Genomic DNA, 245,282 nt, shown 5'->3' with positions numbered 1-245,282 from the left:
GGATGCGTTGCAGTGTCAAAGAGGGAGAAGAGGGTATTATATGTTGTACTCTGGATATTTTATAAATATATGTTATGGGTTTAATATATAAATATATATAATTAAATATATTTATATTTATAATTATATTTGAAGAAATAATCGAGCAAACACAAAGCTGACGCACTTACTTTATTATGTATAATATTAGGTAGAAGATTATATTATTATTTTCTTCAATATTTTTTTACAAACACATGTTGCTTTAATATTGCTGTGTACCAAATTAGGGACGTATTCCATATTAGGGCAACTGACCCTGCTACTGGAAACTAGAGTGAACCTAATGCATTTGGAAACATGTGAAGTATCTTTCTCTCATTGCTTATAATTATATTATAGCATTGCACTGTTTTATTTGAAGAACCTGGAGCAATTGTAGTAGGGATAGTATAAAAATAAGGCAGAGAGTAAAACATTCGTTCACTCTGCTATGTTGCCTCATACAAAGTCCATATTTAAATAGGCCATCAGGTATAACTAGGCATTTTATAATAGATCGAAGTGTCCGGAGTCTATTTACGCCGCGGAAATTGATTTTGCATGTTCTGGAAGCGCGTCGTCTACTATTGCGACGTGCGTTGGTATTTGTAACGCACGATACGATTCGACACTCTTGTAAAACAGTGCAGTTCGATTCATGGGAATAGCCGACTATTAAACTGACACCATTAAACCGCCTTTATATTCAAACTTAGATTCTAGATTGTCCGGAGTAACGAATTTACAAAGTAACGAAACGACGATGATAATTACTCAAAAACATTCCTCAGTTTAAACAATTTCAATCTTCTCGAACCATTTAAAATCGAATAAGACTTATTTATTTATTATCATATGTAAAATCTTTTCAATTCTGTTGCGCGCGTAGTTACGAAACAACTCAATGTTAAAGATCAGCCATGATTCATTTACTTAATGAAAAGTTTTTTCCCTTCGGTTAGGTTCGAAACTGTAACGCGATTTTGTAAAGGCGAAAGTTCGGAAAATGCTGGGAACACACGCGAAAGCGGGTTAAAACACACTTCGAAACAAGGCTGACCTAAATTTCATTACAGCAGTACATCCTGTTTCGGATGAGTTGGTTTTTCCTTTTCAACCTGTTGAAACAAGCTTGCGTAATTAGTTTTCAAAATTAACGGAGCACCTGGAATGCAATTAATGTCGCGAGAGATTAGTTATCGGTACATTGTTCGAAATAGTTGAAGAAAGAAACGGACGATGTTGAATTTCTATAGTGGACGATGATTTTTTCTTCTTTTCTTATTAAAACGGAAACACGGTTTCGTTTTTTTCTTTTTAATTGAAAGTTTACAGGGTGTTCCGGAGAAAAATATTAATGGAAGATTCTAGAGGCCAAAATAAGACGAAAATCAAGAATACTAATTTGTTGATGGAGGCTTCGTTAAAAAGTTATTAACATTTCAAGTTCCGCCCGTACTGAATTTTTTTCTAGAAAGTGGGTAGGATTTCGGGGGTATGTCTATTCACCAAAAATTATTGTAATCGACCCCTGCAACCGAAAATAATTTTTCCAGAACGATTTGAAATTTTTTTTTTCGTTGAAAAATTTAGGCACCTCCCCCCTTGTCGATTTTTCTTAAAACGTCGTTTTTGATTTTTAGTAATTTTGTTTGACGCCCTACAGAAAAATTGTCTAATACTTTTTTGTAGGTACCCATGAGCACTACTTCAGGAAAAAGTTTCATTGAAATATATTCACTATTGCAGGAGTTATGGCTGTTTGACAATTGGGCCATTTTTATGGGGTTTTTCTCATTTTGCGAGGTCAAGGATCAACTTTTCGGATATTTTTGGAATTTCTACATATTCTCCATCAAAATATGCGTAGTTTGCTTTTTTAAAGATTAAAATCGTCCAATCCGTTCAGAAGTTATGACACTTCAAAGATTCACATTAAATTTCAGGGAACTATTTCAAGCCCCCCATTTCGGTAAAGAATTTTTTTCTAGAAAGTGGGTAGGATTTCAAGGGTAGGTGTATTCACCAAAAATTATTGTAATCGACCCTTGCAACCAAAAATAATTTTTCCAGAACGATTTGAAATTTTTTTTTCGTCGAAAAATGTCACACCTTCTCGAATTTTTTTCTAGAAAGTGGGTAGGATTTCGGGTGTATGTCTGTTGACCAGAAATGATTGTAATTGACTCTTGAAACCAAAAATAATTTTGTTATAATGATTTGAAATTTTTTAATTCAATTTTTAAATAACTTTTCAACGAAGTCTCAGTCAAGAAATTCATATCTTTGATTTTCGTCTTATTTGGACCTCCAGAATCTCCCATTAAAATTTTTCCACACCCTGTATATTAAGTTAACGATGCATGTCTTAAACGCACAATTAAAAGAAACGATACGTTGAAAAGGTTTTGAAAATAAGGCCTTCGAACAAATTTCTTATTTCACCCACTTCGATTTGCTCGAGCCTACGATTAATTTGACTTCCGCATTGAATTCCTGCCCCCATGGACGATAAATCAGGACCTACCGGCGAGAACGTGGAAGCATGCACGTGAATAATGATCGCGACAATCTGCCATGCGAGGATTTCCCCTGAAAATTTTCCCAGGGAAATCCGTGTGGCGTTACCGATGGAAATGCGTAGTTTAAACAGCCATCCATGTACAGGATCGTGTTGTATCACATTCGAGGATTGTATCCAGTTGGCTGGTTACGTTTCTTCGTGGACCAATCCGCGGGAATTCCGTTATTCTTGTCCGCGAGGGTGTTCCAGCTTGTTCCTTTCCACCAAAATCTCCATTACACTTTTTCACATAACGGTGGATCAACACGAAGACTTTACTTCGGCTTAAAGTATTAAAACAGTCGCGAATTTCGAGCGAGAGGCGCCTGATACTCGAATTTATTTAATCCTGACTAACTATTGTTCTTTGGAACGCGTTAAAGACCAGTCTTTTTCATATTAAAAACTACTCGATCTACTGAGATCAAATCTTATAATAGAGTAATAAATTAATCGAGCCTAATTTGGGTTAGATGGGGTTAATAATTTTAAACAGATATTTAACTGTATTATTTACACTATTATATTTACATTTTACAATACATTCATTTTTCACAAAGATACAATTTATTCAACTTTTGCTATGTTGCGCAATCCTCGTGAGCTCTGTGTGCAGTTTGTTAAATATGCGTAAAATGAGAGGCACAGAGGGGAACGCAAAGAATAGAAAAATTTTATTCCTCGGCCAGCAATGTTCTAATTCCCCAAGTTTTTCGCCGGGGCACTTCACCCTTCCGCGCACGAATTCAATCTGCTGGTTCTTCTTCAATGGTTCTTTTAACTCTCTTCTACTCTGCATCTCGTCTCCAAGAAACAAATAAATAAGTTGAGACTATCTGACCTCATCGCAGGTCTACTGGGAGGTTAATATGCACTCCATCCAATCTCGCCGACTCAGTTTCCAACAGAGTGGATCTCTCGTCGAGCTTCTTTTATCTCCAGACGTGTCTGACTCGCCCCCGCAGTCTCTCACTTCACTTTTCCATTTTCATTTTCTGTTACGTTTCCTTTCCTTTTCAAACGAACGTGCTGCGTATATTGTTGTCTCCATTCTGTTCGTTCCCTTGCAACTAGCCGAAATCACCCTTAATTGTTTTTTAATACGGACAGAACAGCGATTCCTCTCCCATTTTATTGATTCAAGATTTACTCGTTTATTTTTTTAATATCGTTTGACGAAAAATTGATTTTGTTTACTCCTTTCTGTTTTATTATGATCTTTCTCGATTTAGCTTCACCCTCTTTAACGAAACAATTGCTTGGCATTATCGAACTAGAACATCGAAGGATCTTTGCTTCCTTCTATCTCTTTAGTTTAGTAATCTAGTTTTTTAAAAATGTAAAAAGGAGATAGATGGAACTTAGATTTTATCTACCTTTCTTCGGGTCTCCACTCGCAGCAACCTCCTCATGGTGGGACCTGGTAATCGGTGTTACCCACGACGAAAGTATTCTAAATACTTTCCTCCTGGATAAGGTCGAGCTAATGGCTGTGAATTTAGGATAATTTCTTTAAATATCATCTAAGGGAACCTTTCCTCGTTTGCTAGCTTCTGTTCGAGGTTGGTATATCAGTTCGTGGTATCACGAAGTCCCATTTAACGATAGCATGGTGTTAAAAGAAAAATATTAAAAAAATATCGCGTTCTATCAACAGAGTTCCATTCAAAGCTAAAGTATTTTGATGTTTCTTTTTGTTAACGAAGCACCTGGTGGCAGCTGATTGTGTAACCCAGTCAATACAAACGAAATGAAACGAAAGTACAATGTATTACGCGATAGGTAATATGCTCGTCTATGTATATTTGGTTACGTAAGTGTCATTGGGAAATCACTGAATGCCTTTCCGATTTGAAAGGTATTTCACTGTAAAAGGGTCCAATTCAGAAGTTTCTTTTTTCATTGATAATGCTTTGCAGATCGATAAATTGTTACAAAAGGTGGGATCTATACAATACTGTACACAATACGCTATGCTATATAAAACATTCAACGTCAAATCGTAGTAGATATGAACAGCAGACTTGGACAGCGGTCAATTAAAATTTGTAATCTCATCGATTGAAAAAATTAATTGTCGATTTAATTAACACTAAACTTATCACGACCGGTCAAATGACCGTCTTTAAAATTTCGTTTAGAATTTCTAACATACAATGTTATTATAGCGTCATTTTTCAATATTCGCTTCTATTTTTACTGTTTGTTTTTAAAAAAAATAGTCTTGTCTACCACGATCGATCATCTAATCGGTTGAACGATATATATTTTTTTGTAAAAATATATAGCAAAGATGAAACAAGAGAATCTTCAGTTTCCACTATCTTAGAACAGTCTAACAGTGCGTATTAAAAATAGTTAAACTTTACACACGTGCAGTTCCGAAACTACTAGTGTTTTGTAAATAATTGAAGCATTGTTAGAAGCGGCAAAGCCTCCCCTTTAAAATGGCTTTTGGTTTTTGTCGATCGGACTTCCCGTTTCGGAGATATCGCAATTTATGTAAAGGGGTAATTTTTTAATTTCCACTCTCCGTCTTGAAAAGGCCTATTCACGCGTAATAAAAATACATAAAATTTAGACGCCTGCGGTTTCGAAACTACTAGTGTTTTTTAAATAATTGAGACATTGTTAGAAGCGGTAAACCTTCCCCTTTAAAATGGTTTTTGGTTTTTGTCGATCGGACTTTTCGTTTTCGAGATATCGTAATTTATGTAAAAGGGTATTTTTCTTAATTTGACTATCGCTGTCTCCGTCTGACGCGTCGCGTCGTACCTCCTTGTCGCGCGTGAGTCGAGACAATCACGTGACCGGGAAGTAGTAGTATTTCCAAGAATTTACTACGCACTCTTTACTATTTTACGCGCGCGAGATGAATGAACTCGCGCGAGCGCATCGAAATGTAAACAAAGCTTCGAACTCTCATATCTCCGAAACTAGCCACCGCATCGACTTGAAATTAAAATCGCTATATCTCGGGAACTAATTGAGCTATCGACTGGTTCGAACGCTCATTTTAAAGGGTGTTTCATCCTCTATCATATGAATATATAAAATATTATTATTTATGCTGTCTTCTATGTTTATTTTGACATTTACTTTGACGTTACATACCCAAAAAAGTTTTAACAATTCCTATTGATCATACGACTATTGCGCGATAAAACTGGCTTATAAATTATTTATTTAATTGAAAATGAATTTAAATTTGTATACAGGATATTTGCGTAATTACTAGCCAGCAATTTTTAGTAAATAATTGTTTTCTCCTGAACTACGGTACGGATTTGAAACAAAAATCGTTTTCGAGGGAATTTTATCTCTTATCCTAAATGTATATTACTTTCGAATTATTTTATTAAGATTGTGTTATACAGATTGTATTATATTTTCCACTTTTATTAGATTTAGTCATATAAATCTTCACTTTGATTAATTTCGTTCTGTACGAATATTTTCTTTTAACCATAATATCTCGAAATAACTTTGTTTCTTCTGTATAATTAATACACGTGAAATTTTGTAGCATTCGTGAACGTTTCGTTTCGTTAGGTAATAACAATTTGTCGTTGCCACGCACTGAAACGTTGCTGTACCTGAAATATTATCGGGAAATACGGACATTAATTACATCTACCAGCGACGCACACCAAATCTTTTCTCGATGCATGAGCGCAAATCGAACCCAGAACGTTCAGTAATTAGTTCCATTTGTCGAAAACAGGCCGGCGACTACAAAAAAGTGCTTTTCCTGTCGCAATATGTCGCTCGTTGGAATGCAATTGAGTTTCGTAGAATATTTAATTTTCTCCCTAGCAGCGTGGAGTAATGGCTATGAATGGCTATGAATGTCAATCGATAAAAATTCATATAATAAGAATACATGCAAACAATTAATTTTTAAGTTTTTCTTTTTACATTCGTATTAATTGTTTCCCCTTTTTCTCTTGATCTTTTCATATAACCCACTTATTTCACACGCTTCTTTTATTGTTTCATAGTTCTTGCACTTAAGTACACCATCAAATTCATTGCTACTTACCTGCAACACCTTTGGGGTTTTAAATACTCTGGTTAAGCACAGTTAATTGTTTCTATTGATTATCGAGCATGTAAGTGCTTTCAGCCATTTGATATCTCGTTCTATGCTCATTCTATAATTGAAAATGGTCTTCTATCTAGTGCTGTTAAGATAGACCGAGTGAAATGCACTCGCGTAATGGAGCTTCGTACAAACTTAATTTTCTCTTTACGATGTACCAGTCGTTATCGATGTTCGTAGAATAAAACGGGGAGGGATGAGAGGAAAGGGAGTAATTTTTATTAACTTCTGTCAAACGATTCGTTTCACAAATTATAAATACTGTATATTTCAGCGTAGAAACAGTTTTCAAATTTTGTCACAATACTTTCTTGCATGTTCAATAACTTTGAATTTAGCATTCGAATGTGGAACTTTGTAGGGTAGTTTTATCCCTCAAACTCAAGTTACTGCCGCTGCACGAGTCTATCGAAGTTTCTTAGACGTCTTCTTACGAGTCGTGTTTCAATTTCAATTATTCTTTTGTTCAAATCAACTCAGTCAATTAAACGTTCTGTCTGTTCGCGACAGCTCGCAACCATCCGCCGCTGTGAACAATATAGATTACGTATGGTAATTCGAAATACCATCCCGGTGAGCACCATATGCCAGCGACATGGAATTAATTATCGCCATGGATTCCCATCTGTACTAGTCCCCCTTGGTTTCATTCATTCACTATGTGCCTGTGATATAGACACTCGGCATTTCTATATTTCATTTGCAACTCGATACCATTGCAATTCTGTTCGAACGCTACAATGTACGCGCACTGTCGTCACCATTCTCTTCCATATAAACGTTACGATGTTTCCCTTTACGTTTACACGAGATCTTAGGACCCTAGACATAATTCTGTAGCCTAACATCTTACGTAGGACTGTTTTGTTATTAAGCAAAAGAAGATAATATGAGGATGAAAGTCAGAGAAAAGAAAAATTAGCCACAAAGAGGACGTTTCAGTTTTAGATCATGCTCTTCACAGCAACAAGTCAATATATCGAAAGAACATTTATCAATGGCACCTGCAATGTACTGGAGGTCCTACTGTATTCGAAATACGATTTACAAGTTTACTCTGCGTACGTATAATTGTTTGGTTCAAAATACCGTAGATATTTCGAGTGCCAGTAGCATGCAAATCCGTACTGTATCTCCATTTTGTTCCATTCCGTACAATTGCCTTTTGCGTTTCGATTACGGCGCACGGGTAATAATTAGGTTTACGTTTACATATCCATACCATAATTTCACGTGCTCTTATTAACATTTACCGCATGCATATGATCGCGTTGTCTAAGGGGTGTACGCAGACACTAGCCAACGATGTTTGGTATCGCGTAGCGACGTTTCACTGTGCGCCATGGGCACGCTCCGTTTTCATTAACGACATTTCTACTACGGTAAAATTAATTCAGATCGCTGCAGAACACCCTGGTTATTCTCCTGAGAACAACCAGACTAACGAACGGTAATTCGCAACAAGTAAACAAGAGGTAAACTTCTGTTGAATATTAAGGCTTTGATATCGTCGACAATAACGTCGCATTCCGATTCTGATACGTGCAGTATGTTTCACTATCTGTTTCATATCACCGTTTAGTAGCTGGTAACTCTAAGTAAATTCATTGATAATTCAGTGATGGTCGTTTTATAATTCGTCACATGATTTTGTTGTTTCTGCAGGTCGAAGTGGAAACACTCTATTTTCGAAAAATTAAATGGAATTCATTAGCATTTGTAAATTTGAAAGAACAAGAAATGAGAGTAACAAAGATGCTATTGTACATTTTTATATTACACGTGGACATAAATTACAATTAAAAAAATCTGTGATTAGATATCGTGAAAATAATGTAACAGATCTTTGAGTTTAATTTGTTTGATCGTGACTTGTAACGTTTGACAGTAGAAAATGGAACTCCCCTGAATCTGCAGCGAGTTTCATTCTCTGTTCGAAGGAAATGGAATCAGTGTGTACGAAAAAATGACAAACAATTTTCAATGGTAGAAATTTCATTAAATTCCCGTTAAAAAAGACGGAAGTTTTATTTCGCGAGAATCGGTAGAGGGAAAAATTTTTAGGAACGAAAGAGGCTCGAAGGAAACTTCATATATATTTAAATAAAGTTTCATATGGAACAATATGCAAATGTATTACTTTTATCTTGCCCCATATTTTGTAGATGCATTTTAAAGTGTGTAGAGCCAACGTTTCTTTGTGTGACAATCTTATGAATCCCTTTGATAGAGATAGATGCTTTCAGACTTTGAATAATAGTGCATACAACATTCATTTTATGGACGGTACGTAGGTAGTTTTATGCTTTAGTTAATGAAAATATGTGAGCTGTAAGGATTTGTATAACGGTTGGAAAATGGAGCGGGGCAATGAAAGTTAAAGAATGGCGTGTCGTTTTCTAAAATACGGAATATTATCTCACAGATTCGAAAGTTCGGTGATAATTTCTGAATCTTATCCAGAAAGATATAGTTTTTAAATTTTATAATCCTTGAACGTTGAAAATGAGTACTATTATACTAGAGATTCTTTTGTCTTTAAATACGAGGCAATTTAATTAATGATACAATTTCGTGCACTCGTTGTTGCAGCATCTTTAATTCTTTTTCTTTGATATTTTGTAAACAAAATTATTAAACCCTTCAATCAAACGTGTAATTATAAACAGTTCGATTCGTTCCAATGCTTCAAAGGTACAGCATTCTATATAACAATGAAACATACCTTCTGTATTTCAGTTTGTTTAATATGAACACTCGTAGAGCGCTTTATTAATGCGAAGAAAATAATTGGAAACATGAATTTCCGACTTCATTGTATAACGCGCGTGAAATGGTGATACGTGCCCTGAAACTAATTTTTCCATACAAATAGAACATCACTATGCTGTTGGTGGCACAACTTGAATTACCGTAATAATTCATTGTTATTGCATCCCTTACAATGGTCTGCAGAGTGTAGCCATGCAATCATGTGTTACATTCGCAAAGATCAATTGTACTTGCTTTTGCAACCCCTCCATTCATTGTCCGGACATCCCCTAAATTCGTACGCGAGGGTCGACTTATTGGCGTAGAGTACAATATAGGGGTTCGCACGATATTAATGGAAAAAGTTTCTAGGACAATATGGCAACAAAAACGACACTTCGCGTTTAGTTTCCATAGAGCCCTTTAATGGACTTAAAATGAAGTTCTATGCCATCAGAAACTATCCTACGTAATTATAATCAGCCAGACTTGTTGATGGAGTTTTCACGGATCGTCGTTTAATTTTTATTGCACAATAACTTCGACGTAAATTTATTATTTTCACGATGCACGAAACTAGTTGAGAGCATGAATATGATATTAGGAATAATTATAACGATAGGAAAGAACTCGTCAAAAGGCTTCGACAGACCCGGGAAAGGATCTTCCGGCACAGCAGCTCCAAATCCAGCTAGGTGGCCTCTTCTCGTTTGATTTGATGGACTGGAGATAATTATGGTGGTTGATAATGAGGGACAAGACCTATTCAATATTCCCACTAACAATGTACGTCGAAAGGCTTTACGATTCAACTTGAATAATAGAGTTGGGCACTATTCTATGCTTTATTCCGATTGTTACGTGGCTAATGTAGTAATTAATGGTATAGATTTTCTATTAAGCCAGTAATAACATACATATACAGAGTGTTCGACCACTCCTGGAAAAAATCTTTGCGTCTTCTCTTTGCACACACTTCGAATCGATTTAAGGTAATTATGTGAAACCCGAGGAGCATTGAAAACTGAAGGAGCAGTCTATTAAATAGGGACAAGGTTTACGCTGCGTAGATTTCGCGTTTGCAGTAATTTCTGGTTCGCGAGAAATTAAATAATTTTTCTTATTTAGTAATCCAGGAGAAAACGGCGAAGTAGTGCCTACCTGGCGGTGGTGAAGTGAGTCGCTGAGTTAAGAGGAGGGGTTGGTTGGTTGGTGCTTGTAATGAACTCTCGAGAGCCAACTTGACTACATTTATATGTATGAACATGAAGGTACATCTGTACATACATGTATTTATGCTTTCGTGAGAATACATGTGTATATACGTATATTGCATACATACAATTTCTATAACACATTCTCTTTCCCGCTATACCCACGTGGGGTTTCTGTAAAGTAAAATTAATACAGAATTTCGGGGAGTTATATTATGAAAAGTCATACACCGTATTAAAGAAACAAGTTACTGGGTCTGCCGAGCTCGTTTTACCACCGCGTGCAGATTAATAAAATAATATCTTAATGCACTACCTTATAATAGAAAATATCGCTTTATTTTTTAAGCTTTTTAAGAAAAAATCACTTAAAAAAGTGTGTCAAAGTTCTAAAATATGCAAAATAAAAATTACTTTAGTTTAATGAAAGATATTCAAGATTCTTCTCGATAAAGGCTAATATGATTAAACCGTTTTCGTGAAAATAAATAAGGTATTTCAACGCATTTTTCAAGTAATCTTAAATCGAACAAAATGATAATTTAAACTCTCCATAATTACACGATTTTCCGCGGTATCTATGATCGATAAAATCAACATGGAAGCAGTTTAATTATTCCATGAATTTGCCAGGTTTCCACAGCGTTTGATGTTTGCACAATATACCGATCGATAAGGCATAATTTTCGAGGGCCTAATATAACTTTATTATATTCTCGTGGTTTATAAATCAAACATAATCGTTAAATTCTTAGCTTATCGAATTACTAATTAAGGTGAAAATATTATAAAATAGCGAATAATAATTATTAATCGGCAGCTTCTTTAGGTTCAAGTATTTTAAATCGCATGAGATATCAAGTTAATGAGTTTTGCGTTTAAAGGGATGCTAGTGCATCATGTACGTGTACATACGTGCTTACCTGAAACGGGTTTATAGCCACATGTACGCGCGGACGGCAACTGTATGATTAAAGCAAAGATACATGAACATTTGGATAGCACGAGACAATTCGACGAATTATGTATACGTAATAGCCTTAATTACGGAGGCCAGATTGGGACTCTATCCCTTGTAGATTATGTCATCGACCCATTAAAAGTTAATCTTCTGAACTCTCAAAACACGACTCGTAAAAATCAGGCTTCGACTCATCCCTGGTACATTTCCTTCTCCTTCGTGTTATAAATCTATGATCTCTTGCGCAAGTTAACGTTATTAAATAATATTTCATCCAAACTAGGTAATAAAATTTTGTTCGAAACGTCAGATAATAAATAGTGAAAATTTCTTTGATAAATCTCTACTGCTCATCGATTTAATGAACGTGTAATTACTGCTATGGGTTAAATTAGATATATCATTTACTAATCGGTAACTATACTAACGATTCTATTTTATAATACGTACAATTAATAAATGATTAAATCTTTGGAGGTAAAGTAAATTTTTGACGATTCCAAGTTCTAAGGAAGTTTGGTAACTCATGAAGTTCGAAGATGGATACCACTGACCCAATTTACTTGTTTAAGACTACACCTTCGAAACCATGAACTTGAAACCGATTATATAATCTATTCGATACTGCGAATCTAAACTATTCGAGGCACAAAGTATTTATTTAAAATAAATGTTGGGACGAAACGGAACGGCAGAATGGAATTTTTCATTATTTAACGTAAACATTCGGCAAAGTGTGTTTCGTCTCACAGGCATTTCGAAGACAACTCGTAGGGAATGGTACGTATTCCGGAAAAATTCATAGCAGTTCGTGCTGTCCTATTTTGCTCTGTAAAGTGCCATTCTTTCATGCCGCGTGCGGTTCGCTTTCTACAGTGCCGCGTCGCTTTATCTTTCAATGATATGCCTCGAAACTCTTTTGTTTCCGAACGAACGAACGCGTTCAGTAGCTCGTAGAAGGGATTAAAACTTAGCTGTCGCGTGTACGCTTCGCTAAGAGAAAAGAGGGGCAAAATTAACGTCATTTCGTTGGTCATTTTCTACTTTTATCTTACAAAGCTTTGCGGCTAACCAACGTTACCGTTTAATGCTTTTTCGGCTCGCAAACCAACATCGTCGCCGCGAGTTTTCCATTTAGGAATGTAGTTTCCTGGCTATTATTACGAGCATTGTTGTTGAATCATTCCGCGTTGACCATTGCATCTACACGCCGTGGATACGAATAATGTACGTTTACAGATTGAATGGACGTTTAGAGAATAATCGAGTTAGATGTACCGGAAGGCATGATTTTGCGGCGAAAGGCGCAATTGACTTGGCCTTCGATAAATTTTCCATTAGTTATACCGTGTCCAGAAAGTTCCCGCGAACGTGATTATTTGAAAGTGGAAGGTCAACTTAGGTTTCGAGACTGTCGAAACTTTCGGATCGGAAACTGGGAAACTTCACGTTTCGGGACGCAACGGTGAACCGTGGCTGGTCGAAATGATCGATTTGGTATAATTGCAACGCTTGATAATTGTCTGTGTCAGCAGAATCACACTGCGTGGTAAATTAGTTACACGAGGCAGGAGTAACAACTTCATTAACGCATCATCGCGTACCATTTTCATGCTCCATGTAATCGCAATTTTGTTTCAAACTGTTCGGTTTTGAACGTCATAATGTGTTTACACTTTCTCGAACTTGTTTATTTATTTAAACAACGTTTGAATGATAAATATTAAGGCACTTTGTGTGCATTTTCTCGCCTTCGTAGATCCATTATTATGGTAGAACATACAAGACAGTGAATCATTATAAAATATATTTGGAAATTCGTTAATTTTATATTACTACAACGAACACATAAAAATATTTTAAAACTTCGTGCATTTTACTTCCAAACACTTTACCGGAATATAGTTCACTCTCCATAAAAAATAGTAAATATATTTTAATGATAACTTATTCCTTATTATTGATTTATTTGATTCATTTACTCGAATTTGGTGTAAGAATTTCCGACTAGAAAATTAGATTTATTTTCACCCCTTGGTACCTCAAACGCGTGACTGTTCTTGTAACAGCTTGATGTAAATCAACCTGCTCGTAGTTACGGGTTCAAGCGTGGGTGGACTAGTTACGTACAAGATGGATATAAGGAATAGTTTCAAAGTGAATTAGAGTCAGGACGATGCACATAACGCGATGGCTGACGGTGGAACTCTTAGCTCGTTGATCTACGAGCAACCGGAAGCGAGAGGATGCACGGTTAGAGTCACCGATAAAAGAAGTCGGAAACGCGCGTCGTTCCGACGAGACGCGACAATGAAAGCTCTGGAATAAAGCGTCGAAGAGGATGACGGGAACGTAGCTGCATTCGAGGGAAATTAAGGGGAGATGAAATAGTTGCGCCCGCCGTCATACAAGAGTGGAAATGTCGACGAAACCGGGAGATAGTGTTGCTTTCAAGATTCGATTGCGAGGTATATACCTGGAGTCGCGTTTGATCGATCGTATAATACAACGGCGATATAAACGCTTTACGCTACGACACGATAGCGCGATTCAGCTTTCTCGAAACATTTTGAATTTTAAAGACGATAGGCACGTCTTGGTACAAAGTCGCTGGCATATTACGCGATACTAATCAAACTATTTTTAAGATTTCATGCAAGAGCGATACAGGGAAAGAATCCACCATTTTTAACAGTCTTGATACCGGAACTTTCAGAATTTAAATTTAATTTAATATAGTACGTTGCGTGAACCAAATGTTCATATTTTAATTGTACGATAAAATATTTGTAACTACTTTCGAGAATACTTTTCTGCGATATTAAATGTTGTAGCATTTTTCGTGGAGTCGATATTAAAATGCTGGAATTTATTTTCTACTGTCGTATCGTTATAATACGGAAAAATATGAAAAATCCTTGATCGCGTCTCAAAGTGGATGGATTCGAAATGAGTGTAAAGGGATATTTCAAATGCGTTAGTCACAAATTTACTCGTTTCGTGTAACATTCACGACGTAGTTAGGTGCTCGTAAACTCGTACAGGGTGATATTTAAATTCAAACGAAAGTTTCGCCGGGCAATGAATCAAAAAGGGGTATATCTTTGTGGGCAATCAGTGTCGTATAAACATTATTCAAACGCTTGGTTGGTTCAAAGCGGTGATGCAAGAAGACGAGATATTCCGGATGAACGAACGAAACTCTTACCCGGAACTTGCAGAAATTACTCTATCGGCTACTAACATGGTATCTGTGTAAGAGTAACAGGGTGTGTGCGCGTGGACAAAAAAAAAAAAATGTAAAAAGCTTGACAGGGATCGAGCAGTAAGTGCACAGAAATGGAAAACGAAAGGGCGAAAATATCGGGGAAGAAAGTGCAGAAAAACGAAAAATACAGTTAAGTAAAAGTAATCTGCTTGAACGACGAAAGGTTAAAAATTAAGAAAGTCAAAAGGCTATACAAAGTGTTCCATTTATTTTTATTGTGATTATTTTCATTTGGGATCAAAGGCTGCATCATTTAGAGTGTCCTCCGGGGTTTCCAACGGAACGTGAGAATTTAATCTAGAGATCAAAAGGAGAAAGAATAATTACGTAAATAAACGCTCTTTATTAAATTGTTAATTACGTTTAGTTTCCCTTTCAATTTCGATCTTGTCTTCACGCATGCATTCTCGCGTGTCTTTGGTTTCCCTTCGATTTAGGAGTAAAAGGTTTCATAATAAGTCCTCTTTTTTAATGCAGACCCTATTTTATTTTCAGTATGCCGATGAAGAGGAAATTAATGGAAGAAGGAAGTTGGACGTTATCGAAGGTAAGCATTGACCGCCGCAGTAGTAAATCATAATGCGATTCTAAAAGGGCGGTTCAGCTCCCAATGCAGGATATTCAGAGACAAAAGAGAAGTAAAGCCAAGAGAAAAATTACTTTTCCCTTTTATCTCCTCCGCTCTATCTTCTTTCTTGAAAGATAATTTACACGATATCTCTATTATATCATTATGCAACGATTAAGGCATAGAAATAAGTATTAAATACAACGTTAATCTTTAAGCTTAAAACTTTTATTTTTAAGGGATTTTAATACAATTATATAACATTAATAAAATATAACATTTCGAGAATTAATTATCGTATACATATAATTAGATTCGAGCAAACGTTAAACATATCAGAGTTAAAAATATTAGTTGCATTACATCACCGATTACAGAGGATAAACAAGTGGAATTAATTAGGTTTGATGTTAATATTATGTTTAGCTGCTATTTGCATGTATGAGCGCTTCCCTTTCGAACAAAAATACATTTGATGCGCTGAAAGCGTCGTTTGTTTTGCAGTAGTGCATCAATATTTAATGAATCAACGAGTATTATATCCTCCATATCGGGAACACGAGATCCAAGTAACGTTGGCAGAACTTTGAAATAATAAAAATATCAAACAAATTCTTCGCTCGATACCAACGAACGTTCAAAATATTTTTTTGTTAAATCGACGACGATTTACGGGTTCCACCCCGTTGTACCGACGCTTATGTCAACGCTGCATAAAAATATTTTCTCGCGAAAGAACGCGACTATAAGGTGCTGCAAGGATGACGGAAGTTAATGGAGTTCGAAGGGACGCGCCGCTGCATGTGGATGAAAGTAATAAAGTAACAGACATCGAGATTAGGCATGAATAAGAAGTTTCGAGGCGTCAGTGAAGTTTCCCGACTTCCTCACCGGGTGAAGTAATCGTTTAAATTCAAACTGCATTTCCACGACGGCGGGTTCTATAGCGCCGCAGCTGCTCGATTGTCTTCCGCTGCCTCGCAGCTTTCAGCTCCTTCGTTCCTGGCTTCGAGAGGACCAGAAAAATACGGTCATGGCCCCGCACTTCATAATGCAAAGTGACGTACACATATAATCGATGCCGCGATGAGCATCTCCCGGATGCTCGTGGCTTTCGAGGTCAATTACGAGCCGTTCCTTAAGTTCCTGCCTCCGATACGATCTTACTCCTCATTTGCATGTTGGCCCGTGATTAACATATTTGATCTCGGGTTCGCCATTCTCCTCCACGCGGTAGCATCTTTGATTCCATCTTAGATTTACTTCTGACGAATCAGACTGCTCGTTCGAAGATAGATTAAATCGAGAGAGAGGGAACGAAATCAAAGTTTGTAACGATGCTCTCTACGTTTCTGGATCAGACTAGATCGTACAGGACTATTAGTAATATAAAAATAAACGATTAATCGAGAGAGAATGATTGTGATACAGAAACAAAATCTTTCGCTTTGAATACTGTTTCGATGTTACGCGGGAAAGCAAATATGTCGGACCCATCGAACACGATGTACGAATCAAAAGGACACTTGTGAAATGCAAACAGCAAACGATCGAACAAAATACTTCCCTTCAACCACTTCTTTTTTCATTTTATTTTTGGATTCTTTCTCGACGAATCTTCCTGGACGAACGAAAATTAAAGTGAAAATAAAACGAATAATGGAATAGTCAAATACTGTTCAAACAGAGTTAAATTTTGTTCAAGCAATAAAATAAATCCAGTGACCATCGGTCAGCAGTGGTTTGGAGGTCCAATTTCCAAGAAAATACTTGTGGCATGCAAAGATAAAAGAAGGGTTTTAGAAAAGTGCCGGTCCAATCAGGATGTTCATTCGAATAGTAGGTTAACGAACAACCGTGGAAATGAAAGAAAAACGTGTTTTAACACTTTCTACGAGGCTTTCCCATTTAAATAATTGAGAGTTTTTCTTTTAAATGTGTTCACAAACTCTTCGTTAATTTCATTTATACAATTACGAAGGATAAAAGTTATTACTTTGATCTCCTTTCCTCACTCTGGCTTTATCCATTTGTTGTTTCCCGCTTAAGAGTCTTGCGGTGTAAAAATACTCGAGGTGAGGCATTATAGTATTTAGATTTATTTTTCTTGTAATCACGTTCCTCGTAGATTTTCCAGCGTCTCGTCTTGGAGAAAAGTCGGATCGTTTAATGCAGCCTCGAGTGCTGAGAAGCTAAAAACAAGTGGAACGCAAGATTCTCGTTTCCCTCTTCTGGCTTTTATGTATTCAGCTCTGTGCTCCATCTTTATTTATTTATTCTCCCATGTCTTCCTAGCCTTCGTCTAGATACATTGTCCGACGGTTTCTCTATTTGATAAAGTGATCGATTGAATAAGTACTGGCAAGACGGTCCATAGTTCCCGGAGCGTCGTCAATGTTTAAACGCCCCATCAAAAGCGACGAAATTATTATTTTACGATTGAATTGGTCCCGCCACGGTCTGGCAGACGTATAGGATTCAAAGATTAATGCGACGAGTTTAACAACTTTGGCTCGCCATTATTCAGTAAGGAGAATGGCATCGATCCTACATCTAGTTCGAGATTTCGAATCGTGATTCAATTAGATAGTGAACAATTTTAATTAGAATTTAAATTGGCACGTGAAACGAATAAAAGTAAATTTAGTCTTAGATCCGTTAGAGAAATGGTCTTTATTGGTCGTTAATTTTTGAGAAAATCATAAATAAATTTACGTCTCAGAATAACGTTATAAAATTTATTTTCGTGTATTATTCTCCAGTGCAATCGAATTTATTTATCCATTTAACATTTTCTGCCGTATCACGTAGGTTCTAGGGTCGTAATTCGATGCGACTCTCGTGCTCGTCTACATTCGTTTAAATATTTTCGGTGACAGGAGAATATTTTACTATGAAAAAGTAAAGGCGCCCACATGTCTACGAGACATTGAACCACGTCGTCTGCGTGTCAGTCGCCGATCCTAACGCGGGTACTGCGTCGGTTCGAGTGTGGAATCTCTTACTTATTTATATGTGCTCAGTTAGCTCGAAAGGACCCTTTTGACCTTACCTCGCTTCAGACTCCCTTCCATTCATTGTAGCTCACCTAAGGCTGCATTCGTATTTCTTGGAACACGTTGCCATCGGATTTTTGCCCTCGGCGACCTGACGCGTTCCCTTCAGGAACACCCATTTTACACACATCGCGAAAAATAAATTTAAAATAAGTTAATAGGAAGGACAGAATATCCTTTGGTAGAGTAACGTTATGTAATTTGTTCCTTTACTTCGATGATTTGGCGATTTGGAACGTATCAGTCTACATTTTCAAAGGAAGATAGAACTAATTTTAATCGTGCAGAGTGTTTATCATTTTTTTAAACCATATTTCACTATTTTATCAAGCAGAAGAACGAGTAGACTTTCGTTTTAAATGTATTATTTCTCAGTTTTATTTTTGTGACAATTACTTTGGATAAGATGTTAGAAAAAGCGAGGTAAAATGGTAGTGGAACATGATTTTCCTATGGGGAAAATTCATTTGTTATCTGATACGTGTTTCTCGTCGATCAGATGCATATTGGCTCTCTCAGAGAAGTCGTAGATGACTCGAGCACTCGACAAGTACAGATATTTCGACGGGGAAATTCGTAAATTACGTTCCAGGGTCACAATGCTGCATAGCAGAGAGACCTAAGAATACCGGGATGAAACGATACGAGTCCCAGGGGAACCGTCTCGCAGGGAGATATATGTATACCAGTGTGCTCGGCGTCTTATTGAATAACAGCGTTACCATCAACCGCGCCTCTTCACTTTTCCCTTCGCTGCTGCTGATCTCTACCCTCTACCATTTGGGAAATATCGAAGCAAAGCCCGGGAAAAGGGGATCGACGAAAAAATACTTGGCCATTTACGTCTGCGAAAAAGAAAAATGATTGTACTCGGAAATCATTAGTAAAAATTCGATATATCCTTCATATATTTTAAATTACACGTATAAAAATATCAATAATGGTTAAATAGTTAATGGAAGCGAATTCATAATGTCACAAAATTCCTCTAAATTATTCCTACAAATTATTGTTTATCTAAGTTCCATCTCATTTCGAATTTCTCCATTTCTTCTAAGGTTTTGGTTTACCCATCCTCTTTTGATCGACGTTGCTCTAATTAATCGAAGTCTTACCGTACTGGAACGAACGATACTAGAATTTGAATTAGATTTAAGGCACGCTGAGGCAGAACTGGAACTAGAGGTGGATTCAATTCAGAATTAGTTTGACTCATTGGACTTAAGTCTGATTTGAATTAGGGGTGAAATGAGATTGAACTACAGCGTGTCTGTGATGCCCAAACGTATCTAATCTTGCGATTTCCCCTTGTTCTTAGAATTAATTGATGGATTGTCTTTCCAGGTTGTTCTGCTCTTCCTAACGAAATCTTTATAGACAGCAATAATAACAAAAGGTTAAATTTTTACCAATTTTTCTGTAGAAATCCATTTTAAAAATTCGTGGAGTACGCTACTCCAATGTAGGTATGTTTTTAATTCGTTTACTAAAACTTTCACCATAAATTCGTGGATTTTTCGTTACGTTTGAAGCGATCCTGGAAACTTCCAGTCAGCTCGAGTTAATACAGACGAGAAGCTAAATTAATTTCTTGACAATCGAATAGAATATAGAGCAATTACTAGTTTGAGGGGATCGTGTATGATTTATACGTGCATACGAAGAGCGAAGTTAGAGGGAACGGTTCGATCCACTAAATTATCGCTGCGTCGCATAAGGATCTTGGCAGCCGTGCAGTTTCGCGGTTTCACGGCCTGCGAACTGCGAATTCGGTGGAGTAGCGAGAGTAAGTAACTTCGTTTCCATTTCCGTTGTAACACTGTCCGAAGCTCGACGCCGAGAATCGAGACAGACGAGTAGTTCTATATACACCTTGCATAAATGTGCAGTTATTTGACTGCATTCAGCGCGCAGGTTGTACCTCAAATGCAAATACTCGTATAGACTACTCCACGCTTACGACTCCTATTGTTCTATTACCGCCTGACCGTCCTGTTTTCCCCGTTGAGACACTCCAGGGCTCAATGATATTCGTATGGCTCAGGGTAATTTTCGCGACGTTACGTCGTCTCGACGATGTCTACCTCTTCGCGTTGCGACGTTTTAGTCTTTTCGTAGAAAAATGTTAACAGAGAGAAATAAGAAATAAAATTCTGAACGTCGTTCGACGTCTTGATCGGTAGAAAATTATCTGTGGACGATTTACTCGTATTTATCGATAAAATTTAATATTTTATTGTTATCGTTACGCCTGGAAGAATACAAATAGCCATTTTATTTCTCTTTAAGTTAATGTCCTACAATCTGTCCACCTTTCCCAGCACCGTCATTTCCAATAATTTTCAGGCGCCAGGCTCCGAGTACTTTGCATTATTATTCTCCGGGAAAGAATATTTTATCGTCTACAAGCGAAGTTATACTTTAAACGTCGTGGCATTTTTACGAAGCCCTTTATTTTCGTGATCTTCTAGAGATCGTTAGTTTCTTTTATGATGATTTTTCGCGAAGTTATCGTAAGCTTATTTTGTCCTAAATTTTAGTATGTGGTAAAAGTATTAGATTATCCTAGTAAATTCTGGTTATTATTAAATAAAATATTTGCTCAGTAACAATTAAACAAGTATATTATTTAGATGTATCTGATCGCTTGACGCAGTGATAAATTACTTCGTTATACATGTTTCATTTATAATATGTGGGCCTCCCCAGCGAATTAATGATAGATTTTGTGGCTTCCTAACCCTTCCGGTTTCTGACGGTAACATGTGCGTACTTGATGCTGTAAAATCAATAATGTTGCAAATTATAATACACACTATCTCTCTGGAGCATTTGATTCTGCGTCTGGTGCAACAGAAACTTATTTTTATTTACTTATATAACGTTGTTGTGCTTTCTAGACAATTAAATTTGAAAATCTAATTACCTAGAAAAATACCCTGACGCGTCTGATTATTATTTACCATTTCTACTTGCAAAGGAACACTGATTTTCTCGAATATTATGTTAATTATTTTTCCATCAACATACTTAATCGAATCACATGCTCAAAATCTAAGCTAAGAATTAAAGTTAATTTTCTTCTACTGTAATGCTACTTTAGAGTACCTTTCCCTGTTTCGTGTTTTTCTGAATGGAAAGATACGATAGAGTTAATGGGAACTGATAAATTTTATGGACCAGATGGTATAAAAGGAAGAGAGAAAGATAAACGAGGCGACATTTATTGCGAGCTTCGACGTTTGAGAAAATTTATCAATGATTCATGTTGAATCGGCGGTTGCTGTTTGTTTTCTGTTTTTTGCATCGGTATCGTAGATTCTTTCTCGTCGATTAGGTGTATCGCGGTGGCTGTGTTAGAAAATATGAGCGGAAAAAGGAGAAATATGATTCCTCGCAGTTTATTGCGGGTTCTTTGTAAGGCGTGCAATTGAAGACAAAATTCTGTTCGACGGTTCTACGGCAAAGTATATCCAAATTTTAATTTTATACTGTAAGAAACACTTTTTGTATTTTATAAATATTCATACGTGCATTCATGTGCACAACAAATAATATATCCAATGTACTCTTGCATGGTGAACATGCATATGCAAAACATACGCATTACGCAAGCAATAGAAAATAAAATTTATATTTTTAGAATCTTCTAAATTCAAATTATATTTCTATCTGGAGCTCAGTGCTTGCCCATTATAAAAACTTGCATTTGCACAAACGTCCACAGTAGAGTCTCGACATTTGTGTGCTACCAAAGAAATAAAATGTTGTAATATATGGTATAAGTAATATTTTTTCGCGGTTTACAGAGAATATTGTGTTCTCGAAATGTTTCTCGACTGCAATACTTCCTCTATAGGTTGTTGAATGAAAAGATCCTTAAATGTAATTTCGTTATTCTTGATTTCTGTCTGATTTTAGCAGAATCATCCCCCTGAGAGCATCGCCATTAGTAGCCAAACACTCTGCGTATCCTTGACGTACTCCAGCGTGTACGTGTACCATTTCAGAGAACTTTAAGCATTAGCACGATAGTATGTGACTGACGAAGATACGCAAGGTTTGCCAGGTAAACTTCCTTAAAGCTGCTTATGACAGTTTTCGTCGTAGAGAGACCCCGTAACATAGATTTGTAGGTGCAGAGTATTTCGACGCTCGGTAATTTTTGCACGTAGAAGAAAGTTACTCGTCGGTGGCGAAACAAATGAGAGTTTTGTGTCTTCGCAGCTCTAAAGCCCGGCAATCCAGCGGGAAGTTTCGGCATCACAGCCAGCTCTTATTCTTTCCTTCTCTCTCCCTTGGCTCCTCCCTTTGATTCCGCCGTACCTATAGCCTCTTTTCGTCCGTTCTCCCACGATCCGAATCTCGACATGAAATAAGAAGAGAGTAAATACTCCGAGTCGTCTCCGAGTACATGGGCGTTTGGCACGAAACCAAATTCCAACGGCAGGAGGTATATCATCGCTGGAAAGCGAACAAGCATATATACAGTGTCCTCTTTGAAATCATTCTCGTAGCTTATTTCGAAGCGATGACGATAACGAGATTTTGCCCGAAAGCGGCTGTGAAAAGTAGGACACACAACGGTCAGGTATTTTAGTTTCCAATTAGTTTCTTTCGCGGCGGAGGTTTATTTTATTTTTAGAACCGAACCACGTCGTACGGAAACTTCAAAACGTAGGATCCGGAACATTAATTGCTCATTGTGATTTATTCACGATGATTTCTAGAATAATCAACGTTCCTGGATCTTAAATTTAATAATTTATCGCGATCAAAGTGAAAGTTGCTTCATTTCAATTTTAAGCGGACTGATTTAGTTTCCGCGAGTGTTTGTGCACGCGTGTTTTTACGACGGGCCTTGCGCGAATATCGAGAAACCTAAATCGCGAGGCGGTTTATTGAAAATGAAAATAGAATCGCAGTTACGTAGCCGCGTTATTTACAAAGAACTTGATCTTAATGAATCCGGAATGTTTGTCGCGAGAAAATGATGCTGGTCGAGACTGAAATGTATTTAATTCCCTCCGAGATTGGTTGTCGGATTAAACTCGTATTGGTTTCACTTGCTTTGAGCGACTCCGGGCATTCAGTGAAACTCGACGCGTTTTGTTCGACCGGTTTGTAATTAGCGGGTTAATTGTACCGCGTTTGCAACCGAATTCCTTGGTGACCTATAATGCCAGGAAATATTGGAATCGGTAATAAATTGTGTAAACGTGCACTGCGGACAATCAATGTTGAAGTTTCACGAAGGCGATGAACTGAATTCAGGGCCAGTGAAATAGCTCAGCACATAGTCAGACATCTATCTATCTGAGAGGTCGACAAGATGTACAGCAGAAATTTTATATATTTTATTTTTTATTAATAAACTGTATTACTACATTACCCATGCGTGTGTTTATTATAAATCAAAAACGAATTTTTAAGAAAAATCGACAGGGATTAGGGGTTTCTCAAAAAACTTTTTCAAATCGTTTTGGAAAAATTATTTTCAGTTGAAGGGGTGAATTATAATCATTTTTGGTCAATAGATATATCCTCGAAATCCTACTCAGTTTCGAGAAAAAAATTCCTCACCGAAAATCTAATGTGGGGCCAGAAATGCTTCCCTGAAATTTCATGCATATGTTTAAAACGTCATAACTTCTGAACGGATTAAGGGATTTTAATGTTTCAAAAGGCAAACTACGCGTATTTTCGTGAAAAGTATGTAGAAATTCCATATATCTAAAGCGAAATAACCATGGAACACGATAAAGTATTATTTAAAATGCTATTTAAAATTTTACTCGTCTTTCATGAATAGTAAAACTCTCGGTTGGATGAAAATGAATAACTTGCAGAGCACTACATCACAATATATCACGATACATCACGTATCGAGAATACTGCATTACCCATAGATTGATCCAGTAAATGTAGATAGATTGCGTACACACGATATATCACTCTATAATTAAGACTTGTCATTCTATTCCTTGAATTTTCCTTCACGGTTTTGAAAAATGAAAAATGTCGATTGTGGCTTACGAAGTGTAATCTAGACGTTATATGTTTTATTCAAATAATTTTTACCTTTTCTATTCGCCTATAATTTGAGCGAAGCAAAATTTGCCAATTAGAGGTTGATTAAGATGAAACTATTGATTCGAGTCTTATCCGTTTCAACTTTCCGCACGATTCTGGTTAGGGAGGTATGGTGGCGTTTAATGATTCCTATCAATAAGTTATTCACGATGCTTCGTTGTCAATAATGTGGTTTTGGATACGTAGACGAGAGTTTGATCAGATTGAGAACGTAGTTTGCAAGAGTTTGTTAATTATCATCAATTATTATGGCCGTGCAATGTCTATGTGTATGCTATTGCACTGCGATATGCGGATACGATGTTATAGTGACGTATTTCCCAAGGATCTCATTTGGTACTTACCATTTCGCTACAGAACTTTGCAAACGTGAGCAGGGTAGGATTTCAGCGATGATTGCATCAAATCTTGAATAAATCTATTACTAAAAGTAATCTTAATACTTTTACTAATTATTAACTGAACATAAATTATATATTTACTTAATATTTCGTGATTTTAGGTATGTAAAATGTGTGTGTAAGTGTGAGCGAGTGATCATAATTTAATTGCATTAAAATTTTTAATCTGTATTTAAAGGAAATTTTGCACTTCGATAGGAATTATAATAGTATATGGAAAATTAAGTTAATTATCGAAATAAAAATGACGTAATAGAAGATATATTTATTTATACATGAATAAGATAAAGTAATATAAGTAGAAATTTGAAATACCAAATTTGTGTAACTCTATTAAATAGAATACGCGAGCCATTGTTTTAGTGTTCCGTGGTTGTCGTCGTTGGCAATTTGTTGTTTATTGGTTAACCCGTAATACGGCCTAAAACTGTAAATTAAAATTGTATTGATAAAAATCTTGAAATAAATTGCCGTAAATTTATTAGAGAGAAATTAAAATTAAAATAACTGTAGGGGAAAAAATTATTATTAAGGATTTGTTGATTCAGAGGTGTGGAAAGTATATTATCAAACTTTGGCTGTTTTAAAACACTGACATACTTTATTATATTTCACATATTAACGTAATTTACATAAATAATATACAGTAATTTCACTGGTGTACAAATTACAATGTGCTTGGTATAGCTAGGAACTCGGATGCAATGCAAATCGTTACAATCAGTTGCGCTGATAAGATTATTCTAATTTTGATTAACGAAGACCACAAAATACTTCAACTATAGTTAATTGTTTCTTTGTAACGGTGACCAGAAATCGGCTACGCGTATTGATCGATTACTTAGCCGGAGAATGAAAACTTAGTAAGCGTATTTGCATCGCTATGCAGTTACTTTGTATCACAATTACTCGTCGCGATAAGGATTTTGATAAGTTAAGAGTTAACTAAAAGTTTCGGTTAAATAATTTGATGCTATCGGATAAAAAAAAAAAAAAAAAAACGCCGAGTCTGCCTCCGCGATAGTTCATTAAGCATAAACGAGATTAATATTTACCTCTGCGGTGCTTCAACAACCATCGATTCCTTTTCACGTTTGCTCACACTGAATCACACAGTCTCCGTGCACTTGTAATCTTTACCGGCAAAGAAACTAACAACTTAATTTACGATCGACAGTTGGAATGTATTAAGATAAAGGGCGGCATCCTCTTGAGCATTATCGTCACTTCAAAATACTATAAATGCATTTACGCGCGATATTAAAATATTTTCTAGAATTCTTTAATATCCTGACACGGATCACTGTGTCGAAAATCGTGGAAGTATATTTTCTTTCGAACGTTCAGCTCGTCAAATCTGTCGTTGCTCGCCTCGCGTATCAATAGTTCGTCTTTGAAGTAACACGGCTGGTATCGATTGCCTTCGAATTCGTCGTTTTTAATCGCTGTCAGAGGGACAATCGCTTCCCTGGATCCTGTCGATGTTCTTCTGCGCGTCGCCGTTGCTCGAATGGGGCACCTTGCTGTAACTGTACATCAGCGAGTTCCTATTACGCGATAACCAACTGACAGCCATATAAATCGCAGCCACCATGAGCACGGCGAGATTGATAGAGAACAGAATCGACATCCTGTAGAACCAGATGGTCGACTGCATCGTCCACGAGAATTCCTTCAGGATGCACTGGGAGTCGTTGAAACTCGAAAACTCGGAATCTTCGTGGCAAGTGACACACTCGGCGTCTGAAGGTCCCGAACAAGTTAGACAGGAGTAGTGACAAGGGGCACAGACCGCCTTTGTCTCGTCGGATACGCCATAAGTCGTCGTCGGACACTCGTACACGCAAAGGCCATTGTAGCGGTACCAGTTCGGCTTACACTCTGAAAAATTACATACATTTTTGATGCTCCACGTTCGTTCTTTTCCGATTGTATTTGAGACGTATTGTGGTGTGTATGTTGGTTCGTATACTGTTGTGCGAGTTTCGAGTAGCTTCCGATGGTTTACGGACGACGCTCATGGATCTATTCGTCGCGATACGTTTTGTTATAAATTTAAGATTCAGGTCGCGAACTTCACTTCGGCCATTTTTGGACGGCGTCTTCGAGGAATTTGGAAAAGTTATGTCCATACGCGTTTCGCGTAACAAGTATTATACAGGATGTGCCATTTTTCAAAGGAGCTAGAAAATTACGAATTTTTCGTAACTCGAAAATGGAACGCCCATGTATAATTCAGTTTCAACTTTAATCTTTTATTTTCTCAAATTTTTCAAGCTGTCGTAACTAATTGTTCTTTAATAAATTAAATGGCAAAATCACCTAGCAATATTACAATTTAAATATTCAAGTAATATGAAGATTCAATCCAAGTTTGGAACACTTCTCAGGTATAATATGTGTTTCGAAACATCTCGACGAAGTTAACGCAGCGAATATTGTTCAATATACGTTCAACTCGGAACCTCCAAGTATCCTAAATTGCTGTTGTAATTAATAATCACCGGACGCAGAAGCATGTAATTATTTGTAACACAGTTATCAAAATATTGGGTGAATAGATTTGTGTTCGTTATATCGTGTCTCTTTGTGTTCGTTTAAAAACAATAAAGACATTATACTTAAAATGTAGATTAGGCAAAAAAAAAAACATGTTTTTCTAACTAAACGTACATGTTGCTTATGACTACATACATATACATATACGATAAACGATGGTCTATATACTAACGATAAATAAATATATTTTGTACATGAGTTAGGCCTCGGTGAATTGAGAATTAACAAGTCTTAGTTATTCAATTTGTGAACTATTCAGTCGATATTTCAAGAACTATCCCATTTTATTCACCCAGCCCTAATGTAAATGGATTTCGATTTTGATTAAACATATAATTTAGCGTTATTTGTCTAAAAAATTAAGCGAGACAGATCCAACTATAAAGTAACAACCTTACCAGCCATTATATCTAACAACTATTACATAATATGCACATTTATTCTGAATGTTGAAGTATATGTATGCTATGAAGTTGTTTTCAGAATTGAATGAACATTGAATACCTAGATATACATACAATGTATTGATTAATTTAAAAGTTAGCACGACAGCATGCTTCTTTACGTCGTTAAAAAGAAGACGTTTATGCATTCATTCATAGTGTACAACATACTTCAAATTTGTACGTAGATATATTTTTAATGTTATGTGTCGATCGACATTGAGTACGACTTAGTATAAGCAGTCAATTTGATTAATTGACAAAGCCAACAAGCACAAAGGCGCAAATAAAGGAGTAGTATAGTAACCATTCCCCAATTGCTAAAGAAAAGAACTGTATAAAATATTTCTGAGAATAATCATTGCAAGCACTGACAAGTGAGAGCGAACAATAAATAAGCAAAATCACTAATTATGAAAACAAAGGATAGAAATCTTTCCAGCAGACAAGAACAAATTTGATAGATCGAAGTAAGTTGAACCCAGGCAGATATTAAGTATATGAGAATCAAATTAATAGTGCATTCGTGTGCTCAGAAATTATATTAAATATGAAACACTCGTTTATAAATGTAGTAATATATATTATAATTCTCAATTGTAAAATCAATAATTCTTAACACCTATGTTTTATTACGAGAAAAGAGACTTATTAATCATTATATTATAGATAATCTCCCTGCAATATTTTCCAGAAGTCTCTTGGCTTCTGATACACGGTCCTTAGAAATTCACTTGCGCATGATTATTTATTTGATAATTAATTGATTCACGAATAATTACGTTGGTATTCGTATCGCCTACGATTCAACATACTCGATTCGAAGCAGCATTTAGCAAGAGGATACAAATAGGAACATTATAGAATGATAGAGAAGTAAGACTCACCGTGCTGGTGAAGCGATCAGGGATAGGTCATTTTTATTGGTTGTACGTGTGTGGTTGTGGATGTGGATGTGGTTGGTGATGGTGGTTGGTGGTAGTTGACTGGTCTGAGAAAATCCGCACCGCAACTCGCCCACGGAGAGCCTCAAGTACCTAAATACGTTTTCAGAACCTGCTATGGAGTAGAGGGATAAAGCGACACGTGACACTTCAGGTGCAGCAAGTAATCTTTCTTTTTAACTCTGCACAACGAGAATTTGATATTGAGCCTCTGGATAAACGATACGATGATTTTTTTGTCTCGCGCGAAGACCTGCCAGGCATTTTCTAAGGGATGAAATGCAATTTGCCGCGTGGAAATTGCTGCGAAGTGTTCGCAAAATCTTTTTGAAAGTTACACGTGACTATGATCTTTCTTATCGGTGGATATTTCGTGGAAATTGTTCTCGCTTGGCCGTGAGAATTGTCGATGTTATTAAGCCTGATTAATTACTTGAAATACAGAATGACTTATTAACTTTTTCGAAGGAAACTATTTTATTCGCTCGGAATAAAGTTTATTGGGCGAAAGGAACCGTGTAAAATTTGTTAAGAATTAGTATCAATTTTTAAATAATCTTGTTTGGCTCTGGCACGTATTGAAGACAATGAGAAGCATTTGGTGCGATGTCAAAGTTGTTTGTTGATGAAGTGATTTATTAATCTGTGTACGTTTTATAAACTAAATTTAAAAAACATAAAATATTCGAGAAATTGTGCTCAACCCAGGAAAGTGGCGAAATAAACTTGTAAAATCCAAAACTGAAGCCATAAGAGTACACAAGAAAGAGAAATAAATTGTAGCGATTGAAACATACGTGGAGAAATAATAAAAGATTTGAAACAATATATTAATACAATTTTTCTGAAAGATTTTGAACAAAATAAATATGTACCAAAATAGGAATTTACACGTTGACATGCCAGATTTCAAAATCTACAGATGTGTTCATTATTAATTTAAATTATAGTATAAAAAGATAGAAATATTCAATTCTATGGTGTATCTATTATTCTACAAAATTAATATTCGTTATTATTCTAATATTACTTGATTAATTGTCTACGATTTGGTTATTAAGAGAACTATAACAGAAGATTAAAGCAGGGCTAGATTGCAAGCTTCTGCTCACCATAAAATTATCATTTTTTTAGTATTGGTTATTTACAAATTTATTTAAACAATATTACTGTTATGTGCAAGTAGCGTAAAGTGCTATCACAGAACGAAGCTACACACTCCTGTTATTCGTAATAAAAGAGTAGGAACACACAGAATTATTCACAAACATACTTTTGTATTCATATTGCATGCCCATATACAGGGTGTTTAGCCACCCCTGGGAAAAATTTTAATAGGAGATTGTAGAGGCCAAAATAAGACGAAAATCAAGAATAGTAATTCGTTGATTGAGGCTTCGTTAAAAAGTTGTAGAAACATTTCTGAACACACAGTATATTTTTGGTAAAGAATTTTTTTCTCGAAAGTACGTAGGATTTCGGGGGTATATGTATTCACCAAAAATGATTGTAATTGACCCCCCTAGATAACAATAATTTTTTTAGAACGATTTGAAAAATTTTTTTTTGCCGAAAAATTTCCCCAGCTATTCGAATTTTTTCCTCGAAAGTGCGTAGGATTTCGGGGGTATATGTAATGACCAAAAATAATTGTATTTAACCCCTCTAGATAGCAATAATTTTTTTAGAACGATTTGAGAAATTTTTTTTCGACGAAAAATTTCAGGAGAACATATCAATGGTATGGTCAGACATGACATTTTCGGTAAGGATTTTTTTTCTCGAAACTGCGTAGGATTTCGAGGGTATGTGTATTGACCAAAAATGATTGTAATTGACCTATGCAACCAAAAATAATTTTTTTTTAAGGATTTGAAATTTTTTAATTTAATTCTTTAACAACTTTTTAATGAAGCGGCAATCAACAAATTGATATTCTTTATTTTCATCTTATTTTGGCCTCTAGACTTATTTTGGCCACACGACATGTACGAGTACAGTTTAACAACTCAAATTACATGCAAGATCGTGCAAGTTTACATATTTCGGTAATTTCCAGCGAAAGATTTCTCGAGAGATTAAAAAGAGATTCGTAAGAAGCAAACCCATTAGCGAATGAATATTCTATTGTAGATACGATGTAGTATTTTAAAACGTCTACGAAGCTACGAAATTTCTAACAAAGTCTTTCACCGAATCGTCGTACGGGCGAGACTTTAAAAATTAATAAATCTCGCCAGGCGCGTATACGATTCCGTAAATCAGAGCTATTAGATAATATTGCTTAACTACGCAGACTATTAGGTATTTTCATTATTCAAATACAGGTATTATAGAGTCCTTCCCAGAGTTCACGTGGAAGTTCACTGAATTATGCATGAAGTGCAAGCAGAAAACTTTCTGTATACACAAAAGTTAAATTAAAATCTATTCCTATGTTAACTTTTAACAGTGCACTCTCTCGCGGATCGTCTTCCATCTCCTGACGCTTCTATTCAAATTTCTCCGAATCCCCTCATTAACATTTATTTTTCAATCAGATTTTTTACGAGCGCGCGTCTCAATTTACTCTCGACGGGGCGATTAAAGAAAATTCTGTACCTTTGGACAATGCATCCATGAATAATTCATGGGGGTTTATAAAGCGACCGGCCCCATTATCGCCAAACTTTCAGAACGATGACCTTTCACACGGACACGTCAACTAATTCTCGAAGTAAATTTACTTTCTCTGAATTAAATTTAAGTTATAGGTTGATCGTGGTTTTTAGTAAATCGTGCACTGGTGTTTTAAAACGAAGAACAAATTCATTTTTCAATAGTACACAATTTGCTCGTCTAATTTTATTAGAATTACTCGGTGCTGAAATTCTTAAATAAACGAAACTAAATATCTTGAAAACCTACAACGTGGTACAAACGAAACCTAAAGAAACTTGTTGAACAAGTGAATACGTTTTTTAGCAACAAAAGTATTAAAGTGGGACAAGATTGTTTAAATAAATATCTGCAAATTCCAAACGAAAGTTAGTAACATTTAAAGACAATTACAAATGTTTTTGCGAATTTAGTATAGATAAAAATATTTTCAATTACAGGCAATCTTCCCCTACGTTTCAGATACGAACAGTCTAATTCATCGATTATTTACGCCTTTTATTTCTAAACCCATCGACGATGCAACAGACACGTTACGATTCTACAACCAACAAGAATGTGCTAAACATGCAACCGATTTAGTCGAACATTCGCCAATTTACCATCCAAAAATGTTGACGGAAGCATGCTTTAGTGGCACGTACCTGTTTCCCTGATAAACAGAAACCAGATTAGCGCGCGCGCACGTCTCAGTAATCTAATCAGATGACATTTAATTAGCTTTCCACAGTGTGTTTCGTGATTAATAATATGCCCGGTGTTTTCTTATTCAGGATATTTTCCCCTTTTAATTCATCCATGATATACAAATTTCAATGTCGCATATAATGGTTCATAATAGTTGCAATTACTTATACAATATATTCTGTATATGTGTACATAAACGTACGTGGCATGACACCCTTTTCTCGCTATTTTCTTCCTTCTCGTCGTTCTTTTGATGCTCCGCCAGTGCGCGAAACGATCCCCTATAAGATCGTTTCGCTTTTGTTTCCTTTTGTCGAGATTATCGAGCACCGTTAGAAAGGAAAAAAAAACGCGAGACACGAGGAAGAAGAAAATGGTGTTAAGGCGTGAACACGTCGGGCTATTCGCACCTTACACCTCCGTTTTTTTTTTTTTTTTTTGTCTCAGAACTCTATAACTTAGGATATGTCGCCTTTCCAAGCAAAGATACATTTTACATTACATACAAACATTTACAATAGATACATTAACATTATGGTGGACCGTGCCGCCGCTGGACAGTTTCTGAAATTCGATTACGATGGACATTTCCTTTCTCTCGAAACGCTTTTAACCATTCTTCGTCGTAAAAACGATTCATAAAGTCGTCGTTCCGATGCTTTGATGCAGCGGCAATTATTAGGATGCATTTTAAATACAATTTCGATGGATCGAAATTCTCCATCCCACGAGGATTTATTTCTAATATTTTCGATTCCACTTTCCTGGCAATAAGTTACAAAATTAAACGTTTTAAAGACTTTCATTAAGTACAAAATTACGACATCACAGAGTCAAGATTTCGGAAAAGGTATTTTAGGAAGTGCAATCAGCAACGAGAAAAGAGGTTCATTTGTCACTTAAGCAGTAACTATTAAAGTATATTTGTACCAAAAATTACGTTCGTTAAATTGGAGATTCGAGGAGACGAGAAATTCCGATACACACTTATTGTACGTTGAAGTTAAATACATCAAGCTTAATTTAATACCTTTTCCGTGTCAACGTTCGTATCCTTCATCTTCCATGAAGCATAGTTTATTATTGTCACGCGAAAATCACTCGATGTCTATGCTCATCGATAATAGCATTTGTTTAATTAAAAATAATCCTTAAAACCGATCGTCATTCAACCCCAAAGATCGATTTTATCAAGCTATTAAGTACTGAATCGCGAATGCTAAATTCTATCTGTCTCGTGGTTAATTATTAAGCTTTTTCACATGACGTTTCCCAATGCTGTCTCTTCTTAATTTTATTCTCGGACATTTCGAATCTTACTTTTCTTTTCTAATCTATGGAGATTCCGTTTCGTACAAAATCTACGAAACATCAGAGCAAAGTAACGATCGTCGTTGCAAACGAAAGTGTTTCTTGGAATTTCGGAAATTCGACTGTCCAGCCGCGACGTCCGATGTATTGTACACCTTGGAAGATACTTCACACCTGAACGAATTGAAACACATCCAAAATCTTGTACTAAGTAGCATCAACCACGCTTACACAGTTCTTTCGGGTACCCAATACTAGAGTTGCGTCGGAAAACGTCGAACAAAATCAAATCGAGATCGCAAAAGTATCCTGCTGTACACTATTGATCGAATCAATCGACACATTAACAATTATTTGTATTATAATAAATCTAGAACCCTATTAATTTACCTGAAATATTAAATATTTCAATTTCTGTTCGACTACACGCTTGGAAACATGAATAAAATATGTATGTTTTTATAAATTTCAACTTAAAATAAAAAGCTTTAAACTTTGAGTCCTCAATTATCAAAATTAAAGTTATTTAAACCAACAGAAAGATACACACTTGGTTCAGAATTTAGCGAACGAAAGAAGGAACGTAAAGGATACAAAATACTTCAGAGATCTCGCAGATTTTGAACAAAACTCGAATGTTTCGGGTACCTGCGTATCTCAATATTTTACTTGACTACCAGCACCCCTCCACGCTGATTAGAATAATTGACTCTTATTGTTAGAATCCAATATACACGTATAGTCGATGTGTGTACTTTCGTTTTTTTTTTTTTTTTTTTTAAGGTTCGACGTTACGAACTCGACAGAGTCCATTCAAATTCTTTCTCCCGTCTTTCCAGCCCGTTCGGTTCGTCGGGTTTTCGTCGGGCGAAAAGAGGACCTTCGAGTCAAGCGAGTATTTGGAAATATCGGTGATTCAGCTACTCCTCGTTCGTGAGATTCTTTTCCCGCGCGTGAAAATGTTTCGAGATCGAAACCAGGCGATTCTGTACACGTTTTATCCCGGCGTGTTCCCGAAGTCAAAAATTTCATCGAGACATCTTGAAGTGTTCTTCGAAATCGTCGTTGCACCGTTCGCGGCGAACGCGTGCGAAAATTTAATTATTCTGCGAGATTCTTCGTCGTCTTGACGAGCTATCGAACGTTGAATTAGGTTAACGTGTTCGAGGCAGTATTTTTTTTTACGCCATTTTCGTGTTTCGTTGATGTCCTTGCTTTAGCTGGAACTTTGTACGAAAGTCGAAGGAACGATAGTCGACATCCTCGTCGTTGATCAATTTCTCGATGCCTAGACTCGCGTCAGGCATTTTCGTCCGTTGTACGTATGTACACAGTTATTATACATTAATTTTTACGCGTACGTTTAACCCTCCATACGTCAAATATTTTCTCTTTCGCTTTCTTTACCTTTCGAGCATGTGAGATGTTTCCCGTGCTAATAGAAAATTATTCTTCGGCGAATAAAAATCTAGTGGAAAGAAAATAAACGATTTGCAGATTACAGAGGGTTAGTTACGAAACACATACGTAAGCGCATAGAAGAGTATCAAATCCTTCGACGTAAAAATATCTTTTTGAAGATTCTTAATTAATATTATTTACCTTGTAAAACACGTAGGTTGCAAAAGTAGTCAGGTACTATTACGTACTACTGAATATTTATATTTTGCAGTTCAATGATTTGTAATTGAGTTGAGATTCATTCCAAGAGAGAATATACAGAATTATAGAGAAGTCATTTTGTAGTATGTCCACTCACTAGTTTAATATCAACACCTGGTTACAGCATGTCAGGATTATTATATACATAACTATACTCTAAGAAAATTTTTCTAATAACATGTATAAACGTATATTATTAAAAATCATGTTTAAGGTATGTGGTTATTATGAGGTAGTTGAAATGCAATACAATTGAAGCATTATACTAAAACGAGTATGTCGAAGCTGTGCAAACTAGTGATGAAAAATGTAGACACTGATAAGAAACATATATCGTATTGAACTTTGTATAATCTATGGTGGTCTTGTGTTGATCTGTGACTAGTCTTTTTTTTGTTATGTCACAATGTTCAACTAAAATTGATACTTAATTGCTGATACGTTATGACTTTTGAGTATTTTCAATAATTTGAGACTAGCTGTTAATTTAGGAAATAATTATTAATTAGGAATCAGATTTCCAATCATTTCTTCTTGCTAAGTAGATTTCGAAAGCCATTTATTCGGTTCACGTTAAAACTGTAACTTAAGTATTCGTTTGGTTACGAATATTATAAATATAAAGTTGTTCGTTTGGCTCTTTCAATGATTAATTTGTTAATTAATCTTTCAAGCATGTGAAAATTCCACGCTTTTATACGCTTTACGTATGGCTCCTTTGTTTTAAACGGTGGATCTCGCGCTGACTTTCAGCACCTACGCGACTAATAAATTAAAAGCTAAATGTACAATATTCAGATCAGTATTCTAGTACTCGAAATTATCACGAACGATAAACGATATTATCTTGAAGAGTAGATCACCCGTTTCTATATCGTGCCTAAGTACACGCGAATGAAAGCTCAACGAATGTAACGATTGCCTGCAAAGCGTCAACTATCAGATATAAAGCATCCTAAAATTAGTGATACAACCCGAAAGGAGATGATTGTCCTCAAAGAAATCAATCGATAATGTGGAATAACATTTTTCTGTTATTAAATAATATTTTACGAGTCTTCGTTAAAAAAACTAATCGATCTTGAACCCTCTATTGCACTCATTTTATTTTATTAACAAAACTGAGAAATAAAGAAATTATTTCTTCGTTATTTATATATATCCATGAATTATCAGCATTCATAATAATATCAAACAAATTATTTTTTTGTTGTTCCTAATTATTTTTCAATAATTCTTCGGCTTAACTTTAACAGGTCTGTTTTTATTAAGAAAATGATACTTTTAGTAATAAATTGATTAAGTTCATCGAACTTATTTCGTAAACGAAGACTCGTGCGACAAAATGTTACGCTACATATTTAATTTGCTATTTTGGTAGGCAACTACAGTCGCGTAGAACCATGTGTTTCGGGTTGTCTTGTATATGGAAGCGTAATTTATTGCTTTGAGCGTCGCGATTTGTGTGTTGTGCGTCGCGTTTCTCGATTAACTTAATGCACAACGAACCTGCTCGTAAACGAATGCTGTGCGAGTATCGCGAACGTATCCGAGAATTCCAAACGGGGATAAGTTTCGAGGAACCGTTTGTGCGTATGGTAACTACGTGAAATTAATCGATTAATTTTCGTAAGTACGTTTCGTACGGTTCACAGCACGCATTTTAAGCATCGGCCCGCTCGCGTACAAGCGATCAACTGATTCGCTAAAAATTATCTAACTATAAACATATAGCAACACAAAACTATAATAGAATAACAATTATAATTATAACCCGGGATTATTCGTCGACGACCAATTTTTCAACGCGACCGAAGGTAACGCCAAAGCTTCAGCGTTTAAGCTGCAGCATGTTAATTAAAATAATACCGTTGCTGGTTTCTACGCTTCATTCGAGTTCGAGTAATTCTCATATTCCCTGAAATTTCGAATGTTGAATGGAGACCGAAAAACGAGCTTTGAAAATACATCCGCGAGCACGGATCAAATCGTATCGAACAGTAGTGATGGGACTAATCCACCGCCATGCTCGTCAAACTTTTATAATTTAGCGTGATTCTGATTTAATCTCATCATTAGTACGCATCAACCGTAGTTTTAAAGCAATGGCACACGAACAATCAATTCACAACTATTTTACAATATTCACATTGGGACGAGTACAGTTAGAGATTGGTGGTTATTGAAATTAACTTTTCAATTTATATTTTCTAATTTATTCAGACATCAAACTTGTCTCATTTAATGGATCGATGGTGGAGAATTAACTTCTGACGTCAATTTATCGATGGTATTTGAACACGTTTCAGTCCCAACACTATCGAGCAATACGATTTCGAGCGTAAATAGAGATTCAAATGAAAATTTATGACCGTCTCTCGTTATTCAAATTGGAGGTCGAAATCGTAGAGTTCACGATACAGATGAAAAGCCAACGTTTGAATTTATTGTAGAAGCACCCACACGTTGTAAATGATATGTGTCTGATAACATATTCAGTCGATCGCGCTGAATGTCCCGCGTTACGTGAAAACGACGATAACGCGTTGCTTCCAGGCATCGTCGTTCCATTAAGCGACGTTAATGCGCAGCATCCGGTTACAGTGATATGATTTGCAATACAATAACAACGGACAACAAGCAGACGCTGCTAATAAACGAATGATAACAATCGACAACCACGAACTTTTAGTTGTCTATTCGCTAATAAAAAATTATGATAACTATTTCGCAGTTCAAACGAACGAACGGAGGAACCATCGATGTAGAAAAGGTATAACTACGGTGGAAGCATTGTTTGGAAGGAGGGATAGAAAGAAATATCGTTGAATAATATCGTTTCACGCGAACGAGTAACTGTTGAATTACCAAATAGAAGCGATACGAAAATAAATCAGGTAGGTACATATAAATTTAAGTAATTCCATTAAAATTCGCGTTGTAATCGAATAATTTAAATTTATATATACATTGTGTTTTAAAACGTTGGGGAAAATCGAAAACATGCAAATTCCTCATCCAAAAAAAAAAAAAGAAATCGAAAGATCATGTTGCATTTTGCATTTTTCGTTTTCCAGATGCAAACAATTAAAGTTTACTCGTGAAAAACAAAATAACAACTTTTCGATTTCTCTTTAGACGAGAAATATGGAGCGACTTGTCCCATAGTTTCAAGACATCCTGAATATACTTATATTCTTTTATTTCGTTTCGTATAATTGAATAACGAGACGACACAAAATATAAAATTTAAACAAATTCATAAATTTATCACGTTCAACAAAATTAAATCCCAATTATATTCTATATAAAAATAACAATAAATTACTGAATATTTAATGAAGTATGGAAATTCATTGTGGTCTCGGTAATTTGATATTTATTATAATATTTTCGTTGATATTACTTTAAGCTTTACTGGATAATATTTTTTTAGCATGTATATAGATAGTTGTTCGTTATTAAAAATATACGACGATGTCTATTTTATATTCCTCTTTTAATATGTTATAGAGTTACGTTCGTAAATTATTATATTATTCAATAAAGAGGGTCGACATTGCGATTGAAAATGTTATAATAAATAAGTTTGCGGAGATTACAATGAATTTTCAAAATCTTTTGCAATTATGCTAACGATCGTTTATTGAAATATTCAGCGATAGACGATATTTTCTCAGAGGTCTTTAAATTGAAAAATTAAGAGAAGGCGGAGGCGTGTGAAAGGAAATGAAGTACAAGTTTGCAAAGAGTAAAAATCTGGAAAAATGTAACACGGATTCCGATTAAATAAATTAAATATGACGAATAAAAATGGCATTCAGCGATTCGCGTAATCTGAAACGAAATACGAAAATCAGCTCGCTCTTCGTAATAGGGAAGGAAGGCAGCTAATTTTATACTTTCGTCGGTTTTCGTTTAACCACAGACAGTGAAACGAACAGACTGGGTTTCTGATGTAATTTTTATATTCTGAAATTTGATCCCTTTTGTCCTGTACCATGTGAATTTGTTGAGTTAAAGAAATATCTAATTTAAAATCATTCAACTTGATCTGTATTGTTTGTTCTTTCTTTTCGATACGCGAGATAAAGTTTCAGTTTTTAAAATCAAGATAAGGAGCAATTGATGCATCAATGCAAATTGATCTTCGTGGCTCGTCGCTAATAATATCGATTAGACTAAGTTAATCCGACTTCGCTGACCTGAATTTTTATTTCCTTCTTCATGGCTTGGGCGGCTATTAAACTTTTCTGTTTTTGCGTGTCGCATACTAATTTGTATATTGCAGTCTGTCCAGTAGAGAACTTATCGAACTCCTTCTTGAGATACATCATTTTTTAACACCATAGACAATAATCGAATATGTCTTCACATTTTTTTTAGTCATCTTTAGATATAACTTCATACCAAAGATACTTAAATCAGGTATTTCTTTTTTATTTCATATGTTCGTTCAAATTCAAAGATTAACGAAGTTGCAATATCAACAATATTTAGTTGCTATTACGGCTAAAGTAATTAATGAAGTTGGGAATGTTATTTAGTTTGCTAACCTGAGTTATTCTTTTTACCTCGTAATAATTTTGAACGTTTTAATTAAAATTTTTATTGCCTGGACGTGAAATTGAAAATACAGCTCGGTCACGTCGATTTATTTTACGAAATAAAATATGTTTTCGTAATGTTCGATATGATCGAAGCACCGCATTAAATTTTTTCTTTTTCTTCGCTGATTTTAACGAAATCGAGGTTCTACAAAAATTGGTCAAGCATAACGAAATCTCGGTATTTGTTCAGGAATATCCACACGCCACTCGTGTTTTCGTTTAAAAGCTCATCAATTAAACGGGCTCTTCCTTTTGATCAGTGGTCTAAACCGAGAAATAATTTGAACTAGAAAGGGCCCCCGTCTGTCGTTTTATCATCCTCTGATCCTTTATGAACGATGACGTAGCGATCCAATTCGAGGAACATACTCGACTCCTATGGCTTAACTAAATATTTGGTAACTTTCATTGGTAAATTTCAGCTCTTCTTTCAGTTACGGTGATTTTTTCGCTTAACGATATCTCTTCTACTGCTATTTTTTTTTTCTCGACTTAAAATTCTCCGATTAATGTTACAAAAATATGTCTAATTTTCTTGTAAGCATAGATTCAAATAGTGAATGTTCTTTCTTACGGTAACTAAAATCTACGAACTTTTTCGATGAATTTATAACGTCATACTTCTATTTCCTCTCTTATTTTTTAGTCTGGTATGTGTCAGCGCGTTCTGTTACACGATTTCTTGTTTATTTCTTATTATTTATTTTCAATGAAATTTATTCAACATCAATGCACCATTTTATTCTAGCTATCAACAAATTATCTGCGTCTCTTTGCTATCCACGCTTACTTAACCGTCTTTTTATTGAGAATTACGTCGGTAGATTAGTATATTTCATTTTAATTCGTTACTCTAGCGATCGATAGAAGCAATGTTTCCAATTAGTGAAACTATATAGGCGTTCATGTGCCAACTTTACTCTATAGATAGTTTAATTTCGTGTTTCTTCCGTGCAACTGTCTATAAATAAGTATCATATCATCCGCTTTTCCACTTCAACATTTTTTTGTTATTAGAATGTACCTTATAGACCGAGAAATCTATTTTAAATCATTTCGATATTATATTTCCTTCGAATAGTCAATGGAAATTCGTTTCTCTTTTTTATATTCAAGCTATATTCTTGATGTAGATCTAATTTGTTTCTTCAAACAAAGATTGTACTTGCTCCAACAATAAATTGCTTGCAGTTAATTCTTGAAAGAAATTGCACTTAGAGACTATTCATTTTTCATTTGTTTTTGAACATTTGCACAGCTTTTTCAATTACTAATTCATATCGGTGATTCGTCACGTTCCTTATCAAGAATTCTATTTAGCTTAAAATTCGTCTTTCTACGTTCAGTTAATCAATGTTTAAAAGCTGATCTATCGTTGAGTGTTCCAAAGTACATTAAAAAATATAAGGGTTTCATTATCGTCTACTCGCTTAAACGCGAGCGATGATCCATTTACTTACATTATACTGTAATAATACTCTTTCGAGCAAGTACTTTGCATGAACTCAAAGCTTGACGTTCAAAGTAACGGGGATGAAAATCGAAATTTATCGAACAGTTCCGTCTGGAAAATTAATCGATAAGAATTTCCTATTTCAACAGTATAGTAGCAGACAGTTTCGAGTGAACAAATTAACAGTGGAATGTACGACGCAAGACGATCGAAAAAGAAATAATTCTTTCGATAAATGTTAATTGAAAGTGCGATATGAAACTTTGTCGTAAAAGAAAAATTAGAAACTAAAACTTCAATTTGTATTTATTCCCGAAAATTCCATGTACGATATGCAATTTTTCTCTTAATTAAGTAATATCCTTTTAATATAAAATAATACAATTTCTAACCAGACAAATACATAAATGTGTTCTATTTTCTCAAAACTGAAAATTCTTGCGAAAGTATTTCATTTCACACTATTGAATTATTTATTTAAAAAGAATATCCTTTTCGATGCATTATTCTTCGATGAGAAAAATTATTTAATGATTATTCAAACGTCCACGAATTTATCAATAGTCCAACTAAACGATAAGTATCTGAACCTGCTATTGGATGCCTCCGCGAGAGAATATTGGATTCTCAATCGGTTATGTTAGGTAACAGAGGATCAAATCGAGAAGAAAATGATTTCTATGTAATTTTTAACCGCGAAGCACGATCGCGAAACGTCGAATCGATCGAATTTCGATTTCGCGGAGACGCTACCGACGACAATTTATCCCGATTCTCCCTTAAACGCGTCTCCCGTTAAGAATTGCACGAAATCGCAGGTACTTCGGTATAGCGGCGCGTCCTGTTTAGAATCAGAACCAAGCAACTGTGTCGGGGCTTCTTAGTTACGTAAATGTATCCTTTAAAACCCGACATCGAGTCCTATGTATCTTCTTCTTAGCTGTTTGCATCAGCCGCCCCCGTAAACGGCTGGCTACCTTCCTGTTTCGGCAGTGCTGATAGCCCAGCTGACGGTTCCCCTCTGGGCAAAGTAAAGTTACAGAGGGAAAGCGAGGGAGAAAGTTCGGCGTAACAGAAACGGAAGCAAAGAGACAGAGGGAACGCAGCGCATAAAGGAAGAAACGGGAAAGATAAAAGTGAAAAGTCTGGAAAAGCGGGGAAGCAAAAGGGAAGACATGAAAGAGACGGACGAGAGAGAGAAAGAGAGAGAGAGACTCTCGGAATACGTTGGCTCGTTTCGTCAATCAATACACTGAGAATAACTACCGAAGTTACTACACGAACGTTTTTCCGCGGTTATTAAAATACCGTTTAATCTCTCCGCGGATTATTCTGCGAAGTCTGCTTTTGCCTGTATACGACACAGGATGGCTGAGTTTATATTCAAACTGTTAACGTACCGCGTAATAATTGGACACGGAACGTTCCGTTAATTTCATCGAACTTTTCGTTTATCCTCGAATTTCGCGATCGAGTGGCTTCCGACGAGTCTTCGATCGCTAGTAGTGCCTCCGCGGAACAACGACACAGCAAATCTTCGAAACGGTTTGCGATTTTACTAATAATAGTAATACTAACGTTAGGCGAGGCAATTATTATTTTTTTTTTTCTCCCAGGATCGCTATTCGCGCGAAATTTGCGAGGACCCGAACTGGACTTTGTCCTCGGAAGCGACCCTTCGGAAGGATCAATCCTCGTACTGGCAGTTTCGCGGGTGGCTACTTTACGTTTCGTAGAAAAGTGTCGCGAATTGTTTTGGCGTATCGAACAATGGCTAGCTTTTTTTTTTCTGGAAACGCGCCCAATCGAAAAGTAACTCTGCTTTCGATCGAACGTGGAGAGAACCAGGTATTCGTAAAGAAACAACTAACTTTTATTCTTGTTTTTTCCTCGAGAGAGTAGCAATCGAAAATTGAGCAATTGGCCTTCGTTCTTTCGCGGTGTTGTTGGTAAGGGATTGTTATCAAAGTGTATCACTTTCGTAATATGCAAACGAGCGGCCATATTGAATAATTCATCGTCATGAAAATTAAAAGGCCGCGCTGCATATTCAAAAGAATAGAAATCGTACGCGTCCCGTTTCCGCAGGGACGACTCGTCCGATCGATTTTCTCCAGGTTCGATCCCCTTATCTACCCAGTCAGTCCTGCCGTCGATGAATCCACTCAAACGTCCAGACAACTCTTTCTGCACCTGTACCAGTCACAGAGGTCTCTCGTACGCGACACTTAATTGAACTAATCCTAACCCTAGAACGACACACGTTAGTGAGCGATCGGGCGTCCACACTAAAAGCACTTGGACAATCCCGTAGGACTTTTTAAGCTCGATGTTCAGCACATCCTCGGAGTCCTTCCCCCGGACGAGAAAACACGACGCGGAGAAAGCTGGGGGGACGCGACACACGGCGGTGCCTGATCTCCGTCGGCTCGCAATAGGGAAATCACAAACGCACAAAAAGTTTCAACGAACGCGTCGACACCTGGCGCGAGATCTCGGTTCCGGTTAAACCGTGACCCGAGAGGCCAAGGTATCGATCGTCCAGGGATGTCATCATGAGTACCAGGGAGCCCCTGACGATCTGTCGATCGCCGAGCGTACGTCGAACGCGGCGTTTCTTTCGCACGACGACGTCGAACCTGAACCCGAGGTGGCGACCACCTCGAGGTCACTCTGACTCCGAACGTTCGGTGGCTCCTGCCAGCTGGTTACCAGGTTCCCCCAGCTGGCTCCACCGGTCAGGTAGGCTAGAAGGAGTAGAATGAGGCACCCACCTAGGCACCTGCCACTAGCAGCGTCCACGGAACTGCAACCGCTCATCTGGTTCTCGGTCGTTGGTTTTTGTACCTCTGGATGTGAGACGCGCTCTACCTGCTGACTATCCGTCCATGGATCGCTGTCCGTGTCCACCGCGTTGTGCCTCGCCCCGATCGCCGTATTTTCCTGGGCAGCCTCCTGGTGATTCACCGGAGGCCCTGGCTTGTCCTTGTCCAGGTCGTCGCTGAACTCCAGGGACGTCTCCGTGCCGTAGAACACTAGCCTGAATTCCTCTAAATTGTCTGGAACAATAGAGAGTCGTTGTAGCTTTGACTTGACGAGTAGATCGCTCTAACGAGACGAAGAATTCAGCTGTAGCTTCAAGAATATTTTCAATCTACAACTAACCTGGCAAGATCTCAGTCTCATTAGCGATTTATTCGTTTACGATTGCATTTTGTCGGGAAAAGACAAACGAACCTCTCGTTATTCAAAACTTTGTTTTAACACTAAACCTACCAACACTTTATGTATACTCATTCCTACCATGACCGGTTAAATGACTATTCATTTTTTCTTTTACCAGACAATGTACTCTTAGTAATGCTGACTAATTATTATACAAATTTAAATTCATTTTCAATTAAATAAGCATTTTATAGTCGATAGGAATTGTTGAAACTTTTTTAGGTATGTAGTGTCAAAGTAAATGTGAAATTAAACATAGAAGGGATCATAAATTATAGTAGTTGGTATATTCGTTGCATAGAGGATGAAACGCCCTTTAAAATGAGCGTTTGTACGAGTCGATAGCTTTATTAGTTCCGGAGATATAGCGATTTTAGTTTCGAGTCGATGCGGTGGCTAGTTCCGGAAATAAGTGTTCGAAGCGTTTGTTTACTACGGCCTTGTCAAGGCCATTGACCGCACGTGACTCGGAGAAACTAGGTCACTCGGCCAGATGGTCACGAGTCACGTACGAGAAAGAGAGGTCCAGCGCGACGTGTCAGACGAAGACAGAGATAGTCGAATTAAGAAAAATTATCATTTACATAAATTACGATATCTCGAAAACGGAAAGTCGGATCGTCAAAAACCAAAAGCCAATTTAAAGAGGAGGCTTTGCCGCTTCTAACAATGTCTCAATTATTTAAAAAACGCTAGTAGTTTCGGAACTGCACGTGTGTAAAGTTTAACTATTTTTAATACGCACTGTTAGACTGTTCTAAGGCAGTGGAGACTGAAGATTCTTTCCTTTAATCTTTGCTATATATTTTCCATTTACATCGGAAGCTAATCGACTTTTGACCGATAGTGGTAGGTTTAGTGTTAATGTTGTTTTATTTGTTTAATGTTTAATTCTTGAGCAACGATAGGGTTCGTTCACTAGAAAGGTTTTTAAATGATAAAAACACATACATCGAGCTATAAGAAGGGTGCTTTATAAGTGACAAATGTAAAACACATATATGTAAATATATGTATTTGTATAGTCATGCTAAAACACAAAGATTGGGTAATTTTCAAAACGTGTCATCTTGACGACGAAATGCGGGAAATGCAAGATTCATCTGTCTGTAAGGTTGCATTAGGGTCAGGATGAATCATACTAGAGGATATTGTTTACGACCAAATTATAAATAAATGTCTATTCTTAACATAAAACTGATACCTAGTGCTTACGTTCTACTGTCTTAAATTCTACATGCCAATCTAATGTAAGAAGATGAAAGCTTTTCGCGTTGGGGCATTATTTCAAATTTATAGATGAGCTATGTAAAATTTGAAATTTATTTGCAGTTTTATTCAACAGCTGTTTAGATGAACGTTTAATATTCATTGCATAGCGGATACATAAAAATATAAAATATGCTGGTGACAATATCGCTTACAGTAAAAAGGAAACAGCATTAAATAATATACATTTGCTAACATTACAATAAAATACTCTATTGTATAAAAGTAAAAATGTAATGTCGTTCTATAACTCTTAAATAACTCTGGTTTACGTATAATAAGCTTTGGTATATATTCGTTTTAAAATAATGTTGCAAAAGATATTTTGATTAAAGTTTAATCTCCGACTTGATAGGAAGCTCGGTTTCAATTTTGCTTTTACAGCAGACTGTGCGGGGAAATTACATCGAACTATGTTTTCCTTTAAGAAGCGTGATTACCTGGATTTCAGACATTTTTCCCGTCCTAAAAAAGGAACGAAGAATCATAAGACGACGGTAAGTTTTGTGCATTAGCGAGATAATTTAAAAGAAAGGAAATTATCGATAACGATCATTGAACTAAAGAAGAAATTAAAGTTCTTCAGAATCGTTTCTCTTTTATGCAAGATTAATCTTTTGGTCATTTGTCTATTTCGGTGAAATCCAATCGGAATTCAGTCGATAAATTGTTGGAAATAATTTGCAGGGATTTGTAGTTCGAAGTGTAATCTTATAGTTCCATTTTCTAAAAGTCACAGGTTATTAATGGTGGAAAGTGTCCGAGAGGTACGTGGAATCAAAAGTGCTTCGAACGAAATTGAATTCGGATAAAAATTATCGATTCTAATAAATAACTTCAATTAAAGTCTTCATCTGATGCTATTTATCAGACGTTTTAGCGTTAATTGAAAGGTTTAACAGTTAACATTTAATTGATTCTCTTTCATATGAGCTTCAAATTAAAATATATATTGTCTTATTTAATGGTAACTATAGAATACTTACGTATGTTTCAAAAATTTAAGTTTAATAGTTTTTTTAAATCCTCTAACTTGTAATAATTACAGAAGACAACTTACAATTAAACATTCTTGTATTATTCTTAACTAAGAGTTTCTCTTTTTCTCTTTCTTACAGAATTACAAGGATCTATATTTTTACATTCGAATAGAAAATAGTTTGTAGTCTCATTATTTTACTATATAGGAGGAAACAAAACTTTTTTGATTGTTGGAATAGAGTGAAATAAAACCCCGTATTACATCTGCAGATTTATGGCCGTAATTCGTTACTCTTTCAGGGTAAGTAACTATAAACTTCTTGTCAACGGTGGTAATAAAAACGACATTCGCTCGTTATGGTGACGGGTATATACCATTGTAAAAGATTCGTCTACCTGAACGCTTACGTGTGGGTGCCGTTTTATGGACTGTCAAGGGAAATAACTCGTTATTGCTCTGATCAGAAATTAATACGATCTTTATCGATCGTCGTTAAAGTCTTGATTTATTCGGAATATTTTGCGAGTTGAATCGTGTTTGTAAAGCTCGAAGAAGAAATCATAAATGTTCATAACATCTAATTTGTAATTTATTTAATTTAACGCTCCGAATCTGTGTTCAACTAATGCAAATTTATCTTTAAGGAATAATTAGGCGTCAATGTAATATGTTGACCGCGTAATGTTGCACAGTGTGTATCACGGTACCGCTGGTTTCGAATAATAAGTGAACTTCCTACTTCATTTATGCTTTCAAACTGGAAATCACATTAAACGTGTTATCCTCATTTCCATGTTCCAGTAACCATGGACAAACTAGTTAATTTCAGCTTTATCAAGTGAGAAACAAAACTCCGCGGGAGTACGAAACACAAGTCGAAAGGAATTAGAGTAATAAACGTTCTGGTGTTCGAGTATAAAAGTAAGAAACAGGAAAAATAGTAAAGTATATAAAGAGTTCATCACGACGCGTTAAAGGGGATTTTCCGATATATTTTATATTAGTTTTACCGTTTATTAAATGACTAGCCAGGTAAAGAATTAATAATTAAGCAATTATTAGATGCACTGAAATAGGTTAATATTTGTTAAAATAAATATCTAAATAAATAGTTACAAGCAATTTAAACATCTGGTAATATATGTGTGCAAAATAGCATGTGATAGTGGCACTGTCTATGATGTAGTTTTACTAAACACACATTTTCATGCACACAAGCGATTTAGAAAGACAAGCATTACTTGCAGCGAAGTCATTGAAAGTTTTGATTAAAAGGCGCAGCCTCCATACACTTAGTTTAACAAGTTTTCTTATTAGGGCCATAATACCTTCCAACAAGCAAGACTTCAATCAGTAGGGAATATCGGGGAAACTCGATATAGTCAAATTATTTAGACGCTAGATATATATAAAACAAATAGGAAAATATCTATGAAGTCTGTTACTTTAATCTTCACTTCTATGCAGTGCTTTATTTTCTAATGCATTTTCTTTAGTTTTTACTCGTGGTGTTTGAAGACCAAGAGTTAAAATATACTTAAGAATACTTTTCATTCGCTCATTTACCCGGTCTCCCCTACTGTGAAAAACTTTATTCGCGAAATAATTAATGAAAAAAACTTTGTTCGCGAAATGAGTTCGTGGGGGGAAAAGCTGGCATGCAAGGAACATTTAGTTAAAAGTATTTTATTAGTTTGATATTAAAAAACTGTTAGCAGTAACAATTTTTCAATCTACAAGTTACATCGAATGTATTCGAATGAAAACTAATAATAATTACATCGTTTGATTATAACAAACGTGATAATTCTTCAACGTGTAAACAAAACTGACAAGAATGCTGGGGAATTGCCTCTTGGAATCTACAGAGACTGGTGGTATATAATTAATAACATATTAACAAAATTAGCAGTGATTACATCGAAGTGCAGTTACATTCATTACAGAGCAAACGAAAGAAAAATTGTAACGGGGCAGGAACTAAATTATATCAAGTTCAATTAACTCTGTAACTCTGTACATGGGTGCACCTTCTAACTTACACACTACTGTTGCAAGATGCAGCGAGAAGCTGCACGTAAATCAGTTGCAAGTGAAAACTGACAAATAACTTCTCGTTTTAAAAAGGGCTATTCCAAAGAGAAAATTTAGAAGACTCAAACTGCAGCGACTGTAATTCACACTATCAACATTCTACGTGTTTTCAAGCTTACCTTGGAAAGATAACAACTACATTATCAGAATTATATTTGCGTTTCACTTGCAGCGGAACTCGCGACAGGCAACATCGTCATTCACGGGGATTGCTCATTACACGAAATTACATCCACGTCAACGAAATCTGAATACCGTTGTCCGTGTTCTTCGAGTCCAACATTTGCTCGTCTTGCAGCAAGTCCAAACCCTTCGCCCTGGTCGCGTGTTGTCCGGTACCACGCACGCCGGAGAATATAGGATAGAGAGGGTAGAGTTTTTGAATCTTGTGATACTGTTGAAAGATCTTGGGTACGTTTTCGATGATGGGCTTCGCTGGTGGCTCCAAGAGGATCAGGCCCGTCTGAAGGGACGACACGGTCACTATTTCGACGAGTCTTTGTCTGTTCGTCGTTCTGGTGGTCGGAGGGATGGTGGTGGGTCTGGTTTGGACGACCGTGGTAGTAGTGATCGGACTCGGTGTACTCCTTCCACGTGGCTTGGATGTGATCAGGCGCACTTCTCCAGCGACACTGGGCCCTCTGACCGCTGTCAACCCTCTCAACGTTTGCACGGTTGGCTTAGGCGTTGGTTTGTTCGCCGATTTGCCGTTCTTGTGCTGCCCACGCGCCTTCCCCTTCCTCTGCGATTGGGTCTGCGCGTTCACCACGTACGGTGGACTGAGATTTCCAGATTTCTCGGACTTGTGCTGAGTCTGTTTGCTCTTCGAGCCTGTCAGAGAATTCTGCGCCTTCGAGAACACGGTCTCCCGTGGCTTCACGAACGGCCTCCTGGGGATGTTGACGTTGGCAGGATTGTACAACGCATATTCCGTGCGATCAGGCAGCGTCGCCGTCCCGTAGAAAATCAACGCCCACTCGTGTAGGGTTGCACGACCTGATTCGTTGTTCGTCAGACCAGCAGGAAATCGGAGAACGTTGTTATAGTTTTGGTAATAATTACTAATAACCTCTACTAATAATTGATAATAACTTGAAACTGATTGTTTCTAAGACCCTCTGATTACTATCATGGAGATATCACAACCTTACCTTTCACTACAGACGAGGTACACGAGTAAACCTCACATCCAATGTATTTTTTCGGGGAAGCATTTCAGGCATACATTATATTTTCAGTAAAGAATTTTTTTCTCGAAAACGCGTAGGAATTCGGGGGTATGTCTATTGACCAAAAATGATTGTAATTGACCCCTGCAACTGAAAATAATTTTTTCAGAACGATTTGAAAAAATTTTTTTTCGCCGGAAAATTTCAGGGGAACATATCAATGGTATGGTCAGACATTACATTTTCGGTAATGAATTTTTTTCTCGAAAACGCGTAGGATTTCAGGGTTATGTCTATTCACCAAAAATGATTATACTTGACCCTTGAAACTGAAAATAATTTTTTTAGATCGATTTGAAAAAATTTTTTTTCGTCGAAAATTTTCAACATCTACTTTATATAATTCATCAATAAAAAATAAAATATATAAAATTCCTACGTCTACTGTATATTCTTTCGAGCTCTCAGATGGATGGACGTCTAACTACGTACTGAGCTATTGTACTGGCGCTCACTTTCACTAATTCAGTGAATAGTTTTTCAATTAGCTGCTATCCATGAGAAGGGGATGCTAAAATACCCTCCGAATTTTCAGTTCGGCAGTCAGATTGGGCCAGGATAGTTCATAAGGTGTAAGGTCTACTCGTATACCTCGTATGTGCTTTTACTCCCTACTAAAGGAAACTTTGCCAATGATACGGAGTACCAGTTTTGGCGTCAGGAAACTCTTGTGTTTACAACATGTTCGTTGTCTCATTAAAATGCTTGGAAGCCTGTACTGAACATTTATGAGCAAACGCTGACGCTTGGATTTTAAATCATCGACGATCATTTCCAACACGTTGGTGGAATTCTAGAGTGATACAATATTGTGTTTGGTCGATGATAATGAAGGTGTTCCGATGACAATGTACAGGGAATCAAAGCAAACGTGACCGTGTAGTGGTTTAAATACATTTACTTGATGCACAATAGAGCAAGGTTCTACCTTGTACATGGATACGACAGATTATTAGCTCAAGTTAACTCAAATCCATCGGCTTTAACGGGCTTCTAGCTTCAAGTGTTTCTACCGGTTCCATCTTGCACAAGGTCAGCTTCCCCTAGTGGTTTATGAGATCCGTTGGTGCTGGATGCGATCGCGAGGGAACATGCTTCGAATATGGAATTATGCCCTTGGGAGGTGATTCAGCAGCTTACGTGATCTCACATGCTCGGTTTACGAGAATTCCCTTCGTGTCCTCGAAGATGAGATAATAAGATAGCAGATGGCCATTACTACTCGCGCTAGGCGTTAGTTTACACGAACCTGATGACACTATTCGCGTTCCATGGATAATTTCGAGTTCAAGCGAACGACCAAAAATATTTCTAATTATTTTCTGTTATACTTTTATCGTATTTCCAAGAGAGGTGTCGAAACGAATACTTTGAGATTACCTTATCCCATTAAATAAGAGCTATTTGATAGCTAAGTTCATTTCGACTAAGCGATTATGGTTTCAATGTGAGAAATTAGGGATTTGACTCGCACGGAATGCATCCTATTAGTACTGCCATCTCGATAGACTGAGACAGTCTCGCGATGATCGAGGAGGATATTACGCAAACACCTGTGCCTTGAATACATCTGTGATACAAAAGTTGACGCTGGGAATTTGCTATGCGCGGATACGAGAACCCGAGATGCTCCATTTAGGGACAAATTTTACGTAATGAAGTTTACACAGCTATTAGCTTTAATGGGGCTGTAGAAGCAGCCTGAAGTGGTTTTAATACTTGCACAAGGTCATTTGCTTCTCCCGGTGAGTGAAAGCTACCTCCACCGAAGTCGAAGTACGAGTTTGAAATCAGTTGAACATTCGCCGTGTACAAGGATTATTGTATTTTCGGTCTTAAATTGGCGAACTCAGAATTTGATAATCCTTTTACGAATTCGACTGGAAGAACGCCTTATTACAAGATTAAACTTTAGCATACAACGAAAGCTTCGTGTCTGTGCTTCTATAGTCTTCCATGCGTTCACGGAGCGAAAAGATGGTAATATTGTCGATATTAGTAGTTGAAATTTTGTCAAAGATGGTGAATTAGTCGATGAGCACGAAAGAGCTCGGATGATTAGATCGAGGAGGAATCGAAGTTTTCGTGAAAATGTTTTGCGATCTGAAACTTCGCAAAATGCACAGCGTTTTTAACTGGAAATACCGTACTCGATAAAGAAAAGAACAAAAAGATTTATACAATGGGCTTACCTTGATATCGACCCTCATTGTGGATTTCAAGTTTCCACGTGCCGTGTGGCCTTTCGCCCCAAGTGTGAACCGACATAAATGGCCATTGATTGAAACCAGTCTTCGAGACGTCGTGTTGCCTTTTTGCAAGCAGAGTACTCTTCGTACCCTGTGGAGATGTTAGTTGTATCTGAAGATCTCCTCTTCTGGAGGCCATCAGAGATACCTTCGCCTATGAAAATCGAATAATATTAAATTGGAGCGTACGAAATATTTTTTCTATATATCAAATTATTCTGAAAGACTTTCAGTGAACAGAAATTTTTCTAATACTTTGATCGATACATGTCAACAATAGGGTTAAATCAGAGTTAAAGAATGTAGATAATGGGTACGTTTAGAATCACGTTTGGGTATAGAGGGTTAATCGAACGATGATATGATTATTACAATTCATCAGTTCGATAGCTAATTAAAATGGTCACCGTACTAATACGATATACGGAAAACGTTTTTGAATAAAAATTAAACCGCGCGCGAGAATATTTACGGCAGTTCTTCGTGTCGAAGTGATTGAACCCTGTTAAGAGGAAAACTATTAACCTTCTGCTTGCGCGAGTGACACGGTACTTACCTGCACGTGCTCGAGAAAATTAACACCGCTACACTCCTTGACGTGCAATTCCAGACTTAACTGGCTCTTTGGTGGTATTGGCCTATAATATATATGAAATTTAGGTCAGCCACGGAAGTGGAACACGGTGTGTCTCGATTTTATTTTTAAAAACGCTTATTCCGTTGGTTCCGTTAAAAAAATTATTTGTACTTATTAAGGCGTCGCCTTGCAAGTTTTCACGAATACTTTTAATAAATTGCTGCCATCGGTAGGCGAGACAATAGAAAATTTAGCTCTGAAAGGGGGAAGAGGAAACTCGATGTATCTCAAGACTTACCTGCCCATGTGTGGCGCTGAAACCTCGCATTTATGTTGTTCTGGTACTGTTCGCCACCTCCTGGCCAAACGCACCATGGCGGCGGCGTCCATCAACCCATAGCCAAAACTATGACTCACTGAAAACAAATTTCAAGAATTATTCTGACAATTTTTGTAATTTTTCGTTGATTATAGAAGAGATTTTTCTCGATATTGCACAGTGATACATCAAAATTTCTTTCTACTTTTTTGATTTGTTTTTTATACGAACATAACTTTGTTTACATCGTAATCATAAAAGTTTATCAATCTGATGTTGCACCATTCATAAAGAATAAATCAAAAATTAAGTTCATTGGTTAATGAGATCATTATAATTTATCGACAACACGACTACGCCTTCAGAATTTTCATCTCGGAAGCACAATTGTGGCATAAATTTGATTAATAATGAGTTTGAAATTTTAATACATATTGTTTCAAGAATTAAACGTTGTTTCGTTCAGGTTTTCCTTACGGGCTCGTAAACCAGGGCAAAATGCCATTTAATTTTTGAACCAATTTGTTTTGAAACGTGTTGTTCATTGCTATTCAGATTTATCGAGGTCATAATTCAGTTTTCGTCGTGTTTTCGATGAATTACAATGCACTGATTAACGGTGGAGTTTAATTCTTCATTTTGATATTATATTGCAGAATTATATTATAATTTTCTAATTATACGATACTAGGAAATTTAAAGGTTTCGAACAAGGGTGATTTCAGTACTGTCCCCTAATTTTCTCGTTAAAATTCTTGTCAGATGTTCGTAAAACGATTTTCAATGAAGTTGCAAAGCAGTTTGGCGCGCTCCTCGTTTTCAAATAGAAAGATACAAAAGTTTATCGACGAAATCTGACAATTTCAACGTCTGTTTATTTAAAAAACAGGGGCTAAGCGTGGAGAACGGCTTGGTAACATTATTAAGGGACCGGGGTAAGTTCGAAAAGCGTTGGTAGAGGGAAGATTCAAAAGTTTTGAACGTAAGTTTCCGACTCACCGTTTCGTCCGACACCGTTGGTTACCCAGTCGGGAGCTTTCAAGTTTGCGGGTTTCGCTGTCCTCACGACGATGTGTTGCATGTCTCTCCAGGTCAACTCTTTGTTCGCCTCGAGGGCAAGGGCGCAGATGCCGGCGGCCAACGGAGCCGATGCAGACGTTCCCGTGTGACTGCTCGTGCAATAGTGATGCAGGTCGGTGGTCACTACTTGTTTCTCTCCCGTTGAACCAGAACTGTAGGTGGTTGCGAGAGTAGAAGAACAGGCTTCGCTGTACCAAGGCACCTGACCATTCTCCGTGGCACTGCTGATGGACAACGTCCAGATGCTGTTCGTATAACCGTCGCAGTTGCAGTTGTCGTGATCCCTGCCTCCGTTTCCTGACGCCCACACGAAGATCGACCCTTTACCGTTCCGACCCTGCCGATCAAAGCGACGAATTTCATTAATTAATTGCACGTTTCGGGTCGAGAATCCTTTCAGTGGGCAGGAAATGGTTAATTAATAAACTCGATACGATCGAATGTGACGTGTCTTGGTTTTTGGTGAATCGTGCATGTACCAGGTTTCTATATTGCTCCCCAAAAGTTGTAAGACAGCTACAACATTTAAAAAGAAAATATTTTATATACCATTTAGAATGGTAGATGCTGTACTGTTCGAAGTCACGATAGATCATGCTTGAAATTATTGGATTAATTAATATACGTGCAGGGTGATTGTATTTCATTTGAGAGTTTGGAAAATCAACCAGTATTTTCTTTTACCAAATTTTCTTTTACCAGATTCGATTAATTTCTTTTTCAAGGGGTAGTAATTTAAAATTTAGTACACCTTCGTTACAACGATTTTGTCGAAGCGTCTCTAGGTAACATTAAGTCGATTAGCAAGTACAGACTGCCTTGCAAACTACCGCGAGCAGGGATTCTCTTTATGAATATTAAATTCGCATTGTGAGGCGGCAGTAGTTGGTAACACCAATATTCTGTGAGTATTTAAATGTTACGGTACAGATAATTTTCTAAATGGTAATTCTGACGATTCCTTTAACGATTCGTTTAACACAATTGCAAGATTATGCTTTGAAATCCATATTTCTTTCTAAATTTCTGTCGAGACACCACGCGGGTAATTGATTAAAAATTAATGTGAAACGTAAACGAGGATTACGAGATTTTCAAAATGGTACATCATCATTTACCGGATTATAGGAATTGCAGAAAAATGATGAAGGAGCAAACTCACGGAGAATTCGAGTCTTTATGGATTAGAATCTAGAAGTATTGAAATTTATTTTTCGTCGGAGCTGTTTTAACGAGATCCAACGGCGTACCTTCTGACATTTGCATATGACTTGCGGGCTGCCTACCAGTGAGCAAGGTTAAAATGGTAATTCGTGCAGGTGCAGAGTCGCAGGGACAGTTCGTCTAAAAGCAGCCAATTAGAAACTTTGGGAGGGCTAACCTCGTCGACTGAGTCTGTTAAGCCAGGTCTAAACGAAGAAGTTCGTCGTTCTGCGGCGTAATCGAATTACGGTTGTACGAGGCAACGACCTTTTTCGCCGAACGAAAGAATCATTTCTCGATTGCCCGGATAATTACCGGAACCGTCGACGTTCGCTAGGTAATACTAATTATCGGGCAGCTTGATTTTTTTATTTCTCGTCGCGTTATTAACTTCGCGACGTCGAATGTAACCTTCGTTGAAACTTTTGGTCTGCAGAGACTTTTAATATTCAGGGTAGCAAGAAAAATGTCATGGAAATCAAAGCAACTAAAGAGGACACTTCGAAAGTTCTTGAAACTTGTTTCATATTTATAAGTGGAATATCGTTTGGATCAAAGGTACGTCTTCATGCAGATGTTCTTTCTATCAATCGCAGTTTTATATACAACTGAGAGGGACGTGAATTTAACTTTGTAATATGAGAAAAATGTTGATAACTTAAACATTGGTACGTATCGTTTCCCTTAAGAGCCATCGCTTTAATTTATACGTATATCTGCGTTATGACAATCTCTTGGTTCGATGCGACGTTGGTTGACATGTAAGTTCGTTGTCTGAGGAACGTGATAAAGGGCCTTCCTTCTCCCCTGACAAACCCAATCACAGTTGGTTCCGCGCGACTGCTAGGCGTATTATACATCGAGATAACAACGAGGTAGCTGCTTTTCTATTGTCGCCCCGTAGAGATTCGAGGAACGCTTTCAGGTGATACATTTCTGTGAATTTCATTCCGGGAAACAGATCTGCCGATGCTGTCGCGGCGGTTAGATGAGATTTTTCTTGTATTACAAATGAAATATATAACGAACTTTCCGTTTTCCGACGAGACTCTCGGAGAACTCGCAAAGAGATTTAGAAACTTTACTCGTCAATAAGGTAGTTCAAAGAACAACCACAAAAAGGAAACAGAGATTGAATAAGGAAATTGAGATAGATCGCATGAAATCTCAGGCAAACGTATTATTTTTATTTCGGTTCACTTCGAATAATAGATAAATAATCAAACCAGCGTCTGTTCATTGTAAAATTATTCTGTATACAGGGTGTTCGGCCACCCCTGGGAAAAATTTTAATAGAGGATTCTAGAGGCCAAAATAAGATGAAAATCAAGAATACCAATATGTTGATGGAGGCTTCGTTAAAAAGTTATTAACAATTAAATTCAAAAATTTCAAATCGTTCTGGAAAAATTATTTTCGGTTGCGGGGGTCAATTATAATCATTTTTGGTCATTATATATACCCCCGAAATCCTACCCACTTTCCAGAAAAAAATTCGAGAAGGTGTGAAATTTTTCGACGGAAAAAAAAAATTTCAAATCGTTTTGGAAAAATTATTTTTAGTTGCAGGGGTCAATTGCAAGCATTTTTGGTCAACGGACATACCCTCGAAATCCTACTCAGTTTCGAGAAAAAAATTCATTACCGAAAATTTCATGTCTGACCATAGCGTTGATATGTTCCACTGAAATTTCATGCGTATCTTTAAAACCTCATAACTTCTGAACGGATTGGACGATTTTAATGTTTAAAAAAGCAAACTACGCGTATTTTAGTGGAGAATATGTACAAATCGCAAAAATATTCGAAAAGTTGATCCTTGACCCCGCAAAATGAGAAAAACCCCATAAAAATGGTCCAATTTTCAAACAGCCATAACTCTTACAATTGTGAATATATTTCAATGAAACTTTTTTCTGAAGTAGAGCTCATAGGTACCTACAAAAAAGTATTAGTCAACTTTTCTGTAGGTCGTCAAACAAAATTACTAAAAATGAAAAAGAACTTTTTAAGAAAAATCGACAAGGGGTAGGTGCCTAAATTTTTCGACGAAAAAAAAAATTTTTAATTAATTCTGAAAAAATTATTTTCGTTTTATCACGTTTTACAGTTACAATTTTTATTCGATTTTATTAATTTTAAAGTCCGTGGATATTTGGGGAGCAACGTAAATTTAGTATTTTGTGTGCACAATGTCAACAAACCCTTCGATCGCATTTACCGAGTTTTCACTCATGATTTTTCTTGTAATTTGTATGTTAAAAAAAAAAATTCATCATTCACGGTTGAAATGCATTCGAATTCGTCGAAATTATACGACGCGAACGATGTAACGCTGCAGAATATTTACTAACCTTCGTGATTCCTTCGATGAAAGCTCTAGTGGCAAGTTCACCGGGGCCATCGACGGTTTTTCCATCATCATCCGGCCCCCAGGAGGCACTGTAAATGTCGATGTGCTGAGGATTCAGACTCAGTGACCTGGCTTCGACAGCGTCGGTTACGTCTCCGTCCAACATTCTCACCCCTGCGCGACGAAAGCAAAACGAGAAATCTTTAATTAAATTGCCCGTGTCGTGCTCGAATTTCGTTTTCAGATATTTACTTCTTGTCGTACTTCTGTGTTTTATTTGACCCTCGACTGGTAGAGTGGAATACTTGCTACATAACTGCTAGGGCGAAATACTTCTTACATAAACGATAAGGTGATCAACCTTGATAAAAAATACAAACGAAAGTGCAGGAAAATCAGGCTGAAAAATTTTATTACGTTTGTAATTCAATAATGAAACAATCGAAGCAAAAATAATCAGTAGGATAGAATCAGTACTTAGTATTAAGAAATAGAAACAGCAGAATAAAATGTGGCAGAAGATCGTGTTCTTTAGAAATCTATTTTTCGTGTTTATTTTACATTAAATAACGTTTACTTAGTAAGAATTGTCATTAATTATCATTTTGCTCAACTTTGTCCAAGATTAGCTTATCATGAGTGGATTGCAAAATTAAATTAAAGATTTGGCAATAAAGAATCCGTCTAATTATTACAGTTAATTGTTCACTGGAATTTAATAGAAACAGTAAGGGTAATTTTGAGCCCACACTATCAGGCGAGGGTTAAAAACCAAACGATACGTGTTTTTTATGAAAAATAAATGAATTTATTAAAGTTGTATTATATTGTTAATTATTGCTACGCTAAATTATTTGACGATTGAGACGTTCGTAGTAAGAATTGAATATATATTGATTATAATATATAGATTTATATTATCAGTTTCAAAGCACGTTTGTATTAAGCAGTTTCTGTACTGTTGCATATTGTTCCTAACTAGAGACGAGGCTACTACCGGTTACTGCATCGGTTACAGTTTTGAACTTGCTACCAATTACGGAATCGAGGCTAATTTCGTCCTCCCAATTTGAGTCTACGTGACAATATACTAGCAAATCTTGTTAAATTTGCACAACGTGCAGATGGTTACCTGTGTGCTCGAAATTAGTCTTTCACTTTATTAATTATAATCTGTTTTATAAAGGACGCGTATCGTCGAAGATGAAATAGGAAACGTAGAACGACAATACAGAAATATTAAAAACGAGCAACGAAACAAATAATACCAATTAGTGGATTACGAATCATAATTTCTGTCGATTTTTGTATGTTTGCAATAGTATCAAGAAGTTGTCTTCAACAAATTATTTAAAGGAGTTTTCTGATTAATTTGAAACTTTCTTATTTGTCTTACTTTCAAAAATGTTGGAAATAATTATTGAGGGATACAAATAATTTTTAGAGGTGTTTCTTTCTAATTTAACCCATGTTGACAAAAGAAATTTTCATAGATTACGAATGTGGGTAGGGCATAAAACTTGGTGATTATGAAATAATGGGTTTCACAGATAGAAATTTAGATTCCAATGTAATAAGATTCATCGTAAGATTCCAATCTAACAGAAAATTGTAAAGAAATACACAATACTTTTATTTTTTGGTTCGAGGGGTTGAATTCGATTTATAGACTTACCACCCACGCCAGCTCCAAACGCGACGCCAACAGCGCAGATAGAATTATTAGCAGTTGCAGCAACTTCACCAGCGCATCTGGTTCCATGTCGATTACTGTCTAACAGATCGTACCTTGGCATGGGATCTTCGTCGTGATTGTTAACGTCATAGCTAGCTTGTGGATCCTGGAATCATAATTAAATTCTTCGTGTGAATCCTGTGCTTTAAACTTCCTTCGTTTCGTAACTATACTGACTACATTTCTTATACTGACGCGTTCTTTAATTCTCTACAAAAAATATTGAAGTATTTAAGTTGAAAAAAGTTTAGTTTAAAAAATTATTTTAATTTTAAGACGACAGATAGAACTATGTTTATTTTTAAATTATGCCAAGTGTTTATTCAGCAAGTCTGTCAAACTCAAAATAATTTGAAGTCATAGTTAATTACCATATTTTAACAAGTGTCATTATAATAACATACTAGAATATTTTGTTCTCATAACGAGTGTGATAAAAGAAGGTAATTTGAAATTCATCGTGATCGGAATGATCGATTTTACAGCAGACTGCTTTGTTTTGCTTAAATTACTGATTTTCACTGAGATAGGGTGAACGAAGCGATAAGTTGGCAAGTCACTACCGAGTGAACTAGTTTTGGAATTAGTGAATACACCTTGGCTACAATTTTACGAAGTTTGCTTGGAATATCGATTTCCTACTGATTTCGATGTAATTGCTTTTTCCTTCGGGCGGTTTACAAGAGATTGTTTCAAAGTTTCGAGTCCGATATTACAGTCCTCATCCTCTTTCAGGCGAAATTACACCTAAACGCTCAACCGGCTCTCATAGACAAAATATTTCTATCAGGCTCATTAATTTCATATTTCATCATCAAAAGTTATATTATTTCATATTTTACTCAAACGTTAGTACTCTATACTTTCTAGTGAGGCATCATCATTATTATATTATTACTATTTCAATTTTTATTCATACTCATGGATGATATAATTGTCCTTATTCCGAATAAAGTAGCTTATTTAAGACTGATATGACTTTTGTTTATTATTTTTGTATTCTTTACTGCTGCTGTGTATCGAGCGATATATTTTCAATTTACTGATGGTGGCTTTTATTTGATCGAGGTAAATAGCAGGCCTATATGTACATCATTTAGATCAATATCGGAGTAATCAGCCGCGTCTGACCATGGACTTCCGTGTCTACTGCAAGATTGTAGAGCTCTGCACGCATTTCTCTGCGGTTGCCTTATTAACCTCGGTCATCCACCAGCAAACACACAGTCCGCGTGCGGTTCAAGATTGCTCCTTGACTCGCTGGTTGATTCTGAATTCCACTAGTAACATCGATAGCTCGGTACAAGCTCTTTCATCGCATCTCTGTCGCTCGTTTTTTCGCGTCTCTTCTATTGCTCTTGAACCGCGGTGCAGCCAGAACCGCGAATGTAGTAATTAATTCGCTATATCGCGATAACTTTCATCCGTAACTAGTTAGGAATTTGATGTTTAGTATGCCGGGCAACTCATAGAAGTCACTAAGTGGTGGGATGGTTTTTAGGACCATTTGAACATTTGTACGTGTCCCTGTTTTGCAGCTTACCATCCCTCTTGTTCGTTCCGTTTGCCTCAAAGCGACTGTTGGCCTTTGATCTTTGCGCAGAGATAGACGAATTTCGAGAAATCACTCAAAAACGGAGCTTCTCTTTGCACTGTCGAGTCAGCTTAAATTTTCAGACTAATAAAGCATTATTACGATCGACAGGTATTACTATTAAGAACCCGACAGCTTTAGAAACATTTAAATACCGTTATTAATTAAATGATTCGTTTCTGGATTTTGTAAATGATCTAGATTTGACATTTTAAACTAGGAATGTCAGGTACAGTAGTTTCCCCATATTCTTCATTTTATTAATGGCGTAACTCATCAGTTGGTATACTTTCCAGTTAGTAAATATTATACAATAATACCCGCGTTCAATATAGCGTCCCGAGGATAGTAAATAAAAGAACTTACGTAATTTCTACAGAGATCGGGATGATCCTTTTCCAATCCGTCGTCAAGAATCGTGACCACGACACCACGTCCTGTAATTCCATCTGCCCAAGCTTCCTGCACGTTCATATCCAACCCGTTCCCCCTATTCTGAAACATATTATCGATAATTGCATTTTAATAGAAGTTTCTCTGTCAACTGTCTACTTAGAAAGTCATGAAACTGCTGCTAAATTTCGTTTGTCAGAAAATTCATCAAGTTCGACGATGGAAATAATTATTTCAAAATATTTTAATCGAAAGTAACTAACCAAATACCACATTTGGGGCCACCTTTCGTCGTTCAAAATGGTCTGCAGGTTGGACGGACCGCGTTTGATTATCAGGTCTCGTTTCGTTCGTGATTTTACCCGCTGCTGTTCTGCACGACGCACCCTGCGGTCTTGTATTAGCCTCTGGTGTATCCCGAGATGCGGTTCCGTGGACCTCTTCACCACCGATGTGTGCACCATGTGGTACCAGTCGTCGACTATCTGCAGAAAAGAACAATCTCATATTAATATGTTTGTCCCATAATCGCGGAATCTAGCCAGCTCGACCCGCTCTATGCACCGACAACGAATGAATTTTAACGAGGATCATTGTTCCTGAATGCCACTGGCTGCTTCCTACCGGTATATAATTTACCCTTTATGATTCATCCGTTTTCCACAGACAATGTAATTCACGAGGCGACAGGAGCTTGTACATTTGCTCGTTGGAATAATATTTACCAAGATTTACTCTATCCCGTCTCGTTGCTGGAGCAGAAAGGCACAGATACATTTTCTAATTTTCGTAAAACTTAGTTTCGAAAAGTTCACGTACAAAATTTTGTAAATTGTTTACTTGTTTGTACGAAGAAAACGTTCTTTTGCAATTTGCAGGGAGGTTTAATAAATTCGTGAATTTCTATTTATCAGATACAAAAAAACCGAAGATTATTGTTAATGGAAATTACTACATTAATTTGATAATAGATATTTATTGATTTTTATCAACACTATTTGAAGAATGTATCGGGTAAGGAAAAAGTGTATTTGGTGCTGTTTTGTGTCATGGGATATACATGTTTGTTAACTTGACTCGAACAAAGGTTTCTGTAAAAGAAAGAAATCGTAAAAGAATGTTTTCATTGTACAAACATGAACCTGGAACAGAAACGTTTCACATTTGGTTGGCTTTTTCATTAAGAACAAAGGATTTGTCATTTCTGGATCGAGACAAAAGTGCACGTTGCTCGTAAAGTCAGATTATTTGATGCACAAGTTTGTTCCTTAGTATGGCGATACGGAAAAGTGAAAACGTACGACGAAGGGAGACGATAAATGCGAAAAGTTGACAACATCCGTTACGGGCAGCCTTCTTACTACATATTTCTTTCTGCGTGACAAATTGGACTGCATTCTTTCAAATTGCACATTTGTTTCCGTCCATGGAATTTAAAATCTCTTGATCAAATATTGAAAAAAACGATCAATGATCGAAGAACAGCATACGTTATATTTTTATCGTTATTATTTAGTATTTGGTTCATTATTATCTGTTTTAACTGTTAACTAATATAATAATATTTGAAATAGTAAGCTTTCTAGATTACAGTGAGTAAATAGTTGCAATATGTCTTCTTAAAACTATCTGAAGAAACATTGGTCAAATAATTTTTAGAGAAGCTTAACGGACACAAAATGTTAATCCTTCAATTGCAACTAATACTTTGCGCATAAATTGCAGTTTTAATACGTTCCATAATTATTTTTTTATAAACCTTTTACTATTTTATGCGAAACTCGGGACACAGGGCTTCGAACTAATTTATTTCAGTCACAGATATGTCCACCACGACTCTACGTAATCACGGAGGATTCCCTCATTCCTTTATGTACGTTTTGTTTTGCAGTACCAGTTTGAACAGATAAGCCGCGTTCATGTCAGAACCACCGCAGAAAAAGCAACAAACCAAAAACAATAAAATTTACCCGTACCGGGCACACTATTTTTATCTGTTTGTTGATTTTTACGTTACACGTGGTTTAATTAAGAGACAACACCACCTTGGCGACAAAACAACGGATAGTTTTTACGATGAAAACACTATGTACCGACGAAATTAAAAATCCTACGAAAAATTGAATAAAACATCCGCTACAGTTTATTAATTCCGGCTACGTATTCGGCTGTTACAATCGGATAGACAAACATGTTTTCGTTCGCCCACGCTTTCCTTCGTTTTCGTCACTCTTGGTCTTTTTAGTTCCTCGACAGAGATACGATCGAACGTCTAAACATCGCCAAGCTTCAGACGGATCTCGTTGCATCCATTTTCGAAAAACCACGGTGCCTCGTTTCAGCTATCGTCGGCAAACGCGGATCGAGACTGTTCTTCGACATGTAAATCCTTAATCGGATTAGATATTTTTGGTTCCTCCATTCCCCGCTACTTTTATACCGTTGGATCTTCTTGCGCGATGGCGGATTTCTACGTTGCGTTTTCACTGGTATCACTTCGGTTCTCATGTTTACTTTGGGCAACTTACAACCCCCGCTTTGCCATAATTCTTTGACGGTTGGACACTTGGTCAGACGATACTTTAGACTGGACACGTTTGGCTTAGTATTATTCACGTCCGTTATAGTGAACTGTTCCTTCGGTTTCGCGTAGGAACTGCTTCCGTACGCCGCGAAATTCGCTTGACTTTTCAGCTCTTCGTTCGTTTTGGTCGCTCGCGGAAGCTGAAAGTATTCCTGGTAAGTTTTATCAAACGAAGTTACGCACTTAGGCGAGGGCGAGTGTTTTCTCTTTTTAACATACTCGCATTTTTTCAGCTCGTTTCGACTCTTGGACGCGTCACTGACGGATGAACCCATCGATGAACACTTCACTGAACCTTTCGATGCTGATATTTCTTTCTTCGGTTTGCGTCTGCCTGATTTTTGATAAGGAATAAACACTATAGGAGCGGGTTCGCTGAATCGCGTGTAACGTTTCTTGCGCGATGGTCGTTTCTGGGACCAATGACCAGGGTTTGGTGGTGGTGGATCAGGTTGTATACCTTCCGATAAGTTTGACTCCAACTTATTGCAATCGTGTCTCGATGATTCAGGAAGTCTCACAGTATTGTATGTTTGAGAAATATTTGTTTCTGATGGACAGCTTAATTCAACGGAATCTGATGCTTTGCGTCTTCTAGGTATTTCATCTAACTTCTGGTTCCCTGGAGGGGTGATGCATTCAGTTTGAACAGGTTGGTGTTGTGAGGAGTAACATTCGTGTGTGAAATTTTGCTGATGATATCTTTGACAGTCGTTTCTGGAAGTGTTCGACGAGTTTGAAGGCGTTTGACACTGATTTGTGCAAGTTTGCTGACAATCCACTTGATCTGTTCCTCTTGAGTACGTTTGACAATCATAGCTGGAAGTTTGTTGAACATTGCTGGGAACTTGTTCTACTGTTTTCGAAGGCATTTGATGGTTGTTTGTGCAAGTTTGCTGACAATAATTAGGTCCATCGTTTGTTCCTCTTGAACACGTTTGATAATCGTATTTAGAAGTTTGTTGAACATTGCTGGGAACTTGTTGCGACGTCTGTGAAGACTGTTGGTAATGATTTGTGCAAGTTTGCTGACAATAGCTAGGTACTTCGTTTGTTCTTCTTGAATATGTTTGACAATCATGTCTGGAAGTTTGTTGAATATTGCTGGGTACTTGTCCTAACGAGTTTGAAGATGCTTGACAGTGATTTGTGCAAGTTTGCTGACAATCTCCAGCAACTTGATCTGTTCCTCTTGAATACGTTTGACATTTGTATCTGGAAGTTTGTTGAACGTTGCTGGGAACTTGTTCTAGTGTTCTCCAAGGCGTTTGTTGGTCGTTTGTGCAAGTTTGTTGACAATTGCTAGAGATTTCGTTTGTTTGTTTTGGATATGTTTGGCAGTCGTGACTGGAAATTTGTTGAAAGTTGCTGGAAACGTGTTCTGATGTTCTTGAAGGCATTTGACAGTTGTTTGTGCAAGCTTGCTGACAATCGCTGGAATCTTGACGTGGTTTTCTTGAATATGGTTGACAGTCGTGTCTGAAAGTTTTCTGAACGTTGCTGGAAACTTGTTCTGACGTTCTCGAAGACGCTTGACAATCGTTCGTGAAAGTTTGCTGACATTCGATGGGAACTTCGTTTATTTGTCTCGAACATTTTTGACGGTTGTTTGCGAAAGTTTGCTGATAATTACCGGGAACCTGGTCTGATTTTATCGAACTTGCTTGACAGTTGTTCGTAACAGTTTGTTGGTAAGTTGTAGGAACCTCTTTTTTGGAACATTTTTGATTATCTGATTTTGAATTTTGTTCAAACTGATTGGGCCGTCTTTTTACAAGTTTGAAAACATTTCGCTTTACCATATGATTATTAATACGTGCTTCATTCAATATTCTTTGATGAATAGATGGTTCCTGATAGAAAGAATGATTCGACAAATGTCTTCTTAATATTACGATTTGCTGTTTAATTGCATCACAAGTATCCCGTTTTCTAACAAAATCCAATGATCTATTGTGAGCTGTATGTTTATGAAATGGAGTCTTCAAGGAGCCATACAATATTTTTGTAGTGGAAAAGGTATTTTTCGAAGAAGAATCTTTGAGAAGAAATGATTGCAATTGGGCTTTCTGTTTGGAAATGTCCTCTTTGTTCTTCACATTGTTGAGTCGCGTAAGTGGCTTGATTTTATTCAGCGTCAAATTTCCTTTTGAGGATACCTATCACACAGATCTGAATTTATAGTAACTCTTTGAGTATCTTAATAAAACTTAATTTACTACAAATGCATTATTTTTATTTTCTTTTCTCTTAGTCTAACAAGAAGAAAACTTTTTTGAGAATAGCTGTCTTAAATAAGGGTAATATAAAATATTTACCATTCGTTTAGAAGGTTTTGCGAGTAACAAAAATACAATAAAAGTCGAAGACGATTGTGCCACTAACGTGACGATACTACGTGTCTTTAATACAAACGGCGCCTTGTTAAAAAGTATCGCGATATAGTATTGCTTCGTTTCTTTAAAACTGCCAACTTATTGTCGGACAAATCTGTTTTTAATGGGGAAGCTTATCCGACAGAAACGACGATATCGAGCATTTTCGAGGCAAGTCGAGACGTCACTCATATTATCTGATACGAAAACTTTACCTTCCGAAATAAAAGCGCCAACATTTTCTGCATCGAGTATTTTTCGACAAGAACCTCACATTTTTTTTTTCTCCTGTTTCAGATTGTCTAGACCAATTGCTCCTTCAGACTTTGTATTTATTTCTCCTTGTCGTATAAATCTTGATCTCAGAGCGAAAAGCATGAACAGAGAGATTTACTGCATTCGAGGTTAACTGTTCCTTGGATTTGTCTCGGGTTATTTATTTCGTTCGATTGGCTTATAAAACTGATACATTTGGAACTATGGTATTGTGTAAACACCGAATTGGGTGCAAAAAACAGGTCGATTATCGTGGTGGCATAATGAATTGAATAGGATAAATAGTATTCGAAAATAATTACTAAAATTTTGATTCTGTAGTGGTGATTGAAAGTGGCTGCACGGTGTTTGCTTCTGTTTTCAGTTCGAAGGAAACGCAATGCGAATTTTGAGTTTAATTTCAATTGATTCTATTGCAAATTTAAAATTAAAATTTTAACATAGTACGAGTTACCGATTTGTTTGTTCGAGGAATTTAATTTCATGGCTCAAAAGAATATTCAATTTTTGATCCATTACTTGATAAATGTTTAATTATTCCCTGAATGCACAGCACTTTGGAATTTCATTGACGTACACCTCGCGTAGAAACCATCAAATTCTGCTTGAGCTTACGACGCTATAGGACATTTTGGAATCTATTCCTAAATTGCTTTAGTTCCGAGTGGCGAGTTCATCTTTGATATGTGGCTCGACATACGCAGACACTGATCGATCCGATTCATCATCAGTTTGGTTTACACGGCTGTAGAACACTCTGATATAGGCATTCCCCGATAAATTCCGTTTTGTAAGTTACCGAATACGTCGGCGTGCGATGTACGTGCAATTGCAAACCGTTTACAAGACGTTCGCAAATTAAATTAAAATCATTTTACTTGACAAGCTTTGGGTGCTCATAGTGTTTTGTCAAACAGTTATTAACGTTTAAAGTTCCGACCGTACTGAATTATTTTCTCGAAACTGAGTAGGATTTCGGGGGTATGTCTATTGACCAAAAATGATTGTAATTAACCCCTGCAGCGACAAGTATTTTTTTTAGAACGATTTGAAATTTTTTTTTTCGTCGAAAAATTTAGGCACCTACCCCCTATCGATTTTTCTTAAAAATTCCTTTTTCATTTTTAGTAATTTTGTTTAACGCCCTACAGAAAAATTGTCTAATACTTTTTTGTAGGTACCCATGAGCTCTACTTCAGAAATAAGATTCATTGAAATATATTCAATATTGTAGGAGTTATGGCTGTTTGAAAATTGGACCATTTTTATGGGGTTTTTCTCATTTTGCGGGGTCAAGGACCAACTTTTCGAATATTTTTGCGATTTGTACATATTCTCCATCAAAATACGCGTAGTTTGCTTTTTTAAACATTAAAATCGTCCAATCCGTTCAGAAGTTATGACGTTTTAAAGATTCGCATGAAAATTCAGTGGAACATATCAACGCTATGGTCAGACATGAAATTTTCGGTAATGAATTTTTTTCTCGAAACTGAGTAGGATTTCGAGGGTATGTCTGTTGACCAAAGTTGCTTGCAATTGACTCCTGCAACTAAAAATAATTTTTCCAAGACGATTCAAAAGTCTTTTTTTTCACCCAAAACTTTCAGTACTTCGAATTTTTTCTCGAAAGTGGGTACGATTTCGGAAGTATGTGTATTCACCAAAAATAATTGTAATTGACCCCCGCAACCGAAAATAATTTTTCCAGAACGATTTGAAATTTTTGAATTTAATTGTTAATAACTTTTTAACGAAGCCTCCATCAACAAATTGGTATTCTTGATTTTCGTCTTATTTTGGCCTCTAGAATTCTCTATTAAAATTATTCTCAGGGTTGGCCGAACACCCTGTATAAACGTTATTAAAATTTCGATAATTATACGAAAAATTAATTATAATTTACAAATGCCGCTCAAAAGGAAATCGAGTATATTTCGTATATCAGTATAATACTGATACAAAGTCACCTACGAAACTAATTGATCGATCGATCTGTACCACGGTCGATTCATTAGGGATATTCTTGTGTCGGCTTATGCGATCCGGGCAGCCATGTGCGAGCTGATTGCTGAATTTGTAATTAACTGCGCCAAGTCCCAGCGTCACCTCTTCAAACTAAATCGAAACTTCGAAAGGACGTCGGAAGCTTCGTCGGTCGGTGTTTGTGTAAGAAACTGCAACCTATTTACTGCCAATATTAATCGCGAGCCATGATCGATGACCAGTCGTCGTTATCGATGAGGATGATTTATAGCATCGAAGGTTGCCGCCTGACACGGGATGCATTTATGACACAAAATAATGTTTACGGTCGGGAAGCTATTATTTTTCGCGTAATACCGTACTTAATTGCTCGATCACGAGTCAATTGATTAGAAACTGGTGTCCAAAATGTTACGTCCATTTATATATATTAATTTGCTTTTAATTTCTTCGACTCGCTTGCTCGGTATTTTCTTGTTTAAATCGAATAACCAAAAAATGATACGTTCAGCGTCTGGCGAATGATCGAGGAGCTATTTTACGCATGATTCCGCTGGACACTGTTCGAGAGAATTCTAGTACGGATCATTGTCAAGCTCCAGGTCCATTCTGATTTGCGCATTACCACATTCACGGCTCAATCGATCACGATGTCGACCGGAATGCGTCGAATGTGATTTACTAGGAAGAGAGCTCTTCGCGCGATTTATGCGATTTACGGTTCCGTGCGAAAGCATTGATTGGCGTATTCTGGATTGCAATGTGCAGATAGCAGAAATTGTGGAAGGTCACGAAGAGATAATGGTAACCGTGATAGGGCTGGGGGCCACGACATGATGATGGTAATTCCATAAAGTGGATTCCGAGCGAATCGGGCGAAAATTGAATGTCCGACGCCAGAAAGAAATTAGCGGTACGAAGGAATCGGTAATGCTCTCGAAGGCGGCAAAAGGATCGAGAGGATTCTTCGCGACTCCAAAAGAGCCAATACCGAGACTTGATTTGACAAATGGATGAAAAATATAATCCCACCATACTTCTGATATACAATAAATTTTTATTTCATGAATTTCTTTGTACTTTTAACGAAAAGCTAACACTTCAATAGAGATAAATGCGAAACTTAACTAGATACCGTCGATCGTATGATTTAATCGCGGTTTAAGTTACTCAATAATGCATTATAATTTTCCGCAGAAGCAAAATACTTCCGGAAATCGTATAATAATTACTGCATGCGATAATTAATGTACGGCGCCGCTCGGTTTAATATTCGGTAATATAGTGCTTCCCATTTAGTGTTTCAATAAACTATCGCAGAGTTGAATTAGTTACTTTGTGCCGCGTTTAATCGCTTATTCTAATTCGTAACATCAAATATTGAAAAGACAATATTTGACCATTTAAAATGTTTCACTGAATTGGAACTATTCCAGTATTCTGACAACCAGTTCATCTATGAAATTTAACTCCTATTTCATGCAACTAGCGTAGGCAAATTACTTTTTTAATATCAAATTACAACACTGATTCGATGAAGGCTGTCCATAATATCCGATCGAGTCTCGCTTGTGCAAAAAAAATTATTTTCATTGCAGTTTTGCATATATTCTTTTTACTACACGCGAACATGTCGATTGTAAATATTTCTTGTTTCGATTTTCTTGTGTTTCGATCAAGCGTGATCGATCAGTCTGGTTCGGACGGCCGTCGAGTCCAAACGTCTTGGGCGTTTTTTATCGCGAACTTTTTGATATTTTATTTTTGGTGGACGTTTTATTTTGTAATTTATACAGCGTGTACGTAATTGGCGGGATTCGATGGCGGACACGTTGATCAGATACTCGTACATTAAACGGAGATCTGAGTTTGGTAAGCAATGCGTCTTCCAGAACGTCTTTCCTGTCGCCCAAGAACAGATCTGGCCGGATCCAAGGGTAATAGAGAATTACGTCATTCACAAGGAATGCGATGTTCACGTGCAGGCATGCAAGCAAATCGCAGCTCACGAGGTAATACTATCAACAGTAACGCGATGGCTAACCTTAAACCTGAATTGTCATTTTTGCTGAGCACTTGTCAGAGAATACCTGGATCCAAGTTCGATCATGAAATAGAGTAACACTTTGGGAAATCCAAATGCATATTAAATACTCAAATTCAACGTCAGTTTGCCTTCAAATCACGTCAAATTTATTACACTGAACAGCTCGCGATTAAACTATTAAGATAGTTAATTCATTATTCAAAAATTGAATTCAATGGGAAACTGAATTTTAAGAATTATTCTTGAGATCGAAATTTTAGAATATCTACACTATTTGAAAATATTCATTTTACTATTATGATTTTGTTATTCTCGACATAGGAAACCTGATACATTTGTTATTAAATATTATATGTCTGTACAATTAAATATGTTTTACCATTGAAAGTGTTTAATTATAATGAATGCAAATCATTTTTTTATCTACAGCAACTAAACTTTTCCAATGTTCAGGTTCGAATACTGAGCACGTATCGTATACGGAAATTTACTAGTTGTGTTTATCGAGTACATAGGTCGAAAGCTCATAAGAGTTCAACGCGCGTACCACACCGATCGAGCAACAAAGAATATACCCAATCGACAATATTAGATGAAACTTTGCTCATAGATATACTGAAAACTATATCACATGTGCTATTCTCTTGGCTGATATTCATATTCAGGGTATAAAATTTAGTTATTTATGGCACGCTCAGTGTAATCAATCATCGAATTTTATAAATGTTTTCTATAAATCATGTTTCTGCTGTCCGAAAATTGGTCAATCTAAATAACAGGCTGGTGTACGTATATGCACATTTTAAAAGCCTTTTGTTTCGTTTCAAATTTTTTTCCAAACAATAACAACGCATGTCCAGGAGATTTATGAAATAACACCAAAACCTATATGGATGCAATTTTAGGTCACTGTTGCATCGTGGAATATTCATTTTGAAAGTTTATCAGAAAGAAAGATATAATTTCACATCGAACTAGATAGATAAAAAAACATTACAATGATTGATGATGAACACCCTTGGTTGAATGTCTTAGATTACAAATATGATAATATAGTTGTCAGTTGTTCACAGTACGCGTGTATTTATGTCTTTCATAATTTTAGGGGGTAGTTTCAATGTTGAAGGGTGAGTTGATATCTTTTCTAAGCGTTTGCAATTAATTGCAAGCAGTGTATCGAAAAGATTGATAATACAGATGATTTAATATCAGGTGCAAACAGTGAGGAAGTGCTTGAAAAATACAGGAGTATTGCACGAGGAAGGTGGCTGGCCAAGAGAAATCAATCCCAAGGATAACGAAGCTGTACATGGATTTCGACGACGCGCAGAAAGAGAAGACGATTGGATTTTAAGTATGACACATCTTATGCCGGTGAGTTTTTGCAACCAAAATTAATTCAATTTTAAGGCAATTTTCATATCAAACATTTCAATTTCTGTCATCATCGATACACTATGTTTTACATTTACGTGTTCGTTTTAACGAACATAACAGACGCTTTAAAAAATTTACACGCAGTAACTCTATACGTAGCTAATGGAGCACAGTGTATTTCAAAACAACGCGGTGAATATCCACGAAAATTACTTCGACGACTTGATTCCAACGTCTCTGGTAAAGGAGTATGATATAAGGTACATTCCAAAGTAACAATACTAACTGAAAATTTCCAACAAACAAATTTTAAATCGGTACATTTTATTACGTTTGAAAGATACTTTGTATATGGAATTAAAAAATCTTTGCTTAAAATTGAACGGAATCCGAATGCATAAGAGATAAAAATCGCGTTCGATACAACGTATTTTTGACGATTTTACGTCAGATATAAATCTCACGATATTAATAACTTGTTTTACGAGCTACACAGTTTGCTATGGAAAGCTGTTCCGGTGCACTTTAACGGCCAAAATCTTTTGTCTGGACTATGACACGAGTGCTTTATCGAGATATCGATTTCCCGATACATATACAGGGTGTTCGACCACGCCTGGGAAAAATTTTAATGGGAGATTCTAGAGGCCAAAATAAGACGAAAATCAAGGATACTAATTTGTTGATTGAGGCTTCGTTAAAAAGTTATAGAAACATTTCTGGCCACACAGTATATTTTCGGTAAAGAATTTTTTTTCTCGAAAGTGGTTAGGATTTCGGGGGTATGTCTATTCACCAAAAATGATTGTAATTGACCCCTGCAACTGGAAATAATTTTTTCAGAACGATTTGAAAAAATTTTTTTTCACCGACAAATTTCAGGGAAACATATCAAGGTATGGTCAGACATTCGGTAAGGAATTTTTTTCTCGAAAATGCGTAGGATTTCAGTGGTATGTCTATTGACCAAAAATGATTATAATTGACCCCTGCAACCAAAAATAATTTTTTTAGAACGATTTGAAATTTTTTAATAACTTCTTAACGAAGCCTCAATCAACAAATTGATATTCTTGATTTTCGTCTTATTTTGGCCTCTAGAATCTCCCATTAAAATTTTTTCCAGGAATGGCCGAACACCATGTATACTTCGCGTGCCTGCAACATCAAAGGGCCGGACGATCGAGATTCCTTTTTATTGGAACCTCGTTCTCCGATTCTCTAAGCTTTTCTTTTTAATTAGGATTAGAAACTCGTACGAAGATCCACAGTCGAACGTGAGACCAATCAGAAGTCTTTCTTGGTCCCCGAACAGCTCGAATCGATTGGCTGCTGCGTACTCCTTCGCGGAATTCGAAGAACAACCCTTTCACGCGAATCCGTCCTCCTACGTATGGGACATCGGTACTTGGACTACTCTTTTGTTGAATATTTTTTTTCTGGAGCTTTTTTCTATCGTATGGTTAAGTTTTCAGTGGCCACTATTGATTAAATTCGATGAATTATAAAAGAAGACATCTTGCAACGATGGATACACTTATTTAAATGTTACATTATCGAACTAAAAATGACGGGATTCATTTATTAAGGAATTATCGTAAACTTACGCAGAAATATTCTAATTCATTTATACTCTAGTAAAATAATATCATTTGTCATTATTCTACTCTAAATATAATCCGATTTTTCTTTCATAGAAAATCCCAACAGAGCTCTGAGCGCACTGAAATCACCTTCCCCATTAATGGCGGTTGAATTTAATCCTCACGATCCTTCATTGTTGGTTAGCGGACTTAAGTCTGGTCAAGTATGCAGCTGGGATATTAGAACAAACGATCAACCAGTGGAAACGTCTCATCCTTTCCACAGTCACGAGTACGCTTTATTTTCAATATATATTTCAATTTTTGAGAGAATAAAACTCTGTAAAGCAATTTTAATTCTACGAAATTAACGCTCGGGGAATTTTATGGAATCTACGGGGCAAAAGTGCGAAGAGAATTTAATTATCCACTTTGTGTTTACACGTATCTACCATGTCTGTATCTCACATCGATTTCTCAATGAAGATTGAAGAAGGAGAGGTAGAGACATTGATTGGATTAAAATCTTTAATGTACAATAACACTGTAAATTTAAGAACTCCTTTTGAAGTCTAAAGATTCCCTCGTTTACGTGACAAGAAAACTTGCTCTCCCTACACTTTCCACGGATAAAATTCTGAATTCTGAGTCACCGTTCCCTCCTTCTCTTCCATTGTCTATTCGAAGATACCCAGCGACCCAGGCGTTTTGGATCACTTCCAAGGCCAATTCCGAGTTCTTCTCGTCTTCCATCGACGGCACGATCAAGTGGTGGGACATCAGGTTCATGAGGAGTCCGACGAATAGCATCGTGATGGACCTTGAGGACCCAACGAGAATGGACAGGTTCCGAGCGGTCGGTGTTACGGCGATTCAATTCGAACCGACGATCAGCAGCAGATTTCTGGCTGGCATGGAGAACGGTGTAATAGTGAGCGTAAACAATAGAAGCGACAAACTGGTGGAAAAGTTGGCTATGAGGTTCAAATGTTACGAGGGCCCAGTCGTTACCATCGATAGGAACCCCGCCATGCCGAAGAATTTTCTGACGATAGGCGACTGGTCCGCCAAAGTATGGTCGGATGACACTAGGGAGGGATGCTTGCTCAGCACTAGGTATGATTTTTAGAAACCTTCACGTTTACCTTTCAAACGTAGGGAAATAAAAGTCTCTTGCAAATTGCAATTGAATTATTACGATAAATCTTCAAAGCCTCTGGACGTTACTTCGAACTAACGATTGTGTACGAATTTTTATATCTCACAAAATATCATTCTAAATGATATAGGATATTTTCGAAACTCGTAGGAGAATCCACACGTTTTATGATTTAAAATTCCATGATCTATCTTGCACGAAAGTTATCAAGTTAATTTTGTGTGCAGAGATACGGACACTGACCTGAGCGGCGGTTGTTGGAGCAGATCTAGATGCTCGGTATTCTTTGTCATAAACAAGAACGGTTTATTGGAAGTTTACGATATTTTAATGGGGGTGCGAAAACCGTTGACTTCGATTCATATCTGCGATTACAGTTTGACAGCGATCAATGCCCACGTTTACGGTGAATTGCTTGCAGTTGGGAACTGCAATGGCTGCATTTATCTGCTGCAGTGCACAGAGGCTCTCACGACGTTCACCAAAAACGATAGAGCTAATTTAAGTACGGTAAGAGAATAATTATTCTGATCGTTAACGAATCAACAAATTCTTTCGAAGATTTATCGATTGGTATTTACAAGGCTATATGCTAATATCAGTTATCAAGATCGCAAGACTGGTTCGACGTTTGTATCGTTTAGTATTTGAAGCGTGCTTTTGTTCTTTGTAGTACTTCGAAGAGTGCAGCAGGTTCGAGAAGATGGTAGACAATCGTTTGAAAGAAATACGATTACTGCAGGATTTCCATCAAGAGGAGCTGCCTGTGCGTACGCGAAAGTCGGAGTCAAAGGGCAGAAAAAAGGACAGCAAGGATAAAAAGAAAAGTGTGACGACAAAGAGCGTGGCCGGGGAAAAGGAAAAAAGGGAAACTTTGAAGAAAACGAAGAGATCGAAATCAAAAGCAAGAGGCACTGTTACGGGCGATCCTGAACTCGCCGCAGCGGAACAGTATTATTTCCGCACGATAGAAGCGGTAAAGTAGAAAAGTGTATTGGACCTCGTCGATTGAAACTAATCAGACGTTCTGTGTTTTATTTCGTTATTACGCGTCTGACGATTTTCTCAAGCGTTTCTATAAAGCAGAATAATTCCAGCTTCCAAGTGACAATTTTTACGCCGAGTATACATAAATAGAACCTTAATCGGATTATTTTTAAGGGTTTAGACCACCTCGATGCGTTTCAAAAGAACACCGTTTTTAGGAATTTAAAGACACATTTATTTATTTTTTATATAAATAATAATTTCTCTAGCTCTGGGTACACCTCTCTATTTTTCACGACGAACAATACACGCAAAAACCATCGTCTACGTTTGGGTTGCGCTTTCATGTGAACTGGCCTCGATTTTGCCACTTGAAAGCTGAAATTGCAGTAATAGGAAAATAGAACACTTCTCTTCCTGACGTTTTCATATATTTCGTACTAGGTAAACTGCTCTGCGACGAAGCACAAATTAATAGGGCTTTGCTTCTAAAACGAAACAATTTCCAAACTACTTTCGACAACTTTTGCTCTATCAAATATATAAGAAAACGTGCGTTTAATTTTCCAATTTTTCTAAACTCGATCGTCCCAGCGACGTTGCTTCGAACGCTATCTGTTAGGACGTGGACTACGAGCGTTTGATCTTTTTTCTAAAAAGGAGTCGGCGAAAATGGAGGAACTCGATCCCGCGGACGTGGCGGCAGCCAAGGAATTGTTGCAGCAGAGAATCGTCACGAAACCGGAAGAGAAAGAGGAGGAATCGGAGAAGGAGGAACCGAAGAAGGACGGGAAGTCCATCCGGGTCAGGAGATTCAAGAGTCGAGGAAGGAGGAAGAGAGCTGCCGAGGGCTCTGACGAAACGGATACGGAAAAGGAATCTATCGGCGAGGACATCGATTTTGACTCGCTAAAGGGTAAAGCGACAAAACGACCCAGAATCTTGAAGAGTTGCCCGATGAAAGTCTGCAAGCCGGAAATTTGTTGCAAGGACGTAGTAGGTAAGACTGTTTCTGATCGAAAGTTGCGGTAAATCGCGTTTTCTTCGACGGGAACGTAATTTCCTCTCAAATGTGATTCCATTTTTTTTCATTTTCGCTTCTCGCGAATCGCGACACCCGTCGACGCGAAAATCTTATTCCCGCGCGGAAAATTCGAACGAGCTGGAAATTATTTCACCGCGGACGATTGCTTCCGTTCAACTGTTGCTTAAACGTAACCGATCGATCGTGAAACACTTACCAATATCCTCTTTTTACGCCCTATCTTTCAGTCAAACGTACACAATTTCCTCGGAATGTTTTCCACGTTTCAAGCTCTGCTTATTCGCGATGCTCGAATATACTAGCATTCTAATGAAAATCCCGCGTCCATACGTTTCAGAGGAAATGAAGTCCCAGAGGTCGTTAAGAACGGAGGAGTCTGAGGAGGCGGAAAAAGTAGCCAGAGTAATAAAACCGTTCCGCGTGAAAAGCAAATGGTACCAAACGCTGTCGGAGTACGCGAACGAGACACCTGAGCGTCCTTTCGCGTTCAAGAGAAAAATGTTGATGCTCAAGGAGATACCACCGAACGTTCTTCGAGAGGTGCTCGCGACAGCCAAGAGCGAAATTCGCGCGTGGCAGGAAAGGGCGCTAGCTGGCAGGCTCAGTTTTCGAACGGTCGAGAGAAAAATAGTGTCTAAAACCGAACCCGAACGGAAGCCCGCGAAAGAAGAAAAGACTCCGAGGAAGGTTAGCGTGGCGAAGGAGGCGCCGCGGGCCGACAGGATAGAAAAACAAACGGCCAAGAAAGGCACGCGCAGGAGAAGAAGGGCGCAACTCACGGAGGAGGAAGTCGCCGCGGAGGAACAAGCAAAGAAAGAAGAAAGATGGAGGAAAATCAAACAGAGGGTGAAGGAGTTCGAAGCGAGCCGCGAATCAAAGGGAGCAGCGTATCCACGAATATCCGCAGCCGTCAGTCGAAAATCTTCGGACGACATCCGGAATTCGGGGACAAAGTAGAAACTATCGATCGACAACTTTGGAATTCAATTCTGGATTACGTATTCGATAGATGAGTTCGCTTTCGTTGGGAATTTACGGGCGAATTGCCAACGATTGACGAACGCGACACGGTATACGTAAGAAGAGCAGTTTTCAGAGCGTCGTCGAACAAGTTGAAAATCCGCGTCTCGAGAACGCCGGGGAAAAATTGGACATCCTCGAATCAATCGAAGAGAGGGAAACCGTTAAACAGAAGTTGAGGAACGAACAAGATATATTTATCTTCGGTGCAGTTTCCGCGGAGGAGGAGCTCGAACATTCAGATCGGAACGAGCTACTTGAAAAGTAAACGGCCAATTATTTAATCGATCCTTGTATCGCCATAGAGACAAGAGCCATCGGGATTCAACGTAGCTTTTCAAGGGAGGATATCTTCGAGTATTCGTCGCTCGCTTTCGAGATATTCCGCGGGACACGGCGAACCGGGACGAAGACAAACAATCTCGTCAAAAAGTTTTGCAGGAGGCTCTCCTTTCTTTCGACCCAAGAATTTCTTCGACGTTATTACGTATTCGTTAAACGGAACTCTGCAGGCGGGGGGGGGGGGGGGGGGGGAGGACGACCCCCAGCGGCGTATCCGTCGTTCTCAGCGGAGTTTTCCTAAAAACTACGGAAATTTCTCTGCCGTCCTTCTTTGGATAGCATCAAATTCTGTTTGAAAACAGGTGGTTCGAGCATCGACGAGGAAATTATTGCAAAAAAGAACAAAGAGACAACGGAGGAACGCTCCAAGTTTATCATTTTTCTTGTCGTTTCGGGCCTCGAAGGTTTTCGCAGTTTTCCATTTATATTGCCCGGAAAACATGGAAGATAATTTCGCTGCAACTTGGCTGGACGAATGACTCCTGACGAATGCGTTGAGAAGTTTTCGCCCGTTCCTGGCGCTTGGTTAGGTCGTTTTCTCTCTTTGTTAGGCGATGAATATTACGCCGCCTTCGGGAGCTTGGCGTTTTTTTTAACAAAGATATTAATTAACACCGACTGACCAAAGAAAACAGCGACTGGAATAGGAAGAACGAAGTTCCTGTAGCTTTTTTCGAGTACTCTGCATTGCGAGATAAACTGTCTTGGCGAACCTTTTTCTTCTGCGGAACTTTTCCACTTCCGGAAGCGCGAAAAGTTACGAGTTAAACGTCGACGAAGTGCCATTGCATTGTTTCTTGGCCAGAAAAGTGTCTCGTGAATTATAACATAAATACTTGGGGATTAAACGAGATCAATACCGATTACGGAGGATGACTTACGAGATTAGGAGGTTCTTACGAATCTTTCGCTGTAAACATTTGAACAGCCACTTGGAAAAATTGAAAAATCGAGAATTTCTCTGAGTACACGGAAGAGACATCCATTCTTGATAATTTACTGACGAATATAAGGCCAAGAGATACCGTAGTACTTAATATTCAATATCAACGATGCCTTTTTCACTAAGGATTCTCGAATACCTTTTTGTATACTTTTTACCGAACCAACCCTCCAGTTTGTGACTTTATTTTGGTAACTTGATACAGACTTTCTTTTATACGATTTATCATTTTGATCGTCCTTTACGTTATCGGGATATATGATAGTTTTCATTACTATAGATTTACCTTGGTTTAATTATAAAGCATTTATGAAATCCTATATAATTTTTTAGCTTTTAACGATGTACCTTCCACGGTAGAGAAGTTTTACTGTTTTCGGTGTAATAATAAACGTTGATTTTAAATAATATATATTGTATTTTATTAATAATGTTTTGGGATACGTGGAATTAAGGATGTTGTAAAGTAGTATTGATTCCCTTTCATGCATCCTATAATATTATGTACACGCCATTCAAATAGCGTGAAATTATATATTACAATGAAAACACGTGGATATTATTTAAGTAGGATTACCAATAATTCTCTGCGGAAATTATGTGCAGAGATTCAAACGTTGTGGAATTTTACATTGCAAAATAAAGATCTGAATTTCAGATACGATGAATTGAGAATTTAGAATATCAAAAACATTACACTTTGGACAGTTAAAAATTCTATTTAGAAACGTCTACGAACATTTAAATTTTTATTATACTCTTCTAAATTACGCGTAGTTCGCGTAAAATAAGTGCAAGTGCATGTTGCATTGTCATCAATGATGCTACTGCATGTGAACTGTTTAGAAATAATCTTCGATTAGAAAAGTATTACAGTCTGTTCCAGTCTTTAGAATTTTTCATTGTTTTACGATTATACAAGCTTTTTATTTTCTAGTAATATATTTTAGGGTATCGATATACCTCATATCAATTATGGTTCGTGAATAAGTTGTGAATTCAGTACTCTTGATTAGTTCGTCGAGTGAAATGGAAGTCATTAGTCGATAAAGCCGCCTGTTAGGTATTATGTTGTAAACAGCTACGGTGTGCATTACTGGAGTTTGGCGAAGCCAAAACGCAGCTATAGTTCGATCCTCTGTCCGGATTCCAATTTCATCCGGCTTGCGTGAGGGAAAAAAAGGATCAGGTCGGTCGAAACAATCGATATCCAAACTGACGTGCATTAGCTCGATGAGAGGAAGCAACGGTTTATTAGACTTTTTGATTTCGGAGAAAAATGGTTTGATCGTGGATGGTTCGGAACAACGCGACTCGTGGAAAAGCAACGTTAATTACGAAGGCCCGAACGTTAAACAACTTTCAGGTCCGCGACGATCACGAGGGTCCTCGAACGGTTTTCGAGCATCGACGAAGTCACGGAAACGATGGTTCAAAATTATACAGGGACGTTTTGAACGACCGGCGATCCGGATTTAACTTTGCGCCGCGCCCAGCCTTCCGGATTAACCAGCAGAAATTTTGGGATCGACGGATGTTAAGCGGCTCGTAAAAACTCCTTCGGTAGAAATAATGCTCGGCTTCAGTTTGTTCGAGTGACGTGCGCGTGCGTTTTATTGGAACGCTTGTGTTCCGAGATAGCGTCAAAGGGAAAATTTTTGAACGTTTCATTAGATTTTGGGAAATTCTCCGCCGGAAAAACCGCGACGATATTTGGAAATTTTTGTAAAGAAAATCATTAATATAATATAATCTTATAATTGTAAAGGTAATCACTTAATCAGCTACAAAGGTATACACATCATAATGTACACTTTGATAAATTAGAAATTAATTTAGGAATATTCACACACTATGCATACAATACAACTATCGAAAATATTGTTAACGAAGAGTTAACAGTTAGTATTTATGATAAATACCTGTGATGAAAAATTTCTTTGGTTAGTCGTGGATTCGTCTATGTTAAGTTGCCATGATTTACCTGAAACCAGAAAGAAAGTATAGGGTTAGCGACAAAGAATAATAATTTTGGTTTAGATTAGGAGTGGAGAATGTTTTATCGTTGAAAGATTACATATCGATTCGCTTAATTTTGTTAAATTTATAAAGAGATATCTGTAAAAAATTCGACACGAATGCAACATCAAAGTTTCCCGAAATTAGGGGCTACTTTTTGATCTGATTAGTTCCTACGTTGAAACTATTATGTCATTTGTACGACGTACGATGCTTTGAATCGTATTTCAATAAATACGTATTACGCCTCGCTTGTTGCGTGCTCCCGGAATTTGTATCGAACCAGCTCGATAGCGGTTTTTCTACATTCGTCGCTGACCGTGAGCAACGGAACAACGCCTGGAATTCTGCAGGAATTTCCCTGGAATTCGAAACTCGCGTCTCTACTTTAACGATTATGATTACTGATCCAATTGCAACGTACGAAAAAAATTGAAAAATACGTCCTTATCATTTAAATTCATTTTCATTTAACTTAATATCGTAGCCTTACAAATTAATTAAAAAAAAGAAATCAAACAATTTTGTCAAAAGTATTTATTTTGTGCACATCTCGTGCACGTTAATTTACCCATATTCGCGCGGAAGGGAATAATTTATTACAGAATTTCATTAGCATACGTCAAAATGTAACAGTTAAACGGGTTAGAGTTTCGACGCTTTTCGTTATAATTTTTTCCAGCTATTAAATTGCAAGGAAAATTCTTCTATCGCGCGAATCGTGACGCGAATACATATTCGCCCTCAAGCAACGAAGCTCGATAACGCGAAACGATCGATTCGTTAAGACAGAATGATTGTGTCAGCGGTTCCTGATGAACCAAGTATTAGAAAAGAATTGAGAAACCTTGATTGCAATTTTCCGTCGGTCGTCCTGCTTTTCCCGTCGATCCGGTCTGTTTTACAGATTGCTGAACGGAACGCTTCGAACTTGTACAGCTCAAAGATGAAAAATTATTGACAGAAAGAAAGGCGTACTAGAAATGAAACTGCACGGCAGAATTTATTTCTCTGGTTCTCGTTACGATGCTCGAATCTACTATCACGATGGAAATTCTGATTACATTCCAAAACTTATTTTGCCCGTAGGAGTTGACGCTTACGTTGACACTTGCATTATTACTTTATGCAAATGAATTTAAAACAGAATCGAGCGCTGAGGAAATACCTTTGGAACACGATGGATTCCTAATATTTTTATCTTTAAATTCCGCGATCGTATTTTAATAAATCAGAAATATTATACACATTGATTACGCCGGGGAATTTATTCTAAAGCATTCGGTGTTAATTTTGCGCGAATTGTTGATTTTAATTTGATTCGCGTGTGCTGTTTGTTGTTCCATTTCGCGATTTCCATCGAATTTCGTTGCAAATATGCAGAAATTAACGAGGGTCTTTCGTGTTAATTTGATGGATCAATTCAACAGCAGTTAAATTTACAGAACAACAAAAAGTTATACATTAGCCGATTAACTGTAAAGCTACACAGATTTTTAAAATGTTTGTTCTGCATTATTTCTGAAATTCTATGGAATACTTTCGTGAAAATTTCATATCCGAAATCGTTGATATTATATTATATTTGAAGTAGAAACTAGTATAATATTGGAGTAAGAACTTACGAAAGAAAACATTATCCAGGCAGTCGAAGCTGTGGGCAAAAGTTGATAACAAATCCTTTTAAATTAAAAGCTCGGATCACGATTTCTCTAAGAAGGAAATACTCGATCCTTCGCCAGTGAATAGTCGTATTTACCGAGGAATGAAGTTTCGCCAATGTATACGAATCGACAGCTTGAAGTTATTAAAATATTGCTATTCGAGCACTCGAACTCTCGAGAGCTCGCAAAGTCGTGGCTGCGTTCAAAGAAATCAGCGAGCAATTGACCGCAACCTCCGAGAAATAAATTCGACCGGAAGTTCGGTGGCGTTTGACCATTTCCGGTCATGTCAAGGGATTCTCGTGCGCGGAAACAAGGTAAATATCATTCCGATCACAATTTTCGCGATTTCCTAAATCTCCGTAATAATTTTCCTAAATCGTAAATCAAGCTATATAAAATTTCTGGACTTTCTTTGCACGATTTTCGTTTATAATTTACTTATCGATATTCGAAATTATTTAACCATACATTTATTTACACAAGAACGTAAATTTGTAACCCTCGTCGCTCCAATCAATAATAATTCTGTCAATAACAGCGTGAAAGGCAAGCTATAATATTCTTCAAGTGATAAGGGTTAAAGGTCAGCTTCCTCCCGGATTCGACTCTATTTTTTCTATTTCTGGTCCAATTTTATTAAGGATAATCACATAGAAAAATCATTTCTTTGTTGAACGCAGTTTCGAGTGGACACGATGGAGATCAGGAAGGTTTACGTAAAAATGCGAGCCGAGTTCGGCAAACAGTGCATCTTCGACACGAGCGATCCGGTGTTGGACGTGGATATCAAGCCAGATCCGACCTGCATGAACGATTACGTCTTGAAGTCCCACTGTTATGTCGGAGTACAGCACTCGAAGCAATTGGCACTACACGGGGTTAGCTGGACGTCATTTAAGCAGATTACAAGCGAGTCTGTTCGCTTTGTGCATTCAGTGCATCCGCGTTGATCCGAATCAACGTTACACTGAAAATCCGCCATTGTTCCGATCTCGATACAGGGCTTTTTCTCTTTACTCAAGCCATTCTGCAGAGGGATTCGTTAGTTCGTGCATTATTTGGAGAACAATGTTTTTCTGCGAGGATTTAGTTTATATGCAACGCACTATAAACAAGAGTTTATTTTTTGACAAATTAAATCCATACAAACTAATATATCAAACTTTATTATTTATTTGTTACGCTGTTAGTAGGTACGAAGGGCGTGTTAATGTAAAAATAAGCAAATTTTTTGAAAACGGGACGCATTCAATTTTCGGTGAAAAATATTTTATTATTTTTGGCCAATTAATGTATCGAATAACAGTTTCCTTTCATGGGTTTTTAAATAACTTACATTTATAAATGGACTTAAACTTTTATGAAGTTTCAAGTATTTGGTTAAAACCAGATGAATTTCAAGATGTTTACCATTATGCAGAAAATTGTGTAACGTTGGTGTATCGCTTTTCAGATGGCAGTTAGTGTACAAAATCTATGGTTAATATAACTAGACAAAAATTCGAAGGATCCCTGCGAATTTAAAGAGTAATTTGTGCGTTACCCCGACAATGGCAGGAAAGTTTATTTATTTCGGAATTGTGTTCGTTTCGTGGTACAGTAACAGAAGCATCAACTTGTTGAAAGTCCTCGGATGGATGCGACTGAAGGCACAATAAGCTCACCGAAAACTTTGTTGTTTGATGCATCGAGTATGGAACTTCCTACGAGACTACAGTTTCGTCGGTATTTTGTACAGATTTCTATAGCATCCGCGTTTTGAAATGTCGTATCTCTCGTCCACGAGATATACCAGAAGTTTGAACAACTATGCGCGAATTAAATATCTGGGAAAGAGTGTTACTACTAAAACTGTAGGTTTAAATTAATTATTACATAGTTTCTCAATAATTTGACCACGTTATTTTAGTAATATCAATACCGCGATTAGATGTAACATCCTTCGAAATGAATTTTTAGAAAACAAACGCTTCAGTCGTACAAATAAAATTAATAAATAACGTTTGTAATATTTTAGGAATACGATATGAATAATATATATTGATATGAAACGTATTACAACATCTCATTGCTGAATTTTATTTAGAATTCATGATTTAATATTTAGAGAGTGAATCGATGAAAGTTTTATTTGCTTGCAACTTGTGTAAGAATAAAAATGATGCAATATTAGAATGCTCGTTGTGTTACAAAATAAATCGTATAGTGCATCATACGATTTATTTTGATATAATATGTACGTTTATAACGAATTTGCTGTTGAAACGATGAGTTAATTGCATCTCTCGCGTTGAAGATCGAATTATGCATGCCGAGTAATCTGCCATGCAAATGCTTGACAAATAATTAACCTGTTATTAGGGATACAATTTTCCAACGTGTATAAAATCTTAATTAGAATGTTAAAGAGTGCACACCGTGAAATAAGGTCTCATTATCCACACTTAAACGTTTTTATTTCACGAATGAAGTTCGAAATGTTTGCGAAGAAACAATTCATTTTGTAACAGAATTAAAATCTCAACTCGACAAAAGGCACAGAAATATAATATAATAAAATTAGCAAGTCTTTTAGTCAAAGTTGCATCAATTGAAAGAAATCTGCTACGTTTGCAGTATATTATAAAGTTTCACGCGATAAACTACTCTCGAACTCTCTTTAAGATTTTTTTTTAGAATCGTACTCGATTATCTAATTTTCTTATTCCGAGAGCTCGTTCCTTTGGAATTCCAGGTTCAAACTAGCGGCATAACGACGAGAAATACCGGAATGTTTCACTTTGAGGGCGGATGGCCAAAGGAGATCGATCCAAGGGACGAGGAAACCACTGCTAGGTTTCGCAGGAGGATCGAGAAAGACGACAACTGGGCGCCAAAATTACATAACTTGTTCAAGGTAAGTTACCGCTTGATCGATCGAGTTCCAGGTTCCATGGTTAAGAGGAGAGTCCGTCACTTTCTAACTTGGGAAAAGTTTCATTATTCGCTGACGACTCGACGCGCGTTCTGTATCGAATAAGTTTAATTTCAGACGAAAGAAATAGGTTGCAATTAATTTAGAGATACGTTCATCGCGCTGTCTAAAATATCTAGACGTTGGAAACGTATGAAAAAAGTCTCTCGTTAAAATAATAATTTTCACGTCTACTAATTAGTATCATCTCTCGAAGCTGATACGAAAATGTTCGTTTAATTATTTATGAAGGATTGTTAAGAATGTTAAATTAGCATCATTTTTAGATAATGGAGCAAAGCGTTCTTCAAAATGGAGCGGTGAACATTTACCAACACTATTTCGAAGACATGATACCAACAGGTTTGGTACAACCACTCGATCTCAGGTGAGAGACTGCATGTTACACCGTATTAAAATTTTCTAGGTGTTCCCTTTTTAATAATTTATTTATCAAATTCCTTTGTTGTCTTTTGGAAGTAATCCTCAATTCTAATCTTACTGGGATATTACTTTGAACCACGTACCATCCATAAATGCGTTATCAAATTATGAGTTATACTATTATCAAGTACTGTTTTAGTTTTTCAAAGTATTCTCGCAGAATTTAACGTATCACTCGAGATCTTTACGCCGCCCGCGAGACGCTCGAGCCCGTCGCTACTGATTAAGGATACATCGTTCACCAAATTGATCCTGTTCGACCGCGATCGCGATCTCAGCCAAATGGAATCAGGAGCGCGGGTGGCTTCATCTCCAGTGGTTTCTCGTCTCCTGTGATCTGTCGTGCCAGAAACACAGTGGCGACCGCGACTCTTCCGACGATCATCTTTTGCAAATCGGTTTTCAGGGTCGTAAACGTCTACGCGGACCCGGAGACGCCGAAGAGGCCGATAACCAATATCTCTTGGTCGCCCGACCGTGGCAGCAGGATCGTGGTCTCTTACTGTTTCTTGAAGTTTGGGAGGCAGCCAGATTACAGTCACAGAGCGTATATCTGGCAGGTCGGTAGGTAGAAGAAGGACCGACGAAACGCTTTCGCGTCTTAGACCCTGGCCCTATTCTCGCCGCATTAGCAGGATCGCGGGACATTTGCATCGCTTTGCATCCCTTTGCATAGCCTTCTGCCATGGAAATGGACGCTCCCCGAAAATGCCCCGAGATTGAAATCATGGTCCAAGTCGAGCGTTTGTTGATTTTTGGCTGGTCGTTGTTCTTTCTCCTTTGGTGCTCGAATTTTTCTGTATTCGAATATTTCACCGTTTTCGCTAGACTGCGGATGCTTATGCATTTATGGCGAATTGTTATATTCAGGGGTCGAGACAACCCTATACGAAGCTACCATTTCATTGATTCTATTGTTAAAAATATGAAATTGCATGAAGATCCGCGGTCGAGTGATTACTCGAGTTGTCTATCGTATCTTGATTATTATAGAAATTCTCAGTCCCACTTTCAATAACAGTAGAACTTCGAGTATTTAATTAATTTTTATTCAAACGTAGGCTGGCGTTTCGCGACAAAAAGTGCTCGAGCCGATAAAAATCTGGACACCATGGGAGCGGCTTTGTCATTGAATCCGGATTAATAAATGCTTTCGTCATTTTGCGCGCAGCCAATCCCAACCAGCCCTACATGGCGTTGGAGCCGTTTAGTCCGTGCGTGGTCTGTGAATTTAATCCTCGGGATCCTTCCGTTCTCGCCAGCGGTCTTATGACAGGACAAGTCTGCAGCTGGGACATCAGGACCGGTAGGACACCCGTTGAGTCCTCTGATTTGCAATTCAGTCACAGGTAAATCCGCGAAAAACGTGTCCGGTCGCTCGTCTATCAGATTTCGACACGAACGAACCTTCTTTCGTATGGGATTTAAATTCACCGTAATTGTAATATAAGATCCATCGTAGGATTATAACCAAGCATACAGTCATTTTCTAAGCGTAGGGAAAGAATCATCGAGACTGGAATTGCATTGCTACAGCCACTGCCTCCTTGCATTCCATTTTAGTTCGATGGCTTATTTTTCTAAAGTAAAATTCCGATTATCCGGCATATTAGGGACTGAGACGATGCCTGAAAATCAAATATGCCGGATAATTGGACTACACCTACATATGAAGTAATAAAAACGAGGAATATAATATTTCTGGCCATACGTTGTATTTTCGGTAAAGAATTTTTTTCTCGAAACTGAGTAGGATTTCGGGGGTATGTCTATTCACCAAAAATGATTGTAATTGACCCCTGCAACCGAAAATAATTTTTTCAGAACGATTTGAAAAAATTTTTTTTCGCCGAAAAATTTCAGGGAAACATATCAATGTATGGTCAGACATTTTCGGTAAGGAATTTTTTTCTCGAAAGTGCGTAGGATTTCGGGGGTATGTCTAATGACCGAAAATGATAGTAATTGACCCCAGAACCTAGAAATAATTTTTTTAGAACGATTTGAAAAATTTTTTTTTCGCCGAAAAATTTAGGCACGTTCCGTGGAGGTTCTTAGTTATTTATGACTTCCTGGCTATTCTTTCTACATCCCACCTTTCAAGGGTTCGTTCAGGATTAGTTTCTAGGTACATTTACATACATTTTGCTGTCTCCTTTCTCGATACCTTCCCTGTTCTTGAAAATTACCCTGTTCGAAGGCCAAGTTATTCGTTTCTTTGGTATCATTATTAATAAATCGGGGTTTGTTTAAACGAAATGACTGTCTCGTTATATTTATATCCTGCACTACTAACACAGAAATATCGTAGAAGCAATAGAAGACTATTGACGATTAAGAGCACTCCTCTCCGTAAGATGGACTCTTCTGTATCAAAATGCTAATGATACAGACAATTTAGAGAGTCGTACTTCAAAGTAGCAATTCGGAATTGAGTACCTTGAGCCAATATTACCTACGAAACTATACGATGAATAATTTATACGACGTAAGACCGACTATAAAACTTCGAAACGAGGTCACCCGGAACGTACATTTATATAATAATTTCTTCTCGGCTTTGTGCGTCGGTGGTTCACGTTCGAACCTATTTTATACATCTTAACAAGGTTGATGTTTTCAAGGGAATACGCGAACGCGGTGAAATGGCTGCCAACGAAGAGCAACACTGAATTCTTTTCCACGTCCTCCGATGGATGCACGATGTGGTGGGACACACGATGGATTCGAAAGCCAACGGAGACCCTGATGTTCGATCTCGAGATGCCGAACGAGCCTCACATGAACAGAGCGATGGGTATTTCCTGTCTGAATTACGGCCCGATGATAGGCACGAAGTTCGTGTTAGGCATGGATAACGGTGTCATCACGTCCGGGACGAGAAGAGGGAAGACAAACGCTGAGAAAATTGGATTCAGATACAACGCTCATTTTGGACCGGTGGTCTCTGTCGATCGTAACAATTTCAATCCGGGAGTATTTTTGTCTGTCGGCGACTGGACGGCTCGTGTTTGGTCCGAGGACACCAGAGAAGGAAACTTAGTTTCCACTCTGTATGTTAGGTTTTTTTTTACGTTCTCGTAAAATGTACAGAGCGCTCGACCACTAATGGTAATCCTTTTAAGGTGTAACACGATAATACGATGACTGGTAATTCTCCTACGGCTCCTCAAACTCCTTCAAACGCGCTGCAACCTCTTTCGTTGCTGATCATCGTCTGTGACTCGTTGTTCTGTTCCCTTTTTGTAACTTTGTCTCAGAAGTCCATTCTATTTCTTTGACTGGTAATTCTCCTACAGCTTTTCAAACTCCTTCAAACACATGCTGCAACCTCTTCCGTTGCTGACCATCGTCTGTGACTCATTGTCCTGTTTTCTTTTTGTAACTTTGTCTCAGGATTTCATTTTATGCTATAAGTTCCATTCTATTCACCTTACCTTCAACGTATTCGTATTATTTTTCTTCTTTCTTCTATTCTACACATTCTATAACTTTTCCTTATTATTTTCAAGGTCAGGTTCGTAATATTAACCCCTTCCCGTGGCATAACAGACTCGTTAAAGCACGAGAAAAATTTCGTAAGCAAAGTGTTTCAACAATTAACAAATAAAATTTGTTAGCAGTCGTTTTCGTGCCCTTATACAAACAATCTCGCGGAAGGTATACCAAAACGGTGCCAGGCTGTAATCAATAATGTCGGGGATTGGACACGGAACATGATATATGCGCAGAAGTGCTTTTTTTTATGCTTCCTACTACTATATTTTTATATTTTGAATTGCCCTTTTAGAATATATCGACGTCTGTAATTAAGTATACGTAATTACCTCTTGAAATTGAAACGTATCGTAGCTATGTTTACGCAAGCACAGAGGAATCTAACACGGAACAAAATTAATCTTTAGAATTAACGTGACCTACAATTTTCTATCTGAAATTGTTTATCCGATGCAAATATTTAATGGGAATCCCTTGGTTGGTTAAGTGGGGTTCAAGCGATTCGTGTTCGTTCAAACAATTATATTAATTATCAGAATTCGTCTCGTCGAGGCAAATATTTAGAGAAAATTTGTTTAATTCTCAACCAGCAGGACGAAATTGAAATGACGCACACCTGTTTACCCAAAGTATACATATATAATAGTTGGAGGGAGCCTGGTTGACCCACAACCGATAGGGTCGGGTTAAAGTGACCCATATTCTTTCAAACCATCATATTGGCTATCAGAACTTGTCTAGTTCAGGCAAATATTTAGATGAAATCTGGTTAACCCTCGACTGATAGGGTGGAGTGACCTATATTTTCTTTCAAAGCGTCGTATTGGTTATTAGCACTCGTATACCTGAAGCAAATATTTAGAGAAAGCCTGGTTGACTCTGGATCGAAAGGATAGATTTTAAACAAACCGCACTGTTGTCACAGAACGTCATATTTAGTTGGTTATAACAATCGTCGGTTTGAAAGCTTCTGCACTCTACCTCTTAACTGTTATTGAACTTTGGATGAAGCGTATAAACCTCAAACTGACAAAGAGGGCAACTTAAATTTATTCTTTATATATTTTTCCCCTTATGCTTTACCATTATGTAAAATTGTTTTGTATGTCATACGATGCATTTTTCGTGTTTCCATAACAAGTAACATTTACGGTGAAACGTTTTTATCGTCAGATTTTTGAGAGAGTGCCCGACAGCTGGTTGCTGGAACAAATCAAGACACTCTGTTTTTTACGTGGCCACTGACACTGGAGCCTTGTTAGCCTGGGACCTTCTTCACGGTTTTAAACAACCAATTTTCACGCTGCAGCTGAGCAAGGAGAGGCTCACTGCCATCGCGCCGGCCGAGGAAGGTACCTTTGTAGCCATTGGCAATTCCGTTGGGCAGGTATTTCTAATCGAATCGATGGACTACCTACAGTCATTCGACAGAAAGGACAGAGCTACATTTGCCGAGGTAACTAAACATCAAACAAATGTTGTCTCCTCTGTCGAGTAGAATAGTCACTAAATATTTGCGAGTAGACAAGTTTCTGTCTACATAAATGATCAAAACTGCTATGCAAATGTAAGCTCGTGACTGTCTTAACACAGTTTCGAAAAGTGGAATGAAATATGAAAGGTCAGATTTTTTTACAAGCCTGTAGAATATATTTCTTGTACTTAGATATTTTTTAATATTCAAAAAACAAAGTTGGATGATAACTTAGAGAAAAGCAACCTTTGTCCGTTCAAATAGTACATTTCTCTTTAAGCATGTAAAATATTTAATTTCTGCTATTAAAAAATGGAATGAATATTATAGAGTGAGGGGTTCACTAGGAATATTTTTCCAAGAATCAATTGGAAGGAATTGTATTTCGAAAGCACTGCAGAAAGCACTTGCATCTTTGAGTCTTTGGGCGCAGTTCATTAGCAAACATAAGTTTCTGTGAAAGATTTCTTCGTCTTCGTTTCAGTATATAGAAAGGTACTCAAAGTTAACGAAGGCAGTGGACGTGCGGCTAAAAGAAATCAAATTAGCGCAAAAAATTCAGGCCGAAGAGGAACAGGAGGCGACTGCGAAAGATAAAGAAAAAGGGAGGTCAAAGAGGAAAACCACGGTCGAGGCGAAACAGAGAGAGCGCGAGTCGAAAGTGAGCAAAGAGCAGAGAAGAAGCATTTCGAGGGAAATAAAAAGGAAACCTCGAGAAGATCTGTCAGCGTTTCAGTTCGTGGATGCAGAGCAGAAATACTTCAAGATGGTCGAGCAGGTAAATCGTCGGAGACAATATCCGTTCGCATACGCTGTTTTAATTTTCACCATTTGATAAATAATGAAAACAATCGAATTAAAACAATTCTTTGTACCATGAATTATGAAACGTCATGGATAATCATCAATGTATTTAACATTCTTTTACGAGCACAAATGTAATTATGGTCTGTCATTAGGAGTTGGAGAAGTACGTGGCAGAAAACGATCCTGACGTCTGTCCTGCCGGACCACAATTTGGCACGACGAAGAAGCAAGAGCGAAGGCAACGGAGAAGATCGCTTTACGACGAGGACGAGTCGAAAGACGATCGCAAAAAGGACGGGAAGAAGATGTCGATGAGGGAGTCCGTAGCTGCGAAAAGAAAAAAGTCGAGAAAGATGAAGCAATTGCCGCAAAGGGACGGGCAGTCTTCCAAACAATCGATGAGGGAAGACAGCTTCTTAGAGTCTAAGACTAAAATAGCAAAGGAGAAGGCAACGATGAAGAAGAGGAAGAGGCAGATCTCGTTCGTGTTGCCTGTGCCGTGCAAGGGTGAAATCTGCAAACCGAAGGTCTGTTGCTTTAGAACTCGCAAGAAAGAGAAGAGGATAGGGAAATTAGGCGCCGATAGAAAGTTGAGCACGGATAAATCGTCGAGGGAATCTCTTCGAGGATCGAGAAAACGCACGAAAGCGAGTGTTTTTAGCAAAATGCTGGATTTGCCTTTGGAATTGACGCGAGAAGTCGAAAGGGCCAGGAGAGAGATCGCAGAGGCTAAATTGTCAGGTGGCAGACTCGAAAGAAGAAGAAGTACCGTCGATAGTATCTCGGAGGATAGCAGGTGAGAAAAATAGATAAAATTGCATTAGATTTATCAGAATTTTACCGATTTTGTGGATCTAAAAGCAACAGTCGCCTGGATGATTTGCTTCTTCGAATAAAAATAATATTTTTAATGCAAAGGATACAAGTAACAAATTTCCTATCGCCACATTTTTAATGCAACTGAACGCGTGCAACGGGTCGACGTTACTTACACTGATTTCGAAAATGCTTTCAAGCACTGTCATACAATTTCATCGACAAACTGTGAACCGCGGGCTTTCGAGGAAACGCAATTTTGTGGATTTACAGTTATCTATCCGGTAAATCATTTTCAGTAAAGTCCAATACTATCCTTTCAAATCCGATTACTACTATATCCGATGTGTGACAAAAGTCGCGTCTATAATCATTTTTAGTAATTTCATTTGTAAATTACGTTGCTACGGTATTCGAAAGCTTCGAATTTTTCGCGTAAGAATTTATCTTGTCAAATACATACTTCGAATTTATCCTATCGACGACATTATACTTATCGAACACATAATTTGAGAGCAATTTTTACGTCGTTTTTATAATAACGATACAAAAATCATTTTATTTTTGCTACGAATTGAAGTGACTCGAGGAAGCTTTTCATTGACAAAATTCTAAGCAACTATAGTTTAGCTGTTCCATTCTGCTGGCTCTTGGTGTTACTATATATCGATTCGTTCACGATAATCTATCCTAGTAATTCCCGATATTAGCCATACATCGGTTCATTCACGAAAACCATGTACATACATCCTGGTGGCTTCCGATATTAGCTATACACCGGTTCGTTCACGAAAATTCACTCATCCTAATGGCTTCCTGAATTAGCCAAACATCGATTGGTCAACGATCCTTCATTTTGTTTAACGATCCCTGTTGTTAACCTAAATCACAGGTTTATTCAAAAAACTCGAAAGCGGTTAATTGAAACTTTTGTTTTGCCGTTTTTTACATTTTAACAAACAGTACATTTTTAAATAGAAAATAGTCGTCCGTAGTCCCTCAATTTCCTTTAAATATAATGTGTATTTTCCGGACCAATCGTATAATATATTTCATTTTATTTTATTGCGTTCATGAACGACACGAACAAATAAATGAATATAAAATTCGTTTGAATTTTACTGAAAGATATTCAACTCAATTTGCATCACAGTATATTTTAATACTGTCCTTTTATGAGAAACACCAGGTGGAATTTAATATTCTTAATTTCAATTTCATCCGAGTGCAAACGAATATCAAAACGTGAATTTCAAAGAGCAAAACTCGTACTTCGACAAAACAATAGAAATGTCACTATACGAAAATACATGTTAATAAATATGCATTCTTTGATCATTCTGTTCGGTTAAATTTAAGTTTCGTGAAAACATGTCAACTAAATATATTTCAAAAATGTGCCACATTCGAAAATAAATAACCTCGATTCTTTTCGCGGAAGAAATTGTTGACGATCGACGTTCTCTTTTCGAATTAACGACAGCTAGTGGTTTAAATGAGAAATGTTTTGTCGTGCACGCGAACGTTTTAAAATGTATGTCATTCAATTGCGCTGCGATTACACAAGTGTGATAGGATTTTTGGCGAATACGCCGTGACAATCCACGTGTTAAACAGTATCAGGCGATATTCAATGGTTTGGCTGGAACAGGCATGTCGAACATATAACTCGATCCATCAGATCTTGCGGTTCGTTTCACATTTCTCTCCTTTTTTTTTTTTTTATTGCTCTGACAACTAGGAAATTCGGTTTTATACGTTCGGTAGATAAATCACGTATAGAGCATATAAATTAAATCTGTTTCGAAATTTATTCTTTTCCATTTTGTGTAATTTCGGAGAATGATAAAATTCTTTCGTGAATCACAGTTTTGTCAAATACTCAAATACCAGAAAAATATGCAAGTAATAATTATCGTAAAATGCTATTAACTTCAATTATAATCGATGAACTAAATGTAGTATCAAGATAAACTAATATTTATAAATTTGAAATGATCAACGATGAACCTGTCGATGTTTGCCAATCGTGTAAATGTGTTTTAATGACAAATGAAAGGAATATTAGGGTACAAATGCGAATGGTGCAGGAAAATTTAGTGACCTATTTCTATCTACAGTAAGGGGTTGCAAGGAACGAATTTCTCAATAAACCAACGCTTCAATTTTCCTGTGAAAACAGAACGGAGCCGAGCAGCGGGGAACGATCATTGCTCAGCTTCGAGGACGATCACGAGGAGTTGGCGGACAAAGACGCAAGGCCAGAGGAGGCGATCGAGGAGAGCGGAGAAACAAAGAAGACGGTTACTATGGACCCTTGCAGCCCTCCGAAAGGGAAGAAGACCGCGGAGGAGTTTTCGGCGATGCTGGGCGTCCCTGTGCCGACATCGATCGAGGAACACGTCGAGGGCAGGGCTTATTTGCAGGAACTCGAAGCCGTTCGAAGCAGAGTTTATCCACGAATTTCGGAGTTTCACTCGATCGAGTGACGGTCGATCGCGCCCTCTGAACTTTCTGCCACTTTAGCTGTAAGATGCAAGACGAAGACACGACAAGTGGCGAATGACCCCAGAATTTTTCCACAGCCCCTTGACATTACGGCGAGAGTCCACGGTACACGATTGGGGAGTTTAGGCTTAATTCTATTATAAGTTTTAGATTTAACAATGTTGACTTTCGTTCGAACGTTCTGTAGTCAGAGGTAACACGTGGAATGTGTTAATAAACTGTGAAGTTTCGAATAACATTGCTCTGCACGGTTCATCAGTTTGCTTGAGTAGATCTGTACAGTGTTGAATAATGCATTTTTAAGTATTTTTGGGACTGAAATATTTTTAAATATCCAAAGACGAATGATACTCAGTTTTCTGGTGTTTGATAAAGCAATGGGGTTCAGAGTGCTTCTAAGACCACCAGTATGATAAACCGAAGCAGAAAGGGTTGGCAATCAAAGGCTGGTTCCGGGCAACAGTGCAAGAAGACATTTCCCAGTCTCTTCCGTAATGATGTCCAGACTAACTTCCGGAATCATAGGGTAACTTGCGTACAAAGGACCCCGTGTTTATGTGTGGCGAAGAGACACACACAGTTTCTCGAAACTAGGACTCCGGAATCTCAATAATATTCCGTCGAAGTTTTAGTAGGAATTGTTTGGAAAAGTATAGCATATTAACAAGACGTTTGAACTTTGGCTGAGCTTCCCTTGATAAAGTATATATGTACTAATAATTTTAAACGAGTGGGATAGTCACGAAGAAGTGGGTGTATTCGAGGAACGAATATTTGTTTCGAAAGTTAATCGATTTAAATAATGCAATATTGATATGCAAATCATATACACGTACGATACGACAATGTAGGATTTCGTGTATTATGCAAACTATCATCATTTGTTTTTGAAAAATACAATTATTGGCCCCTTAATTTTTATTTTCAGTGTTGCGCGGAGCATGTCGATATTCTTATATCGGAACTGATAATTGCCAAATCGAATTCGAAGTTTAAATATTTGCCAATCGCGAGCGGACGCGAGGCTCTCCAGGGTGGCTTAATAGCATTTAATAAATAATTTGAGTATTTAATGCGCACGAACGAATACGCGATCGCGCGTTATATCAACTTCTAGGATTAAATGGTATATTGGTCGTTGTAATCCGCTACTATCTGGTTCAATAGACGGCCGATGCAGCCGGTATCGATTGTATTAATGTCGCGGTGGTATTTTGCGATTAGCGGCACCAGGATTCGAAAACGAGATCGAGTATTTTGGTCGCCTGCAAACTCCGGCATCATCCTTAGTGACGGGATCAAGCATATTGCAAGCAACATCCAATCATGGCGACACACGTGTCAAACTTCGAACGAAACATAAATTACCCTAATACGTGAACATTATCCCGAGTTCAACGTTTATTTCCAAGGGATGGCAGCGTTAAGGTGCTTTTCTGGTTTTCACGTAAGATCAGGCTTTCGAAGAAGCCACATCACGAATTAATACTTGGCGAGATCTATGCTCATTGTACACAGAGAAAAGAAAACATAAATAAAATTCAAATAAAAATAATAAAAGAAGTTATTTCACAATTTAGATCTTTTTTTTTATGGAGCTTCATGAAAGATGAACTAATACCTGTGGCTTCCAGGGCAAGAGAGAGTATGAAATAAAAGTTCTCGAAGTTCCTCTGTCACTCTATGATCGCTGTTTAATTAAAATAAATTGTATTTTAAATAAAGTAACTGTTTTCACTATCGTGTAATTAAAATTATTATTTTATTGTAGAAAACTCGGGGTATTTGTTCTACAGTCGACGCTCCCAAGTACAAACGCTACGCCATTGACTCTGTGTATTAAAAAAAACTCGGCAGCCGCGGTGTTTAAACTAAAAACTCGATGTGGGTATTCAAAGTACACAAAGCATTCGGCAAATCGGGGTAAAAGCAAATGCACCTGGCTTGGATGCAAATGCGAAACGCTCGGATTTCGTTATCTGTCGGTTTCCTCGCAGCTTACAGTGCGATGAGACAAGCTGGAAACGCTAAGCAAAGAACTGACTCGCTTTATTTCCGGGATTATACGATAACCCGCAGCGATACCCTTTGATTCGTTACTGCCACTTCTCCACTTTAATCCCTTCACTAATAGGAATAAATCTGTTCGGATCAAAGATTCAAAGGAATCAAATCGCGCCCACTGATGGACGAGAAATGATTGTGAAATGATAACGAGGAAACCAAGAAGCAATTACAGTTTCAATTTTTCCGGTGGTTTGTAATATTGTCAATCGCGTTACATTATTAATTCTAAAACGCCAACATGACGGTTCACGTGGTCCACATTAAGCGTTACCAGCTGTTTTCTCGGTAAATTCTTTTTTAAAGCCTCAGATACTTTTAACGAGTTTTTTAATTCAATTGAATTATCCTTCGTTGCATAATCAAATTACTACTCGAGACGTCCAGGGAAAATTCCTACTTTCAAGAAGATATCAGTTTCCAAATATTTTGCGATAAATTATGTAAATGATGTGCATTTAGGTTATTTACTAGAACTCAATTTGACGGTAGCGTCGATTTAAAATCGATTATGACCCCTGCAACGTTCGTACGACCAAGGTTGTGCGACGAATTAGGTTACCCACGTGTTATCCTACTGGAAGTACGATTTTCTTCGATTTCTAATCGACGTTCCGATTTTGCGCGAGGAAACGACGATGTTCGAATTTTTTCTTATCGCTGCGAACCGTCGGGAATTCGTACGATTTCGTGGGATTGATGAAATATTGAAAAATTGTAAAAGTCCGGCGGCAATCCGATTAGCTTCGTTTCGCAGAATTTCACAGGACAGCAGTTTTAAGCTGAATAAAGCGGGACTAATTTTTAGGGCAGGGGCAAAGAAGTTGGGTTAAATTCTTAATGAGACGGGACTGCGTCAGTGAAGATTCCGCTCTATACTGTTGACTCGCGCTTATATATATTACTGAAGCACTTCGATGGAAAAAGTGGAAGCTGAATTAGCCGCATCGAGTGCTAAGACGTTACGTTAGAAACGCCCGACTTGCGGTATTTCGTAACGTGAAATTTCCCGAGGGACAAGCACATCTCAACAATCGTGTTTTTCTATTTCGTTCTTCGAATTCAAGAGTCAGAAACGTATCGGTCTTAATTTAATTTAAATCAGTCTACTAATTTAGAAGAATTTTTAATTTTAGGACTAACATTAGAAACATTAGAATTGTAATAAAGACTCACGCAGAGTTACAGATTTAAATTATAAAATACGTTTAAATAATTGGTAAATAATTGCCAATCGAAAATAAAATGTGAAGTATTTGTAATTAAAGAATTTCAATATTACATTTTTAACTCAATATTGTGCGAAACAATGAATTCAATTTTAAATGATTGTAAATGCATCGATACGTGAATTGAAAATTGATTGGTAAACAATGTAAAAGCGCGATCTCTTATTCAGTTTTTAATTAGAATAACTACTATTACTACAGTATTGTACCATAACATTTTATTCTCATCGAGACCACTTCGTTGTCCATAGGTAGCTCGTTCCATTAAGTAGAATCGCATTTTTTCACGAACAAGCTGACGATGCGAAAAAACATTGCAGCCCGCATTATGCAAATTCCCGAGGTATAGGACGCGCCATTAAAACGTGGAATGCCGAATGGCGTCGATTTAAAGTCGATAGTGATATTCCTTTGGGTGAAATGATGGCTAGTCTCGAAAGCAAACGAATAAAAAATTAAGAGGACATGTACGTCCTCGAGAAATAATTTCGCGAGCTTGTCGATCGTGAACACTTTTGAAACCTTCGACAGTAAATTATTAATGGCGAAACGTGTACTATTTATAATTTCTGGACGATATTGGTACAATAACAAATCGAAAATGTGCAATGAAATTTTTCTATACGGGGCTTTCTCAATTCGTTCGATACGCGTTGCATATTACTACTTGGCTATCTTGTCTGACCATTATCTGTTATTTCTACTTACATTTGTATTCGCTTGACTCGGTTGAAACAAATGGTACCATACCGTTATTAATAATTAGAAAAATAATAACTAATGGACAGACACTCTTACAAGTCAACTTTTATGAAATATGGGATAGTTCTGACAAAAATAGCTGACACGTACTCTCTTTTTTATCTGATTGAGCATATTTAGGGGAAACATTAAAATTTTTAAAAGTTGTTTTACAAAATATCACTTCGTTTGAAGAACATACTAAAAATTATTCAGATGGTCCAGGTATTTGTGTGAATTTGTCAGTATAAACAAATATTGATAATAAATGGAAGATAAAAGTCAGATAATTTTTGAACGGTAGGATTCCTAAGAAATATAGGTTGTGCAGTACTTACAGCTTGGTACAGTTCGTTCCATAGACTTAAATCTGCTAGTTCTTTTATTTCAGTCGTCTGAAAGCAATTGCTTATGCAACACCCATTGTTAGCGTTGAAATACTTTATCAGCGTATAAGAGAAGGCTTTCAACGAATCTAACAAGTACTTGAAATATTGGAAACACTGAGAAACTTGTTGACGACGGCAGATTTGATTTTGGAACGAAGATGGTTACTTCGAGAAGTTCCAATCGAAGTACAAAAGTGTTTGTAACTTGAAAATGCGATAAAACAGAGCGCACACAAAACAGAGTTTTACTGCAACATTATTAATTAGTTTTGTGACTTCTCCTTAAATGTAAATCCTCAAAACTTTTGCCGTAATCGCGCCGATACTGCTCGAAGTTTCTTTTAAATAAATAAATAAAAAATATTGAACATCGTTTTATAGTCATTCGAGGATAAGTACGCACAAAGCTCGACCTCCTAAAAATGCGAGGGGGCATTAAAATTTTCCCTGGATTGCTTCGGCGACTCGCTGTTCATGTTTTAATGAACACCTCGTTACGCGAAACTTCAGGTCGAAATATTTTTCGCGTACTGAAGTATTCGTTGGATCGTGTACACGATCCTTTCGCAGAAATACGGAGGGAATGATTGCAATCGAGTCTTCAAGGCGGAAACACAGAAACGCGAAACGTCGTTCAAAGGGGGACCAATTTTTACAAAGTAGTTACTTTGTCCTTTAAAATTCTCCACTTTCTTTGAACAGAGTCGACAGTTTCTGGCGAAAACCGATCGATTTTCCTATTGTACATACGATCGAACTTTTCAATTTCACTCTATCAAAATGACTATCCTTCGAAAAAACAATTCATTTACTGAAAACTTGAAACCGTACTCAAGTGCATAATAATATACAATTAATAACTTTTTAATGAAGCATCCATGGTATTAATCATTGATTCGTACGATACGTACTCAAATTAATCTTAACAAATATTAAAATAATTTTTTACAAGAATACCAATCGCTGCATGTAAACTCCATGCAGAGTACGTACTCGACGATGGTGTGATTTAAACAATTATAAATAAGACTCAGCATTGTTTAACATTCCATTGCAATAGTTTAAACAATTCTTAACAATATGTGGTATATGAATAATGAAAGGGCTCATCAGTATGCGTAAATAATAATTTTTCGCGAAATAATTTGTCCATCGGACACGTAAAGATGGCTGACACACGCTGTGCTCTCCCCACTCCTCCGCCACTACATTAAAGGCTCATGCGGAGACTTACGTGTCTCATTCTCGCGGGGGGGTCCATGGGTGGCGGAACTCCTGGATTGGTGGGCATCCCGGGATCATCCTAGGCTGACCAGTGGCGACCAGGGGGGACCACTAGTGACCAGAACTGACCACTACTGACCAGTGCTGACCAGTTGACCGATACTGACCACTTGACCAATGGTGAGCTTGTGATGACCAGTTGCGACTACTTGCTGGTCAGTGGTGAGCTCTGTACTAATTTTCCCCCTCTCTTATTTTATTGATGCCAAATTTACTTGTATGTTTCTGAGTACCGTTTGATGGAAATATTGATTTTGTTTGATTTACTGGTTTCTGTTTCGTTTCTATGGATGTTTCCCCTTATCGATATTCTCTTGAATGGTTGGTCATTTTTGTTCTTCCATTATTAATTTTGACAATCTTAGTGGTATCTTAAGTATATGTGGTCATTCACTGTTTCTATCTTTCGACTGTTTCTGGAATTCATGTCTGTCTTTAACAAGAACTGATGTTGAAAGACGATCTATGATAAAATACTGCTTTCACTTCTTGTTATTTCGTACAATCGTTTGACTCTTTCCTGCGTACATCAGTATCGTCAGGTGATTAATTATAATTTTTACTTTGATGTTATTTGTGATGTGGTTTCGATGTTTCGTTTATTTTCTTCCGATTATCAGTATCGTCAGTTGATCAATTATAATTTTTACTTTGATGTTATTTGTGATGTGGTTTCGACGTTTCGTTCATTTTCTTTCGATTCTGACTCGATAAAAATATTCTCAATTCGTACAATTCAGTGACTCCAGCTAGATATATCAGCATCGTTTATTAATTAATTACAATTTTTATTTTGTCTTTATTTGTAATATTCTTAGGACATTTTGCTAGGTACACTGCTATTAGAATAAGACCCATACTAACATACATCATTTAATTCTTTAGGTATGAATGTTTCGTAGGTTGTCCAACTTATAGATTTTCATCTGCTCCATTACATTCTCCGATACATCAGCGCAACAAATTACTCCTCTACATTGGTCTTTATTAAGTGTTCTTTAATGATACTAACACAAGTAGTAGTTTTTGTTTCAGGTCAGATCTATTGTAGATCAATTCCAAGGATATCGAGGTAGGACGCTACAACCGCCGAGGGATTCAACCATCAAGGGATTCAACCACAGAGGGATTCATCCGCCGAGGGATTCAACCATCAAGGGATTCAATCATCGAGGGATTCAACTACCAAGGGATTCAACCACAGAGGGATTCATCCGCCGAGGGACCTTTAATTCCAAGTACATTAGTCTTAAGCTTCGTCGCGAATATTAAAATTAACGTCGAAGATTTCTCTATTGTCCGCGTTGTCGCGCCCTACCAAGTAATTATTGACCAAGTAGCTTCACGTTTTCTCGTCCTCTCGTTTCCCGTTTCGATCACCACTGCTTTAATGTAGAAAGCAAGTGATCGGCCGTGTAGTTGGTCCAAAAGATATAATCGCCTTCCCTTGGTAGCTCGAGATATCAAGGGCAGTAGATTCGATCTTAAGATCCGCTGCATGGTTTAGCATCGCGTCGCGTCGCGTATCCCACGATTTAGCTTCATCCCTTCTTAAAAGAGATAATTGCTTGGTACCACTAATTTAGAAAATAGGAGTCCCGTTTTCTCCTATCTTCTCAATTTTAGTTTCGAATCTGCTAGCTCAAATTTCGACGTTAATTTTAAGTCTCTAGTGTATCCGCGTATGTGCCACGCAATTGTTTATCAACTAGCTTCTCTCGACTCGTTATCTCGTTTCTTGCTTCGGTCACCACTGTTTCGTCGAACGAAACATGTGATCGACCGTCCAGTTTGTCCGAAAGATCTAGTCGCCTGCCAATGATAGATCGATTTCTAGAAATAGAAATCAATCTACCAAGGGTAGTGTTGATTCGATCCGAAGATCTGCTGCACGGTTCAGCATCGCGTCGCGTCGCGTCTCCAACAATTTAGCTTCACCCCTCTTTTTAAACAAAACAATTGCTTGGTACAATTAAACTAGACTTAAACATCGACGACCATTGTACGCGTCTCCGTATGCCAAGTAATTATTTAACAAGTAGCTTCTTCTCCTTTCGTTCCCTCGTTCCCTGCTTCGATCATCATTGTTTCATTGAAGGAAACATGTGATCGGCCGTCCAGTTCGTCCGAAAGATCTAATCGCCTTCCTTTGGTAGCTCGGTCGAGGGAACATGGTTCTTCGCTGGAAGGTGTGGAGCTTCCGTATCCTGCGGAAGCGCACACCTTCCAGCGGAAGTCGATCTTGTCTCAGGTACTCTCTCTTTGTCAGACAACCTAAGTCGGGTCCTTCGGGCTCCCGGCGGGTTGCGTTGGAGAAATGGAGACCTCGATTCAAGGTTGCAGCATCCATCTTCCTATAGAAATCGAGTTAGCAAGGGCAGTAGATTCGGTCCAAAGATCCGCTGTACGGTTCAGCATCGCGTCGCGTCGCGTCTCTCACTATTTAGTTTCGTTCCCATATTAAACCAAATAATTACTTGGTATGATTATCTAGATATAAGCCCCGCCGACTTCATTGTACGCGTCTTCGTTATATGCCAAGTAATTAATAAACAAGTAGCTTCTTCTCCTTTCGTTCCCTCGTTCCCTGCTTCGATCATCATTGTTTCATTGAAGGAAACATGTGATCGGCCGTCCAGTGGGTCCGAAAGATCTAATCGCCTTCCATTGGTAGCTCGGTCGAGGGAACATGGTTCTTCGCTGGAAGGTGTGGAGCTTCCGTATTCTGCGGAAGCGCATACCTTCCAGCGGAAGTCGATCTTGTCTCAGGTACTCTCTCTTTGTCAGACAACCTAAGTCGGGTCCTTCGGGCTCCCGGCGGGTTGCGTTGGAGAAATGGAGACCTCGATTCAAGGTTGCAGCATCCATCTTCCTATAGAGATCGAGTTAGCAAGGGCAGTAGATTCGGTCCAAAGATCCGCTGTACGGTTCAGCATCGCGTCGCGTCGCGTCTCTCACTATTTAGCTTCGTTCCCATATTAAACCAAATAATTACTTGGTATGATTATCTAGATTTAAGCCCCGCCGACTTCATTGTACGCGTCTTCGTTACATGCCAAGTAATTAATAAACAAGTAGCTTCTTCTCCTTTCGTTCCCTCGTTCCCTGCTTCGATCATCATTGTTTCATTGAAGGAAACATGTGATCGGCCGTCCAGTTGGTCCGAAAGATCTAATCGCCTTCCATTGGTAGCTCGGTCGAGGGAACATGGTTCTTCGCTGGAAGGTGTGGAGCTTCCGTATTCTGCGGAAGCGCATACCTTCCAGCGGAAGTCGATCTTGTCTCAGGTACTCTCTCTTTGTCAGACAACCTAAGTCGGGTCCTTCGGGCTCCCGGCGGGTTGCGTTGGAGAAATGGAGACCTCGATTCAAGGTTGCAGCATCCATGTTCCTATAGAGATCGAGTTAGCAAGGGCAGTAGATTCGGTCCAAAGATCCGCTGTACGGTTCAGCATCGCGTCGCGTCGCGTCTCTCACTATTTAGCTTCGTTCCCATATTAAACCAAATAATTACTTGGTATGATTATCTAGATTTAAGCCCCGCCGACTTCATTGTACGCGTCTTCGTTATATGCCAAGTAATTAATAAACAAGTAGCTTCTTTTCCTTTCGTTCCCTCGTTCCCTGCTTCGATCATCATTGTTTCATTGAAGGAAACATGTGATCGGCCGTCCAGTTGGTCCGAAAGATCTAATCGCCTTCCTTTGGTAGCTCGGTCGAGGGAACATGGTTCTTCGCTGGAAGGTGTGGAGCTTCCGTATCCTGCGGAAGCGCATACCTTCCAGTGGAAGTCGATCTTGTCTCAGGTACTCTCTCTTTGTCAGACAACCTAAGTCGGGTCCTTCGGGCTCCCGGCGGGTTGCGTTGGAGAAATGGAGACCTCGATTCAAGGTTGCAGCATCCATGTTCCTATAGAGATCGAGTTAGCAAGGGCAGTAGATTCGGTCCAAAGATCCGCTGTACGGTTCAGCATCGCGTCGCGTCGCGTCTCTCACTATTTAGCTTCGTCCCCATATTAAACCAAATAATTACTTGGTATGACTAATCTAGTTTCTAAGGATGTAAAAGGGAGATCGATGGAACTTGGATTCCATCTATCTCCCTTCGGGTCTCCATTCGCAGCAACCTCCTCGTGGTGAGACCTGGGTAATATTATTTATGTTTAATTAATAATCGTATCACTCTTAGCTGGGTAATGCAATTGTTAATTAAAAACTAAATAATATTAGCAAATTGGCTGCGATCCGCTTTGCATAGGTCATCATAAATATAGAGCTTCTTCGCTAGGTTAGTTTTGATTCTCATTGATTCATCAAAGATTCTAGAGTATTGTCACAGACGAGGTAGGCGAGTAGATCTTTCATTCAATGTATTTTATGTACTGTATGTGATAGAATTATTTATTTTGAAAATTATGACAGAAGACTGTGAGTCATTATGTTTAGAATTATTTTATACGTAGTTACGAGTTTTAAAATATGTAATATTTTATGACGTGAGATCGTACCTCAAGACGTTATTAATCGATCGATCGATTTCAACGTGATTTGATAGGGATAAGAATTTTTCTATCTCCGTTGGTGGTACGATTGTCTGGGATGTGTTAGAGCTAACAGAAGCAAAGAATACCACTCTGAACTAATGGACGGGATTGCACGGCTCATTCGGAACCATTCGAAGCCATCTGTGACGGATGTCTCATCACTACCATTACCAGTAATTATCGATAATTTTCCCGTGACCCGTTGTAAGCACATACTCGACCCGGCTGAAGGGGCAGGGGCGTCGTTCTGACACGAACGCTCGCCGTGCTCGAACAGTGCTGCAATAGATGCACCGACATCGAGTGCATGTCCAGCTCAGCGGCGTACACCAACGGGCCACTTCCTAAAGCGCTTACTTCGCACACAGTGAATTCGATTTGCTCTACGCAGTCTCGCCGCGATCGCGTTGCCTGTCCTCCGCAGATTGTTTCGTTTTCAATGAAAATGCAACTACCATCAACGATTCGTCGCGGCACCTGGAAATCGCAACGCGTCCAATGCCTCGAACATGTCAAAGCGATCGTTTCGAACTTTATTAGCTATCAAATACACCCACGAAAATTTAATTAACGACATTCACGCGATATGCTTGCTATTTTTGGGAATTGCCATTTTGGTATTAATTTACACAATTATACATTCGTTTTGTAATTTTCTTTTTTAATTTCAACACAAGCCAAGACACTAGTTGACGATCATTTGAACGTTTAAAAAATGAAAGTCGTCACGATTCCTGGAAATATGGCGTTAAGGTGAAGGGTAGTATATTATAAATCCAATTCATGGATTCGTGGCGATCCTTAACAGCGAACGGTGGTTAATGAAAGTCCGAGTTTCGGTTTCGTGTAATTCCAACTTTCTATTATGTCTGTAAAACTGACCGTATTAAATGGGTGTAGTGGTGCGTAAGACCGTGGCAAATTATGAGGCCAGCGATAATGCGGTTCGCTGCAGATGTTGCGATAGGGATTATGTGGATAAAGGGATACTCACCCTAATTCAGTATTGCGGTTTCGGACTTTACCTAAATGTAGCCTGTCTTGAACAATATCGTGCCATGCGTTTGATCAAGGAATGTATTCTCGTTGAAACGGTGAAAAGTGATCGTTTTTTATAATAAAGATTATATCTCTCGTACCATATATCCAATAAAGATAAACGATTATAAAATGTAACTTCTTCGATCTTGGAGCGATTGTGAAATAGTATATTATGGAATTTAAAACCATTGGACTACAAGTTTGCATGAAAAAATTTAAAACAAAAGAGACGAAAGGTACAAGATTTGTTAAATATGTTTAAAGAATAGTGGATTTCATAGACTCGATACTCCAAAGGCAAGTTTCTTATTTTTATCGGACAAGTATTTTGATTTATTCGTACTGAGTTATTGTACGTCCGAGGAAGCCACAAAGCGCAAAGCTTTGCCGTGAGTTTATGACATATCAAACGTTGTTGAGGACAAAGCGGTAAGACCCTACAAGTGCATGCAGTCGAGAGAAACGTAGGATATGTGTGTCAAAGAAGCAACTCTTACGACCTTAATAGCTAAATTCGTCGAATAACGACTGAATAGTTTCTGCAAATGTTAAACTTGGCTTACGAAACGCGACAGAATCGATCATCGGGGGAGAAAAATTAATTTTCGAAAGAAACGTCCTTTCAGAATGCTTACGAACATAATCTTGCGAATGTCGCGTCCGTATCTCGAGGGTTAAAGAATGTCACACAGTATCTATTTTCTCCCCGATAACATTATCCGTTTTTTTTCTTTAATTCGTCGGAGTCTCGATCAAAAGAGGCAATCTTACAATCCATCCGATTCTACAAGCCGTGAAACGAATTCCATCAATTCCGTTTCCCAATACGGATCCCGCAGGTTTCCGGGGCGACCTGCTCGAAACAGCGGTTGCTTGTAAAGGGGTTAACAAGCGCACGCGAGCCAAATAAGGGAGGAAAAGTCCGACGCCCAGGGCTTGTTGACGCAGACGAAACCGACCGCCTAGCAGAGGCTGTATTTCACCGCGTTGTTAATCGTAAACCGTCCGTGTGAAACTGTAAATCCCAAACGCGTTCAGTTTCTAGTGGAAAAATTAATTAAATCTAACGGGAAAGTTAAAACAAAGCTAATTTGCAAGCGTGTTACACGGATTTTAAATTTTATATTAGATTCGAACGGATAACACTTTGTTTCGAGCCTTCCAGACTGATTAAACAAAATCCAAAATAATTAAAAACATTATCTCATAATAAATAAGGATTCTTTAAAATTTGGAAATTCTGGACATTATTTTTTATTAAACTTTATCCTCTATCCGGAATAAAATTTTCTCAAACCTCGTTCGAGGAATGCTGTATTTACCAACACACAAACTACAATTTGTCAAACGTACTACGATGGAGAGGAAGCGGAGGTCGATTTCATGGCTCTGGAGCTTACATTCGGCCATCTCTGGCCCAGTATTAAGGTCTTGGGCGTACCAAGAGAGCCGGTGTACGCAGCCACGAATGGCGAGAAACGCATTTGACGGTTTGTATCCTCAAGAGTATCGCTTTACTCGCCAGTCGAGTGTGTCTCGAGCACCTCGCTATATACTCTTTCCATCAAGTATACATCGGTATAAAAAGCTCGCAGCTGACGGGGACAAAGAGAGAGGAAGAGGAACGTACCTGCCGGAACAAGAACCGTTGAAAACTACAGGAAAATGTAGAAGCGGCAAAGAGAGTAGCGTGCAGTACTCGGTCACGCGCGGACTTGGTCGTTAAATGTGTGATAATATTCACCGAGGACCGAAAAAATTCGCGAAAAATGCGTTGAAAGTGTTCTGGCGGGGAAACGTGGAAAATCTTTCGGAATAGCGAAAGCTCAGAGATAGGCAGGACGATGCAACAGTGCTGTAACTGTCTCAGAGTTAATGCAATCGGTGCATCCAAGAACCGTGACGCTGCTCGGATTCTCCGTGGGGGGCTACGAAACAGTTGAATCGTGTTTCGCTTGTTTCTCCGTTTTTACGTAAATGCATCCAAGTTCGGGGGTGGATAGGTACTTTAGCACGTCGCGGTACGACGAACGGGGAGTTGGAGACGATTGCTTTCAACGCTGCTTCCTTCGCACGGTAGACGTTGCTTTATGGACCGAAGAATGCTGTTACGAGACTCCTTTTTTCCTCGAAAGATTAATCTCCTCGATGCGTGACACGTACAGAGTCGATCCAGGGACAAGATTTTTCATTTAGAAATTGGCGGTGCGCGTTATTATCCGGTGACAGGGTGAAGTAATTGAAATACAACGAAATAGTACGATACAACTATTATACAACGTTCTACAAGTGATAAATTGATGAAAGAATTGATTCAAGATTGATGGAGAAGTATAATAGTCTACTTCAGACTATCTCGAGTGGTCTGTTAACCCCTTGGCGTACGATTTAATGTAAATTTGTATAAAATAATAGATTTGTTTTATGGATACGTCGTGAATGTAAAAGTGTGTTGATTTTAATTTATGAGACTTGATGATGATTAGCTTCATAACTCTGAAACTTGACGTCAAGAAATTGTGACGTGTCAGACTCGATTTTGTAAGGGGTTCAATAACAGATTGTCGAATACATGAATCTACTGTAAAAAGTTGAAAAGTTGGCACGCGGATTGACACAGGTGCAAGAAGGTACCCCATTTGTTCCGTCTAGATCCGTCTGTAGCCTCTTAAAGCCCTCGCTTTTAGGTTGTTGATGACTCACTCGATCTCGATCCTTCTTATTTTCTTTGTTCGTCGCTACGTTCGACTAATAAAACCGACACGAGTTCAAAAGGCGCGTCTATAGGGAGAGGTTTATACTAAAGCCAAGCTGGTCATCAATTTTTTCAGGTGCCAACTTTTTAGCTCCGCGCAGCAGATGAGTTTTCTCTATGGGATAGTGATTTATTGGCCACAGAGCTGCACGTACTGACGCCCCGGAAGGCCTACTTAGTTCGAGACATTCAAACCCTTGGAGTTTTAAGTTATACGCACCCCTTGACGACGTCAAAACTTTTTATCATTTGGAAGAGTTTCTCATACTTCCCTTACCAAAATTTCTTTACCATTCTTTTTCACTCTGTGGCCAGATCCTTTAAGGAAAACCTCATTTTTCAACAATATCTCTTAGAATAAACTTCTATGCACCTTAGAGACTCTTTTCACGCGTATTTTTATTTTTGGTTACCGATTCATAGTTTTAATGAATTGATCCAATAACTTTGCTACATTAGATTCTCTTTCAAATTCACCGAGCCAATTCAAAAAATATTGATTTATTTATCTGTACTATACTATATGTATGTATACTCTAATGAGCATTGTATTATTCTTTACCCCGTAGCAACTTTCTTTTCTCCGTTTAAAGTACATATTCGACACTATTGCCATAAGATAGAAAATTCAATAATATATACATCACTTCTTTACAACTATCGTCTATTCATTCCTCGAAACGATCCACGGTAGAAAGTAAGAAATTTCTCGGTCGAATTTATCACGTAGGAATTGAATAATTGCAGCACGAGTGTTCGCGTCACACTTTCAATAAACGGTTACATTTTCCCAGTTCCCACGAAAGTCCTCGAGCACTAATTCTTCGTCGTGTTCGCGGAACGCCCTCAGCGGTGCATCAGTCACCGGAAGTCTGTTCCCGCCGCAAAACAGGACACATCGGGAACTCATATACTACTTCCCCGCAGAAATGTGCTGTCGACTGCCGAACAATAATACGAGTATGTTCTTGTCAGCGGCATTCGCCTCAACCAGAACACCCTGGTCTTGCCGGTGACAATGGTTTATGGGACTGCACGAAGGACGACCAGACGTCCATGTTCTTGGCTCCCGTGGGTTCGTAACGGGCACTCGACGATATTGTTCCCAAAACGTTGCTAAAGACCCGGGGTCGTTTCACAGGAGGGGGAATCGACCAAAAGATCGTCCATCCCCGCGCGCATTAACCCCTTCGACACATTTATTCGTCGCACGCGTTGCGTTACGACCCTCTTTCAACAGTCACTACCCCGCTGCTTCTGCTCGAAGGTAATTTCAAGCAGGCTAATTGAGGGACAGAGTGGGTGGCCGATAAAACTGACTCGTTTTGAGCACCTCTCTACAGTAATTCCGAGTAGGATCTCAAATTTGTGCATCTCGAGTGTACAAAGACACAGAGTAACGCTGAGTGGCCCAACTTTGTACAGAGATGGGTATAATAGAGTTTCAACCCCTTTTGGTCAGAGGCATTTTCGATATTTCGTTACGGCGAGTTAAGTTAAAACGTACGTTTTATTTATTTAACAGTATTTTAGTATTTAATATGATGGATCCAATGAGAATCGGTACACAAGAGCTTTATAATAAATTTAATATTTATAAAAGTCGATCCAATATATTCCACTCGAGTGCTAAAAATTTATTAAATTTACACGCTCGTTTAACGATGGAGTATCGTTTTATTATTACGTGTCATTTTATTTTGTTCGTTGAAAATTATTCGATACCTGTTTTCTGTGCTATTGTTGGTTTTTATAGATTTACATTGCAATTTTAGAAGCATGGAAGATGCAATTTTAATAGAAAGCCTAATTAAGCGAAGGAACCTATTATCCTTACCCTATTAGCCATCGTCTTACCTCCACGATACATCTCTCCCAGCTTTCATTATTTCAGAGCATAAATTAACTTGAGGCACGTTGAATTAAATTTTGAGTAAAATTCCTTGGAAAGGTGGTCTTTGTTCGAACACCATACAATAACTTGAATTGTTTAAATCTATGAGAAACGACACTATCTTTGGAAACTTGAGTCTTATTAAAATTTCAGCAAAAGTCAAATTCTATCTAATATATTACCTAACTAATTTGCCGTATAACAATTGAATAACAAATGATACGAAGTCTGGTGTCTATTTCGAGTCATTCGATACAGGAACGTCTGTGTCGTGAAAAGGATCGTGTAGTAAAGTTCGAATAGAATTTATAGAATCTCAATGGGGCGCATTCCGCGGTTAGAAAGTGCCATGTACAACCAAGGTGCGAGTTTAAGGACACAAAACGGTCAACAGTTCGAACAGTATCGGAAATGTGAACGAGTTTCCTCGTTCGTCTATTCTCCCACGAATGACTTCCTTAGAAACTTTCATCCTCATACTTTGATTCAGCAACGTAATGTTTGTGGCATTCTACGTACGCCAAAAGAATTATGCATTGGTAACGATTTTCTACTTACTTTCACGAAAGTTTGTCCACTCGCAGTCAGAATTCATTATTTTGTTAAATAACTCGTTCCACCCACCTGTAACAGAGAATTAAAAAGGATAAGTAAGAGGAAAAAAAAGGATAATTAATATCAGTGTAATCTACATATATATTTATATAATCCTTCGTGTTTAAACGAGCTATAGAAATTTTTGGGAATTTAGTTCGTCGATTAAATTTTTCCAAACATTTGCATGGTCATCGTTGACATCTCCAAACGTTAAATTTGCTTCCATCGCAGAATATAACGTTATATCAAAATTCCAGAGAATGCGAGATAAATTCTTTAGTGAATTCTAATCACTTTTTCCTATTTGCTGCAGTTACGTGCGATTTCCTTCTGGCAACGTGACCATCGTACAAATTACTTCGTCGAACAGTTTCACTGCAGACGGTTCCCCGGAAAAAAAATCCTGAGGAAGTGCATTTATTCTGAAATTTTCTCAACTTCTGAACTCATTACACGCTTTTTTGGCGCGATCGATAACGTGTTTATACCGTCATTTGCATTATTTTTAATTTAATTTTTAAAAATCTTACTTATTCTACATTATTTTGTTTCAATCACAATTTTTTCTATTTTCTATTTGAGCTTCTTTGATTTTTAAAAAATTTCTACACTGTGAATATTTTGATCAATGTATTTATATAAGCGTAAGGATGCGCGGAGAGTATTTTTGCAGGTTTTATTTGGTCGCATGGGATCTGGTTGGCCAAGTAAGTGAATTTAGGTAGATCTTCTTCTCGTTTCCCTTGAGCATAGAGGAGGCACCGTTATGGGAGCCATTAGATGGGCATAATGCTACCTAGTTTCAGCACACCATCCATAAATTTCGTCTGCGCACATAAACGTATCCCAGACGTGTCAGCATGTGTCCTCTGCGTGTAGAGGTATACACGGCCAGTGAACAGTCGTGGGCATCAGCAGAATTTGCAACGTGTCTTCGAATGATGGGTTACCTTCAAAGGCAGCTGTTATAGTTGAAACTTAATTGGCCCCTCGAGAATCAAACCACTGTAAGACAATGTTACTTCTCTTTCAGACATTAACGCTTGAATTGTTCCATACAGCATTGTAAAGGTAACATCATTAACTTACTGTTAGTCACTTTTATCTGCAACAGTCTAACGTTTAAATGAAACGAAAATTTTCAGCGACTATTGGAAAAAATTTAAATTCTAGAAGAACTTTAGTTTCCTTTAAACTCGTTAACAATACAGTTCCGCTCTTTTCGAGTTGAATTAAGTACGGTTGCTTTGAATAAATGAAGTAAATCAAGCTGCTGATTTCTCTTACCGAGAACAGTTATTCGAGTAATAAAACAGACAGCGACAAATTTGGTAGATAATTTCGTTATAGTAATAATCGGGATCCTAAACGCTCATATGATAGATATTCTGGTTCAATCAGAAGAGCATGCTGCCTAATTGCATTGTATTAACCCTGAAAGCCTATCGTACTGGGAACCCTTGAGTCTAATGCGTGCTCATGATAACTGTGCTCACGATTATGTGTACCACGGTACACGTGTTCGTACACAAATGTGGCATCATGCAACGTTGTCTAACATTCCTGCCATGTTCGACATTATATCATCGCTTAATAAAGGAACGCTGCTTATCGATAGCACCTGATTCGATGAACAATCACACGTTTTGATTAATTTAACATGGACGAGAGAATTAGTAGCATTTAAAAATCATACTATTCTTAGCAGACTTTAGATAATGATAATATAAATCAATCGTCAAGCTCAGATTTTTATATCTTTCCCTAAACTTCAGAACGAACCTAACCACTCTGTATATTTCGTTAAATTACATCCACAGAATAGAATACAATAAAAAATGTGACAATCTGAAAATACCGGAGCACTCGATTTTTCTAAATTCGCGGACTGCGCCCGTGGATTTATAGCGTCGATATCGATAGAATTATGATATGCAATCGTCATGATTTCTCCGTGGTGATTTGTCGTCGTGATCTATGTCGAGACGACGGATTTCGAAGCAATTACCGTGAAGAATGGCCATCCATCGATTTCACATTATTGGACCGGTGTACTGCGTAAGTATCGATGCACGAATCGATTTTCCATTATCGAACAGCCTGTAAAAAAATGCCGTCAGCTTGCAGTTCGCGGACATTTTCGCGATACAACGGCGCGGGGGCGAACGTTACAGTACTGTCGTGTCGCGATTATATTACTGAAACTCTCGTCGTTCTTACCGAGATAACGAATGAAATAACGGTTCGCGGGTTGTGTCTGTTATTAGAGGACGGTCAGCGAGTCCGGGCTTTGTTCGGCGTAACGATAAACAGAGGGTCGGCTTTGTTTTTCCGGCTGCGTTACATCCCGCCGGATACGACTGCTTTTTACGCGCTTAAAAAGGATTACTTTAACCCTTAAACTGCGAGAGACTCCGATGCAAAGCGAGCTCTGCGAGCGACGAACATCTGCTAATCCAGTAAACAAAGCCCAAACGGAAAGACTAAACGGGAAAGCCTTGAAAATTAACGCACATCGCGTGCTAAACGCGTGGAGTTCTCTTTTTGTATACATTTCACTTTGGATCGCACGGCCAAATTAATCTTGATCGATTCCAAATTCCTGCAGTGAATGCTTGAAATTAATTACGAAGAATGTTTTAAAATCTCGTCACTTCGATGTTCGTTCTGTTTTTCAATGTAAATTTATTGTAAAAGAAACTCGTAGAAAGTCAGTAGAAAGAAGCCAAATTGATTTTTGGTCTGTTGTGTCATCAAACAGCTCCTGTGATCTAGCATATATTCCATTACTTTGTAGCAATGTGGTATGTACAACTGCTCTGAACAGAAGCATATTAAATTCCTTGCCATTGAGAGCAAACAAATACTTAGAAGAATAGAGGTTCCCCCGAACCCACAGGCTATTCTGTTTTCGTACATTGTGTGTACAGTGGGAGCGATTTCGAGAAAATGTAACTGTAAAATGAATGCCTTTCTATAACGAAAGGATGCAATTCTCAAGGAAAAACATCTGTTACACATTTGTAATAAGCTTCTCGTCGGTTGCTCCTTCTGTTTCGTTATTTAATTCTAAATTAAATCGTCATTTAGTGGATAATCTCTGGCGTTTGATAGTTTCTAATTAACATAAACGTATCGTTGTGCGTTACGGTTCAGATAACTGGTTAAAATTTGTTTTCATAAGTACGAGCTGGAAACCCGCCGGCGTCAAGATGTCTTCTTCGCAAAGATTATCGCTGATTTAATATAAACTGTGTCGTAATGATACAGCGTCGGCGTCTTGGTCGACCAAGTCGAGATTCCTCTAGCCGGTTTCGAAATATTTGCTTCAAATAACGCGGACTCAACGTTGGCGAATTAATTAAACTCCGAGCTCGTGTGTAAGAGCGAGCGATGTGCGGCTCGTGCTGGTTTTAATTAAGGCGTCGCTTCCGCGGTAAACATAAAGTTGAAAAATAACAAACGCGGACGAAATATGTAAATTCAACTTACGTGTCTCTAACGCACATATATTATTCGCCCGAAACGTTGTAGCATAATCGCGTTTATTGCTTTCTTTCTCCGGTCGAAAGATGAGTATTATGAGAAATAATGTTTTTTAATAAATTTTATATTATATTTCTCCTAACAAGCAATGCAGTAAAATTATTATATTAAAATATAATATCATGAAATTGTAATGTCGTTGCACCGTTACAATAAATTTTAGAAATCTTGAAATCAATATTATATTTGTTCTAATCTTTTTTGTTGTTGACCATTTAAAAAATATTCTGAGAATAATAGTTTAGCACTAATTACTCGACAAGCCATTCCAGTGACTGATACGTTAAGGTAATAAGTTGCACATAAGTTGCATCAAAGTTAGCGAGTTAAATTTTGATAAATTCTGTAGCAAAACTTTCTGAGACTTTGCTGGTAAGAAAGTGGTAATTCGTGCAGCAAATTTATTGCTTAAGATAATTTATCCGAAATATTCGTTGAAGTCTTTTCACATAAGAAACTCAAATTCGAAAAATGATTAATACTACATAATTTAATAAACTATTTTAGTAAATAAGTAGAAGTTTAACGAATGTAAAGAATAAAAGTGTAGAGGATGTTCCTTTACAATAAAGTTTACAGCAAAGAACCAAAGGTACACCAATATCCAGGTACGAGAGGAAGCTTTAAAGTTGAATAATAGATTAAAACGAGACTCAAACGTTAAAGTAATCAGTGGTTGGCTAACAAAATTTAAGCAGACCACGGTATCCGACAACTGGATATCCAAAGAGAAAAACTTTCAGTAGATAGTACCTCTGCCGGAAACCTTTAGATGAGACTTTAATAAATTCTTAAGCGACGAAGGATATGCATTAATAAATGTACACGTTTCTCGTGAAACAGGTTAAATTGGAAAGTATTACAAATAGAAAATACATAGCAAAGATGAAAGGAAAGAATCCTCAGTCTCCAATATCTTAGAACAGTCTAACAATGCGTATTAAAAATAGTTAAACTTTACACACGTGCAGTTCCGAAACTACTAGTATTTTATGAATAATTGAGGTACTGTTAGAAGCGGTAAAGCTTCCTCTTTAAAATGGTTTTTGGTTTTTGTCGATACGACTTTCCGTTTTCGAGATATCGTAATTTATGTAAAAGGTAATTTTTTCAATTTCGCTGTCTCTCGCTTCCTCGTGCTAGAAAAGGCTATTAAAAATACTAAAACTTTGGACGCGTGCATTTCCGAAAGTATTAGTGTTTTATTAATTATTAAGGGATTGTTAGCGGCGGCAAAGCCTCCCCTTTAAAATGGTTTTTGGTTTTTGACGATCCGACTTTTCGTTTTCGAGATATCGTAATTTATGTAAAAGGGTATTTTTCTTAATTTGACTATCGCTGTCTCCGTCTGACGCGTCGCGTCGTACCTCTTTGTCGCGCGTGAGTCGAGACGGTCACGTGACTAGGAAGTAGTAGTATTTCCAAGAATTTACTACGCACTGTTTACTATTGTCACGCGCGCGAGTTCATTCATTTGAATGAACGTAAACAAAAGCTTCGAATCCTTATATCTCCGGAACTAATAAAGCTATCGACTCGCACAAACGCTCATTTTAAAGGGCATTTCATCCTCTACCTAATGACCATATCGCCCACTATAATTTTTGCTATCTTCCATGTTTATTTTGACATTTACTTTGGCGCTACATACCTAAAAAAGTTTCAGCAATTCCTACTTATCGTACGACTACTGTACGATAAAATTGGACCATAAATTATTTAATGAATTCGAATTTAAGTTTGCATAAATACTAGCCAACATTTTTTCGTAAATAATAATTTTCTCTGGAACTAATTACGATATCGACTTGAAACAAAATTCTAAATTAAAAAAGACAATGCCATATCGCATCCTATATATGATACTCTTAACAGAAAGCATGAACTTACAAAAAGTTACGCTTAAAGTCTATTTACATTCGATTGCAATACTGCTATAGAAGTAATAGCGCGACATAAAGCAATAAACTCAAACTGACGAAATTAGCGAACAAGGAAATACAATGAAAGTGGACACTAAAGTAGCTATCTTTGCATTGCATAGTATGCCATCGAATGGCTTCAGTGCAGTAAAGATTATAGCGACGGAAATATCATGAACATAAAATTTGCATAACCTGAAACAGTAAACGAGAGTAACGACGACAATGTGCCTTTTCACTCTGAAATAAACTGACCATACTATTCGAATAAACGAAGTTTAATATAAAAGAAAATTGTTCCATCAACGAAAAATTCCCTCGGTCATATTTGTTCCCAAATTACAACGGATACAAAGAGGCTCTATTGTTTCAATAAGAGATATTAAAAAGACTCCTAAATGTCGTTCGTTACTCGAGCAGCCACACGAGAGAATCCCTTAACGGTTCCAATTTTCCAATTTCCGTCGTCCTAAAAACTCGCGTGCACTGTCTCTCTGCGCGTCGGTATCGACGCGAACGGTCGTGAAACGGAAATTAAATGGAGTCGTTACACGCGTGCAAGGGAAACAGGAAGAGGAGAGGCAATAAAGAAACTAATCTAAATCAGATGCCGGCTGAATCGCCAGCGGGAATTGCCGGGGACGCGAGACCCGAGTCGCCTATTATTTCGACTATCGTAAAAAGAACTCGCGTGCTCGTGGGGTATGGGCCGTGTTTACGGCGGGTGGGATTCGAAAGACGTAAAAGGGCACCGACGAAATTACACGGGACGGACCGCGAAACGATACCGCGTCGGAACACGTTAATCTCGCTCCACGAAATTTCACGAGACCGTCGACTGGGAACTAAGTTTGACACGGGACAGCCATTTTCGTCGACCCGCGGAACCGCGATTGCAGGACCGAGGCTAATCATAGAGAGTTTCAACAGATGCGTCTCGCTTGACAAACTTGAGTTAAATATTCCGATACCTGGCGAACGTTCAGGATGTTAACTCGTCCAGGACACAGGATAAATGTCCCAGTGGACGAGTTAGATCGATGCTTCCCAACCGAGATTTAATGAAAAAAAAATATGTCTACATTTTGTCTAAATTTTGCATTTTTTTAGGAGGATTCATACGACGCGTTTCGTGCAATAAATTTTTGTTACCTTCAAATTTTTATTAAGACTTTCACTGTGTTAATATGGATGGATCAATACTTTACGTTTATATCTTGCACAGATTACGAGAGATTTTAATATTCAAGTAATAAGTACATTAAAATAAAATAAAAGCGAAGGTGTTCATATGACCCAGTGATATTTAAAATGCAACGTAAAATGATGAGATCTATATACTACATCTGGAAAACCAAGAATTTACTTTTAAAAATCGAGTAGTTCCGTTGCAATAAAAATTATATTTCTTTCTATACCTATCAAAAGGATTCGTCGTGGCGAATAATAGGAGGGTTGGTACCGAATTTTACTGGAACAGCTTTACGGCATATTGTCGCGAACACAAGGCTGAAATGGATCACCGTCTCGAATGATCTTTCCGTAACAGTCGGCTTTAATGTAACCTTTATGTTTCGCGGAGCGAACTCGTTGCGCCACGGACAGAGTGTAAAGTTCTGAAACGCGTAATGATAGCCGGGGTGCGTTAATGTGGGTCCGCGAACCGTAATAAAACTGCAAGGAGGGTCGTTCACTTCCCTTGCTCATCCCCTGCCCCTCTGCGACAAGGCTTCTCCCTTTCAACGTCTCTACCATCAGTTCCCCGAAATGGAATCTCGCGACGGAACGGTCCAGAGAAGCAACCAGGATGGCTTTGCAGTTCCAAGTGTTGCGGAGATCATTGGCGTCGACTCTTGGAAAAGAGAAAACCGCAGACATTTCGTTGTTTCGCGAGAACGATTCGATACGACTGGCCACGGCGATACAAACCAATTTCTATGGAATTTTCATTTAAATACATATGGATCGCAAGTAATAAAAGGAAAATATAGTTTAAATAAAACTTGGATTCTGGAGACCTACATACGAATCTTTGTTGAAAGTTTATGGGGGAAAATAGATATATTTTATTTTTTGAACATAACGTTGTTATTGTAGTAGGATCTCTAGTGATAATGGTATTATATTCTCATATTTTATCAGGTCGTAATGTATGTGACAAATATGTTTACAGACTGGCTCCAAATGCAGGGAAATGTCATTAACGCCTGCACGTATATTGCAACGTCTTGGAACCATTTGATGCGGGTTAACTGCCCTATCGTCATCGATTGTATTTGTACAGGGATGTTTATAAACGGAGTATAGTAACCCTATGTTTACTCATCCCCGTCTACGTGAATACCACAACTGCGCAGTGGCGTAGGTACAAACATTTTCGATTGCGCATATTGTATTACCAATTACATGGAAATATCGAGAAAAATATTATGAAAATAATAGTAGTAATATTAAGTTTTTAAAAAGTATAAACACGTTGGTTGAGTTTTATCAACGATACAAATATTAAGTTTCATTTTTACAGGCATGTCTCTGTCACAAGCTTCTTTAATTGTAATTTACCCATCATCCAATAAAGCCATTATAAAAACATTCATCCATTCGTTATTTTCCGAGTTAATTACTGACACGAGTGAAATCTTCTTTTCTTTTTTTCCATTCTTCCATAAGAGATCTCTCTCGCACATAGATGCTATTTTACATGCCACGATCTTGCGTTATTCACGCTTCGAAGAAGATTCAAACAGCCCGGGGATAAGTTTGAAAACCGACGTTTGTTAACCGACGAACCGTGAAAAGAAAAGCGGCGAATTATTATAAAACGAAGTTAAAGAGCAACCTCTAATATAAGCCAAACAGCAACGAGTCTGGGAGGGGGGAGAGGGAGGGGATTAAAAAAAGAAGTCAGACTGGGTGCACAATGAGGCCAGAGAAATTTCGACCTGACCATTTTTACCCCGCGCTGATTCCTCGGGCAAATGAAAGCTGGCACCCTGTCCGCCCCCGTAGCTCCTGTGCTCGCGGCCTTTTAATTATAACCTCTAATTGCAGAACTTTCTATTACGTTTCTACTTTGCGGTGTGCTCGGGAACTCGCCTCGTTTCAAAAATTGCCCGATCCAAGCCCTTAAAAGCATCGTCCCAAATCTCGACCCGTTTAAATTTCACGCCCACCCTTCCCCCACCCACCCCCATTGGTACACACGAAAACAGGCACACACACGCGTACGCGCGTGCGCGCGGATACTGGGTTGCAAGGCTTTAGCAAGCGGATTTCCGGCTGATATTTCGCGCGATCGTGCCGAGAAATCGCTTTGATTAGCGACGCGGATTATTGGCAATGCGATGCATTTAGGTAATAAACTTCCAATATTCTCGGAGGGATGGGTTTCCTCTTCATAAATATTGATACCACCCCCGCCGCTGAGTGGTTAACGTTTCGATGCCTGTTCGTTATGGAATTTTCGTTTGTTTTTCTGTTTAACGGTTCGTTAGGTTCGATACGCCGAGCTCTCTTCTTCAGACGATTCAGCAACGGAAAGGCTCATCGGTCTGTTCACGCGGAATGAGAAGATTCATGCAACGGTGGAATCTTTATTATTTTTATATAATATTCACCCGGATCGAGAATATTCGATACAATATTTGCCTGTAGTTGATCATTTTGTTACGTCGGTTCATACAAAATATCGGATTTTGCGTGTTTCCATAAACTGAGTAATACTGTGTAAAGCTTTGTTGTGTCTACAGTATGAATGAGTCATTTGATCCTTGTGTATACGAGAAGAATAAATCGTTTAAACGGTATAATGTGAAAAAAAAATTTGATCACATTTATTTTACACGAGAACATTTTATGGATTTTAGATTTTCGTAGCATGTAAAATGAAATACACCAACTTTTATTTCCAGTTAATGCACTTTAGAAACCTCTAGGAGCTGGTATAGAAATCCAGGCCACCAAGAAACGCGTTTGCAAATGATTTTAATGTACGTACTATCGTTTCTAAAAGATCCTTGTTAAAAATTCCGGAACCACAATCATGATCCCAACAGAATTTTGTTCCACGATTCGAAACATCAAATAAAATAGGTTATACAAATGGAAGTTTTGGTGAGCCGTTTAGGCAATGCAGGAGCCTTGTCAATAAGGCTGACCCAGTAAACCTTGCCTTAGACGCTGTTAAAAGTTTTATTTAAGAACTCTGAAGTAAGAGTCGGTCAAAATTTCATACGGTTTGCTGTGCCAGCCTTACTGACGTGACTTCGTATCAACACTACTTGAAAAATACGCCAAAATTTGTATTTTCTGTACCTATTTCATTCGACATGTGGAATTACAAAATACATTAATGAAATTATTTATGTATGGAAGTATGGTCTTGTTCTTGAAATTTTTAATCTTGCTAACATATTTTATACGAATTAAAAATAGCATCTGTATTTTTTAGACCACGAATAGTGGCTGAAATGTATTTTAAAATTACAAAAGCTCAAAGGCTTGCAAAAAACTATTATAATGATAAATATGGGGCATTGTCCATTTATCGAAAATGAAATTAACCATTATCGATAATATCATATGGTCTCCAGAGGTGTATTTACGATAGATTTATGATGATTCCGTGCAATATTGCATACGTGGTACGAAAAGTCCAAGTGCAACCGTTGAAGGATCCCATTCAGGGAATGGTCGATTCTATTACGATTTTTCCAGGGCTGCGCACCCTCGCCCTTAGCAACACGCGCGGTCTAATTTCGGGGCAAACCTAATATCTTCCGCTAGGTTAACCGTATTTCGTGGGGCCCTTGCCCTTAGGTAATATCATCGCGCAGCGTGAATGACGAGGGGAAAATTGTAAAGACGTGGCACGAAGTAACAACCCCGAAACGTTGCCCGTGATATGTAATCGGGGGTGAGTTTTGGGGCTGTTCCAATCTACCGAAGAAAAACGATATTCCCGCGATACGTGAACTCGAAAATCAGGGGGAAAATACGTCTAGTGCGCGTAATAACGACGAGAGAAAAACCGGCTTCGCAAATTTTAATAATTACACGCTGTACAATGCATTTTGCTCGTTTCGAAGGTTCGGTGTAATATACTCGTTACTTTATCTTTCTCCCCGATAATTTGGCAAAAGAGGAATACGTGTTCGTTAGCCGTGTTACGCTGTAATTGATAATAGCGTTTCGAGAACAAATTAACGCGCCGAAAATGTAAACGAATTTTACAGAAAGTACGAAATTTTGATAACGCGTTCAAATATGAAATTCCGGTATAATGCAAATTCCTTTGACGCGCGTGAAACGCGTTGTTGTGCTGGCGAAAGTAAAAGCGAAACCGTGATACCAGTCGATATAATGCATGAAAAATGCAACGAGGTCACGAGAAACGCGTTTACCGGTAAAACATCAAAAAAATCGTGATGTACAGGGCGTTAGTAATCAGGACGCAACGAGCAATGATTCTACGCGTGGAAATAAGTCAAAAATGCACAGTAAAATATTTTTCACCGTGTTTCGCGGTTGGTACTCTCGAAATTTATGAGAACTGCACCGCGAGAGCTTTCGATAGTTATTCATAACTCTCCCGTAACACGCGAATCGACATCAAAGTCGAGAGGGCGGCTTCTAAGCGGTTCTATGTTTGCGCAAACTTTCACGGCAAGTGGTACGGGGACGTCATGCGTTAGACGTAATTATGCATCGTAAACGGGGCACGAGAATTGACGGCGTTTAGAGATATAAGCGTGACGTTGCCAAAATTGACGCTCGAAAGCTGCAAGTAATTGCTTGCATTAAATCAAAATAAATATTAGTGACATACAATTACGATCAAAATTGATGTGTACATTTCTAGTCAATATTTAGGTGGAATGTGAGTGCATTGGCACGCTACTTCCTGCGAAATATCTTCATTAATAATATAGAATATAATCATTTTCGAATCGTTTTTCCCTTTTAACAAATATACGAACGTTTATAAAAGCTTGATAGAAACTGAAAGGTTGCGACGAAACTGAGAAACGAGTTCGTTCAATCCCATTAGAGGTTGTATATTTCGCAAGTAGTATAGGCGCACCAAGTGTCAGACACAATTAAGAGAGTTCCAGAAGTGATAATTGCTGAGAATCTCTTAGGTGCTACGATAACCTGTTGGACTCTAGTAAAAGGCACCTTGCCAAGTCTGATGACCTGCATCGTTAACGTCTACATTTGCCATAAACAAACTTTCAACGCACAAAATATTTCATTACACCGGATCGATACATTTCAGAATTACGTTGCAATCAAAGTGGCGAATTTTCTTCGCAAACAAATAGAAATTGAATGACTCGAGACTGTATCTGTATTTAGTTTGCCTCACCTTGGGAATTCTTTTAATTCCTTGGTGAAAGGTTCCGTCGTGCGTGGATGCAAATATTTTTAAAAGTCCATAAGAGTCGTATCGAGATCCGAAAGTTCTCGGGTTGCACGGCGATACTTAAACTTTTAAAACGTCCAGCCGTTTTCGCGGCGACGCGTGACAGTTGTCGTTGATCAGAAAATCAAGTTTCAACTTTTCTCACTGTCTGGGAGGAATAAGTTTCGTCGAAGGAGGTCGAATCCGACGGCATCGGGACGGAATGGATATGCAATTCACGTAGAACATGCGAGTATTCGATGTTCCGGCAAGTTTCCGTCGCCGGCAGCCAGAGCACGAGAGATTCCGGAAGTCCAGGTGACGTTACCGCGGATCGGAGCTGTGTCTGCTCGCTGGGCGTCGATTAAAAAGTTCCTGAGTAAACGATAAAGAAATCCTGACGGATCTTTTAACAGCTTTTTAACGGATAACGACAACTGACACTTGTTTGAAGTCTGATATCATCAATTTCTTCCACTGGAGAATACTGGAAAATGTCGATGCATGGGAACTTATTATTTTTGTAGCGTATCTTTTCTATAGTACACAGCCTCGAGATGCTTTCTCGGTATATTTCAGCGTCATTATGTCTGTTTCGTGCACGCTCTCGTGTGCTTGTTACCCGGTACACGAAATGTTTCACGGACGATTTTTCTTTGACGATCTTTTGCATTCTCGTGTCACTCCAGAAAATATTGAATCGCAACTTTATATCCGCATGTCATAAGTTTTCTATTTCCTACGAGTTGGAACACATTTTTCGTTCGAAACGACGCCTGGCAGGTGTCAATGACGTTCGCATAATAACGCTGTTAAGCGTGCAACGTTGTAGTATTTCTTCTGCTTTCAGTTTTGATTACGAAGATATATTTTACTAGTATCTTGTGTCATTTCATAGAGAATCATCTATATGATTCAACAAAAAATAAATATATTTGATGATAAATCACGTAATAGTACACGTTTCAATTATGACGAGTACTTTAATAGAGGGTAAGCTTCGTTAATTAAATATCGCTATTTTCTTAAGTTTCACATTATACAATACGTTTACTATACACAGTCTCGACTAAAAATTAATTAGCAAAGTACGTTATCAATTCACATAGTAACGCGAGTTTTGTGTTTGTCTTCCGGTACTCTCTTGAACAATTCCTCCAAGAATTTCGTACAATTATTCCACGATTAATTTTTACGTTACCAAACCACAAATAAATATTATTTTATCCTGCCTTCTGGCAGTATTTTCGTTTCAAGCAGTCGTAAGAAAAACTGAGATTTAATTCAAATTAAAAATTAGAGTACTCGAGCAATTAATACAGGGTTCGTGTTGAAAATTCTTTGATCTCGTATAAATTATCAAAGTGATCTTAAATTCATTAAAAAGACGATCTGTAAAAGTGTGACAACGCTGAGCGATACATTCTCCGTTTACCGAGTGATAGTCCACGCCATTCTGTCGAAGTTATCGGAAACTTTGTACAGCATCAGACTGATCCCGAAGCGTTGAAACGCGAACTCCGTTTCGCGAAACCGAGCACAAAGAAATTTGACAAAGGAAAGCCAGAAAAAAGAACACAAACGGAAACAGGTAAGAGATTAATTCCCGTTTGAACGGGGAACTTTCAGTGTCCCGAATAGGAGCGCGATAAAATCAGCTGGCAGAAGATCTCCACCAGAATTCTCTTCCTCGGGGTGGAAATAAGAGAGGATCGAGGACGCGTGTCGTTCGATTCGAGAGCATTGGTTTTCGCGTTCGCGAAACTTTCGCGTCGGTTAAGAGTAATGCACCGAGATGCGTTTAAGAGCTCAGTCAACCAAAGAAACGAAAACTGATTCGGATGAACGGGATTTATGGACCGCCCGGTGCTCCTTAATTTCCTCCCTCCTAATACCCACTTATTTAAGACGAAACGTTGAAACGCGATAGCATCTACGGTAAACTGGATAGGAAATTGTGGAATCCTTTTATTCGGACGTTGGCCATAAATTTTCAAGGGAACTTGAATCTTTATCGTCGCGATAGGATGCCGAACGATCCTTAATGAGATGTGCTTTCACGATAAATTAGTGCTTTCACGGTTCGTTCGAGTACAACGTGGTATATCTAAATAATTCATTGCACGATTAGACTTCGATTAACAAACACGATGTAAGATAACGTAATCTTCGAGATCTTCTGACGCGAATGTCCACGATTGAAATTTGTATATTCTACGAAGCGTCATGTTTATTAAATATTTCTGTATAAAACAGAATACGGTATTTCACAAAAATCGTGTAAATAACGATGTAAAGTGTCGAACTAATACCATAAATAATTTGTCTTTCATAAAATGTCTCGTTCCACTTCTTTTACAGATAAATTGGCAGGAATAGGAACATATCGGGGTATTTGTGGCAAACCATGGCTGCTATGTCGTTAATTCTAGCAGATGCCATTTATCGGGCGCAATCGAAATAAGAATTTCGCATGAAATGGAGCCAACAAGACCTTGTCATCCAAGACATCCCATTCGTTCGGTGGTCGCACAGTTCGACGTCATTGCTTTATTGCTCAATAAATCGTGTATTCAAAACGTCCTTCGCAGACGACGCGCCCCTTCTTCGGGTCACAGAAAGTGCTTTGTTGGCACAATTTGTAAATGGCCAACATAGAAAAGACGAATGACGAGATAGTCCCATAAAGATGCAGTTTACAACGACAACTACCGAAGAACGTTGTCTTTGGATAGTCTTCCAGTCGCCGTTCTTTTTATCCTTTACTTCCGAATCGCAATTTCTTCATGATTTCCATTCATTATCCCTTTAAATTCTTTCGACTAACGGAAAGTGTATCTTGCTACATGTTGAAACTTTGACTCATTGCAACGAAATGTTAATTTTACTGATCGGTTAACCATGAGATTACGGTGACGAAGGATTTTAGGATTTTAATCTTTCTATGCACGATTTTTCTTGCTAAATTTTGGAATTGTAGTTTTCTATGAAAAAATTATGATTCAAATTTACATTATACAAAGTATCGCTTTATAGTTTATCGGGAAATCAAGAAAACTGGTACTGGTTATCCGAATAATTATAATAGAAAGTGGAAAAAATTTTCGGCGAAATTAAAAAATTTCAAATCATTCTGGAAAAATTATTTTCGATTGCAGGGGTTAATTACAATCATTTTTGGTTAATAGACATACCCTCGAAATCCTAACCATTTTCGAGAAAAAAATTCATTACCGAAAATTCCATGTCTGACCATAGCGTCGATATGTTTCACTGAAATTTCATGCGTATCTTTAAAACATCATAACTTCTGAACGGATTGGACGATTTTAATGTTTAAAAAAGCAAACTACGCGTATTTTAATGGAGAATATGTAGAAATTCTAAAAATATTGGAAAAGTTGATTCTTAACCCCGTAAAGTAAAGAAAACCCCATAAAAAGGGTACAATTTCCAAACGACCATAACTTCTATAATAGTGAATATATTTGATTGAAATTTTAGGAGGAATTAGAGCTCATATATACCTGCAAAAAAGTATTAAACAACATTTCCATACAGCGTCAAACAAAGTTATTAAAAATCAGAAACTAATTTTTAAGAAAAATCGACACATTTTTGGTTGCGGGGGGCAATTACAATCATTTTTGGTGAATAAAAATAATCGTTTTTACGGAAATCCGGAAAAAGGTGAATGTAATTCTACTCTTTCCCAATTGTTTGTGGATTGGATTATATTTCAGTTTTAACAGCTATGAAAAGTACATGATGCGAATACAGAATATCCAATAATTAGCAAAACACCAATATGGGTAATACGATCGGTTTACATTTGAAAATATATCGAAAATATGGAATCCAATTTTTGCATGCAGTCTTTGTTTTCGAAATAACTGACGTTAAAAATATACCGTGTACTCGCAGCATTCAGTATGACGGACCATATGCATCTCACTCTATTTAGATCTCACACTGAGTCAACGAACAATTCCCCTTCTTAGATCTATTTCGTGGTAGCGTAGAGAGGGGATTAGGGTTGTCAGGTGATGAAATGGCGTTACCAACGCTTCCTTTAACGAAAGTTCTCTATTTGCCTCGTTCCTCCTCGCAACGCTGTCTGAGATTGAGTGGGAGGCGATCGTTCATCGTCGCCTGGGCCCCGAATGGTGTCGACGGGCAGAATGGGGGTGCCCGAGGGACTAAACTCCGTACAGGAGTGGGGAACAGTACGACTGGTGGCGGGGATACCGTAGATCTTGACGGAGGAAAGGTGTACGATCCCTGCAGGACAATTTGTCAGACGCGTCTGCCCATTACTCGTTATTTCTACTTGCGTTGGTGCTTGCGAGCACTCTACTTCAAAGATGATAAAATCAACGTAAAATAGATAATCAGTATTTAAGAACAAGTATGGGAAAATTTCCCCGAAAATAAAGTGTCACACGAGAAAAATTTATTCTGTATTTTCTGTATCACCTGTTACTAAATATCTTGTTTAAAGTGTGTCTAGATTCTGATCTTTTCTAATTTTCATTCGAAAGCAAAGAAACATTAATTGCAGAATTGTTTGTATTAGAACGAGTACGGCTCGAAATAAATTTCGTGGCATCGTTGGAGTCGTATCGTATAACGATGTTAAATGCGACGTTATCAAGACGTGTCGCATTAGAAAAAAAATTAATGCAGAATAAAATGATAAAGGAACCGAGAAATACGAGAGGCGGTCGGTCCCAGCGGATGGTAGGCCGATATTTAATAAATTAAAGGGAACACCGTCAGCTTCTATTTTTGCGGCGCTGGCCTGGTGTAGTCATTATACGCCGGTAAAAGGTAACGCCTAGGGGAGCCCATTACGAGATTCATAAATTGCGAGTTGAGCCCTGAGGAGTAATCTTAAATAACGAGTATGAAAACGGCCTTTAGCGGAATCGAGGAAGAATTCGCGCAACTACTTCAAGGTCGTCTTACGTCGGTTCTTTTTCCTTAATTTTTGCTCGATACGGAAACGCAATGGTGGACAAATCCGTTTTTCTGATAGAGACGCTGCTCGAAGATTAAAGAAATTCTCGATAACTCGACGAAGGAATGATAATAACAGTAACAGGAAATTTTCTAAAATCGCGTGCAATTTAAAATTAATAGAGGCGAACACGTCGCGATATTTTCATGAATTTAAAGTATCCAATGACATAATGTTTTCTTTTTATTTAAAATTTGATTCGAAATTAAAAATTGTAGAAACTGCATTAATTATTTCCTCGTACCGAGTTCGAGTTTAATATTTTCTGCACACGCCGACGACCGTGTTCGCAACTTTGATTATATTATTAAAAAAACATCGTCTGGGGTTTACGTTTATTTCACTGCTCTGTTTCGTACGCGATATCTATGGAAATAACAACAGTTTTATTAGGTTTTGTTCGGTCGATCAATGTTTGCTAACATTTGTTCTGAACAAATTTTTCAAAGCACTTCTCGCATTCTTCGCACCCAACTAACCAACTTTCGTGTTTCTGCAATTCTTTCGCTAACGTTGTCAAACAAAATTCCACAATTATGAATAAAACAAAGAAACAAATCAACTTTTCAATTGTATTTCTACATAAAATTTAACAGAATATTTTAGAAATATATCTAAGATGTCAAACTTTAACGTTAAAACAGATCCTATACATATGTTTCTCGTCTCATCTTCTCCCACGTTTTTGAGCTTATTACATCATAAACGTTGGCAGTAATCATAAAATTGCACCGCGCAGAGAATATGGATAAAAAGAATAAGGATAAAGACACGATAAACGCGACGTGAAACTTGAAGAACCGTTTTGAAACTTCGGGCGGAAGAAATTCTGTCAAAAACGATCGCGTCTGAACTGATCTGTTGAAGTAATTCTTACGATTATAAAGCTCGATCTCACGGCTTTTCAGCGTTAAGCTGTGTGCTTCCGGGATCACGAAGTTCCCCGAACAGAAAGGAAATTGCCTTTTTATAGGCACGTGGGGAGCCCAGTCAAGAAGAGAACGATGGCTTTATATCGAGGGCCATCAACGTGTAGGCGTCGCTTCAACCGCGATTCCAGTATCGATTCAAGCGACCACGTGGATGGGAAGGATATTTCTTTATCGACTTTATTATCTCCTGTGTTTTGATGGTTTTTTATCCAATGGACGCCATCGAGACGCACAATAGCGTCGCGGGTAATTCGAACCAATTCTTATTGGAACAATCATCGCAATAAAGATTAATTGAAATTTATTACAATACTAATTTCGAGCTCCATCTTTAATCAGCTACTGATTTCAGCACGAGCATTTTCCGAAGTTAATGGAATTTCCAACTATGCTTCGATTCCACAACAATGTAGTCTACAGTATTTGCACCGAAACGTTAATAAATTGTTATTAGCCACAGCTTACACAATAGTTGTCGAAAGTTCCTCAGAATCTGTTCCTTTTTGCTCTGCACAAGATCTTCACCTTATAACCATAATAATTTAACTTTTTAATTATATAACAGTGGTTTGCGTTAACATAGTTCGTCGAACAAGAACGAGTATTCTATCGTTCAATAACGTTTAACCACAACCTAAGTACTACATTCTAGCTCAAACTTATTTTTATATTTTATTATAGCCTTTCGAAAAATATGTAAACGAAATTTGGTGAATTCGAGGAACAATTTACTCGACAGATTCTATTATTACTCGGTAGTTTGAAAATCTATTCCGTTGCGAAGTAATCGAGGGGATTAGGTAGTAAAATTCATCGAAAATAAAGTCTTCTTTGAGAATTCCAAGAAAATGAATGCAAGTTCAAACTTTTCATACTTATTATACAATATAAGATAGCTTTGAGCATCCGGGCTCGTATCATTCCCATGGAACGACCACTGTAAAAGGAAAATACATACTGCTCGAACGCGGAAATTTCCATCGGTCCTTTTATCGATGCCGAACGAAAGATTTTTCGTTGCTCACGCGGAATTATTTCCTTCCTCGTGCCATCCAGGTAACATCGATCGATAGTGGCAAATGGGACAGAACAATTTTTTACGAACCTAACAACTTTATCCCCTCTTTTAATACCCTCCCATACTCGCAGTTGTCGCGCAGGTATTTCTCGGCCGCTTTACGAGCACTCATCGGGATTCCTTTTCCACGTGTCGACAGATGAAAAAAAGAAACCGTTCCATTAAAAGAAAATACACAAAGCAACGTATTACGCAACGTATTGCGCAAGCAGGTTACTCGTTTCGGTATTTATAACTTCGTCGAAAGATCGATGAAACGTCAAACGAAGTCGTAAGCGTGGCAGATTTAACTTCAAAATTTTACGCCGGGAGTTATTTGTCATTTACTTAATTCATCGATGGATAATGAGAACAGTAAAAGAAGAAACATTGAAATTAAATTTATAAAACAAATTGTACCAAACAGGACACGATTACTATACAGATATTACTGCGTTATAGTACACAGCTATTAGTGCATTTTATTATTCTGTTAATGTTAAAGTTGGACAAATTTCATTTCCAAATAACATACACAGATTTTATATTCGGTCGTAAACTAGATTTTTTTCGTGGTTTTGTTCGCCGGAACGTCGAGTTAGAAAAACCATCAACGAATTCCAATTCGTAGGTGAGTTTACAAATAAAATGTAAACGGAAGTTGGTTCGAAAATAAAAAAAAAATTTTTTTTTCGTTATTACTGCGTAAAAAAATTTGTCCAACTCTGAAAATAGCGAAGTAAAACTTGCGCAAACTCTTTTATATCGATATTGTTTTAGAATCGAAAATTTATGTAAAGAATTATGGATGGATTAGAACGTTTAACAAAGAAATTATGAAGAAAATTTGATACGAAGTTGATAACCAAAAGGCATTTTACAGGTACAGTAATTTAAAAATTTAATTTTCTTTCGACACATTGCACGATGTGCATTCTAAATTATGTCGAAATAAATAGAGACGGTTGCAAGACAAACGGTTACAAATTAAACGCCGCAGCCACTGTGCACCGATATTATTTTCGACCTTAGGCGTTGGTTGGTGCGAGCATCTGGGAATATCGACCGTAAGATGAAACGAGGGATGGAGAAATGCGACGCGAAAGCTAGTTTCTAGACCCACCGCCCATCGACTTCCTTCTTGTAGCAGTTTCCTCCCTTCTTCAAAGGACGCTCCCAATCGACTCGTACGCAAACAGGTTCCTGCGTTCGAGCTTGGCCCTCCTTGGTCTTTTCCCTGTCTTCGATCCTCCCCCGCAACAAAGCAGAAGATACTTTCACCATGGAGGCAGTAACGAATCTAGTGGGTTCGAGAATCTCGTAGAAATTATGAAAACTTGAAGAAGAGACTCGAAAAAAAAATTGTAATGAAATATACTTGCAATTACGATGGTTTCAATGAAGACGTAACTTTTTACGATTGTCAGAATGAGAAATGAAAATTGGTCGAATGTTGTCTCTGTTAATTGCAAAATGGAGTTCGAATCGTATCGAGAGGCCTCACTGTTGTGTAACTCGTATTCTAAAGACGAGTGGTCGATAAATACTGACCGATTTCGTATGGTTAACAGGTTCTTGTAGCTAAATCAGAAACTCGATTACCAGTTGATTCGTAGCCGGCAACCAGCGTGTTATCGAGCCCATTGTTTTCTGAGCTACGCTCTAAACTGTTCGTTTCGTTGGCTCTGAGGAACTTCCATCGATTAATTGTCCACTCGATCTTGAGTGACTGGCGAGACGAATGCGATACACAGTGTACACGTTTGGCAATCGATGCAAGGCCTGAAGGCGGTGTCAATTGTCGAAACTCGACGATTAAATTAGCGTCGAGGCAATTTTCGGCCCGCGCAGACAACTTTGTCGCAGCCAACTGATCGATGGTATTAACGGCTAGAGAAATCCCATTGTTGGCCCTACGATTAATCGACGACGATTGACAATACCTAACACTGAGTGACAGTGACAATTCGCCAAACGCTGAAACTGTTCCATCGTATCGAACCATCTTTGGCCAGTGGATTTTGTAGACGCTGTTGTTGCACGTAATATTAAAAGAACTTCCCAAGTCCTTCGTTATTTCGTACAGTACTGAATAGAATTTTTGGGAATTCTGTTTTCTTTTTCAAATTTAAAAAAAGTGAATAAAAGAACCTTTTTGTGTATTTGGTTTTGTTGATTTTTCAAAATTGGAGCGTCAAGTTGAGAAAATTGGGCATTTTCGACTTTCTTTTCGTTGTAAACCGACGTGTCGAAGCCGCTGAAGCTGCTCAATGCCTGAAAGAACTGCCAGAAATTGCTTTATATGATTAAAAAACTGGCAATTTTTACCTCAAGGACGCAGCTCGTCCCGGACGCCCGACGGAATTCGATGAAGAGCGATCGAATCAGCTTATCCATGGAAACCCGCGTCAATTAACCGGAGAATTGGTTCAGAAGATGGAATGTAACCAATCAACGGCAGTTTGGCATCTGCTATTCATGGGGAAAGTTCAAAAACTTGAATTCCAATATCGCGAAAATAACAAAAAATCAACGCGTCACAATTGCCGGCGTTTTTCTCGCCCGTCATCGCTCGACACACGATCGCAAGCAACGATTTCATTATCGTATTATCAGTGACGATGAAAAATGGTGCTTTCGCGTCAATACGAAGCTGCAAAAAGAGTGACTCGGCCCAGGAAAACAGGTCTTTAGCACCTCGGCTAGAAGAGAAAAGAAGGTCGAAAATGCTCGTTTTTCTCGACTTGACGCTCCATTGTAATGATTTAAAAATCAATGAAAATTGAATAAAATACAGTATCTTGTAGAGCAAAGAGAAATTGCTTTGCGTGCCTTTTTAAATTTGAAAAAAGAACGGTCATCACTTACGCAGTGACCCATCAATTAAAATTTCGCTTCACCTAGGAAACGACCATTTCGTAAAATATTGAAAGTAATGGCTGAACATTCTGTTTGCAGTTCAAGTGTTTTTATGTATGCGATAACATCTTTATTAATTCGTAAAGTTCTTCTCGTAAATGACATTTTAAGCTCATTAAGCGCACCGATCGTTAAATGCAATAGGAACGAGACACCAGACCAGTAACGTTAAATAGAAAATCCGTTTCGTTTCAACGACAATGCTTCGACGTTTTACTACACCGTTTAATAATCAGAGCAGCGTCGTTAACGAGCGCTAACTCGTCTCGCTGGAAAATTTTCGACTAGTAGCACGGCAACTCGTTTTACCGTAACCATTTCTTTAATTTCAGTGCACGCGGAATTCATAGCTCGAGCATTTTGTTCGTTACGCATCCCCGACGAATATATGAAAAAAAAAATAAAAAAAAATAAAAAATAAAAAACACGCTGGGTACTGTATACACGCGTCAAAACACGTAGCGTGAAAATCCAGGCGGTTATCGATATTGAAAATCTCTTTTAATGTGTATGTGCGCGGACGATTTCATCGGTATTGCGTTTTTCGTAATATTGATAGTTATGCGGCTGTATGCTAAATCTCATGTACAAAATGGAAACAATGTATCCGAGTTAAAGTTAAACGAAACAGTAGGAAGAAATAACCGTATGAAGTTGTGGTAGTATCATTCTCAATTTCAATTAATTGAAAAAAAATACATCGCCAATAAAATGTAAAATTGCAGATAGAAATTTACTGGCTAACCTTTTCCTAATCTGAAACGTATGATTTCTGATCTCACAAGGATAATACAAGGATGAAATACGGAGCTCGATAAGTGAGAATTGTTTTAAGAAAAATGTGTAAATTGGTAGCTCAGTATGGCTGAGAGAATATTACTAAAAAATGGAGAACAGCATCAAATTATTATTAGAATTTTTACTGTCAAATCATAACATAGAAATTGACTTTCTTTCACATTAATTAGAACTGTTTTTTCGTTACACGAAAGAAAGTTTATGCAAAATATTCCCAACATATCTGAAGAGACTTTAACAAATTAAAATCGATTAAAAACGGATTGGCTATTTTATCAATAGAATGTGCAACGTACAAACGTAAAAGTAAGAAACATTAAATTAGTTTTGAAATATTGCCATTTGATTTCTCCCCGGTAATAAATGATATTAGTGTTTTATAAAAATTGAATCCATTCGGTTATTTGACATCGCGAATAACATCGGCTCTATTGTAAAATGTCGTTTGCCGTTCACTCAAATATATTTTATATATAGTAGAAAATAAATATGAAACATTGATTATCTTCAATATTGCATATCACAATAAATATAACATTTTGAACAAGTAATCTTTCCACAGATTTTTCTACTATATAGATATAGGATTTTCTTATCACCTTGCCGTAAATCAGAACCAATTCTAACTAAAATCTATTCCAAATCAAATGCAAAATTTAACTCCTTTTAATAAAATAGTATTAATAAAAATTACGACACGCGTCTAGATCGTGATAAATCAGACGCATCGAAACAGTGTTCGAGCAGCTTCGTCGAAAGTTATGCGATCAACTCGAACGGAGCATAAAATAATCGAATGCTCCTTCGAACATCTCTATTCGTAGATTTATTAACCAGACGCCGCGAAACGAATTCCTCTAGATTCCAACCCGAAACGTTTGGCGAGTATTTTCACATCCACTGCTACTCGTCGTCGTGGATGTTAAGTGTTCTTGCTCCTCCGCATGCTGAGTTAATTAATAATCTCGTTATTGGATGGGACGTGTGCGTCCTTCTCTTTGCATGGCAAGCTTCGAATAATTAACTGGAACGCCGCGGCGTTTATGCGTCTGCAGAATGACGGGCCGTCAAGCGCGGTTAATTAAGAACTCGGCCAGTCTGATGGGAAATTAATCGCTCCACCGACGTTTACCTGAATTCTCATTCGATAAACTGATCGTCGCCGGGAAAAAGTCGGTCAGCGTTACGGGTGGCGAACAGCAATAATCGCGAACGGTAACGCGCAATGAAACTTGCCATTTCAATCAAAATTAAGACACTTTCCGTCTTTCGCGCTAACCGTTCTAGAATATTTGCCTAGAAACGCTGGCCAAAAATATTTCATTACGATCGAACGCAACGTTATTACTTTATTTATTCCGTTATAAAATTAAATAATTTCTCGTTCATTTTTCGGTCCACGAATGCTAGTGTTATAATCTTTGCAACCCCGAAGTCAGATACCCATTATCCTCATTTTGAAAGTCTAACTCAATTTCGTTAACGAGTAAAGTTACATCTGAATCGTCAATAAATACGGTTGCACATAAACTTCTGAAAAGATAGTTGCTCCTGCGTAGCAATTTAACCAAAGTTTCTGGTCCGAAAGTGCATTTGAGGTACTTCACTTCTCTTTTGAATTAGTTTCCCTATGCTAAATTGGGATACAGTGAGAAGGAAACTTATTTTCTCGATGTATCCAACCTTATAGTTCGTAACTAACGCTTATTACTCTATACTACTCTACTACGGAAAATGAAAAGTTGGTTCTTACCATGCAAACCCATAAAATTAATGGAGCAATTTTTCTTCATAACCCACTCTCGTTAGCTTCAAACAAAGTGAAATTATTCCTAAATTAATAGATTTATGTATTTCTGTATTATGTATAAATTTATGTATTATGTATAATGTTTTAAAATTTTTAGGAGTTTAACTATCGTTACAACTGACAGTGGTTATTTTTTGAGATACAAGAAAACGTGTCGTGATTTGACAGTAATAATTTTTAAACGATATGCTACGCTTTTCTGTTGTTAATAAAACGGCGGTTGTTTAGACGATTTCGACGACTTTCAGGTTATTTTATAATAGATAACAGGGTTAAGCAATGAGACTTACATCACAAGAGATGCAATATTGAAATCGTCTTCTAAAATCCTTAAAATCAACGATGGGAAAAGTAGAGAAATTTAATTGTTTGGATTTGTATACATTGGGAAAGAAGATCGAAAGTGAGAGCGAGGAACAGTGAAAGCGAGTCTGATAGGTTAATACTTGATCATCGGTAACTCATTAATAACCTGAGACACTCTTGATCGCTTCTTGGAGATAACGCCAAGGCTTGCTCAAGGCGATCAGTTCTACGATCTAGTGGGAATAACTTTGACACAAGGGACGTTTATCAAAATGTCTTCTCTTATCTTGCTGAATTAATCAAATTATGCCTAATATCCACGACTAACGTTCAAAATGACAGTGCTTTAAAGCAACAAATCTACACAGAAATTAAAAACAGGGAACTAAAGCAAGAATCGTTATCCATAATACAATGGAAAATGTTAGGTGCTGAAAAGCAGACTTTCGAGCAGTAAGAGACAATAATTTTTTCCAAAAAAGTTCCTCGAGAGAATCATTTTCAAACGTCGGGTACAGAATGATCGGTCTTCGAGCGTCCAACAAAAATTCTCGTAATCTCAATTTAATTTAGCAGACAATCGTGTTCGCTCCAGAGAATATCCTCTTTCAGTCAGCAACGTAGCGCGACAAACCCATAGAAACCAGTCATCTTCTTCCAGAAGATATCGACGCGAAGACTTCCTTCCGCGAGAAAGCCGACGAACAAAAGGACCTAGTAATTGATGAAACGTTTCCCGCAAGAAAGTGGTAATATCAACCCTTCAGAAGCAGGATGTGAATCGCGCCGTGAGCTCTGACTCTGCAATTCGCTATTCATTGGATTCCCCCTCCCCCCATTCTGTTCGAAATTGTCTCGTGTAGTTGAATCTTCGCTTCGAGAAGAAAGGGAAACGAAAATAAGCAAATATTCCGTTACGTTTCTAACGCGTGGCTATAACGGAACTCATTGGGAGCAGCGTCGATATTCGTATAAACACTAGCTTCCATTGTCCTGTTTCGTACTGCGTTTATGGTCTCTTCTCGTATTCCAAAATGATCTCCAAAGCGTTCTCTATAGCCTTTTCATAGCGAATTCTGGGTCCACTTCGACCATATATTGTAATAACCATGGAAACCGAAAAGGTTCGTCGAAAATTTTGCCATACAATTTTCTTGAGAAAGTCGACACTGAAAATTGATTTGTTACGAGTGAAATAGAATAGAAAAAGTAAATAATGAGCACACGTGTCAGTCAGATTGTAATCGATGGAAGAAACAAAGAATTCTACTGAACAATTACGTTTCACATTTTCGAAATATTTTTTCAAATGGACGAAGGGCACCAAAATGTCTAAGCACGATCCTGTTTACAAGAATTATGTACAACGTGCGTTTACTATGCCTGGCGTTGCGTCTAATATCCGGTCGACCCGATTGAAAGAAGATTCCACTGCTCGTCTATCGTTGTATTCCTTGTCCCGTTTTGTTTCGTCTAATCGTTTGTTTAAAAACAACACAATGGTGTTTCCCGTGGATACTCGTCACCAGAAACTCATCCACTTGGTCCCCCGTTTTTCGCGAATGTCTGATCTAGTAAAAGTGATCGATTAGAAAATGGTTTCTCGAAAGAATGCGGGTCATAATGGTTAGAATTTATTCATTCTGTCTCGATCGATTGGTTGGATAAACAATGTCTCTTGACAGTATCGTCTATTGGTCGGTGCATCATCTTGTCACACAGATACGCGACTAACACATTCTTAACCTGCTATAGTCTTGTGCCAATGCGAAAATAGTATCCTGGTCTACGATAAATCGATCAATTTTCGCTTTTAGTATCGGAACTTTTATGAAATATAAGTACTCTTTTGTTTTGATCAAAAAGGAATAAACAGTAGTTTATGCTACATAGCAATTACAAAGAAATCTGTAGTTTGAAACTGTGACTATTTTTAATAATACAATTATTTGCCTCTTGTTCTGTGCAAATAAATTTTAATTATAAAAGACAATCTTTCGTTTGTTTTGATAATGCAATATTTCCGGATTAGATGTTTGTAGAATTTAAAAGCATTTTGTATTATTAGTAATGGTTAAAACGAGGTCCTATTTAGACACATTTTCATCAAACCTTCGAAATAAAACATTTGTAAACAGAAATTTTAATATGTGATATTAAATCTCGTGCTCTAAGGTAGAAAATTTGTGGACACTGCAAGTACAGAAAACTATTTTTCGTTGGTACCGTAAAACACTTTGAAGGGATGAAACTACCCTTTGTAAAATGCATATTTTCTCCAAAATTTCTTAAAACCAATTACTCTCAGTCAACAAAAGTTACACTAAAAACTAAACGATAATATTGCTGAGCAAAGACTTTTGTCTATTTTTGTTTTAATTATCGCTATCAATTAAGAAGCAATAATAGAGATTCTTCTTGCGCAAGTTTCGTAGTTCATTAAATTGTTTACGAAATTGGAATGACACGGATAGCACGTTCGTGTTTCCTTGCATTTAATTAACGTCACTTGCGTTTCTAGCATAAACGCAACTTACGGAAACAATCACGATGTGCGTCTCGAGAAACGCCCGAAGTATTAATTAAATCAAAATGTCAACGAATGACATCAACGGCAGGGACTAGAAGTTATTAGGATGCACTTGGAAATCAGTATGAAACAACGCGAATGCGAAGGAACTAATTATCGTTTATTAAAATTTCCTAAAAGTGACGTTTGACACTATAATTATCACTGGCACCGTGCACGTTTCTTTTCAAATAATATTCATCAATTTCTTCATTTTAAATAAATAAAATGAACATTTTAAAACGCCTATCAAGTATCAAAATTGCATACAAAAATAGGAATTAAATATTTATATTGCAAGAAATGCTAAAGTCCTATTCAGAATTTAAACTTTAAACGTTGCTTCGAATCTACATTTTTATTTGTTATTGGAATATTGTTATTTCTCGTTGCATCGTAAATTATTCTCAAACTTATTTCAGTTAGAAATTCAACATACGTAGTTCGTACGTGGAAATTAATATTACCATAAACTATATTATAGACATAATAACAAGTTAAATGTCCCCGGGTGCTTCAAAATTGCATATTGCTGAAAATTACTTGAGTTTCCTGGAGGATAAAACTAGTATTAGATTCTAGAAAATGAAAAATAATAATAATACATCCGTTTTATATTTGAGAAGGAATCAGAATCGAATAAAGAATGATACAGATTTGGGTACTGTATATTTACTTTGTGTAGTATAAATAGCTCCTTGCACTATCATTTAACTTTAGTAAATGAAACTATATAAAATAAATTTGTTATTCTCAACACGTTGGCTACTACAGTATGCATGTATAACATGATTGACACTAGTATTTCAATTACAGTGATGTCATCTTTCAAGACACGACAGTCGACGATGAACAACCCGATGTAAAAATTCAAACTAACTTTTGGAAGATTGCCATCCGCAGGAACTTTTAATCAAATCGAGGGAGTTTTGGAAAACGTGTAAATTCTGAGAAACCTAGAGTAAGGCTCGAGAAAAGTTTTATGAAATCGGATTAGCAGTCAAACTGTCAAGGAAGTGTTCTAATTTAGTCAGTCGTTTTCAAAGCGATCGTTGGAGATCAAAAACAAAACTATTCAGATTCTGGAATGCACCCAAGGACAATTCCTGTATCAAAAATCTATATATTAAACAATTCTTCTTGCGTTCAATTTCATTCAGAATCGAGTAGTCCTCATTGATTTTAATAGATTAATAGTTTTAATGAAACTAGCCCTTCCCTCGAAACGTGTTTCCTTCAAAAAGTCAAAACCAATATAAAATTCGTTAAAAAATTTCACACGAATTAATTTGTATCGTTTTATCAACGAAATAGAAGCCCCTGTCGAAAGAAAACGATCCTCGCAGTTTTGACAGTCGGATACGTCGCGTTCGACAAATTCCATCGTCGAATATTTATTCGCGAACCTCGCGTCCGCCGTGTGAATCCGATTTTTCATCTTTCTGTCGCTGTCCAGCGCGAAACGTGCCATTTTGTCGCCATACTAAACGCGTGTTTCGTTCATCGCGCGAACGCTCGTCGCGTTTAATTGACAAACCGGACGACGAATTGAAACTGGCAAGACGGGAGGGCGGGTTAATGTTCCCGTTACGACAACAGTCGCGCGGAAATAAATTCGAATTGAAGCCGACGTTACGCGCACGGTTTATTTGCCGCCTGCAAACGTGCACCGCGACGCCCGACGTCGTAAATCTGGTTTCGATACGTCACGGGGATCTGTTCGATTTCTAGTCTACGGCGACGATAATCGTGGCGAACCAATCGCGTCTGTCACTCTTCCCTCGTCGATCTCGCGACACGAGCGACGTATCGATGGCTTATTGCGAAAATTTTGAACGCGTTTCGAATCTTGCACGTCCGCTGGACAAGACAGCCAGCCATTGCCATTACGAGCAGGAAATGCTCGACGTTGGTTCGCTTTATTCAGACGTTTGCTCCATTTTTTTTTTTTAACCGATTAATCTTACACTGTACCAGACATTTTTCATATTTTATTCCAGGCAGATCAACATATAATATATTTTAAAAATATACTTCACCTTTATTTGTTATTTGAAATCACTGGGACGATGTGGCCACCGATAAAAAATTTTTCATACACGATATATACCTTTTGATTCTACTATGAATAAAACGAAGCTTTTTTTGGTTTAATAAAGTATTCAATAGCGGCAAACACGTGAAATTTACAATTTATGCTTGTTTTGTTGAAAGTTGTTCTCTTTATTCCGTGTGCCTCTCCGCGTGTGTGTGTATTTGCAAAAACAAAACCGTGTGTGGAGAAATATTATTGTATATTTTCAATTCATTTAACCATATTGTTTGTTGTGACACGTATAACGAATACAACTTTGTCAAATTTTTTCTTTATTAGACAGAGTTTATGTAACTTTCGTTTTAGATGTAAAATTGAATTTTCGATAGCGAATATACTATAGGAACGAACCAATCAGGGAAACAATAGCGGGTTTTCGCACGGCGAATTGATATCTTTCTTAGGAAAGTAACTGAATTGCTCCGCCTCGATAAAATAAGCTTCCCTTCCTCTTTCGATTTATCTCGATAAGAACGATACTTCAAGACAGTGTTCATAAAAGGCGACTGCAGTGACCAGATGCTGTTTCTTCGATTCACTCGGAGGATTGCTCTCGCATGACGAAACGAAAATACAGACAAATGCCGGTGAAAATCGAAAACCCATCTTTCCTATTTTCGACGCGATCGCTGTGCCAACTTTGTTACGAAATGGCACGTCGTCAAAGGGTTATTTTCGACTGGAGTCCGAGTAAAAGGAATTCCAAGATACTGGACACTTATTACGGTGCCAGGAAGTCGCGATTACTCGTCGATTTCTCTCCACCGGATAGAATGTTTTCATATAGAAGCTCTCTAATCGTTTACCAGTGATTTATAAAACAAGGGCAGTCGAGATAGATCGCGTGAAAAGAGCGGATTGTAATTTGTTTAACGAACGAGAACAATGAACAGAGAAAAAATTGTCTGATTTTATGCAAACGATAAAGAAACGAATTAATACTCTAATTATGATAATATTTAACACCCTCGACATTTTAATAAAACGTATAAATTCGATCTTTTGAGGCCATTGGAGCGACGCTGGCCCTTAATGCACGCTTTATGGTATCACGCCCGGTTCAAAAGGAAACTTTTCACCATTCGTGACTTCCCAGCTTTGGCTTCTCACGCAAGACAACAAACGTGTACCATGTTCCTCGAAAATCGATCAATGTCGAAGCCACGTTCAAAGGTGAAGTTCGACAAAAAACGAGGGGAAATTCAACGAGACTACCCGGTGAACGTATTCGCGGTGTGTTTCAGTATGCAGGAAGTTGCCTCAATTTTTGAACGCTCCGCAAACTATTCCCAAGGTGGTACGCCCCTGACAGGGACTACCTGTTGATTTCACAGGGTCAACCAGGTAACTTAGCTACCTTATAACGTATAACTTATGCTCTGTATATTTTTATTCGTTGCCGTTTTCGTCTCCCGCGATTTTCATCGCGCTTAAACCAACCTTTTCGCGCCATCCATCACGAAATCATACCACATTACGCTCTCCGTCTTTTCCTTGTCTCAGTGATTAAACATCTGATACGTGATACGTTTCACTTCGCGCCATTATTCAACTTTCCTTTGCATTTAAAAATATGCTGAATGACCCGCAGACTGTTAATCAAACGGCCGGACGTTGTTCAAATAAATAGTTACGTCTGAATAATTAAAAAGGAACGGTTCTTTATTTACCGAAACAACATTAGACTCTCTGATGCACTCTGTTCACTGAAATAAAATTTCACCGAGGTGTATTTTTATTTATCGTTATGAAAATTCGATCAAAGCAGAAGAGTATTTCCGTAACTTTTAGACGACAGCGCGGGTTTTATTATGGACCTCGTTTTTATTAATCCTCTCTTTTAATCTCTTTGATTCAATACCGCAGATAAATATTACATCGAACGATTGTTTTCAATTTAACGTATTAATACTTTATTTACGTTGCATCTACTGAATATTGATGCGCATTGGAAAGTTTCTACCGACTACATGTACTCTCGTGTAGTGACCTTTAGGCAGACCGTACATTCTCTAGAGCAAAATCGATGCGTACCTTAAATGTCATCCTCGCATGAGATTCAATTTCAATCTACCGCAGTTACAACGTTACTGCTGTTGAAAATTAATTATCAATATGCTGTTATACTACTCCAATGGTAATTAACGAAACCTATGGGTGTAGAATAGTATTATATTAATAATTCGATGCTTATTAGATTACAATATCAGAGAGAAAAACTACATCAATCATATCGATGATATTACTCTGCGAATTAATTCGAGCAAACAATTACATAACAATTTTATGCAATACAAGGATTCTCATTTTTAATACTTTTTACAATCACACTGTAATGTTACGGTCATAAAACAGTGTTAAAACGACTGTTGCAGTTCTTTTTAATATTCCACAAGCTTGTACGTTTCAGTAAAGATTTTTATTTACGCAAAGGCTATCTCGAGATTAAATGCCCGTTTGCTAGAAAGTTTTTCGTTGAGAGGTCCGGATTATAGGAAGGACGTGATAAAACTTTCCATCCGACTACTTTTTTTTAAAACCGTTTCAATTATTTTTAGCTACCTCGCGAACGCTATACTTAATCCATCGACGCAGAACCGTTTTGCAAATGTATTTAACTTCTGGTTGAAATAAAGTAACGGAACAAAGGTGGAAACTGAGAACGAAGAAGACAGAGAGATTGAAGCCATCGACGATGGCAGGCTAAGCTATATTGTCATCGACGCCACGCGCGAGTTGTTCAATTGCTTCTTCTTTTTTAGGAGAACGACAGGGACACTTCGCTCGTTCCCAACACAAAGCGTTTTGCGGTAGATATTTTTAACCGGAGCGCGTACGCGACCGTTGTTGCGCAATCGATAGTAAATCAGAGCATGCTAATGTTTCATTCGAGAGTCTCGTGATTAGTGACTTCGAAGTTTCACTTGATCCGGGAACTCGAGCACGACCTCATCGTTCGATTCATCCGGATTATCCGGCCACCCTTCATTCGTCATTTGTATCCAAGTACTATCGCTTAATCGCCTGTGCCTACTGGAAGCAGAATTGATGAGAATTTTGGTTGGGCCACGATATCGATAAGAGAATACGTCGTGGCAATTAATCAAACACCAATTAAGAGAGCAATTGCTATTTATCAAAGTGCATTCGACGAAATCGTTCGACCCGCGACGCATTGATAACAGAAATAATAGTGATAAACAATAACGAGGTATACGTGCATCGACATACGACAGAGGCGGATGAATTTTATTCGCGAACAGCTAATGGAAATTGTAGATTAATTCTTGGATCTATTAATGAACTCTGTCAATCATATGTATAGTACAGAAGAAGCATCTGAGATGACCAAAAACTAACCAAAAATAATGATGAATACTGAATTTCCTATTTTTAGGTATTTTCATATGATTAATACAATTTTATATTTCATTCAATCGGTAGAAGAATGTATAATTTTACAAAATTGTTAAAAAATGGTAATCCTATGAAGCTAAATAAATTTTATACGGTAAAAGAATTAACGATTTTGCTACGCCAATTCATGGAAATTGCGAACGTTCGAAACGTGCATAAAATTTATTTTTACGTGGGAGTAATTCGTCTTCCTTTTTGAATGAAAAATAAGCACGAACACCGTGTGTCTAAGTTCTGTGACATAGTAAATCGGGGAATTACGCGAGCAGCATTACGTACAAGAACTCCACGTACTTTTCTATGACATTATTCTTGTGTCTTGTGGCGTAAGCTTTTCGGAGTCGATGTAGTTGCGTTACAACGACGGGAGACGAGAAAAAATGGAAAAAGGAAGGAAGTACAACGTATGAACACAAATCAACAGTTTATCACCATTTTTCTCGCCACCGCGTTTTCCGTTGCTTTTTTGTTACATCCTTTTCCATTCTCACGCCTCGTATCAACCTTGTCTCGAGCCATTAATTTTCAATTTAACACTGGAAAGGCTTCAGCTTATCATACAAATAATATTTTCAATGACACGAATTCGCGTTGTAATAGTAACCTTTGGTTTTTCGGTGATTTCACCTTAATAGACCGTAATTATCCGAAACTGAACCATATCAATTAATGCAATGGGTTCAGTCGACTGGTGACATTGTGTTATATTACTTTATAACCATTTAGCGTGCAACATTCGTACTGTATTTTGCATTTGACAGATAATTAAACCGTCGTTCCGGTTATTAGTAATTAATAACTGGCAATTATTCATGGTCAACAGATCGTACTAATCATTTGAAATTTTTCGCTATGAATTTGCAGAACGCTGACAGATTCTACTGATATACAGGGTGTTCGGCCACCCCTGGGAAAAATTTTAATGGGGGATTTTAGAGGCCAAACCAAGACGAAAATCAAGAATACCAATTTGTTGATGAAGGCTTTGTTAAACAGTTATTAACGTTTAAAGTTCCGACCGTACTGAATTTTTTTCTCGAAAATGCGCAAGATTTCGGGGGTATGTCTATTAACCAAAAATGATTGTAAATGACCCCACTAGCTAAAAATAATTTTTTCAGACCGATTTGAAATTTTTTTTTTTCGTCGAAAAATTTAGACACCTACCCCCTGTCGATTTTTCTTAAAAATTAGTTTCTGATTTTTAATAACTTTGTTTGACGCTGTATGGAAATGTTGTCTAATACATTTTTGCAGGTATCTATGAGCTCTAGTTTCTCCTAAAATTTCAATGAAATATATCCACTATTGTAGAAGTTATGGTCGTTTGGAAATTGTACCATTTTTATGGGGTTTTTCTTATTTTACGGGGTCAAGGATCAACTTTTCGAATATTTTTACGATTTGTACGTATTCTCCATCAAAATACGCGTAGTTTGCTTTTTTAAACATTAAAATCGTGCAATCCGTTCAGAAGTTATGAGGTTTTAAAGATATGCATGAAATTTCAGTGAAACATATCAACGCTATGGTCAGACATGAAATTTTCGGTAATGAATTTTTTTCTCGAAAATGGTTAGAATTTCGAGGGTATGTCTGTTGACCAAAAATGCTTGCAATTGACCCCTGCAACCGAAAATAATTTTTCCAGAACGATTTCTAATTTTTTAATTTAATTGTTAATAACTTCTTAACAAAGCTGTATACTTCGATGATTCTCTTACTTGAAACAAAGAAAAAGAATTACATTATTTCTGAGATACCATTATTGTAATGTTCATTGACGATTTTATTATTGAACTCATTTATTATTGAAGATAGGAGAAAGTTTTAAATACTAAAGTTTAACGACTTCGTAAAGTAAGGGGTGAAAATTAGTTTTCTTCAAGTAATTTGCTTTAACCCATTAACTCCTAATGAGATAATACGTTTCATGAAATTTTCATTACAATACCATTAAGATTTTTTTACTCTAAAACAGGATAAAACGCTAGCATTGTATAATTTTGAAATTTAAACATTTTTTTTATTTCTTCAAGACTGTTTCGTAAAATTTGTAAAATAAAATTATTCAATATAGCACAAGTGATGGAAATGGTAGGTGTTTTTAGAAAGAATTTGTTTGAAATTCATATTTTTCGAAGACAGGTAAAGATCTTGTTGAAATTTACTTTAAAAATATCGTTTACGTTATTATTCGCATATTCTATTGTTTACATTCGAAGTTAAACATTGAATACTTTCGCAATATTGCATTCTCAATATAGTATTGTACGAATTAATATTTATGAAATACGTATCATCGCATTTCAAGAATTAATTCTGGTACGTATGCATGAAGAATCGTCGACGATATATGAATAATATTCTGTCAACGTGTACAACAAAATGTGCTGAATACAGTAAAATCTGCAGAATTTTGCATGCCATCTGGACGAAATATGCATACTGGTTACACATTTGGCGTTCAATTTAGTTTTAAAATGCAATAATACGAATATGATGAATACTAATTTGTTCATTGGATTGATAATCCTTCATAAATTTTAAATATCACGAAGCAGTTTAACAGAATATTGATCTTATATTATAGACGATTATATTTATTTTGTTCCCTGTCCAAATGTCGTCGAAAATGATACAGAAACATATCATTTCTCATTCTTGACAACTCTCAAACAGCCAATCTTTTGGGAATAAAAGAAAAGTCGTTGCAGCTCATGGACAATGCACGTTCATCTTTTATTTCGAAACTCGTATTTCTCTTGGCAACTTTGCGAATTTCAGTGGTCTTGAAGAATTGCAAAGACAGCGCACACAATACGAAAGAAAACAAGGATTATGTCAACATCATAATACTTTGTTACACGTATCAATTCTTTGTCATATTTATTATTATACAGCCAGAAGAATACGTAATATTTCTTTATCCTCGAACAAAAATGGAAACGAACCGTGCCTTTCGCAAAAATGACAAAAAACGTTAAATAACAGAGAACGAGGAAAAACGTGACAGTTTTTAAAAGCTTCAAAGCCAACGGGAGACGAAACGAAAAGAGAACAAACTACGCCGCGTCGGTGTTGTAAAACAAACACGTTAATCGTAAGTTAGTCGAAAGTTTCAAGGTGCAATCTTCGCTGTAAAGTTTTTCAAGTTCCCGCCCCCATTTTCGAAACGATTTGCGTCGGAAAGGAGGATGCTACGCGGAAGAACAAGACTGCACAAGACGACGCAAGGTCCGAGGTTGCCTTTATCCTCGGTTTCCAAATCGTCGCGCGATTTCTTTTCATTTACAATGCACGTGTCCTTCGATTCCGCTTTCAACGTTCGTGGGCGAGCGGAGGAAACAGAATATTTCGCGACTGATTTCTCCGAAACTCCATGCATCATCGGAATCACGATTCCACACATCATTTCGCGCAACCATTGAACCTTTGCCAGACGCTGCATCGAGTCGCGAAACAAAATTTCCTCGTATCGATACATTTGAATTTCGATCTAATGCACGAGAATGAAATTATTGGCAGACCGAGGTCTGGACAGGGACGCTAACTTATTTGATTTCCACTCGAATCAAATATATTATACCGGTCGTAAAGTCGGGCTCTAAAATATGATAACTACGTCTCGTTTCTATCGATAGCAAGTTATCGTCGGGAAACACAGTTATGCTCGAATTATACCACTCTTCGTATGAATAAATCGAGATGGCCAGTTGTTGGTTGTCGTCCAAACAACTGGCGATCCGTTTTGGCTGTTGCTCTCGAGACTTCAAACGTGATAAACGAGTTATTATTATTTGTACTATACTGTTCCTTGTAGTGTTATTCGTTTCTTAAATTTAAATTTAAATTCTATATTGACTTTAAAATTGTAGTAGGAGTGGCAAGGTTCTTTAAGTTGTGAAGAGGGATTGATACGACCTGTCTGACCACAACTGTCTCTTTCTACTTACTTCCATTCGAAATTTCAGTACCATCGACACTATACATAAAACGTAAAATTCGATAAATTTTGTAGCTCAATAAATCGAAGAAAGGATGACGAAATATATTTTAAATTCTCAAATATTATCCACATTCTTACGTTTATAGTAGAACAAACCCATAAGGGATTTGTGTAGCTCTTCTTAACATTCGATTTATTTACTTACAGTTTGTAAAATATACTTCTAAAAGATTAAAATCAGTCTACAGTTCCAAATCAATGTCTTAAATACTTCCACGTGATAATCTTCCAAAGATGGCCTAGTTTGTCCTCGCTTAGACTAGAATACTCCCTTGAAAACCTCTCCAGCGGTGCAAGGAGGTAAGAAACAATTAGGGGTAAGATAAAATTGAAGGACCACTCTGTGTGCACGAGTGGATCGCGATGTATGTGTATTATGTCGAGCAAAACGGGTTAGAATAAGTGTAAAAGGCGTGTCTTAATGGAAGTCCACGAGAGGGACTTTTCGGTGGTCCAGGGAGAAGAACGTTTCGGTGGAATTATCAGACGGTGCTTTTGGGGGAAAAGGTTCGTGGGGGAAGCGGTGGGAAATCGAGGAAACGTCGATCACCCGGAAAACGCTTGCGGATTGCTGCGGGATCGCTTGGAAATGAGCTCCGTTTCCCTTGGCATCGTTGCATTCTCCAATTTCTCTCTTTTTTTCCGAGTTTTCTCTCTTTTCCCATTTGTCTTCCTTCCTTGTTCTTTGGTTTTATTGCACCGTCCGAGTTCCTTTATATTTCGTTCGTTTTCCGTCACGGAAATTTTTTGGTTCGATGGGAGATCAAGCTTCTCGGTTGCTTGAGATGCTGGATTATTTTGAACGTTGCGCGGCGCTAGGTTTTTGCTCTTTTCCGTCACAAGAATACTATTCTACTATCGATTAACGTAAACATTGACTAGCCATTGTCTGGTACAGTCTATCTAAATGTGATTCCTGAATTTTATCGAATGATATTCACAATTTCAAGCCAATTTTAAGAAATGTACTCTTCAAACTCGAGCACTCTTTCCTTCTGTCTGTTACAGTAAAATGAAAAATCATTTGTGTATATCGACCAAATGAACAAAGAAATCACGGTTTAAAAGTTCTAATAAATATGAAACAATTGGATATGAAGGTGTCTGTATACTAGAGAATGAGGCATAATATACTGTTATAATTAATTTGCATTCCGCGTGTGGATCTTTAAAACATGCTACGTACTGATGAGACTCGTTCGTTCCGACAAAGGAAATGCAAAACAGGATTCACGCGACAATGTACAAAGAGTGTGGGTGTTATTATCGAACTAGAACCTACGTCTGTATACATATTAACATAATAATACAAGAGATTAAATAAGCATAGATATACCTTTACATACTAGAAGATGAATAAATTATTTTGTGTTATTAAAATCCGTAAAAAGAATAACGTGGTGGAATTGATAATTATCTTTGCTTCTTTCTTAGTTAATTTCAATCCAATATTGTTTTCCGAAAATATACTTCGTTCGAATTATCTCAATTTCACTTCCTCTCGTGATCCCCTTCCCCCGTCCTGGGCATAATTCTCTGCCTGTTCATCATGCTCCTCCAAACTTATCCGATTTCAACCCCTTTCTTCATCCCCACTGAATTTTCCCGTAAACTTCACGAAAAAGCTACCTTTATTCTGGGTTCACCAGCCCCTAAACTCGTTGGTAATCTTAAAAACGAGTCGTTTCGCGTTGAAACTTTCCTTGCGTCAAACCAACTCGAAGGATCAGTTAATTAGTGCCTCGAAAGTAGTCAAGAGATAATGAGAATTTCAATATCAGCACGAGAACGGACAATGTAAATAAATTAATTTGCCTCTTGCTGATGTATTTAACCGAACGCGTTGTAATAATATTGAAAATTACGTAATCAAATTGGATTAAGTACTAAATACTGTAGATTGTCGATTATACATACGAGCGACTAATTATTGGATCACAAAACAAGACACATTACGCGTTCAAATCTGTATCTGTCATACGTAAACAATGTAATTAATTTCGAAGATACGTAATGCATATAATGCACCAGTATAATGCCTTCATCCTATAAAGGCATCGTTTCTCAATTACCAACATGTCAAAACATCCCTCATGCACTAGAAAAATACTTAAAATACTTAAAAAAAGAAAGACACATCTTTAGAATTTTTTATTTCTGTAATATATGTATACGTAATTAATATATTACCGCAAAGAATGATATCATCGAAGACTATATTTATTTCATACACAAGTTTAATCATTAAAGTTTTATAACGAGGCAACTCATCTTGCCCCATCGAGAAAACATTTTTAAACATCAAGTTGACTCATTTTTCCCAACAAACAAGTTAAGAAGGTTTGGAAAAAATGGAATACAACGACTATTTTTTCTTGTTACAAACACTGTACAGAATTGTTTAATGTTTATACTATTTAATGTTGTCCTTCTTACATTAGTCTCTTTGTATTCTATTTATCTTACTCGATCTTATTTTAAAATGATACAGGTTTGAATGCCTAAATCAAAGCTAGAGAAATTAACTGAAATGAAGTTAATGTCTGTATAGTTATTTTCTCAAGTTATTTATCGATCATAAATATCGACAAAAAGCTTAATATTAATGGCAAATTATATCAACCCATGAAATATTTACCTTTTGGAACCGTGGTCCATGTTTTTCAGTCGCAAGTTCTGACAAGGAAAGCTTAGTATGAGAAAGGACGTTATTACGCGGATTAACGATACTGTCTGCTCTGGTGAATAAAGTTTTGGACATTGACCAAGCTGAATAGTATTTTCCAAGCGAAAAGTACGACTGTAGAAAATCGAAAGACGTTTCTACGTGGATTAACGGCACTTTTTACGTAAATGCATAGTAACGAAGGAAATCCTGGCGTAAACGGATTTAAGGGCGTCTCTATCGATCCATTTTCCTAATGATGCATGTCAAAGTTCGATTATGCGTCCGACAGTGGCGTAAATAATCAAGTTTATAGTCATTGTTATACGAAAATCTAATAATTAGAATACACGCGACTGAATAATTTATTAGAAAAAAGAAAACAAATACGGAAATAATTCAAATATAACGAAAGTGAGATCAATTCTATGTTTACAATTTAATTCACGATTGATAATTGCAATTTAATCGCATCTCTGAACAGTTTTATCGACCAATCTTTGAATTGCTTCTTTGAAAATTGTTACTCAGTAAAATTAATCCATTTTCCACAACGTGGAAAAAGAATCTATGAAAAATTTATCAAACCCTCAACGGTATTCTAAGAAGTAAAAAATGTCAAACGAAAGGGTTGAATCCGCCTAAACAAACGGCTGATTCTTGCGCGATACTCGGAGGAACAATTTTTATCGCGTTGCAACGCGTATGGTGCACAAAGGAAGGTAAATTCTCGACAAAAGTTTGATCGAGTCAAGAAGACCTTGGCGGTGGAGGGTGGTGATTAGTTTCGGGCAAGCTTTGTAGAGCATTAATGGAACTGTCTATCCGTAGGTTATCTGGTCCCAGCAATCGTAGCGAGCAACCGGCTTGTCATTCGAAACGAGGTCCATTTTCGTGGCGAACGGAACACACAGGGAAAGGAAAAAAGAAACGTAGACCTCTGCCGTGAATTTACATGGTCGGATTCAGCGACTGTCCGGATCAATTGGACAGCGGCGGGTATTATTTGGTGTACGGACCGGGTTCAGGAATTCGCTTCGAAATCCATAAATCTCTGGTCGTGTGTATGCAGCCGTTTTCGTCGTCGCGCGACCTCTGTCAACCATCGTTCTTGTTCTCTCGATTTCACCCTCATTCCGGACACTATAATCTTTCTCCAGCTTCCTGTGTTACGCCCTCTTTTTCCCTATGCCCTCCTTTGTGTACCGTGGCACGTTTCTCGTTCGACGCGGTTGCTTCTTTTTCGAGCGCCCGGCGGTTGTAATCGGAGGGTACCCGATCGATCGTTTCTTGCTGAAAATATTGAGGGAATATCGTTGACGGGAGATCGCAGGGAAAATTGGCGAACAAAATAATGCCATTTTTGCGCGATGAACCTTCCTCTTTTTCGCTCATATTTTTCCATATTGTTAATACCAGACAATTGGTTCACTCGATCGCTGGCAAAGCTAAACCGAAACGGGGAGGAAAACAGAATCGACAGATTATAGGGAACATAGAACGTCTGTCGTTTGTTCTACGAAGAAGAGCACGATTCGAATAACTACGAACAAAAAGTATCTACAAATTAAAATCTAAAATCGTATCGAACTACGAAAATCAAAGCCTCTTTTATACGCAGCGAGTTGAACAGTACTCTGATTTCAGTTTGAACGCTCCGTGGATATCCATGGACAAATACTCCCTGGAAACACAGGAACTAACTGGTGTTTGTTTTAACGGGAAGCTTCAATGAAAAAAATAACGGTTTCCGTCTAGTAATCCGTAAACATTCCGATGCTTGGAATCCAATAAATAGCTTTTGAATTTTCCCCCCCCACGTAAATATTTCGCCTTCGATATTTACACGTAGATGATAATAGAATCCCCGATTTTATTGACTCCTATTCCGTCGTATATTGTTGTTACCGCGGAAAATATTATGACCACGACGGAGTTTGTTCGATTTTGGCTGCCTCGAAGCCGACGCGTTGGAATTTATAGAGTGTTTCGGTTCTGGCAGCGTTAGATTGGAAAAACGCGGTGCGGTTGTTGCGATCGTTCACATTGCAAAACCTCAAGTCGATCCAGCGTGTTAGGTACATGAATAAATTTTACCGGGGAAGCTTTTTCATTCCCGTGCAAATGGATCTTTCGACGTTTCTGTTTATATTCATTCGAAACGCAAAACAAGTCGAGAACAAAATCGAGTATCTTATACGGAAGACTTTCAGACACCGATTAAGAGCATCGATCGAAATGCAAAGTGGAAATAAAAGCGAATTATGTGCTAATATTACTGTATCGTATCTAATTAATTTTAGAATAAAAGCGACGAGGTGAACTTGAGGAAAACGAAATTTGATAATTAATCACGAAATTGTATAATACTGCATAATTGTAGTTTTAGACTCGTTACCTCTTCACTAGAGAACGTTAGTGTAATATTTCAGACATAAAATTCTCTTCAATTCACTCGAAAATAAATAAATAAACGGTACAAAAGACTGAGCACAAAGAGCTCGTCATTACATTCGATATTGGAATTTGGGATGGACAAAGTTAAAGCTAATTCAAATACAGCGAATAATCAGAGATAGTCGATTCTAATAACCGTGTAAAATACGTGGAATAGTTCGCCCTCTATCAAAACTTTTAATTAAAATCTGAACCAATTAAGCTTCTAGTGATAAAAGTTCGCAGTGAAACCATTTAATGCAAATTGTGTTTACGCATAGAGAGCTAACGATCCTTTCCTAAAAATATCTTCCGTTCGATTTCCAGTTCGTTGCACGATAAAATCTAAACAGAACGATATAAAATTTTAGAGAAATTTTGAGAAGTTAGTAAAATTATTCAAGAGCAGTTCGATTGAAAAAAATCGAAATAAAACATAAACGAAAGTTTACGAATAAATGTAAGAATTTTAATTGTTCCTCCTTTTGCATAAATATACGCGAATTGAGAGGATGATTTCATAGTTGTATTCAACGTAGAAATTGCCACTTGAATGAGGGAATTACTGTACATTAATTTTCACGTAAGACGTTCGCATTGGATGCACGTCATATAGTGCAGCATCAGACGATAGTGCTGCACTATAATTACAAGTTAGAGTAGGCTAAGGTGCTTAAACCTCGGCACTTAATTTGTACATCTCGATATTAGGACAATTATACTGTATCCGTGTGATCTAACAGCCATCTGAAGTTTACAGACCGCTTGAATTTCACGATCGATCGATTTATTCATAAACTTGGAAACACGGTGGTTTTCCGAACTCTCAATTTCTTTCTTTTTCTTTTAAATATTGTAAAAATATTAATTTTCCCTTATTCCCTGTTTCGTATTACGTTGCTCTTTCGTTTCTGATCCGTTCGACGCTTTGACACTTATACATATTAACATACATATCGGTTTCGTATCCACGCCAACGTTTGCTCGACTTTCTGTCATCTTTTTACCCTTTCCCACCTGTTTTCTTTTCGCACACACATTTACGACCAGCTTCTGCGATAATTTGCTTGAGCTTTGAAGCAACTCGTATCGAATTTTTACAGCAAACAAAATGTCAATCCTTAAACATTTTCAAATTAATCCCTCGAGGATACGTGCAGTCTCAAAAAGTTTAATGGAGAAGATTAATTTTACAAACGGTAATTGGAAAGGGAACAGAGCAATGTATGCTTCCGAGGGAAACTGTGGTCACAGTTTGGCGATCCGTTGCCATCAAAAACTGCGAATACAGCATTCAGCGTTAGTGAACAGAAAAGATCCTCATTTTTCAAGACGACTATGCCAGACCACACGTCGCAAAAGTGACATTGCAAAAATGACTCCGACTGGATATCGTAATTCTACCTCATCTACCATATTTCTCACGAATCCAACGATTTTTATTCCTCTCGCTCTGCAAATAATTCAAAGACAAACGGCTTCGGTAAAAGGGTGGCGTTGAATGCATCTTTGAAGGGTTTATTGATTTTAGTTAAGTTTCTCAAAAATCGTGGAAATCTTTAGGATGTCCAGTATCATTTTTACTCAGAATTTATTTCCATGGTCAATAAAAAAAAATCCTGGTATTATTTTAAACGGCCAACTTTTAATTAATGAAGCAGACTTTTAAACAACGTGGTTAATTGACTATGTAACGTCAGAACTATACGTAATTACAGAAGGTTAACTCACGAATCGTTCGTTAATTTTTAATAATATTCGAAAGACGAAATAATTAATAAAGATTACTCCAAACTTTAAATCGTCAACATCGACTACTAAATATCGAGCTGTAAAGGTGTCGAAAATTTCGGAAGTTCGGTGTTAATTATTTATCGTAAAATAATGAGAAAGACGAGCAACGTTAAAAATATGTAGATACGAGAAACCAGAAGATCCATGTCGTTTCTCGATGTATAACGTTGCGTTCGTATTTTAATGCACGATGTAGTAGCACTAATTACGGCTTGACGAGCTTCCTGTATCATGGAATTGCGCGGTGTGCTGCGGAATACCGTTAAATGTAGCGGAATTCTGAATGCACGCGACGAATTTTACGTTCTGTTAAGTTTACCGCGGTCGATTCCAGTTTCCGATACGACATTTTTCACGAACATTCAACTTGGTGTTGCGTTTCGAAGATCCTAGCAGCGAGCGTATACAATGAACGTTCACTACAATCCAATTAATTTGTAACTCGAAACCGAGTAACAAAATAAAAGAACAGTACAGCATGGATTGTTTGATTCATTTACGCGGTGAATTTAATACACGACATATGCAATGAAAATTCATATAAACATTTATTTATTCATACAAAAATTTATGGCAAATCGCTTGGTGGTGACGAAATTTGTTCTTCTTTTTTTTAATGGGAATATAATTATTTTTTTATTTATTTCCATGGAGAGTTTCCATGGATAATTGTTAAAAAGCGTTCTCCATTTGCCTCGCGTAGATAAACGTAACTGCAACGTGTCATAAGTATTTCTCCACCAAGTATTTGAAAACAGAGATAAATCACGTCAACTCAGAGAAGATTTATTCAAAACATTTTTCTATATTTTATATAGATGCGAATGTGTGACGGAAAATGTTTTATATTTCGTACAAAATCGTGATAAAAGATATCGTGTGATTACTTCCTGGAAAAGTGATTAGATCATGTTCATTCGTCTCGAAAAATATATATTGACGTATTTAAATGCAAATATTTCATGATTTCGATAGAATTTAAATCAGATTTTCGATTCTCTACCGGAAAATGGCGATTCCAGAGTGTGCCGTAATATTTTTTACGGAAAAAATATTTTTATTGAAATTAAACATACCGAAGCATGTCATTCTCGATCCATAAAATATTTCGGAATTTGACTACAGATAAATTTAAAAAATACACAACACGCAAAAGTGCATAACTTTTCCTAGGGCTGTTTTAAATTTATTTGATTTTGTTATTAATTTTTTATACCTCGGTATTAATGTAATAAAATTCTCACGGTTATTATCGTGAATAATGGGAATAAACCAGCAGCATCAAAGAATTGAGAAAATATATCCAGGTATTATTAATATGCATTCGTAACGGATACGAAGAATAATATTTGCAAATAATACAACACGATTTTACAAAAGGTTGCAAATAATTAATTGTTATTGAAGTCTGTAAATATTATACACTTGAAAGTTCTGATTCGATTTACTTGTACAGTAGGTACTACGTAAATTAACTTTGCTATACATATTCAACCCGGATTAGATACATAAATATTCCGTTGCTTTCAAACTTGTCAATTAATTTAGATTTACTTGAAATAATGTCAGCAAAACAATGAATATAAACAGAACCGTGTTCAGAATTCAATCCGTGACAGATCCATAAATTAATTGTACAAAATGAATTATACAGTTGTATCGCAACGAGTATTTGATTTGCTTCTATTTATGGCAAGGAATAAATAATTAACTAAATTACAACTAATATTAGCAATATAATGGAACATTTGATTGAAAAAGGGAGACGCTATTATAAAAGACTTTCTTTCTATACCCCAGAATAACGAAAAGAATTTAATTCGCAAGTTGATATGTAATGAAAAAGTCGAATTTTTCATATAAAAAAATACGATGAGATGAAGCCACATTAAAAGCAAATTTTTAAAAATGTTGTATTATATAATACTCAACTATTATTTAGAGATGATGGTGCAAGAGAATTCAGGAATTTATGTAAAGGAGAGGAGCGTGAATTGCGTTTGTGATACGTTCATAACTTCTCCGCCATTTTTAAGATTAAGAATTTCTGTGCACATTTCAGCATTTTCATTCCAATCGTTCACAAGCAGGAATTTATACTTTTGAGGAAGTTGTTATTACCAGTGACAAATGCTATCAATTTGTTTGCTTTACGATGCAGTCCTACGTTAACGTCAGCAAGTAGTAGAGGAAGATTATTCGTCAGACATGCATTTATAATTAAAAAGCTGAAAAATGGGACTATTTTCAAGTGAACGTCATCGAGGCAACTAATCTTGTCCGTACAATAACACCTATATATGCAATTTTATCCTTCTATGCGATTTTTCTTCGAAGTAGCTAACCGTGTAAGTAGTAACGACCACTGATTAGTCGGACATGTACATGAGATATGCATACGTCGACCACGTTTCCTCGAAATGAACTAACTAGATCAAGATAAATACATACAAAATTGAGTAAGAACCAAGTTAGGCAAAATGTAATCTGATTACATTTACTCACCCTCTAATTACCACGTGATTATGGTGTAATTACATATAATCGCATTCCAGCAAATGTAATCCGATTATATCTTGCCTCATTCTGGATAAGAACTGTAGTATTTACTCATTTTAGTGAATTGTGTAGATCCTTAAAAAATTATAGAAGAAAATAATATAATACGAAACACAATAGCTTTGAAATGATAACTCGAAATTTACGAGACGAAACGATAAACACGGAAGCTTGCTAAAACTGCTTTATCAGACATTACTCGTTGAATTAATCGACAAGCATACGTCTTAATAAATTATAATTGTTACGTAAAAACTTCTGGATGTTACGAATAGTCTTTAGTGTGATATTAATTTAAATACTTTTATCCTATTAAAGTAATTAAATTATTTCATCGTTTGATTGTGCTCTATTGTCTTGAATGAGGTTTAATATATTGATTGAACTTTGCAAATTCGAATATCTAGGAAGAAGTGTTCGTAATGGCCGACTGCAGCGAACCAGTCAGCCTTTTTTTTTCGATTTATTCTAACCGTGGCTGGATGCAGTCGGCCTAATGCGACGACTCACGACAGACGTGCAATTTACTTCACGTCCAGCTGCTCGCTGCTGAACCTAACGAGGGTAGAGTTGAGTGGCAACCTGTAAATTAAAATAGAAATGCAACGCGGCCGAGACGCGAGTGGACGTGCCGCTGCTGACAATTCGTCGATGAAGATCGACACGAGGTAATTTCGTTTGACGAAAATGAATCTTAGTTTCTGGTCTAGTTAAAACTTAGGCATACGCGCTGCCAATAAAAAATTTTTGGCTATTTTCTCCATTTCACGTGACCCTTAAGAATTTAAATTAAATACATACCATAATACAATATTCATAATCAATGCGATCGATTGGGAACTTAATTGCAAGAATCCCAGTAAAATTCACGGAGAAAATTTTATAAGAATTTAAGTATGACATTCTCTCAGAACATTTAAGAGCCTCATTACTACGTTCGAGTATTAATTAATTTAAACACGCACTAGTGCCCAAGAATACTTTGATTTCAAACATCTTTAAAAGAGGATTAGATAAAATTTTCAAACTCGATTGAAAACATAATGAAACTCATCAGTTTTTTAAAGGGAATTAACGTATATAACACGATCTATAATAAAAATTTCGTGATCTCAGCCGTTAAATAAGACAAAAACTAAACATACGTGTTAAATATTTTAGCGAGAAAACAACGGAACGTTAAATGCGTACGATTTTATGGACTCGTCTCCTCTTATTTTCAAAGTTACCAATTAGGTTTCCCGCGTCTAATCATATCATTCGTCCCGGTTGCATCGCCGTCGATAAAACTCCCCTCTGAATTATTGAATTCGCTCGACGCAATTTTCCGATCGCGAGCCGAATGGCGCTTCATCGTACAAACTTTCGACAGTCGTTCAGAGTGACATTGGTTGAATAGCCGTCGAGTAATTTTTCGCAACTGAATCCCCCAACAGGGAATTATAAGGGCTCTCCGGTTGGCGAGTCTTGTTCATGTCATTCCCGCTTGATTCGGCCGACGTCCTTTTTGCACTGTCAAAAGCAATGAGGGATCGGCACCGAGAGGCTGCCGCAAATCGAAACGACGATATGATGCCGGCCGACATAGATTGATGAGTCTATGGATGCGTGTTCCGTTTCTACGTGAACGATCGTCACGACGTCACGTTGCGTTCCCTCGTATGCGACTCGTGGTTTACAATGCGGCTCGATATATCGACACCGATATTTGTCCGTTTTTATGTTCCACCCCCTCACCCGTAACGATGCATTTCTATCACGAAATTTTGACGTTCCGATTACGCATGAATTCACCATTTCAAAAACTGAACTTTGCCCAACTTTTAACAGGGACTCCAATAATTTACTATTTGAATATTTAACAAATTCTGACCCATATTCTGTCTCTCCCATCTTTATTGCTTTTTCTGTAAGCAATTAAAAGATAGCTTCTTTGAAGTATCTAGTATTTTTAGTTGGAACATCGAGCCTTGAAATTTGAAAAAGAACCAAGAACTCAGTCTTCTTCTAAACAGTATTTTCATGTATAATAGCAATGAGCATAGTACAAAATATGACGAGTGTTCGAAATAGGTGAAATACATTTCAGAATCGTAAATGTGTAGTTGATCTGTATTTTAATATGAAGATAGAATCTATTAATGTTCATTTTCTAACGTCTAACGTGCTGTTCAACCATCTATCACTGAAATGTTAGCAAAATGTATCTATAAATGTGATATTTATAAACCAATATGCAATAATTATGGATAAATTGTATCATCGCCGAGAGAAAGAGTTTACACGTTGAGAATAATATTACAAATAAAGAAAAGATGGATTGCGAGCGAACTATCGCCCGTAAATTTAATAAATGACTAACTCATTACCTGTAACAAATGTGTTTGCGATAAACGTATGACTGATGTTGCGTGGTCTCGAATTTTCGACGTTTTAATACACGTATGTAAATTGTATCGATTTGCACTCGCGAAATACCGTCTTTCACTCGTCACGGTCCTAGGTCGACTGTGTACGCTCGAAGAATTTACAAATTCTCTAACTCGACAACAACTGTATCGAAGGTTACCTGAATGTGCTGGCTCTTCGAATTCCCCGAGGAAAAAAGTTTTCGCTAATTGAAAGGGCCGATTCTCGGTATTGTTCCGGTTGTCGACCTCCGACTGTGTTGTTCCGTGAATTGGAATGTGTACAACGGTCTACTAAAAATGCCGAGAATTCGACTAGTAACATATTGTTCACAGTTGTCGAGTTTCAGATAGTGACTGACTTTATCCAGGAAAATAATAAATTTATTCGCTACAAATATTTAAAGAGACTTCGTTCGTTCTTCCTAAACTCCTTATTTGTTTTAACTTGCGTAAATATTGAAATTTTTGACGCTCTTTAAGCTATATAAGAACGATACTTAAACTTGAATACATTACTTCATTATTGATAAATGTTTTTTGAAAGTTGCAACTCTTGAGACTTTGAAACTCCAAATTTGCACTGTGTAAACTTGCATCTTTATTTATGAATTTATTGATCGAGAAATGATTGTCTATTCTTGAATAATTATATAATAAACGAACAAAAATGGATATTTTCTGACTGCAAAGTGTGAACATGCTTTTAACATTAACATTAGTTTTCCCCGATTCACTATTTTATTTAATATCCTGACAATTTTGTAGAATCTATTTTCGTGGATGACTGGTAGAACGGTATAGTTCTAGGAAACGGATGAATTGGTAATCGGTCTATAATAGAACATCGATTATCGAAGGGTTACCGAGCTGAAAATACCTGGAATGATCGAGATTCACGCAATAATCACGGTAACCAATCCAATGAAACGGAGCTCTACTTACACAGTACATATACATATCTCCACTATCTATGGTCAGCACTATCGGTTATATCCTCTCCGCAACTTTACTGATTGCGTAATAACCACTTGTCAACTCGTTACAACAAACGAGACTGTAATGCAATAATTGAAGTTGTATTAAATTTTAAACACTGTACTGGAAGCTTAGATAAACAGTCAGAGACTCACGAAAATTTTCACTTATTACTGAAAACTTGATAGTTTTTTTAGTCATCGAATAGTACACTGTAAACGTTGTAATTAATATATTTATACAAATATTGCACTGTTTAAATAATTATTATCTTCGACTGAAGTATCAGTGAAACGATACGTGACACATCCGTGTGTGTTAATTTATTTCTTTATCCCGAAAACTGAGCATCGAATGAGCGATGATCTCGTCAGCAGGGCCGTAGTAATGTCGCGGAGCCTCGGTCGACGGAACAAAATACGTTTCTGGGCGTTGTGCCAGCACTCCCGGGAACAACGTTCGATCCAGTTCTCACCGCCGCGAAACATTGACCCGGTTCACGAAAATTCCGACTAGGAAGATGAGACTGAACGGGGACAGAACGCCCCAGTGCCGGAAGAAAAATGCTCGCCATTCGACCGAATTTATTATACGTAGAAACGCGTATTAAATTTCATTTGTACGTACGAGTTTCAGTCATTTAGAAAGTCATTTATAACGTCACGTAAATTTCCTATCTGTCGCCATGAATCTCCGTGAAATTACCACCGCGCCGTTTTTCGTTATGCTAAGTGATATATATTTTCGAGCAAGCTTGAACGTTCGAGTTACAGTAGACCAGAGGAATTACTTTTACGTTACCGAATATAGAAAGATCGTTTGTGCAGATAATCGCTAAAATTTTTTATATAATATAAAATTTCAAAACAATTTAAGACATATCTATTTAAAAAAAAACGCGCAAAATACAAGCAAGTTTCGAGGCAAGAAGACTTGTTTAAACCGAGAATGGAGAAGGAAGTCTGGCAACTTAATTTCGTTCTGCGACGGAAATAATCAGCGGAATGTCATGTCGGATCTGTTGCATAAAAGATACAGTGGTATGTCCTTTACACGGCAACGGAAATGACAGGTACAGACGTGGATATGCGAACGAACGTTATTCCAGAGCTCCTGTAATTACAGTCACACGCGTGCTTCCTAGCACAGGCGATGTACGGTTAAATAGCCCATGCTGGTGATTTATACTCAATCTGTACAAAGCGAGATCGAACGTCGCAGAACGCAAAATTCCATGGGAGATATGCTACATTTTACACGATGCTTACCGCTGTTACAACCGAGGACGACGAGAACAATGGTAATTGTCACGCAGAGAACTTGGCCAATTTCGTTGCAGGAAGGAGGAATAAGATTAAAACGATCACGCTAGAATGAGCCTTCAGAGATCATAAGGCTGCAACATGGCTTTTGATGCACGTAGCCATAGTTTTAACATCAAGAGATACCGCTTGAAATATTTATGTATATACTAGACGGGCCATTACAAATATTAGGGTGTCTCAACATTGTGCATTTCAAAGCTTTGAATTATTAATACACCAAAGATTAATTTTAAGAAGAGAGTTGGACGAAATGTAATGTGATAAACGTTCCCAAAGAAGTTACGTCACCGTAAAGGAAGCTGTTTTTATTCTAAGCTAGATGCTAACTGTAAAATTAAATTCTTGAACTCAAAAGCGCCAACTAGCGCTAATAGGATACGCAAACTCTGAGTAGAATGATCTCGCAACTCCGTGACAACTGAACTTGTGAAACTGTTAAGAGTTGGTTTTTATGAATGCAAACATTTGTTAGCGATAGACCAAAACTGGAATTTATTTTAATAACAGACAACCACATGTGGAAATCAGTTTCTACAAAAAGCGATAATTGGTGTTATAATTGTTCCAACTCCACAGTTAAAGTTTACTTCCAACAAGTTACAGTGGCGTGTGTTGGAAATTTTTTACAAAGAGATCTTGTATCAAGGCAAAACTATTAAACGTGTCGCTAAGAACTTCAATACGTAGAATCGTTTCTCTAAAAAGTAAAAAACATCTCTATTAAGAGCAGCATATTTTCACGTATGGAAAATAATTTCCAGTGCGTCGAGATTTCCTATCGTATAAATTGCTTTTAATTGTCGGGCTTAATTCGCAAAAACAACGGGAAACGTAGAACCCGATGCGACCAGCGAAAAAGAAAAGCGATCGAAAGGTTTGTTTGTCGATGGACGTTTTTCGAGAAAAAAAGCAAAAAAAAAAAAAAAAAAAACGAGAGAAACAGTCTGGCAAGCGTGCAAAAACATTGCAAAATCGGATTCAGCCTGCAGGGTTTACTAGCCATGGTAAATCGCAACGAAAGCTGCGCCATCACGCCCACAGACACAAGCGTAACGTGACGGGAAGCACAGGAGAGTCGCGTGCCCTGACTGTAATTACAGACCGGGCTAAATAACGCTTCCCCGTAACCCTGTAATCTTGTTCACAGTTCCCATAAGGGTACCAAAGTTCCGGGGCATACGTTACGAAAGATCCACGCCGCGTTGAAATAACGTCCCATGCATATTAACCGCGCTAAATTAAGTCTGGTTTATAGTGGTAAGTGATTGAAACCTTCGCTGGCAGGGGTGGTTTTGTTCGTTGGATGCAATTAGCCGCGTTATCGGCTTGCTAATCGGATGTCAATTCGGGGTTTAACGTAAAGAGAAGCCTTGAAAATTGCGAGACGTAAAATTCATAATTGGAACGTTGGAAATGATCACGTACAAGTTATCAAGATCTTAAGAATATCTACGAACTATCGACGAAACGATAACGCGTAACGAAACACCATATTATATTGTTTTCGAGATTTATAGTTCTACGCTTGAACCACCGTGGCGATAACAAATACGTGCGACGTCGTCGACGAAAACTTCTTACGCTTCAATCAATGTTAATCACTTTCTTATCGCCCTGTGTCAAACTCTACGAAAACAGCAAGGCGGCAGACACGAAGAAGTTGTCTTCGCATTAGCGCCGCTCAGAACTTGTGATTAATGGGTCGATTGTTAATGATAACAACTTCCTCCTTCCTGGGGTGAATACTAATTACCTCATTAACCAATATCGCGGTATTAAATGAATTAAACAATTCTATAACAGCGATAACGCCATACGAGAGCGCGGTTCGATATTTCGCGATTGAAACACAGATACCTTTTGCACCCATAAAGTGTCCTTCCTTTACTCTATATTTTATTTTTAATTAGTAAATTCTATAACTACATTACCCGTGGTTGGATTTAGTAAAAATCAAAAACGAATTTTTAAGAAAAATCGACAGGGGGTAGGTGCCTAAATTTTTGTCGAAAAAAAATGTTTTCAAATCGTTCTTAAAAAATTATTTTTAGTTACTAGGGTCAAGTACAATAATTTTTGGTGAATAGACATACCCCCGAAATCCCACGCAGTTTCGAGAAAAAAATTCCTTACCGAAAATCTAATATGAGGCCAGAAATGCTTCCCTGAAATTTCATGCATATCTTTAAAACATCATAACTTTTGAACGGATTGAAGGATTTTAATGTTTAAAAAAGCAATCTACGCGTATTGTGATGGACAATATGTACAAATCGCAAAAATATTGGAAAAGTTATTCCTTGACCCTGCAAAATGAGAAAAACCCCATAAAATTGGTCCAATCTTCGAACAGCCATAATTCCTACAATTGTGAATATATTTCAATGAAACTATTTCCTGCAGTAGAGCTTATAGGTACCTACAATAAAATATTACACAACTTTTTTATAGGGCGTCAAACAAAATTACTAAAAATCAAAAACGAAGTTTTAAGAAAAATCGACAAGGGAGTAGGTGCCTAAATTTTTCGACGAAAAAAAATTTTTTCAAATTGTTTTAAAAAAATTATTTTCGGTTGCAGGAGTCGAATACAATAATTTTTGGTCATTACACATACCCCCGAAATTCTACGCATTTTCGAGAAAAAAATTCCTTACCGAAAATGTCTGACCATACATTGATATGTTTCCCTGAAATTTTTCAGTGAAAAAAAATTTTTTCAAATCGTTCCGAAAAAATTTTTTTCGGTTGCAGGGGTCAATTACAATCATTTTTGGTCAATACACATACCCTCGAATTCCTACTCACTTTCGAGAAAAAAATTCTTTACCGAAAATACAACGTATGGCCAGAAATATTATATTCCTCGTTTTTATCACTTCTTATGTAAGTATAGTCCAATTATCCGGCATATTTGATTTTCAGGCATCGCTCCAGTCCCGAGTATGCCGGATAATTGGAATTTTACTGTAGAAAGATAAGCCATCGAACTAAAATTTAATTGTTTAAATGTATCCGTGCGTGTAAATGAATAGCTTGAAAATGTAACGTCCTCTCTAACCGTGCAATAAGGGTAATAGAAAGCAGGCCATCAATTGTCGACAATTTAAAATTCTTTTGTACCACCGGGTAGTAGCTCGGTTTCCTTGGCTCCTTTTCACAGCAGGTCTGTTGTGGACAGTCACGTTTGAATTTAAATAACACACCCCCTGTCGTTGGTAGAACCGGAAACCGCGATTCGAGGTCGGAAAGAAGCCTCGAGCTATTTGCCCGCTGCTACAGCCCTTTGTATTGGTTGCTTCTAATATGAAGGATTTGTAATTAAACCCACTACCCGATGACGAGTTATTATGTCACCTAGGGGATGTTTACCCCTTCGAACGAGAAAGGGGCGATCCACTCGTACTGACTTTCGCGTGCGTGGAGTTCGTTACGTTTTACAGATGACATTATTAAAAAGCATCGAGACGCAGTTTTTTATGAAACATTGCACACAGATGTAGCAGTATAAATACAATATAATATAATGTTATTTGTGTTTTCAGGATAAAGAGTCAATGGTGAAATTTGTAAATACAGAAAGACGGTAATCTGAACGTAATCTGCACAAACGATATCTAAGTCATCTACGATTTACTTAAATTTTAAAATTTGTAAATAAAATTTCGAGGAACCGATATTTGATTCAATAATCGAATTTCAAAGTTTCGTCTTTGCAAGTCTACGAAAATCCGGAATATCAAACTTATGACGGTCTAACATCTCCAATTCACTGATCCGCGAAATCTCGAGAAACGGGAATTTATAACCCTCCTAACTGTTCGGTCGTTGGATTTACAACTTACCAACTGTCTGAAAATCCTCTACTGTAAGAAATTCTTGGGGAATCGGCTAACAACCATCTCGAAGTCGTCCGTTTACAGTCGGCAATGTTTTATCCGGGATTCCACTTCTTCGAAATTGCGTGGGCGCTGAAATCGTTCGCCATTGATATAAACCAAACCAGGATTTTCTTACAAACGACCAGGAGGGACGTTGAAAGATATCGATACCTGACCCAGGTAACATAAGAATGTTAAATCGTACGTGTGTAAATTCGTTTGTGAAACGCGATCGATTCTTCGATTTTCTGCTACAGTGTGCAAGACGTATTGGTCAATGAATCTCTGACTCTGACTCTATTGTTGCTTGCTTCTTTATTCAGAGCTGCCCGGGATGATTTTCACGCAAAGAGAGAAATACTGTTTATTGTGTGTGTTCAGGCAATATTTAACGTAGCTAGTAAATCTACAGTTGATAAAAGTTCGAAAAATAATTTCGTTTGTATTATTAGACATATTTTTTTTTCAAAAGTTCGATATTAAAAAATGTGACGTATACGATACGACGGTGAGCACTGTTAGACGAAAAATACGGTAATCAAAAACCGAATGAAAATCAGCGCGTCAAAAATCTATTTGTTCCGGGCGTTTCGCAAAACTGTCCTTAATTTCCCGGAGTTAATAAAGCGCTCGACTCAACTTAATTTGCTCGAACGAGTTCCACGCTTTTAGTTCCGGATTCCCATTTCGTATCTCGCTCTAACTGGATCAACGATTGTGTCGTGTAGTCTATTGAATCCGGTCCAGCTGACAGCGAAGCACGTTGTGCTCGAGCCCTTTTTTTGTTTTTGTTCACGAATATTCGCGCTCTTGTGATTTTGCGCATTCCGCGATCGCGCGCGCAAACGTTCGAACGTTCGAACAGTTCAACAGTTCGATGCGTTACCGGGGACGATTATCCACTGATCTTTACACAGGGCGTTAAACAGAAAGGGTTCAGGCTTTAGAAAAAAATCCTAACGTTAAGAGAAAACGTCTACTAACAATGCTTAATAGAGTAAAATCATTAAGACCACTGAACATACACACATTTATCCGTCTTTCTTGAATAGCAGTTGTCGCGTAAATTTTTGTAAATATCAACAGGAGAGATATAAATTAACTTTGACGATATCACAAACATTTTTTTATAATTTCGGGAGTATCAATTATTTGAAAACTGTTTCCTACGTTGAATACTGTCTGTTCTGAGAGTTCCTGAACCCTGTTAATTATATGTAATTAAAAATCTTTGAGAAACGATTGGAATAAATTGTAGCTGAGAGTAGTACAAATGTGGGTCTGTTTAGATTCGTTTTAATCGAGAAGAGCTCACGAATTGACTGACTTTGGTAAATATATGTAACGTGTGTACAAAATTTTGAATTGACATACTGATAGAGATACATACTATCCACTCGAGCGACTGGAAACTGTGCCGGGGTCATGCCATCTCGAATCGATCACTTCCCGCCCTCGAGGTCAGAGATTCTGATGAAATTGAAATATACTGTGGGTCACGTGAAACAAGGGGGGATTTAAGTTATAATTTTCTCGGTTTCGAGCCCCTTGAAAAAATGCAAAGATTTTTATTTCTGAAGCTAGAAATATATGTTCCTTTCGTTCTTGTTTCATAGGATTGGAATTCCAGGAATTTTGCTTGAATTAACGTAGAATTACTAAGCCTGTTTTCGATTGTAAACTGCATTGAATGTGAACGCGGTATGGTTGGTTGGGCATGAATCAGTTAAGTAGTTGAAACGTCATTTAGTAGCTAATCGAGATGTTAATTACGATACGTCCATACGTTGGAATATTACTGGGAAAGCCTCGAAAAATCAAATTTAAAAAATTTACGAAATAAAACGATCGACTTCTGAATACGGTCCATATAATTGTAAGTATCTTAAAATTTCATTTTCCTGTCTTCCAGCAAATTGAAAATTATTTACGTGGTTTTATAACGCTATATTTAAAAGTTGGGTTGAAATGCCTCGAATGTTTACATATTTTATCACCGTATACAGAGTAAACCACGTACTTTACTTATTCATCGCTTATATGATTGCATTAAATATTAAAGATTATCTCGATTTTTATTAATAAAACTCTACAACTATGTTCTTCTATTATTCAATGTTAATGAAAGAAACGTCAGAACGGATATACTCAGCAGTTTCCGATGTGTTTGTTGGGAAAGTTATGTTCTGTTGATACAAATCTGCATTCTACAGTTGGATACACATTTACGTATGTGGATAAATAGACAGATAAACGAATAGATAAATAGACAGATAGGTAAATGGAAAACAGATGGACAGATAAACACGTAAATGAGTAAACAGACTTCATATGAGCTTGAGTATGAAAATGTATAGCAGTTCTCGAAATATCTGTCAGAAATGTTACATTCTATTAATGAACAGATAGAGAAATATGTAGACAGTATACAAATAGACCGATCGATAAATACATACACAAATTGGTAACTAAATAGATAAATAAATAGGAAATAATGTGTTGTAACGTGTAGATGTAAAGTATAGAATATCTGTATTTTTCTTAGAATAGATTTTACACATAAATGGAAATGGAGCACTTACAGTGAACTGTAAAAACATGAGATGTTTGGATGAGAATACTATTTCACTTGTTTCTTTCTTTGTCCAATCGGTTTAGTTTCTCCCCAGTGTATCAAAAAGTCGGTGTGTAAATCGACTTATTCTTTTCCTTGAATCTGAGGTAGAATTGGAGTTTGGCTCGGAATCGGATAAAATGCCAAGGAAAGTACAGATATTCTACTCTTTGTAGAAAACCAATTTCCCGACTTAACAATAACCCATAATATTTAATTTCGTTTAAAGCCCCGATTTCCTCGTTCCTCCTTTTCTTTCCTGAACTTCTTGTACCGCTAAGTATCGAGAACATATTAACAACTATATTCTCAGATTCCAATTTATTATTTTCCCGTCAGGCTGACGATGGTTCAAACTGGAATCGAAACGTTCTCTTTGAATCGGATTTATTTTCACTTGTGCCAGAAGCTTTATACGGAATTTTCATTCGGCACACATTCTCTGAATAACTACTAAGGTTTCCTAAGCGTTAAAAGTGGCCACTTTAATCTACCCGTGAAAAGGGAGGTCAGAGGTGAAAACTATGCCAAGGTTATATTAATATTTCGATATTATCGACAACATTATCGATAGAAGCACCTCTGGTTAACATGCTTTATCACCGAGTAAAATCTACAATCTGGTTATAACACCGACGAGCTCATCGAATCGCGAACTCCATCATAGTAATATTTTAATCGAAACATTAGTAACGGAAGCGAGAACGTTGAACTCGTTGCAATATTATTAAATTAGCTGCTTCGCGCAAATTAGTTAGAGAACGAGACGCGGCCTTGCGTTTGAAAAATAGACCCCGGGCGACAAGACACCGGATTTCCGCTCGTTTAGGCCCTCGAATGCGTTAATTGCATCGCGGGGAAGAAATAAGGGGAACATAATCCGCGGTTCGGGGCCGCGTTGCAGTTTCGCGCATAATTACTCGACGCGCGTTAGCCTCGCGATTGCGAAACTTAAAACGCTGTGGCGTGGGAAAAACTTGTTGCGTGACGCGTACTTCGATGAAAATTAATATTTCTTTTTTCCGCGGATCTTCGACGTTATGGCTGAACAGATACAGCGAATTAGCGGTAGACTGCCGCTGCAGGTGTTTCAGCGAACGCTGTAATTACGAAACTTGAAGCCCCGAGCGAAACATGGTATAACCTGCGAGCTGGAAATTCAGCGAAGTATCATTTTTTCAAAATGGTCGGGTAAGAACAAAATAGAAATATCTATAAATTTAAATTATATTACGTCAAAGTTGTCTCACTATATATTGAAGAAAAAAAGAAATTATATTTCTTCAGAATGTCTAATCGAGATCTTGAAGGTAATTTTCATCGAAAAGACAATAGACATTCTCTTAGTACAGACACTCCTCGTTCAAAGAAATTCGTTTCGTCATAGCTCTGTTGACTCAGACATTTTTCAAAGAGAATTCTTGAGAATTATTTAACGCTTCGTCTCTAAAACGTAGAATCTACTTCGAGAATCTGCATTGGAACATCGCAATATTTTAAAAAGTAATTGTTTACCCTATAATAATACGATGTTCCGGCATTTCAGTGTGTATTGCACGAATGAAAATATTACTTGGATTTAATTTTAAATGTCGTTTAGGCGCACGTCATCGCAAACACGACGGTTAATGAAAAAATTTCGTAGAACCACCTTGCTCGTTGGTCTTATGAGCCATTAGCCACCGCAAAAAAAAGCTACGTTTCTCCGCTCGTTTGCAACAGCTGCATCAAATCTAGTTACACCGGCGGCAAATGAAATTTTACCAGACGAGAGATAGTTCAGTTATTACGTGGAAATCCTCTTAGTGGTACAATTAGATGTAAGAAGACGTTAAAACTTTTCACTTACAAAAGTCGATATGGCTGCCCATAATACACTCATCAACTATTTAACGAGCAAAGTTCCGTTGAAATACGACCGCCATTAATTACGTCCATTTTCCGGTATTAACAATCGGGAACTAGTGGCCAGAGGTAAGATGCGGTCTTAATATCAACAACACGCTATCGTGGATCTTGAATTATGCGAAACGTTCGTGAAATTTTCATTTCGTTACCAATTTCTGCAGCGGTAGTTCCGGGTGCATTTCGACGACGTTGCATTCAATGCAATCGCCGGTGAAATGAAACGAAAACTCGAGTAGATGTCTGCGATGAATCGTTGCTTGGGATACTTTAGAGATCTGGAATTTTTTATGCAAGAAATAGATAAGGAAGTCTGTGCTAGAAATACCTCGATGCTAAAATTTTCTCACAAACATTGGTAAGTTTGTATATAGAAAAAATACAACTCAATTAATACACTTATTTTTAGTGTTTCAGCGTTGTATCTGAGCAATTCTTAGAATATTCTTTGTTAATAAAAAATTCGTAGTCGTCCAATTAACACTTTCTATTCGCAATGATTACCAGATATTATGGACACTATCTCAAATTAGATCTTTGATTATTAATTAGTATTGAGTCGCGAATCAAAATGTAAATCAAGTTCTCTGTGCAGCGTTTAAAGCATAATTACATCGAAGCGTATGAAGCAATTATTAGTTTAAACTTGCAGAGGGCCGCAGTGGCCCCAATAATCTACTTAAGAGCTAATGTGCACAATAACTATCTATGGGCAAGAGAAAATCTACACGTAACTCGAGCACGTTTCCTTTTCACATCATTTCATATGCAATGGGCAGCCATGTACAATAGCATGTTAACGGAACCGTATTTTAATTAACTTCAAGTACATGTTTGCATTTCCTAAGAAATGAATTATCATACATATCTTCTGAAATATGTGCCATTGTCTTCTGTGCAAAAGATGTGGATGCAATTCAATGATTTTCCAGCAAATTACGTAAATAAAGATCTTACCTGTGAAGCATTAACATAGAATTATCTAAGAAAAATCTATGCAAGATTATTTTACAGTTCAGTTAAATTTAATCTTCAACATAATAACGCTACGCAATGTACAATTTTTTAAAAACAAAGGTAACTATGTATCGAGTACAATATTTAAAAATTCCTTTCGAAGCGATGTTTAAAACAGTAATTTATAGTAAAGTATCTGATATCTGTATCTATACATAACGCGTATGTGCTCCAATTTTGATCATTAAATAGGTGGAAATGGAGCATGAATAATGGTCTCGTGTAGCTTGCTAGAGGTACATGAATCTCTAATTGAACCTCTAGAGGTAGGATATTTATTTCGATTATGGTTTAGAGTCTGGTTGGAGAATTATTACAAACATATTTATCCTAGTTGCGCTTTCAGCATAAATACACGAATACATTTGAATATTCAATGTTGTACTACTGATTTCTAAACTCGAATTATTTCTCAGAAACAATATTCTTGTATATTTTTGAATAGAAAATAAATTAAAAAATCTGGAACTGGACCTTTCTTAGCATCGTAATAGTCACCGTTGATTACTCTGTTTATTCTGATGAGTTCCATCAATTATTTGAGCTTGTATTTAGAATTCTGAACTATATTAAATTTTCGACAAAGTGCAAAGAAATGAAACCTCGACGATTGACGTTACGATTTCGGCGATTCGTTGGGATTTCATCGCGTCGATCTGTTTACTGGCTTGAAAATAAATTAGCTTTGATACCGAAGCATGAAGGAATTCCGAAGAATCGATAAACCCCAACACAATGCTCGGTCTCAGCCTGTCCCTCGACGCAAAATAAATGTTTCAACGCCCTTCGAGACAGACCCAATTTACCGAGCACGCTTTCGTTAACATTTATTGGATTCTTACGTGTACCGTTGTCAACGTCACAACGGTAATTTACGCCCGTCAATAACTTCCGTGGATATGACTCGTGTATTCAGCCCCTGAATTCGACAAGTAATCTGGACGGACTCCTTTATCCGTGGAAATTTATAGCCGAACGAGAAAGCTTCAAAAACCCCATCCAAGGTAAATAATAGCGCAGAAGCTGTTAAGACGGAACGAATTTTCGAATATTTATACCTTCCAATAATAAACAGAAGATGTTTTAATCCTACGATAATTCATGAATAGGCAAGCGTGTTTTTTTTATTCAGATTCGATACTGTTGTACATTTTAATACTGAAACTCAGGGCTGGGCGGATTTCATTAGCGAATTAAAAAATTTAATTTCTAGACGCTTCCGTAAACTGCCGTTGACGTTTCTGTTCGCGAATTTATTCGCGAAATAGAATCCATCAGCGTGCTTTTTAAACAGACTTCCAGGCAAACGAAGCTGCAATCAAAATCTACCGTACGAACGTATTTAAAATTGTTATTCCGTTGCTCGTGATTAAAACCATCCCGACTCTGGTAAAATCTATTCTCTTCGAACGAGAACACCTAGTTTTCTTGTCGATTTTTTATTATGATACCGCTGTATCGAATATTTGTGTTTAAACGTGCGATGTAAATATTTGCTTAACTCTCCGAAATTCGTCGTAAACGCGATCTCATCGTTCGATACGAACAAATCAGCGAACCGGAGGAAAAGGTTGCTCGCGATGGTCCACAAATGCAATCTCTAGAAATCTGAATTCAAGACGGAATCCCAATGCTCCCGTTTAATAATCTTCCCGGGAAATAAAAGCAGCATCTTCGCGTTCGTATTGGAAGTATAAACAGAGGCGATTGGGGGGGGGGGGGGGGGGGGGGAAAAGGAGACGAGCAGATCGTCGATGCAGGTTACGAAGGAGAAACAGGACTAACGTCCAATTTCCAAAAGAATTCAATCGCTCTCGTGAAAGACACACTCGATTTTATTTCTCGTACGGATAACAAGCTGAATCCGAAAACATCGATAGCATCCGAAACGGCCGACTTCCTTGTTCCCGTCCGCTTCCAATTATTTCGCAGCACGCTTTCGCTACAAACCAAAGGAATCAGTGGCCTCGCGGGAGCGAATCGCTCGTAAACCTGTAACCACGATCAATGGTCGTGGGTAATCGTTAACCGGTTTATCGCGATCGATTTTGTGGTCCATCGACGGTATTCGCGACGAACGAAAAATACCTAGAGCGAAACCGAGGCTAACCTAAGCGATCGCTAAACAGTTGCATAATTTGTTCGCTCGCCAATTGGATTGGAAGCGAGTCAAGTACGTTTTCGCTTTCGAACGGTTTATCAATGAAACGATTTACTCGTTTACGCGACGCGACAATAACGCTTTGTTCGTTTAACGTTATTTTAATCGAGTTCGACTCTCGTTTCTTTTCCGCGACAGACTTTAAATTCATTACTCCGGCACGTTATAACATTTTGTAATTATCTTTCATTTTATATAATTCCGTTTAAAACATTCGAGATACAAAAGGTCAACGTAACGGTTAAAAAGCTGCCAAATATTTGCTATTTTCAGGCGACTCAATTATAATAATGTTCGCGCCGTTAAAGAAACGGCGTTTAATGGTAGCAGGCACGTTCTTATTAAAATTTTAAATGATTGGTGAAACTTGTTTGCAATTAGCATTCCTAAAAGGGACACTGCAGAAGCGACGTAACTTTTCTATGCGAAATTAAGCCATTCCTTAAACTGAACTTGCACGGGCGTCCATAAAATTCATAAAGCGTGCCGTAAAACGGAAATGACGCATTAACCCGGCGTACTCGGTGTTTTAAAGAAGCATACTTGTTTTCGCTGAAGCTTTAATTAAATCGTCGCGGCGGGAAAATGCAATTTTTCTGTTCTAAAACGTTAAACGGTCCCGGACAATTGGATGATTGGTCGTAAATAATTTCATCGTTAAAAAATGATTCATGATCCATTGTAAAATTCGAATTTTCTCTCATGATATATTGAAGAATAATAAATTCTTTTCAAGGATAAGAATTTTGTATGGAAATAAATATTTTTTTTCAAAAAATATTCGTTCTTGATACGTGGTTCATTTTTCTTTCGAAGGGATATTCGTGACAGACATCGCTAAACGAAATCAATATTCGCCCGAACAATTTCCACAGATCGAAATCTGCTGAACTTATTCGCTGCACATACTATAGGATTTTATCTAGAATGGAAATCAACGATGTTACTTTCCGTTTATAGAGAACGCGATGCACGATTCATCGCCGACACAGACATGCCACAGCAATTAAGGCCTGAAATAAATATAATCGTTCCTGAAGTCCTATTTGTAGCCGCGGATGAGCGCTAAGAGCAGTCTCAGCGCTGACGGTTCTTGGCAAATGATCGTCGACGTTTCATAATGTTAAATAAGAACAACCTTTCGTACACTGTGCTTAGAGTTTTAGAGATAATCCCCGGTTACGTATCGCTCGAGCAAGGTGAACGAAAATTGGGCAGTTGAACTGGAAAGTTCAGCCTTTGCAGTACAAATTAAGCGGGTCAAGGTTTCGAAAACCCTCGCGCGTCGCTGCTTCAGTTTTAGTGCTTGCAGATAGCATGTACTGGTGCTTTGACAACGAGACAATGCTTTTATTATCTTGCAAACTGACTTCCAGAAATTCTGGAATAATACTTCCTTGGTAAAACAAACACTTTCGATCTTCCACCGACACGCATCGCGAATGTTTTCACCTTGTTACACCCACGAAAACTATACATTATAGTTTACCAACGATGAACACAATACGTTTAACGCGTAACATTGATCAATGGGAATACCTAAATGTTACGGAGGGAAAACACGTGACACTGACAGTGAGTCTACAGTACGGATCTCGGTCAGAGCGAAATAGTCAGAAACAAACATTCGAACAATTCGGTTAAGCATATCGATCAGACGCTGTTACGCAAGCAAATGCACCATACGTACGTTTACAAAGTCTACTATTTTATATTCAGTCGGTCGTTGTTAAATGTACATAGATCGTTTCAATTTCGCGTACCATGACAACACCCCATCCAACACAACCAGCCATCTATTTTAAGTATTTAGTGCAGAAGTTCGTTGGCCAACTGCTCCCGATCGTTTCCGCAACGAGTTTGCTTTACAAATAAGTCTTTTACTCTAAAAATTACTCTTTTTAGAAGTTGTAGACAATAATTCGTACGTTTTTTATCGACGCGTCGACTCTACGTTTCTTCTTTATTGGAAATTTACAGAAATCGTTATTATCGAATGTTTGATCAGGTCCAAATATTCGCGATATTCGCTGAAAATTCGTATTCGTTAATACGACTCTCTAATTGAACTCGTACAAATTAACAAATTAACTACGTTTCTTTTTAATATCTGTACATTCGTCAGATTTCGTTCATTCGAATCGCCAAGTTCACATTTCGCGAGAACACCTTCGTGAATCTGAAAATAATTGTTCACTTTCGTCGAACGATTTTTCAACTGCCTCTGTGAAGGCAGACAGAGCGTTTCGCAAACAACAAGAAAACTCGAATTGAATTACCCTTTATGATCGTGCATGCGCGATGAAGGGTAATCGAATGTTAACGCGTTTCAATATAATAATGAGCTTTTAATCGCAGTCAAGCGCGTTTAAAGTTTCGTGCCGCTGATGCGTGTGCTGAAAACGTGTGGCGCATTTGCGTGAAAATAATGGGATTAAGCTTTCAACCCCCATGTCAATGTCATTACCAACGATTACCAATCGATGCTTATCGATCTACGCCAAAGAATCGGTAATTCTCTCGTAGTTAAAAACAAGATATCCTTCTGTGCTTACTTAACCAACAATTACCCCTATTTTCCAATTCTTTAAAAAAATAAAAGATGTCTGATATTATAATGTTCGATTCAAATACAATATATCGATAATCTTTATTATTTTAAATAAGCAATGTTATTTGTAATGATTTTAATCCAGAATTTTATAACGTGTCGTATTGATGTTAATAAAACCTCGTAGAGAGATAAAGGACCGAATTAAGCCATGTAGAATTAATTTTGTTAAAAGCACTTTATAAAGTATCGAACATCGAAGATGTAAATGATAAATGTAGTTGAGCAAACGATGAAGATATTGTAGCATATGCCTGCATTTAGTTGAAAATTTTTTCAGACAATGCTACCCACAGTAAAATTTAATTTAAAACGTAATGTTTTAATGATAGATAGGATGTTAAAAAAGGAATTTGAAACGGTACAATGAAACAACCATATAAAACGCGAGTTCCGGTCGTAAATCTCGCTTCGTGAAAAATCGAAAAGGAATTTGACGTAGGACAACGAGAGGAAAATTGTGGAAAGAGAAACTGGGGAGTATTAACGAAGCAAGGAAAACAAAATATTCCACGCTGGAATCCGAAAAATATACGTTTGAAACGCGTCGTTTGTAAAAATATTGTTTCTCCGAGGAGGAATAATAAAAAATTAAATGGTACATCAATCGTTTGGATAAAAATCGAACGACGAAAGTTCAGAAAGAACTCCTTGCAAGTATGAATTTTTTTAATAAGAATGAAATACGTCTTTATTACAGTGTTTTATTCATAGCGCGTGTCTAATTTGACTTGTAAATAAAGAAGATAGAATATTTCGTTACGAAAGCGTTAGATATTTTTTTAAGGTCGTTGAATTTATGTTGCCGATTTTACGCTACGTCAACTAATTTTTTCAGACAACAGTTCAGCGTTAAAAGTTCGCTTGTGTCATAACTCTACTGGAAATATTTTTGCGAAACGTTCCACGCTCAAGCGTGAATATGAAAACGTACTATTAGTTGACAGTGTCCAAAAAGATTATTTCACTCGTGATTTATTTTTTTTCTTCGTTATATCATTCAACTTTTATTTTTTTTAAACTTTCTTACTCTACAATTTCCTGTCTATTTTACTTCTAATTTGATCTGCAAAGTTGTACCGTGTCACCGTTATATTCGATCATGAAGTAGTAATATAGTTATTATGTGTAATTGAAATTCGATCGTTCAAGTTTAAGCTAATAAAACTAAATAGTGTCTGAAGTACGGCCTACGTATTGGTTGCTGACACGTCACGTAATCGTTGTGTGTGACTTGCAGACTTGCTATGCGGAAATACCACAAGGAAATCCATAATCGTCTAGACTCGGTTGTGTCTACCTACATACTTGGCACACCGTTGCTTAATGACACGTGTAATGAATTAAAAACGAGGAGAGTGCTAATGCGAAACGTCTTAAGGACTTTGACTAATTGAAATAAACTAATAAAAATTGCCTCAAATTTCATTAAATTTTACCATCGAACGCAATACGATCACTGTTTTAATTTCAAAAGTTCGAAGAATTTGATACTGCAGATTAAAGAATTGCACATGTCTTTTTAAAATTCACTTACTTGCGAATTAGATATGTGTAAATCAATGATTCCTACTTATCATCTTTACAACGGTATTTAAATTACTGGTGCCGCCGTTTTATTTGACCTAGCAGTACACGTTGAAGTAGATTCCGTCCATGGTCCGCGTTCAAAAAAAAACCGCGATTTAAGGGGACAGTGACACAAAGCTACGCGGAAATGCAGCTGGAAAAATCGCGGAAGGTAAACTAACCGATACGGACGGGATAAAATGCAGGAAATAAGAGAAATTGGGTTTTCGATTGCAAACATCGTGACGAGCCGTATGAGGCCGTTGAACACCTGCGATTCGTGGCGAACGGGAATAAACCTGATCCGATTTAGATCAGCTTGATTCGTCGCTGACGAAATCAACATCCTGCTACCAATCGATGGCTGATCTATTTTCCCCGGATTTTCCTGACGATCGGGTTACTTTATTTCGAAACGACTGATCCATCGGTTATTGCTTTACACAGAACTCTTAAGAGACATCTGGATTAGAAACGAACGCGTATAGTTTTACTTTAAAACTCCTTTTTTCAAACTAAATTACACGATAATGCAACATTCCGTTACAGTGAAGCGTATAAGAGAACTTAGTAAACAAAAGAACCATTTATTTAGTCATTTTTAATTGTCGAAATGTCATTAATCAGAAATTGTAAATCTGCTCCATTTACCTCATTTCCACACTCGATCTTTGCATTCTTATTATTGGAGAGTTTGCATTAAAATTTATTTATTCGCATTATTAATTCATTCCGCGTGAAGCCTGCTGTTAGTAGGTTGCACTCATTTTTCCTCGAATGATAAATAGCAAATAATTTTCCGCGAACTCGCACGGTCCGGTTCTATTCTCGGCGTACAATAAAAAATTGTGCAGCGAACGACAATTTCCCTGACGCATTTATTGTTTTTCTTATCGATCGATCGTTCCATTGCATGGACAAATCTTTCTTTTTTTTCCAAATACATGTAATTACAAATTGAGAACGCAGTCGTGATCGAGATCGCTCGCTGCACTCGTACATTATCTACCATTACGATCTATTTAAAACTATGTAAAGAACGGTGAAATAAGATGCTTTCTATTTGAAATTTAATGATACTGCACTGTTTTCAATCACGTTTCCTCGTTTTATAGACTTTTCAATTGGAACAAATTAACTTCACTAGTAGAGAAGTTGTAATTATGTGAATAATTTAAGAACACTACATATAAAAATAAACGTAATATAAATTTTTAAATAGGTTTTGTTTCCTATTACTTTCATACTTTTCGACTATATCACTTTCTTTGGATTCTGCATAGTCTGGAAAAGTTATAATCTTCCTTAAAAGAATTGGCTACAAATTCATAAAGAAACTTTGCGAACTTATAAACGGAAGTTTCATCGTCTACTTGGCGCGACAGTTAACTCGGAAAACTTCTGGAACATCCGGTTCAAAGTTAATTTTTACGAAGTTTCCTGTATTTATGGAGAATGCAAAATTAAGGAACATGCATTCTTTTATCGGAAAAGTCTCGAGAATGAAAACGGAAACTATTCCAAATTATTCCAAGTATCGTAAAACTGGAAAATGAAATTTTGTATACATCAGGCACGTTCTATTTTATATGCAGTAGCAGAGTGCATACGATGGCGAACGACAATAATAAAAGAATGACGGTATTGATTGAAACGAGAAAAATAGATTTTATTTGGAAATAATTTCCGTTTATTTCAACATTTGGCTTGGATACGACTTGAAATAAATACGAAATTTGTGTAAAACGCTTCTGAATTTGTAAGTAATGACTGTTTTTTCTATTAATAGGTAAAAGGTTGTTTCCTGGATTTCTAGGTACAGAATAGTTTCCATGGAACGAACTTCCGTGCACGTTGGAAAAATTTATGCGCCAGTTGCTTGCTATGGAAACTTCGGTTTAAACATTCGAAAATTCATTTTGCGGATTGCATTTTCCCCGGAATGAAAGTTCCAAACAAAACAAAACTCTGCAATGTTATATTTACTAAATGGTACCATACCGAGACACAGAAGTACTTGTACAGTGAAAAATTCGTTTCCTGACAATTCATATAAAGCCATTTCTATAGAACAATACAGGACTGCATAAAAATTGAAATAAAAAATTCAAATCTATATTCTCGTTTCAAGAATCATTAATCAAACTACATGAAAACGACATCGTGCAATACCATAAATTTTATTGTGCGAAGATAATCGAAATTTATTTTGTTGCATTTATTGGTGCAATTTTTATTTGATTCGATTTACTCGATCAGCTTCCGTGAAATTTTACAAACTTTAAAACTTTGTTCATCTATGTCTGTGGGAATAAAAATATTTATAAGCAAAAGTTGGATTTACAACGCGAGGAAAAATGTTTGTGCAAGTTTACGAGCAGTTTCAGAATCAAGATTCGATCCGACAGATCTAAACAATGATTATACATACCACTGTGACAGAAAAATCGTAGAACAACACGATAAATTAGAAACATATTATGCGAGACTGCACGAACCCGTATCATAAGGACGCTATTAAGGTTAACAGGGTAATAGCGTTTGCCTTGATAGAACGCTTCGTTGTTCGCTAACATACACATTATACAGTGTAAGGTTGCGCTAAAAATGACACGAATCTCTGTCATTAATGCAAACACTGAGGTACTCACCTAGGAAGAATTTGTAAACCGTGAAAACTGTTCTGCGTTGACAATTCGAAGGATTTGACGTTGAAAAATTGAACCTCTTACCTGAAACAAACAGAATTTTTACTGTTAAAAGCAGTAGTTAAATATGAATTGGGATTTATGTTATGAACGTGACTTCTTCGCTCCTTTTGGGATACACGGACCTTTCGTTGCGGCACGGAGTGGTGTGTGGATGCGAACTTGATCGATCTTACGATGCACCGTTGCTCTCGCGATAAATAAACGTCGTAAAAGCCAGCTCAGAAATTGTAACAGTAACTCCACAAATATACCGTGTCCCGGGTTTTTCAAGATTCAACAAAATTTTCAAGAAATACGACACGATAAATTCAATACCATATCGATGTTGAGCGAATGTGAAATGGGAAATTATGCGTAGCAAATCGAGAAATTGCATCGAACTCGGATACATTGACTTATTCTATTGAGAAAGTGCTATAAACGGTAAATGCAATAAGTGTTTCAGAATAACGTGACGAAACAATAAAACGTCGTTAGATTGTTATTGAGCAACGGCGACAGATTGATTTCTATTGTTGTGGTCTGCAAAATAATTTCATCATTCCTTCTCTTCGTTTCTAATTTCGTAAATGTGGAATGAAAAATCTGTACGGTTTAACGATTAATTTTTCTTAAGTCACAACGTACTCTACTTGCAATTAAAATGCACAGATCTTTTGCAATGCTCTAAGATTCTAGTCTGCGACGACTGCGTACGATTGCTGCCCGGTTGATGAAACGATACCATCGCTTCATTTGCAAGCAACGGTCCTCCGTTTTAAAAGAAAAAAAATATGCACTCCGAAAAATAAATGTTTCACTTGCCACGTCCTGTCACACGGCAACCGGTAAAATTAATTTCCACCGAACACGAGCCGTGCAATATTTCACGCGACACGTGTAAAACAAGTTAAAAGAGAACGAGAAAAACGTTACGCAAGAACGCACAGAGTTGATCGTGTTACAGTGTACGAATGTTACTGCAAGCACACGTGCCGCTGGTAACGCGACACGGTCAGTTCTATTGTTATAAAGAAGAGTATGTGACGGTCAATTTATGCACTCGGTAATGTACCAACTGGATGAATTGCACGAAGGTCGAGACATTGAACGGGAAAGAAGGGGAACAAAGAGGGACAGAAATTGATCCTACATAATACGTGGAGGCTCACTGTGAAGCAGACCGAATCTGCGAGCGGTGTTACGGATTTAATTAACCCTTTGAGTCTCTGAACTCCACGCGCAATCACGATCAGATAGCTCTTTAATTGCCGTGTTTCTGCACTATGACCTTCCTGTCTCCAGCAACGCGAACGAATGCGACGAACAATGCCCCGTTTCGCAGTGTCGGACTTAAATATTATTCGTTGCTACGGTGGAACCTCGTTCGAAGATCCACCAGCATCCCCCACCACCTTTCCTTGTCAGTTCGGATGACAGAGGCTTCGATGTTCGGTAAATGGAGGTATAAACTAATTTACAATGTTTTACTCGCTTCAAGAAAATTAAAGTTCAAAATAAATATAGAAGATAGCAAAAATTATAGTGGGTGATATGGTCATTAGTTAGAGGATGAAATGCCCTTTAAAATAAGCGTTTGTGCGAGTCGATAGCTTTATTAGTTCCGGAGATATAGCGATTTTAGTTTCAAGTCGATGCGGTGGCTAGTTTCGGAGATATAAGGGTTCGAAGCTTTTGTTTACGTTCATTCAGTAGAATGAACTCGCGCGCGTGACAATAGTAAACAGTGCGTAGTAAATTCTTGGAAATACTACTACTTCCTGGTCACGTGACCGTCTCGACTCACGCGCGACAAGGAGGCACGACGCGACGCGTCAGACGGAGACAGCGATAGTCAAATTAAGAAAAATTACCTTTTACATAAATTACGATATCTCGAAAACGGAAAGTCCGATCGACAAAAACCAAAAACCATTTTAAAGGGGAAGGTTTACCGCCGCTAACAATGGCTCAATAATTAATAAAACACTAGTAGTTTCGGAACTGCACGCGCCTAAAGTTTTAGTATTTTTAATACGCGTTTATAGGCTTTCGTACGTCGGGGACAGCGAGATAGCGGAAATTGAAAAATTACCTTTTACATAAATTACGATATCTCGGAAACGGAAAGTCCGATCGACAAAAACCAAAAACCACATTAAAGGGGAGGCTTTGCCGCTTCTCACAATGCCTCAATAATTAATAAAGCACTAGTAGTTTCGGAACTGCACGCGTCTAAAGTTTAACTATTTTTAATACGCGTTGTTAGACTGTTCTAAGGCACTGGAATCTGAAGATTCTCTCCTTTCGTCTTTCTTATACATATATTTCCTATTTACGACGGAAGCTAACCAAAATCGGAAGCTAAAAAATCTATTGGCATTAATTCATAAAGTCGTTTACAAGTCGCGCTATTAATGCAGTCGATAAATAATATAAGCTCGATATTCGGACCATGCCAAACAACTATTTCCATACAGAATGCATTAAGGTCAGCGTCTTGAGTCTACTTTTACCGTGGCGTCACGCATCGAAGATGCACCATCCTTTAAGATCGCGTTATCGAGAGTAGCCGGTCGACCTAATAACGTTGCGTCAGCTCCGAGGATCGTGGTATTAAAGTAACAATAATTTACACGACGATAAATCGCGCGAAAAACACGTATATTAACAGTCCGCTGCTGTAAACTCGAGACTAGCATCGACTTGAAGCACGATCCAGAAAATAATTCTACAGTAATTTTGCAAATGGTATACATGAGCTACAAAAAAAGATAAAAATGTATTTGAGATTGTTCGAGGAACGCCTGATATTTTCCAGCGAAAAGTAAAGTATGTGGAATACTTGTTAAGCATTTATATGTTTTGAAACAGTCTGTATACGAAGTTACCGACTCAAATGATACACCATATAAAGTAAACGAGGGCAAAACAGCAAAGAATTTCCAGTAAAGAAATAAATAAAACGTCTCTGCAGTTACCCCATAATTTTGTTTGTTTCCCCATGATTCATGTAATTAAGTATCCAAAGATTATCTTTGAAATTCGATGCACTTTACGAAACGCGATCGATCGCTGGATATTCGGGTCCAATATCTAGCGTTTCGCAACGTGATCGAACCGCGGAACTGCGAGCCGGATAATAGATAATTGTTTCCGCGAACGCGATCGCGTATTTAATTATCGAAACTCGCGCGACTGGCAACGAGGCCGTTGCAGGAACGAAAGGAAGAAAAAGATCCTGAAATGCACTCGCGAGCGTAGGTAACGCGTCGAGATAGAAAACGAAACGCGACCCAGTTTTGCTTAAACAGTGCTGTGCATGCGGCTCCGCTCGTGTATACACATATTTTGTTCTATATCCCCGCGCCGGCCGTTGCAAACGAGACCGCACATCACGGTTTCCATGACTGGCGACATATTCCATTTCCTTTTTCGAAAAATAATTTCGAGTACCTTACACCATCCGCGTCCACTTGGCGATCGCTACGCACCTGCGTTTAATTCTCTGTTTCTACAATATTATTCTGTAAAAGCTGCTTTAACATTGGGGAACTACCAAAGTCAAAATGATCCATTGATAATTTCCAATAAAACTTGTAAAAAATTTGTTTTGTAATTTTTTATGAGAGATTGAATGAACACTTAGTAATTTCTTCGGTACAAATTTGGTACAAAATTGATAAAATTCACCTTGGAAAATACATTTAAATCACAGCATAGTCGCTGATAACCCGAGTATTTAACGCGATTTTAAACTGAAAATAGTAATAATAATAAAAGCCTCTGGGAGATTAACGAGCTTTTGTTGACACGCCGCAGACGAGACCAAAGAAGTAACGTCCACTGAATTTCAACGGCGAAAAATGCTTTTAAGTGCGTTACCCGTTATCACCGACCTAGAATCCTTTTTCCGGACGGTCGCCATGAAAAATCTAGCGAATATCCTGCTCGGTTTTACGGACAATCGCGAAGGAAGTGTTCCAATTTTTATTATATAGCGACGACCCCGCCGGGGTAGTTTTACTGCCAATAAAACGAAAAATCGTCTCACCTTTGTCGAAACATCGAAAATCACCACCTCCGAATCTACTTCAGGAAAAATCAACGTCGATGGTGCAACCATGCGAGCGGAAGACGCACCGACATAATCGACTGTACTAAAAATCGCTGCAGATTTTCGCCTCGCTCGCTGCATAGCGTGAGAAACCTTTCGAATCTTTGATCTTCGACGTTGGAAAATCAAAGTACACGTTACGACGTCACGCTTTAGTACGCTTTGTATCTTCGGAGAGAAAATAAAAATATCTACCAACAAAAGATTCGCCGTCAGAAATGTAAAGCATCTAAAAGAAGATCGTCTGTTGCTCGTAATTGAATTTAGATTACATTACTCGCGACTGTATTAGTAAGTTTAATCTACTGTGACGTATTCGAGGAAAAATATGAGTTTACGACGAATTTTATATTGCACGTAAAAGGAAGAATAAACGAAAAAATTGCTTTGAACGTAGCAAACAGATTTACCCGGAAAATTACCGTAAAATTTTGGTTCAAAGGCTTCCGCGAAATTCTTGATTTGAGTGGCTTTATAACCAGTTTAGTGACACTTTACGTCGAAAGTTTGTGCAAAACTTATTATAGGAATTTTTTCTACGGAATAACAATTTTTACTGTGGTTTCGAGCAATACAATTTTTCCTTCCCACAGATTGTTTATACTTCGTTATTTAAAGCAATAAAATATGCATCGAATTTAATACTAAAATTTATTTATTATTTGAGAATTATATTTACTCGAAATAACTTACTGAAAATGAGATCCAGAAACAAAAGAAAAGTGAATTGTCGTAATAGTCGCAATTTTTTCGCGCTAATACTTGCATTTAAAAAGACTAGCGTATTTGTTGCGCCTTCTAAATGCACGGACAAAAGTTTCGTTCTGCGATGAGGTACGTTTCCGTTTCCATTTAGTTCCTTAACAACCGTGAACGTTTTCGCGCCCGGTGTTACGAATACCACAAAAATACCTGGTGCCCACAATGTTCGTGGCGCGATACAAATTCCAATTATCCTCATTTCTGCCATTCCACTTATGATTAAGTGAAATGAATAAGCAGCTCAAACTACTGTTTATCACCGCGTGCACCGCAAAGGAGAACTATTGTTCGCTGAACGGCGCGTGTAAATGCTCCTCGTGAAATAATCACGATTTCACACGTTAACCGACTATTACTCCGCGATTAATGCTGATTAAGCCGTGTGGTAATTTTTCAATGGAGAAACATTGACCCGTAACAGTTGAGAAAGACTGGAACGGTTCAAGTATTGTTTAAATACAAATGCTTCGATGTTAGCTTGTCATTTTTTGTGTAACGACTGAAATAATTCTATTCTTATACATTCCATTAGAATAAAATTTCTGTGGGGCCTTCTCCACTCTGAAAATATATGCCTGAAGGAGTCGAAAAGTTATCGACAATTTCAGTCGTAACAGTTTTTGACAATTTACTACCAATTGCAAAACGTGCTCGTTAGGGCGATATCTTGCCAACTTTTCGCGCGTTTTGTGGCATCGTAAACGCGATATTAGAACTTCGAACCCCCTCTGTGAAACGAGAATGACCGTCACACGGTAGTAATGACGATACGGGCTACAAAATAAGTAAGCGTAATAGCGTCGTTATCACGGCAACCTTACATTCCCGTCGTTAATTACCGCAGTCTCAATGGGGGGGAAAAGCTAGGTAATATCACGCCGGATTTTAACTACTTTCTCGAATTGTTAGCAAAGATAGCGACGTTCATTACTGTGTAAAACAGTGGCGTCCAAAAGTTCTCGGAACACACTCTTCCGAGGAGCAGAGAATTTCTTATAACAAGAAACTTCTGTTGCGTTTATTTTCACCCATGATGGTCATATTTTTTATAATTTTGTTGTAATATTCACCTGCAAGACCCACAAGAGGAAATGTTGATAAAAACGACTACGGTAGAAATATAAAACATTCATTTCTGTTAGAACGTACTCGACGATCTTTCACTTTATAATTTTCAAATCAAATTACTTCAATAGACGACACGATTATACAACTATGTAACGTTTGACACAAAATATCACACCAAACTGTAGCAATGAATAAATGAACATGAAATTCTGTACACGTTTTAAGTGTTTGAATTTTTGTATTATATGAAAATTTTACAGAATAAAATACCCGAAGTCGCATGTCTCGAATGAAATTCCTTTCTTCGTCCTTTGTTAGAAATAAATACCGCGATGAAATTCCTGCCCTCCGCTCCAAACAAAGGAGCGATGAATTTGAATTCGTGAATACGTTCACAGCCAAACTAATCAAACTTGTTCCATACCCGTTCGTCTATCACAGATGAATATAAATGTAATCAAGACTGCGTATCGCATTCTGGGTAATAATTTTCTAGACTGCATTCGCCTATTTAGAAATGCGAGCGCACTGATATTACCAAAGGGTGTGGCTCCTGGATGATATATCGGCGCGGATGCATTACTCTGATGAATCCTCTACTTATCAAAAATCAGCTAATTTGCAATTAACGAAACTCCCGTATCTTGTTTTACTTCCATTTCATGATGGAACAAATTTGAATATTTCTGCCAGCCAAATTGCTCCTCTCCGTGATAAAATCAAATTCGAAAGCCATTAGAGCAGCTCGTACAATATTTAGTACGTCATTTGGTGTACCATGTTGCTTAATTTTTCGCGAAAGGATTCGTTCATTGTCGACGAGTACGAAATTAACAGAATCCAGTTATAAAAAAATTTTTAAATATTTATGTGTGAAGATCGTATTTTATTCTGAAATCCTTTTGAATTTGATAACTTTGATGTATAAAGATTATTAGTACCTTTAAATAAAAATCCTTTACACAGTATTTATTTCTCTTACTTTGCCATTAAAAAACGTTGCAATTCGGCTGATTATAACGAGTTTTGTTGAATTTCGTCAGTGTATCTCTTTTCTGTTACAATTTCATTGAATTAACGAGTCTATTGCAAGTTTATTAGCGCGCGGAAATGCATTGATTCGAGTTCAGAATTTTTTAACGCAAGTTTTTACAAGTTTCACTCAAAAAACGAGAATATTGACAAGACACCTTATTACAGTAGAGGTAACGACAGCATCAAAGGCAGCAAAATTACTATAAAAAGAAATAAAACAAGATTTGTAATTAGTAAGCTCAAAGAACACCGAAGAAAATTAATCTTACGGCAGTTGAAAAGAAGTTCGGTCTTTCGAAGACGAGTATTATAAAAACTTGACTATCGACCAACGGGGGAAAAATAATTTAATCGAATGGCAGTAAAATAAAAGGTAAATCTTTTTTAGCTTTGCTTTCGATTGTACTTAAAAAAATTATATATTTTGGCTAGCTTTTCGGGCCCAAAAAATGCATTTGCTGGACTAGAATGAATGCAAAGGCTCAAGCAAGGCGTAAATTTTGTCCAGCAGTGCTTATCGAGCGTTTGAAGCGTGTTATGCCTGGTGTCCATTGAAGAGCATTGTTCTCAAGAGTCGCTATCTACAGTAAGCCTCTCTAGTGGCTAGAACATTGAGAGTAAGGGTTCTTTCATATGGTCACGTAAAAGAGTCGACCTTACGAGTGACGGAAGCAACTCCAACATGAAGGCTTTTCTATTTGCTCGTGTGAAAGTGCTCTTATTCTCGATATTGACTTTCAAGAGTAGAATTCTCAAGTGGACACCAGATATCAGGCTTGGTTGCCTAGATTATGGTTCGACAAACTATGAATCGCGCTATAAAAATGGTGCTTAAGTGCGTTTCATGACAGAATTATAAAAATACTGTTCGATACAAACCCTTGGATGGCGAACCTAACGACCTACTGCAGGACTTACGGGTCCATTTTGACCAGATTCTAAATTTTATTTAAAGTAAATTAAAGTAAATTCAAATCGAAGAAAACTCCCTATCGTGTAAATAATTATTATTTGTAGGAAACAAGACAGTACGCAAATAACGATAATAAAAGAAAAGATTGTTATTTGTATAATCTTAGTTTGTGTTGCACAAACTAACGTTTACATAATATTTCATTTTAGCTATAGATGTCCGTAATACGTTATATTGTTCGAAATTTAGTAATGGATTGCATTATAATAGAACGTTGAGCATCTGCTGTTCATTTAGCCATTTTATTTTAGCGACAACGGTCGACTCTATTGAAACCGTGAAATGGGAAATTGTTTCACGTTGAATTGTTGCGAATCAAAATTATTTCCAATAATAATGAACGACTCTTCAGCGGAAAACTGCATTTCACGTGCATACACGAGTGCACGTACTTCGAAATCAGCAGCATTTCCCTGCGAAAATGTTACTCACTGCGAACAGGTTTCCGTGCGTAAAAATAGATCAGGAAGAAACACCTATCGCACACACGCCAGTCAGCATCTCATAAACTTTTATTCCGGTTTGGAGAGAAGAAAAAAGGAACGAGAACAAGGTTAAATACATTCACGAATTGCTTTCGCGATGCCTGATTAAAAGCTTCGAGCCGATTTACTATGGAATAACTATTTCATGTTGAAGGATCGTCGTGTGTTCCGCGCTGCCAGAACATAAATACGAACTCACGTTCGATAGATGCGATTCTAACACGAATTTCAAGAACCCATTAGTTTCTTTCGCGTACATATATGTTTTAACGCCGCATCAATTACACCTAGGTTGTTATTAAAGATGATGATTTAATACTCTAACCAGAGAGGCGTATTATTAATAATATACCATTACGAGGAATAACTAATTGCAAGCATCTTTCAAAAACACCTAATAAAAATATGTATCAGAGCCTATCATCGCAGTCCAATGAATAACGTAATCTACGAAGTGTAAAGGGACATTACTCTGTGGTAAATATGTCTCATTCTACTTTCGTTATTACATGTATATTTGGTCGAAAAAATAAGAGGTTGATTATTATTTTTAAAGAGTCAATAATATATGTAATTTTAATATACGACACGTGAATTCGATCAAGAATTCCAACGAGCTCAATAATAGCTCCAGAAACAACATTCAATTATTAAAATTTTGGAAAGTTTTATTATTTAAACACAATTCCCTCCGCGAGTTGCAAGTCAGATTATCACCAGCAGCGCCTTGAAAAGAACAAAAGATTCCACCTTGGACTATAGTATACCCGGTTATTGACTTAATCTTTGGAGAAGAAAAGACATTCTGAAATGAGTTTCTTAGAATATAAAACTCACTTTAATCGGCTTAAACAAACACGTACAGAGTGTCTTAGACCACCCTCTAATGAAATGGAGAGGAGTGATTTTTATAGAAAATTAAAAGTTTTTAATAACTAATAATAATAGGAACCAAAAGCTGTTGATTTCAAGTCTTATTTTTACGTTTAATCAGAGAAAAAAGATATCTCTTAAATTGAACAATTTTTTCTCTACGTATCAAGTAAATGATGATCTAGAATTTTCCCATTCATCGTTCCATCAAAGTTCAGCAAATTTTATTCATGAATAATGAATAAAAATTTTAGATTCATGCGTAAACTAATTTTTACCCGGTGCTTCGCTCGCCTAGATATCGATTTCAAAAAATCCGTAAAATCATCTTCTAACTTACAGATGAATTTACTAATGAAACGTAAATGTTTACACGTTTACGAATGGATTTAAAAGTTTTTTTTATTCATTATGCGTGAATAAAATTTGCCAAACTCTGCAACTCTATTTCATTAATAGCAATGCTCACACGTTATAAAATTGTCTTACGTTTTTCAGTTCTAGTACGATCAATATCGATGCGATTCACAGGAATCACAGACAGTACACACTAATATACCGTTGTGTTTGATTTACAAACTTTCATCTCCATGGCTCGTTGCTGGAACACTAGCTAATTAACATTTTCCAGCTGTGCTTTGATATTTAATATCGCGAAATGGTACTGGTCACATATCGCCCATGGTTATTAGAAAATTTACGAACAAATGATCAAAAGTTTTACCTATTTTCATTTCCGAATAAACGAATCTTTTTTTTAACTTTTTTTTAAAAATTCTGTTCACCTGATATGAATTTTCTTTACATTCATTGTTAACTGGAAAGTATAAAACATTTCAATATGTTCATTCTAATATATCCTTGTAAAATTATAATAATCCAAAGTATTCAAATTTGTTTTACTCAATTACGTTATTTGCAGTAAATGTGCGATGTGTTTACATCAAGTCGAAAGTTTATGCAGTGAAATACGCAAAGTCTTATGAAACGATCTAATATTTTGCTCTTCGGATATCCAAGTCCGTGCAAAAGTTACTTTGTAGTTAATTTCTAGTTTTGCCAATTAAAAGTTGTAATAACATTCATTCTGGCACGAATAAAAAGGTTCGCGTGCCATGCACAGTATTGCAAAATGTTGCAAAATCAAATCTCGTGTCTATTTTACATAAATGGAAATGTAACATATAATCTTTAGTATGCATGTCGTGCAAACTTTTCAAATAAATTACTCGAATAATGAAAGTGCACGAATTTGCATGCATATTGCTCGAAATTCTCATTAATTGAACAAAATTTAATTGATTTTGAAATAATTTTGCATTCACAGAAAATGGTAAAGGTTAGTTAAAATTTTTGACGATATCGAACATTAATATATTGCATAATTATTGTACCTTTTAAATTTGTCTTTTTAATGAAGAATTACATTATATTTCACATTTTTTAATGCATGTGGTTCTTCTATAACAATGTCATAACATAGCCAGTTTCATGCTGAATTATTATGATCTGAAATGATCTTGTTCGTAAAAAGCATTGGTAAATAGAGGTTTTACTGTCTAAAGGAGCTTTATTGTTCTATTCAAATTCGCCTTGACGGCAACAGGATGACTTTCCCTTTCTAAATCGTGACGCTGAACGATCGTAAACCGGACACGGATTTTAGTGGAATCAACAACGATCCTGAGTTGCATAATCCTACCAATTATGTTCAATTTTTTCCCTCGAAAAATGCATACCGTGGAGACATTCATTGTGCAATCGATCAGGGCCTGTGAAATTACCGCTTTAATAGAGGAATGCTCGTTCTAACAACTGGAACAGTAGCAATTATTTTATTTCGCACTAGCCGCCAATAAAGTGGTGGTCGATACTGGTAAAACAGCGTAACGAGCACTTTTGCTACATTTAAAGTAATTATATTTTCTCCTTACTATTTTATATACATAATATTCTGAGAAAAGCTCACACACAGAATAGAACATATAAAAAACCTAAAACAATAAAACAAATGTACTCTAGATATGCTCTTCCATCATTTTATTCGAAGTAGTGATTGACTTATCGAAGAAACGTTATCAACGGACGACTATAATTTGTTTAAATAGGAAATTCATCAATTTTTCGCGGTACCTTGATTATCGATCGACGTCCGTCACTCTGAAAGCTGTTGGATACGTGGAGAAATGAAAAAATAGATGGCAAAAAAAATATAGTCGCGCAATGAGAGAGAAACTAGGGGAAAAAATCAGCAGGAAAGTGGAACACCTGCGCGATATCACATCCTTCCGGTCAACAAGTCCTTATCACGATGATACTACACGAGACTTGACAGTGTCAAGCAAGCCCCTGTCGGTGATTGTATCGAATAATTACTGTTTTTATCGCATAAAGGCCACCGGAATACATTTTTTTTACGGCAGAAATTTGGTCAACCACGCAATTCGTCCAGAACAAAAAATATTAGCAGTGAAAAATGTTTAAAAAAACCCATACCTTTCGTTTAAAGATTCCATTAATTTGTATCGTGTTGGTTATATAAAAACAAAGCAACGTATTAGAGTATGACAGGAAATATCTCTCCATTCTCTGAGCCGTTCACCGCAAAATGTATTTTAAAAAAAGGTCGCGTTTTAACGCCAAACATTCGTGATGAATGGATTGCACTTCTCTTTTAGCAGAAAAATGTACATAGTAAACGGACCGTGGTATAGTTTTATTCCAACAGAAGGTAGACAAACATCGGAGAGGAAAATTTTGTATGATTCAATGACCTCTTGTGCCCTATGATACGATTCTACTTCGAGTGCATTTGCAAAGTGCAATCACACGTTTTAAAAATAGAACTACGTCATTTGTTTTGGAATATTGCAACGATTACTCAATTTTACGAACAATGGAATACTAATTGGGCATAACAAATATATGTAGTGTACAGAAAATCTTAAAAGGAGTTTAAATAATTAATTAAGATATGCTATCAATGTATGGTACATAATTCTCAATACGTATCCGAATTTTATTCATATTTATTTTGACAAACAACGTACAATAAGCGTAAGTTAAGGAATTTATAATCATTATATTCATTTACGTTCTTAAAATATAAATATATCTTTTTAGGGAGCAATTAAGCTGTTCTGTTCATCGATTAAAGATTAAGTATCGAGTTGTTTCTTGCCCTTAAAATATTCTATAATTGATAAACTGCCAAGAAAATGCGCTCGAAATCAACATAATTCAATGGTCGTAAAAAACAGAAAGTATCAAAGAAAGAACACAGAAAAGGAGGCGAAACGCATGAGCTACGGCGTGCACTGTAAAACAGTCCAATTCAAGATACATTCATTACCATAATTTCACCATATCTCGGTACTTTTTCTGTAATAGCTGTCACGAGCACAGAGCAGTAGGAAGAATTCACGGAACTTTCGGCGAAACAAATTTGCATAAAAATTTCGTGGCTCGGTGTTTTCCCATCAACGAATAAACGCGACGCGCAAAAGTGTAACGTTTGCCAGCCCTCTGCGAAATACGGCGATTGAACTTACCGAATTTGAAAGAAAAACGATGCATTAAAACACATACGTCTAAATTAATGATATAAAAGTAACAATTACAGTTCTTTAAACTTGTTTTCTCCGTTATGCTATATCGACCGATAATGTGTTCCTTCAACGTACTTTCATTAGATTTTTCAGAGCGTGTAACATAATTCTAAGTATTTAAACAATTTCTCGACCTGACATGTCGATCGAGGAGAAATCGAGTGGATGGATTGCAAAACCTTCGATTGGTTCTTGCAGAATATTAATTATACCATCGTAGAAAATCATGATACAAGTTAATTAATCTTTTTAGACTCCTACATTTAAGCGTATTATTTGTTTTACGCGTCCAGTATTGCGAAAATTGTCAATTTATCCGTAATTTGCGGTTTTCGTACGCTGATAAGTACAATCAATAACGTTGAATGTAGCAATGACCAGCCGTTTATTATGTTCGTTCAACGTATTCGACCGACAATTTGCTGTTGTTAATCAATTTCTTTTTGGACTAAACGACAAACGGAAATTTCACCGAAATTAATTATGTTTTTTTAAAATACAGTTGTGGTAATACTCAAAGGCATTTGTAGACAATGGTATTATAAATCAAATAATCACATATAAACTAGCGTCGTTCGAGGCTGTGAGATAATAACAATAAAATACTTTCCTCATTGGTCTCATTCTACGTAAAGATAAGCAAGCTCTTATCAAGCAGTATATATGTGCATTTAATTTCTTTTCATGTTACTTCTCTAATCTGTATGTTATTCATGAATCATGCCAACTGTTTTAGTAGATACTCAAGTTGGTACGCAGATAATCATAGTTCTGACAATCATTACTTAAGTAGAACTAATAGTACAAGCTCGGAATATTTCAGTATTTAATTACTGAGGAAAATAGTTGAAATTAATGGTCGTATATAAATTCATTGATTGTAATTGACCCCCACAACTAGAAATATTTTTTTTTCGACGAAAAATTTCAGTAAAGAATTTTTTTTTTGAAACTGAGTAGGATTTCGGGGGCGTGATATTCATAAAAAATGTTTGTAATTGACCCCTGCAATTAAACCTATCACAATTTTGGTTTCTCCCAAATTTCCTCGACTAAATTCATCTAAAAAAGATCGTTCGAATCCGATTCGTCTGTAGAAACTAAGACTGTTAATTTTCCACGATTAAATTCATCAATCGAAATACGTTTACTACAATGCGATTTATTCAATTATGTTTTCTCGATCACAATGTATATTTGCCCCGATATATAATCTACTTATCGGAACTGGTTTTCCAATTTCCTTGATTAAATTCGTCCAGAAATTACATATCGTCGTTTGATCCGATTCGCCTATTAAAAGTAAAATTATTAACTTTCCACAGTTTAATCTGTCAATCGAAAATAATTCTCCAGCGACTCGATTCGCTCGCCAAAAATAACTAACACGGTCTATTAAATTAATTCAGCCGTCAGTGCCGAGCAACGCATTCACCGTTCGTTTACTCCGAGTTTGCAACAACGCAGAACCGATGAAACGCAGTATATGTCTTGGCATTACGGCCTTTCATCGTTCGTGTAAGTTGGTGTCAACGTCAAACAGCCGATTTTACAGCGTTAGCTTCCGTACTTCGGCCGACGTTCGAGAATAAATGCAACCCTTACCGCGCGATGACACGTGAAACGACCAGTATTAATTCTGCGATTCACGTAGTACGCGCTGTACATATTTAACACGTAACTTCGTTTCGTTAGAATCCCTTTCAAGCTACTTCGTTGGTCCACTCAATTAGCGAATTTCGACGATCCGTATTTTATTCATTTGCAATTGAACCAAACGAACGGAACTAAAAGTCAAACGACGGAGATTCATAACATTGATTAACCATTTTTCACGAAACGTTTGCACCATTCGATTCACCGAGACCCAATACCATGACCGAAGAAGTACTACTCTTCTTGGGGGAACAGTGGGGCCACAAAAAGGCAATAAACTTGGAAACTTTGAAGCAGTCGATTTTTTGCCGAATTTATTTCGAGAAAATGAACTTTTGCGCTCGCCGGGAAACTTTCCTGAAAATTTACGCCTTTCCACAGTTTTGGACGGAATGTTTAACCATGCGATTCTGAAAACTTTTCGGTCTAAATTTGAACCGAACGTGCAACCTTTAATGCCTCGAGGCAATGGGATAACACATTACATCGTTGCATTTTTACAAACACGAGATATTTCAAATTCAAACTCTTTTACTGTGAAAAATAGATCCGTACGACTCGTAATACATCCACTTCATATTTTAAAAAATGTTTCACTCATGTCAGAAAAAATGTCTGCTACGTTTATTAATCGAACAAAAAAATTTCTCCTTTCTCGGTAATTTCTGTGTAATTAGTACTTATTTCTCTTTAGGTTCTGTAATTATTATTTAAATTTATTTTTGATACTTTGATTATTTTGTTCCTGCGTGAGGTCGTTCCTAGAAAAGTGATAAAGAATGAAAACGAAAGAATTTCGACGGCCCGATAATTGCAATGACACAGGTGGTCAGTCATTTCACGTGACACGTTGCAACGTCGTACTTTTAAGCCGATTTCTCACAGGACGAAGTATTTCGTTCGCGTTGCTGTTGACGTAACACTGGTCAACATACACCAGTCGATGAATTCATAACCCGCATCGCGTGTAACTAAGCGAACCAAAGCCTTCAGCCTCGTGTCAGTACCACATGTAACACCGTTCTATCATACCAAACAAAAGCGATTATTCAATCGATCCATTTTGTATTTCAACGGAAAATGAAAAACGTCTGTGTCCAATGGTAGCTTAATTACAAATACAATATTCCTCGTGGAATTTTGACAGCTATTCGAACAATTTTGTTCTTTGTGTTTCAATTGTATCACATTCGATAATTAATATCCTTTTCATTTGGTCTTTCAATACTACCTTTTTCGTGCAACGTGTTTAATACATTCATTTATTTTTTATTTCAAGTTTTGTCACTCTATATCAATATCTTTTATCAATTTTTACAAATTTCTACAAAATAAATTGGAAATACATACAAATATAGTAACAAGCAAATGCACCAAGAAATTTTAATATCTGACAGAGAGAGAATTATTAATGTAGACATTGATTAATTGAGGAGAAACTACACACGTGTGATATATTAGTAAAAAGGTGTGTTTGCAATGAACGTATTGCAAGAAGTAGCCATCACTTTATTTCCAGCGAGTACGCTCTAATACTGTAATAGGAAAGGCGAGGAAAAAAGCACGCGAAAAAGGCAAGAAAAAATTAATTATTAAAATATCGTTTCTTAATGTTAGAAGCGATTTCTCAAGACAACATTAACTCCATAATTTTTCAATATACTCTCATCTCTGACTCTGCCTCTCCAGTCTTCTCCACTAATATTATACACAAGTTTCATAACTGTTCATAATCACGCGATTTCATTCATATTTCATCGCCAGTACAAAAATATTAATAAACGCCATGCAAATTTACTTTTTCACCTGTTGTCTCTTAAAAGCTTTGTGTTTTAAGAGACAGTACGGATATCGTAAAATGCCACAGAAACAAATTACATGCGTGTGTCAATCATTAAGCTAAAATTCAGAAAAGAAAGTCAAGAATTCATTTTCTACTAGACAGGGTTAAACGAGTATAACCATCGTGGTTGGCGTAAGTGCATGGCTATCATCGTAATGCACCGTTAGCCGCGACAAAGGGGGAGGAAAATGATAGTCTATCGTAATTGCGGGCCAGACCTCAAAGAGACAAGTTCGAGTATCCAGAACCATAATCAAGAAAACCGTACTGTCTGTACATCGCCTACCCCGCAGCAATCATGGCAACGCTACCACGTTTTTGTTTCTTTTCAGTCCCATTACTGTTTCTTCCTTTTTTCCACAATTTCCGAACTTTCACTTTTCAAAACTTTCTTTCTACTTACGGTACTTTTCTATTCCTTTTTTTGTTAGGCATTAGGCGAAGACAATTTTCTCTGTACTTTTGCCAAAAAGCAAATAAATAGAAATAGAATGGAATAGAATAGAGAAATGAGAAATCAATGGATCGTGTAATGGAAACAAATTATTTACCACAAAAATTATCAAGTGCTTATCGCAGTGACCACGATTCAGATTCGGTGAACAAGAAACTTCAACTGGACCATAGTAACGTAATTTGGATTTTAGGGCAGGATGTGGAAGGATTTGCTGGTGAAATAGCGGCACACGTGTTTACACTAATACGGCCTGGCATGGATTGGAAATTATAACACGTTGGACACGCGTCCATTCCAGAATATTCATGAAATTATATTGATTTATAGTGGACGACGGATTATTTAGAGAGAAATGATGAAAATTGGAAGATCTGCTCTATTATCAACGGTATCACTGCGAACTGAACGTTTATAATGCATTTTATACATATATATTTATTATATGGTCGTATCAATCGCACGAATAAATTATTAGAAATATTCACGTTGTTTTAAAAACGTTTAAAGCCACGATACATTTTCGATGGGGGGGTAGAATTAATATTGAAACGTAAAAAAAAAGTAAAATATAAAAATATATATTTGTAATTGATAGGCGTACGTGTATCAAGTTCAGATTTGCATAAATTTGCTGTATTCCTGGGTAATATTGCTTGTAAGCCAGCGTAAAATAAATAGCACGTACGAAATATTGTAATGAAATTCACGGCACGTACGGTGACGAATGTAAACGCGAGCGGTGATCAAAGGAAATAAAATTTTGATGAAAATTTTCTGGCAAAATTGTTGACCCACATATTTATATTGTAATGGTTAATATTCGCGCAACGTTTAACGCAAATGTTTTATTAGGTTCCGGACTAAGTAAAAAAAAAAGAAGAAAAAGGGAAAAACTTTGATATATCAGGCAACACACGGTATTTCATTCTTTCGGTATTCAACTTCTTATGCACACATACGACACTATGAATACGTGAACATCGCGCCATGATATCGCACTGTTTGTACGCTTCACACTAATGAAATATTCAGAACAGAATACGGGGTACGTGCGCGAGATAACATTTTACTGGAGTTTCGAGGGAAGTTCTACCGGCGAATAAAAATAAATTTATATTCATAAATTACTTATACAGTTCAAGATTATCTTAATGCAGTTGATGATTTCCTGTTATATTTTTACGCTAAATCACAATTTTAATATCATTAATAATGGATAGTTCAAGGTGCACACAGTGATTATACGAGGGTTACTTACACTACAGTCACGTTGTCATATTAGTTATTGCACATGCATTTATACAAACTGTTTATGTAAGATGCTTTGCATACACACAGTTTGAGACTGGAGAATATATGTTATCTCCTTTCACGTAATCGAGCAAACCGTAAATGCACAACACATATCTGCGTTCCTAATCCTCTTCCAAAGATATAATTCACGTGCAAAATTGCGCATGCTTATTAATACGCAAGTAACATATTTCACTTTAAAACCGTTGTAGAGAGACCGAAGATTAAATAAATTTAATAAGTTAAAATAATATGTATGACATCTGAGTCATAAACATAGACATAAAACATTAAGTAATGCACTACTGTGAAAGGAACAATAAATTTACTGCTAACTTTAATCATTCTGGAGCACAAACGTCGCAAACGCTGTGTTGAAATCGTTCTGTTTAAATTGGTTTCATGACGAATATCGAATTCCTCTATTTTCTGTTGCGTGTGCATTCACGCGAGCCCGATACGCGTGTGTGAGGGAAATGCAGTAATTGACAAGTCTGAGTACTTCCGCGGATATGAGTCTAGCTGGGCAAGAAAAATGTTTGCAAGATGCTTGGGAACTGCATTTCAATATGTGGCTGAAATTTCACGTTTCACGTGGAAACCTCGATGCAATATCTTCTTCCTCCTGCTCGACTGTTTTTTGCTCAAGAAACTATAGCTTCCAATCCATTTTTGCAAACTTCCCCTCGCAATTAATGCCCCTCAAACTATCATAGATCGCTCGATGCGACGATCCGTGTACGATAAATATCCCAAAAATAAAAAATTAGTATCGAACAGAGAATGGCAAAATTTGATAATAGATAATTGATAATTCATTATCGTCGATCACGAATTTACTGTGTTAAGTGCGGACACGTCTTGGACCAAAGAAACCATAAATCAATTTGTATTATCTATAATCTATATCGTATTATAATTAATGTACTGGAACGGATACTTCGAATCTTATCATCGGAAACGCAGATGTGCCAATATTTTCTTAGCCATGAAATCTTCCTGCTTAAACGCATAACTCATATTTATAGTCCATTGAACATTTATTATCTGTAACAGTTTTGACCCTCGTGTGGGTCTTCCGCGATAAGAAAAGGTCTATAATAATTACTATAAATAAATCCTTTCTATTTGTAAAAAATCGATTTAAAAAATAGGGAAGAAAGAATGAATGATTTCCCAATGAGAAAAATGAATCTAAGACTAGAAGAAGCTAATTCTTGTAGTTGATAAGAGTACCTCTGTTGTTCCTGAATTCAATATAAAACGAAATTACAGTTTCCTGAGAGATCGGTACTGGTAAACATTGGCTAGGTACGTGCTCAAGCTCTGTTTGACGATATTGCCTTACACCGAAAGCAACTCGTCCGATCAATCGGCTCGATCCATTGTTTAACACACGAAAGCTGTTACTGAAGCACGGCTTTCACGGTGGAGTGCTGTTCCGTCGTAAACACGACACTCATTTTCCAGTTTCCTTAAGATAAAACACCCTCAGTCTGTTTCTCATCTCGCGACAATTATGTCTTTTCAAAATTCAATCTTCTATTCGTATAGCTTGCATCGGCACCTCCCGTCTCTTTAATTAATTACAAATTTTTATGCGCGTATTTAATTTCATTACAATTCAATTATTTTAATTATAATGTTTCGAAGTATTTTTCATTAGAGAAGCGAAAAGAAAATCAATATTTAACGCGCACCGTATTCAAACAAAGGCAATAAATTCGTAACAAATTGTGTAAAATTAAATTCAATTAAATTTATCGACACCAATTACCATGTACATTTTAATGACGTTTAAATAACGATGTCCAATGTTTTTCGAATAATGATGGAAAGAAATGACAAAATTGTATAATACCTTTCTCGACGGCCGAGCAACGAATAAAACCAGTTTAATTTTAATCTGAAGAAGTTTGCTTAGTCAAATGCGCGTTCCGGCGTAACGGCGTTCAATTCTGTTTACAAAAGCCTTCATCTTCGTGCTTAAATAGCCATGCACGCGCATAAATATTTTCCACGAGGTGATAAAATTCTACCGAGCATGTACGCTCACGCATCGCTGATTTTAATGGACCACAAAGGGTTAATTAAAAAATCGTACGACCACGCGTAACTGCTATATTTCTCTGTAAACGTCACCACAGCTGCACGTGTGCATCGTGTCCCTGCAGATGCGGCATTAAACAATGTGGTTCCTCGCATGCGCACACCCCCGCATTAACCATAAAATTAATCCCAATGGACTAATTTTCGTGTTATTTTCATGCCCGGTACGGAGTAAACGCGTGCAAAGTACGCGTCACGGTGCACCGTATGTTAAAACAGATGTCTGACCGTGAAAAAAACTATACTTCACTTTAGGAGTGCATAGATAATCGAGAACAACTAACCGATCAAGATTACGACTCTATTCGATCAATTTCACTGTAAATTCGAAACGTATAAAACAAAAACTGAAGCACTCAACTAATTTTATTATAAGTATTTTATTTAGAATTATTCTTTCAATTCCTAAGTGCACCCAAATTGTCACACACAACATTTTTAATTCTATGCTCATATTTTCTTAGAAATTGTTCACTTTCTTTTCGTTTCTTAAGCTTTCAACTATTTATTGGAGGATCTGACGACACGTAACTATTGAAAAATGATTGCCGGATAGTCTGAGAATGCTTTGCGGTTCGTATGTTGCCAAACTCTGAATTCGCAGCGTATTGCAGCGCATGTATTTAGAGCAACTGCTCGTTACTTACTCGCAACAGTCAACCTGCTAACGTTTCTGTTTACATTATCTGTACTCCGTACTACAAAGGTGCACCACGTTACACCGTTTAGTATGCACATACGGAAGTAAACGTTACATCATTCACGGTTTGCTGGTCATCAGCGTCTGCAGTAAGAGGAGAGGATTATTACAAGAGGAGAATACTGGAACGCTCGCTAAAAACCCCATTTTGCTATTAAACAATACTCGATCGAGAACATGAAACATATCTACACAAAAGGATCTTTTTTGTAATGGCAATTTATGTACTTTACAACTTAATATCATCTGAATGCTTATAAAATGTTTGAATATAAAATTATTGAAACAGTTCCAGTCCTAATTTGATAAAATTTATCCCATAATCTTCGACTTAGCGATTCAAAGTAGAGGATAGATATTGTGTTCCTGAAACAAGATCAAAAGTCGTGTCCTCGATCAGAAAATAGACGAAAGGCGAAGATACAAACGAGTGATGTAAGAAAAAGGGTTAATGTGCATCCGATGCACATCGGTGCATAATAGGGCGGCGTATTATAAGGCAAATAACCTTTATCTCCTTTGATGGAAGCATACGGAGATGTACTTTCATGTTTGATGAACTTTACATTCCTCATACAGGAAACCAACCACAGAAATAATCACTTTTTATGCACGATGCAGTACGGTGTACGCCGCCTCGCGCGACTTTCATTTCGTTATTTGCACGATAAAAAAAAATTAAACTACGCTGAACACAACTCCGGTATTTCAGCAAACTCGTATAACAGTATATAGAAACGACAAAACTTTTATTCGTTTCTTTGTTCGAGCGGGTTAATAAATATATTTCCCGAAGCTTCCACGATAGTATCCTTAGCTTCGTTTTTCTAAATTTGTTTATGTACGTCATGTTTGCTGTAAGATTGTCAATGATTTGTGGTTTGTTGGAATAAACAAGAGACTTAATGTGGTTTCGCGAGAAACAGTTTAATGGCCTGGGGTCGGAAGTTTTTACTGTGTTGTATAATACAGTTTTAGATTTTAGTATATAAAACTGTATAAAAACTTCATTCCACTTGGGAAATTATAAAATGGTTATTTAAGAAATTTTTTACAATTTTTTCACTTTACCTCATTAACGGAGTAAAGTGACATTTACGAAAAAAGCAAAGTGAAAAATGAGACAGAAAAAGTCAGGTATTTTAATTAAAGAGTTTATAAAAAATGCATTATCGCATATTAGCAAAGAAATGAAAAACTGATTGTGGTTTATCAAAGTATAGAACATGCAGAAGCTTGTTAAATAAGCTCAATATCTCGAGTATCGTGATAATGGGAAAACTTTGTTTCGATCTTGCGTTTATTACGCAAGAAATTACTTTTCATATTTAAATGAAAAAAGATGGATCACAATTTGTTATTTCCACTTGTAGGTTGGATCGTGGTGTGTGAGAGTAAGTCGAATAAATTTGTTAATTCTAAAAGTTTCGGATCCTCCGAGACCCGAGTATTACATGTACCAACCAACCGCGTACTATTTCGAGATTTCGATTCTGTGATGGCGTTTGCGAACATGTACGCGTTTAAAACGTCCACTCTACTTGCACCACTTCAGAAGAAACTTTTTAGAAGCATATACGGAATCGAAACGAGGCCAGAGGGAGCAAGAATCGTAGAAACGTACGATCGAAGAGAAAGTCATGAAACATAAATATCATCGAAAACTCGTGAACTGCAATTACGACGCATGAACTGTTTATCTTAAAATATTTTTGCATGTTCACTTTGCATTTTAGTTTCGTTCGAGCCATGATAAAACATTCAAATAACTATCATTATTTCTATCCTGCATTTTGAATAGACAGAGAAGTCTAAATGTAAATAAAAACGTTGCTGGTTTCGACAGACTGAAATACTTTGTTTATATTACAGTTACGTATGTTTCAAATCTTCGAAAACACAATAATAATAATGTTCGAATCTCTATCCGCGAATCACGTGCCAGGGCTGTTTCTCTAATCCTCGCACGTCCGCGAACGCAAAGCGGACAAAGGTGTGCGCGGATTTTATCTGCTAGCGCGTGTAACCGATCGAACCACGTGATTGGATGTTGAAATCCGAATTACATAATGTATGAGTAAGAGCGGCGATTTTCTTGCCGAGTGACGCGAGTCAAGTCCGGTTTCAGGCCGACGCGACTGATTCATGGACGTCCATGCTCGAATTTCACGGCTGAAAAATCGATCTTTCTCACAGATCAATTCGCGCCGAGACTTGTAATACCTGCCGCTGGGAAATAAAACGACGCTGCGAGAAGGATGCTAATTCCATCAACTCGCGTCTTAGGAAAATCGAGGGAATTCGTCGAGGCTTCAATTCCCCGATGCATTTAGGATCCAGAGGATATGGAATTCGTGGCAGAATAAATTTACGTCAACGGAATATGATGGACCGCTTTTGGCTCTTTAAATACCCGAATTTAGCAATTTTAACACATCGACTGCTAGACCAAAACCGTATAATTTTTTACAAGATCGAAACTTTGATGTTGGACGATTGTAAACTATTAAAAATTTGCCTTAGTACGTATTTTCATAACCCGTCGTAAGCAGAAATTTAAATGCTAAAGATGTTAGCCTTCGATGCCTCGACGCGTCGAAGATACGTTGTGAAATATTTATATACTTTTTTATTTTCCAGTATGAAACATATCTCCAATCCATCAGCACTGCATGAGCAAAATACCAACTTTTATTCCCGCGAACTTTTGTTCGATGCTCCGAATGGAAAAGCTATTCAATTTTAATACTGTCCAATAGAAATATTGTTCTTTTATTTTGGAGTATAATCTCAACTATGTTCCCTCAGTATAATCTATTTGCTATTTCTTTTTATCAATTCAGAATAGAAAACTATAACTAATTCTTCTCGCAACGGCCAACAGAGCCGCAACAAACGAGTTAATTACAAACATTATTGTTCCATCGTAGGACCGGACGCGTCGAAAAACGAACAATTCCGAGAATTTCAGCGACGAATCCCCGGGTTGGCGAGGGATCGATGAAATTAATGTTCCTCGAGCGAGGAGAAGCGTTTTTTGAATAAAAAATGAAAGGGCAAACATCACGAAGCGTAATTACAAACAGCGAACGACGAAATTCGCAAAATTCGCAGCTCTCTAATTACATTTATTTTCGCCTGACAACGACGGGAAGCGCGTCTCTCGCTCGAACGCCGAAAACTGCGGGACCCGCGTGGACGAACGCTTGAAAATATAATTACACCGTCGGCCCGAGAGGCCCGTTGTTTTTCCACTAAATCGTCGTTCGCTTGAAAACACACGCCCGGAAAAACCTCGACCGGTATCGCTGTTTGCACGACCGTGCGCGTTGATCCAGTTTTTTTTTTTTTTTTCAACCGGCGTCACATAAACTTCTAAACCCTCTTCTTTTCCCTGTCGGTCGCGCTCCTTGATTTTACGACTGCCGCATCGTCGTCGTGCTCATCGAGATTCCGAGGAAACCTTCTTCGAAATGCAGCCGCGCGCCCTTCCGCCTTTATGAATAAATGTATTTCCGGCCTTTGTGTCCTTTATGAATACATGTAAAGACGAGATCAAACCGACGCGTCACAGCCACTTTCGGGTCGCTTATTTTTCGTGTCAAGGGAAAACTCGACCAAGGATAAATTCCGCGTACGTGTAATCTATACAGGTATGCGCTATTTTCGATTATCTTACCGCGGCGCGCGTGCCCGTGACTGTTCCGTGTGGCCTGCTGCACGCGAATCAGATTCCTCAATTAAAAGCGAAACGTCACCGATCCTAGCCGCGGTTTGCTCGATTTTAAACGACTCGGTCAAACGAAATGCGTTACTGAAATTCCAATTACGAGAAATGACAGTAAAATGTCAAATTACAAAACTCTTTCGACAAGCTTCCCACGAATTATTATAAAAGATGACCATACTACAATTTCAGGTGAAACTATTCTTTTCCGTTTAACTATAAACCCGAATGCCTTAAGTGCAGTATTAATTCGTGGATTCCAAGACTCTATCATTTGTCGAGCGTTTCGTAACTTTGTTCAACAATATATTTCATCACTCTGCGAGTAAAAAAAGACGCAACGCGTAAGTACGTAAATAAGACACACGCATGCTACGCAGGCAAATGAATGCACTACTCGGCGGAGTCTGAATTATTGCCAATGGGGGCTTTGACTGCTTTGATATACCAGTTGGAAACTTCAAGCTGTTATAACCTGGATATCAAATGCGGCAATGCAATATTCTTTTTACGTTTTCTTTTTATACCTCGCGGTTACATCGACTCCGGTGCTTTTTAAACTTCATCGTACAAGCACAGTCTATATTGTCGAGCACCGTCGGTGTATTTGCGTGAATTCCACTTCACTTTATAAGACAGCGTGTACTTATCGGGTGAAGGGCCACGATGTATCGCGGTATGCTTCCGGGAATTTAGTTTGCCCGATGCATAAAACGAACTAACGAGCTGGGAATGCAAATCAGTTGGCAGCTTCGCTCGATTGCTCGTGTCATTATCGAACCGTGCGCGCTAAATAGAAACATATTCGCTATTTGTAAAGCGACCGTTGTAATCTGCCTTAATTAATGGCGCGAGGATGTAGCCTTCGAAAAGAGAAAAAAGATAAACTGCATTCTAAAAAAAAATCACATCTAGGACATTAATAGAAAATGTTAATAGAATTTGAAAGGTAGCAACGCGTCATTTAAACGGTGAAGTATTTATTCGTTACTCGTTAAATGAAAATAAAAAATTCAATTACAGAATAAAGTATTTTTGATCATCGAATAAAAATTTAACTGCTCTCAAATAGTTATTCATATAAAATTTTATCCGTCTTTGGCGAATGGTGCACATCGTACAGTGAACCAAGTTTGAATTTCTATCTTCCTCTTTCTCTAACAATTATGTTAAACGAACTATTAATTTCCCGCGAGGTAATTAACTCAATACGCGGCATCAATTAATTCTATTACTATCAATTTACAAGCTCCGCGCGTGTACATCTTTTTACCGTCTATAAGAAGGAAACGAAACATTCCACGACGCGGTTCACCGGTAATCCCATAAATTAGCAGCGTTGCTATATTTTCGTTAAAGTTAGTAGGCAGTCAACTGTGCGTTCGCATGACCAAAGATGCCACAAAGGAAGTGGAATGCGGCAGAATTCTATGCACAAAATTCATTTTGTTAAATCAACAGGTAGCTCGCTGTTTGCGTACGTGTTTCACGTTTCAAGGTAATAATTGCGAGACATTTTGTGTAAATTATTGCATTGTTCGGAAACGAGTACAGGAACGAGATAAAATGTTTGCTTATTCCGATCGGGCGGTAAAAATAAATTAAAAGTCGTAATATAATGTTCGACGCTACGATTACAAATATTTAACATTAGTATGATGTTTGAAATTTTCTGTTCCCGTATGTGCACATTTATTTATATAAAATTAAATTCAGTACGGAAAATAACGAACGTTATTTCATACGATGCTTGAAAATACAAAATGATACGTAATAATAACGTTTGTAAACAATTTAATTTGAGCGTATAAAATGACTCGTTATTGAAATAATGAAAGAAATATTTTGTAATTTAAATATTAATGAAATTTAAAAATACTCATTTCTAATGAAACTAACGCGTCGAGAAGGATATCGAGGAATTCTTAAGAAATTTGACAAATTTTAACAAAGGAATTCGGAACAAAACGGTGCCGGATTAATTGAGTTAAGGTCTGAAAAGAAGCCTTTATGTTCCGGTTCGATTTAATTAATTCTCCTTATCATTCAATGCAGCTTCGATCGTTAAAAGTCACCGAGAGCCACGTCGGATGATCGAGGACTAACGTCTGACGAATAAAACGGAAGTTCTGGAAAATATTCCAACGAAGGGGCCACTGGTTCAATTTTTCCTACGGAGAAAAATCACTTCGAAGGCATAACGGATGATCGATAAACGCTTACACACTTCTCAAAGTTTCGGTACGAGCGAGAACCCAGAGGACTTGTCGCCCTTCGACGAGAGGAATGGAATTCCATTAACGTTATCCCCTGAAATCGGCAGGAGGATGTCAGTTACAGCAGCCCAAATAATATTTTCTTAGGAAAAGAGCCCAATCGTACAAACTTTTGAACGTTGCATCGAATTGATTCGGATTCCTTCGCGATCTTGATTCACTTTTGTCGATTCTATCTATCTTACTAGAGAAAAGTCGGTAGCAGACGATGGAATATACGGATTCCATAGAAACAGTAGCCTTTAGCAATGTTATTTTTACGATATAATACAAATAAATAAGTACAGAATTTATTGTGTCATTGATAGATTCGTATTTATTATTTCTTTGCAAATGAGATCACAAAGAAAGAGACAATGGGCACCGGACACGCATTGTTTAAAATTCGTGGATGAAATCGTTTTTAAAGGATCGTCCAACGTTTCCGCCGAGTATGGAATTGCTCTCTCGGTAAATTCAAGTATAATTAACATGATTTAAAAGTCCACCGTGCAGTTTTTCTTAAAGTGCCGGCTAACATTTACTGTATCTGCGGATGACACTTTTATTCAGTTGAAAGGCCTGTTGGCAGGTGCTCGACCTTAAAAATCCCACCAGCCCACAAAAGACATAAGATTCCATTAAAGTTATCTCGGTGAATTGGCTGCTCGATGTCGGATACAGGACCGAGACCATTATTTCTCTTCTAAACGAACGAACGTTTCACGCATTTTGAACAAATTACGAATTGTTCCAAGATTCACGATGTTGAATATATTAAAAACAACAATGTCGTGGCACGTGTGTAGCTGATATCGAATTAAACCGAGCTACATACGTTGTTAAGTAAAACTGGACAAAATGTTATTCGATTACGTTTGCTACGGTACAGTTATACACATATAATCACACGGTAATTACCGTTTAAATGCGATGTACTCATAATCGTAAATCTTTAGAGCGTGCAATAACTATCTAATGATCGTGTAGTTATCGCGTGATTACACAGCAATTACAGTGTAATTATACGTAACTGTATCGTGGCAAATGTAATCAGATTACGTGTTGTTCAACTTTCTTGCAAAGTGTTACAAATTTTATCAATATTTCATATTAGCTTCATTATTTTACAAAACTTAAGGGTTAACTAAATAGAATTCTTAACTAACCGAAATCATACACTCTTAGAACTATTTTCCCTTCCTTAAATTTGCATATTGATCGTGTATTACAAACTAATGGCATGCCAATATGCATAACACTGAACCAACGTTTGAAAAGTCTAAATTTCATTTGGAAAGTCTACTCGATTGCCTTGTCTAGAAGATATATAGAGATGGAGTTATTAATTAAATTCAATATTAACTGTACCGTCAATTCATGATAACAATGGACCACGCTTCGACACTTCCTAGATTCGACTATGTAGGAGACTTCAATTTTAATCGGGTACGATTAAATTCTCTTACAACCGCCTTTCACGGGAAATCCTTTTGAATACGTTTCTTATCGTACCATCTGAGAAGAAAACTTCCGTCCGGATAAAGTTTTGCGTTCAACGAAAATTCTCATAAAGAAAAACGCCGCGAAAGAGCATTCTGTAACGCGCTACGATGCCGTGGCAAAGACGGATGTAAATTCTCCTTCGGCATTATACTACGCACGATTGTTATTCGTCGTTCGCGCTTAACATTGCTCCCCCTCGGTTCTGTCATTCTTTTCAGCAACGCCGTGCTATGAAACCGCCAAGTACGATTTTTCTACCGTTAAATTCGCCAGGGCCAAAGGGAAAAACCAGTATCGTTCTGGTTTTTATATCGCCAATATGCGAATCACGTTCGATCGATCGTCATCGTGCGTGAATTTTGGCTTCGTTATTTCTGCAAAAATACGCTCTCTGTACGGTGCAAAAATACAGTGTCCGTACAGGCACTTTTCTCTTTCGGTCTGCTTTATTGCACCAACCGGCGTTGAATCAACGTGACTTTGTACCTTCGAATTCGCTTTTCGATATGTTGTTATTTTTACGAACGTCGATCGAGCTTCAGAGAAACGTCGCTCGTAACGCTCGCTCGTATCATGCATTTCAAACGCGTTGCGTGAAACTCATTTCCTTTCAATGAAATTATCAAGGGGTTATCTCTTCGTGCGCATCAAATTCTTTTGAAGCGACTGTTAGCACGAGAAATTGGAGCATCTAGATTATTGGTTTGAAATTCAGATAATTCTTATCGACTAATAATATATTTACTTAAACCATTTTCTTATTGCGCAAAGTTACGGACTGAAGGCGAGAAATTAAAATCGATCCATTCATCCGTAATGTCAGCAATATTTTCAAAATTAATTGGAGCAGAGAAACGATCGCCTGTTTAATTTAAATAACTGAAAATGAAAATTTAATTGAAATGTGTGGAATGAGCACTCGTATTTTTTTCTCCCTCGTTTGCATCCATTTCCATACTAATGTCTAATTCAGCCCGCGCGTCACGTTTCTAATTTTTATCTTTGAATTTTCCATCATGAATTAGTTCTACTTTTGTACCATTTTACTAAATATTGCAAACAATTTATATCTGCTGGTTCGATTGTCAACGGTAATATAAAAGAACTTAAAATTCAATCATCAATTCCGATTTCAGTTCCTCGTATTTTCTGCAATAGATCTCGCGACGCAGTTTAAGATAGGATTTTCTTGCCTCTGGAAGAATATTCAATTCCCGATTCTGCTGGATCCAACTTCCAACACAGATCGCAAATTCTCATTCAACTTACGAGCGTACGTCGTCGTCGATTTTCTAAGACGCACGCGTTTATCTCCTCGTATCTCAGCGCTCGTCCTAGATCGATTTCAAAACTTCTTCATACTTTGTACAATCGTGAAATTTCTTCGGCTCGACGTCTCTTGAAAAACTTTTATTGTCGTGAAAAAGCGATGTATGCGTGTAATATCGGGTCGCGAAATTATGCCGTAACGATTTCCTTTCCTTTCCGTTTCGAAACTGGAAACGATGCGAAATAGTCTTGGCAAAAAGTTATACTGAACGACTCGTAAATTTCTGACAATGACAGAAGTTTATAAACAATTATTTCAACTACAACTTCTACCTAAAAACTAATTCCTTCTTTACTTCTACCTAATAATTAAATTTCAATTTATAAGAATATTCTTTGGCAATATTATAAAGTTGCTACGACACAATGGTAAATAAACAAGACCAGCCCTAAAAAAGCTATTGTACTCTAGAAAAATATTTTCTGTACGTCGGGTTATTATTATTCCAATTTCTGTCTGTTCATTTTCAAAATCAATTCCATCCCGGGGAAGTATCTAAAGAGTAAAGTTCCGAACCCATAAGAAAGCATCGAATCATCGTGCAAGACCCTTCCCGTGCTTCCTCATTGAAGAAACAGCCACAAAGGCGTTCTTTCAATCTTATTTTTCAGCGGGAATCCAGTCGGAGTCACTTCAATCGCCAGTCTAATACCTGAAAATCAGCTTTACCGTGACCCATTCAAAATTTTTCACCCAACTTGCTCGGGCTTCCTAGGAAAACCTTTCGAAATCCCGAAGGGATAACATTCAGCGAGTTATCCTATCGGAACCGACCGAAACCTCGGCCACAGATCAGCCATCTTCATTCAACTTGCGAACATACATCACCGTCCCTCCTTTCCAAACTGGTAGCCGGACTCAGCGAGCACAAACTCCCGGAACACCGCATAACTCCTCCCTGGCCCCGAGATCCTGGTCGGGAACAAAGCAGAACACGAGCTGATTCCTATTGCTAGGCTCGTACCAAGTCGTCGCTGAGCCCTTCAGACCTTACATTAGGCTGAGTAATAAGTCCATAAATTTTCTTCTGGTCAAAGTTACGCATACAATAGGACACAACATATCAACATATTTCAAAAGCTGCTTTTATCAATAAGGTATTTCAGGTTATTCCAGTAGAAGTTTTATGGACGATATTTCCTAACCCTGACCACCGTCTACAATCATTCGTAACTGGATTTAAGTCTGACCTAATGCAGTGATTACTCCGTGGGAAGCGACCTATTAAGGTCTGATACGCCCACACTTCTGCGAGGAAGGCATTAATACCAAATCCCAAAGTCTATCAAAACTCTGTAGACAGAAGTAGTAAAGCTCTAGAGTACGATTCCCATTCGAAGACAAAGGTGTGCTCTCCAATAAGACTTCGTTCTAGTTCACGAAGGAAAAACCATTCAAGAGAGGCTATGGGATAATATCCGGGAGTTCGTTCTATTTGAAAACTACCCTTTGATAGTCGAAATTTGAATCTGCTTGATTATAAACTACGATCGGAAGAACATGGCCTGCCAGGCTTTTTATGAAAATAAACGTTGTCTAAGGAACACCTTAACAAAAATAGCTTTTTATCTGGAGAATATATTCCTCTGTTATACTTTTATGTCGAATAATATTATCAAAACCTTGGAGGATATAATAATCTGTTGACGAAATATCAGAGCAAAATAGACAACTTTTGAACTGTTTATAAATATTCTGAGTGCTTAAAATAGCTTGATGTACTTGTAACGGAACTTATGGCAAACCCAGGTATAGAACGTGATTAAGAGCGACGTGCTTCCATTTCCTCGAAAATTACTGAAGTTGCACATATCGAGGGAATAAAATGCAAACGGAATCATCCCCTGACGGAGTGCATCGAACTTCGATTCTTTATTTGCCAAAAGTACGGAGCCATCAAAGATGAAACTTCAATTCAGACTGAAATGGAGCACGTAGCCCTAGATTCCACGCGTGCCTATATCATTCTGCATGGACCTACTTATTATGATTCTTTCTAAAAGCCTTCCGCCCTGCTGGTTTCTTTATTTTCAGTCTTCTTTTCACTCAAAGTCTGCGCACCGCGTATGAATACATTGCATCCACCGGTCTGTCAATTGAATTATAATCCTTCGCAGTTGCGTGATAATAACGAATAAATTGCTCTGACTTTGCTTTGAAAATATTATGCAGTAGGTATGTAATACCTGGACGTCGAGTTTCTTCTGTTTAATACTTTAATCGATTAAAGATTTTGTTCAATTCTTTAATAAACACAATGTGATGCAATTTAATTAAGGACAGACGTGAAAAGCAGTGCAACGATATCAAACATTTATACGTGGAAGAAGAAAAGACTGAAAACAAATAGGAAATCAATTTAAAACATCTGAAGCACCTACTACGTGAAATAATAACAGAATAATTCCAGTAATAGAATCAGCACTACTGAAATCAGCCTTGAATTTATCAGAAATTGCAACATTCAACTGCAATCGTTTCTAATTTCCGGAACATGTAAGTACATGTATTAACATTTAACTGTATCTAAATCCGTTACAAAATGTATTAGATTAAATACAATAAAGGTGATTAAATGTTGATAAACGTTAATTGAAATCAAACATTGATAGTTTAGAAACTAGTTCACTGTGGGAGTATCTTGTTAATTATCTCTGTATAATTTACGAAAACCCAAGTGCCATTATACGAATACGTGCTCGTCTAACTATTATCAATTTTATCCTGAACCGTGACTCGTCTATTCAACCAAGCATGACAAATAAATCGGCGACTTCCGATAATTATGAAACTAGTAATTCCCATACATGCTCCGTCGACATAGTCAGAGACTTCGATAATTCTGAAAAATAATATCTTCACTGAATTATTTTTTGTCATTTCGGGCAATATACAAGGGTGTTCGACCACCCCTGGGAAAAAATTGTAATGAGAGATTCTAGAGGCCAAACTAAGACGAAAATCAAGAAAACCAATTTTTTGAATGAGGCTTCATTAAAAAGTTATTAAAAAATTAAATTAAAAGATTTCAAATCATTCTGAAAAAATTATTTCTAGGTTCTGGGGTCAATTACAATCATTTTTGGTCATTAGACATACTCTCGAAATCCTACCCACTTTCTAGAAAAAAAATTTAATACGGGCGGAACTTTGAACGTTAATAACTTTTTAACGAAGCCTCCATCAACAAATTGGTATTCTTGATTTTTGTCGTATTTTGGCCTCTAGAATCACCCATTACAATTTTTCCCAGGGCTGGCCAAACACCCTGTATAATTGATGTGTACTTCACTCATTGAAGAGTAGTCCGCGAAAAACGTTCCTCGTACTTCTAATGTGTTAATTCAATTTTTTAATAACATTCTTAACTGACCTTTATGAGTTCCGTGATTCCCTTTCTTGCATTACAAGGTAAACAACCCACAGATTCGCGAAGGCTCTTCGTTTAACTAGGTCAGAAATGCCAAGAAAGCTAAATCGCTATTACTACCTGCGCATGATTTGCAGTGTGTAGTGGTTGCTACACTATTGTGCGTTGGGTACATACATTGTCGTGTGCACGAGGTTCAGTAGAAACGGTCACGTAATTATTCGAACTCAGCCATTCGTTCGCCACGGTTACGTGCGTTTGAGAGACCGGTCTGGCGTGTGCGGTAGAATAACAGCGGCTGCTTCCGTAACTAGTACGTAACGAAGTCGTGAGAGGAAACGAGATAAAAAGGATCGGTGTGTCCTTCGTTAATGCTCGTACAATATTGCCAGAAGACGGTCCAGTACGATCAAAAATTGACGCGTATGAAATTGAAATTTTTCATGAAAGTTGCTACCTCGAGAAACGACAATTTTTCCATTTTTCAAACTTCCTTTCCAGCAGACTGTCGTTCGATGGAACATGTGGGTCACTGTTAGGAAAGTTCATTCCCTCTTGCTTGTATGATAGGAAGAGTACTTATCTCCGTATCTTAGATGTGCTAATAAGCAATATCACGATTTACGATAAGTGCTGATAATACACTGATTAACAGCTTTGTTGCCTTAGATGTGCATTAGAGAACTAACTTTTCAATGAACTTCGAATATTTGAAAGTCCTTTTCTATAAATTGATAGTTTGAAACCTGTAGAATACGGCTCTACTTTATTTTAGATGAATTTGAGAAATTGTGAAAGTTGCAAAGGTTTAAAGTGTAAAGAGCAAAAAAGGAACAGGTACAACTAGCATGGCTCGAGTAGATGCAAGTCAAACTTTAAACTTGTTTTTCTCGTTCCAACATCGCATGTCGGAATGCTTCTGTGCATTTTGCAATATTCCTCCATTTCAAATTACCGAGCGTTGCAACATAAGATCCATCATCTTTAAAATTATCCACGGTATACTAACTGTTATCAGTTACTCATCACACGAACGCTTATGCATATAAACAATTTCTGTGTCAAAATTACGCAGATCTTACGTTTAAGCAAAATGAAGTTACTGTTTTGGGTATTATTACGCGAGTATACAGAGTGCAAAATGTATTATGTTAAATTATGGAATACGTTATCTTCGATAAGATCGATCTCTGAATTCTCCATGCAGAAACTGAAAAAGCGCAAAGAGAATTGGAATAGAATATTTCCATACTTTAAAATAACTCGGTTTCGCTACTTTGAAGCGATTGTATAATGCCGAACGTGAAACGATTCGAAGTCACTTCATAAATTATATTACATGTCATTGTATTCGTATCGATAACCACAGTTAGAATATCAATAGAAAAATACAGTGTTCGATTAAGAGACACGGATACAACATTTATCTGATTCTTTGGTATTTATAGAATATAACAATTTACCTTTAAACGATATTTATTATCGAAGAAAGTTACTTTCAAGTTATAAAGAAGTAATGTAATGAACAACGGAAATATTAATCCATCGTCGAAGCAAGTACTGACCCTATGAATTCTGGACGATTATAAAATGATAAATGATAGGCTGCTCTACTCGTGACTACGGAATAGCTAATACGACGAAAAAGTTTTTGCGCGAAAGACGAATGAGCCCCGTGGTTTTCCGTAATTTATTATGCGTAACTGACATTGCCATAGATGGAAAATATCCTCGCTACGAAGAACAGCAGCCATTAAATAACAACAATAACGATGCCATTTATTTTAATGAATTTTGTAGCATCGAATCAGTAACAAGCACACACGGTTAAAAATTTTTCACGTCTCATCGAACGAATATCATATTTTTTCAAAAATCAATTAATAAAATTCGCGTGTTAATTAAAATGAAATAAATTTAATTATTCTCGCGAAACGAAATGATTTTGCATTTTAATTTGTGCCGACAGAATGAAAAAAACGATGACATGATCGCAATTTCACGAATACAGTGAAATCCAAATAACGTTGGGATGTTCTATTTCGTTGCAAAGCGTACTGATAATATAGAGTTTACGACTGAGCTATAAAATACATTTATCATTAAATTATAAAGTACACGAAATGTCATTAAGAATTTGCTTACAAGCTCTACAATTACTCAAACGTGGCACGTGGCCCACAGTCACATTACAGTTCAATTTAAATCAACGACTGGTAGAAGACTGAATGTATAGTGGTAATAGATGTCGTGTGGTTTCAACCGATAAGGCTGTATTTATGTTTATTTACATTTGACCAAAAATTTGCATAGCGACACTGTGATTTATAGAGTGACCTAATATTTATGTTTAGCGAGGACAAAATAACTTTCGCTGCTTTAACTGTGTTCTACGAGTACGCAGTTCCGTGTTTTAACCCGTCTTATCGACCGGAAGAATCATTCTTACGGCCCGGCGTCGCGTAGAAAACTCCGGTGGAAATAAAATGCAAAAGGGGGATGTTCGCGGTGAATTTCTACCGATAAGTCAGAACAGGCGTCGGATATCCTGGAAAATATTCGCCAAGAGGATTTCACAATCTGATAACTCAAAGAAAGGCGTATCCAGCTCTGATAATAACAAAATCATAACAAAAATGCAGAACAGACGCGCACCCCGCAGTAAAGCAAACAAAAAATCGTGGAAATTTAAATATGAAATACCAAGCACATAATAAACTCGCGAAAGAATTTGTCTGCCTGCTTGCGTCTTTGGCTTTTACGGTACATTCGATATTTTATATTCCGATCGTGCTCCAAACGTATGAGATGTTTGTCCGTCTTTCACAAACATAAGCAAATATTGGATATTTCATAGCGAATGTTGAAAATTTCATTCTTGTTAAAGCTACGGATTATACATGAATTCATATTTCTCGAACGACGAATTTTATAAGATTTCCTTTGCTGCTCTTCGAGCTGAGCATTCGCTAATTTTCTTTTCAAAATTGCTTTCTACGAGTTTCACTGAATAGCTAATAATTTTAAACGACCTCTCACAGACGATGGAATTAAACAAATATTAATTGCCCTCGACGAACAGCAGATAAAGTTAACTTCCATGTACCGTTTCATAATTTTTAATGGAATATCATTATAATATACGTGAGCGCATTTAAAAACGTACAGTTTATTAAATTTTGTCCGTCGCTGTACCTACGTAGAGAACTTTTCAGAGATTCAACAGAACCGTCCATTATAGCGTAACGTCAGTCTCCGAAAACTGTTTCCACTTTCAAAAACTAAATTCTTCGCAATCCCCGGGGTGGACAATATATTATAACAATGGTCTGAAATAACGCGTTCTCTCCCAGCGCAATAAAGAGACGAATCTCTCCCGGTGAATGCAATTACCGGAAAAAGGCGAGGCGAAGAGGATCGCGCTATCATTAATTATACGGGGGCTGCTTGCAGAAAAAGCATAAGGGGTGACACGTTAAAAGAGAAAATTTCACTCTTGCGAACAGAGGAAAATGTAGAGGAAACCTCATATTTCGACAGGATTGTCGCGCTGAGCGGGGGCGTCGAAAAGCAGATAGAAAGACAGTGCAAGGGAGAAGAAAAATTAGAAAAAAAATTGGAGAAAAACGGTGGCGACGAAGGACAGCTTCCTCGACGGAGAGGTGTTTCTTTTAGCGATGACCGTCCGTGAAATTTCGTTGCGGCGCTGCAGCCATTGCATCGTGTAATTGAAACGGCTATCCAGGCGAGATCTCCCTCCGTTTTGCCGATAAACCGGCTATCTCTCATCTCTTTAAATCATGGCAAAGCTACTGGGGTTATGCAAATGACAGCCCGACTGTGTCGAAGAGAAAAGTCACTCGTCTATTTAATACGGTCGTCTTAATTGCTCGAAAGGCGGAATAGTTTCTCTTACAGCGACGACGGCTTCATTGTACAGCTCGTTAAGGAGTTTCTTTATTTTTTCTTAAAGAGGCATTAAGGCGACACGAATTGGCTGAATCTTTCCAGCTAAACGTCTCAATGCTAACAATCAATTTATCGAACTGGCAAACGTTAAATCTACCCAAATAATTGTAAAATGAAATTCAATTTCGATACAGACAAGTATCGGTATACTCATTGTGCAAAATATATTTCACTTTTAAAATACAGTGGCATTAATAATAGAATTTTTAACATTAATATCACGAATTGAATCTACCACTTTGTGGACAACTGTAGTTACATTTTTCATGTCAACAATGTTCCCCGCGAGCCTTCCCTCAAGCTGTTTCAAACGCGTCACGTTCTAACGCAACCTGAATCAAAATGATAGAATATCTACCTGCGAGTTTTATTCAAAAAAGGAGACGAAGGAATTTCCTTTCCGGACGAATTTTCCGGAAGCCGCCTCCGGCTGCTTTTCCCAGATGCATGGAACGCAGGGCGTGTCAGATCGAGATCGAATCTTGAGTACAAACTTGACTGACGGATCCCGGAGTTGAAGAACGCGAAAAGAACCAGAAAATAGTATAATCGAAGTATCAAATTTCGTTTTTGCAAATCTTTCAAAACAAATATCTATGTTTCTACAAGAGCGCTGAATTCTCAAATATATGCATCCCCTAAATTTGTCATCGTATCCCGCCGACGATACAATTTTCATGCAAACATCCTGTAAACTGGCTAATCAGTTTTCTTCGCCAGAAATTCATTAGCTAGGAAATATTATTTGAACCTCTAACGCGGAGGACGCCTGATAGCGGAACAGGGAAACTCGGTAGCAAACAATCCGCGAGAAATTCAATTCGTTCCGAGAAATGACATTCCCCATCATATAGCGTATTTCATAAGATCGTGAATCCGTACTCGTTTCAACGATGCACTTTTCGAACCGAGCGCACTAGGAGCCTTGCACTTGACAACGTGCGTTCCCGGTCGCGTAATTGAAGCGTTTTCAATTCGTTCAGATTTAATTCCCCAGACGACGTTCCCCCGGAAAATAAGCAGCAGTCAGCTTGCTCGGTCTAATTCGCGTCTACAAGAGAATCGGGTTGAGTAATCAGCCTCATTGATCCAACTACTCGGTGCATTGACTCTCTCTAGCTCCCTTCGCATCTGTACTGCCACTCGCTTGCGTGTTTCGCGTACGTGTGCACGTGTCAAGACGTTGCTACATCGTCGCTTAGTGGGAACATACCGCTTTTATGCGCCAACAAGATGTTATCAGCGCGCCCTGCGTTCGTTTCTTCGCCTAACTGTGGATTGAGCGAATCACGGAAACAGTGTCGCGGGTGGTTAATAACCCTCTCTAAGTCAAACAACCTCTAGAACTACTCGGCGCGAGTCTTTCTTATCGTCAAACCCCGTAACCGTCATTGGTACGCGTGCTTTCCTGTTTCACAAAGGCACCAGCGAAACAAAGGAATGTTATGCTCGAAGCTTATTAAAATCTACTCCTTCAAACAAACGGAAGAACATTTACTTATTTCCGGAGACCAGCGACCGAGCAAACTTTTACAAATAAAAATTATTGCATCTTTGCAATGTTCCAAAGTAAACCTAAGACCTCCATCCGTCCGAGAATTTCTCCAAACTAAACTATTTTTTACTTATATTCAAATAATAAACCGACTGAAATCGTCATTTGCACGAATTATAAGTTTCAAGAATCCTCGTTACTCTTCAATCCCCAAAATCTATGCAATTGATAGTCAAACAGATGAGAAAGTTTCAAACGTGCAACGATACGGAAATTATCCATGGAAATGCAAATGACCTTTGCGGCCTGTTCCCCTAAATCCACAGTGTGAATTACCTTCCCTTTGGCCCATTACACTTTCATTAGCGACACTGCTTGCGTTCATTGTTAATTAACATTTTGTCAGCTGACCGGGACTTTGTAAAGACGATTAATAGTGACCGTCTCTTGTGCTCGAGATTAACATAGAACGGTACGCTTGACATTGAGCTAGTAGAGCGAAATAATAATTGGGATGACGAAGACGTGCAACGCTGCATGTGCAAGTGCAAGCACAATTGAGGATCACGCGAGCAAACGGATACAGGCTTATGCACGGTTCCAACTTGAATCGCGATAAACTGTTCGCATAATTCCATTATCCAACAAGACGAATACTGTTGTTAAAGATCCCACGGGGAAACCATGAGTTCAATATTTATTAAATGTAACGTTTATTATTTTCTTCGATTTCTAAGGTGAATTGAATTTTAAAGTGTATCGAATTGAAGCTAGTAAACTGTGCCTTGATACTGATTCTAATTAATAATCGATTATATTTAGAAACATTGTTCTCGATGAAGCATGGTTCTATTACGAGCAAAGGAAAATTGTACGAAGAAGTAACGTAATTTTAATGAGTGTTAGGATGTCATCTGATTATATTCGCCACGACTACTTTTTCAAACTAATTAGATTGTAACTACAAGGTAATTACCGTATAATTGCCGGGTAATCATAAACGTAAGTCACTAAACCGTACAATAACCGCGTGACTGAAATGCCTTTACTTTGTAAAAGTGATCGTGGAAAATGTAATTAGGTTGCATCTTACCTAAACTCGAGAGTGCAACTTGACAGAAATATAATTAATTCAAAATTGATTCCACAGGCGAGAGAAAAATTTTACTATCGTAGAAAGACTCTAACAAATTCAGTTCCACATTAAAATTGTTTAAAAATTTAGAAAACGTTTATAAAACGCCAAGATCCATCGTATTTACTTGTGCATCGTTTCTACCCTCCGATGCACATGCTCGAATCTCTACTTAAGAGTTTCAATTGCGGTTGGACAATCTTTATCTCACTTTATTCTCTCTCGCGTGACTGCAAAACGAATAGCAGGACAATTTCTTAATCCCACAACGAGGCACCTAATCGAATACTTGGCTGAATCAAGCAGACACAATTGCAACAAAGAAGCAAAGTGTCCTGAAAGGTATAAGCAGTCGTTTCGAAAGAGGACGAGGGATGCGAATGTAATAGTAGAACATTCCGACTGATTGAACTGCTCTTTCTCTCTCTTTCTATCGTTTACTATCTTGTCTTTTTTTTTCTGTACCTCTGAGTTTCTCAATGGTCGAATCTGAAGATTGCAAAATCGATTTTTTTCAATTACCAACAATTCGATGAAATTGTCAATCTATACCAGTTTACCGACAATTTACTGTTATTTGTTGATTTATAAAGAACACAATACACGAAAATCGGTCCACGACTCTTCGTTCTGATTTCTTTTTCTCCCACATCTTCGTTGAATATCTGCGTAGCTGTCTCCCTTTAATTATTCCCCTTTTCTCCGTTTCTCTTTCTGTTTATTTCGCTCTACTTCTTCGGCTTCTCTCGTTATCGCTTTGCTTGCGATTCTCTGACGTTACCCTTTTGGATTTCTCCGCTCCCCTCAGCCCCAACAATCCTGCTCTTAACGTACCGTCGCATTTCAATGTCGAGACGCTAAGGGGTGGAAAACAAGAGGTCCTACCGTTGAGGGTGAGTGGCAGCCATTGACACTTCGAATCACTGCAGTGGAGAGGGGATAAAGAATCGAGAGAGAGAGAGATATTTCTTCGAACAACTTTCATTTCTTGAGAAAAGACGCCAGAGAGAGAACTCGACCGCAAAAGCTTCGATTATCCTTTACAGTATGCATAAATGGAAGATGGATACCATTGAACGATAGCGCGAACGATTGATTTCTCTTTCTCGGTCTCCTTTTTCATTTTGCCTGTTCGCGGGCACAACCCTTTAAAAATCGATGAACGATCCGTTTCAACTGCATTCTCATTGTCGAATCACGCTACAGCACGTGAATATTTGAATCTAGAATCGCGATCTTGTGAATTCTTAATTTCAATTAAATTCACCCATCGTATCTCTAAAATATTTTCTATATAAAAATTAAATATTTATTTTGATGAATATCCTATCTCAAGGTATTATTTAAACCGAAAACAGCATCTTAATAAAAAGGCATTAATTACGATACGAGCCGTTCATTATGAAAGTGGTGCAAGTCCATTTATCTTAATTTCGGAGATATTAAAGGTTTTGCATTTCAACAGAAAAACATTAATATGCGCTAATTGACTAATCGTATGCTTCTGATAATCACCAACAAGTAAATTTATCACGTTTAAGTAGTATAAGAAATACAAAGTTTGAATCTTTCGTGGACATTTGTTCAAATGTCTTATGGTATGTCAGATAAGATAACTAAATTCCCAGTGTCAGATAGACATGGTCACAAACGAAATTTTAGGTGAAATTGAGTACATCAATTCATCAAATAATCAACGTGTTACTAATCTCATTTGAACGTCATTTTTTATAAATTATTAACGACGTTGGATAAGATAACAAAATATGTTGCAAGACAAAAAATGTACAATTAGTTAAAGCGGGAATCAGAAAAATCTTAATGCAATTTTTAGTTCTCAAGATCGTTTCTCGCGCGATTTCCTTTGGACGCAGTACTAAAGACTGAATCCAAAAAAAACCTCGAAGGAGCAGAATCTTCGAAGAAAGCTAACTATAGAGCGAGTAAGAAACGCAACGCAGAACAGGTTCAGCAGCCAGTACTTAGAGTTGCATCGAAATGCTATGTACTAAATAGTGAATAGGTATAGAGGCAGGTACCTACGTAGGTATGTATATTGGTAGGTAGGCTGCGTGGCATTCTGAAAGAAGAATGCTTCATCCTGGCTACCTGCAGCCAGGTATTCCGATCCCTCCACAAATACTTGATGAGAGAAACTTCGGGAAAGAAGGTCGAATTCAATGATACGATGCTGTATGATTTTTCTACGTTCGATATCATATTTAAACTTTTCTCAATATATCGTTCACGTGGAATCATATTTCTAACAGCGATCTTTATTAAAACTTTTCTCTCAAAATTGTATTACGATACAGAATGAAACACCGTCTAGGGAAAAATCTGATCGTTCGAGAGAACATATTAATTATTGTATCCAGTGAAATTTTACACGTTCTGCTTTTCGTTCGGCAGCAATAAAAATCTGTGCTCCGATTTTCAGCTCGCTCACCCCCGATCGTTTGATCTCGAGGAGCTATAAGAACCAAGGAAAGACAAAGGGTGCGTTTAGCCTGACTTGAGTGTTCTCTTAATGTAGCATAGTCACCCCTTTTACACTCAAAGTAGCAAGGGTGGAAACGACTTATTAATATCAGGGCACGATGCTCTTTTGTGCATGCTTTTCACCCGTTTCTAGGATCATTCAAAACGCAATGCTTTTCGGGGGTCCTCGAACCATTCATTCGTATGGAATACGCGTCATATGAATTCGCGTTTCAGTCATATATTTCACACATCGCACGAACACTTTTTCCCTATTTTTAGTATCGTGCAATACTACTTCAATGTATATTATAAATTCCTGCAGAAAAATATCCGTAAGAACGATAAAAAAGAATCTAAAATTGATAAATATGAAACTAAACTCTTACGAAATCATTTACAAACTTACTAGTCAACGAATTACTTAAAAGATACCGTGATTTTATAGAAATAGGAAACGTGCAACAGTTACAACGTGTTTTATGAACCAACAAGTTCTAATTAAGTTCTGAAGTTCGTGCTTGCTATCTTTTCATATAAAAAAATGAAGCTACTATTATCTAATAATTGATGCAAACTGCCCTTGTTGGTTTATTAATTGAAATGTAGCCCAACGCAGGAAGTAATAACGTCTAATGCATACTTAACGATAACGTGTGCTCGAAAATTGTATTCGTTTTAAACGTTAACGCGTGTAATATATTTTCAAACGAGATCATCTTAAGTTATTTCAACAGTAAATATGTATTTTATGTTTCGAGTGTAATTCTTCTATTTGACGCTTCAAATATCGTTTTAAATAAAATTGTTTCAAAAACAAGAGATCGCAATTGTATCCCAACTCGGCGTTACTTGTAAGCTTAAGCGTTCAAAGTGTTAAACTATTCATACCGCTGAGAGACAGCATACAATTACAAATTCAAGACACGCAACGGTTCCCTGACGAAGAGTTTTAAGGTGCATTCAAAGTATAATCTCGCGCGACGGTGAACCAGTGAAATGTTAGGTTTCGTAAAATCGTTCTGGAAAGCTCACCTAGAATCTTGACTTGCACAGAACATCTATTCCCGCGAAACTTTCTCGCTTTTACGAAGGATGTGGTGTTCCGTTACGAAAGATAGCAAACGAAAAAAGGCAAATTCAGGTAAACTTGTTCAAAAACAAACCGGATCAGTCGAGAAGTAAGTTCCTTGACCGATTTTTCCTTTCGTTCCTTCGACCGAAAATCTCTCATTCGTATCAGAATTTCATCTAATGAACCTTCGTCTCTTGTTCGCTAAAGTTTAATTGTAAATATGTAAATCCGACAGTAACGCAAAATATTTGCCCCTAAACTAGCACACATTATCTAGTACGAAGTTGGAATAATGAATTAGATTGCAATGGGTTTAGATTTGAATATTTTCACTTAGAATCAGCACACTTCGTCCTTTTCAATGAATTCTAGTCTCATCCAACCAACCCGTAATTTAACATTGTTAACTGTACTTACGTGCAATTGGCCTTTATCCAATCGCGTTAAATCGATTAGCTATCAAAGTTATACATGTTATATATAGCAATAAAACTCTAAATAGATATCACAAATTGTATTACACAACGAAGAACTATTACTATAGGAACAAAATCTGAAGAATTTTGTAAAGCATAATTTTTAAAGGAACGTTAGTCTCTGTACTTAACAAACTAGTTAAAATTTTCATTATGAACATTTTGTATTCTGAGAATATTTGATTACAGACGTACCACGTGTGTTAGACGTATAATAGTTTTGAAAACACAGTCGATAATAAGGAATTTCTAAAGTGAAATGAATATCAAATACAATAGGAAATCCTACGCTTCAATGTATTATTTTTCAGAGCTTTTTCACGTTTTTCATCCTTCATACCGCGTCTAAAGAAGATTTAAGCGAACAATCTGTGGGAACACGAACTCGAACACAGTCTTATTGTTGGGAAAATAATCCTTTTCTTGAAACTTCGCCGAGAATCGAGGTATAAGGTATAAGTTTCGCAGCGCGAAAACACTTTCAACTATTTGTACAGATCGCTCTCTTGATTCCGTAAGAACTGTTTAAGGTCACCTTGTAATTCTGAATTCTGTTTCGTGAATAGATCGCTCCGAGACGATTAGCACCGTAAAGTCGATTTAAGAAAAAAAATTTGACGTTCGAGAGGGAACGTAAAACAATGGAACGTCACTTGTTATCGTGTTTGAATAAGATAAAAACTTTTCTAGGAAGTTTCGCGTCGTACAGGCTCGATCGAGGAAAATGCTTTTTCCTTTGTCTGGCAAAAATATCGAGATTAAAATACATCGACTTATTTTCATTAAAAAATTCATACACGTTTTTACTAATTCGAGTTTGCTTCGTCGATTTAGAATCAAAAGTATATGTAACATAATTTTCTTTCCTGTATCGTTTGTGTTATGTGTAATAACATATGCATTTTGTGTTGTATTATGCAAAAATGTCCTTCGGCTGAGACTCGATTAGGACCGACCTATCTCATCTTGAAGGACAGATAAATCAAATTTAATCGTTCTTATCTTCGCTGGAAGTAAGGCCAACTCGGCAAAACAGTTATAACATTTAATCATTGGTCGTCTTTTTTGCTCATTGCCATTTACCTACATGTTTCTCGTCTAATTTAAATTAATTCAAATATATTCGTGCTTCGTATCATTTTCGTCGTAACAACTTGAAATCTAGTCATAATGACATCACGATACAAAGATAGATTCGTTCGTAAACTACTTCCGTTCGCGTTTCATTTGTAATTAGAATCCATTGAATGAGTTTTTGAATCGATATCCAGGCAGGAAAAACCGCGTGCAAAAGTTTATTTGCGAATGAATTTTTATCTAAATAAAATTTGGCCAACTTTGCTTGAGACAAGCAATTTCAAGAAGTAATGAGCAAATATATATGAAGTAAGAAGGAACATTACTAAGAGGATTACTAGAAAGAACGTTTTCTTTTAATAGAAACAATAATCTCTGGGTTCTGTTAAAGATACGAAAAAAAGATAAAGTGGAAGATTGTTCGTTTCGGGAGAGTAAATACTCTGATAAGCGAAAGCTCCTTCTCGTGGCCATAGTTTAGAAGATTTCAAGATATATTGACGTTGAAATGGCCCTGTTTTAATACAATTAATTTAAACTAACGATATAAAAAGAAAAAAAACGAAAAAAAGAAAGAGAAACTCACACGAGAGATTCAGAGAAACAAAAACACAGACAATTTAACTAAAAGCACATCCAAAGTCCTCTTTACAGACTTCAAAGAACTGGCTGAAATTCTAGAACACAAAAACACCCATAACATTATTTTTTATTGAGCTGCCTAGTTTCAACATCTTTGGAATAGAGAATTCAAATCATGACATGCGGGTAAAAATGTAAAACAAAAAATTGCAACGACGATCAATAGATGTAGATTGGGTTATTATACTCCTTACATTCTCATTCGCCCAAATAGAGTATAATAAACGATCTCAAATGTGGTTACGAGAGGCAGGACGTAGGTAATGTATCGTGGCAATGCCGGTTATTTGAAAAGCAGAGAACTAACCTCGTTAGAAAACTCTAGAAATGGAATTACTTTCTTTCACTATCGCGTAATATCATACTATTCAAGCCCGCATAAACTCGTTTCTGAAAAGCTACGACTTATTAATCTGAAAGAATTTTATCAAACAAGGGGAAAACCCTGACTGGAAAACACGGCTGAAACTCATTCTTGTGTATACCATTACTATTTACGTAACAGAATAAAAACGAAACAAGGGAATACCCATCAGTTGGTTAATCCCTGATTAACGTTCATGATGCTTGCGATCAACCAATTGCATGTTTATGCAAACTTTTTAGCGCAATAAGATATGCTAAACTCATACGACTTAAATAACTTCTGTTGCAATAATTATGATTAAACGGAGTAAGATACCGAAATAATATAAACTGAAGTGAAGAAACATTTGTACAAAGAAGGGATATTTGTTTTGTTAAGTCTTGTTGTTCCACGTCATTTTAGTATTGCATTTTGCGTCATGATAATAACAAAGATTGAAACGGATTCTTAGTATTTATAATTAATGCCTTCTCGCAAAGACGATACAGTAGATGAAGTAACAAAAGACTGCAGAGTGGCATTAAGGAATAACATTACGCAATTACAAAAATTGCGCGAAGGAAACGGGAGAATTTGTAATAAAATTCTTGCATGTTTCGCGTTTCACGAACGTTGCGACACAAGCAGAACAACATCCGTCAAGAAAATATGTTCTTAGAAATTCCTGTTATCACGTACATTTTTTCTGTACGAATGCTTGCAGTGTCCTCGTTAGTGATAAAACAAAACAACATTGATGATGTAAAACTGTTTACGCTATCGCAAAGAGTATTTCTGTGATCTTTAAAAACATGAATAAATTCTGATGTTAAAGAAAAATTCACGTTACTGACAATTAATACTTAGTATTCTTTTTCAAACGTTTTTGATAAAATAATATTTGAAATCTACTTGTACTACCTTTCTCAAGAGAAAGAAAGAAAATTATTTAAAAAAGAGTATTCTGTTTTAATGTTTGGAAGCATACCAATATTTCTATTATAGTTTTAATTCATCCACAATCTCCTAAGATTAAAATTTTACACCTGTACCACTTTTCCACTACATATTTCGCCGGTGAAAATGTTTTAATTTCGGCTTGTCTAGAATCTCGCGCCATTTGTTTACTTTAAATTCTTACTTGGAATGAACCACCTGCTGGTTATTTAAGGCGACGCAAATTGCTCTTGAAAACGTAGCTGTACACGAAATAGGCGAACAAACTGCGAACGCACACAGTGCACATAAGCGGCGTGTATGCTTATACTAGCAAAAATGAGTAAACACATTTTATCACCCGGGTCATTGTACTATGCAAGCAAACACAAACGAAATTAAATTTACAGTAATATCGGAGGCCTGCCACGTAATTTAATTTATCTCGGAACTCTATAGCTTGGAGCAGTAAATATAAATATAAAATTTTGTTCGAAGACCTCCCGGTTACGTTTTGATCGATACAAATAAAAATATTTCCGAGATGTAACGTTTAAATTCAATTTTCCTTTTATATAATCGCTAAATTTTGTTGAATTCAATGCCGTATTCTATGTCGTCTCATTTACGGAGTTAACTCTAATAGCCACTTGATTTTTTAGTACCATATTCTTCTGAATTATCTATTATATAGTTAACGACGCATAAAGAACGATCAAGTTTCCTCGCAATTTGTCAATTGCTATACCCAGTCTCCTTCTTAACGCTTATCTGACCTTTAAAACTCTATTATATTGTTTTCTCTAGATATTTTTTAAATGCTTCTAATATCTACGCGCATTATTCCACTCGTACGCATATTCGATCGCTTAGGACAGGAAAATTGTACGCAAGAAAGTTGGTATACCAGTGTGTTTTCGTGCTAAGACGTAAGATAGATGGCCAGCCAGGCTTTATGGTGGTCAATTGAACCGATCCCGTTTGTAGTGTTCGTGTATTTGAAACCGGAGTCTGAAAGGGGGATGCTGCTTTACGTCAAGGAACAACTCTGGACAGGACTGGCTTCGAAGAATTCAAATGCTTGTTGAAACTTCGTTTCACTGGAAGTTTCATTTCGCTAGATTGTGTTTCATTCTGTTTTCACGATTGAACGGGAACTGACGCGGAAAGGGAAGATAGGGGCGAGTCGCAACGAAAACTATTTAGGCAGAAAGGAGATTCGTTCGAAGGTTAATTTCCGCCGTGGACAGTGATGCGAAGTATGTAGTCGGAACGATATTCACGGCCACTGACTAAAAGGATATAAATACTTTCGTCAATGTAATTCGTAGAACTCGTATAATTCACAACTACCAAGGAGGAAAGATGTAACATTGACGTTACATAACAATTTCGATCGTTAATCGAACGATGAGTCTACCGCGAGTAATAAAAGAAAGTAGTTAAAGTATGACCCAGTTCCCATGCTATTTCGTTGAGATAAAAATTGCCTCGAAATAGGGTAGGATTTTTATTAAATATCCCGAGATAATTTTACGTTCCCGTCTTGACGTTGGGAATCTCGCGACGATATACGTTGCGAATATAAATATCATGGAAAAATTCCACACGAGAAAAATATTAAAATTGAATGCATTTCAACAAGTGCTTCTATGAACCGTCACCCCCGAATTAATTTCTGAAAATATGCCAACAAGAGATCGGTAATTCGTAAATAGTATTTACTAATATTATTGCATCTAAGGATCGATAGAAAATTTGACGAGAATAATGAAACAGCTCGTAAACTGTGCCGGGAAAATTACTATTCCTTTTTAGAGAAACGAAGAATATATTCTGCACCATATGTGAGTCTAACCGAGCGATATTACACGTCGTAGGAAAGGATGAGCCTGACATGATTGAGCTCCGCTCCTCAAGAATGTCTCACTTTGATCGCGAAACCACGAAAAGATTTCCAGCCGTGATATCAAGGCCGATCCTGCACTCCAAGGAATTTATCTGTGATCGGAATAAGAGTCGTCCCGACGTACGATATCAAAACGATAAGCTCTACGTACGGATAAGTCCGACTGAAACGTTACAGAACTATGAAACTAAAAGATAGATTTAACGCAACCGTATATTTGCTTGTGCGGCAAAAACGATTGCCTGTTGCGACGAATACACAGACAAGAATATTTTCTTTCGCCTCGTCGATACAGCAATTTTGTTATCGGCCAGAAATTCCACGAAGAACGTTCTTACTCCTTTCCTTGTTTGCTGGCGAAATTTGCTCTCTTGATTCAGAAATTTTTATACATAACAACGTCGTGTTTTAATTTTTCTCAAGAAATCGCGGTTTTCCTGTTAGAATAATTATTTATAGCAAACTGTTTCTAAACGTTTTTAAACGAGCCTGCTTATTGCTATTAGTAGCGAACGAAGTAATTTGTATTATCGAGTTTAGAAGAGCTGTTTGTACAGGTTTTATAAAATTAATGAACGCGAAGATGGCGTCGAAAATGGTAAACGATCTAGTCGCGAAGTCGCATCACGTAATTTGGGTTAAACGTGCAACGTTCAGCCCTAACCTTTACAAGATATTTGAAATTCTTTGCACTTCTTTGCTTGCAAATGATTTTCCATCGAATTTTAAATCAGTGCAGTCGAGCCTCGATTATACGAACTTGTCTAGGAACAGGATGTACGAATAATACATTTCTTTTAACAATGGATTGACTCTATTTCAACAATCTAGACTCAATCGATTCATTTTTTGGTATAAGAGAATTTTTACGGTATTAATATTATTTTTAAATGAACTTATAAGCAAAGAATATAACACACATTAAAAGAAAAAACAAATATTCGCTAAGATGCTAAGGAACAACGTTTTGATGTTGCAAACATTTTCAAAAATGATAGCTTAGGCTGGGGTGTAATCAACGATATGTACAAATTTGTACTTTACCTCTAGTTATTCAGATAAATTATGGAGGATTTCTTTCATTATTTTCGTCACAATTTCCTTAAATGACACTAATCGAATATTGTAACGTTTGATTATACGGTATTCGGATGATAGTGGTTCTACTGAATTTCATGACAAATTACACACAAAGAAGAATATTCCATGATAAGCTAGCCAATGTGTAATGCATAACTAATTTCCTGGGAAATATCAACTTCCACTTTGCGCAATCATTAGCATGCGTTATTTTATATTGCAGACATATTCATATAGTATACACACAACAGAGACGAAAAACATTCTTATCGAGAAATAAAGGTCGAATTCCTCGCTTAAACGTTACGAATAAAGTTCTATATGTTGGCTATATTTTATTGGTTGTCTGTTATCATATATAATTGTTCAACGGTTCATTTTGATAAAAAATTAACAACAGAGAAACGGGACGGAATATGCCACATTATTTGTACGTGTTTCTAAAACGCGCTAACAACTTCTTCACACAACTTACCTAACTTGTAAATCTTAAAACGTTCAGTCGTTTATGTTCGTCGAAAGATACAGTAAGGTTGTAAATGAAGCGAGGCAATATGAAGAGTACAGATAAGTGGACATAACGGACTAGGAAATAAGATCCGCCATGCAAATTGGAGCACCTTTCCTTTCGTTTTTTGTGTCAATTTGTATCAAATACTGTGTTCAAAAACAAGTGTATCGAGTAGTATACCATTTGAGTACGTACTGAATCTATCACGAAGAGACATTGCTGAAGAACGTAGTATGATAAAGTAAATATGTTTATGCAAGGTGAGGCTCGTAATTAGAACCACTTCAATAACACTGTAACAACTTTATCGGAAATTGCTTCAAATAAATATTATATGATCTTGAAAGGGGGGCAAAATTTAATGTTATTAATATTAAAAAAAATTCAGTGTTACGCAATAAAATGTCCATTAAATAACTTTTAAATATTGTTTTTGAACAAAAATACATTTTGAATTCCTTTTTTCGAAACTATTTTAAATATTCGTAAGAGTACAATTAGTTAAGTGGTTATAATTATACGACTTTGCATAAATGGTATTGAAAACCATTTAAAAATAGTGGCTTTTTGCAACAAATATCTTAATAGCTTTTCATAAAAAAATGAATTTTATCTTTATACGTTCTTTAAATGTCCATCAACGATAAAACCTTATTAATAATTTATTTACACTTGGTAATAATTCGAAAATTCATACGTCTGAAAGAGCATGATCGATAAACAAATTTTTATGAACAATAATAACACTCGATTACGCAACAATATTATTGAACAAATAGTTACCAAGCGTATGCAATTAAAAGAAAACCATTTTCCATATATTTAAATTAAAAAGGTCGTCAACAATTTTATCGACGCTTTATCAGGTTCTACGGAAAGCTACATTTAAATATAATTATGTTTTGACTCGCACGAAATAACCTGATGCAGTGAAACGTTACTCCCACCAGTTATGCAAGCTGTAATTGTTTTCAAAATTTACTTATTCGTAACAAGAGTCGTTAAATTTATGGAAAACGGTTGAAATAAATATAAAAAAATATCCTTACCTTGTCAAGATACTGAAAGCCATGCTGCTGTGCGACCTGCTGGGCCTCTTCCGGTCCTCCCTCGATGTGCACCGCCCACTGATTCGTGTACGCCGTCACTCGTCCACCTAGAGTCACCAGCGCGACGATCGCCAGTTCAAAAATCCTCTGCGGGCACATGATAGCTCTTCCCATCGACTGCTACCACTAACGGCTCCAGTTTCACACTCAACACTGTGATCCACCACTATCCGCCAAAACCGCCACCGCGATCGGCGGAGGAGGCGACGAAGATAACAAGAACAACGACAACGAACAACGGCACCAGCACACCCACGATATTCACACGGCAGAGATAAACCTAACGCGCCGAAACGCCCGGAATAAGAAAAGGCAAAATACAGTAACGCACGTCGCACCTACTGACTGACTGCCGCCAACTGAACCACCAGCGGCGTATGTCACTCGTTAAGTACCTTCCACAGTACAGCCGTTGACTACTATCTGCTCTTCTTTCCTCGTCCACGTCCTCGTCGTCGTCGTCGGTGTCGTCGTCGTCGTTTGTCGTCGTCGTCGCCGCCGTCGTCGTCGTCGTCGTGCTCGTCGTTCCCTATGTGACGTCACTGCCACTGCCGCCGCCTTCACTCAACGACGAACAGCGGTGGGTGGGGGCGATCGTCAAGTCATGTGGCCGTTGTTGGTGGGGAAGTCGACGCGATACTCATGATAGCAATAATCGTGGACGTGTACACGGTGCACGTGGCTGACCTGGGGCCTTTCGATCAAGGACAACGTTCGCGGAACCGACCCACCACTCGGAGCGTTACCTTCATCCGTTTCACATCCGATCGACGTTCGCTCACCACGACCGTTCCTCCGAGGAACTTCTTAAAAACTACGCTCGACGCGTTTCTAAGTCGCCCGTCGTTCCTCGTATCACGCGGTACTCGCGATACGGGTGGGTGGTACGATCGACGAGTGGGAGAAACTCCGCGAAGACGTCGGGATGACTCACTTCAACCGTACACTACCGGGATTTGATAACAAGCTGCTGGAAACGGATCAACGAGTCCACGGGTAGACGAGCGTGTTGGCTCACTGTGCAGAAAACATGCTTATTCGTGTATCATCCGGCACCGCGAGAAGACAGTACTCGGACAACGAGAACCGAACGCTTGGCTAGCCATTCGACCGGCGTCGAGGCACGTATCTATCGACCGATATTCGGTCGATTCCGCGTAATCGATCGTTGCATCCTCCGGGAAAGATCGGGGCGCCTAGAAAAATTTGTCGATGACGCGCCTCTCTTGGTACTTCACCCTTGGTTCATCTTCGGGCCCCTGGTATCCGAGTTGCAATCTGAAAACCATTCCAAGAATTGCAGATCAAACATTCTGATAGACTCGAGAGCAAACGACTAAAAGTAGGGGTTGATTGATTATCGAAATTTCGAATGGTTACGGATACGCCGGTACGACAATTAAGTTGGCATCGAGTCGCGACGGAAGATATTAAAATTCATTTCTTTGAAGGGGATTGGAAACGATCGTTAACTGTATTTTCTTGTAAAGAACGCGACTAACGAAGTAATATTTTACGCGAACGCGAATTTATGCTAGCGGTTCCTTCAAATGCAACTTTCACAGAAATTAATGGCCCTGGTAATCCCAAATTGGTACATGTACATTGTTTGTATACTTCTTATGCCGGTCAACTTTCTCTTCTACAACTTTTTTCGCCCTCTACTACACACTCGATAGTAATAATCACAATTTATACGAGGTATCTGATGGAACAATTGAGAAAAGAAGGCGATTCTATGTAAAGAAATAAGTCGAAGATATAGAATTTATAAAAAAAATCGACTTTAAATATTAGCAGAGCCTCGTTTTATTTGCGTCTCAGAATTTCAAATGAAAATAACAAAGGAAACACACCAAAACAAACATCGTAATTTAGATAATTTTACATGTGACATCAAACTTAATCACACGTTTTCTACAGTCTTCTGAGATTATGGAGAACGATACGAAATATCATACATTTTGAATAATACACACGTAGGCACGGTATTTCATTGGTTTTGAAGTTCCACGTTTCAAACAGCTGCGGTCACGCAACTTGCATCATCTTTTCATAGTTGAAGAGTGCTCGAACGAGTCGGATTTTCAAATGAAAGAAACAGGATAGATACCTGTGGGAATAGTAACATTGCATAACGGGAAAATTGCATTCAGCGTATAACACGACCTGATTTCCTTCCTACGAGAAAACTAAGGAAATCTGTTTTTTTTCTTGTTTATTAATATACACGAAATTGAAACAACTGATCTATCGTATACGTAGAAATAGCAATTCATTCTGAAAAATTATTCGAAAGACTATTTTGAAATCTACAAAACATAATTAATATTGTGCTTTTATTTCATAAAATTGTACCAGCGATTAACACCAGACAAACGAACTGCTTTTATCTTCGAATCTATCAACCCTGTTTTTTTTTTAAATATTTAAAAACAGCAAAATGATGAGTTACATTCTGAATTAATTTCACGTGGATTACACGATATTTCAGTTTTATCAAATTCCCAGTGTCTCCCAGCGAATGAAATTTATCTCACTCGTTTGTTACTAATTCTTTTTGTATATGTGCATTATTTTAGTTTCGATACTCGTAGCGTTTCGAGAGAATGTTCTTTGCAATTCTACGGGTTCAAAGAATAGAATGAAAACGTCTGCCGATTCTTATTATCGATGCATTTTAAAGGTCACTGCGTTTCATGAAAAAGAATTCCATTTTCAAGCTGCGGTTTGCGCGGTTACAATTCGATAAAACGTTTTCGCCACGATCAAGTGAAATTGCGTCCGCGATATTCGTTCGTTCAAACCAGTAAATTTCAAAAGTCAGTTTTAAACATATAAATGCGAAACACGAACATGGTTTTAGCATTTTTATTTACGAAACAGCTTAGGTAATTTCGATACAGATGGCTAGTCGATAGAGATGCATATTATTTTCTAAAAATGTTCCACGGAGTGTATTATCATAGCTTTTTTGCATTCATTAATATGGATAACTAAATAACAGAAAAATAAGAAAATAGAAAATAAGAATTTAAAGATACTATCGTACAAATAAATTCAAGTTTCAAAAATGATGGAAATATAGAATGAAAGTTTATTTTCTAAAATTTTTATTCAATTCTAAACTGCCTCAGAGTTCGAACAAATACAGTGCCTATTCTGAATATGTATTTAGCGAATATTCCATGATAATTACAGTTTCTCATAGTACAATTGATGTTTCTAATTACTCAGAGCTGGATTAAGGATTCATTCGGAGAGTTTCCAATGTTCATTGCAATATGGATACTAAAGAAAAGGTTGGTGATCAGCGTCTGTAATCCTAATTAATAAATAGAGGCCGAGGAAATAACTATTGAACCCCAATTATCGGAATTGCTCGGTAATCCGAACCTGTCTCCCGACCTGTTCGGATAAATTAGGTTCCAACGTATACGAATTACCATTTTACCCAGAAACTTTCACGCTAAAACAAGCATGCGTATTAAACACATGCGCGCATTATATTCGAGATTTTACGGTAATCGTCAATTCTAAAGAAATCATGTTCCTGCAACAGTAAGACCTTTTAGCCAACGCTGGAATCCGGAACTAGCAGAACTCTCACGAAAGCCTGGAGAAATTTAAATTAACGTCCCTCTTGCACTTCCTTATAGTCTTTAAGCCCGACTTCTCCCCGCGCAAGAATTATGAAAATCACCGCGCGTTAAGTTAGAACCGGCGAAGGCATCCTGACATTGTTCCGAGCTTCAAAGGGCACCCGAGGTGTGCAGATTTTCGTAAAAAGGGTCTTGCGACGCATTGGCTGACCTATGCTGTACTATTACAGTCCACTGGAACATCTACTTCATGCCTCGAGGAAATTGCATTCTGCGGTCTTCCTCCTCTACTTCCGTACTCGGTGCCCCGCTGATAAAGAGAGAACGAAGAGGCGACGGAGGAGGGAGACAGCGTCAGAGAAGTGAATTAAATTTAAGCCAAACGACGACCTTTCTGTTTAGCTTCTGGCCCTTCGATCGACGAATCTTTTATTCTCCTCGACGTGCTGTAATTTCGAAACAAAGGAACGCAAAAACCCTTTCGACTCGCGGAGCAAACTATTCGACGAACTGATCATCGCCTTGGCAACGAATATGGACGCTGGTCGTGTACACACGGGCCAAATGAAAACGAACGAGGCCGTACCTCTTAGCAGGTAATAACCACCGACCTTTGGCCCCCACGATCTATCTACCTGGTCGGCATGTGGCCGAGTTCCTTCTAAAGAGGACGAATTTTGTACGCACGGTCTGCGCGGGTCGTCGAATGTTTCCTGCCGGCGCGACAAGAATACCAAGGTACAGCTGCAGGTATAAAAAAAAATCCATGAAAAGCAATTTCCTTTGAACTGGAAAAGGAACGAACGACGGTCTAACTGGATCGGGAACCGTACGAAATTTGTCTTCCAATGCTTTCGTCCCTAATAACGTGAAATTATAAGCTACATTCGCTTTGGACGGGCTGAGAGAGACCGACCATTAGGCTGGACCTTTTACCGTCCAAGTATACCTGTGAGGCGCACCGGAGTTTGGACTAACATTATCTCCAGGCTTGCATTTTTTGTAACTTAAACATTCCCCGACATGTAATCGGAATATACAAATTACCAACTGTAAGATTAAATTTATCTTTCCGCTTTTAAATTTTGGACTGCAGATAATAACAACTGCGTATAATGAGCATTCGACTGTATTCGACCGTAAATTGTTCCTTGAAAATACATAAAACAGCGGTGTTTATTTCATAAAATATTAATTAAACGAATATTCGATTCGAATGATATTTTTACGAAAGTTACAATACCTGCTACAGACTGTTATTAACTTATTTCATCACTTATTTTTAAAAAGGTAAATTTTCTTTGCGTTTGTTTCGTGTGAAACAAATTAAATTTGTATCTTACCGAGGAATCATGAAATTTTTCATAAAATGTTGTACTTGTAAAATTAAATTATAAGGTAAAGCTTGATTACTAATTTGTCATTGGATACAAGTACAAAGTGCACTTAATAAACACAAATTGTTAACAAAATTAAATTCTCCGGTAGTCTGTACGAATATTTCTATTTTTAAAGCTTTCGATTACAGTATCTTTGTTCTTTTATTCATAAAATAAAGAGTATTCTCAATAAAGTAATTATGTTTCGATATTTTGATAAAGACCAATCAATATTATTCGCCTATTACTGCTTGAAACGATGTACAGAAATAGAACTTATATAAAACCCCTTTAAATTTATTTAATACTGTCTATATTCGGCCACCCTTAGGAAAAATTTTAATGGGAAATTCTAGAAGCCAAAATAAGACGAAAATCAAGAATATCAATTTCTTGACAGAGGCTTCGTTAAAAAGTTATTAACGTTTAAAGTTCCGACCGTACTGAATTTTTTTCTCGAAAGTGGGTAGGATTTCGGGGATAGGTCTATTCACCAAAAATTATTGTAATTGACCCCCACATCTGAAAATAATTTTTTCAGAACGATTTACAATTTTTTAATTTTGTCAAAAAATTTCACACCTTCTCGAATTTTTTTCTAGAAAGTGGGTAGGATTTCGGGGATAGGTCTATTCACCAAAAATTATTGTAATTGACCCCCACATCTGAAAATAATTTTTTCAGAACGATTTACAATTTTTTAATTTTGTCAAAAAATTTCACACCTTCTCGAATTTTTTTCTAGAAAGTGGGTAGGATTTCGAGGGCCTGTCTAATGACCAAAAATGATTGTAATTGGCCCCAGCATCTGAATATAATTTTTCCAGAACGATTTGGAATTTTTTTATTTTTTCGAAAAATTTCACACCTCGAATTTTTGTCTCGAAAGTGAATAGAATTTCAAAGGTCTATTGACCAGAAGTGATTGTAATTGACCCCCGTATCTGAAAATAATTTTTTCAGAATGATTTGAAATTTGTTAATTTAATTTTTTAATAACTTTTTAACGAAGCCTCCATCAACAAGTTAGTATTGTTGATTTTCGTCTTATTTTGGCCTCTAGAATCTCCCATTAAAATTTTTCCCAGGAGTGGCCGATCACCCTGTATAATAATAACAATTGTCAATAATGTTGGTTGGTGAAATAATAATTGACGAAATTACAATTGTATATTCACAAAACTGCACAGAGAGGGCGACAACGTGCACTGCACTTTTATAAAGCTTAGATGACACGAATACAATGTCTATTATATGGCAACAGATGTCGCGATTAGCCCCATACTCGAATTCCCATATTCCAACAAATAGTATGAACAAAATTCTTGTTGCTTGGTTTCCGGATAAATACCTATATCTATCTGATTATAGATCAGGAATATAGTAAAACTTATTACTCTTTATTACTTTTAAAAACAATTTAAATTATACGAAAAAGTTGTTGAGTCTATACATTTAATATGAGCCGGCAGGTGCTGCCCCCCCCGTAGGTTTCTACTATAATAGGTTCCCCAAAATTTTCCTTTGTCAGATTTCAGAAATACTAAGTAAACGTTGTATAATTAAAGAAATTACTCGTCTACAATTCGGGCTACTTATATGTTGCAACTCTATTTCATTAAAATGGTAACGAAAATTTATCACGCATATCTACATCATACAAATTAATAGAAAGTCAACGTTGGGGAATAACGAAATAAATACCTTGAATGTTCGTGGACGCTTGAATTTTTGCTAAATGATTCTGATTACACAATGGTCATTAACACGGACAAAAGGAATGCCAACGAACCGAGCCACGCAAAGGCCTTTCTCGTAACAGGAAACACTCGGGGTCACGGACTGCCATGAAGTTCACGCCAGTATGGTTCGCGCAACAAGAAAACGAGGCGCGCAGAAAACCGGCTTGTGCGACTCGCGTACTCGTTCGGATAGCACGCTAGATATTGCACGTGCAATTCCAGCAGTCACGATCTGAGAATTTGAAAAGTTGTCGTTCGACAAGGAAATACAAACGGCTGACACACGATTCGCGATTGACGCTATAACGTTCCGCATTTCGTCGCGCAGCGCCGCTTCGTTCGGATTATCGGAACGATGGTATCGAACCGCGCGATCGAGAAACTTATCGCCCGTACGTAACGTTCGAATATCATTTACAAGTCAAATATGGCCGCCAGAACGGTCCCAGTTTCGATAAAAACGGCATCGAATGCTTATCTTTGTAGACGAGACGCAGAATATTCTAAAGAAACACGTTTCACCTTTCCCCGAGACACAATAAACGTAAACAAACCTCTCCCAACTACGATCCTAACCCGTAATCATTGAGATTATGGAATGTTACGCGATACGAACCTAACATTCTCATAATTCAAGTAGATAGAAATTCATACTGAATCGAATCAAGTACTCTGACGTTCGAGTAAGACGGAATTGATTCTTAAACAGGTGTTTGAAACATAACCACAAAATATCAGTACTCAAAAGTTTTATAGAAACGAAAGTATAAACGTTTGCTTACTACGTCATAATTATAGGTATACGTACCGATGTTGGTTATGGAGCTGCTACTTGGTTGCTAATGCGTATACGTGATAGAATTTCGTATCGTTACGCATAAAGTTCACGTTTACGTTGCATCATTTTTGTTTTTACTTCGAAATTATATATTTCACGAAGCAATAATTGCATCAGAATTCTTTGTATCTAACTAGTACATAACCTGCTCAAAGTAATAACCGATACAAGAACTGTTTCGGTTACTAATCCCGAGTTCACGGAATCGGGCAAGAATGCAGATAGGTTAGGAACGAGGCACGACTGCACGTGGGCAGAACACGTTCGTTGCCGATACACCGGCGAACAGCATTCGCGTTGCAAAACTGTCAAGACGCGATCGCGTATCGTCGAAAAGGAACGGACGCGACGAAACAGCACCATGAATATTCGCGCGTCGCCAGTGTCCATTGTAAACTCGCTTCGCGAAGCCATCTCAAGGTAACGGGTTTCCGAACACGCGTCTCGATAGCGAAAGGAGAAGTCACGCACAGACGCGTCTTGACAAGTCCGCGAGAATCGACGATAACAAAACGCACACACTCAACGCTCGCCCAAAGTGCTTATTAATAGAATATTCACTCACGATTTCTGACGCTGCCCCCGGCTTTTCTTCTGGCAAACAGATCCGTCTGCGCGCAATAATCCCAGAACCGTCGATACACGCTCGTACACGAAGAAAGATACTCCAATCGGAGCGAGGAATGCGGAAGATGGAGAAACGGGAATAGCACCGCACAGTTGCACAGCCTGGGAAACACGCCTCTCGTGCCGCCAAACTTTAACGTCACGATTACTCGACGCGAATGCGAATTCAAAAGTCCTGACGCGTTACGTGTATCGTTCCGAGCCGCATGCAGTCTATATACCGTGTCACCGTCGTCGCGCGAATATCGGATCGTGCGACGTCGTTCCTCGTTTCAGTCTCATCCCTACAGCGTAGCACGGCTGACTGACGGTCTGCCCCGTCGTCCGTTTACGCCGCTCCAATCTTCCCCTCCCTCGGCCGATCGCTTCTCACCGTTCCCCTCGCCTATCCCCACCCACCGGTCGGCTTCTCCCGCCGACCAAACTCGCAACCCCGCTCGTCCCACGCCACCCGCAGCGACGTTCAGTCACTCGGCAACCGCTTGGCCGTGTACTTCTCTTTCTCTTTTGTGTTATGCATCCGTTTCATGGAACAGAAAGAGAGATGCATGGTTAGCGTGAAAGGTCGAGAAGGGTACCAGTGTCGTCTAACCGTATCTTACGGGTGTACCCGTTACAGTCTAACCGTTAGCCGCTCTTGGCACGAATCTAATTCCTTAAAGACCTAATCTCTTTCCCTAGCTACGGGGTATTTAGAGGAAACCTTCATTCAGCCATGCAAATTGTTTTGCGTTATCTCCACGTATTCAATTTCCTTCGGTTCGATAATTTACATACATGGGTACTATTCGCGTATCACGAAATTTTTCACTGTTTTAATAAAATTTAAAATAAACGCCACTCTGAGATTAGTGGTCAATTCGATCAAAAGAATTCTTTCCAAATCCTGTAGAATCATGCAAGAAAATTGTGAAGCACCGTACTGCCTGACCGTATTTGTGACTCGAGACCTTCTCGCCGCTCGATCCCGTCGGACATGGGCCCAACAAGGTTCTTGATCGTCCCTGGGGGTTCCACCAGAAACTTGTCCTTCTCCATCTCACCGCAACCCTCTTCTTTCCGCTCGTTTGTCTTCCACATGCACATACCGGTACGTCTTCTATAGCAGCGTCTTCTGCTGCAAGTGCAAGCAGCTCCATCAACCTGGTTTCTCTCCTCGCCTCTTCTTCTCCGTTGTTTTTATTCCTCCCTTTTTAAGCTACGAATTGAACGGAGACGGAACGAAAGCTACGCGGAATATTGAGCATCGGCCACGCATTCCGATGCGGCGGATAAAGCGTGCGCCCATGCACACTCGCGCGTCCACGTTCGATTCTTTACCACCTTGCCTTACCCACCTGCCGTGGTTCGTATCAATGCACAGCAAAACTTGCGTACCTGATTCCGCGTATCCGGACGATGATATCGGGAAGCCGTTGTTTGTCGACGGTGTTCTGGCGACACGGGCACAGGATGCATGCTAAACAAGCGTGTCGATAACGAGCACGGATACAGTTGTAGGTGGAATATATCCGGATTTCTACGATCCGGACGCTCGGTTGTTTGCCCTCTCGCCTTCGACAACAGCGTCGTTATCCTCGTGAGACGGAGAATTAGAGACGAACGAAGATATCGAAGCGGAAGGGCGCACCGGGGAAGGTTAAACGAAACGCGGATAATGGAGAGATGATTAAAATATCGGGGATTTCGAGGTGAGTAACAATGAGCACTGAAAAGTGGAGGAAATCTTGAGAAGAAGATTGAGGTCCGATCTACGACCGAATTGATGCAATAGATTTTTAGCTAGGCCAGGGAATCAAGTCTACTTCACCGTTACTATCGCTATAAAAATTATGAAAATCGTTCAGATTAAGAGAAATAATAATCAATTCGTAACATTCGAGCCTCAGTTATTCGACCGTCAGCCCCGATTATGCGAATGACTAAAAACACGGTGGGAGGGATAAGCACTGAACCTCTATTATCGGACCACCTCGGTTATCTGAACTGCCTTGTCCCCCCGACGTGTTCGGATAAACGAGGTTCCACTGTACATAGACCTATTGTTCTGGATATGAGAGGATTATACTTCATAGAGTAGGGCGAAGGGGTATGCGTCGATGTTCTAAATAGGCGAACGAGAAACCCACAAAAAGACGCCGAGAAAATGAAAAAGCGACTACTTTGGTACCACCGGCTATTTTTAGTTCTTTCTTCTATTTTTGTGTATGTGATTTACCTTTATCCATAATGTCGAAAGCTGCGCTTTCTGCACTGCAGTTGTAATCCTAGGGCTTTGCCATCAACGTACTTTCGTACAAATAAATACAAATCCCATACGTAAAACCCATTCTTTTATTTATTCCATACGCTATTTAATAATGGACAAGAATTTATGAGTTTTAGTTCACGGTTTGCACGCGAAACTATACGGTTACTACGAACTTTGTTTTCAACAAATACAGTATTTTCGTCGCGAGTTTTATATTTTACATAATTCCCAACGGCATTGAAAACTATTAAAAAGTACAATATTTTATAATCATGCGCAGGCTCAATGGTTACACCGATCGACTTGTTTATATTTCTTTCTGTCTTCGAAACGTTTAGGCGATCATTTTCACTTATCCCGCAGTCTGCTCTTTCTACGGTATAATTCCTGTATTTCCGACGTACACTTAATCGTATCGTATTGAAAATTCAACGCTTTAATGAGATTCACAGCCACACGTGACTCGGCAACTCTTGCATACGTTTCAGCTATACTGAACTATTCAGTGAATATTATACGATTAGGAAGTTTCAAATGTCACGAAACAATTTCTACATTGGTATAAAACTATTCATACGTTAGTTAAGCCCACCTCTTAATTGTCGAAATTTATGCTACTACTCTGATCGACTAGAAAAAGAACATTCCTCTCGATACTTGTTTATCGATTTTCAAGAGTAAACAAATTTACAATTAAGCACTACTTTTAATTAAAAATACATTAAAGACAAAGCAGATGTAGAACAAATTCCTTTCCAACTCATTTCTCGATATTACAATTTTTAATGCCGAGCAGTTAATGAAATTTACCTAATTTACTAACAAAGTTTTAGTTTTCGCGTCAGAAACAAAGTTTTCTCTTCACGACAGCCCCTATTAGAGAAGTTGAACTAAACTTTTCCAATTTCTTTAAAACCCCGCGTAATGAAGCATCGCTATCAGCAACGTTTCAACCTTATTTCGAGCAAACATCTCGCACAGCATACATTTTCAATGACTTAATGTAATAGCACTTCGCGTAACCGGCGGCTTAAATTTTCTTTCCTATTTCAACCCCTGGAATTGCACGCCGTTTCGACTTACCCCCTTTTATTACACTCACTAAATCCTGAAAGCACCGTTGCCTGATATCCGTTACCCAAAAAGTAACCAGGCCTGAATTCTTGGCTCCCTTAAATCTTAGTCCTTTATACCTTTGATTTATTTCCGTGGCAGAGGAACAGCCGTTTGTGTATACGTTCTCGACGGTGTTCCCGGCGATATTTTCCCCGACTTTTAAGGCTACGATCGTTTGCACCAGTCGGATCGAACTGTCGAAGAAGTTGCTCTTCCTCGTGAAACGCGAGCGAACAGCGTGCTATGCATCAAAGATTCACGCACGAGGTATCGAATCGACATGAAACAGTTTGGAATACGTTGCGTGAATTTTGGTTGCAATATACGACCATAATTCGTATTCCTGTCCTCGCTTGTCGCGTCTCTAACGACTAATTAACGCCAGGGGAGGATATTAAAGTTAGCAACAGACTTAACCACGGAGAATTTCATTTTTCATTAACGCATGCTTCCAGGTACAAAATCATTACTTATAATACCAGATAAACCTCCAGCTATTGAATTATCTAAGTTATTAAGGAGATTTTCACCTTTAAACGTAATGAGAAAGTTATTTTTATAATTTTTCTTAGCACGAAGACTTGGGAACGTATCTTGAAAACATTACATTCCAATCTTGATAAATGGCAGCCCTGTAATAGCGGGAAAGTTTCGATATAAATCAAATTGTAACCACAGTTTTCCAAGCTTTCAGGTCTGGGTTAGCGAAATACATACTTCCCATCTTACATATGTTCTTACAATATGTTCCATATACTAATATTGAATAAATATTTTCTCTATTATTTCTAATACGGTTTTGTTTACTCGTGAGACTCGTTTTTAGATTT

General features: G+C 37.4%; 3 protein-coding genes across 6 annotated transcripts; 2 read left to right on the top strand and 1 right to left on the bottom strand.

Annotated features, from left to right (window-relative positions):
• Nucleotides 1-25,269: 25,269 nt before the first annotated feature.
• LOC143342170 (furin-like protease 1) lies at nucleotides 25,270-241,374 on the bottom strand. 4 transcript variants are annotated; one of them, XM_076765763.1, is made up of 14 exons: nucleotides 181,451-181,531; nucleotides 112,035-112,100; nucleotides 81,274-81,335; nucleotides 61,891-62,112; nucleotides 61,601-61,729; nucleotides 59,581-59,746; nucleotides 57,907-58,079; nucleotides 54,269-54,686; nucleotides 53,249-53,366; nucleotides 52,930-53,011; nucleotides 52,317-52,527; nucleotides 49,151-49,891; nucleotides 44,100-44,384; nucleotides 25,964-26,879 (listed from the first exon to the last, which is right to left on the bottom strand). In XM_076765763.1, exons 2-14 carry the CDS (start codon nucleotides 112,069-112,071, stop codon nucleotides 26,437-26,439), a joined length of 3,087 nt encoding a protein of 1,028 aa, XP_076621878.1. In that variant the 5' UTR covers nucleotides 112,072-112,100; nucleotides 181,451-181,531; the 3' UTR covers nucleotides 25,964-26,436. The 4 variants fall into 4 exon arrangements, with proteins under 4 accessions (XP_076621879.1, XP_076621878.1, XP_076621877.1 ...); XM_076765764.1 differs by lacking the exons at nucleotides 25,964-26,879; nucleotides 81,274-81,335; nucleotides 112,035-112,100; nucleotides 181,451-181,531 and adding exons at nucleotides 25,270-25,425; nucleotides 232,838-234,175; nucleotides 241,024-241,374; XM_076765762.1 differs by lacking the exons at nucleotides 81,274-81,335; nucleotides 112,035-112,100; nucleotides 181,451-181,531 and adding exons at nucleotides 232,838-234,175; nucleotides 241,024-241,374.
• Nucleotides 83,733-93,058, top strand: LOC143342013 (dynein intermediate chain 3, ciliary). The gene is made up of 9 exons (XM_076765494.1): nucleotides 83,733-83,915; nucleotides 85,772-85,933; nucleotides 86,278-86,378; nucleotides 86,841-86,998; nucleotides 87,606-87,783; nucleotides 89,059-89,487; nucleotides 91,106-91,388; nucleotides 91,891-92,184; nucleotides 92,366-93,058. Exons 1-9 carry the CDS (start codon nucleotides 83,733-83,735, stop codon nucleotides 93,011-93,013), a joined length of 2,436 nt encoding a protein of 811 aa, XP_076621609.1. The 3' UTR covers nucleotides 93,014-93,058.
• Nucleotides 95,024-95,729, top strand: LOC143342012 (uncharacterized). The gene is made up of 2 exons (XM_076765493.1): nucleotides 95,024-95,148; nucleotides 95,212-95,729. Exons 1-2 carry the CDS (start codon nucleotides 95,024-95,026, stop codon nucleotides 95,516-95,518), a joined length of 432 nt encoding a protein of 143 aa, XP_076621608.1. The 3' UTR covers nucleotides 95,519-95,729.
• Nucleotides 241,375-245,282: the final 3,908 nt, after the last annotated feature.

The sequence above is a fragment of the Colletes latitarsis genome, chromosome 5, assembly GCF_051014445.1.
Source record: "Colletes latitarsis isolate SP2378_abdomen chromosome 5, iyColLati1, whole genome shotgun sequence".
NCBI classification, from domain to species: Eukaryota; Metazoa; Arthropoda; class Insecta; order Hymenoptera; family Colletidae; genus Colletes; species Colletes latitarsis.
The sequence above is the reverse complement of the archived record's forward strand: the minus strand, read 5'-3'. Positions and strand labels throughout refer to the sequence as shown.

Bases quoted from the DNA above. Each gene is read 5' to 3' on its own strand.
- LOC143342013 (XM_076765494.1), top strand. From the start codon at position 83,733: ATGGAGATCAGGAAGGTTTACGTAAAAATGCGAGCCGAGTTCGGCAAA. The intron at 83,916-85,771 runs GTTAGCTGGACG...TTGGAATTCCAG, and splicing joins AGCAATTGGCACTACACGGG to GTTCAAACTAGCGGCATAAC. The intron at 91,389-91,890 runs GTAACTAAACAT...TCTTCGTTTCAG, and splicing joins ACAGAGCTACATTTGCCGAG to TATATAGAAAGGTACTCAAA.
- LOC143342012 (XM_076765493.1), top strand. From the start codon at position 95,024: ATGATCAACGATGAACCTGTCGATGTTTGCCAATCGTGTAAATGTGTT. The intron at 95,149-95,211 runs GTAAGGGGTTGC...CTGTGAAAACAG, and splicing joins GTGACCTATTTCTATCTACA to AACGGAGCCGAGCAGCGGGG.
- LOC143342170 (XM_076765762.1), bottom strand. From the start codon at position 233,011: ATGGGAAGAGCTATCATGTGCCCGCAGAGGATTTTTGAACTGGCGATC. The intron at 61,730-61,890 runs GTTAGTTACTTT...AATATGTTTCAG, and splicing joins GGCCCCAAATGTGGTATTTG to AATAGGGGGAACGGGTTGGA. The intron at 54,687-57,906 runs GTTAGTAAATAT...TTTGATCGGCAG, and splicing joins TCATCGAAGGAATCACGAAG to GGTCGGAACGGTAAAGGGTC.